The sequence below is a fragment of the Strix aluco genome, chromosome 11, assembly GCF_031877795.1.
Source record: "Strix aluco isolate bStrAlu1 chromosome 11, bStrAlu1.hap1, whole genome shotgun sequence".
NCBI classification, from domain to species: Eukaryota; Metazoa; Chordata; class Aves; order Strigiformes; family Strigidae; genus Strix; species Strix aluco.
This window is the reverse complement of record NC_133941.1, coordinates 852,546-1,104,848: the sequence shown is the minus strand read 5'-3', so window position 1 is coordinate 1,104,848 and position 252,303 is coordinate 852,546. Positions and strand designations below refer to the sequence as shown.

The following is a 252,303-nucleotide window of genomic DNA, read 5'->3' as shown; positions in this document are numbered from 1 at the left end:
GCTATCTTATCTACAGTGATGGTCTCTTTCACAGGCTGCTCTCCTAATGGATTACGTAGCTCTCTGAAAATTTGTTTCATGAATCACAATGCTTTGAATCACCAGGTCAGAATTTCAGTTACTATTTTGCAAATTTCTGTGGCTCTCACTACAGTGTTTCAAGTGGACTCTAGCTTCAGCTTCAAAGAAAAGCTATTTCACCCCCAGTTGTGCTCAGCTGGAGCTGGTATATTTGCAATTTACTATCATTTGACATGTAGAGGTTGAAAGCAAAGGAAATATTGGAAAATGGCTAAAATATACATAGGATCTATGTGGAAGTACACTTTCCTTCTTTTCTTGGCGAATGTCTCCTCTGTGTTTACTGCTCTGCCCTGATGGAATGATTTACTAATAACCTATGATTGCAGCCACAGTGAAGGCCACGCTGGGGCTATGTGTGTGTGCTGCCCAAGCAGTGAGAACCAGCATGGTGCAGAGCTGTGGCTTCTGACGGGCTGGCCTGCCTTGCCATAAGAAATTACCTTCAAACGAAAAGCCATTTAAGTGTTCCAGGATGTATACTCTTATGTGGTTTAGATACATATGTATAACATTATTTTTAGAAGTTCTTTACTGACAGAAATAAGATCCTTTTTTTAACACATACCTGGCAACTCTTGTCTTCTGCATAGCTCATCAAAGTACTTCAAAAAAAGTGCTGGTCTTTAAATATATGAAACTATTCCAGGCTTTGAGTCAAAAGAACCTTAAATTCCTTGCTGAGCTAAGGGAAATCTTTCAGTCCTCACCTATGTCTCCTTCCTTCTCCAATTTTTTGCTGGCTGTAGCGCTTCGCTCAGAAGCTCAGTCTCCTCTTGAAAGCTTTGTGTAAGTCTGTTTCTCTCCCCCTAACCCCATTTCTGCCTCAGCCCATTTGCCTGATGAGCCCTTAAACTCCTTTTCCCCTTCAATTCCCCAGAAGATGGGACCAGCCACTTGGGCTGTTCACCAGGCTCCAGACTTCTCGGAAGCCTATCGCTTCCAGCAACAAATCAGCTTTGAAGGACAGAAGGAAGACCATACCAGCACTCTGGATTTAAGGACACTCATCTTCGAGCAGGTTTTAGCCCCAACCCCAATTCTGTGGTTCAGTCTCATTGCAAATAAAACCTGCCTGCTCTGCAATGTCGCTGGTCCTCTGGCTATGACTGGGGCTGGAAGGCAGATGACCCAGCAGAAGACTAGGGTCTTGCCGCTGTCTCGCTGCGTGATCCGGTAAGTTTGACATTAAATGCCTTGCATACTGTGCGTGCCATAGCTGTAATGATTGCAGGCACAAGACATTATCATTATCTCTGATTCCTGAACGCTGGTTGCTACAAAAACTGTCTGAAGCACAGAGGGAGGCGTCTTCATTATTGCATTACAGCTCACGTCTTAAAGGGAGATATTCTCCTGCAGTTTCTGTCAGGCCAGGTTTCACTAAAGAACCCAGTCTCTAATTTGTCAGGTTTTAGTACTGGTATTTTTTCTCCACTTTGTCCTTTTCTAGTCATTCTTTATAAGAATGCAAGTGACTTCACCAGCTTTGCTATGAAATGCATTATCCAAACTGGCCTCCCGAGGCCGCTGGCTTTTCATTATCAGGTTCGAAGTACAGCCACTAAAGTGCCAGTCAGCTGCATTACTTTATTTTTCTCATTCAGCAACTTCATAGTAGAGGAAATGTATTTCATCCATACATACAGCAATGTGAGAGGAAACCTCTTCCCACATACACAAATTCCTGACTCATTCCTTTCAAACGTGGCTGAAACAACTGCTGAATCCTAACATAAAAAGCTATGATACCCATCCAACGGGCTTTTCCAGGCTTTCCAGTATGAGGAGGAGGATCACAGGGAGATGTCTTGTAACTAGAGCACAGACTGGAAATTTGAACCTCTGGGGTTTGTTTCCAGTTCAATTTACTAGTCTTGGGCATCTGGCCTCTGTGCCTAGGTTCACCCGTGTAAAATAGTGATAATAATGCATCTCTACTCATTTTGTGGATCTGCCTTGCTGTGTTTTTAGAGAGGGTGGCTCACAGATGTCTGTAATGTTATGTTGAGATCCAGATATCAAAAAGGGTTATACAATGATAGAATAATAACATTATTGCACTGCTGTCATCTCCCTGATTTTTGGTAACACGGTTGTCCATAACATTCAAAAAACTGATCCTTCCTGGGAAAGGAGAGACTGGATGTTTGTGGCTAACAAGGGTATTTCATTTACTCCTTCATAGACAAGCAACAAGAGATATCTAATTTTGTAATATGTTAAGTAGAAGAAGAAACGTAAGGCTTATTGCATGTGCCTTCATAGCTAGTCACACTTCCACACAGACAGAACTAATCTCAGTAAATTGAGAGGTCACTAATCGAGGCTAAATTTGAACAGTAGTAATTAGAAGAATGAGTGAACTGTATTTTTCTCAAAGCAGTTTGATTTAATAAATTATGCCGCTTAGATAGCCACAGTTGCTATGAACCAAAAAAGAGAAGGTGCTTTACAGAAGTGTAGTAGATTTACTGCATAACTGAGACCTGAATTTAGATGATCTACCACAGTTCTGAGAGGAATGCTTCAACTCTCCAGGGATTCCCATAACGAATCTGTGGTGCATTTAACTAGCCACTAAAAAGCACTGTTGCATCCAAGGAATCACCTACAGAATATGCATAGGAGGGTTTTAGGATATTGCTAAAATGTAAACAACGTGACATCTACTTGCTGAGTTACTGAATTGATACTAGGGATTGTTGCCTTCCCCACCAAATCTTAGTTGAACTGACAAGTAATTTATAATACTTACTGACAGGTAATTTATAATACATAAGGCCTGAGATTCCAAAAATCTTTTAGGTTAAGAGAAGTTTTGTAGGGTAGAGAACATTTCTTACTGAGCAGATGGTGAGATATACTGGCATATTGCTGCAGTTAAAAGGCCTCAACAAAATAAAAAAACGCAGTTATTTTGCAGGACAGCACTGCTCAGAAAGCTGCATAATTGCTTTGTTTCCTTTTAATATGCTAGACTGGAAGCCTGTATGCAACAGCTAGTTGGCAACCTTTAAAAAAATCAGTTCAGAGAGAGTTACACAATAAAAATAAATAGGACAGATCCTTCTCTCACACACACTAGTGTAAGTCAGGTATAACTATTTTTTAAGTCATTGATGAAACAAAGGTGTGAGAAGATTCTCAGACCTAAGACCTAACTAAAAATCTCTCTCCACTCAGGGGGAGGCTCACAGTGTTAGGATTTCACCCTTCTGGTGAGGATGAAAAGGCAATGAAGTGAAAGATGAGATGTGAGAGACTGGTAATGGAGAGCTAGCCCTTTCTTTCTAGCCATAGGTCAGATATAGTGCAGGTAAAGAGCTGCTGAAAGTTACTCCCTGTAGATAGCTGTCTACTGACCACTGCTAAACTGTTACTATACAGCAATCCCATATCTAGTGGACAGAGAATCAAACTGCTAAACCTGCCCCCGCACCAAACACACAAACAATTAAAAAAAACCTCATTAGCATGGCTGGCCTCCCTGCTGGGACCCTGAATAGCAAGGTCAAGGTCTAAATAACCTGTGATTTTCACCTTCCAGTCCCCAGGTGATTCCTGTTAGCAGCTAAAGATACTAAGCAAAGGAATTTTGCACTAGTTTTGTCTACAGGCATAAGAGGGAGAGATACCACAAAGATTTAAGGGAAGTCAAACTGAGGCAGCAGTGAAGAGAAGGGACAGAACTCCCAAACCAGCCTGGTCTTTAAAACCATTTCAGTTGTGTCTGTGCCATTTATTCTTCATTCTGCCCCTACTCTCAGTTAATTCACTGCAGCAATACCCCATTAAAAACAAAGGGAGCAGTTCTTTATTTAAGGTCAGTTCAAATCCCTCAGGAAGAAAGCCCATATTTAACCTAGGTCCCAAATGTCATATCAGACATTTCAGTGGCTATGATTTGTGCATATTTTTCTACATGCCCCCCAAATGACAGGCTAGATGCTCAGACTGCTATCCCTGTAAGCTCTCTCTGAGATGAAGTGTTTGAATTCTACTCTTGATTGCAATGACAGTCACCCAGAATAGGACAGCATCCATCTAACCATGTTCCCAAAAAAACCAGATATCCTTTGCATTTCCTAGAAGGCAAACCAGTAGAAGGACTAATCCTGCTAAGATCAGAGATGGCTATGACTACTCTAATGCATACAGAAATAAAGACATGTCTAAACCCATAGTCCTCTTCAATAGCCAAGATTAAAACTGCAATGGTGAATATTGTACAACGTGACAGCTGGTGACATGGGCTCTGTCCTCCTTTTTGCCTTTAAGAAGGATTGGAGCAAAGGACTCTACATGGAGTACTACTTGTCCCACATAATTCTACTAAGCTACGTGATATTCATAGGACAGGTCTTCCCAGATTGCAGTGAAGTCTTAAATTCTAGCTTATATTCAGAAGATACAAAGGTTAAAGTGTTCTTAAATGCTTATTTCTTGCAGCATCTTTCAGTAATGATGCCTTTTAAGGTTGAGTTGCCCACTTAGCTACTTAATCTACAACACAAAGTGCCAAGGGAAAGGTAAGAAGATAATAAAGAAGAAAAGTGGCCTTTAAATGTGTCTGATAGATTCCAGCTCCTTTCTTCTGTCAGCTGGAACACACCTGCACTTAGGTGCATGTCAATAGCAAAGCTATAGCCATATTGCAGTTAGGAGATGTGATTTTAAGCTGAACAGATGTACCCAAGCCAGATCTAATGATGAGCAATGAAGACTCAGTAGTCCAGGTGGCCACTGCCCTAGCAATTCAGTGCGATCTCTAGCTGGCTTGGACAGCCCATGCTGAAGCCCAAGCTGTTACGCACTCACTGCTCTCATTAATTATCACTCTCAACTAAAGCCAAGTAAGGTATTCACTCACGTTGCAGTCAGAACTCCTAAACGATTATGAAAAAGACTAAATCTGTAGTTCAGCTGCAGAACTTGAAAAAGTCTTTTGCAGCCAGATCATTTTGTAGTCCACGGTTGCCATGAAGCTACAAAATTGCCTACACTGGCACAGTACAAAGAGAGGCATAGAGACAGGAACAAGTGCCTGCTAATGGGTGTGTGCTATGGCAGCTGCTTGTGCCAGCACTGCCACTTGAAAATTCACTCATCAAACTGTGCCTTAGTGCACCAGCATTCACCTCAGCTCTGAAGCTAAGCCACTGTAAAGCCTGCTCTTTGGAGAGTCAAAGACTGTAAAAAGATTGATAATTGCTGCAAAGCCTTGTCATGACTCATGCATTAATAGCTTACTGCTTGATGGCTTCCCATACTCTTATACAAAGATGCCAAACAGCATATGAACAAAACCATGGGATAGGAAGTTCACCCTCTTTCCAGTATTCATAGCTGACAAAACCTTCCTAAAGGTTTTCGTTAAGTACTTCTGAAAATGGATTAAGAATCCACCCCTGCTCAGCACTGCAGCATGGAGCAGTCATCTGATGTAACAGTTATCTTGCCAGGAAATTTGCTGTACTAATGCTGCCGTCCTAAGCAGCTCAGTCTTTCATCTGATTTTTGTTTCTTATTTCAGGCAAGCTGCTGTAACAGAAATGTTCAGTAAAGACTGCTAAGCCACTTGGCATGTCTATAAAACTCAGGCGTGTTAACTGTTCTCTTGCTCTTTCCAGTTGGCCAAGGTCCTGCTCACTTGCATTTAAGGAGGAATTTAATGTGCTTGTACTACTGTGATATTGCACAGATCAGCTTGTAGTTACTGTTTTATTTTCCTAGCTGAGCTAGTTAAATATTGATAAAGACTTATATGGGTTACTTTTATAAGGAAAGTAAATCTTTATAAGCAAAAATTCAAAGTGAAGCCATGGCTTGCTTTTTTTGGAACCATCTGTGCGCTGTGTATTTAATCGTATTTCTGTTGTTATTGGATTTACTGGATACATTTTATAAAGTGCATTAGGAGATCCGTAGGGATGTGATCCACTCAGAGGATGTGACCCAGCAGGATTTTTGGCCAATGACTCTAATAGGAGCAGGATCAAACCAAGCCTGTCATCCTGTTAGCATTTACAAAAGCCTTCTCTGAGATCAAGAGATAAACAGTAATCAAAAGTCGATTAAAAAGAAGTGATATGTTGTGAGTTATTTATAACTAGTGTAGATTTAAACTACAATTTGTAGAAGGAAAGGAAGTTATCAAGAAAACACTTTGTATGCCCAACCTAAATACAAACCTGAAATTATCCAGCTGCTGGAAGTCACTGTTGTTCCACTGAAAAATATGGGCGGGTCAATTCTAGAGAACGAACCAACTACTGGGCATAACAGTATCGACATCGTAACATAAAACCCACTGTTGAACCATCCACAAGGATCATCTGCTCTATTTAAATTATAGTAGGGTTTTGAGGGGCATTTGTTAAAAAATCTACACCAAATTTGAGACAAAACTGGAGTCAAAGAACAGTGGAAATATAGCTGCCTGGGGACTGCCCACAGTAGACTGCAGAAGTGCTGGTCACTGGGTTAATGACACTGTGAAACCCTTGTGTAGTACGGGAAAAGAAAATCCATTAGAAAAACCTACAGAGACATCTAGCTCTATTACCTAACATCTGCAGTTGTTTGCCATACAGTGGAATATTATGGAGATAAGCAAGCATGATAAAAATGTTATAATAACCTTTAAAAATGGGAGACTGCAGATACAATGCTGTTTTTACTTGCAAAGTGTTTCTCATGCAAGTGTCCCTGGGAGATGTTTTATAATAAAGTTTGAATGAAATACAATAAAAATCAAATCAAAGCTCATTCACTGTATACCAAACAGAACAGCTCAGGTTTCAGTTTTGGTTTTAAAGCGAGGAAGAGAATTTACTTGATGAATTTCTGCTGCTGCTCAGAATTCCAAAAAAAGAAAAAGACAATAGCTCAAAAGGTGATTTACAAACAGTTGGGATTTAAAAGCTGATGTTGTCAAGAGATCAAAAGCGAAAGACTCGAAGAATTATTCAGCAAGCTGCAAATATCCATAAACAAAATTCAGTTCTATTCCAGGATCAAAAGCGTAATTTTACATGTACAGCATTTTCTTTTCAAGTATGCATATGATAATTACTGCATGTAAAAATATTAATGTATTACATGTTTCATTTGCATGAAAAAGTTATGAAATTACAAGCAAAGCTCAGCCCCCACTTTGTGTGTACCACAATAGTACACATTCATGTACAAATGAAGAGTGTAAACTCTATGTCATTTTGTGCATGAGGTTATTCAAATTCCATATCCAAACACTGATTTGAAAAACAACAGCCCATGCAGATGCACAAGTCCAATGTCCATGTTGTTATTTTTTTGACTACTGTCAGAACATTCCAGTTGGACTAAAGGGATCCAGCATCATTTAAGATTTGATGACTTGAAAACCAGACAGCCTCTTCTTATTGCTACTTTTCCATTCCCAAATATAGGTCCAATGTGTTTTTAGCATGAAAGGTATTTTTGTTAATGCCTCATAAAATTCTAGATGAAATTAATGTTCTGTGCCAAGAGCTCTCTCTGCAAAGGTGTAAAGGCTCTCTCAGAAGGTTCATAGTGATGATTTCTAGTCCTGGCCGACTTCCACATGGTGACTGTTACAGTCATGCTCGCAGTAATATTTATATAAATGAGTCCATTATCAGAACGATATGTATCTGGTGACTATAGGGACTTAGGGGAAATTGGCATCAATATTTCCAAGACAAGCACTTTTTTCCTTAATGTTCCAAACACTGTTGTTTGGAGTTTTTTTCTCTAAACAGTGGTTCCAGGTCAATAGTTTGATGATTAAGAACCAGATCATAAAAGTGAAAGCTAGTTCTTAATCCCTAGAAATATGAACGTGTTTGGGTTAGTTCTATTATAATTTTTTTACAGAATCCAGTTAGATAAGCCACAGTAAAACAAGTAGGGCATGAAAAATAACCATTCGGGGGGGGGGGGGGGGCTGTTACATAAAAATATATGTTGGAGACTTCAAAAGCATTAAAAAAGGCAGGAAGAGAAAACGTGGGAAGCATTTAGATGTTAAAAAAAGAGACTTTAACCTTGTCTTAGCTGTGGGCCTTTCATTCTTGCTGAAATAATCACCTGTTGGTTCACCATGAAATGGTATAATTTGTAGGCTGTCAGTTGAGCACCAGCCATTATCAATCTAGTCTGGAGTTCTGTGGCCAGCAATAGCCAACACTGCATCCCTCGGGGAAGGATGTAAAACCTTTTCATTCTTCTTTCCTATGTTTCAACTGCCCATATTGTGTGAACTCACAGTGGCAAGTATCTGCCTGACCTCGTTTGCTGATCTGCATAATTTTACCATAATTTGTCCCCCTCATGGCACCTTTTAGCAAACAGACGGTAGCTTTATTACAGAGCTTTTTCCGAATCAGTAGCACTGCGGTCATTGCAAAACTACCTGTTGCATTTTGTTTCTACTTGAAATATGGAGGTTTCACTTGAAGATACAGGATGAGATGCTGGTCCTATTGAAGTTTTGTTGTTGTTCTTTGACAAGATCAGGGCTTAGCCACTGGCTCTTTGTGTTACACAAGTGCATTATATAGAAGGTCTGTCTTATCAGAGTCAGAAATCAGGATCCTAGTTATTGAGAAAGCACTGCTGTAATGCTGCCAGCTAAGAGCATGGCTGATTAAAGTTACAGTATTATAAAGTATTTTAGATACCTTATTAAGTATTGCCATCAATGCATGGAATAAAGTGATGTTCTAGGAGTGCCTAGGTGAACAAATTGGAGAAATAGGGGTGTGAGTCATAACAGGAGTTCAGGATTCAAAACATTTCATGCAAAGCAGTACAAAGACATTCCGTTAACCTCTCATGTCCTGATAATAATGTTGGAAATTCTTTTGTGCATGGCACTATTGGACTTATGCCTGGTGAGGAAGCTAAGCTTACTTCTTTTAATGTATCTAGGGCAATTCTATTTAATCACTGGTTTGGGTATCTCAATTTAGGTATCTAAATAGGAAATTTTTTGCAAATATCTACAGTTATGAAACACCCTATGATCTTCAGGATAGGATAAAATTTTGCATTTCTTATCCATCTGGACTTAGGAGAGATGAATTTCATGCCTTATAGAAATTGCAGGTTTCATCATTTAGAATGTGTTTCTTCAACTGGAATTCAGCTAGGCTAGAAGGAATTTACATTTTTTAAAGCCCCTTCTATTAAGGAATCAGAGGGTTTGAATGGCTAGAAAAAAAATCACTAATTTCTTTGTTTCAATTAGAAAGACCTTTTCACACGGCATCTCCCATTGCCCTATACCTCTCACTGCCCTGTAATAAAGTTCAAATCTATGTCAGAAAATGTTATTCCATGATTCTTCAACTAGAAATGTGGCTCTCACCATCTCCCCACTATAGAAGATTCCTGTCTGCCTTTTGGCGCGCTGCTTCAGGTTTCTCAGGCAAGCTGGGAGATTATCTCCTGAGTACAGACTGCAAGGGAAACTCTAGCTCTGTTGAAACCAATGGAGCTTGGCTGTTGGCCTTAAAGGAGCTAGCAGTCAAGTCTCTTTGCAGTAAACAATTTGTTTTAGAAATGTTATCTACTCAGGGTTCCCTGAAGGTCATCCTTACATCCATGCTCACCTGCCATTCAGACCATGAGCTTCCACTTGTGACCTGAATTGTTTCATGCACGCTACCGCCTCTAGAGCCCATCTAGCTGGATAGATAAATGGGTAAGGACATCTGACAGGCAACAGTCACACAGCTCGAGAGACAGCATGGGGTGCTAGACAAAGGGGAAGTGACAACGGTTGTCCTTGCCCTGGAACGCTCTGTCAGAGCATTGGAGATGCAGCTGCTACATCTGATCAGGGTTGCATGGAGCTCCCCAAGCGCCAGCCTCTTCGGGGAGCCTCGCTGAAGGGAAGGGTCTCTAACAGTAATAGCTAGGCTCTGCAGAGAGAGATCACAGTGATCTCCTGAAGTATGGCAGACCTGTGCACTGTGCAGGGCACTGGGATCCAGCTGCAGGAATCTCCTTGCAGGACTGCGGACTGTATCTATATTACACTTAGCACAAGGACTTCTGGTCCTGAATGGGACCCTTGGGCATTGATGCACTATAACAATTCAATAATGATAGCAATAAAACTTGCCTGCACAGTTGTGCACATTTCATGCAAGCTGAGATGGCATCGTAAGTAAAGCAGTTCTTCCACCTTGTGGTTAGCCAGCCTACTACTGGCAGAGTTTGTACATCAGAAATCACAGACTGCAGGTGAGTATTGCTGTTAAACAGACCCAGCGCACAAAGGGCTATTGCTGTCACAGGACCCCTCTCGCAGTACAACGCTACAAATAGTCCCTAGCCCTGTTTTGGAAGGCGAACGTTCGTGTGCGTGTGTGTACTTACACACGCGTGTACAAACGAATGGATTTGTAATGCCCTCTAGCGATCTCAGCCCACAGATGCTGGGAGACCCGGTGTAACAACAGCTAGAGTGCCTCCTTTATCCTCCTTGGTGAAAAAAGGCCTTTATTCAATGCAACATGCAAGCTTTGACACACTGATAAAATGTACTGGTGTGGGAACAGAGTGTGAACATGTCACAGACGTGGGAAATGTGATCTCTCCAAATAGAGACTGTAGCCAGTTTCTGCAAGCAATGCCACTAGGACTACAAGGAACCATTTGGAGGCAGTGAAAAATTCATCTGTGCTTCTCTCCCCCTTTCTACTCCCGTCCCCTATTTTCTGCCTTTTCCTTCTGGCTATTGAAGCAATCATATAGTCTTTGTTGTTGGCATCAGGGTACAATTCAGCATGACTGGGTCCAGCGTCTGTAGTCAGTCACCACAGAGTGAAGCCCGATTTCAAAAGCAGTAATTAAATGTCAACTTTGTACTAATGCAACAGAGGTATATTGAGATCTATAATTTTGCAGTAAATGCCAAGGATTTGCACTGTGTGAAACAGTGGAACACACTGGCTAACAAACTTCAGAGCCAGTAAGTGAATATTGATGTTTCTAATGGTCCTAAATTACACTATTTCCGAAGCAGGATTAGCTTGGTTATATAAGAGGGACGGATTTGGTTCAAAGAAGAATAGCAAAACATGAAAAGAACAAGCTGTTTAAAGTCTATGTCTGCTTCTCAGATGTTGCTGTTCTCTAAAGAGCAGTTTATTGATTACATGCTACCTCATCATCACCATCATTCCAGTTGTACCAACTGGCACCGCTCTAAACTGAGTTCTCTGTGGTAGCAGGTGCTTCCCAAACACAGTGTAAAAATCAGCCCTGGTGTATCAAATTTCTTTTTTGTCACTCAGTCTGCAATTGGCTGCCAAAATAGTTCACCAGGATAAACTGTCAAAGTCAGAGAGTCACATGAGGCCAAAATTTGACCCAGTGTCTCACATGGTTTTACTGTAATAATTCCCCAATAACAGCCTCTTCAGTTTCTTTTGCTCTCTTGTTCTGCAGAATGACAGCTGATTATGCAAAGGAGCAGAACTTGGCTTCTCTCTCGCTATTTTTTTTACTTCAGTTGGCAAAACAGGTTCTTTTTTCACTGTAAGTTTCTAAGAAAGCTAGTTTTCATCAACCATTTTTTTTCTACCTAGTACTGAACTTCAGTGGCGAATTTCAGCTGCAGAACTGTACCCTCTTTACCCCAAATGTGAAGTTGTTCAGGCTCAGAATGGACAAAACAGAGTTGTAAGGAAAAACTAATGAGTTTTCAGCTTCCATGTCTAAGTAGGTAATTCTATGTAATTATAAGGTTCATCTTTTTACAGTAGGAAACCAAATTATCTTATTGTCTAAAATAATTAAAAAAAAACCCAAAACAGGAACCCAAGAAGTCTGACACGTGCAAAGAATAAGTCTACTAAATATTTTTACTTATTCTTATGGCACAGATAAAGGCTACTAGCACAAAAAGCATGTGTGACTGTATCCCAAAAGCCAATTTTTAAGGATAGACTTATCATTGTGGAGGGGAAATAGACCAAGACCCTAGAAGATTGACGTTATCTATTTGCCAAAAGAGGAATTACAATAGGAACAGCAGATTGAAAAGATTCCCCTCAGCCTCTTTCAAAAATGCCTGAGCTTGATTCAGAGATAACACCTTTGAGAAGACACCTTTAGTCTTCATGGCTGGAATTCACCTCTTCTAACATCAGATGTCTAAAATACAAGTATCTCATCTGAAGTGGTCACCTTAGTTCCCTCTATAATCAATAGAGATAGATAGCTCTGGAGGATGATTCATCGAATTTGAAAACAGATGTGTAAAATAGGTAGGGTAAGTATTTCTCCAGAGGTGTCCACTTGTATCTCCATTGACCACAAAGTCTAGACAACTACCCAGACACCTGACTTCTAAAGGGCTAAAAGCAGATGAGCCATTTAGATAATGATAAAGCCATGTTACGCTTTCTAACATAGCACTGATCTGGCATAGTGATGTTATCAGCACCTCTCACGATAGTTTGCCTTATTTTAATAAATTCAGCAAATTCTGGCATTTCATTGCATGCTTCTACCATTGATCCCCTGGATCACTGCTGTTGCTTCCTTGCCCAGACTTCCACAAAACCACTGCTAGTTCTCCTTCTTTTCAACCTATTGGCTCCGGTAAACGAGGCACAGTGCCTACATTAGTAAGTCAAGACGATCTTATCAAATCAACTCTGCAAGACAGCATGTCATTTGGAAAGCAGTTGATTTATCTCTAATTAGAAATGGGTGAGTTAAAACCAGTTTTGATAAGCTGGTTGTTTTGAAATAAGCTGCTCTGGACAAGGACTAAAACATGCTCAGATCCATTGGTAGATGTCTTCAGTAACTCCTAGAGGAGATGCACGGTTTCAGAAGCCTGAAGGGCAAGTATACTGCCCACTAGTAAAATTTAAAAATTCAAAAAGAAAAAAAACAGGAAATGGGAATTAGGACTAGTCTTTTAAAGTTAATCTCAGAAAAGTAGGGATCAAATAATCAAACAAAGCATACTTAAGTCCCTAGAGAATAACAGGGAGATTTGTGGAAGCCATTGTGGGTTTCATAGAGCCTAGACACTGGCTCTAATTGCTTTGTATTAACACCTCTATTTGCTTTTCTCTTTCCTTTAACTTCTGCTTACCTTTTGTTTTCAGACTGGCGATAACTCCCTCTGTAAAGGCCTGGAAAGCGCACAGGACATTATGTGACTCTCAGAAAGATACACCTTCAGCAATACATCAATGTGAGCACATTTCACTTGGTGCTCCTGGGCAATCCGGTGACATGTTGATGTACCACGACTTCTTTCACACGCGGCACAATGTTTCACATTTTCACCAATGTTTCGTATTTTATTAGAAGTCCAGCTCGTTCTGGGTGGGTTAAACTGTGTGACACCACCGGCTGCCATTTTGCGTGTGAGGTACGGAGAGTTTCTTACTGCAGAGAAGGGCCTAAAACATTCCACTATAAAAACACAGAGCAGAAAATAAATTTTAAGTGATTTCTTATGTATTGATCTGTCGAAATCTCTTAAACCCACGTTATGATTTCTGATAGCTAAAACATGCGTTCTTCAAAATAACCTACGAACGCAACACCTCACCACGGGTCTCAGGTACCAGTCCCACACCTCGTTAAGATGGCGGCCAGGGCGACCAAGACTACAACTCCCAGCAAGCCGCGCGGCGCCTCGCCATCTGATTGGTTGCCTAGACCGGCGGGGAGCCAATAAGCATCAGAGACCCTCCGCGCCACCTCGGAGGGTGTGGCTCGCACGGTGCATGACGGGAGCTGTAGGCGCTTTGCCGCCGCGGCTGCTGTGGGCCGGCGCGGGAGGCGGCGCCTGCGCAGTGGCGGCGGCGCCCGGCGAGCGCGGCGCGTGGCAGGAAGCGGAAGGGGGCGGCCGGGACCGAGCCCTGACGTGTCTCTCCGAGGCCGCTGCCGCCGCGGCTCGCTCCGTGCTCCCGTCCGGCGGCCGCCATGGGCAGTGAGTACCGGGGCGCCCGGGCCGGGCGGCGGCGGGAGGGGAGGGGAGCGGGGTCACCGCGGCGTGCGTGATGTCCGAGGAGCCGCGGCCCGGCCACCGGCTCCCCTTTCACAGGCACCTCGGGACGGGCCTCGCAGGCGGCGCGGCGGCCCCTTCCCCCCGTTCCCTCCGGTTAGAGGCTCTCTCTGGATTTTTTTTTTTTTTTTTTTTTTCTTAATCTCTGGTGGTGAAAGACCCATTTCCTGGTTCTAGCAGATCTCCCTAGGGAAGGGAACTTGCTCTGTGCTGCCCGGTGGCCGGGCCGCTCCGCCTGGCAGGCTCTGAGGCCCTGCCATCCCAGGCTCGGGTGTGCCTGGTGCGGTACCGAGGCGGGGAGAGACGGGCTGTCAAGTTGGTGATCGGTCGTGACGCTTTCGGTTACACTGTCGGAGTAAACTATAAACGATGATCTGCAGTCTAGAAGTTATCCGAGTGAATGGAAGTCCTCACAGTCTGCTCCCTCGAGGAAGAGCTGCTTGAAAAGCATCTGAGTCAGTTGGTGTATTATTGTAGATGTAGGAGAATCACGATTTGCTTTAAGTTTAAAACCACAATCTAGTGTAACTTTTCAGGCAATTAATCGTTTGACATTAAGTAAATCATTTTTATGGGCTGCTCTTAAAGGGTGACAAAATTGACAGTGAAGTTGCTGCCTTCCACAGAGAAGTGGGAAGCCACCAGTAGTTTCAGTTTTTCTGGATCATCGTATGCTTTTTAGTTCAAATCAGTCCAAAATACATGTGCAGGCTTAGATTTGACTTGAGAAGTTTAGTGTTAACTCTGTTCAAAACCAGATCTCTCTGCTCATTGGAAAACTTGTGACTCTGCAGATACCCTCTTCTTTTCTATGCTTATTCTAAGACTGCAACTTTTCTGATCTAAGGTTATGGCCTTTGCGGGAGATGTCCTCTAAAGCAACTTGAATTGTTGCTTAGGAACAATGTGTAGGAATTCTTAAGCTGTATGGCCCATAAGTAACACCTGATTTAAAGCTATCTTGGGCACTATATTTCTCGGGCTAGGGGAGAAGCTATTTTGAAATAGAAGTTCAAGGGTATCGGTAAACTCGTGCAAAACAATGCCATGTTTGGGTTTTTATTTTTGTACTGTCAACCTACTTGGTAAAATGGGAAAATTCATGACTCTTTTTTTCTTCTGTTCTCAGTCCATACTGTACTTACACCATACTAGCTGAATCTCTGTATGTTTAGAACAGATAAGAATTTAATTTTAAAAAAACCCACCACAACAAATCTTTATCCTTAACTGAGACTTTTAATATATAAAGTATATGACCAAATTCAACTTTACTTGAGCTTTTCTCATGTTCTTTGTATCTGTGTGCTCACTTTGTCTTTTAACTAATTTTCATACAGTAAAATTTCTTGAAGTAATCAAGCCCTTCTGTGTTATCTTGCCTGAAATCCAAAAGCCAGAACGGAAGGTAAGTTATTAAAATTTTCTTGTGTAATATAAAATGTTTACAGCTTAGTTTGCATTTGTGGGATTTGTGTGGTTTTTTTCCTGTTGGGAGAATGGCAGCTTTAGGCACGGTTGTTTTTAGTGGTGTGCTTGTCTAGTACATACGGTTGTACAAGGATGTATTTGCTGGTGAGTGCAGTTGTGCAGATGCAGTTGTGCCATAGCAGTGAGTGGTGAGATGTTGAAAGCAGTACCTATTGGAGTGTACACTGGAGTAGTTTAAAACAGCACCTTGAAAATCTTTGCTTCTTAAGTTCTAATCTAAGATTATTTGCTAAGGTAAGCTTCTCTGTATTATTATTTTTTTCTCACCAGAAGCTCTTTCTTATGAAAATGTAAGACTCATTTCTCTGAAAGTACTAGAATTACCTTCCATCGGCATAAACATCTTTATTTGGATTAAACTTTCAATAAAGCTTTGTAATTTTCCTTGGCCTTATGTAGTATAAAAGGGATGAACAGCAAGTTATTTTCTTTAGGATGTCCTATACTTTGTCCTTTCACAAGAAAATCATGTGTGCTTTAGCTACTATGAAAGTTTGCCTGATTGGCTAGATCTTGTTTCCTTGACAGCTTTATCACCTTTGGTTGTTGGTTTTTGGTTTTGTTTTTTTCCTTTAGATTCAATTTAAAGAAAAGGTACTATGGACAGCTATCACACTCTTCATCTTCTTAGTATGCTGCCAGGTATGTTTCTTTCTCTTGTTTGTAAGGAAGAGCTGAAATGTTTAAAGGATGTTTTGAAGTCTAATTTAATTCTGCTTTCCTCTGTTGGTTGGAAATGCAGATTCCCTTATTTGGTATCATGTCATCAGACTCAGCAGATCCTTTCTACTGGATGAGAGTGATTTTGGCATCAAATAGAGGTATGGTCAGCTTTCAGGAGGGCATTTCTTTAGCTTGAATCGAAATGGTTTTGGACTCGTTCTTACCTTGCACTCTGTTTTAATGCAGATAAAAACTGAATTAGGGAAAAGTCATTTTATATATTATGTAAAATCATAAACCAGTGTGGCATTGGGAAAGGCACAACTTTGTGGACAAAATGAGTTTATGGCTGGCTGTGTGCAATCTATTATGTACAAAACCCAAGGAGCATTTTGGAGAGAAAAGGATTAGGGAAGAGACAGTTCCTAATTACCTGCATCACTGCTGTTGCAATCTTCCGTATATATTTCAAGCTTTTTGATTTGTGTTTCAAACCATATTGTACAAGTGTTGTGGTTTTCTGGGTGACATCTTTAAGTCTGTCTCACAGAAGATTGAAATTCATGATAGTTGTATGAATTTCAGTTTCTAGAGGCTTTCTAATACAGGTATGAATTAAAAATGGTGACAGTTTCCTGAATTCACTTTGTCGTTACGTATCGTTTGGGCTGTCTGTCAGTTTATATCCTGATGAGATGTGCATATATGCATGCATGCAACTTGGTGCACTCCTGAAAAAAGTTTGGGTTTTCCTATTTAAAATTATAAATAATAAAGTGACTGATTATCAAAGGCAGAAGGCAAATTCCTACCTTGTTTTATGCTGAGTAAATCTGTTCCTGACAGCAAAAGTCTCTTCCAGCAAACATAGTTTTTAAAGTACTGAGGAGTACTGCATTCCTTATCAGACTGCTTCTGTTATCATTGAAACCTTTTACATTTATGGAGGCTTGGTGTTTTATATCTTCTCCATCATGATGTAAAGGGTGGAAAAAGCAAATTTTGAACTTCAAAAGTGCCTGGGTATGCTACACCCCATTACTTCCTTTCATTGTTGTGTCTGGCAGGTACGTTGATGGAGCTGGGCATTTCACCTATTGTCACTTCTGGGCTCATCATGCAGCTCTTGGCAGGTGCCAAGATAATTGAAGTTGGTGACACCCCAAAGGACAGAGCTCTTTTCAATGGAGCACAGAAATGTGAGTAACAGCCGGTATTGAAGACTGATGTTTTAAAATATCTAACCCTAATGATAGAAGGTGTAAACTTACCATGTGATGAATGTTGGAATTGGATATACGGGTTTCTCTCATGCTACGTGTTCATGCTGTGCTACAGATTTTTGGGTTTCATCAGTCTCTGAGCGGCTGTTCTCTGACTGGATAGCTGTTAAGCTTCAGGAAGGTTTGAAAAGGAAAAGTGTCTGTCCAGTTGACATTGCTGTTGTAATCTCACTGGATAAACTGGGCAGTACATAGACTGTGGGGACCCAGCCTTTGAATGGTGTTGGTCATTGTTAACCTAAAAAAGTTCATATTGATTCAAATTATTTGTTGTAGTTGTTTTTACTTTGCAGTTTCAAGCATGGTTCTTTCTCAGCAATAAGAGACCTCTGTGCTTAGTTGATAAATGACTTTCAGAAAAATTTGAGTATTCTTTAGCTCTGTGATGCTGTACCACACTACCAATCTGTTTACTGGAAAAAAAAAATCATAAATTGCTAAGGTAATACCTTAGCACCCTCAGAGTTTTCAGTATCTAAAGCAATCTTCAGTAACCAAAGCCACTTGCTTCTAAGTGTATTTGTTTCTGAAGTATCTATGTGTATTTCAGACAAAAAACTTAACTTGCCCTTGAATTTAAATGTCCTGTGACTTATGTATTCCTTCCCAACTTTCTCTGCAAATAAGTGATTTGTATATCTCCAATTGTCACTGACATAAATCTCCAGAACAAATATATACTTTTTTCTTTTTATTCTACAGTGTTTGGAATGATCATTACCATTGGACAGTCCATCGTCTATGTAATGACTGGAATGTATGGCGACCCATCTGAGATGGGTGCTGGTATCTGCTTGCTTATCACAATTCAGGTAATTTCTCGTTCTCTCTACTTACTCTCCCTCTGAAAGGGTCAAAAAATCAGCCTTGTGGACTGCCTGCCCCACATGCAGAGAAAAAAGATCAAAGTGTGCCTGCTTCCTCAGATAGACGTAAATATAGTCTTTCCTTATCTCTTAATGCAAGTGTTATTTTAACAAAAATTAAAAAGGGATGGGGTTAAGGCTGTATTTCTTCTCTTATTCTAGCTCTTTGTTGCTGGATTGATAGTTCTGCTCTTGGATGAGCTCCTACAGAAAGGATATGGTCTCGGTTCTGGCATCTCTCTCTTCATTGCTACCAATATCTGTGAGACTATTGTGTGGAAAGCATTCAGCCCCACCACGGTGAACACAGGACGAGGTAATATGGCTTAGTCCCATTTTCTGTACAAAAATTTTGTACAAAAAGGCAAAATCTTTTTTTGGCAGTATGTTAATTTCAGCGGCCATAGCTGTTACAAGTATCTTGGCTGTGTAGTTGCCACGTACTGAATCTTGCTAATGCAGCAAGTGCTCCTATGCAAGGTGCAAGTACAAAGACATTTCTTTTTAGTTTTGTAGTATCTCAAAAATATTTCCTGAATTTGAATTCCCTACAGTCCGTTAGAACTTGATGGTAGACTGCCATTGTGTTATGGTTGCTGCCCAGTTTACTGACAAATACCATCTGTTTCTTTCTGCTCCTTGTATTTCTAAATCTTTGTCCCAAAGACTTTATTCTCCAAACCTGACAGGAGGTGATCTTGGTTGGTGCTGTATAATAGAAAACGTAAGTCAGGTTATCTCATCTGCTGTCATGCAAACAATAACTAATGTCTCACCATGAATAAAACTAGAAAGGATGCTGCCTCCCTCATTTTTAAATTTTTTTTCAGAAGAGGAAAGGAGGAAAGAACTTGGTGAATGTCAGTGTTTCTAGAGACCATTAAAGTTAGCCCATTTGATTGTTGGGTTATGATTTAGTTTTTGGGCCACTACAGGGGGATTTAAAAAAAATAAAAAATCTTAGCAATAACATAGCTGATATGCAAGATGACAGTAGTAAAAGTCTGAGAGCGTGCTCAAGATGCAGAAGACTTGGAGAAATCCCATTTTGAATCCCGTAGTTCAGAAGTGTGCCTAATGGGACAAAGCACTGAAGTTTGGAGATAATCACAGCACACCTAACTTGGTTTTTCTTTTCCTTTCCCAGGCATGGAATTTGAGGGAGCCATCATTGCGCTGTTCCATCTTCTGGCTACTCGTACAGACAAAGTCAGAGCTCTTCGTGAGGCCTTTTACCGTCAGAATCTCCCCAACCTTATGAATCTGATTGCCACCATCTTTGTCTTTGCTATTGTAATTTATTTCCAGGTCAGTTGGAATACAGAGGATTGTAAAATTGTTTGTATGGAAGTCGATCTGTAATCTGCTTCCTTCTACAGGAAGTTATATTTTCACTTTCTAGTGCCTTCAGAAGATTCGTTTTTGTACATGCACCATCTGGATGTTCATTTAACACTAGCTTTGCTTAATCAGTTTTCACGCTTACTGTAGCTGCCCAAAAGACTTGAGACCTACTCTGGTCTCTGAAAAAAAACCCAGATGAATGTGTACATGTAATACTGCCTAACTCAAATGCTGTTGCTTTTTGCTGGAAGATACTTTGGAGTCTTGAAGCCTGTGTGTCTCTTGCTGTTTGTTGCAGCAAACTGCAGAAGAATATAGAAGGGTTTAATGTTTCTTTCCCTGGATGCTATATTCAGTCTTCTTGAAACTTCCAGTTTCTTCTGAGTCTGTGTCTTTCATGCTTTCTTACATGTGTGTGTTTAGACAGCCCTGCAGGCTTCCAGGCCCTTTGCAGAAGTGTTTGCATGGATAGCCCTCTGGGTAGAGTGTGTGTACTTATACAAAATGACTGCAGGTTTTTTTCTGTTGCTGTCGAGGCCTTGCACTTGCAATTTATGACCTGTGATATGGTTTCATGTCCAGATATAATGGGGGACTTTCTTTTGAAAACTTTTCAGGGCTTCAGAGTGGATCTTCCTATCAAATCTGCTCGCTACCGTGGCCAGTACAACACCTACCCTATCAAGCTGTTCTATACTTCCAACATTCCCATTATTCTTCAGTCTGCCCTGGTGTCAAACTTGTACGTCATCTCCCAGATGCTTTCTGCTCGCTTCAGTGGCAACTTACTGGTTAGCCTGCTGGGCACCTGGTCTGTGAGTATTTCTTCTAATCTTGCATAGAGCTTTATAAGAGCACCATTAAAGTGCATAATTGAAGAGGTGGTCTCTCTGAATATTCATGCACACTGAAACTGCTGAATTAGTAATCTGTTTAAATTAATGGTAAAGCAGGAGACCTGCTGTGATGAGCGTAGATGTTAGGTCTCCATGTACCTTTTATCTTGGGCTGTTCTTTGTCCTAGGTATTTTGATGTTCCTTACTGTATTCCATTTCCACTTTAGAAACTGCTTGTGATAGGAAAGGGGAATCTTTGTGTGCTGCTGTAGTGGTAATGATACAGAGTGACATGAAGGTGATACAAACCCAGGCTTAGCTGAAGGGCTAAGGAATAGTGAGAAAGTTGCTGACTGCTTGCTTCCTCCTTCTAGGACACGTCATCTGGAGGCCCTGCTCGTGCTTATCCTGTTGGTGGACTTTGTTATTATCTGTCACCTCCAGAGTCCTTTTCTTCAGTGTTAGAAGACCCTGTACACGCAGTAGTTTATATTGTATTTATGTTGGGCTCCTGTGCTTTCTTCTCCAAGACATGGATTGAAGTCTCTGGCTCCTCTGCCAAAGATGTAAGTTTAAAATGATAAATCCTGTAAGCTTACGTGATGAAAACAGATGGGTTGTTGTAAGAGTAAGACTGACTTTCTTCTGAAATAGCTGTTACGGTGGTAAACTTGTTGGTTATATTTATCATTTGTGTAAACAGTGACTATGTCTTTTTTGTAAGTGAGGAGGATGAGGGCAGAATGGGGCTAATTTTTTCCCCTGTTTACTGCTTTTTCAGAAACAACAACAAACACAACTCATAGTTGCTTTCATTTGCGTTAGGAAACTTTGAACATTGCTACGTAACATCTGATCAGTGTGAGGGCAGGAAAGGTAGAAACTCTTCCAGTGCCAAATGTCAGATGTACCGTGTGCAAGGTAGTTGCCACTTAAGAACTTACAGATAAAGCTTGAATACCCATGGCTGGCATAGAGAGTTCTTAACTACTTTTTGGGGAAGATTAACTAGAGGTTGTTATTTTTAACTTGAGAGCATGATAACAGAGAATATAGTGCAGTGCATTAATGTAGCTGAGCCTAGCTTCTCAAAATTTGCATTTGCTACAGGATATTTGATATTCGGCAACTGTATCACTCTGAAATTGGAATTGGAAAACAAGATGGAAAATAGTTGTCATCGTGGTGTGTTTGTATTGTGTGGTTTTGGGTAGGAAATAAAGTTTGGCAGCCATATGGAATGGTTTCATCCATTCTTTAACAAATATGTAATAGCTGCACAGTTACTGTAGCAGCGTGAGCACTCTCTTGTTTTGGACTTGCATCTGGCTGGCTGTCGTCAGGCGTGCAGGGAGGCATTCCCAGCCATGTATAGCCAGATTTTTATTTCACTATAAACCAACATACAGCTTTTAATGCTTTAATATCCTTTCCCAATACTGAATAAAGTTCATGTAAACAAGGTCAGAAATAGAAATTGATGTTTGCCCTATAGTGGAAAACTGGTGGCTTAATCATCTGAAAGTGTGTTTTCTTAGTACATTAGATTCAGTGACAAGCACCTTCAGAAGTTCCCCTGCTGGAGTTTCAGTTTGCCTCAGTTGTTAGTAAAATGCTTGCAGGGCTCTATTGTAATCCTGTACAATTGCAGAAATCCAATTTAAGAATAATGTTCCAAGAAGGGATTCTTTCTAAGTCATACAGCTTCTAATCTGGCCCCACAAATAAGTGCTTAGCTCAGCTGAATGTGGGAAACTGAAATGGAGCGGATGGTTCATAGGATGGTTTTGCTAACATCTACTAAATCCTAACCAGGAGAAGGGTAGGTGGCAAAACAGGAATTGAATTACGTGCAGGAGAGCCCACCAACTTCCAGATTTTCCTTTTCACAATAGGACTAGAATTATCCAAAAAGCTTCATGTAATTGACAGTGTGGAAAAGCGCCTGTGACTGCAATCTATTTGAAGTTAAAATACTGGATATTTGAAACTCAGATGAATAATGTGAAAAACAAAACCCCAAAAAACAATACCAAAAAAACCAAACACACCACTATTTGCTGAAATGGCTTCTGTTTTCCCCTAGTACTAAGTTCAGTGGCCTTGACAAATGACCCTAAACTTACTTGCTCCATTCCTTGATTCAATACAGGTTGCCAAACAGTTGAAAGAACAACAAATGGTAATGCGAGGCCACAGAGAAACTTCAATGGTACATGAACTAAACAGGTGAGCTACATGTTTCGCAGGCTATTTATGCAAAGTGTGACGAGGAAACACGTGGTAAATTTTGTTTTGACTTCCATTTTCTAGAACACAGATATTCTTTTGGCTTTAATGTTAAATGCGTGAGACAGATATTGTCTCATTAATGGAAGACTTTTACAGTACAGCATATTCTTGCCTTAAAATTAGAGAGAGTGCCTTAAATTCTGGGGCTTGTGTTTTTCTGTTAGATCTTTCATTTTTATACTTCTTATAGGATAGCTAAAATTTAGTATTTGAGTGTACTTTCTACTTCGAACTGATGCAGAAGTATTTTTTTTTACTGTAATTTTTAATGTGTAATGTCTTGAGTACTGTTTTCATGTAGACCTTCTAAGACAAGTAGTTAGCTAAATCTACTAGGTGCAGAGGTAGGCAGGGCTTGGTCTCTAGGTTTTCTAGTTGCAGGGTAGGACCTGTGCACCCTTCATGTTACAGAAATGTTATAACTTTAGATTTCAGTTATCTCCAAATGACTTGAAGAGCTAGTAACCATAAGCTTAATGTTTGTGCTTAATTGCATGGTAGATTGTAATACTTTCTCTTCTTAGCTTAGCATTTTTTTCACCCTAGTGAGGTTGAGCTTTTTATTTCCTTACCTCGTATTCTGGTACTATTGCATGTTCCTTATCTTGGATTGTAGACCCATGAGAGAAGAGAGTATTCTGCCATTGACTTTTTTCCCATTCATGTAATTTCATTCTTGTTTTTTTGACCACCTAGTTAGATTATCTTGGTAGTGTTCTTTCTATTTTCAGTGGGATTGGTTTTCTAGAAACAAACTCGTCTCTGATTTAGATATTTTGCCATAGATCCCCTATACCACTAACCCCGGTGTATTTGATAATATCCTGAGCAAACTAATGGCACCTTTTCTATGCTCGTTTTGTGTTTTACAGGTACATCCCTACAGCTGCTGCATTTGGTGGTCTCTGTATTGGTGCCCTCTCTGTGTTGGCAGACTTCCTTGGGGCAATTGGGTCTGGAACTGGAATTTTGCTTGCTGTCACTATCATTTATCAGTACTTTGAAATTTTTGTAAAGGAACAGAGTGAAGTTGGCAGTATGGGAGCTCTTCTTTTCTAAACCTAGCTTCTCATGGACCCAGGAAAGAGGGGAGGAACACTCTCAAAATATAGCCAGTCAGGTGAAAAGAAGTAACATAAACTTGATAATGTCATTCTATAGGATCACATATTTTAATAATGTTTCCAAAGCGCATTCCCTTATGTTGAAACTTTTCTAGCATACTGTTTGCATTTTATAAATTGATGAGGAAAAATGTGCAAAAAATTTTTTTTAATAAAATTGTTTTTTAATTACATGTAAGGAGAATCAGCTTTCTGAATTGGATTTAGTTCAATGACTTGAAAATTTTTTAAGCCCCTTTCAAATTTAGTATACCTGAAGCCTTTACAGGTTTTAATAAATGTTCGTTAAATGAGTGTTTGGAAGGGATTTTTTTCCATTTATCTTGTTTTGCAGTTTCTTTGCAGTAGTGGTGAGAAAAGTTTCTCCCTCTAATGCTCAAGTTCCATAATTACGGTTGTAAGCACAAAAAGTGTTTAATACGTTCAGTTTTGTGTTTGTTTTTTTTTTTCAGTGTGGCAGATCTGGAAGGCAGTTGTTTCTTTTTACCATATGATATCTCTAATTCCAAACGTTTTGTCTCGTAATTACTACGCTAGACCTTGTCAGGTGTTGAATATTGGCTTGAGACTGTTGTCGAGTTTCTGTATAAGGAAGGAATGTGTTCTTTCCCACCACCCCTCCTCCATAAGCAGAAAACTCAGGTCAGTCGAGATTCTGCCAGTGTCTGTGCCTAAGAGTTGCAACTTTGAAACTTGGTCATACTGGCAGCTTTATAAATCTTTCTAATTAGTTTTCGTTGCCATTAGTGGTAGTACTTCTAGTTCTGATGCTAGCTGAAAGAAATGGATGTTATAGCTGCTTTGATGCAAATCCGCTTGTGCTCTTTGCTAAAGTTTCTCTCATTGATAATAAATTCTGGTCTCGTAGCAATCAGGATGTTATCTGACTACTCATATCTAGTGAACTTTGAGTCTCATTATCACAAGGGAGTGTGAAAAGAATGTATGTTAATTGTCTGTTTCTATAGATCTAGATACGAGACCCTTGTCAGATAACTCCTGCAAGTTGCTTGTGTAGGAGGCTTTTCAATCCTCTGCTCTCGGTGACTTGAATAGTGCATAGAAAAGTACTTTTTCAGAAGGTATTCGGACTCCTTTTTTTTTTTTTTTTTTGAAGATTACACCTTCAAATGGGAGAAGTTACAGTAAAAGGCTTTAATGGACCAGAATAGTACTTAATTTTCCATCTTAATTTTGATTGTCAGTACTAATCAGATGCCTAGGACCAAATGCAGATATTTGTGTGTGAGTCTTGTCAATACACTTTTCCTCAATCAGTATTGGACGACGTGGAAACCAGAATGAGGAGCTGTCATGTTGGAATGTTTCTCTACACAGCATCAACATGCCTCCTGTGCGTTTTTGCATGTTGGCTGACAGTATATGAATTACTGTTTCTGCTTGGAGTGATGGGACTCTGTTACGTACCCGAGGAGCACAGATAACCCCCAGAAACCCTGGTTAATGCACTGAGCTCAAATACCAAATGCGTGAGAAATCTGCAAATTTGGAATGAGACATACCTCTCAATAAAAGTGAAACTCCTGGGGTGAGGATCACAAGTGTAAAAGGAACAAAAGTGTGAGGATAAAGTGCTCACTGCCAACTATTCACTTACTACTTCACACTATGTTCAGTAATTTTTCTGTCTTTGATAAAGTACTAGTATGCCACAGCACAATTTTGATGTGAAATAAGGGATGGTTAAAAAGTGACTTTAAAAGGAGAGGGAAGGAGCATGGTGTGGTTCTTCTGCTTTGGGGATTTTTTTGTGGTGTTTTTCCAGGAAGCCCAATACGAATTTCGGTTTGAAATAAAAGGACTCCACTTTTGGGCACGCAGCTCTGGCTGGGCTGGAGCTGTACATTATTTTTGGTTATACCTGTTTGAACCGGCTGCAGTTTAGACTGTTAGCTCTCCAGTCTCTAAGCAGCACTTGTTCTATGCATCTGTATTTTTGTTGTCTAGTGGTGAAACCTTTGTCTGTTATCAAGCAGCTATGTCCTCGAAGCAGGACCTGCTGGTCGTACACGGTGGATGTTCACAAAAAGAAATAATGCCTCAACAGTCTGCTTTATAATGAAATAAAGTACATCTTTGGAGCTAGTGCTTGGCTTTCAGTGCTTTGAATACTGTTACAATTCTAACACTTGTAGAATAACGTTACCTGCCTAGGAGACTCTGAAAGTGATCCCTCTCAAAACAGCTGTTTAGGGTGTCAGTGTACAATAAAGACAAGTTGTATTTGCTCCAAGGTCTTCTCTCAACAATAGGTTGCCAAAAGAACAGACCCTTAACCATTCCTCTGGGCTTTCCTGTTCTAGAAGAGTTGCAATTCAAAAGGCGCTGCCCAAGTAAATAGTGGGGGAGTGAGGTAATGGTGCATCAATTCCCCAAAAAGTGTATTTCCATATGAAATACAGTGCCAGTTTTTTGTAGCGTGATAGTAGTCACAGGCTATTAACTGAAACAGCAAAACACAAAGCTGCTGATACTCCCAATACTGTTTTGCCCTATGAGTTTTTAAGCTTCAGTTGGAGTAAGGAAAAATTTTACCTTCTTCCTGAACAGAAATATACTAATAGTTAGAAGCTGGATGCAAGATGTTCAGCCAAGATTTTGGTTGTGTGTGAAGTAGTTTTAAACAACAGCTTGATTTCTCACTTGCTGTTTTATTTTTCCCCAGGAACTTTGCGTTAATAATAACTGTGGTTGCTGGAGGAATATTATGTCATCACACATACAATCACAAAAGTAACTGGAGTCACTGTAGGTGTGAGGAGTTATCCACAAGACAGCAAGGTAGAATACCAGCACCAAAGCAAAGCTTGAGATCCCTTCTGCTGGTGGTGTTTCAAGTGCAAAGTCCTTTGCATAGCCTTTTCTTCTGCACTGTAGGTTGTTTCATGTGAAAACTTGTGCCATAGCACTTAAGCACTGGATGTTTGAATTTTGTCCCTGTCACTGTTACTCAGGAAGCCTTACAAACCATCTAGTTTATTTTAGTTCACTTATTCCTAGAGCATATCTCTGTATAATTTTGAGATGGCAAACAAAGGGACTTTTCTTCCTAATTAGTTGAACATTTTGTTTGTTGTTGAGGTTTTCTTGTTTTAAAAAAAAAAAATCCATTTGTCTGCAACTATAAAGGTTGTTGCTTTAGTCTGTGAAATGTTTCATGGCTGTGCTCCCATGATTACTTCTGGGGATAACCCTGTCCCTGCATTGTAAACAGACTGGGATTTGTGAAATAGATTTCTCAGCCAGCTGTCGGTAAAGGAGGAGGCTGAGGGGCCTGGTACCTGCTTTTCCTAATTGTCCTCGTGCAGCAAGGAAGAATAAGCTTTAGGTGGCCTTCCCTTTTATCCCAGCTTTGGGGAGTTTCACGCAGGTTTTTGCAAGCTGTTGTTTGCCTGCTGCAGTGGTGTGACAGCACTGCCGGGTTCTCAGTCAGGCCCTGCTGCCTGGAGCACGGAAACTGCTTCCTGATGTATCGCTCTGTGCTGAACGGGCGTTCGAGTCTTTCCCCCCGCGAGTGCGTCTTTCCACATACATGATGGCTGCAGGGTGTTATCGCCAGTAACGAAGAGCGCTGCCAGACAGAGCGTGCAGGGAAGGGAGACCAGTGACATTTCTGAAACTCTTTTCCTTGGTACACGGCTTGGGCGGCCTGCCGTCTCCCTTTCTCTTGCTGCTCCCTCTGCCAGCTTTCTGACATGAAACCCCAGCCTTCGCCGGCTTCCTGCCGAAAAAGGTCACGGTTTGAACTGTGGCCAGCGGCGAGCGATGGTGCTGGCACCCTCCCAGCTGTACGGGGAGATGTGCAGGTGTTCAAACAATGCCTGCTTGTGGAGGGGGGTCTGGGCCCCGCCAGCCTCCCCAAACCTCCCCGAAGGCCACATGCTGGCACACCAAAGGGGAGCGTTTGCCCGCCTGGTGGCAATGTTACACTGCGATTCAAGGCAGTTTGGATCAGTGAAATGCGTATTAAATCTGTTCCAAATGCCTGTTCTTTCTTTTCTTTTGCTGCTGCGCTGGTGGGTGTTGTACAACGTAAAAAGTTGGGAACAGAGTTTGCCAATATTTATTTGTACTTCCTAGAATCGGGGCCAGGATTGAGGTTGTTCTAAGCTGGAATGCTGAAAATGGTCATCTTCTGCTTTTAGAGAGCATAGTATTTTCTAATATTTTTCAAGCATGCTAGGTGTCAAGGGGCAGTTGCTGTTGCAGCCACTTAGTCTGCTGAATATTGCTACACAATCTAAGCCTAGACCGAGACAGTCTGTGAGATTGGAAAGAAGACAAAAAAAGAAGCATGTGAAACCAAAATCAATATTCTAAGCTGGGGACCTAATTAGTCAGCTAGACTTTAAGCTGCTGTTTTATAATACGCGACTGGATGGATCTGCTAAAATTGAAACTCTTCTGTGGGCCAGGTTCTAGCAATCCTCTGGCTATTGCTGATGTGACGCTAGCCAAGCTGGCAGCGCTTGGCAGAAAGGAAATACCCTGACAATTGGCACCTCCTTTGGCAGCTGTATCAGAGGGGCTAGAGACTGAATGAGCACAGCCATGATATACTTTGTCATCACCGAATGGGCTGTCAAGGTCAGAGATGGGATGCCTGCTCTGAGATACTTCTTGGGAGAACAAGAAGACTGGGCCAGTCAATTTTCCAGCAATATGAATACCCGAGAGCTTAAAATAGAGAGAACAAATAAAACAGAAGAACAGTTAGGATATAAATTCTTAAAAAGCTCTTTCAGACAATTTTGTATTGCTTTAGAGGAAAGCAGGATACATGGCACATATAAAATCCCAGATTCCCCTTTTTATGTATTGGGGCTGAAGTGGACGGTTCCAAAAATGGTGTGAGCACTGTTGGGGGATATTAGCTATCTGAAATCCGAGATGAGTATTATTCACTTTAATCTTCAGCATGTCTTTAGCCATTTGATGTTCTTACAGCTCTGATGTGTCTCTTCTGTATACCTGTGGGGTGAAGCTTTATGAAAGAAAAAGGCAGCTCCAGACATACGGGAGTGGGAAACAGCGAGGAGAACATTTTGCATGATTAACTTCACTATGTAAGTGTGAATTTTATTTTTGTTTAAATAGCTTTATCTTTTGGCAATGCAAGAACGAGGAATTGCTGCTGCTGCTTGATTCCCAAGGGCTGCAGAACTGTGCCTGATGCATCTAGAGCAAGGGCTCCCCGGGACCACAAATGCAGTCATTTCTGCAATGAGCTGGTATAACCGTACACCAGCGTAACTGGTGGGCCAGTGGTGAGGAGCCACAGCTCCATGGAGGAGTGGTGGGAAGAAATACCGCAGCAGGGAGGGCAGTGAGGAGCTGCATCCTTAGGAAGCCAGGATGTGGTGGTATGACGTGATGTGCTTAAGGCGGGTGCATCTAAGAATGCTCCTGAGCTCCAGGATTTTGATGACTGCTGACCACAAATCGTGAGTACATTGTGCTGATGGGGATAGGGATTAAAATTGCAAAGGGGTAGTTGCCTGCTAGATCTCCCCAGGAAGAGGAAGCCCAGAATACCTGTGTTCTATCGCAATCGATGTTTTGTTTAACCTTGGTATCCCAGCCTGACCTGGTGTTCCCTTTCCACAAAGTTTTCTTCATGTTCTGCAGATGTAGAAACTTGTAGGATAGGGAAGTGTATTTATTAAAAGTGCTTAGAAAAGGAATTAATTTATCTCAGACATTTGAAGATGGAGCTTGAACTGGTGATCTTTAAGTTATAAGAAGAGCGTTTCTTTTAACCTGGCCCTTTTTGCTTTGAGTAACTCTTGAAAGGAGGAGAGATTTATGAGGTGGGGGGGAGAGGTTTAACTTCTTTAGGAAGGTAGGAAAGAGCTGCCTTTTATCTCAGTGCCTCCTATTTCTTACGCAGTACAGGCTAGTGGAAGCAAGCCAACATTTGGGATAAGGCTTATCTAATTTAATGATGGAACACAGTAACACAAGCCAGGGGGTCTAACACAACTTTCTTCAATTGAGGTACATTGCTGTCATTTTTATTTAGCTTTAAACACTTGTATCTGCCTTTTGTAGTGGATAGCTGGAAGCTTGCATGATCCTTCAAATTGGAATGGTGACAGGGGTATCTTGTGTGAAAAGAGAAGAGTCTTAGTTGTAGAGCAAATAAGCTAGAAGGGTTCCCATTTTTATGAAGTGGATTCTCAGCTGTTACTTGTATTGCAGGATTTGCTTGGTTTGTATGAGAGCACCCATTTTGGTGGATACTGGCTGTAATTACAACATGAGAGAAATTTTTGGCTCCAAAGATTGTACAGTCTGACTTTAAAAAAATCCAAAAGAAATGCTGTGGAGAAGGACAGGGCTTGTCCCTGATCATACAGCTGGTCACTGCAAGAGACCTGGCTCAGGTACGGTGTCTGTACCATGCCATCTCTGTACCTACCTCTTCCATTGCTGTTGCCTGTTCTTGAAGCACCAGAAGGAAATGTTAACTCTGTAGAAGTTGAAATGCAGATCCAAATTGCATGTCTATGTGTATAAAGTAGGTGTCTTTGAAACATAACTATGAGAAGCTAATTAATGAAGTAATGCATTTCATTCTGTCCTTAATCCCAAAATCAGTGTGTCAGCAGTGAGCTCGTGCCTGTAGCACAAAGAGGGTCAGAGAATTGAGTGGTCTCTGTGCCAGCGTGGTCATGTTTTTCTTTGTTCTCACAGAATTGCTGAGAGATCACAGCCTTGATGTTAGTTCATCCTTGTAGAATATCTCTACTTCTCCAGAGAGTGTTTTCTTTATGCATAGACTACTAAGTGATGATCAGAGCTTTGAGTACCTGCAATTCATCAAGTTTAACACTTTACGTTTACTAGAAGACAAAACCATTTCTCTATGTTTTTGGTTGTTAAAAGTAATTGCTATAAAATCAACACAAATCTGGATCATCTCCCTAAGCAGAGGTGACAGACTGATGCTGTTGGGGGTTCTAGAAGGTGTTATTGGAGAAATAATGAAATTGCCTCAAGGCTGTTCCATTGCTACAGCCCAGGGAGCTTTGTAGGAGTATACTGAAGTAGAAACACCCTCTGGAGCTCAGGAGAAGGGATCATCATTTAGTGCGGGCTCCAGCCCACAACTTGAAAGACCTGAGTAAAAGCCTGCGCCCTACTTTCATGTGTTCCACAGGTAGGTCTGTGGTGGGAGGTTCTAGCATGAAACAGGTATTGCTCGTGTCAGAGCTTCAGTCCTTCTGCAGAAGCGACCCTTAGACTATCCACACCTCACATTTTCCCCTGATAATGTGCTGCAGCAGCGTTGAAGGCACTCTGTGTCCATGAGGATGGGGCAGTAGGGGAGGAAGGAAGGATTAAATAGGACAGAACTGAATTTGTTCCTGTGGTTGTAGTTTACCAGGACAGCTCTGATGTGAGCTGAGGTGTATCTAGCATCTTCCAGTGTTTAAATGTGAGACAGAGGTGGAGAAGAGGTAGGAAGGGAAGCCCTCTCATCTACATGCAGCCCAACAATGGGTGCATCTCTCAGCTCCTGGAGAGCTCGGCCGTGCTCTGGTTTCTGCTTGGGCGGGGGGAGAGCGGGGCTCTGGGTGACAGGTACTGACGGAATTTCAGTACCTGACTGGAGATCTGTTTGTGCCTTGGCAATTTCCACTTGCGCCCGATGTTCCCTGATAGCTGGAAAAGGAAGATGCTGTTGTGAGGGGATTGGCACAGGACAGTGTGTGCAAGAATGCGCTCTGTCCCTGCCTCGGGGCTGCTGTGTCAGCTTGTGGTTGGCGACTGGTTTATCTCCCTCTGGCTGCCTGTTGGATTTCATCTTTCTCAGATCGGGATTTGTTAAATGCTCTGAAGCGTTTGTATGGGGAAGGACATTCACAGAAGAGCGGTGCAGTCTATAATGAATCATTTCTGTGGATTTTGCTCCTCCTTCTATTGAGTGTTTCTGTTACTAGTAACACTCCTGAAGTTACCTGCTACCTTGAATGGTGGAGAGCATCCTGCTGGCCCTGGGTTTCCTGTGTAATCAGTCTCACAAATGCCTGAGAAGACCCAACCAGATCAAAACTGCCTGTGCTAGGCACAGTCCTGAAGCCTGTACGGGAGGCTAAGCTTAAGCTAGAGCGTGCAGCCTACCACCCTGTTTTCAGAAAGTATGTGGGTATTGTACAGCCTGTAAGTCTGTAAGAGCGGAGCACAAGCATGTTAAAGGTTGAAGACCTCAAAAAGTCATCTCTTCTCCCTGCCCACTGGCATTCACCCACGACACTGGTGCTTTCCTGCACATGCAGTCGTCATTGCCCAGCCTGGTGCCCTCCCAGCGGGTACCTCTGTCATCCGGAAAGACTCTACTTTGTTCCCTTACCCAGCAGAGCTGTTACTGCAGCAATAAAGTGCAGATCTGACAGGGCGGCTTTGCCTTTCTCTTGTAAACCCTCTGGCAGGAGCCTGATGTGATTCTTCTCAAATACCTCTGTAAGTGGTAGGAAGACCCAAGGGCTTCAGGAGCAGGATGAATGCCCAGAGAGGTGGGCAGCGGAGGTCAGAGATGGCCTTTCTTCACTGTGTGTCAGAGCTCTGTGCTCACACAGATGTCTGCTGGAAGGCACAAGAGCCTGATGCCCTTTGCTCCCGAGTCAGATGGGGCACAGGAGCTTTGTGGGCTTGTCCAGTGTTGACCTTTTAAAGGCTGAGATGAGCTTCACACGATATGTTTTCATCTTACCACAACAGCAGGAGCATTTGACTTTATGTAAAACTGATCTGCTTTATTTCTGTCCAAAAGGCTTAGAAATTCCTGGATGTACGTTTTTAATTTCCTCACTTTCTCCTATGGACATGTTCTACAGGCCTTTAATTGCCATTTGACAAGTGCTTACCTCCTGTCCCAGCCTGGGTGGGATGGGGTTACCCTGCTCTGACTCTGGGTGAGGGAGGGTGGCTGGTGTTTCTGAAGACAAGTGATGATATGTGTAGATACTCCTGGCAAGATCCTGCCTTCTGGATTGGACAAAGCAAATTCATCCTCTGAAAAAAATCTATCTGGAAGGACAGGACCCTTTAGGAATATACAGTTATCAGTCTCTCTAATCTGAGGTGCCTATCACCTGTATCCAACTTGTACGATATAGATGTCCAGAGGGGCCGGAGCCATTCAATAAAGTTGCTGCTGTAGTTCTTTACATTAATACTGAGCTTGAGCACATCACTCCTGTGGTCAGTGGTCTGGAAAACTACATGCAGCTCTCAGACCCAGAGAGCGTTTGGGGTAATAAAAGAAGGGACAGGCTGAAACAGGGCTGGGGGTCCTGGCAGTCACCACTTGGGACCCAGAAAAGATGTTTCTCAGGTGTTGGGGGATTGTCTTTGGCCTCTGTGGCAGCAGTTGGCTTGCTAGTTCCCAGTATTTACCTAAATATATTTTAGATTGTTGCAGCTCCTATTGTTTGTGATAAAGGGTTGGACAAAAGGTCCATTGATCAGGCGGTTCTTGCTATCCATCTCTGTCTGCCTCTCGCAGCGAGCTTGCAGTTGTAGTGACACTGCGAAGCCGCTGCGCTGCATCAGGCTGGCACAGCAAGTTGTGCTGGCTGGGAGGAAGAAAGCTACAATAGCAGCAAGTACAGACTTGCAGATCCTTTTTCCTTTCTCACCACATGAATATGCAAGTGTCTGTGTGAATATGGTGCGAGGTGTGATGGACTCGGCCAACTCGCTCTACGCCACGTTCAAAGCCGATGGGGAACTTGCTCCCATGTTCTAGTTTAGCAGGAAACAGTCGACCAGGTTTGAATGCACGTGGCATTTAAGTCCTGCATGGAGATTATTGCAGAGAAAGGTGCTGAATTTTGTAGAAATTAAAAAATGAAGGCAACTAAAGAGTGGAGAGAATCTTGTTTCTGGAAGAAAGCCCCTGAGTTTCTTAGGAAAAGTGAAATAACTCCTGTGGTTGTTGTTTGAGCTAAACTGTCTGCTTTTCTAACGATGAAAAATGGTGTTTGGTACAATTAGATAGCATATGGAAAATAGTAATATTTATTAAAGACTTGTTATTTCTTTTACTGTGTCATATCCAAACTACAGCCCACATTAGAAATGAAATTGCATTGCATGCAAAGATTCTTGTGCTGACAGAGAAATTAAATACTTTTATCCCTAAAATAGGAGGGAAGAAGATATTGGAAATAAAAAGCATCAATATTGCTATTGCATGCTACTGCATACAGAAAAAGAGGTTGTATCTTGTGGCTCTGAAGTAGAACTTAAATCCAGACATAATAATGCAGATACACAAGAAACTCCTGTTTTAAAGAACTAGCTGGGGGGAAAAGGATGCGAGATTTCAATATAGATTCATTATAATGTGGTTAACAGAGTGCAGTATTAAGGACTGACAATAAAATTGGCCAGCAATAAATGGGAATTATAGTTACCTACTGTTTTAACTTAAAATAACTCAAATTGAAATACTTATTCGTTTTATAGAAAGCTTTTTTTCCAAGTAATGGAAAACAGAAGTAACATTAATGTTAAAATTAATGTGTAAAAAGATGCTATCATGTTTCCTTAATTTTATTTTTTTTTTATTGGGCCTTCCCTGTTTCTGGTACCTCCTGTTCCCAATCCTGCTGATGGGGGTGACGAGCATGGGGGTCGTCTGGCCGGGTCCAGGGCCTCAGCCCCGCGCTCAGCAGCAGCTTCTGGATGCTTTGGACACTGGGGTGTGAGTGTCTGAGCTTGGGCAGGCAGGAGTTGCTGGAGCTGGGGGCGATGCCACGGCAGAGCTCCCGACCTGGGCACCGGGAAGAGCTGCTGCCTGGTTCCAGGGAGGGCTGGCGTGGGAACAGGAGATCTCTTGGCTGTGTCTGCTTAAGCTGGCCTGGCCAGCTCGTCCGTTCAGTGTGGAAGTCATTAACTTCACCCAGATGGAAAAATTGTCTTGTGCTCCCGCTCCAAAGGGAGTCTGCGATGGCTTCCTCCGCGTGATGAACGCAGGCGGTGGTGGCCCTACCTGCTGCCGCTCGCCGACCTTCCGGCTCCTTCGTCCTGTCTCCGCTCTGCCCCGCTCTGCCGGTCTCTTCTGTCATCTCTCATTTGCGATCCCTCACATCTGCGCGGCGCGGGCGCGGACCCCGCTGACGGCTCTTGCCGAGGCTCTCTCATCGTTGATCTGCGCGTCGGGAAGATCAAGGAGAGCGCTGACAATGGGGACATTGTACCCGGGTTTGTGCGCCCTGGCTGGGGAGTGCAGCCTGCCCCCCCGTAGCGAGAGCCCCGCACCCCCGCTACCGGGCCGGCCGGATGACGTGGGTCTGATGCTGCAGGCGTGCGGATGAGGTGGTGGAGAGAGGCTTTGGTGGGAGTGAGTTGTGTCGGCTTTTGACTAGTGAGATAATTGAGGGGAACGAAGTTGTTTGAGCAAACTAAAAGGTGGTGCAGGATTTGAGGTCCACTCTGCACGCTGATTTGGAAAGTGTGTGGCCATGGAGGTGTCTCTAATACAAATGGAATACATGATTTAATTCATAACTTGAAGTAAAACCTCTGCCTGGGGTTCTGGTGGATTTGCTTCTAGACTCAACGTTCTTTTTTAATTCCTTCTTTTATTTTACTGGCATCAGCTTCCCGGGAAGACCATTGCTAGGGAGCCTGCTGTGTCTTCTTGGGGGTCCTTTCCTTTCTTTTGCCATCTCCATTTTGCCTCTCCCCTCTTCCTCTGTCTCCTTTCCTCTCTGGTCTCTTGTAACACACAGCCTTCTCTCAAACACCCTGGCTCTCTTCTGTTTCTCTTGCTTTCTCTGGGCTTGCATCCACTGTACTGAGGTTTATTCCTCCTCTCTGGTTGTGCTTTCTCTTGCCTTTTGTTAGCATATTTCCACCTTTCTCTTTTCCTCCCCATTTTCTAGGTTTTTTTTCTTCTTCCTCATGCTTTCTTCTCCTGTTTTGGGGAATTTTCTTTTCCATTCCCTACTTCCTCTTCCCTCGCTGGCTTGCCATCCTCCCTTGCAACATCTGCTCCTTGCTTGTTACCCCCTTCAGTCCCTTCTGCCACCTCCTTATCCCTCCAGTGCTGTACCTCTGAAGTGAGATGGTCCAGCTCAGGGGACACCAAGCTGCGAACAGATTTCCCGTTTTGCTCCATTGTAGACCTCCTCTGCTTGGGCAGCAGTAGAGCACCAGGCTCTCTGCTCGACGGCTCAGCGACCCGCCCGCACCGCAAGGGTGTGATGGTGCCTCCTGGAGTCCTTACCAGAGGCTGGAGAAATTGGGTGTTGATTTCTTTGTGGGGCAAATCTCCCCTCGCACAACTGCTGACAGCTGGTGTTTGGGCATGTGAGATATCCCTCCTTTATTCATTTAAATAGCATCATCCTGCTGCGCTCATCTGGCCGAGGTATAAGATAGGGTTTGGCTGCTGCTATCTCGTGAGATACTGGGTGATTGGATTGCAGGTGTGGATCAAAGGATTCGGATGATGCTCAGACAAGTCCGTGTGGGTGGTCATTCAATAGGCAGCAGAGGTGGACTGAAGCGCCGTGGCTGGGCCAGAGGTGCTGCCCAGCATGATGGGCAAACAGCCTGGTGATGGGCTCAGAGAACTGGGCTGGCAACTTCATGTGCTCCAAATGGCCAAATAGGATGTGTTGGTCTTCACACCATCTCTACAAATGAACAGAGTTACCTGTGTGAGGTCATTGGAAATTGCATCTACCTTGCCAGCTTTCTCTTCACACTGGTAGAGGTAAGATCAGTTTGGAAGAAGCGATGTTGAGCCCTGCCCATGCCAGTGTGGTGAAGGCGGGGACAGGGGTTTATTTTGTTAGGCAGCCTGCACCTCCTCCTGTGCTCCAGTCAGACCTTGTCACCCAGCAAATGGGATTAATCAGCTCGGGTGGGAAACTTGCCACAGAGGCAGAGACGCTGCAGGGAGCGATTTAGCTGCAGGCTGTTCTTGTTGGAAGTGGACAGTGAGGAAACCTCATTCCTGACCGTTCAAGCCCAGTCTCCATGGCTCAGGAATATTCCCTACTTTCTTTTTCGGGCTGTATCTTTTTCCAGACTTTTCCAGAGTGCGCAGTGTTGCTCTGCTTTGTGGGACAGTCGTGTCTCGTCCCAGAGATGGCTGCCTCTTGGTGGCAGATGGAGCGCAGGAGTTGAAGCACTACTAGGCTGGGCCACTGTAAAATATTCTTTATCAAAAATGAGCATTGCAAAGAGTGCTGTAATTCTTTTGACCCCCTCCCCTTCTTTTTTTTTTTTTCCTGCAGGAATATTTCTGCTATTTAATTATTTTTTTTTTTTTAATATCTCTGTTCCCAGACTTTTTATTCCAGCCCCGCTGCCTGCGATCCCTGCGGGGTGAGGGGAGGAGGGCTGAGTGACAGGCTAATAACCTGCTCCGGCTCTCGCTCCAAGCCCAGTGGCAGGTGTCCCAGCGCCCCTATTGAATGCCACCATCCAAAAAAAAAATTTATCAACAATCTTCCTTCAACAATGATTTATTATTGCCATAATTTGCCTTGGTACAATGAGCTGCGGAGCGTATTTCTGCACTCGTCTGACAGGGATTTGATGGCTCCAGGTTCCTATTTTATTTAGTCTTGAGCCTAATATGATTTGGTTACCCTCGCCCCCTCCTTCCCATCCCTCTCCTCCCTCCCCACCCAACCTTTTCTCATTTTGTTTTGTTTTCTATGAGTGTGTGTTTCGCATAACCCTGGGCCGGCTGACAGCGCTTGTAAAAACCAGAAGTCGATCTTGCAGTGGCTTTTCACCATTAATCAAGCTGCCTGGAATTGGAAAGTAACACTGACAGGCTTTTATCTTGGAGAGAAGGAGGATGGCAGATGTATTTTATGGTGGATGAGCCTTCACGGCTTCTATTAGACTGGGACTTCAGTGGTACAAGGTGGTGGTTTGGGGGAGGAGGGGAGCGAGGGGGAGGAGAAGCCGGGGAGCAGCCTATAGATAAATAGATCCGTCAGTCAGGCGCTGTGGAGGTCTCCAGGCGGCCAGCCATTGTAGGTGACAGAAAAGGCAATCAAAGACAAAACAAATCAAAAGGTACATCTTATCAGCAGCAGGCCAGCTGGACTTCCACCGCACTCGGAGGCCCCGCCGAGGGCAGGAGAAATTAATCGTGCTGTCGAGGCCAGAGAAATTGTCGCCGCTGAAGGTCCAAGTTCAGGCGAGCGGAGGTGGCCAACATTAAAGGAGAGGGAGAGCGGGAGGCGGGAGGAGAGGAGCGAGGAAGCGAGTGCCGCCGTCCCGCCACCTCTCTCCCTCCCTCTCTCCCCCGGCCGCCGCGGGCTCCTGACAAGTGCATTCATCGTGCGATGATAGCTCGGCACCTATGATTGGTACCTTTAATAATATAGCCCTCGCTCAGCTGTCACCCTGAAAGAACAATTTTTCCTCCCGCTTTCCTCGATGCAAAGATACATCTGTAATGAGAAGGGTGACAGAAAGTGGGAGCGCGGGGAGCCAGGGAAAGTTTGGAAGAACATTAATCAAAAAGTGAAGCTGGAGGTGATGCCGGCTGCTCGACGTGCCCGTGCCTCCAGCAGGGAGCCAGCGTCGTGTTGGAAGCTCCTGTCATGTTCCCCGGCCCGCAGCGCTTCGGGGTGCCCCCGGCGGGGGGAGAGGGATCCTTTGCCCACCCTCAGAGAGGAGCAACTTGGAGAACCAGCACCCTCCTGCACGGCAGAGCTGGCTGTGGCGGGAGAGAGCGGGGAGTAGCCCCTTGCGTGGGGAGTCCTCGGTGTGAACCAGCACCACTTGCTTGTGTGCAGTGGGTTTATATCGGAGTTGGTGCGAAGGGACAGAGGTCTCTTTCTGCTTCCTCAGCCTGGAGAAAGAAATAATGTGGTTACAAGTCCTGAGAGTTTCCTAGCAGCGGAGAGCTACCTGCATCCCACTCTCTGTAGTCAGGGCTCCATCCTCTCCACCCAGCCAGGCTCAATCCCCGTTCCACTCCGTAGCAGCACTGTGCGGAAACTGCCCTATTTTCCCAAGGAGTTTTGCCTTCCAGGGCCCGAAGTTTGGGGCAGAATATACCACCCTGGGTGTAAAAAAGACACCGGCAGCCCCACACCGGCAGGCTGGGGAGAGCAGTAGGCACGTACATCCACAGGAGGCACGGAGGGGCTCGTGTTTGTTGTATTTAAGAAACACATCTATTTTAATTTAAGGGATAAGCAGCAGTGTCCTCAAATGTGGTTATCTCCTGTGGTTTTTAGCAGCTTTCCAGGCTGCCCGGCTCCGCTCTGCGGTTGTCAGTCCCTCCCTGGGACGAAGCCCTTGGGCTTGAATTCTTTAGCATTAGCATTTGGCAGTCAGTTCTCTCATTCAGCATATTCACTCTCTTGTACCTACAACAGATTTGCTAATCTGCATCTGTTTTTGTTTTTATCCTAATAAAAGTGGGGATTATAAGCAGATCTGGATCAAACAGGTTTGTCTGTAAAAGCTGGGGGTGCCTGTCTCTGCAGCCTGTCATCTCCAATCCCAGAGGATCAGAAGGAAAGCAGGGAGGGTTAGGCAGCATCTCCCACAGAAGTAGTTTGTTCTGCACGGTTTCTAAAAATTGAGTGGTGATTAGTTTCTGCCTTCTCCATGAAAGCAGGTAACTTCTGCAGACAGTAGTTGGTGGGTGTGTGAACCATGTGGCTGGGATAAATGTTGGTAGCAAGCAGTGGTGAAAACATTCCTTGAGGAATGTTTCCCTCATCCATACGGAAATGTTGAACCCAGAATGGATAAGCCCAGCTCAGGCGGGGAAGCAGAGCTCTGGTCTCCATGCAGACCTCCTTAGTAAGAACACACAGAGAAGGAAATGGGTCCTGGGCAGCTGGCTTGGGCAGACCGTCCATACAGGAGCTTCAGAGCCGTGGGCTTAAAGGATGAACCCTTCACGTATCCTTTGCAAAGATGATCCAGGTGCAGTTTGCTGGTGCTAAAATAAGGAAATCATGCTTTTGTCTGGTAACATTTTCTGTAGTCTGTAGGCCAGTGTCTCCATGGCTTGAAGCTGTAAGAAAAGGGACCTCTGTAACTTGAAAAACTGACATATTTTGAAAATTAAACAACCAAAGCCTGAGCTTAACTGGGACTTGGGCTCCTTGTAGACACTGAGGTGCTTTGGGAAAATGTGAACCCAATATCTATGTTCCTGAATTTTCACTAATCTTGTCAACCTCAGCATGAGAGCATCTGTATGTCTGAAGCCTGGGTTTTGCAGAGGTACTGCACATTTTTAATTCTAATGTGCCTATGATCGCTAAGACTTAAGTGCCCAGAGTAAAGGATGCTGAGAAACTGTTGCCTAAGAGAATGACTCGCTGAAGAGTTACATCAGGAATAGAGCTGGGTCTTGAGATATCAGGACGTGACTCCTGAATTCATTTCAGCCATTGCTTCTGCAGTGGAAGGACGTGCTCTAGTGCAACACAGATCTGGCTTCAGGCTTTCAGAGCTTCTCACGAGTACTTGGCTGTATCTCTAGAGTTACTGCACGTACAGGGGCTTGCGTGCGGGGAAATGCGGAGCTGGCAACAAACCTCTGCCAGGTGACTGCATCCAAATCTGCGGGAACCTGGGAAGCCAGTCCTTTTCCAGTGCAAACAGTTACTGTGCTGATGTTACTCTCTAGCCTTGGCCTGAATACCAACCTTTTGGTGCTAAAACCCCAGGTCTGTTAGGGAATCCTGCACCAACCTCCTGCATGCTGCTGGGGAAGCAGTGCCCCATCCCCTTTATGAATGAACCTCAAAACTACAGCCCTAGGCTGTATGATGGTGCTGATGTGTGGCATGCTGCAGCCTGCGTGCTGAGAAGCTGTTATTTCACAGTGTATCACGCTGCTCGGGCAGGTACAGAGTGTGGGAGACAGAGCCAGGCCCAATGACCTCAGCTAAAACCAGACAAAATGACATTACACAAAGTGCATCCTCACCGTTGAGCTCCCCAGCAACCTCCTGGCAATCAGGGCAGGTTTGTAACGACTAAGTGGAGCCAGGGCTCCATTCATAACATAAATTTGGTGAATTATGAAACAAAGCAGCTTTCAAAGTGCTTTCCTGGCATGTGGTTAATCTCTTGCTAACTCTAACTCTGAAGTATTGCACCAAAGAACATTGCACTGCGTGAAGTCTAACCAGAGCGGTTGTCACCTTGGGCAAGATGCATTTAAAGGCGAGATGAGGTCATGTTTGCATCATATTTATGGTTATGGCAGAGCACAGATTTGTTGTGGTATTGTGATTGCTTTTGGAGATGGGATCAAATTGTCCCTTAATCACATTAAAGAAATCAGGTTACGAGCTGGCTGCTGTAGCACCATTCCACTAAGATGATTATGAACAATTTGGTCCTGTCTGCAAACATCTTAATGAAGTGGGGAAAATACTCAACGTAGTTGAATTTGCAGTGTAGAAATGACTGCATCTTTTGTTTTCTGCTCCTACCACTAGACAATACCAATCTTCTGGCTCTTATAACTTCTTAAAGAACTGAAGGGGGAGGACAGCAAGCCCACCTCCCCCCTCCCCATGTGCTGGCTAGTGCTCTTCCTCTGCTCCCCAGCAGCAAGCAGAGCCCTTGAAGCCTTTCACATCTCCTGGGCATTGGTAGGGCTGAGAGACCCCACAGTGATTGTCTCTGCTCCTCTCTGGCTCTTGGTGTAGCCGGAGCTGAACTGTGTGCAGGGTGTTGCTACGACTGCTGTGTTCACCGCTGTGCAAGGGGGTGTTCCTCATCCTGATCCTGCTCTTGCTCCCGCCCTGCTGGAGAGCAGCAGGAATTCCCCATGAGACAATGGGAAATAATTTCACTACGGGTGAATTTTTCCTGGCCCAATCTGAAATACTTCAGCTGGCCAGAGTTCTTGCCTGCTTTCCCTCGCCAGCAAAGGCTGACACAGGCCCTTCCAAGCTTTCGCTGGAATTCTTTCAGCAGCACCTCCCACACCTCCTGGCAGTCTGTGTGGGAGGGCTGGTGGAGGTCAGAACTAGGAGCCTGTTGCAAAAGTCAGCATGACACCAGACCATGGAAACCACAGGGGGTTTTTAACAAGATACTTAAACGTACAAAGTATTTTATTTTTTTTTCTTCTCACAAAGAATGCAATGTATTTTCTAGTTTCAGAAGGTCCTTTTCAGGAGCTGGGATAGCCAGTCCCCAGGAATGTCCCCTGCTACAAGCTGCATTTGACACCAATATACTGCCCATCTTCACTGTAAAGATTGGAAGCTTTGCAGGACAGAAATCATCCCTTGCTGTGTGGGCAACGGAGCCGTGGCCCCAGCTGGGACCTCCAGCCGTAACCAGGAAACAAATCAAGGAAATAGCATGTGCTTGGCAGGTGTCTAGTTCAGGCCAGACGTAAGGTTACTAGACAGTTTTAAAAATCTTTTCTCATATACTTCATCTTTATTGCAATGTGCTGGGGCTCAGTTCTGTTGCCCAAACGTAGGCCTTGAGGTGAGGCACGTGCTGCTGGGCCTCCGCAGCATCTGCAGCTACGCCGCACGGAGCAGCACCGGCAGTGGCACGGTGTGGTTTCACAGGTGGTTGCTGCTGTCCTCGGGCAACGCCTCCACTTTTGCAAGCGAGTCTGAAATGCTTTGGGATCTGGTGACGCTGGTCTCGCTGTCCTTGACCGCAGCAGTGGATTCAGTTGGGCTCCCTGGGAAGTCGCAGATTTCCCGGGAAGTAAAATCCATTTGGTCGTCTGCTCCACTGCCGTGCTCAATACCTGCCAGTTATCACCATTGTTTTTGAGGGGGAATAATAGCCCAGGACAGAAAACAGCAAGCCAGGCATCACGGGGATGAATAATTGACCCAGAACACAACTGTTACAGTCAGGAGCACGTGGAGCACCCCATCAGGCAGAGCTTGTCGTGGCCAGGGGAGTTCAGAGCACCGGGAAGTGACAGTTGCAGGGAGGGAGCTCCAGGTCTAGGGGATCGGGGGGGTGCTGGGAGCGCCGCTTCTGTCCGTGCTGACACTTGCTTGACAAAGGTCCTTAACGGGCAAATGGCCTTTGCTGCAGAGAGCACAGAGCCCCCCTCTTCTCCCTGCTTGCCCAGCAGCAGCCCTAGCCTGTGGCTGGACGAGGGCAGACCTCTGGCCTCGCTCTGCACCCCGTTATCCCACAGCGTAGCACCCCAGAGCCGCCCTCACTGACCAGCTCCAGCGCTGCACGAGCTTGGGCTGGAAGTTGAGGCACTGATGTGTTTGTATCATCGCAGCTGCCTCCAACAGCCCTGGTGGCTTCCACCTGCCCACGGGAGGCGGATCCACACGGGGCTGGGGGATCAGGGCCACGGTGAGTGAGTGGTTAGAGCTCAGGTCGTGCAGTTTCCCCCTTTTCATTGCAGTCTCAGAAATGTGTTTTCTTTCTTCGGGAAAGAAAGAAAAAGTGTCAGCTGCAGCTGTTAATGCAGATGTGAGCATGCTCTTTGCTCCCTTGCCGTCCCTGCACCCCTTCCTATGCCTGATTTCCGATCTGAAACGTGCTCAAGTTTCTCCTTTCTCCTTGTTTGCCTGGTTTTACACCAGAAAAATGTCCCAGGCCCCGCTGGCTGCCGGCAGAGCTGCGGCACTGTCAGCCGGGGGAAAGGAGCAGTGGCAGAGCTGGGGGCTGGCGCCTGGGTTGGAAATCAGGGCTGGGACCCCAGCAGAGCCCTGCAGGCTGCACAGTTACAGGGTCAAGTGAGCAGCATTAGGTCCTCTCCTCTTTGAAACTCTTTGATAGGCACTCTCGAAACAGCCCCAAGTGAAGGTTGTTGCAAATGTTGTAATAAAAATAAATTGGTTCTTAACCCTGTTTAAAGTAAAAAAAGTCTGCTCTTTCCCTGGCCTGCTCATTTTATCAAAATCTTCCCGCTAAATAAATTCTGCTGTTGTAACCTTGCCCACTCCCACAATATCAGTGCTGTCTCTTTGCCATCAGTGCTGTCTCTTTGCCTGGTGTTAATGACTTGCTTGGACGTGCACAATTAAAATATGTACATTGATGCCCAGGCTCCAAAGCTGTTAATCAGCAGAGGAGATACAGGTGATGAACTGAGAGCCCAAAGTGGATTTTTACCCGGCCGGCAGAACTGACACAGAGCTGGGCACTTGCATTTGTTCCTTTTAAAGGTATTTTAGACTGGATATCAGGAAGTATTTCTTTGCAGAAGGGGTTGTTGGGCGTTGGAATGGGCTGCCCAGGGCAGGGGGGGAGTCCCCATCCCTGGAGGGGTTGAAGAGTCGGGTTGACCCAGCGCTGAGGGATCTGGTGGAGTTGGGAACGGTCAGGGTGAGGTTCATGGTTGGACTGGAGGAGCTTCAAGGGCTTTTCCTTGATTTTCCAAGGCAATCACAGCGTTTCTCCACTGAGGGCATCTAGACTGATTTTTGGGATGGAAAGTTTTTAGGATGTGGGTAGTCCCAAGTTTGGTTTCTTGACATCGGCGCTCTCCTCGCTGGGTCAGTTTTCAGAGTATCTCCCATTTTTCTCATAAAGGTTAATTGCATTTGAGATGCTTTTGGCCACATGAAAACTAAAGACGTGGCAGGTTCTGCCCTGGGGATGTATGAAGAGGGGGAATCAACTTTCAGTTGCTGCCACACTGTGGCATCTGCACAGGAGGCACGTCCGCTGGATTTATGTGTGTCCACTGTCTCGGAGCAGGATCCGAGTGCAGCACCGCTCCATGTCAAAAGGAAATCACAGCTTATAATATTCAACTGGTTACTATAACCCCCACCCACCGCAGGTTTAATATTAGAACTATTTTTCACGTTGAAACCGAAATAGTACAAAATATGGGCTTGCTGTAATTGTTGTTAGATTATGTGTCACCCTGATAAGATGTAACAAATATTTTCCTACACAGCAGGGCCCGTTTCCCTGCGAGTAATGGATGGAGAAACTTCTCATAGTGTGCAGGCAATCGGTCGTAAAAACTTCGCTTAGAAGATTAATGCATTAAGCACAACCTTTGTGGAAAATAGAAAGAAAAGAATTAAAATAATAGTTTGTTCTTTCACATTTAATATTAATAACCAAACTTATTGGGTGGGAATGTTCCTTGCTGCATGTGCCTTCCCACTTCAAGGGGCAGCTTCGTGTCAAGTGAGTACTTCTATTTTTTTTTAAAGATCCTTCATCAGTAGCTGTTGTGTATGGTGCAGTGATTCTTTCAACAGAACTATTTTTATCGGTAATATGAAAGACTATTTTCATGGGCAAAGCTTTGACACCAATAAGTCTGCTGGACGTCACTTAATAGGCTAGATAAACATTCTCTCACCATTTAGCGCAGAAGGATTTTCCCTTTAGATCATGGCTTTACGTCTTCCGCGGACACTTAATGGCCGTTAGAGACGGCACCCTCGGAGGCAGGGGCTGGTCTGCTGCTGGAGGAGCGTTGAGGGGCAGCAGGGAGAAGCAAGGCCCTTCTCACTGTGCCCAGTCGAGTCCTGCAGCAGCAGAACGGCGGGTTTAGGAGGAGCGGCATGTCCATGGGTGAGGACGACGCCCCCGAGCACACCCTGCCCCTGAGAAAGGCTCCTGCTCCTCTCCAGGGATTGTTTGGCGCTGCAGAGCAGCAGCTGCAGAACTTGGCCGACATAAGGATGCTCTTACACAATGAAGTAATGATTTTTGGGGCTTGGGTTTTTTTTTTTTAAATGCTCAAGGTTTGGGAAAAATGCCAATTTAGATTGATTGCTGCTGCTTTCCCCCCACGTGTATTGTGAGATCTTGTTTTCTTCCCCAAGTACGCTCCCGTACCTGCAGTCAGTCTCAAGTGACAGGTACCATCAGTCATGAAGTCAGCTACGACACCGGGTCGGCTGGATGTGCTTATTTCGTGTGTCCTCGGCCTTTGCTTGGTGTCTGAGGGCTGGCAGGCTCTCCAGCCTCAGTTTTACAGAGGGGCACTTGTTTTTAGTCCTTGTGAGAACAGATATTTATTTCCAGTTTCACAGAGCTTGAATTTTTATAAAGAACATTTTGTAAGCAAAGAAATAATTGGTTTGCCAAAGGAGAAACAAGAGTTTCTGCCCTCTCCTGCCAGTGGCAGGCAGTGGGCACAGGGGTCTTAAGATGTCGGTATTCTAGGAGGCCCCAGCAGGTCTCTGGCTGCTGTGTGAACAGAGCTGAATTTATCAGTAAAAAGCCAACGCCATCAAACGCTGATTAGGGCTTTAAACAGCTCTGGCATTCAGAATTATTTAGGGCTTATTCAAACTTCTTTCTGAATTGATCAGTTAGGTACTTCAGAAAACTCAAAGAAAGATGGTACTTATATTCTTAAATGACTACATTCATCATTGCCAAGGACTTTCAAACTGCAACAGAAAAAAAAGGTTCCATTTTTACCATGTGGCAGCTTAATTCCCCGGGTCTCCTTCCACTGTGCCCCAGCACTAAACCAGAACACACCACCCTGCCGCAGCAAGAGGAGTGTAGAAGCGCTGGGAAAATTAGTCCGATGGTGTAATTGCAATCTTTAGTCATTTGGAGTCAGTAAGAGAGAGGATTTCAGGGTCTGAAAGCAGTATTGCTCCTTGGCCAAAAATATTCAGAGATAAACCAAAAATCATTCATTAAATATCTCTGTCACTACGGTTTAGTTGCAGATGTAGAGAAAGGAGTAGATAGATTATTTAAAGTAAAAAAGCTAATTAGGGTTGGCTGACAGAGCACTGAATTTCACTTTGAAGAATGGGACAGGTTTTTACATGACTGAGATGGTAGAATGTGATCAAAACATTATTAAATCCAAAGCATCCAGCTTCCTTCCAGCTCCACGTTTGTTTCCCCAGCAGGCTCTGCTGTCCAGGCCACTTTTTTAGAGCTGAAAAATCATCAGCAATTTCCACAAACAGCCCTTCAGCACAAGGCAGAGACAAGCCTCTAGAGCACATGGGGGTGAGGACAGAGATTTTTAGCAGCATTAGTTTTAGAAATCAGAATTCTCCAATTTCACAAGGAAGCTTTGTTACGTAGCAATTAAGGCATGTAAATGTATTTTATATAAATGTGCATGCTATGGCTCTGCGATCGTTCTAGATTCTCTAACTACCAGGACCTCCTAAAAGAAAACATTTTAGGAAAGCAAAATGAGTAACAGAAATGCTTTTTACCCTTTTAAAAAAAAAGGCGATTGCCAGTGTCTGCCTACTGTAACAGTACTGAGACTGTCCCCAGCGTGAGGACCCGATGACTTCAGTGAAGGGTTTGGGGAAGGCTCATGTCCGGCTCTTGTCAGAAAGCTTCTCGTTTAGGAACGTGGATTAAAATTTTTGATTATTAATTGAAAAATGTATCTTCTCCATTTTGCAGCTGATAAAACTAAAAAGGGTATTTAAAATTGGGCTCCTGTGACAAATTACTACTTCTTCCCTTCCCACCCTGCCCTAAGAACTACACTTACTTAAGTAACTGTACATAAAGTGTTTTAAGTCACTAAAGGTTCTAATAAAAAAACGTGAGGTTAGTCACTTTATAAAAGCTTCTACATTTTTTTCCTAGTTCATCCGTTTACATGGTTACATAGATTTGTATTTCAGTGTTACACGGATCTTAATCTTTAAATCATTTATCCTCAGAGTGCTGTGAAGCAATCAAGTACCCAGGCTTTACAAACCAAGGAAGCATCCTTTGTGAACAGGAGACTACGCCTCGGTTCATACAACGTCCATGCAGAGCAGGATTTCAGTTTTAGTTTGCAAATTTTTCCTGATCCCGGGTGATCAAGAAAGTGGGGTAAGAACATAGTGAAAAAATAGCTAACCATGATGGAAAGCAATTTTTATCTCCTTTAAGAAAACCCAAAGAAAGGTTCAGTTACTCTGGAAGAAAGGCTTTAAACAGGGCCAAGATAATTACTATTACATATTTTTGCATGTCTTCAGAAAATAATAATAAGACCTAAAAAAAGTAAACACTTTAAAAAGGTCCCATTACTATTTCTTTCCTTTGCTGTAGATCTGTTTTTGTGTTAGATCCATTTAACTCACATTTGGCTTTGTTAATTCCAACTTATTTTGACTGTTTCCTTAGGCAGGTCAACACCCAGGCAAACATGTGCAGGCTTCCAATATTCTTGAAATATTTTATTATAAAGCACTTCAGACAAACTTTGATTCAAAAAAAAAAAAGTTCTCATCTGTAAAAGGAAACTATTTTAAAACAACATTCATAAAGAAAATAGACTGTTCTTAAGCATCAACTTCAGTTAGAGCTCTTCTGTAATGAAATCTGAAGACAAAACTGATGGGTCAAGAGCTACTCGTTTTATATATACTCATGAAAGGGAGACTAAGATGTTACACAGACATCATGGAGCATCGTATTGTTGATAATGAAATGGGAACACTTGATAGTTAATTCTGGCCTGACAAAGCAGTCCAACATTTAAATATTTTCCAGTCCCAAAAGAGACAAACCATTAACATTTCTCATTCAATCAAGCCAGTCCTGGGTAAGGGTTAAAGCCACTTCAAAGCATCTAACATAAGCTCTTCATTTCATGTACTTCTCCTGTTGGTCAGCCAAGATTTTTGCTGAGGATTTGGCATCATAGAAAAGTTCATTTATTTCTTCAATATGCTCCTTCTCAATGCTGTCTTTCCCATTAATCTTGGCAAGCAGGTTAGCTGGGGTCAGTAACTGCACAGCGTACCTGCGATCAAACAGAGGCAGAGGAGTAATTACAGCTCAGTCCCACGGGACTGCGTGAGTGTAGGGGTGGGAGATCCGTTCGGAACACACAGCTCCACCGGCAGCAGCACAAGTCTGCATTCCTGAAAGGAGGAAAGAGGAGGATTACCACTCCTCTTTAATGTTAGCGCTGTTCTTTATGGCAGAGGGCTGTCTCACTTCCGAGTGAGTTATCCTACAGGGTTTGTAGGAACAGTCACACTTCAGAGAAAAGCCGACTGCGCTCGACTTACCTTAAGGTTGTCTTGGTACCGATTTCCCCTAAATGGTTTAGAGCTTCTTCACTAATATTAATTCCTTCTGTCTGAGCACGAAGTTTTATGATCTGTTGGGATGAATGAGTAAGTGAGGTACCAGCCCAAACAAAATCAGCATGTTAAACTGCTCCATTTAGTATCCGAAAACTGTCAGCTTAGATGAGACATATGAAAAAACAAGATGGCGTGAAGAGTCATCCCAGTGCAACTTACCACTAAACTAGAATTTGTATAATTCTAAGTTATTGAATAGGCAAATATAATGTTCAAAAACCAATTATCACAAAAGGCAGGTGGAGTAACATGTCTGGAGTCCTAACTCTTCATGATAACTCTGCGTGGTTAGCAAAGTGTATCTGCTAACAAGGAGCAGAATATGAGAACTTATACAAGAAAACCGAAGAGGTACGCAGGAAGTACGTGACAGCCGGAGTCCTGCGGACAGCTACGCCAGTTCCACTGCAAAATTTAGTATCGCTGCCGCGCCGAAAAGCCCTACAGAAAGCTGTGCCCTTTCCTTAGCAGCTCACAACACACTTTTTATTCAATTGACAGGAAGATAGTAAAATAAATCAAAAAGTTACTTTCTATGATTCACCTATTCCTGCAAGAAGAAGAAGAAAAAAAAAAAATCACTAAGAAGAATCTAATCTTTCAAGAACAGTCTCAGGCTTGTACCAGTTTGAAGATCTTTACAAAGTTGGAGAGCAAGATATCACCAATAAGCCTGAGCATATAAAGCTGTAACAAAAGTGGCACAAGTCTCTCGATAGTCCGTATTACCAGCTGAGTGATAAGGGGCAGACTGGATAATGATGTTGTGTTGTGGTGCTGAGATAACTCTGGAACTGCAAGCCTCATATAATACAGGTATTTTTCACTTTGGCAGCTTTGTAAACAAGATATCAAGAAGCACTCGTTTAAATTAAAGCCATAAAAATGCGCTAGGGGAGTCAGGGTAGGGAACAGAGGAAAGAGAGGGGCTTGAGACGGCAGGGAGTCGGGCTAAGATATTAATACCATTGGCAATGCTGCTGCAAATTGCAATTTCAAATTCAAGATTTGTTTTCTATCTTTGAGATCACTCCAATATGACTTTCCATCCATTCAAATGCTGCTACTTTGCTCTTCCCCTTCTAGAAACATGGCACGTTGAACGCCACGTCTTTAACAACTTTTAAAAAGAACTTTTTATCTAGTGACTTGGTAGAACCTGACTGAAGGATCGAGGCCCAAGCCATTAACCCAGCAAATAATAGATAAGTAAGTTGCTATGAAACAGGAAAAGAAGTGTTTATCAGGTAAAATACATTAGGAACAAAAAGCCCCAGTTTTCTAACTCTATCTAACAGCAGGCACATATGCAAAGAAGGTTGATTACAACAATACCCGACTAGCACATGCATGAAAGAGAATTTTCTTCCTGTTCTGTTTGCCCTAAGGCACAGGGGGTCTCGCTCTCTGAGCAGAGCTACACAATGGGATTTCTACTTTATCAACACAAAGAGAAATATTTTGAACTGGTTATGAACAAACTTTCAGTAGACAAATGGACAATTCTTGTGCTGATAAACAAATGAACTGTGAAAGGCCAAGGCAGAGTCTCACACAGAAATGTCAACAGTGAAAACTTCTTCCTAGCATGACAGAAAAATGGGAGCAAAAATAGAGAAATAAATTTATGGACATTTTCTTTTTAAACCCTCTCAACTGCACTTAGTTAGAAACCAAAGTTAAGTGTAATAGCTCCTCCTCTTCTCCCAAGAGGAGAGGCCATTCAAAAACCTTAATTTAAGGGAATATGAGATTATCTGACTGTGGGAACATGATTTATGGGACATAACGTCTGGACTCTATTTTTAGCTTTAGGAAACGCTACTGTAAACACTTCCTTTCCCTCACCCCTGGGAGAGTGGAAATCACAGCACTTACCCAGCTCTTCTGAAAAGGAACAGTTCAGAAAGGAGCTCTGTAACAGTGTTTTATCTGCATAGTAACACAGCACATCAGGCAGGTATTATATGCAGCAACTGTAACAAAAAGTAACTACTCCTAATACCCAAACTACACAAAATTCACCTGCGGTACAGGGGAGTCCAGACAACAGTCTTTAACTTCTCCTGACTGAGTAAAAGTCACACTTCAAAGTCTGTTTTGTATACAGACAAAACATAATCATGTTATTAAATCAATGGGCTGCTTCTACTGTAACCTGTACCATAATGCTTTGAAGTGCCCTTTTAGATATGAAAAAATCATCCTGAGAATGGCTCCTAACAGCCGTATGTGAAAAGCTCCTCAAACAGAGTGAAATGAAGCTTTGCCTCAACGTTTATATTCGATAAATGCCTCGGCTTCACCTTGGCACTTCCCCAGCAGCATGAGACTATTATCTTGTGACAACGCTCTCCTCCATTGACACTATCTCTTAAATAATACAAAGAATTGACATGATAAACCGTAATGTCTTCTGCATCGTGTCACTTCGCAGCATTGAGACGCTAATGAGGGGGATCTTTGACACGGTGCATCATAATGGCACCCGAGCGTTATAATCGATACACGATACATTGCGGTGGCCCCACAGGACAAGTTTCAAGCATTCAGAAGCGTATCTCCGCCACACGTACTGTGCTTACGCTTCCAAACCTGACTGGGAGCATGAAAATCCTCCCAGTTTCAGGAGACAGGAGGTTAAAGCTGTAGTACAGGGTGTAAAGGCAGAAGCGTAGTGTGTGAAGTTGCATTCCTCAACCCCTCTCATCTCTTACATGGAGGAACAGCCTGAGGTCTGGGACCAAAGGTCCCAAAATGTGTCATTTCATCTCATACTAACTGAAAAAGCACAGCCTGCTGGAACCTGCAAACTCCACGGAAAGCACATCTGCAAGAGAGGTCAGCGAACACTTCACACAAGTGAGATGTCACTTTTAGCTCTAGATAACACTCACCCGTACAGCTCAGTGGGTGGAAATTGGATGCACAGTTGTAACCAGCTTACTGTAAATGGTTACTAAAGCAGCATGCCTTCAGGAAGTGGTAAACTTCCTAGAACAAACCCTGGTGACCACCACGTGCCTAACAGCTGGACAGTAACAGCATACCCAGACAGAGCAGTCATCCCGAGAGACTAGAGCTCCAGGGACTTTTCAGGATTTCTCTCCAAATGCTGCACATACCTGCTTCATTTCTTGGGGTGTATACAGCATGGTTCGGATAATCATCACTCTGTCCAGCAGGTCCAGCGGTATTCCGTGAGGAGACACGACATCCTCTGTGCCTCTAAAGGGGAAACAGAAAGAGATCAGATACTATTCCGAGTTCAGTACACTGATTTGACTAAAATCAGTTGTGACTACACACCCACTAGTTTACAATTCTTGTGTCTCCCCTCAGAGACACATCCCCCAGATAGAGACAGGAAACATTTGAGTCTGAAGTTCGTACTGGGCAGCCTCAGGGAAATGGATACTATTTCTGGAGCTCTTAAACATGCCACTCAAAAATCGTCAGAGGTGGTGCTTTCCTTCACGCCTCCCTGCATTGTATCTTACAGTACAGTCTTATCTAATGTTCCAAGGTATCTTCCAGGAAGGAACAAATCATTCGAGGTTGTTTAGTAGTATCAGTAGAAATTATATACACTATCATCCCTTTGGAGAACATCCCCTCTTGCTGAGCAAGCCATTACCCTGCTCAATCCTTCCCCCAGTCCCTCCAGTGAGTACTGCAGTGGTTGACATTTCACGCTTGCCACCCAGCAGATTGAGAAGTGGAGGTCTGTAGAGAGCAATATATATCCAGATTTCATGAGATCTACAGAGACTGCAGGTAAAAACAGTGAAGTGCTGGTAGAGAACTCCATTTCTGAGTTCAGTGCTAGTGCTCAGGCACTACAGCTTTGGCCATGGTCCTCCTTGGGAAATGAATCAGAACACCCTGCGATCACCTGCTGCACTCTTGAGTAGATGGTGTCCTCTCCTCTGAAATGATCCCGTCTGGTACAGGGTTACAGAATCAACTATTCTATCTATACAATTCATATTTTCCCCAATCCTTTTAAGAACCATCAGCAGGCAAATCAGAGCATCACTAACTACCTGAGGCAGTGGTATAGAGTTAAGAGCTTGCTTTTAAGTGCTTAATTTAGCAATATTAGATAAAACTATTATATGGAAAACTCTCTTTCTTAAATCACATTTTTTTCAAGATGTCTATTTGCTCTACTTTCACAAGACAGCCTCTTTATGCCCTTGCAAAGAGAGTGCTGCAATGTCCACCTTAAACATTTCTGAAGGGCTTATCACCTTCACTTCTAAGCAATGCAAACAGAGAAAGATTAATACCAGATGAGCCTCTAAGAGGGAAAGGAATAGCTGGTTACACAGCTGAATTAAATCAATTTAAGGAGTAGCAATCATTGCTAATGACAGCTTGTTTAGACATAATTAGACCTAGACCACAAATTAGCAGTAGACCTTACAGAAGTCTGAAAGAGGAGAGCACTTTTACTGAACATGCAAAGAATGTGTTGTGTGGGTGCAAGATACTGAAGTGGAGGCACGAACTGGCCTGGAGATGAAAAACAAGTTAGTTGGCAAGACTGAAGAATCACAGAAAGCCAAACCAGCATAGTAGGAAAGAATGAAGAGCAGGGAGAGGCTGAACTGTGACATGCTTTAGCAGTAAGACCAGGAAGCTGAAGTCTGATGCAGTGAGGATAGCAAACAGCAGAATAATCCAGAAAAAGCAGGAAACTGTGATATCAGAAGTTTGTAGCCCTGGTGCTTCTGATGCCCCTAGTGTGCAAGCGACAGAGGTGTGGAGGTATCCAATGAGAGGGGTGATTGTCACAGGTCATGCAGGAAGCAAGCCAGCTCAGAAGCTGTTAGAGGGATGTGTCAGGGGAAATAAGAGGAGGAATTCCATCCTGCTGTCACTCAGCCAGCCTGGCATTAAATGCTTATCCCATCACAAAGATCCCAAGCAGTTCTTGAGCACTGATGCAGCTTGCAACCCATGCAGGGTGTTATCACAGGTGTCACAGACAAAAGCCTTCAAAGATGGTAACTCTACTGATGCAGCTAATTCCAACGTTTATGGACCAATGCAAACTGGAAAATTCAAGTTCAGACATCGTACCTGATAACACAGTTTCCTCGATTGGAAGCAAAGATGACAATGGGGGAGATGGAAGATTCCAGCGCTCGGTGCAGGTATGTGAAACACTCAATATCCAGCATGTGAACCTCATCTACAAAGAGCACACCTGGGACTAGCTCTGCGATGCCTTGATCGATGTATTTATTTACCACCTTATTTATCTCTCCTCGAAGTTTGTCTGAAAACAAAACGAAACTGTTAGTTGTTCTGCTAGTGAACTACAGGTCTGTACGAAAGCCTTAAAGCAAATAAATTCTCCTTGATTTTTTTTATGGTTTGGTATCTTACTGCCATGAGGAAAATCTCTGTGACACTAAAATTCTGTGGCATTCAGTCCTGTATCGGGGAGACATCTGTGCAAGAAAATATTTCTAAACTGAACTCCTCGCATTTAATTGGGGTAGTCTGTTCCCTCTCATTGCTTGTAAAAAAACTATGATTTTTGTTGGTTTGGGGAGTTTGGCAGGGGGCAAGTCAGTCAAACTTCAGTTTAAAACATGAAATTTAGTTTCCAAGCACGGCTGAAAAGAACATCACTGAAAGAATGAAATATTGCTACTGTATTTCAAAAAAGAAGTTGTGTTTAACAACAACAAAAAAAGATAGGGCTATATAAATTTCTGTGAACATATGGATCTCAAAGCTATGCAAGATGTTACATCAATAAATCTGACATCAGAATAAGCAAAGTGACCTCTGGAACAGACAAAATACTTCAAAAGACCACCATTCCAGTTAGGTACTGAAACAGACCTTGATCTAAATTTAGATAGTCACTTACTGAAACACCGTTTCTTTCAAAGCAAAAAGGAGAACAGATCTTTCTGTAGGTATTTTTTTCTCCAATGATCTGTAGGTAGGAAAAGCAGCAGTGCACTTAGAGCATCAACTCAACAGGCAGCTGCTATAGAGGTGCCTAAACCAAACCAAGGTTAGAGTCTTTAGAAGCCATTTTTCTACTCCACAGAAATTCAGTACGGTGGCTTCACATAAGAATGCATCCTAACATTTTTTTAGATTATTTTTTTTGTTGCTGCTGTTCAGTTTGGCTCTTTGTCGAAAGGGTGAACCTCGCACTCTCTGGCAGGAATGTTTTGAAAAGGGGGATGGCACTGGTGTTCTGACTCCTCCTCCTCAGGAAGAGGGGTGCAGAGTACAGGATGTATTTTATGACCGTATGTGTGAACCAGTAACGTGTTGTATTGTTTTCAGCCATTGCAATTCTAGCAGTTGATCACTGCTTTTGAAAATCTGAATATTTATGAATAAATATTACATCGGTATTCCTTTAGAGATGCTGCATGAGTAACCCTATTTTTAATCCTTTTCTAACTGGCAAACATATAGGTTATGTTGGTCTAAAAATACCAGGATTCATACCAGTGATTTCAGTTTTCTTAGGTTTCATCAATTGTCCCATCATAGAAAGGATGTCTTGCCCACCCTAGGAAAAGAAAGTTACAGATCAGCTATGAGGTCTCGCACTGAACACCTATCTTCAGAATTTTATAAATCAGGAATTGGTTAAAGAAGTTGTTTCTTGCAGTTAACTTGATACTTTGTATCGGCATGATCATCTGTCAAAGGTTAGGTCACTTCAGGGCAGCAGTATCCTAAACTTTATCATTTTGCTACCTCCTCCCCCCTTCTTTAGCCTTGTTCATTCAGAGAACATAGAACAACCAAAATGAGATATCCTCTTCTCAAAAAATTATCTCCGAGAAGCTCATATGGACTGAAATTGTCAGGGAACACAGAGACTAAGATTGCCTGTATGCACGGTAGGTGTTCAACCTGTCAACACAGGAATGATTATTCTGAGTTTTAATACTTCTGAATACGATGATTTTTATCAGATAAATGATTTTGTTGGAAAAAAAAAGAGTGATGTTTATTTTGAAATTGAGTAGGTTAAGAGGTTCCATTATCACACTGTAGGGATGCCAGCCTTTAAACAAAGATACTCTACTGTTAGTGGCTTTTGTTCATGACATAGATGGAATTCCCTCAATACTGGGTGTATGTTAAGATACAGCAAGGAGTAATTCTCCTCTATTCTCACTATTTTTTCTGCAGTATGTTCAGAGCTCTACTGAAAGTCACGAGGAAATTTAACAAGAGGTGATGAAACATTTCTGAGGGAAGCAGGGGCATCAACAGAATCCATAGCACTCAAAAAGTCAGTCACCTTTTATCACAGTGCTTGCAGTTTCCATTTCATGGCCACAAAACCACAAACACAGAACAGAGTATGCTAATCTGCATTCAGAACTTTCAATAAATAAAATGATGCAGATCAGGCTGCTGCTACCTCTCATCTGTATGCAACTCTCCTTTGGAAGAGAAAGTAATAGTCTCCTTCCCTGGTCACGAGGAGCAGCCCACACTGCTCTTTTTCTGCAGGGGCTGGGGCACAGCAGTGGAGGGAAGGAGAGAGCTAGGCCTGGCTTAGGCATTAACTGTGAAGGTAGCAGATCCCATGTGGAAGCTCTGCTAAGGCTAGAAGGCTGTTCTCTGTAGCGTTAGGAAATACACTCTGACAAATATTCCATGAGCAGGTGCACGAATCCTAACCCAGCAACTGCCCCTTTACGGCAGGGGCACTGAGGCAGCCAAGTGCAGCACCACCTCCCTGAGGAGGGGAGAGAGGGACGGGCCTTCAGGGCGTAACACCTACTGCTTCTCCTACAGTGGAATCTTTGAGGGTGGTTTAGGACAGCTCGACTTTCTACATCTCCCCGATTATTCTAGTAAGCATCACATCATATGTCAAATGTTTTTTCTGTAAAGACTCCATCTGTGGAGTCAGATACCTGAGGTCGAGCATTGGCCACATCCAAGTCGTGCAGGGTGACATCTTGAATAATTTCCTTCTTCTTGTGCACATCGCCCTTCGGCAAGGGAACATACTCTTCAGCTTCAAGGTCAAATTCCGTAGCATAGATATCACACCTGCCTTGCCTCTGAGGAAAAGCAAAGAAGAGAAACCCAGGTATAGAATTAGTTTCAGTGCCAAAACCTTGAGTGACATGAACTTGATAAAGATAAAGGGCTTAGTTCACAATTCCAGCCCTGACAAGCTTCAGCTGACAATTCAGACATCCCACTCCCTGCTTAGCAACAGGCATACCCTATCTACTGATCAAAGCTCAAAAACTCTGTTGAAAAACACCTGATATTTCTAGTGGTAAGAATATTCCACTCCTCTCTCCCCTTCTTTTAACCATATGCAATTCTTGCTAAAGGACAAATCCAGCAGATTAACTAGAGATTGGGAGAACTGTTCAAGACTCCTTTGTAGGTGGGTGATTTATTATATGATACAAAATATTATGCTCATCCATTAAACACCAAGTATCGCTGTACGCTACTTTCTAAATCAGATATGAAAAGAATGCTAACTAATGCAGTATTCCCTTCTACATGTATATATCTTGTGGAGAAAATACCAGAGAGATAAAAGAAAGATTAAATACACTGCACATGTCAGCCTGAAAATGACTAAAGTTGCTTGCTTTTTCCCCCTTTGCCTTAAAGATGTCTCACTCTTACAGAAAAGAAAACTCATCCAGACAGCATCAGTGATAGCTTCCTTGCCAGATGACCTTAATTGTGAACCAGATGACCACGTTCTTTCAGTGCAAGAGAGAATTTTCTCTCCAGATAAGGAAAACATTGGCTCTTCTTAAAACTTCCATGTAACCATTTCATGTCAGTTAAGGTTAATAAATCAGAGAGCCTTCTGACAAAGGCAGAGAAAGGTCTGCAAGAATACATACACCTGCATAAAAGTGCAGAACTTTTCTCTTACCTTCACGGCTCCGCTGTTTGCTTCAATATAAATAACGTCACCAGTTTCCACTCGCTCCTTCTGCAAGCTTTCAAATATGCTTGGGTCCAGCTGGAGACAAGCAAACATCACAGGTGGTCAAAGCAGTTCCATATGGTTATGGTAATCAAGGAAAAGAAATTTAGCCTGAAGCCCACTCCCACCAGACAAAATTCAACTGCATCTCCCCTCACAAAACCTCTAGGATTTTATAAAGCTGTAACACTTGGAGTAGTGATAGAGAATAAATCTGAAAGATGATGCACAGAACTTACTTTCTTACCAAAAAAAATCTGCTGTCTGAAGGAAGTGATGGTAAGTGCCAGAAACATGATAGTCACCATCACAAAATATGCCTTTGTGTAATGTGACAGTATGTTTATACCTAGGGATCAGCACTCGTTTGCTTTCTAGCAAAACTTTTATAAAAAAATCTGGCCATAGCATTGAATTAGGTTACTTGATTTCTTGAGCCTTTATCCTCCATGGAGCTGTGTGAAGGAGAGTGGATGCAGAATACATTAGATGCTTTTGTTTCCCTCAGTACATGTTTATTCACTTTGCTCTGTATTTTCTTGTTTTCAGAGTGAACAAATGCAAGATGATACTTAACAACAGAGACAGCTTTCAGTTCTCTTGTACTCTAACTGACAGGGAAATTGGACAACATGGACAGAGACTTGTACAAGAAAACAAAAGGGAAAGTGGGTCTGAGCTGGCAACGTACCAGCTCAATTTCCAGTTCTCTGTCAAATACTCACTAGAGCATTCCTCCCCATGTAGAAAGAAGGGATGTGACAGAAAGGACAATTTATACAGAAGCTGGCAAGATTTCCCAAAACCATCCTCAAAAATTTCGTTGAGACTCAGGAAAACAAAACCAAACAAGACCTTTCTTGCATGTTTGTTATCATGAACATGAATTTATAGCCAGGGTCAGCGTGAGCATATCACAGGCTGAGCTAGATCATAGTTCAGATTCCCAAATCAGCCTCTTTTTCTGTGGTACCAGTAATGCTATAAAACTGCATCAGGATCTGTTCCTGCTTAAACTCGCCTTTAACTCGTTGAAGACATACAAGTGTGTGCTGCCAAACAGGAAAATAAGAGGAGCTGCTCACTGAGCGATGGGATTATCCCCAGTGTCAAGACTAGCAGCTGAATATTCTCCATCAAGCAGATAAACATACATGCTCAGAGGTAGAATAAAGTTGTCAACAAAAGAAAACACCCTTCTGGCATCCTCACTTTACAGAGATGGGGATCAAGAGCTTGAAATGGAAATAAGAGGTGCTAAAAATAGAAGATGTGGACCTGAAATACTTAAGGAAATTTCTGAGACTCCACCATACATACCTTCAACTGTTTGGTTCCCTTGGCAGTTTTGAGTCCTATAATTACGTGGCTGATGGTCTTGCCATACCCTCCCATAGGATTTTCAGTCTCACATGGAGTTAGCTCTGTGACCTCTCCTTCATAAACCTCCTTGGTCTCTTTAATCCTCAGCCCTGCAAGAAATGGTTTAGAAGAGTTTCAGTACACAAATCAGTGGCCGTATACACTCGGGAGTCTGCTGCATTGCTGCCAGCAGAATGTAACTTATTATTAGGCTACATTACATTTAATGGTAATTTTTTACTTTTAAAAGTAGAAAGAAGAATTATTGTTCTTTTCTTCAATATTAAGTGAGAATATTCATCCTGTGTCATCAGAATGAAAGTTCAGCCCAAGTTCTGACCTGCAAAGCAGTTTATTAAAGTCTAAGAATTTCTTCTGTTTGTTGTTATTAGTTCTTGAAGCAAATGTCAGTATCCTCTCTCTTTTCCCTCCCCCAAAGAGGGGATTTGCTTGATTTGTTCCCCTACACTGAAGTCAGAGAAACAGATCATATTCTGAAATTAGTGACACTAATATGACTGCAAGTTTTACACAATTTTTGGGCCATTAGAAGAGCCGTGCAAAGTAAAGAAAGACATGAGAAAAATGTAGCCCCATAAAAAACTTTACATTTTAGCAACCGAGTTAAAAATAACATAAATTAACAGGTATAGTGTTAGAACCTCATAAAATTAAGAAAAGGTTAATGAACCATTTAAAATGTTTTTCAACTTAATAGCAGAAGATGAGCTAGATAAAATTTAGCAGAAACTGCTATAATGTACATTTGAAATTTGTATTTCAAAATAGCTGACAATGACATCCTTACTTCGTTGCTTTTCAGACAGCTGAGCAATCATCATAGTATCTGAGTATCTTCTGTTCTAGTCACAACTATTGTCATTAACTAAGTTATTTTAAGTTGACGAGTAATACAGAGCCGAAGAGTTTTATGGTTAGACTGTTCCAAAGAAAAACCACTATCACCACCACCACTACAATTATGCATACATTCTAACTACATAAAAGTTCAAAGAACCCACATCTGAAGAGACTCTATAAAGTATTTTATGAGACACACATGCCATACCAAAAATAATGAATGGGCTGTAACAAGATATAAGGAAGTCATCCTGCCCAGTCTGAGGCTATTAGGACTTTATAAAACTTTCCTTGTTCCATAACTTTTCATTTTGCTTTGAAATAGATCAGACACTTCACCAGTAATCTTGAGTTGCTGATAGGGGAATATAAAGAACTGACAAGTACAGGTCTGTCTCCCTCTACTGGGCCCAAATTAAGGCCAGGATTTGAAATGTGACAAATAGGTTAATTGTGGTTAACATGATCATTTCTTGGTAAGAACTACTAGCACTACATTAAAAGTTCGATATAAAGTTAATTTCAGTAATTTAAAAAGAATATTTTTCAGGTATGCCAAAAGATCAGACAAAAAATTCATGAACCTTTCAGTTATAAAACTGACCTAGACAAGGCTACATCATACAGGCTACCTATGCAAGGAATGTGGAGCAATGTGGGAATCTGTGCTGTAGAACTGCTGGTGTCAAGAACAGGATGTTAACGAGTTTGCTTTTCCTTTTTGTTTTGTTCTGAAACCTTCACCACAAGCTCTATGCTGCTCTGAAAAACTGGAAGGCCATTTGTGTTTGGGGTATATTTTGTATGCTGCTAAAGCACATCTTCCAGTCTCATTTCATCTGAAAAGAATCCAATTCACATGCTCAGAGTTTGTTCCACAACACAAAGGACAACCTCGAGATCTGCTTCAAAAGCCTCCAACCAAAATGATGTGCTCATACAGACGCATCCACAGAAAACATCGAGATGAACATGATCTGAACAAAGGTAATTGATGCTTTGAACTTGCTGCTGATTATCCTGTTTTCCAATGAATCTGCACGTATCAACTATGAACTTCATTCTCAAGAGTTCTTAAACAGAGACATTACTTACAAATCAGACCCAGGAGTCTAAGCTGGTAATTGTGGGCTACTTCCCATTTTGGTTCAATAGCACTGCATGGAGTTAAATAGTGCCTGTTAGATATACTGGCAGTTACAATTTGGAGACAGAGGGAACAGATACGCTATTTAAGTGGCTATTCCAGCAGTCATTTTTTACTGCAACTGAGCTCTAACATTAGCTACTGTCATCATCCTTGCCAGCTGCTAATAAGCTCTATACAGGATTAATCGCTCTCAGCTGAAGTTTTTTTAACCTGTACAACCATTCCATCTTCTCATTTCCTACATATTATAAACTCTCTACTATACCCCAAATAGTACGTGGCCAGGAGACGGCATCGAGTCTGTTATTAAAAGACTCTCAACAATAAAAATTCTGTAAACTCACTCTCGTTTTCTTATATGGTGATGGGTCCAAACCAGTCAGAATCTGTTGTTTCCAAGAAAAAAAAAAATTCAGTAGAAAATGGATGTTAAGATCTCTGATCATTTTTATAAATGGAGGTGGCTAAACCCCCTCAAAGTAAAATGTATAATATACAGAACCTGCTAACAAGAAATCACACAAAAAACCTAAATGAATACTTCAGGTGCTGGTTGACATGTGAGCTGAAGCTTCTCTTGCACCCAGTCACAGCTGACACTGCACTGTGCACACAGAATCCTTTTTTTAAAAACGCACCCTTGTACATTATTTATTTGCCAAGCAGGGAAGCTAAAACATACCCGAGATTTAAAGGTGGTTACTAGTCCTTTAAAATATTTCAGATTTTTTCTTTTTTTACACTGATAACAATATTCAATAAAGGTTGTGTTATGAAAATGTGACATGGAATTCAACAGAAAGGAATAAAAGAAATTCCATCTTTCATTAACACTAATATTTGTTTAGAAGTGTCTCTCTGCTGACATCCAGGGAATGCAGGGAACTAACAATGTAGCTGGCTGTTAAACCTCCGAGAGTTAAAATACTGCTATCTCTGGAAATGACAACATGGATGGCGTGAGTTTCACCTCTTGGTTCAGGTTTCCAAATCTCTGACAGGGAACTTCATCACATCAAGGAAATTTTGCAGACTAGTCAGTCTCTGGCTTCCCTCCCCCAGGCCCTGCCAGATCCATGGTAACTAGAAGAGCAGAGACTACTGAGAGCTGCTTTCTTATAAAAGTCAATGGAATACTTTTGTTTCATTGCAGAACTGAGAGACTTCTTCACCTTACTGCCACCGAATACTGCGATGAAGTCCAAGGGGAAACGTGGTACAGAAACCAGGAAAATTAACTGTTAATACGTTCAGTACTGAAATCGGTTAGGCTATCTTTAGCCAATCCTCATACAAACACGGGCCACTTCTAACTGCATTTATCAGCTGTCAGCAGCAATCACATAAGAGATTTTAGATACTCACTGAGGCTGTGTTGCAAATTTAACCAATTTACATCAAGCTTGTAAAAGCACTCGAGAACTGAGGAAGACATTAAGTTATTTATTTTGTTGGCATGGAACTTCCTTTGTGCTTGCTGGAATACTAAGTCAGCCTAACACTACTATTTGGGAGTCCTTGATTAAGACTGTTTGCTTAGTAGGGGAAAATCACTGAAATAAAAAAGGTGAGCCCATTTCTCTGTCTACAAGTATTTCTGCTAATGTAAGAAACTAAAAATAATTTTTTTATTTCAGCTTTATTCAGAGTCCCAGGCAAAACCAGGAGAAGAACCTGGAGGATGAGAGGAGAATCTGGAGAAGTAGAATAAACCATAATATAAACCATATTTAATTATTGTAAACCGAAAACCTGACTCCACTAAGTATGGAAGAGATTCACTAAGTTAAGATCAGCACTGAACAAAAGAACATACAATATTCTGAAAACCACCATGATCACTGAAAAGTTTTTCCTTTTCAGATGACTGTGATCACTGAAAAGTTTTTCCTTTTCAGATGACTGGGAAAAAGCAGAGTAAGTATCATGCAAATACTTAATCCTTCCATTTTTCTGAAACTTACCAATTGCACGTCGGAAGTTTTCCATCAGAACTTCTGTTTTCTTGATCTCAGTGGAATAGACCTCACTTCCAACCATAGGACAAAAGGGAACTTTACTTCCCAGTTCCTGAGCAATAGCTAAAGCCAAAGCAGTCTTAAAAAAACAAAATCCACACATTAATTTTTATGAGAATTAATAAAGGATTCTTTCTGCACAAAGTTAACTTTCCTCATCATATTACCTTCCATATATCAACCATCAATTTAATATTAAGACTATTCTGTTTGACATATATTTCTCCCATATAACAACCCTCCTCTCCCCAAAACAAGGTAGACATATATAAATCATATATCAAAGACTTATAAAACACCTTAAAGAAACAATACTGGGCATTTGAATTTGACATCTGATACAAATACAAAAAGCCTTAAATATCATGGGAAAAAAAGTAAACAAAGCAAAAACTATTAGGCTTTAAAGAAAACAAAAACTATTTAGGCTTTTAATATAAAATTAACTTCTAAGACTCTTCTTCAGAGACCATGTTACCTATGTGTTCTGTAAGCTACCAGAGGTGGTTCCATGCTAACGATGCCTGAACACACCACTGGATACTGCCAACGTTGATGACATGGCAAAATCAAAATATAAAGCAGGAAACCATGTCAATGCATTGATGAAAAAAGTTCCAGTAGATGACAACATTATGTAACCACTACCCTAAAATGGTTTTGACAACAAATTAAAATAAAATAGATTTGGAATTACTTTATTTCATATCAAAGAGAAAAATACCTTGCCAGTGCCAGGAGGTCCTGCCAACAGCACAGCTCTGCCAGCCATTTTCTTGCTTTTGATTAGTTCCACTATAACCCCACAAGCCTGTAAGTTAAATCAGTATTTACACTCTTAACACAAGTATTGCTGTAATATGTTTTGTTCCCATATCACTAATAGTGTTTAGGAATATTAGGTTTTGTGAGCCCGCTAAAAATAAAGAGGATTTTAATTTCATGCACACAAAAAGGGAGGCAAAATCAGAAAAACTTACTTCCTACAATCATTTTACCTGACAGACACTAAAAAAAGATAAAAATCACAGACGACAAAGCTCAGCGTAAGACTACAGACTACCTTCCCCCTCCTGGAGTTGCATGCATATATAAACGCTTAAAAATAAAGCAGAAAATTAATCTTTGACTTTCCGAACGACAGATCAGCTAAAGCACCAGCCCAGGGCCAGCCACCGGACGGAAACAGGAGCTCCAATCCCCACTTACGCCAAATCTCTGGACTTTTGGTAGGTTTCGTTGCCTTCAATACCCCAATTTCTACGCCTAAAATCCCCGAGGCAGTCACCTGCCCTTTACGCTCTCTAGTGCGAAGAAGTAGCGGGGCAAGGAACAGCCGTGACTATTGCCACGGCTTCTCACAGCAGCGGAACACGCGGAGGAGCTCAGGTAAAGACTTTCACTCACTAACGGGACTTGTAGGAGCCCCCAGCACAGACTGGACCGGGCCCCCGAGGCTTCCACCTCAACGGGCCAGAGGCTGCAGAGCCCCGGGGGAGCCCCGGCCGGGCCCCGCCGCCCTCCCCCACTCACCTCCCGCGCATTCTCCTGCCCCACGAGCCCGGCCCCCGCCGGCTTGGCGGTGCCGCTCTCGTCCAGCCCCAGCCCCTTGACATGGCTGTGGGCGGCGATGCGCTGCGTCTTCGAGGTGCTCTTCACCTCCTCGATCTTCATGGCGGGGCAGAACCGGCCCCAACCGCCCGCGCTCGCCACACGCGGCCCGCGCGTTACCAAGGCTCCCAGCCCGCGGCCGCCTCCGCCCGCCCCGCCGCGCCATTGGCCCCTGTGGCGGCGCTCTCGATCGTTATTGGGCGCGGCGCATGCCTGTCACTGGCCGGGGTCCATCTTTTTAGGGTCCGGCCACCCGCTTCCGTGTGCGGCGCCCCGAAGGGTCCGGCTGGGCGCGGGCGCTGCGGAGTACAGGGCCCGGCGAGCACAGGGGTCTGTTGAGGGAAAAGGCGCCTTGTTCTTGCTCGGCAGGTCTCTTGGCGCCACATCTACGTGAACACCTTCTGCCTTGGTGGAACCTGCTGTGGGGCTGGAGCCGGTGTTGCTCCCCGCTGCCAGCGTGGAGGGAGCCCCAGGTGTGTCCTGGCCGGGTGTGGTGCTGGGGGCCCCTCTCCCTGTCCTGGGCACCCCGGCTGCCCGCGGCCGGCTGGCTGTGGGCCAGGAACCGTCAGCAACGCTTTGTGAAAGCCTCTGCTGGGTCTAGCCTACAGAAGTAAGTTGAGGCTTTCCAAGGGTGTCTTCTAAATCTTTGTCAAAGAAAGATGGGTGATCTCTTACCTGCTCGGCATCGCTCGCTAACTTCTAGCTTTCAGTGTAACTGCAAAATAATTATATTCCATGTGCCCAAAGCTTTTATGTAAGCATCTGAGGCTTTGACATAAGCTGTACTTAGAGCATATGTTTCTCCTGAGCTTTGACCTACTGAAATGAGGAAAAACACTCCCCCTGCTCAACAGGTAGTTTCATGGCCTTGCAGGCCTCACCCTTGTTTCCTCAGGCCTGTGACACTAAAGCTTTTAGGCTGTTCTAGCCCCTAACTGTGGTAGCTTCATTCTGCTGCACCGTTTTACGTCATGGTTAAGTGTTTGAGATGGAGGTCACTTACGGCGACATTTTAGGGATTTGGGAATGAGCAGTTCCAGTGACTTCTTATTTGTAGATACTGAGATCTCTCCCCAAAAAAGAAGAGACTCTCTTCCCATGGATATATCGTGTTTTCTGTATTTGATTATAAAACTATGGCTGTCTTCAACATTCAAGGCCAATGGATTAACATGGTATGATGCAGGATTGCAAAGGAATGGTGCCACCTGGGCCTTCCCATGCGCTGCCAGGGAGAACTGCAAAGGCAGTCCTGTGATGGTCCAAGCTAGGAGAGGGGCTTTTAGGAAGGATGGGAGTTATGGTTCAGTTTGCAGAAGCCCGGTGAACAATATATATGCTATTCATTCCCTTTTTATCTAAGAGCTTCCATTAGTTTTGTTACAAATGTCATTCAGCAACAACTTTGCTATTTGTTGCTTTCTTTTTCTGTTAATTTTTCTGTCAGTTTATATTTACATAATCTAGTTTAAAATTGCAATTACGGTATAATTGCACACATATGTAGTTCGACACCTTTGTAAGGGTATCCTATTATACAACTGTTTAGCTAAGAATTTTTGAATCTAACAAATAGGAGCTATCCTTTAAATAATTAAAAAAGCATGTATACTATTGGACTCTATTCATCCTCTCAGGGTCGTATTAGTCACAGAACGCAAATGCCTAATACATACTGAACTGCAGACTTTTTTTCTTTGTAAAAGAGCAAATATACAACTTTGATTTCTCTAGTGCATTAAACTGCCGCAAGTGTTGTGGGTAAGTCTGGTCAGGGTTCAAGTTTCTGCCAGTTCTGGAAGAATAATTAGCAAGTCTCTTAAGAGCTCTGAAAGCACTGATACTGTTAACAAGAGGTCCAGGCTAGGTACGGCCCTCCTTTAAGAAGGGCTAGCGATGGGTGAATAAATAGTAATTTGTTAACTTAGACTGAAATTTGTGCATATGTTCCATGTTATCTTGTTTGATGCTGCAGCTAGGCCTATTTTTGAGATTATGGTATTTCAAAGACTAATAATATTTGCTTATTTCTTTTTGGTGAAATTCAATATATAGGAATGTAGATAGCAGGAATAGAGAATTGCAGTTCGTCATAATTTAGAGGATGGATAAAAATATTCCATTTAGGTAAAAATCAGATATGCTACATAAAGTTCTTTAACTTTAGAAATGCTAACTCAATCAGAGATTTTTTTCCTGATAAAAGTGGGTAACAAACAGAAGTGTTAATTGCTTGTCTACACCAATATGATGTCTCAAAAGTAGAATTGGAGTGGAGCCTAAAACTTCAGTCTGCTAGTGATCTTTGCTGTGCAGTAAATAAAATCTACTGCCACGATGAAGGTACACTTTCAGTATGGACCTGCAGAAAATGTTATGAAAATGGTTTGGGTTTGTATTTGCAGTAGGATATTTCAATAGAAAAAAGAATCAGTAAACACTTATTTGCTTGATAGATGTGAGGCTGGCTTCTCCCTCTTATTTGCTCAAGTTGGTATTACTTAACAGGGTTTATAATCATCCATAAGCTATGCATGGTTTGGCATAGCTCATTGTATTGATTGTTTTACTCATTCCATATGTTGTTTGAGCATCGCACTGAAATTGCAGCTAAAGAGGGAGTGAAGAGTCCATTTGGGTGAGGGAAAATAAACAATAATCCTTTAGACCACACAGGATTAATTGCTTATTCCCCAGAAAGAGCAGGCTACAACTGGAACTACTGGAAAGTTTAGAACTGAACTTAAATAGCTTAAATGATCTTTTATAATTGATGTCTGATGTGTTATGATGCATCAGTATGAGGAACCTCAACCTTAACATGATTTTTGTGACTTTTGAATAGTTAACACATTCGAGGGGGAGGGTAAAATGATTTTGTTGCAAAGCATGAGTCATCTTTCTCCTTTGTCCATGCCACCAGATGGAACATAAGTTGTTTGACCATTCTGCCCATCTCATGTTATAGATGCTTCGAGTATAATTTAATATTTCACTAGCCAGTTAACCAGAAAAAACAATACCTGTGACTAACAGTCTGAACTGTTATTCCCCAGGTTTAATCAACTCATTTTACCAACGTTTCTTTTGCCCCCCTGTTTGAGGTCTCGTATTTGGCACAGACGTCATGCGATACCCGAGGTGGGAGCTGGAGACTTGAGAGCTGTTTTCCTAGACTAAATGTTTGAGGTTACAGGACGTGGCCTAGTTTCACATAAGCTTTCAAATTTCAGTGGGACATGCTGAATCCTGAAACTGTCAAATAGTGTATTATTTTTGGAGAGAGAGAGAGTACGTGTGCGTGAGTGTGTGAATGACCTTTACATTTTTACCCTATCCCAAAAGTCTGACTTCCTGCCCTTTCTCCCATGAGTCCATAAACTTTAGTAATTAAAGTGAACACTTTTTAAGGAAGAAACTCAGTATAGGAGAGAAAACTGGGAAGGGGAATGGTCTGTTAATGGGGAAACAATGAGAACAGCTAGATGTTATAAACTGATTGCTTCATGAGGGCTATAGAAAAATCTGGAGAAGTTGTGATTCTTTCATTGTGCCATGTTCCCCTCTCCATCCTAGTAATATCAAGAGCGGGGCTGAGGGGGGGGTGGGGGTGGTGGTGGTGTGTGTGTTCTGTTTTGTTTCCTGCAAAAGAAACTGATTTTTCCTACTCATCATCAAAGCAATAGGAGTGATGAATCTTAATGAATGGCATCTCTTAATTTCCAAATTTGTCATTAATTTTAAAGCTTTGTAAGCTAACAGAATGGACCTCTCTAAACATTGAATAAAAGTGATTATATCTGTATTTATCAAATTTCTCTTCCTTCATATTGGTGATGTAAGTGTATTCATTTCACAGGTACCTTGTGCACCCTGATCTTAAAAAGAGCTGTGCCTTAAAGTGCTGTGTTCCAAAACCAGATCCACAGACTCCAGAATCCTGGAGACAGAGGTATGTTCTCAGTGATAACAACAAAACTGTAGGCATTGTAGCGAATTTATGTGTGGATTTTTTTTTTCTTTCCACTACACAAGGACAACTGCCTTTCCTACCTAGAGAGTTGCAAGTCTTTGCTGTGTCTAAAGGAAGAAAATTAAGAACAAACCCATATTTCTACCTGATACCTGTCCTTCTTGTAGGCCATTTATGAGTATAGGGTTATAAAAGAAATGTCACCATTTTTATGTGAGCAGTGGAATTAAATCCATTTTCCTATAGTTTTTTATTTTCCTTATATCTCCTTATAAAAAAAAATCTTTTTTTTTTGTCCCATAAGTTCTATCCAGTATCCCTCTAGTTATTGTCTGAGCAAAATGCAGTTCTTTGTTTTGTTGGTAAATTGGCAGTCCAAGCAAAACGAGTCACACCTGAGCTCCTGCTGCAGCTCTTGCACTGTGTGGGCCATTGCAATGGGCATCTCCTTTACTTCGTTGTTGGTTTTCACAAGAGAGAAGCTTTTAGACCTCTATACTTTGACAAATCTTGTTGAAAATGGCAGGTATTTTAGATGTTTTGGGAGGACTGCTGGATAATGCAATTCTGGATTCAGAATGCAGATCTGGAATCCAACCTTTTTCTTCTGAACTCATCTAATAATTAATGCTAAAAAATTAAATGGTAGGTAACACAATACAGTGATATCTGTGTGGATTATAATTGTGTAGGGCCTTTTCTTATGGGAATAGATGTATACTTTCCCTTCCCTTTGCAAGTATGTATTGATATAACAGATTGAGACGTTTGGGGCAATGAAGTGTACATGAGCCTTATGATTTAACAGGAAACTATTCAAAGCCTGGGAACTTGGTCTGAAAAGTGACGTTATGCTTAATTTGGCTCCCGTGACAGAGCTCCCATCAAACAGAACTATTCTGCTTAAGCAGCTGATTAACTCGTTAGCTGATTAACATGGGCAGTATTCCTTGTGAGTTCATTTCTTCCCTTTAGGGAGGTAGGTGTCTCTTAAATAGCACCGAGTGCTAGGAATATCTGCTATTTTTTCTTCCCTTGTCACCGAGTCATTCATTCTGTCATCTTGACTTCTGGGTGTTTGGAAGGAGGGGTAACTGGTACCTAGCTTTAAAGCTCTGCAAACTCATATAGAAACCATTGTTATATGAAGCAACTTTATTTGTAAGAGAAAGCCTGAAGCTTGGAGTTAAAGCCTAAATCCATGATGCTGAGAACCTTAGGCGAGTCATCTTCCACTTCTGGCTCATTCATTAGTTATTAAGATATGAATACTAAGTACTATTAGCAATATATATTACTGTATAGGGAGAGCAAAAAAGCAACAGCACTGTTCTAAAAGAAAAAAATCTGTAGGATATAGTGCAAGTCTAGTCTAGTTGGACACCTATGGGAGGTCCATAACACAGTATCGCTTTCTTGGCTTGTAAACAGCTGTTGTAATTGAAATGGTACTTAGGGCTGCTTAGCAGTCACTATTGAAAATGCAGAGTGTGTGTGTTAAGCTTCACTGTGTAACGTGTTCGGCCCTGTGTGCTCCTGGGTTATCAGTAAAGCCAAGTGACTTAAACTGGTGAAGTGTGCTCCTGCCTTTAGCATCTCAGATGCTCTCAGGCCTCTCCAGTGCTCATCTACCTGTTGTTTTTGGTGGGTTGTTGGGGGTTTTTTGCTGGTTGTCAGGAGAGCTGTTAATACTCAAAATATTCTTAATTCTTTAAAGGTAAGATTTTTAGGAAGGATCCTACAAAGCATAAATATACTTTTACAGGAAGATGAATTATGCAAACCTAAAATTAGTGATTAAGCAGAAGAGCAGATGATCCAAATCTTGACCTGCTTTTTCAGGTGAATTTGCAGTGTCCTTGTGACTTTGAAATCAAATCAGCCCCATGCTTCCAGCCGCAGCAGGGCGGGGGTGCCCCAGCTGCAGAGTGGCGGTGTGCTGTGAGGGGCAGGGTGAGGGCCAAGTGCCGGCGCCCCGGGGCAGTTACAATAACCGATAACCCCTGCGCTAGGGGGCTCTCCGCAGCCTCCTGCAGTTAGAGCTGATGAGCCCCAGGCCCACACCTGGGCAGGGGCACCCGCTGTCAGGTGTGTGGCATCAACCTGCTCTAAATTGCCTCTCCTAAAACTGCTTTAATTGCCTCTCCTAGACGAGGCAGCCTTGGGGAGGAGGCCGGGCTGGTTGGCGGGGTTTTCATTCCCGCGGGCGCGGCTGCCGGCTCCGGGGATAGCGATGAGTTTGCCCAATCTCTTGCCTTTCTGGGTCACCCTTTAGCGCGCCCTCACGCCCTGGCCCCGCGCTGCCACCCGGCCCGGGGAGGGGGGACGGGCCGGGCTTTCCCGCCGCCCGGGGCTGAGGCGGCGGCGGAACGGTGGCGGCGGGGCCCGCGCTGCCGCCGGGGCGCTGTTGGGACGGACCGGTCGGGGGCAGCGCCGTGATGGCCGCCGGGCCCGCCGCGCCCCGCGCCCTCAACGTGAACGTCGGCGTCCTGGGCCACATCGACAGCGGGAAGACGGCGCTGGCGCGGGCGCTGAGCACCACCGGCTCCACCGCCGCCTTCGACCGGGCGCCGCAGAGCCGGGCGCGGGGCATCACGCTGGACCTGGGCTTCTCCTGCCTGCGCACCGCGCTGCCGCCGCGGCTGGGCCCGGGGCCCGGCGAGCTGCAGTTCACGCTGGTCGACTGCCCGGGGCACGCCTCCCTCATCCGCACCATCATCGGCGGTAAGGGCGGGGGGGGGGGCGCCGGGGGGGCCGCCCCTGCCCGCCCCGGTGGCGGAGAAACCCCCCGGGGCGGGGCCGTCCCGGTGCCTCGCAGAGCCCCGGCCCCCGGGGAGGGCCCGGCTGTTCCTGCCCGCCGGGGCCTCTCCGGGCGGGGAGCACGCAGGTCCCTCAGGGGCGCGGGCTGAGTGGCCGCCGGGCCGGGCCTGGGGAGGGGGAGGCCTGTGTGGGGTGTCCCAGCTTTTCACGGGCCTGGTGACGGCGTTACGCTTCTTCGTCATGGCCCCGCAAAATAAAATACCCCGTAGAAGAGCTGCGTGTGAACGGGAGCTCTTTGGGTGCTCTCTGGACAGACAGGCCTGCTCAGCTTTCTTACACTTACCTGGAAAAAAGGTTTTCTTCATTGTGTACAGAGACCTTGTTTGTGGTATTTCAGGGCAGTATTAACATCTATTCTCTTGCTCGTTAAAGCTGTCAGTTTGATACTCCCTGTGCTTGAGAGCCGTGGTGGACTTGCTGGGCACGCTTGTGCTGCTGGACTTTTGTCTTGGAGAGACTGGGGAGTTCTGACATGATAATCTTATGTTTAGAAATAGTTTTGTGGGTTTTAGTAACTCTGCATTTTAGTCTTGGCAGATGATATCTGAAGGTTGATCTGGTTTGTGTTAGAGCTTGTTTTAATTAGTTCACCTTGTTCTATGAGAAATAGCACAACCCCCTTCCATGTCTTGTAAACAGAGTTAAGAGGTGGTTGGTGCTTGACTAAGGATATTGCGGAGCCACAGCTGCAGGTGGTTAAAGCAGTCACAGACTGATTAAACTGCAACTACAGGGACCTGGGAAAGTTCAGTTCCTATACATTTCCTCTGCTACTTTCATGTCAACTAGGTGGTAGTTTTGTAATGCAGTAGGTTTCTTCTCAGCTAGACTGAGGTTCAGACCAAGTTACTTTTGATGATGTATGATTAACCCCGTTTTGAGCAGATGTAGTATTTGTACATGGTGTTAGCAGTAGCTGCATTGTATTGTTTGTATTTCTTTTGGATAGGATAATAAACACTTATTTCTCGATTTCACCAGCAGTAAAGTGCTCTGTACCATTAATGTGTGCTCCACAGCTGCAAGGGAGGAGCGGCTGTGTGCTCAATTCCAGAAACCTGTGGTCTTTTAGTCCTCTTTTGTACTTTACAATCAAGCTGTCATTCTTAAGTAATCGTAAGCACCTGATTATCTTCTAAAGAACAAAGTTTACTTTGGCAAATGGTAACTTTTCTTGGATGTACTGAAGAGTGACCTGTAATTAGACATTTCTTTCTGCCAGAAACAACTAATCTGAGTGAGGTAAACTTTCTCATGAAGGGGACATGGGAAAACTTGGCAAAAACATATTTTTTGATCACTTCAACACTTCTCTGCGGCGATTAATACATAGACTTCTTGTTGCTTCCTATCATCATTAGGAAGAACTTTAAAGCATTTGGTCACAGCTATCCACATTGGCTGGGTAAGTTACTCAGGTTTCCTTATTGATAGGCCACGCTGGGAGGAGAAAGATGGGGACGGTGGACTAGACAGCATGATAGAGTTTTCTTTCCAACAGAAATTATTCTTTACAAGTAGTGATTCGGACACAGAAGCATGTCAGACTCACTTCTACCAGGTTATGTATCTTAGTGAAAACATTTGATTAGCATAACTTACTGCAATACTGTGTATTAAGAAAGAGTTGTAGACAAAATGCAGTATTGTGTTAATACTTAGAATTTTCAGTTTTCTGCTTGATGGCATAGATGTATCTTGATAGTGGATGCTTTTTTTTTTTTTACTACCAAGTTTAAAAGGTGAAACCTTGATGATAAAACCTGATCTGTGCCTGTGGGACTACTTAAGTGCTTACAGTTTTGGTATGGTTTGGTGAAACTCAAACTGCAGTATAGTGTATCTTGTGTAACAGGATACATCCTTCAGTGTTTAGGTGTCAATATTTCAATATTGCCAGCTCTTCAGAAATGGGTAGCCAGGCCTCTCAGATAATGATATTTAGATTGTTTTCATCTGCTTCCTAATCTTGAGTGTTGAGGGCTGCTCACCATTCCAAGCACTTTCTTTGCAACCAAGAATGCTACTTCTTTTTTCTTTTTGATGGAATCTGATTTCTCTGTTACGACAGATTTTCTATATATAAGGTTTTTAAATAAAATGTAAGTGCAAAGGACTTTATTTTCCTGTATCTATTCTGCATCTCAGATTTCTCACACCTCTTTAAAATACTGCTCTTCTGAAGTTAAGTTCTATGATAGCTGTAGATGTGAGGTAATCTACAGAAAAAGTAGAGGCAGGAGGGGTTTGGGAAAAGGAGCTGAATGTGAGGAATTGAAGGGTGGAATGACAATAGAGGGCTCCAAAGCAGCCTTCTCATGTACATTAGTCGTGTATGCAGCTTTTGCAGTAGAAGCTACAGGTGTGAAAATGTCATTGTATGCTCTTACTATTTGAAGCTCTCTCTTCTTTTTGTTGATGATGGTGTAAACTGGTGGGCTCCCCCCTGAGTCACCCCATCTTAGGGGAACACGTCTGCTGTGGCTGGGTAGCACCAGCATTATTCAGTCAGGTCTCCCATGAGGCGATTAGCTCCAGGAGTTCCTTCTGAGGAGCTACTTAGTGGCTTCACAAGGGAAGTCAGTATTTTTTTCAATCATCTCAGCTCTTCCAGGGTGCCATTTTCATCAGTGGTGTCCAGGCTATCTTCTAATGCAATTCCATCCTCTCTCTGTCATCTTTTCTGTGCTCCTAGAGTGCTCTAAGGGTTAATTCCGTTGCTGTACAAAGCTGATAAATCTACTTACATATTAAATGATACCATTCTTTACTGTTCTTTACCATATTTCTGTATCTGGCTAATTCCTGAAGTGGAGTTTTTCATGGCTGAATTTAGTATTGTGTTTTTGTCATGCTATGCCAGGTAGTGCTTGACCTTGCAAATACTTCTCACTCACAAGATACTTGCTTAGAGACAATACCATAAGATTAAATGAATGCAGAATATTTGAGCAGGAACCAAATGGAATGGAAAATGGAAGTCGTATTTCATTCTGTGTGGCTACATTTTTCTTGCAAAGCTTGTCCTTGAAAACAGAACATATCAAATGTTAAATCAAAAGATTTTTTTTTTTTACCTACATGCTGGGAATTGGAAATGTTGCAGACAGTTCCACCCAAGATGCTTTCTTAAAGTTTGAGCTGGAAGGTGATAGTCAAGGTTGGAATGGAATAAATGATAGGCACTTGGCTTACTAGATCATGGCTTTCATTTGTATTTAAACTGTACTGGTTTATCCTTCAGTGGTGGACTCTTGTGTGTCTGATGTAGCAGGAAGGTATTACGTTGTTGTGGATGGCTGTATGGCTTGGACTGTGTCCTTTATTTCTTTTTGACTTACTCTTTTGAACAGCAAGAACAGAGCTCATTTTATTTTACAATAATTTCAAGACTTCTGTGCTCTAGCAGGATCTTGTCTAACTATCATGTATCAAGCAGCAGAACAAATACTCTATTTGTAATTGTTCGTAGTTGACTTGCTAAACAGAGAAAACAAACCTGAATAACTGAATTTTAAGGGTCAGTTCTTCAGCTTGTCACAAGCAGTAAGAAGCGCTCACATCAGCCTTACACTTGCTTTCTGCACTGAAGGAATGACTGCAAAATGCAATACTGCTATTTTATCGTTACTGCTTTCTTCTACTGCTGTGGAGATTTAAAGTGGTGTCTTGTTAAAATTTCACACTGAGCTGGGCAGTTTCTGTCACAGTCCTATGGGGGTCGTCTTAAGCTTCCGTTCTCCTGTTAAATTTCAGCGCTCTGTTCTTCCACAAAACTGATGTTAACGTCATCCAAATAAAATAAGAGTTGCTTTTACATGAGTGCCGCAGACCTGTGCATCCAGTAGGGTCTGGAATGGTTTCTCAAACAAGTTCAGCAGTAAGGGATGCCTGCTGAGAGGTTATAAGAGTTAATCTGCCAGAAGAAATTCAATCCCCATATTTCATTTTAAGACCACTTTGCGTAGCAAAGTAGTTTAACCAGTAGCAGATTTTTTTACTTGCTGATGGTTAATTTCATGCCCTACAAAGGGTCAGCACACTAATACAGGAGAACATGATTACCTCATCCTCGCTCCCCCCCACACGAAGGCACTGAAGGGATACTGCAGGGTTTGGTTTAGGTGAGCTGTTGTCAGATGCCCTTTATCTGTTTGATTTTTGAGATGGGTCCTCAAAAGAACTTCTGAAAAAGAAAGTTGTCTTTTTTTTTTTTTTCCCCCCCCCTACGAAGTTCAAAGGACAGAGTAGCCTTATAGGGTTTTAATTGGAAAGCTACTGCTTGACCCTGGTTGTCTAAACCTGGGGGGGGGGGGGGGGGGGGGCAAATTCTGACAAACTTGTAGTTTTGTAATCCTTATGCCTGTCTGAACCTTTGACCTCTTTACTTTATAACTAGAGCTTCATTGTCACCATTTGTCCCTGCAGTTCCTTTCAAAGAAAACTGCCTTGCAAGTGTCTGTTTCCACTTTGCTGCTGTGTTCTGTTAAGGAAGGGTATTAATTCATACCTGATACATTGGAGGGGCCAAGACTTTTGAACTTACACAAGATCTTGGGGAGGGGGAAATGAGCATAGCAAAAGCATGTCTTGCTGATGCAAATGAGTACAATGAAAACAGTCTTGGGAGATCAAGGGAAATGTCTTGCTACCAGCATTCAAATTCAGTCAGATGCAGATTTGTAAGATTAACATAGCACAAAAAGAAAAGTATTTTTATCACAGACTAGTTGTTTTGCTGAGTTTGTTGTAAGCTTTTAAGAGGATTTGTAAACTCAGGGTTACCTTTGCATTACTGTCATGAAAATATGCTTCCGTCAGTGTCAACTTCTGCTTGTTGACACCTTTGTGAAGATATGACAGTTCTTATTTTTTCCATTCCTGGCAAGTGAACAAGTAGAGTTTTATAGCTGTAGAGTGTATATAGAGATGACTTAAATTTTTATGTGGAGGTCTCTTGCTGTTGAGTACGCATGTTGAAGGGAACCATGTTCTTCTCTGGAGGTAAGAGTGCCTTGTGTCGCTGGGCAGATGCCATTCTGGTCAGAGAGAAGTCACGGGCGAGTCTTGAGGACTTTGGCTGCCACCTTGAAGTGGGATTATTAATGAACCTTGCTCTGGTGAAAAAAATGTTAAAAATACAGCTTATATAATGTAATTCATATTCACAAGCCTTTATGTAGTGGTTGATGTTATGGAAGTACTCCTGGGCCAGGAGGGTTCAACTAGCACTAATGTGAATGTTTGCTAAACCCTATTAAACTTGTTGGGTTCATCGTACTTGTAAATTGCTGGTGGTGTTTTGTATTGAAAATGCAAACAAATAAACTTTATTTCTGTACATGAAAACAGTTTTCTTTTGAAATTGTAACAGTGTCTTTTTAAATTCACCGTAAGTAATTTGGCTGCTGCCTGATACCTGCCTGACAACTGAAAAGAGTATTTTATTGACTTTTTAAAATGAAAGCCCCTTTTTAAATTAAGGAACTATGCATAAAGGAAAGGCGGCTGGTATAAAAATATTGCTGCTTTAAAATCCCCCCGAAGCCCCGAAGTGCAGGTTTTTCTGCCGATGTTGCAGTGCACAAGAGGGCAGTGTTTGATTACAGTGGGGGATTGTGGTGGTTAGTACTGGGGTAACAGGTCAGCCTGGATGGAGGGACCGGACACTGAATCCAAACAGTGGAGATTTGCAACACAACTGTGGCTTGCTCTTCCCACCCCTAAAGAAAATATCCTCTGTGTTTTAAGGAAGGTTAGTCTTATTTGAGCTACAGTTTGGATAGTGCTTTTTATACCTTAAACAGTAAAAACGTATGGGGTGTTATCTTACAGGAGATGCGAATGAGAGACAAAACAACTGGGTTTCACTGAAGTTGCGTGTGAGTGGTGTGACTCTGTCCTCGTAGAAAGCACTGGTTTTTGATTTTACACATATGGAAAGTTTATCTAGTTTAACCTCTAAAGCAATTGGTGATGTGGGTACCATGGAATTTAGTGCACACAATTGTTATTTCTTTCCCCATTTCCCAATGTCATTAATAACTGAGCAAAAGCAAGGAAGGGTTTGTTGTGTGAGATTGAGTAGAATGAAATTTATTTTTGTGTGTTTACCAGGGCACTTTAAAATAGTGCTCTTCATGTGGAATTTTTATCTATCGGTATCATAGCTTTAATGGTTCCAACTTTCCATTTATTATTTATTTTCTGTGCATATTAATGTGTTTTGAGTGATATGACAGTGAGATTAGTCTACTTGGCTGCTACAATTTCTCTTCTATGCCTGCTTCTGCTTTTTTCACTTGAAGCTGATTTCCCTATGGAAGTGACACAGGTTCAACAAGCTCCTAAACTATACAACAACTCTTAAGTAATGTTAGAGAGCAAAGCAGGAAGAATCTTCCTTTCCTTTTATGGACTGAAAAGTTTAAAAGGAGCAGGAGACTCATTGTTTTCTGATCTCAGAAGTTATAGTGAATAATCACATTCTCTACTTGTTAGAATCCTGTCAGAAATGTACTGTTTCCTGTGTTCAGTTAAAAAAACCTAATTGTGCATATCTTGTTCTGAAGATGTGATTTATAATTGAATTTTCAATCTTAAATGTAGACTGTAAACAGGAGTGGCTTTATTGAACCTTGTTTGAATGTTAAATTGTCTCTTGCTAATATAGGATGATTTTTCTACAAAGTTTTTGAGTGTTTGTGTGCATACTTGCTTGTATACAACAAAATCGTGCTAATTCACACTTCATTATTTGACACAAAAACTTGACAGCTTCTCAGGAAAACATAACCAAGGGCTGTAATTGTGCTGACTAAGTCTGTTTGATCGTTCTTCCTATCGATTTAAAAACAGAATTTCTTTGTTCCATCATACTGTGTGCAAGCATTCATCAAATAACCACGTGCCCTTTCATTTCACTTTTACTTCATGTTTCTCCTTGCTTGGAATTATTTTGTAGGCTGTTTGAGAGAGTGGTCAAGCTTTATTAATCCATTTTTAGATGTTTTTAAATATCAGCTAATGTAGTGAAGTCTTACAAGTACCTGCATAAAATCTAGAACAACTTACTGTAAAATATGAAGCATGTTTACAGTTAAAATCAGCCTTGTCAAAATAAATTTAAAGCACATTTTTTTGAAGTAGTATCTTTTTACTGATGGTGGATATGTTTGCTTGCTAAATATTCCAATTTAGCAATTCAGTGGTCTACTGATGAACAAACTGGCTTAATAAGGTTCCTCTGTATTTGTTCTACAGTTTGATTTAGAAGTTGTCTTCAATTAGTAGATGCTAGATATGAACTGAATGATATGTTTCTTATGTATGGGACCTACTTTTAATAGCTAGTTCAGCTTGCTGGAGCCATGAACTTGGTTCCCTTAATGCTTCTCTGTTTGTTTGTTCGTACTAGAAGTAATAAAGTATGTTCTGTTATAAAGTACTGTTTATCCAAACCCCTAGAAAAAGAAAATGCAGATGGAAAAATCTAGGTTATAATAATTGTAAAGCAGACACACAACAGATCTTCTAGCTAAGCGAGCAAACCAAACCCCTACGTTGTCATTGTTAAAGTCCATTAAGTGGAATAAAAAGTTATTTCTCTGTGTAGCAGCTAGTTGTTTTCTCTCTGAGAACCCTAAGGTTGGCCTGGCAAGCTGAAGAGCAAGGTCAGATGTTCTGCGGTGGTAATTTCCAGCTGGATTCTTGAATGCATTGTGTTCTGTGGGTCACAGCTCATAACAGAGCAAAATTGAGTGAGAGCTCCAGCAAAGAAAGACTTGAACAGCTCGTACGATAGCTATGATTGCAAAGATACCATGCATTCTGTGAGAAAATATTCTCTGTGCTATCTGTAAAATTCAGATTAAATAGCCATTCTGAAGTGCTTCCTTTAAACTGTTTGCTTCCAAAAAGCATTGCAGGCCAAGTAAATACCAATAATTCTTATTTCCCATCTCCTTATCAGTTATTCTACCAAAATGTTCTTGCACAGCCTATCTAATCTCTGCAAGTGAGCATGAAATGGTTAGTGTTGGCTTCTAATTTGAATTATGATCTCTGTTTCAAACTTAAGCTGATTAATTCTACATTAGACTGTAATTATCAGCATTACCAGCACTAGGGCTTGTTGTGACGAGACAAATATTCTGCTGTTATATTCAACATTATATATATATATATATGAGTTGGTGAATAGTGGAAGAAAAGGAAATGGAATAGAGAGGATAGCTTAGACAAAACCGGATAAATTGTGTTCAGGAGCATCTTGGGGGTAAAGAATGATAAGGGGGAGTAAAAATCAAAGTTTGAATTTCGACATTTAGAGGAGAAGTTGAACTGGGTAAGAATGCAGGCTCCTCGCCCCAGGTTCCAGAGAAGAGACTATTCATTTGGGCTTATGGTTTTATTTAAAAACTACTTTTTTTTCCTTCATGCTGTAGAAGGATCATGAAGGTTGTTCTGTCCACTGCAGATCTGCTTTTTCTGCAGTGCTAGAAAAGTGAATTTATCCCAATCCCCTCTAGCACTTTCTTGCCTTCTGTGCCAAAGTTTTCCTTTTGTGTATTATTTGGGATGCAACATATGGTTGTCCTATGAGAGTAGCTGGTACTCTCAGATCTCTGGTGCTTTTTTTAATTGTGGAACTTCGCCTAGATTTGTTTGGCGAAATTTTACCTGTCTTAATTCCTTTCAATGTATTGTAGAGCAGGTAAGCATATTTTAGAGATGACTCCTGTGTATGTAAGAATTGAAATGGTATTTGAGAACCTGTTGGGTAAGGAAAAGCAATAAAAGTGTTGTAGAATTGTTGATAGAACTATCCAGTTATGTTAACCAGGATAGGTAAGGGGAAATGTCTTTTGTCACAGATGTTTATTCATGCTTAAATCTACTTTTCTTATATTAAAGGCTTCCCTTCCAGCAGTAGTGCTTTGGAGAAGAAAGTTTCCAAAGCACGCAAAAACTGCATTTCAGAAAAAGAAACAAAATTATTGTAGTCGTCTTTTTTACGATAAGAAGAGGGGGAGGGAAAATGGTTTCCTTGTATTTGACTGTGCTGTTGGATGGAAGACAAAGCTCAGTCTCTCTTGCTGACTAATGTCATCATCGAGGCATTTTTTTTCTCCCACAGAGCAATTTTGTCTCCATTGAGACCCCCACAGCCATTGGCAAGACCATGGCCTGAGATTAAATCTCATGCTTGGGTGAAATTCTAATGACTGTAATTGTTTCCTCTTTTAAAGTCTGTGGTCCCTTCATCAAAGAGTGGTGCGGAAATCATGCATTTATGTTGTAAAAAGGGAGGTCATGATTACCTGAACCTGTGGTTGACTTCGGGGGATTCTGTGTTGTGTTCTGGCAGTGGTTATCCACGCTGACATTCTAGTATGTGAAATGATTTAAAGTGTGGCTTAGAGTATATACGTAAAGCACTAGTGGCGTGCCTCCGTCCTCTCTGGGGTTTGTGCTGCTCTCGTTTGGCTGTCACCCGCTGTCGGATGACTGCTATCACTCAATCAGGGGAGTGTTCCCAGCTCTTGTGCTCTGGTCATCTGTTGAAATAGGAGAGAAGGAAAAGTAGTACATGTGGCTCGCAGTAGGTTTCTGTGTGATCCGTTTCACCGGTAAGCTCCTCACCTAGTGCAGCAGTGAAATAGTGCAGGACTTGCTTCCCCCAAATCACAGGGGGCTGAGGGTCTATCAGCCAGTGTTACTGTTAACCCCCACACTTCAGTGGTTATTGAAGGTGTTCAGAATCTTGAAAGATTGCACCAGTATGGTAGTGCTGGCTGTGGAGGAACTGAACGTAAGTGTGTCTGAATCTAGATATGAAAAAAAAATTACACACAATTTTATGGAGGCAGCTTACCCAGTGCTGCAAAACTGGAATATATGTGTGCATCAGTGTTGCTGTGTGGTGGAAAAACTCAGATAAGTATTTTGTGTTATTTGACTTTATTATGCAGTTCTATATGTATGCACCTTTGGAGCCCTACTCTCCCTTAACTTCTTTGAAGATTTATGAAAAAGTCATGTATTGTGCTTTTAAGTCCAAGATTTTTGGAGTTTGTGCTCTAATGTATGAAGTATCCTTTAAAGACATCAGAACTGACCAAGAGGCATTTCATCAGAGAATGAGGAAAATGGTTCAAATGGTACTTAATTTTTAAGTGTCTAGGCTGCATTTAGAGACTAACAAAACCCCAAACCATTGTCATTCATGGAAGCAGCCATCAGAATCCACTCTTGATCTCGGCGGGACAATGAGTATTCTGTTTAGAGCATTGAGAAGTACAATAACAAAAAAAATTCCAAGTGTCCACAGTGCTGTTCACCTGAGGGACCAGCTTTGGTGTTTAACACTGAAACTTTGGCTGCGGTCTGGCAATATTATAACTTCAAATAATTTGATAATATGCCTCATTTTAAAAATTCCTTGAAGCCTGAAAAGCCAAGTTTTTACACCAAAATTATATGCATGTGTTTATATACATAGAAATAAAATCCGTAATAAAACCCCTTGAAATAATTGTTGATAATATTTATCCTTGTGTATGGCATAATAATTGTATTGCTGAACATTCAAAAGCCACAAGTCGGGCATCCTTAAGGAAGTTAGGGAAATATTCCCTTTTCTTTCAGTTTGCTTGCTGTGTGATAGGTTTTCACCCTGTGGTAGGGACCAGCATGTGTATTGCTTCCCCTGAGTTAGACTTTTCACCTGACTAACAGCTGAGATCCTCCCATTATTTCCAGTGCTGTGATACAGTTGTGGTGGCTGGGGATGTTTACCCATGTGTTTGTAATTGAGCTCTCCTCTTACTGTCTCTGGTGTGGATTACGATACCCAGTAGTGCTAGTTTTTTCTGTCCAAAGTTGCTATTTAACTGGAATCTCTTGTGGGAAGAGATGTGCTTGTCTGTGGTGCTGTATAGTGCATCTAGGGGCAATATAAAAAAAGGACAATATAAAAAAAGAAATATAGAATTGTTAAATTGAACTGTGCTGCACTTTGCATGGAGGAAATACTCTTTTGGTTAAGGGAAGGAGTTTTGAACTGAAGCTAAATTCTGTGGAAAAAAACCCCCAAAAAACAGTGGCTGAAAATCCAGTCTTTACAGAAAGTTCATCTCCAGATGTGTTTTCATCACTGAACTCTGTTCACTAACAAATTCTGTGTGGGTGCATGTTTGGGTGTTTTTTCATTATGTGTCCCTAAATGTGTTTTGTTTTGAAGCTTTATTTACTGTATGAAATAGTTCATTATTCTGGTAATAGCCTGCACTGCTTTTGTGGGGTTTAATGTTTTCATTGTTGTGATTTAAAACCAAAGAAATCAAATGTGAAGATAAATTTAACTTTTTTGAAATGGAAGCCCTGCTGTCCATTTCTTTACCCACCCTGCACCAAGAAACCAGCAAGTCCTTAACTTATTTTAAAAGAACACTGGTTTGGCTTTTTTTGAAATGTAGTCAAATTGAGGCAGTGGTTGAAAGTTATTTTAGTTACTGTACTTGTTTCTTCTCACTTTTAATTTTAAAAATCTTTATTTTTGTCCCATTAAGAAAATGGTAGACTGTAGCTAGGAAAACTGTAGGCCACATGTAAAAGGATGTCAGGTTTATGGATTTTTTTTTTTGTGTGTGTTCCTGCCTATAATTGGGTCAATTCTAGGTGAAACCAGAATTGACTAATGTGAAACTTAAATCAGTTGATGGTATCCTTTCAAAGCTTATGCATACTGTTTTAAACTTTTTTTGCAGTAACTAATGGGCTCATACAAGAACAGCTGGGACAAAATAGTTACAAGAATGTTTGAGGTTAAGCTGTCTCATTTATTTTAGCAGCATTTCCACTTTGTATTGGAGAGCTAACAGCTTCGTAGCATCTCAAATGCCACCTGTATTTACTATTTTTATTGGATGCTGAAAACTTTCAGGACACCAGGATGAAATCCTCAAAATGCACACATTTGGGGGATGTTGTTGTTCTTTTTGGAAGCTGTTATGCTTTCTGTGCAAGACTTGTACTTTTGTCTCAGTCTGTGTAAGTTCCCATTTATGCACTGTTTGACCAGAAGTGGAAGTGCGGTCCGATGTTCCCTAAAAAAATTAAATATTCATTTAGGGGTCAGAAGCATGGTACAGTATAGATGCAATAAAAGCAGCCAAGATCAGCTCAGCTGAAACAGTACATTTATGAGAACTTGTAAGCAGCAGAGAGCTGTGAGGCTAACGGTTGTGATTGAAATACAGGATGCTCAGGCACTAGCTTATAGGTGGCAAACATGACTTTGTCATAGGTCAGCAAAATAGCCCATCAAGCTAGTTTTCCAAAATTAAATATATTCTGGAAAATATGGTTTGTTGCTAAGTGATAATGATCACTGCAAAATATTTTAAATGCCTGAGTTGTAATCTCTACTTCTCTTAGCTCTGAGCAACCAAAAAAATGGAGCTTTAATCACCAAGGCTGTATTCTTTCTTAGTGATTACGGCACTTCATTAAGCAGTGATTAGTACTCTTTAATTATGCATTCGTTTATCTTAGTGATGCATTTACAGTTGGAGATAGTGTTGGTTTATTGAATTTGGCTGATGCCTAGAAATTTCAGCAGATTTTTTTTCTTTCTTGCTCTGTAAGAACATGCAAGAAAGCAGTAGAGAGGGGTTTATAGACTTGGCATTTTTTTAATGATAATCTTACCTTTTTTTTTGGCAAAAAAGTGGAAAATATGAGGGTGTTTGTATCCCCCCCGAACTTTTAGAATTTCTGTTCTGAAGTCCACCTCCAGGGTTTGCCTCTGCCATCAGTGGTTGGTGGTGTGCCTCTCTGAGGTGCAGGGGAGTGAGCAGTGTAGCAGGCTGACCTTGAAGCTTGTAGTTGGATGGATTTTTCTCCATGTTCATAAACTGTTAGTTCCACAAGTGAATGAAAAGATCTTTTTGCCTTAAGGGGGGGTGGGGGGAGAAGGAAAAGAGCAGGGATGGTGCAGTGGGAAATGGGGTAGAAGCGCAGTTTCTTGATACCTATATGTTGCCCTTTCCTGTATGAGTAAGAGGGAGAGGAAAAGAAGAGGATCTCAATACTGTTAAAAGCTGCCCTTGTTTGTTTTCTGTCGTAACTGGATAAGGATTAAATTTAGGTGGGCACTGGTGGACTGTGAGGTAGAATGGTTTGTGGCAGGGGGAGTAAGGTTGCTGATAACTCAGCTTTGCTTTGCTCCTATTTGTTTCATGGTTTTTGTTTGCATTTTTAAAAATTATGTATTTAGTTTGCTTCCAGATTCAACAGTATGCAAGCTTGAGGTCCAGTTTATTAAAAGAACTGAAATGAAATGGGCTTCTTTGCCTGCCCAGTGCTGCTGCAGAGGGAATAGATTGTTGCAGCTATCTCTTGATACTGAAAACTTCAAAGCTTTCATTTTGCTGGTAAAGCCCTTCCTAAAACTTGTATACTCTTGAGATGTTATGATTTAATTTTCTTTGGACCAACAGAATCTAGCTGTTCGAGAGAGGCAAATCTTCTCATTGTACACAGAATTTATTTTTGAGTGACAGAGAACATTATGTGTGTTTAAAATGTGGTGACTACAAATGAGCACGTTTATTAAAAAAAAAAAAATTTTTCCACTTGTGGTCTCTCGGGTCTCCCTCCCCCACCCCCAATGTGTACCTTGCTTAACAGGACACTCTAGAGGTAAAATTCATGTGAATGGATACTAGTATTACTTTATTAAGGGAGGAAGAAAATTAAATAACGATTTATGTGATTTTTATCTATTTTTACCTCCATGTAGACCAGTGATTAAAGAGTATTTAATTTTCAGGATCTACATTACTTACCTTTTTTCCTCTTCATACACTTTATTTCAAGGTTATATTTTTACAAAATGGCAAGATAATTTTTTTCTCAAAAGAAGATTAACTGTGACATTTTAAATATAATTAATAAAAAATAATTTATTGGAAGTGCTTTAAGGGAACTCTTCTAATGATTTAATCTAAGTGTATATAGTAAATTGTCTGTAAGGATATACTTAATAAAGTTCCTTTGTATTTCTCTTCCGTTACTATTATATGGTTGTTCAATAGCAGTTGTCTGCATCGTTTGATGTGAAGACTGAAGTGGCTAGATAACAAATGAAGCATATTTACTTAAGTTCATTTGAAATTAAATTCTTATTCTGAATTTTTCCATCCCTTGTTCTGTAATTCTAGTTCTCACTGTCAGAAGGTTTAATTTAGAATCTATTGTTCTCTCTGAGTCTAGAAGATGTGAATGGGAAACAATACCTAACAAAATGTAAAAAGTAATAGTTAAGGACATAAAAGAAATCTCGTACAAGGCAAAAGCATTTAAGAATGGTTTTCTGTGAAGAGGGGGGTGTGTAATCTTTAGATATTCTTGGTGTACTTTTGATACTGTTTTGTATTCTTGCTTAGGAATTTCTTCTCTTAGTCACCTGAGAAATTGTATCATGGAGGTCACATTAGCAAGTGCAGATGATTTTGCTGGACTTCTGGGCACTTAATTTCTGGAATCCCCTCCAAGCTAGGTAGGGATGGCTCAGTGTCTGTAGTTGCTGCTCTTTGAATTTTTGCTGTGATTACTGGTCTCTTGAAATGGCTGGTTGCATTGTTCCACTTTTAAACAGTGAAATGCAAATTTACAGGTACAGCATACTTTGCAGTAGGAGCATTACTGCTTTGCTCTCCTTGTTATTTTGTTGTTTATCTAGGATTTTTAGTCTGTTTGTGTATTTCTATTGAAGAACTTGAGCAATGCCAGCATTCCTGAGAGCTGGTCACATGAGCTTGGCAAAGCAGTGTCTATTCTGAGCAGACTTTGTTTTTTGTAGGCTTTCTTCCCACTTCCCTGGGGATGTTGTCAGCCTCTGCTTTAGCCTGAAAATTTAGGTTTAGATTTGGGAGGGAAGTGGTTCTTAATTAGCAAATGAAACAAAGGATGGTGAGTGTGGGGGTTGCAGAGCTGGGAGACCTGTTGTACTTTTGCTTCTGATGACCCTTCTTGGTCACAGAACCAGAGCTCTGGTCTTGATGAGGGTTTGGATCTTGAGTAATGTTTTATGTAACTAACAGATGTTGCTGCTCTCAAACTTAGTTTACAGAAACTGTCACTACTACTTGTAAAATGCCTGTACCTTTGAGTCAACACTTGTATTTTATTCAATTGTTTATTCATCCTAGAGAAAATGCTGGAGGACTTGCTCCGAATTATTCAGAAATATCTGATAATCTAAGCTTGGTCTGGTTTATATAGTATTTGAGCTGTACTGTGAAAGTACTGTGCAGGGTTGTGTTGAGCAACTTCACCTTTTGAGATTCTTCAAAATATCTAATAGAAAACTTTTTTCTTTTAATTATGAGGATTTTTAGAGATAAAAGGAGTGATATTGTATGTTGATGGCTTCTGTATGTTCACCTCACAAGATCTGTGCTTTTCTAAGTATAAAACTTGAAGTAATAAAAGAACCTGGCTGTGTCCAAGATTAAAATGTTTTCATTATTGTAGGGAGCAACTGGTCTAAATTTAGCCTGTGAGCTTTCTAAAGCTGGAACCTTGTTCTGAGTTTATCTGTGAAGTGCCATTCATGCTTGCAGCTTTTTAGAAGTAGCAATTTAGAGCCCTGTTGGGCGGCGATCTGCATCCCTGCAGCCTTGTAGGAGTGAACTCTGTAAGGGAGCTTGCAGGATTAAGGTCCAAACCAGTACAAACTCAAACCAGCTCTGTATCTTGCTCCTTAGTTGGCTGCAAAACTTCATTCACACAACTATCTCTTTTTGAACAATTAAGTAAATAATTCAAAGCATTTTAAGTATTTTTTTTAAACTAATACTCTACCAGTGAAATTTTGAATCTTTTTATGGCACTCACTCTGCTGTCAAATTTTTTAAAAAGTCACCTGTTTAAATTGTGATGCCTTAGCTTTTTCACGTTCCCTCCTATTAGTACTGGTGAAAACATTTACTCAAGCATTGCTACTGTCTCTTATCTCTGTGTGGTTATAGATCATTAAATTCCAGCCCCTCTTAATACAGTATAAATTCTGATCTTGGCAAGTGTTGTGTCTAGTTTTATTTAGTAATTAAACTCTGCACTGCCTTCCTCCTTTACAGTGCGCATCACCTTTTATGTTACAGTGGACTTTAATACACTCTCCATATAATTAATAAATGTGAAACAAATCCCATACAACCTGCAATATCTGTGTGCTTTGTAACATTGGCAATTTAGATAGCGAATCCAGTGTGATATAGTTCGTTTTGTCCTGAAGTACTGGGATGTGAGATTTACATGACTGTTGACCCCTTGGGACTGCTCTGAAATGAGGTGTGTATCTTGTGCAATCCTAGTCAGCAAAAATTTAAATAAAAATAAATACACTGTCAAAAGCCCTTCTGTTGGCCTGGCAGGAAGTATGAAATAGTACCATATGCTCGATAACGGCTTCCTCGGAGAAGATTCTCTGGCACAATGTGATGTGACTTAGTGGAACGACAGGCTATGCAGAATGCTTGTTATTGTCATGATTTGATACTGAATTGTTAGGCAGGGCCTGATGTCTGCCATGGACTGAAGGCCAGAGAACTGAGTACAAAATAAATCTCTTTTTCAGAATTTGAGTGGTGAGTCAAATTTATCTTTTGTAACAAACAGAAGTTACAGCCTTTGAATGCTGAAAACTCTATTAAAATGAGAATAAACTAATAGATCACCGCTTTGAGTTTGGCTTCAAGTGATAAGTTTGCGGTGGTTTTACATATAAAAACTTTCCTTGGTAGTGCAAAAAAAAAACCCCAACTCTTAAAACTTTAGCAAGAACAATTTAATGGCAACATTAACTCTTCAACTACTCATCTCTTCAACTGAAATTTGTAAGTTAACAAAGCACCTAATATTCAGCATTGCAGCAAGGCAGGTTAACTGACTGCTGCCTAGACTGTGTCCAGAAGAATTTGTCTTCCAAAATATTTCTGTTTGCTTTGGCTCTGATTATCTGTGCACAGTGCAGAGAATGAAAGTATCCTATTTCCCAGAGCTGGCATCCTTAATTTAATTGTTTGGGACTGATCTGTTTTAGAGATTTCTTTCTTTCCATGTGCTGTACTGCTATAGCTGTGTAGTAATGCAGGTGCTTGAAATAAAACTTGGCATAAAAACTGAGATCGTTTGTTTGCAGAGTGTCTTTCTCGAGGACAGCCTTACTTTTTTTTATATGGATGCATTTTTCATCCTCAGTCCAACACTGCTGTTCTTGTCAGGATTATAATTCTTATTGGCTTTTGGAGGTGGTAAAGGTTTGGAAGTTGAAGTGTTAGTGTTAGAAGTCTCGTAGAATTGTGTATTGTGAAGTCTAATGGATTTCCCGGTTTCAAGCTGGATGGAGTTGTATGTTGAAGTACATGACACAAGGAGCAATATGATTGTTCTATCTTTATTTTTCTGCTTGGTTACATGGTGCAGCAGGAATACCAGCACAACAGTTTTCTGCATTACTGTCACAGAAATCAAGAAGCTTGCATCAAAATCGGGGTACACCGTGCTCCAAAGTACAGAAGACTCTGAAGGCTGAATATAATATAGTCCTAGTAACTTGTGGTAGTCTTCTTTCTTTTCTAACTTCTCACTGGATATTGGTAGCTCTTTCAGTCATTCTAGATTGAACGGCTTGACAGAGAAGCAAAGCTCTAGTTGGATATATGAGAGATGTGTAGGCGGTTTACACCGAAATAGGCATGTTTATTACTGTTAGTTGTAGTGGGTCTCTTTGTTCCTTGTTTCCCCCCTCCATTTGATTCTTAATCATAGTGAGATCTGCCCTTCCTTGATTGACATGATTTTCACACTCTGTCCGTAGCATTCTGTCAGTGCGGGTGATGACCAAGCTCTACAGCCTTGATGTCACTCTGCAGCTGGGCACCGCATTCATCTTTTGGGCAAGCTGTCATGTCTCCCGGTTAAAGCTGGGGTTCCCTTCGAGAAGAACTTCTTGACCCTTTGTACTTTGTACAGCATCCGCCGCGCAGGCGGACTCTGGAGCCATTGTCTGGAATGCGTGTCTAATGCGTTCCACTCGGACCCTCAGTTCCATGCCATAATGTTAGCTTTAATTGGCTGTTTTTAAACTTTCATGTACAATTTAGTTGTACACGGTAAATTACCACCCTCTTCGCCTTTTCCTAAGAGCAAGAAACTAGAATCCAGTCTGTGCTTTCCATTGCTGCCTTTTACTAATGCCCTTGAGCTCTTTTAGAGACAGCACTGGTGGGTAGTGTTTCTGTCAGAGGACAGAGTTTTTTTTTTTTTACTAGTGTTTTTTTCTCTAATCTCCCAAAGACTACTACTTAAACATTGTGTTGTATTTTTGGACTGACTTCTACATTTGAAAGTTTAAAAAGAATTAATCCTTCTTGTCTAAAGAAGTATCTCCAATTTAATAACTGTTGCCTTACTCTTCGTGTGGCTAGATATCCAGTGTGTGTCCTCCAAGTGATCTTTTTTTCCAAAACAATTCATATATTTTAACTTACTTGTTTGTGCATGTGGGAACTTCAGGCCAGAATCAGCCATATAACCAAGGTTTGCCTGTGCTTCTGAAGTGTCAGAATTTATAGCATGGGCAGAATGACAGTCTCTGCTATTGTACAGATTTCATCTAGGCTTAAATACTTGATTGGAGTATCAGCAAGCTGTTTTTGAGAAAGAGGGGTAGTTAAGTGAAGAAAAAAAAGTTGGCAGTACTGCATACAAAACAAATTTTGCAGTTCAGGCTCAAAACAGTGATGAGCCTCTTGTTCGTACTTGGTACGAATAAAGTAAAACAAAGCCTGCCTTTATCCTCCATAACAGGCTTATGAGCTCATGTTTCGGCTTTTCCTTTCCCCTCCCTTTCTGACATGGACTCTGTCCTCTTTTTCTTTGCTAAACAGACAGTAACTCTCCACAGTATTTTTAATCTCAACAAGACGTCCAGTGGCTGATGATGCAAAAGTGTTGCATCAACAAAGAGGGGATGATAGTTGGAGCATTCCAGGTCTGACATTTTTGGCCAAGGAGCAGTGTATTGTGGCCACTGATTCCTCCCTGCACAGCATGCTTGCTTCAGGCAGGAGGCTATATTTCATTGACTCCTGTTGTGTGCCTCCCTGCTCCTTATTCTAGGCTTCTCCAAGAAGTTATGACAGGGAGTCTCATGGTTTTAGATGAAAGAGCCTGTTGTCTTGTTGAATTATCTCCTTTCTGTCTATATTTAAAGCAAAGTTGGCAGGTAAAAAAAAAAAAAAGATACAGTAAAACAAAAGCTCTGTTATACTAAGGTCTTAGGTTAGATTAGAATAAAACTGAAAGAATGATCTAATTTTTTTTTTGGTTTTATGTGTTTGTTTAGACCTGTAGTCCATTGGCACCTGGCAATGGAACAGGACTCATTGCATTCAACTTTAGATGGGTTCCTGGGCACTGGTGGGATCTAACCCACAATAAATCATGATAAATATTTCCCCTTTTAAATTAAAAATTGTCCTCCTCAAATTGTGTATTTTGGAACTTTAAAATAATACACGTGTAATAATGGATAGTGAATAGCCATAAGTACCTTGTACTCTTAAATTTGAGAGAAAAGTTGTTTTTAAAATTAACCCAAACACTTTCAATTTTTAATACTTTAGTGCAGTATTTTAAGCCAATGACTTTTTATAGTGACTGAAATGAATGCAATTCGTGAACCTCCTCATTTACTAAAACTACAGAAGATACTTTTTTTAAAAATGGATTTCAGAACTTCCTCATGACAGCTGAACTTCTCAAATCCATATAAGAATTGCTTAGATCACATAACTTAGCCTTGCAGCACTGGTTTTATTGTGCAAATAAACGATCAGAAATTGATTTCTAAGCTGGTTGTTACATAGATGTGCCTGTCTTATGTAGGACTGTTGCAGTCTGTATTCCTTCACGGTGTAAAGCCTTCAGACATCTCTTCAGTTGTGTCTGTCAGGCTGTTATAACCAGGTACTTCTAGACATGAATTTTTCCCCAATTTATTAAAGACAAGGTGGGATAATTTTTTGCTTTCTACCTGAATGCATCATTAACCTTTACAAGAGGGGAAATTAGGGCATGGGTTTAGTGTCTTTTTTTTTTCCCTTTCCTTTTTTGTAAATCTTATTTTTGATGCAAAGGCAGTTCTGTCGCCAGCCAGTCCAGTATGTGTAGACTCTCCCCCCCACCATAAAACAATGAGCACATTCAGGCACAACTCGTGTTTTCAGTTATTAAAAAACGGAGCCGTCTGTCTCTGCCTGTGACTTTAATCTTTAAGCCTTTATTCCCTGTACCCCACCCCCTCTTTCTTTCCCCAACCTTTTGTTTGTGAAGTGCAGAGCTACAGGATATGTGGGCCTGGAGTTTCTGAATGTATTGTACATTCCCCTGGCAATTACAGATGTTTATAACCTTGACTGATGTTATTTCAGTATTGTGGAGGGTGAAGAGAAAATTAAACAACACTTTTTTCTTTGCCCCAACAGTCTTTTCTTTTTTCTTTTCCCTCCACCCCTCAAAAAAAATATTAAAAAGTAAATTCTTAATTTATTTTCTTTAGAAAAAAAATTTTGTTCAGCATCCTCAGATGGAAGATACCTGAGAGCTGTGCATGAATCTTCCCATAGCTTATCATAACTCTTCTGTTGGGCCAGTGTGTTGTGTGCAGTGTTGAAAAAAGCGTAACAGTACTGGATTTTAGTACAAACCAAGCTCCTTGTTGTGGGGTCCATGACCTTTGGTTACTTTATTTCAAAGATGGAGACAAGGTAGCTTAGGACTTGAAATGCTTTAAGAGTAGTATCTCATTAATTTATTTCCAGCTTTACATGGAAACTGGGTTTTCATTTTGTAGACATTCCTGAAGCTGGCAGTAGTCAGTCTGTCTGGTGTGAACTGGGTCAGTTGTTAGAGATGGAGCAGAAGACTCCAGATGTGTGGAAGTCTTGCAGAGCTGGGAATGGGCTCATGTCCTCATTCATGCAGGTTCAGTGCCTTCATAATTCTTCTGGATGCTTGATGCCTGTACACTGTTTAGCCACTATTTTCTCTTTCTGGTCTTGGAGATAGCTTCAAAGACTATGACTGACTGTACTCTTTGAGAGATAGAGTGGGCAGAATGGTCATACCTTGTAGTCATATTTTTTGCAACATATTTAGCATTATCATATGCAAATATATTTACTTCTTTTTCTTTGAAACTTGGTGGGAGATCTTGTAGAGAGCAAATGTAAAGCTGATACCATTCAAGACTATAAAAAGGGTATTTTCTATTTTTATTTTTTTTTTATATCTTGTTTCCTCTAGCTGGTTTGCTTTTCAGTGTTTACAGCGTTCACTGTAAAGACTTTATGGACCTTCAGGGACCATTTATGGTCACTATGTAAGGCCCAAGTGTAACATTACATTATGTTTAGTTCTTCAGAGCAGTGCAAAAATGCATGTGACCTTGATACCAAAGCAAAATACCTCTGAATAAGAAGTCTAAAACTTGAACTAATCACTCATCAGCCCTTAGGAAAGCTTACTAGGATCTTGAGAGCACAGTGTGGTCTGAGGAGGTCAAAGTGGAGTTCTACAAGTACCCATTTTTTTACCTTGCACCTTTATTTTCCTGAAGAATGAACATATAGTGTTGATTTACTGTGCAATTTATTGCCACGTTATTCCAGAAACCTTGTTTTATGAACTCAGCAACTCTAGGCAGAAGGAACAGGGCTCTTCACTGCGAAACTCTTTGAGTCTGATACGAATCAATGGAATTATAGGTGCCATTTTTGTGTGTCATCGGGGAACCCAGAAGTTTGATGTGACTTTTTTCTTGTTGAGGTTTTATAGTCTGGATGCCAGATTATGGAACTGAAGCTTTTTGTGCTAGGTATAACACAGGCATGTAGCACAAAAAAAAGAGGTTACAGCCCAAATGGTAACAACCCAGTTGTTTTCTTCCATGTTTTGTTTTGCTTTGAAGTGTATGAAATAACTATTTTTCTTACTATATGTCATGGATTGTACTCCAAGAATGATGAGCTGTATAATGATGTTCAGTCTAAAACGTTAGGTAACTTTTACTCTAGTTTTATGCAGTATCCTAAACGTTTTACTTTCTAGCTTTACTGATATCTGTATTTGCATATACATATATATGAATGACACTTTAAAAAGTTAATGTTTGCTAACTAATTCACGATTTATGCACTTTCAGATTCAAGCCAAGAAAGAAATTAATGCAGCTGAAATACCATGGTGTTGTGTAATTCAGCAAATGCTAACTTTTTTTGTAGCAGTCATCTGTGTCTACTCAGAATGATTGTTGTTTTTTCAAGATACATGGGCTTTTTAAAAACCTACCACAGTTAGTATTTTCAGCCTTAAAATAAGGAGAGGTCTCTTTTGGACTCTGTCCACTTTGTGCCTTGTCAATATAGAAATTCAGATTTAGTAATAGGCAAGGGGCTTTGCTTCTTTTGTAAGAAGGATGTCGTCTTCTCTCATATGGTGCTTTACCTCCATTTTTACACATGCTATGTATTACATGGCATTTCTTGTTACAAGGCAAGGGTTGTTTACTTTCCTATAGACAATGAGGGGAGAGCGTTCTTATTTGTGGGGATTTTCTGGTTTTCTTCAGAAATATTTTGAAGAACAGGAATTGAAATGCCAGACCCTAGATCTAATTTGCTACATTTTCTTTGGAAACAGTGAAAGTGAATGTTTCAGAGGGTCAAAGCAAGAAGTCAGTGATGGAATGAAGTGTCCCTTGCTTAAAGTTTCATCCTGATGTATCTTACACAGGATAAAAACATAAATGTTTTGTAAACAATGAAACTTCTTCCAGCTTGGATGTAACTTTGAAAATATTAGTTGTGTAAATATCAAATCTGTATTTTCACTTGTCTGAAGTCAGATGTATCTAGCAGTACTGATTTGGGGACTCTTGTGTGATTTACTATTATATAATTGATTGTGCTCTTTTAGAGGTGTTTTGTTTCCCTTCTCTTGCTCAGCTTCATGTGCTTTGTCATTGCATGCTGTTAACATGGATTTTTCTTTGTAAATGAAGTTGTATGTGAAGAACTTAACTGCATTTGTCTCGTTTTCTTTTTTTGAAGTCACTTTATCTTTCAGGTTCCTTTTTCAGAAAGTGATTAGATCTAAATGCAGTTATTTTATTTCAATATTACATTGCATATGCAGTCTAATACTTTACCTTTTTTGACTCCTTCTAAACATAAAACAATTTTGCATAGAACAGCATATAATGACTGTCTCTTTCGTAGTTTTATAAAGTAATAGCACTAGTTTTGTGTAAATACATGTGTACTTAGTAAGTTTCTTCCAACACTTCCTGACAATACATTGACCACTTACTCAGCTTTAAGTTTCTCTGAACTTCATCAGGCTGGTGTTTCATGTACATCTTGGCCCGCAGCAGCGTCCTGTCCCTCGAAGGCAGAAGTTTGCTTTGCTCTTTCCTTTTCTTCCCTTGGCAGCTCCTGGCTGTTTGGTCCAGCTGCCTCCCTTGGGCCGACTCTGGCTCTCCCTGGAGCCCTGTGCTGGCCAGGTACCTCGCTAATCCAGAGGAGAGCTGCCTGGTGCTGCTGAGTTGAACTGACTGGGCTGAGCTTCAGCTTTGCCCTTCATCGGACCCTCTGTGAGCTGTGGGGGACCTGAATAAGCATGGTGCAGGGGAAGCATGGCTGGGAGCAGAACTTCCAGCTCCCAGAGCTGCAGCCTCCATCGCCAGGGTGTGCAGAGTGAACGCCTCCACTCCGCTGGTGACTGCTTCTAGGTAGCTGACTATATACAAATAGCTGTGTAGATTAATGCAGTAACAAAGTGAAGTGTGTGACTGCCCTGGCTTCAAACTACATGGGTAGAAATGCCATTTTGATTTGCATGTTTTATCTTTACAATGGAAGTGAAGTAAAAAAATCTACTCTTGTGCTTCTAAAAGTATGTTTAAAGTGCAGTTGAGCCTTGCCTTGTCTGTAGAAGCAGTATCGTTAGCTGTGGCTCTTACTTGTGCTGCTCTTGCCTACATGCAGGCTGAGAGAAGGTTAGGTGTGCTTCACTTCTGTTTGTGTTGGGGAGAGGGGAGGAAAAGAGTAGGAAACTATTCTGTTACCTAAATTAAAAAGATTCATAGCAATCTCTTTTTGGTAGTGATTTCTGCTTGGGAGACACTTTGGAGGAAGGATTTTGTTTATTGTGTGTATTTTTTACAAAACTACATGTAACTTTAATGTGTTTTATCAGTGAATTTAGTCAGATTGTAATGAGGGCTTCCTGTTCTTGCCTTGTTTTGGAATGGTCCCTCCTTCTGCAGTGCTGGAAACTCTAGAGGTGTTCAGACATTTCTCAGCCAAAGAAGAGTAAAGACCTCAGAAGACATCTTCTCTGTAACCACTGCTGCTGACTGAGCAGTGCAAGCCCTTACTGTTCTTCAAAACAGTAAATCGGGGAGTCATTGGAAAATAATAACTTGAGAGATGTCAAGTCAACAGCTCAGTGCTAAATTTGTCTGTGTCGCAAGGTCAAGCATATCCTTTTTTCTCTCGTTTTCAGAGTACCCCACCTCAACTCCCAGGCTTCCTGTGCTTGCCTGTTGTGGGCTGGAATGCCCCGCTGCTCCCCTTGCACTGAAGCTCCTGACTCAGAAATCTGTCGGAGTTCACACATTTCAGAGACTGTAACTGAAATAATGCAGTGAGAAAACCTATTCAAAGTATTATATACTTTGTAGTAAGAATAAAACACTTGGAAAGGGGGGGAAAAATAGACTTTAAAATAATCGGTCTACGTGCATAGTTGTTCTGCCTGAAGCTTACCTTCCCATAATAAATTACTTAGGCCAGGGATCTCCAGGTGTCCCTAGAAGATGCATATGGGCAAGTCTCATTCTACATTCTTACATTTTTTTTTTAAAGTGTTTTCCCTCTTACAGCCTTGTCTCCTCATGAAATAGTTCAGGTTGGAAGCAGCCTCTGGAAGTCATCTGGTTTTACCCCTTAAAGGTGGGCCAGCCATCTCTAAATGGGCCACCTTTTAAGCTAGATCAAGTTTCCCAAGATCATTTAGGGCTTCATGGATGGCCCAGTATATAACACTCCTCTGAAGAGGATAAAGGCAACACAGGACTCCTTACATTCTGTAAAGTCTTGCAAAAGGTCTCTTGATGACCAACCTTCCTGTGTTACAACGCTTTTTTTGAGAGAGTTTTCACTTTAAGGTTGGTTTGGGTTTTTTTCTCAGTAAGTCATCAGTTTAAGCTTATTCCCATGTGCAATATTGTAGTGGCCAGATCAACATATAATAATAAATTATTGGAAGATATGCCTCAGTCTTTCTTAGCATGACCTTCATGGAGGCCTTATCGGTCTTGTTTGTGCTGCCTCAGCATGGCCAATCAAGCTTATTGACATACTTGTAATCATTATAGGCATTTCCTCCCTTTGAAGAACACAGACTTATTTCTGACACGTGGATGGAACATAATCAAACAAGATCCTTGGATGATTTGCCAAAGGAGAAGGTAGAGGCCTTCACTGCCTTTATCCTCTTCAGGCCAATATTGCACACTGTTTCATCTGGAAGATGAAGTATAAAGTATATTCCAAGTGGATTGTTTGAGGTCTTCTGCAAAAGAACTTTTTTATTCCTTATTAGCAATTATCTCTTTCCATCACCCCCTATTTTAGTTAGAGTTGCACTCAGGGGTACAAATAAATAACTATAAAAGGTTATTTGATATATAAAAAATGGACTTCTTCGAAGTCTGCCCTTATGGTCATCCTGCTTTCTCTTTGTAACTCTTGGTTTAGGAAAGACCTTAGAGGCTGGTTTTCATTTAAAGGGAATTTGTGCAACGAGTGGTTTCTTTATTGTTCAGAAATCAAATATAATGTGTATAATTCTAAGCTTTACTGTGCATCCAGAAAGAAGTCTTGTGGGTTGTCTGTCTGACCCTCGCTATCGGACATATTCCAAGCTATCCAGAGTTTGAATCTGCACAGCTCCCTGTTTGTGCTTACAGCTGCTTGAAATCTTTAGGAATGGCATGCCTGGGAAACAGTGGTGGCATGCTTGAACTCCACGAGTTCCTGTTCTCTTCAAAGTGTTTCCTAACGAAAGTTGTGGTATCAGTTTTGATCCATGATTTGCATTGCTTTACAGAGGGTTTCTTCATGTGTAATTCATGCGCTCCAGTTGTGTCCACGTCTCTCTTCCCCCCTCGTACCTCCTATTTCTGTTTAAATTTTGGGAGATTTCTTATCATGTAAAACATCTTCCTTATTCATCACAACGCCTCCCCTATGGTAGCTAGCAAAATCCTCTGGGACTTGTAGCATCTCCCAAGGTGTTACTGTATATGAAAGCAGAGAATAATTCAGTTGTTCCCGAATAAAGATTCTTAACAAAAAAAAAGGGGGGGGCTGGGAAGGGGGAAGTTTCATACTCACTGCATGATATAGACAATATTTCCTGAGACAGGAGATACTAACCTCAAAGAATTTAAAATAAAACATTGATTTTATTATTTTTTTGAAAGGGGAATAGGGGAGGCAAAAATGGTAGAATAGTTGGTCTTTTTATCCGATGTGCAGATGAAATTGATTAAACCTTAAAAACTCGCCTCAGTCCACCCGGTTTATTAATTGAAGAATTTCCTCTTCCCCAGAATGGGAAGTGCACATTAAAACAGAGCTTTGCCCCTGAGTAGCAATGATACTTGAGAACGGTACATTTTCTACAATCCTATTTTCTCTTCTGCACTAGAGGAAATCCTAACATGGTAAAAAGCATATTTAGAAAAAAAAAAGTATGTTTAAGGAAGTCTTCTTTCATTTCCTTGTAAAGCATGAAATCAAATTATAGCCCATGGCCCATAATTATTTTATTTCTACATTTCAGATTCCACTTTCTGCTTCCTTTTGGTGCCTGTGAGCAGGAGTGGTGCTGTTTGTGCAAAGTCAGCTAAAAAGATTACCACAAACAGGACAGGACATGGTAGCTTAAAGAAGCCACAAGTGAGAATCTGCACCAATGTTGTGTGCTCGCGTGGCATGCAAAACCTCCTCGTTCACACAGGGGCTTGACCCCCTCTTCTTCTTCCCTCCACTAGCCCAGGTTTTACTGTTTGGAGCCAAGTGAGCTTTATTTTGATGTATTATGGGGGGATCTAATGCGATACTAAACTTACGCTTGCCAAAGTAGTACTACTTGTAAATGCTCTGTATTCTTGGTCTACATCTGTTGAAGAGAAAACAATTAAGATTCTGCCTGTTCATTGGAAACACCTTTTCATTCTCTTTTTCAGTAAGGATGAAATTGCTAGCTAGTCTAGTGCTTGGAGCGTAAAACTGAATGGTTCTGAAAGTGGCCACAAAACAGTAATAGGCTTTTGGCACTGATAAAGTAATATGAGAGGCTGAAATGTTTTGGGGTTTTTTCCCCTAGACCTAATAATGCCCTCTAACTTTAAATGCTGCGCTTTGCGCTCTGGCTCCATCTACACCCAGCTCAGTCGGGGAGTTTGGGTTTATAATTTACAAGCATGTGACAGGCTGCACAAACAGAAGGTGTTTTGCATTCATGTACATGCAGAACTGCAACAGCTTCTGTGATCCAGGCTGAAGGAGATTTGTCATTTAACACATAATGCTCTGTTCCAAAATAAACACGGCAATTATAGCACTTTACAGTTTTTAAAAATGCAGCCTGTAGGTTGGTACCCACATGGTGTTTCCCTGCGAATGCCAGTATAACAGATCTGGGTTTGCTAATTGTATGCTTTTGCGTAAGGATGTGAGACAGCAGTGTGTAAACATGGCAGAGTTTGTCTGCTTTAGCTTCAGTGAGCAGAATCAAGTGTGCTTTACGGTTCAAATCAAAGGTAGGTGTGATGTTAAAGAAACTGATGAGAAATGCATCTAATGCAGGGGACGAAGATCTGAGCCTTGTGGCTTAGGTCTCTGGGTTGGCCTTTCTTCCCATTTCAGTAAAGGTTTGAATATGCAATATACTAAATAACATAAATGCAGAGAATGCAGTGAATTTTCTCCTAAAGATTAAAAGTTCATCAATACATACCCTTTTTAATGCATACTATTCTTCTGGGTCATTTGCCTTTTTCAGTGTAGTCAGCAGCTGGCAAGTTCTTTCAGGATCGGCAGTGAGAGCCAGCTATGAGTGATGTCATGCCAGTGGTAGCATTTTGCTCTTCCCTTAAAGAAACTGAGCCGATGGCCAGTTCAGGGAAACAGAGTTGCTGCCTTCTGCACTTCTGAAACTTGCCATAATCAATGACATCTCTGATTTAATTAGTCCCATGAGTAAAGAGTAATAAATTACTTCCCTGATGACTGTTCATAATCAGATACTCCCCAAAATTCAGAAGCAAGAGTGGGTTGGATGTGATTGTTCAAAGCAGGGGCTAGACTTTTTCTTTCTTTGTGAAGTTATTTTTCATAATATCTAAGAATTCTGTGTTCCCTGTCGCTTTTGTGTACAAATGAGTGCTGCTGCCTCCAGGTTTAGCTGGTGTTCCTTGCAGTCTTTTCTCTGTGATGCTGGCCTTGTTGCGTTTTTCCTGTATCTGGCTGTCATCCAGATTCTCTCTGTTCACGTGTTATCTTTCTTGTTTGTTTTTCTTCACTCAGACTATCTACTTTACTTTGTGTTTTTGCTGTGGTTTAGCTGCTTATCTTGCAATATAATTCCCATCTTTCCCCACCCCCTTGTGTTTTCTGATGACAACTGGTTTGTTTCATTTGCTTTTTACAGGGCTACATCTGAGCTGTATGTCATCACATGAAGGATACTCTGATAGCTGATCTTTCATTTTCAAGCTAAGTGAGAAATCACATGTCAGGAGGACTCTTTATCTTTCTGAATGTTCTTGAACACCTCTTTCCTAGATGAGACAGCAAATAAAAGGTTACACCCCTGTGTTTTCTGTAGAGGAAATCGTTTGAATACCTTAGTTTAACTTTATCATTGATTCTATATGACCTGCTTCAATACAGATAAAATATTCTTATTGACTGCTGTGTTTCCCTATATGCAGACCCGTCCTTTGCATGTGTCTCTGCCTTGTGCAGAGTAATTTGAAGCCACTTGCCTGCTTTGAGGGCTTGAGGAACACTTATTTCTTCCATATCACTCTTCTTAACTGTGTGGGACCATATCCTGTCTCCTTTTTTAAGCTAAAGCAAAGTGTTTTAGTTCTTTTTTTGTGCTATTTCACACAAGAGCCCATGGCAGTCATTCTGTGGTCAGATAGTGCAGGTTTGTTGAGTGATATTGCCGCTTTGTTTTGTTCTTGTTGTTTTTGGAGTTTGTTTGGTATGGCCGTAATATTTTTATGCCTCAATTAAAAGGTGTTTCCAAGTCAGATGATATACATGAGAATACTCTTACAATCCATCCTCACTTCAGCTTTCCTAGTTAAATCTTGCTCTACTGTAGAAAATTTTTCAGGAATGTTGTTCCTTTTGTTGACTGAGATCCAACATGGTAGCGAGTTGATCGATTACTAGTGTGATAAAGATTATTTAAATAGTGAATATGAAGTTAAACATATTGTAAGTCTGCTATTTCTATTTACATGCTACGAGACAAAAGTGTACTGAATGAGACATTCCATATTCAGTAGTGGGAGGGGAGTATAGTTTTGTCACCTTGTTACAAGTGACCTGCCAGCTTTCCTGATTAGAGATGTTACATTTGTGAATCCCTGTGCACTTCGTTTTGACTTCTCTAGATTATCTCATTTTAGTATTTGATGAACTATTATGCATGTATGAAGGGCAACTAAGGCAATGGATTCTAGAATAATCAACATGTAAAACTGTCTAGGAGAAGATTTGAGGGGTTGGGAAGAAGGTGAGTTGTCAGAAATGGTTTATTAAACAGCTCAAAGAGGAAAGTTGAACTAAATCTCAGCCTTATTTTTTTGCCTTGTTACCCAAGGGTCCTGTAAACTTGAGCATTCGTGTCTTGATATGCATGAGTAGACATGTACAAAGCATCTTCATGCCTCGGGAAAAATGCAGTTAAAGTATTTCTGTCAGTGCTGTCCTGATCTTTCCCTTGGTTCCATGACTCTGAAGGGCAGCAGCTTCCCACCCTGCTTGGGTGCCAGCTCTCCCCCTGCCAGGCTTTCTGTTCCATCTTGCAACATCACTCACCAACTGTGGCCAGTTAGCATGTTAAGGCTTTGGAGGAGGCACAATAGTTGTACTGAGGCGCATATTTGCAGACTTGAGTACGCTGCTGTTTCCTTGACTTGTAATGTACTTTTGTCTGGAGCGTTGTGATATAGTTTCTGGTGCTACTGGAGTTTTTCCGTGGACTGTAGAGTTGTTTTTCCTTTGTTCATCTTCTCTTTGCCATGAAATGCCCTGAGGTAGACATTCTTGACCTTCTAGCAACTGGGCTGATGATTTTTATGGCTCTTTTAGAGTGTTGCTAATAAATTCATAAATACAGCAATTACAAGTATTTGCTTTATAACAAATGTATTCAAAGCAGTTGATTTAGTGTTTCAAGATAAAGTGGCTCTTGTACTGAAACTGCATATAACAGTTTCAGTGCAGATTTTGTCTCCTCTTGGAGGAAAGAGATACTACACCATATATAATGCATCTTATCAGCCCGCCTTTTCAAGGCCTGATTTGGATTTGGTTACTTTGGCTTAATTCTGGAGCATAAGGATTGCCGTGCTCTAGTAGTCATAACAGCGTTAGCTAAACCTTAAGCTGCAGCATTGTTATTTTACTAGATGCACTTTTTATAGTATTAATAAAGAATTTGGCTTGGTGGGTTGTTTTTAATTATTAATGCCCATTCATTTTAAGGATGTCACCTGTGTAGTAAGAATTACCGTGCAGTATAGTTTAATATAAAATATGGGTATTGTATTAAGTTTAAACCCCCCCCCGCTCTCTACTCACAAGAGTGCATGCATTCTGATTGATAGGTGTTTTGTCCCACTTAAACTATTTCCATGCTGTTCAGTCCCCTTGCTTCTCGTCCTTCAGATCTGCTCTTCTTTATGCTCTTCTGAGCCTTTTGTACAGCCTTGGTGATGCTTGTGTTATGATTCAAGCAAGTTCTAAATGAATACAATTCTCAAAACAATAAAAATTAAAAATACTTCTGAAGGTATAAATTCTGTCCTCAACTTGTCAAGGAGAGATATTTGAAAGGATTGGTGAAAATTCTGCAGGAGCTTTGGAAATGTCATAATTATCCAACTAGTGCTCTGAAGGGTTTAGCATTCATTATTACAAGATGAAAGCTTTGGTAGGTTGAAAATAGTCATTTGTAACCATTTTTTTTTCCTTGTTGTAGCTCCCACCCACTCATTCACCCATGCACTTCAACCTCAGAATGATTTCCTTAGCCTGAGTTCATGGGAATTATGAACAAGGCTAGCTGTTGTCATTGCCATTGTAAAAGCTTAAAAAACCCCAAAAAAGTGGGGAGGGGAATGCTGGGGAAGGCGAAGGAACAAGGAACAGTTGTATTGATTTCTTGTTCTTCTGATCAAAAGCTTAAGGCAAATATTAAAAGTGCTTAAATTCAGAATGCTGCAATTTTGCATGACTTCTAGCTTTTATCTTCTTTCAAAATGTGTTTTTTGACATATCATTTCCTGGTAGTTCAGCTTTAGATTTTTGTTCTAGTTTTTTATGTGTAAATTTTCTCAACATTAAAGTCTGCACTTCACTTTTTTGGTATTCAGAGTATTTCAGTTACCTGGAATGAGACAGGAAAATTCTGAATGTAATTAGTGGAAGGCCCAACATTCATCAAAAGCTTCCTTGAAAATTTAAATCCATGGAATTCATGTTGCTTCAATCAAAGGCTTTAAGGGTTCATGCCAACAATACTTTGAAAAATAAAATAAAAATAATCCAGCAGCATGATGGGTAACTTCAGCCTAAAATTTAGGAACGTTTTCTTGAAGAGATCTAAGAATTGGATCTGTTTGTGGCTGTGTACGAAGTGCATGTTCAAGTTCTGTAGATCTGAATTGAGAGTGAATGACAATATATTGCAGGGTTTAAATCATCTCTTCCTCCCATTTGAGGGATTGTAGGAATTGATTTATACTTGGGGTAAACCTGCTTCTGGTGGTCACTTTGTTTTCACTTTTACCAAATTTTGGACTCTGACAGAAATGGTGGGAAGCAGGTAGGGACTGAGGATTGCAAACATAGTTATGGGGCACATAGTTGACTCTTAATGGGGCTCCTCTGAGTGTACAACTGTCTGCAATGTTGTTGTGTTTCTTTGGCTGTATCATATTCTTGCTTAGCTTCTTAGATTATCTCTTTTAATTGAGGCAAATGTCATACTTGTGTTGCTGCAAGGGTAATTCTCTTTTTTTTTTTAAATACAGTGGTAACATCCTTAAACTTGAACTGTTAATATGGAGGAATATGTAAACTGTCACATGCTTCCATATTTTTTATGATCCAATGGTAGCACGAAATATCTTAAGCTCCTGGGGTCTTATTTTCAAACACAGCTATGCATTCAATGCTTTTGTACATATATTTGTACAGTTTTTATGGAAACTATTTGAGAAAATGATCCTTAATCTTTTCATGATGCTGCAATACTGACTCTGAATTCTCCTCCAGGTGCCCAGATTATTGATCTGATGATGCTTGTAATAGATGTGACAAAAGGGATGCAGACGCAGTCAGCAGAGTGCTTGGTAATTGGGCAAATTGCCTGCCAGAAGATGGTGGTAGTTCTGAACAAAATAGATCTCCTTCCAGAAGGGAAGAGACAAAGTGCCATTGAGAAGATGACTAAGAAAATGCAGAAGACTTTGGAAAATACTAAGTAAGTTAACAGTAATATTAACAGCTAACTAGTAACAAAAGGTTTAACAAAAATACTTCACCTACATTTCCCTTCCAACATGCTTCTGAACATGCTGATATATCTAGCAAAGATGATGAGAGTGGAAAGATAACCAGAAACTCAAGTGCAGTCCTGAATTTGCATCTGCAAGTGTCATGTGTACAGAAATATTTTCCTATAATGAAGCTTTTCAGTTTAAAGGGCTGTGTGGAGGTCAGATTGGATTAAAAAAAGCCAGAATATCCAGGTGAAGAACTGTTGGATATCTGTTTGTTTCATGTTTTGGGTGTTTGGTTTTTTTCAGCTTATGGGCTTGCAACTTTTGTTGTGATCTGCAGGTCTTTTTTACTCCAAAGAAAAGAAAATGTTAGTGCTTTTGCTTAACTGAGGATGAAAAATGTGATTGCCCCAACTAGGGAGAACAGAATGATGGAAGCTTATACAACGTAATGTGGCTCTGGCTGGGGTGACGTTTGTCAGTCCTGTTTAGGTAAATTAATTGAGGTACAGAATGAGTGCAGTGAGATTCATGAGTGGGAAAATAACAATACAGGCACAATATTTATGTAGTGGTTACCCAAACTGAAGCACAGCTTGCTTTGCCCAGGGTTGTAAGGGGACATTGACTCCACGTTTATAGCTGTTAGGTCACATTTTGGTTTGAAGAACCAAAGAAACATGTTTCAGCGTACAGAGGAGTGAACTTCACCAGGATGAAAAAAGCACAGCTTGGTTGGATATGGCTGCTCCTGTTCAGTGTGTTTGTGATGGCAGGGCAGCGTCCCTTTTCAACTATGCAACTGTCACAATAGTGACTGTGAAGATCTTGGTGCCTTTCCAGCTCCTGTGGTGTTCTTGGGTCCGTTCATTGTGCTGGGAACGGTACGGAGGTCACCAAGAAAGTCATATTCTCTCTCGTGAACTTAGAATCCTACAACTTTCAATTCTCTCTGGTAGCAGAGTGGGTTGGCTTTCTCTGTAGGTTGCTGCCTCTTATTTTAGGGGGAGGTAGAGAAAGGAGACACCTGCAATATATCAAAGCATTTGGGATCAACAGTTTTTTATAGCTGTGAGTTTGTTGATCGGATTCTCAGGTAATCCCAGTGGGGAGAGCATTGAGATAATAAAGTTAGGAGAACTTTAGAGATTATTATCTAATGACTTAAGATTTTATTTGGTGGTTTGAAAGATTGATATATAAGAATGTGAATTAAGCAGTATTATGATTAATAGTTATTTTTTTATCTGTTTCCCGTCTATGCGAAGAAGTTTAATGATTTTTTTAAGAGAGTTTATCCTACTATACTGCTCAGTTCTGTTTTGTCCTTCTTTTAAAATTTGTTTATTCTTCTTGAATGGCAGTAATTGCTGCTGCAGGTGGTACTTCATTCTTGGTTTAGTTCAAGATCATATTGCAAGTGATTGGAAAAAAAGACCTTTCTAGTCACATTCATAAAAGGAAGACAATTCTTTGTAAGGAAACTGGTGTTCAGAAACACTTATGTACATTGTTTGAATTAAATCTTCTCTTTATATCCTGGAGTACAGATGGGCCTTTACAGCATGTCTTGAAAATTAGCAGACTGTCAAACTTGAAGGGGGAAGTGAGTTTATGAAACAGTTGACATGCTAGCTGTGAGGTCCTTACCTCTGGTGCCCTTTTAATACAAGGATGTGTATCAGCTGATCACAACAGCTGTGATTCCACCTGGAGAGAAATGATCCCATCATAATGTTTTAATTACTCATTGGAACTCTGGATCCTAGAAATGCTGTTTTATTGGATGTGTCTGTGTATTGTTCTCATAACAAAAATTCATTTTTGCATGTGCAGTCTGTGCTTTACGGTGCTTTGAAAGCACTGCTGACCTGGGCTTGATTGTAAAGTGCTTGTCCTGTTGTATCTCAGGCATGTGGTGTTTCTCAATAGCCTCTTTCCCACTTTGAATTTCCAAATGCATGGCTTTTAACTAATTTTGTACTTCTGAACTACTCTTATTAGCAGGACATAGGCTGAGACCATTTGACAGTTGCCTCTGACCCCAAACCCTTGGCAATGATTGTTTTTCTAGGAATGGTTTACTCATTGATTATTATTGTTCTACACACAGAGGCATGCACACACAATTCCATAGCAGTAATCAAATGTGAAGTCTGTTGCAGCTGTAGAGTAGGTGTTGCCCTTGATGCTGGGGAAGTTACTCTGGTGTTGTCAGGAGATTCCGTGAGAGGTAAAAAAAAGCGGGCGGAGGAAAGTAACTTGTACATTTGAATAGTTTGACACTTGTAAAACTTAACCTAACCAAAACTTGCTTGTTCCATGGAGTGATACCAGAAGTAAAAGCAAACTGTCCCCATGAATGGAATTTCTATTTTGTCATAGTTTTTGGCACATGCCAGGTTTATCTTTGTCCAGCAGGGTCTAAACTCTGCTGTCAATAGATCAGTGTGATGGAGTAAGAGTTTTAGTAGGGTTGAATCATTTTTGGAAGTACTTCCAAAGGCAGTATATAATTACTCCAGTTTGTTCTGATATGCAGGAAAAGGAGTAAAGCACCTCATTCAGCATAAATTTCTATTTATTGCAATACAATGCCCTTGTATTTGTAGGAAGATAAACTTCAAAAATTTATCACAGGAATTTTCAGTGCGCATTTTTATTACCCTTTGTCCTTACATGCCTCAGATTTATGGCATATAAACAAAGAAAATACCTTCTATGCTTGATTACAGTTTGGTCACTAAATGCGCTCCCTCTGTAGAGCTTAACATTTTTTTCTTTATCAAGGCACTGTCTTTTTCCTCCAGTTCACTCCCTTTTTGAGATAAAATCTATGGGGAGTGGGTGCCAAAAGGATGACCATAACAATTGCTTTTGGTCTGAATCTGTTGCATAAGAATCAAGTATTTATGAGAACCAATCATTTTTTGTATTATTGCTGATTATTATTCCATTGCTTTAATATATATTTTTTATATGGTTAATCCTGACTTTTGAAAAATACAGTAATAATTTGACTTACAGTCTAACTTCACTTTCCAAAATGTAGGTAAAGCAAGCTATCAGATGATTCAAACACCAAGTTGTGTTTTAGGGAGCAGAAGTTAAGTCTGCTGACTGAATTTGTAAAAAAAAGCTGCTGATTATTAAGGATTTGAAGAGTAAAATTCATTGTAAGAGAAAAGCTAAAATGAGGTCAACTGTGGAAGTGGTGCTTTTCTCTGAGCCTTTGCGTGTTTGAGATTTGTGAGTTTCATGAACTTTGATTTCAACAAATTTAGATCTTTCTGTTGTTGGCAGATCCTGCAGTCTGCCTACAGACTCGGGGTTAGACATCATGTGCCATCTTGTATTTGGCTCCTGTTTTGAAGGTTATGATTCTGCAGCAAGGGTTGTAATTGTTTTAATGAAAACAGTGCTAGTCTCCAGGTAAAGAGCTTGAATGAAAAGCCACTGCAGTAAGACCGGGTAACAGACCTCTGCTTCTGAAATAAACTGAAGTTTTGCTTTTGACCGCTGCAGAGCTGAATCAGTAGATCAATGCTAATGGGACTGAGGATTTCATAGTGAAGTCTAGTAGCACAGGTGCTAGTAATTCAGGGAAAACTTGTCAGTTATTCACTAATAAAGATATTAGCAGATAAATCGGAATTTGAGGAAGTTTCTTTGCCTTCATTGTCAGCTGAGCCTGCAACTACTTTACACTGACACGTGTAGGAGATCTGTGGTCTAATGGTGGGAGTCTTTCTCTCTTTCAGGTTCTGTGGGTGCCCTATTGTTGCTGTTGCAGCAAAGCCTGGTGGACCGGAAGCCCCAGAGTCTGAGAACCCGATAGGTGTTTCTGAATTAATTGAGGTACCTGCTGAAGAACGTAATAATAACATAAAATATGCTCAAACTTTTCTTTAAGTCTTTTGGAGTACGCTGTATTAGTATTTAGAGCTGAGGAACTCCTGCACTAATGTCAGTTTTAAGGAACCTGATTCTTTAGGGATTCCTTCCAGTGAACAGAGAAGTTGAGGTTGCATGCCCCAAAAGTGAATCTCCTTTTTCAACTACTAGGCTTCAATGCCTTTGAATAGCTGTGCCTTAAGAAATAGCTATCATACGTGTGGTGAAATTGGTTTTAAAGTTGTAAAGAGTTATGTTATGAGATGTAATGAATAAAAAGTTTTAAAATTCTGCTAAATCCTTGGTAGGTGTTGTTTTATAATTGTATCACAGTTAAGAAAATAGTAAAGTGAAGTCAGGCACTCAAAAGTGACATGTTGGGACTTGCCTCCTTCCTTAGTGTGTGTATTATGATCCAGTGTTTAAGTGCATGATTCTTTATTTTAAACAACCCTTACCTCATTCCTTGCACAGGATAGGCAGTGCTTAACTGGTGAGCAGGTAGTCCGTATTTTGTTTTAATTCTCATTATTCTCTGTGTGGCCTCATGACTCCATTCAAATACTGCTCTTTATTCAGAATGATTAATTTCCTCCTGGACTTTTCTTTGGCACACATGACTGTGGTTTGAGCACTTGGCAAACATTTACTTCCAAAAAACCTATAGGAAGTGTAGAGGTGACTTTAATCCATATTTAGATTGGGAAGCTGAGGCACAAAGGAGTTAAGTCCATTGAGTTTACTAATTTTGGTTGCCAAATTGAAGGAAACTAGGAACTCTTTTGGGACATGCTTGTGTTCTGATCATAGTACCTGCGAATTTTGATTGCAATTGTGAGTGCTTAGCACTTCTGTTAGGCTTTGGGGTTTCTGTTTGGACAGTCTGAGGTGTATAGTCAGTGATTACCTGCGGAAAGTTTCATTTTTAAGAGAATGGGAATACGTGGGAGTTCTGGCATAAGCAAGTATAGGATCTATTCTCTAGAGGAGCAGCACCTGCCTTCATGATGAAACCATCTTTCTCTGTGATACTATGCCTTGCTTACTGCATGCCTTATGCATCTGCAAAAGAAAAGCATGGCCTGGATTTACCCTGTGCCCTGAATGAGGTAGGACCTTGAAAAAACTATATGATTGTATAACTAACATTGTCAGACACATATGAACAAGAGAAGACCTTAAGCAAACTGATGCTTCACAGGTATCCTTAGTCCCAGCAATGTGGGTTGTGTTCATTGCTGTTGGTTTGTTTTGGGTTCTTTTGGTTTGGTGGTTTGGTTTTTTTTTGGGGGGGGGGGGGGGGGGGGAGAGAGAGAGAGAAAAAATTCTCAGGTTTTCAAGAAACTATGTTATATGATAAGTTATATGGCATGAAGCTTATACTGTGAAGGGCAGGATACTTAAAATAGCTGTTTGAAAGCAGTTTGTAGCTTGTAGTAGACTTGTCACCTGTTCTGTGAATAAACTTTAGGGAAAAGTAGCACCTTTGCTCTGGAGGGGTGCCACTGTTACTTGCAGACGGCAGAAAGTAGTCCTAAAATAAAGGCAGCACTCCTTGTAGACTTGTCAAGGTCTGATTTGGATGCTTTGGATGCCGCCAGGTTTAAAATACTTGTAAATTGCTGAAGTTAGGGTGCAGCACCAGTCATCAAAAATCTAGGGGTGTCTGGCCCGTACAAAGGCAGGATGTTCAAGGTAGCTGCTGAGCACTGAGTGTCCTACCACCTCCCCGGGCATGTGTGGCCTCAGAAGAGACTTGACAAGAACCAGGATGCCCACTGCAGTGTCTAGAGAGGTGGAGATAGGCAAGTCCTTAGCTCTGCCTTCATCTGGTTCTGGGCAGATTTACTGGGATGTTCCACAGGGTTAAAAACTTTGAAGGAAATACCCATGTTGCAGCTGTTTCTGTCAACTCTGAGACTGAAGATTAGAAGAGCTGGCACGTGCTGTGTGAGCCCTGCACTGAGCTTCAAGGGTTTATCCTTTCTGTCCTTGATAAGAGACCCTCTCCATTGTTCTGCCATTACAACTGCAGGCTTAACCTGCTGTTTCTGACCTTAAAAGCAGACATTAGAGGCAGTGCCAAGTTTATATGCTGATGTTCTAACAGAGGCAGAGATCAAAAGTGATTTGAAACAGGAGTGAACCAGTTCCTCTGAAGCACTGTTGGGTCCATGGCTGCGTTTCTATAATTAAGGTCTTCTGTACACAGTGATACATTTTAAGAAACAGAGTATTTGTCAGCAAGACAGAAATCCTGAACTTGGAGAATTTCTCTAGAAAATGGTACTTAGGTAGCTATTTTTCTTAGTGGTTTGATCCTCCAAGAAGTGTTAACAGATATCTGAAGGGGAAGTTGTCTTTGAAAACTTAACCCAGTATAATAGTTTTCCTGGGAGGGAGGCAGGGATGGGCTTTGTGGAGCACTAATATCTGTATATAAGTTCATTTTCACAAAATCCAAAAAAGCTGAAGTAGCAAAACGCACTGTAAAATTGTACTTTTGAGAGAGGGAAAAAAAGGGGGTGGGGGAACACGTACAGGTTTTTTTCTCTTTGCTTTGCTGCAGTGTTTATATTGAGTTTGGCAGCAACTTTATCGCCGGTGCAGTTTTGCTAACCAAGCTAAATGTGCAGCACCAAATCTTTCTAAGGCAGAAAATCGAACTGTTCCTGCTGTTAAGTGTGTGTCTCCTCTATGGCCCACACAGTTAATTTGACATTGGTGCATTCTAAGCTCATTGGGAGATGCCTGAAATCAGTAAAACTGCAAGCTTGTTCAATCAATCATCCGCTTGCCTTCCTTTTGCTGTATGGCTGTCATGACTTTTCACCCAGGCATGGTGCTGCTTTTATCTTTCTTTTTATTTTTTTCCAGGTCCTCAAGTCTCAGGTTTACCTGCCATCAAGAGACCCCTCAGGACACTTCCTTATGGCAGTCGACCACTGTTTCTCTATCAAGGGTCAAGGCACGGTGATGACAGGCACTATTCTTTCTGGTTCTGTTAGCCTTGGTGACAATGTGGAGATTCCTGCCCTGAAGGTGAGTCTCTCATTTTCACTCCCCCCACTTTTCCTGATAGAAGGAGACACTCAACAAAGAAGAGAGTGTTCTCTTCCAATCTGAAATTATTCAATTATTTTCAATGTCTTTTTTTTGGTACACTACCATAAGCCAGTTTATAATAGGAAGAGATGTAGAGATTTTTAAATAAGCCAGTAAAGTTACCTGATGAATTTCAGCTGAATAAAGAGGAGAGAAGACTGACCTAGATTAGTATGTTAGACTTTCAAATTCAGAAAAGCAAGGTGGGCATGTTTCCAAGATAGGATGTGCACAAGGACTGAACAAGGCTTGAGTGAGGTTACTTTCATTTGAGACGTGCTGCAATGAGAAGGCTTGCAAAAGAATCTGAGCAGGTAGGCTTCTGAAGTGTCTGGAAGTGAAGGAAATGACAAGAAGAGGGCATTGAAATGCTTGATGCACGTTGTCTTTGTTGGGGCTTTAACTGATGTCAGCATGTTCTGGGAGCACCCACAGCTGGCATGCAGAGGTGGCTTGCTGCTCTTGGGCATCTGAGCCTGTAGAAAGTCAAGAGGTCTTTCAGTGGCCTTTGAACTGCTTAACTGTTGTTACTATTTAATTTCCTTAAAATATATTTTTATATTATTATATAATAAAAATATATTTTTATATTATCCTTTAAAAGAAAACAAGGTGACTTTACACTTGGAACAGGTGAAGCCTATTTCACAGACACCGATTTGGACTGCTCTGGCTTTCCTTTTTTATTAATTGCCCAAAATGAGTCAAGGTTGTGGAGCATTTTGCAGCTGCCACTTAAAGTGGACCCAGCTGGCTACATTCTGAGAGTAGGCAGCTTTTGGCTGAACAAGCCTGGATAGGACCCTTTTGGTGCTCTATTATCCTCAAGTTTTATTGCTATAAGGACCTTACTCTTTCATGGAGTTGAACATTCTGCATTCTTATCTTTGCCAGTACTTTGTGGGCAAGTGAAGGACTAAGTGAGGCATTCTGATTTCACCTGAAATATTTTGCTGATAGCTGACAACTAATTTTTGTTCAGTGTCTTCTGTGATGCCTGTGGCCATCTAGCTTATATCATATTGTCCTTTGCATAAAAGTGATTTGCATATGTACCCAATCATGTCTGTTTTCCCAGTGGAGTTACATATTCTTGTTTGCGGCATGCAGCCCATTCTGGGAGCCATGCTTGTAATTCCTGCAGGGAATATGCTTTGCTGGGGTTGTAGCTCTGGTTTCAGCCTCTCCTGCTTTCCCCTGCCAGTGTTCCTTCCCTTTTCTCTTGTGTCTGGCTCGCTGTCCTGGGCCTGCCTGCAGAAGGGCTCCAAGGAAAGACAAGTAGTTGGGAGTCCGAGGCTGCCGAGCGATGGCTCCTGCACAGCAGAGGCCTGGCACAGCTTGTTAGCTACTTTTCTTTTGGCACAGCACTGGCAGAACTTCCTGTTGCTTTGTGCTCTGGGAGATGGGGTTGAGATGGAGCAGAGTAATTATTTCTTGCAAAGAAAGAATGCATAACTAGATTATATCTGGAAATGACCGTTTAGCTCTTCATGTATAGTCGAAGAATGTTTTGGAGAAGGATGTTTAGGAGTTAGTCTGTTCTTTGAGAATCCTTATGAAGAGAAAAATGGCAAAAATACAGCGAATAACTTGCCTGTTGCAAATGGGTTTTTAAAAGGTTCAATAGGAAGGGCTTTAAGTGGGACTTTAAAAGATAATTCCTTCCCAAGTGACAGGGGGAGCAGTGAAGTGAAAGGCAGGTTAACAGACAAACAGGTCATTGACAAAGAGAAGCCAGATCACTTGGCTTTTATGGCATTAACATCTTTCCTCTAGGTTTTAGTTATTTTCAGTTGCTGTTAATGAATTAATCCTTCCACTGCCTTATGTGAAATAGAAGGTGTGTCCTTACCTCTGAGCGGTAGTAGTGGTGGGCAGATGTGTTTTGTGTTTTGTTTTTTGCCGCTAGCAGCTTATGCGTATTCATGTTTGTATTGTCCAGGTATGGAAACCAAGGCACAGTAAAAGGAAGCAACTTTTGTACGTTTGAGTTGTGTGTTGTACTTACCCCTGCTAGCATCGTGCAGAGTCGGGTTAGGATACCTATAAAAGGTCAAACCTTTCTCAGGCCTACAAGGTAATGGAGGAAGCACATTTCACAACACATTGCGGTTTATGACACTCTCTGACCTTTTTTTGCCCTGACCCTATGGTAACTGAGATTGACAGCTGGTGCCCACTGGGCATTTAGGGACATTACAAACCAGCTGCTTTTTGGATTTGAAGAACCCTCTCACCAAAAGAAGTGGCATCACCTTCCAGTTCTACTAATGGACTTCGACATCTTTGACCGCTTGAACCTGCTCAAAGGAGGGACACAGCAATTAAAAATAAACAGTGACATTCTCAAACGCCTGTGCTTGCTCTGATTGAGGCTGAGAGCACCAGCAGTGCATGGATTCCTTTATGCTGTTGCCTATGTAAATTGCCATCTGGGGTTGATTATCCATATAGCGAAAAGAAAAATTATATGTGTTTGGCAAAAAGCTTTGACGCAGCAAACAGTTCACCATCCAATTGAGTTAGTACTGTTTGCTCACTAGCACTTGAAATCCACCTTGAAGAGCATGAACCTAGGATTTCTGCAGCAAAAATGTAGTGTTGGCAGAATTCTGAATGTCCTTTAAGATTATTTCAGTGGTCTTTCAATCTCTATAGTCTTCCAGTTTATAAATTGTAACAACTTGTGACATTTTTATTTCTGCTTTATAAAAGTTCTTGGAGTTTGAATAGTAAGGAGTTTTTCAGTATAGATTCATTTTATTTTACTGATAGGTTTGGCTATAATAACTTCAAAATATTTATCTAAGTGTATTTTGTTTAGTGAATTTAGTTTAAGTGAGCATGAATGTCAAATTCTAGTGCTGCTGTGTCTTTTTATAGCATGCTTTCACTGAGAAAGTGTTTTTTTTAATGGGGAGAAGTATCTTTGCTTTCCTTATCCAGGTGAAAAAAAAATCATAGTAGCTTAAAAACAGCAGCTACTTAGAAGACAGAAAACCAGGCATGAACCAGGACTTTTGTTCTTATCATTGTCTCAAAACAAAAACCATAATCCTTGTGTGAAAAGTAATGCAAAATATATAGTGTGTGGTCTTCCTTCTGGCCAGTGTTAGTGATTCTAGTTTTGGATTGCACAGCTGTAAGCACATTAGAAATACTGGAAGATTGGTTAAAACAGATGATAATACGTTAATATTCCTTTAAAGATGTTTTAGGATACAGCGGATGTTCCAGGTTGATTAATAAAAATCACTTTCTCTGTCTGAACAGTTGTGAAAGATCATAGAAGAGGTCAAATCTGAATTGAGTGAGGAGGCAGAAATAGATGTACACAGTTAATGGGTATAAATCTGCTCATCCTGAAAGTGTTGACTCAGCACTGACTCACCTGTGACCCAGTGCCACAGGTATATAGCAGCCCCAAAGCATGTACGTGGCAGCCAAGTACGAAGACCACTACTGTTTTTTTCAGGACTTGTAAGAAGTAGAAACTTTTCTTCCTGCTTCCTATTCGAGTTCCGATCTGTTCTGTTTAATGTAATTACTGACAAATGTTAGAGCAAGTTGACTCAAGCTGAACGGCTGGTGGAGGTTAACAGCCTCATTGAGCCTAGGCAAAAGTGCAGTACGCTGCCATTTTGTATGGCATTTTGTCAGAAGTTCAGGAGGACCTTGAAGGCTGAGTAGCTGTTACTGGTAAATGGTTATGCTGATGTTTTTTGGTAGGGGATCATGTGGGGATTTTTGTGTCCTGAAGCTGAATAATGTATCTGGTGTAATACAGTGTGAAGTTATTTCTTATGTAATAAATCACGTGGACACCCAATCATTGGACTGACCTTGGGAGGTGCCTCCTTTGATATTGTCAGATTTTTGATCTGCTAGGTGTGGTTGAGCTGTTAACATTAAAGGAGAAGATGATGATGAATATTCATATCGGGTCCAGCCTTCACGATCCCTGAGGTTTGCAGTAGACAATTACTGTTATCAATGTTGAGCATTTCAATCTCAAAAGTTACAAGCGTGTTTATGAAATGCTTCTCTTGTAGTTGGAGAGTAGTCATCCAGGTGTTTCAGTACTCTGATATATTTTCAAGAGGTCACCTGGGACATCAAATATGAAAAATGTGAGAAACTTGCTTCTGTTATCTAGTCAAGTCTTCTAGTAAATGAGTGTCAATTTAAATCAGTAGTGGATTCTGCCTTGGCAAGGGACTATTTGCTGTCAAATTATATTGACTTTATGAACTTTTAAGAAACATCATTTTGTAAGTGTGATACTGAGAAGCTTCATGTACTTCCAGCATATGAAAAGATTATTTTTTTTTTTTAAACCTTTGTTGGCTAGATAACCTTGGTCTGTTTTTTGGCAAACATTCTGTAGTTTTTATGCCTCATCCAACAAAAAAATTCTCCAGTGTCTGATACAATAACCCAAATAGCATTTGCGAGACTATTTCCTTCAAACCGCTGTAGCTGTTGAAATCCTAACAGATATATCTGCTTTTGCCCACATGAGGACTTCAGTGTATCTGATGTCCCAAGAGCTCTGACTAGTGAGCTTTTGTATATAAATGTAGTAAGAACTGATTTCAGTGTATTTAGGGACTTTTTGCACGATCAGAGTTGCACAGCTAAGTCTTGTCAGAGACTATTTAAATCTCAGAAAATGAAGTTGCATGAAATCCCACTGAATAGGATCACGAAGACACTTGTATGTGGACTTCCGTGGTGAAATCTTAAATAAGTTTTTACCACTACCATTTCAAGTCCTTTGGACCTCATAATATATCCTTTCCAAATTTCAAGGTATCTTGACTGTTTTTTGAACTGTAAATAGATAGAACCCTTGCTAAATTTTCTAAGAGTACATCTGAATGCTCTTTCTACATCTGTTTTTTCCAGTGCTTCTTGGATTTTTCTTGTCCAGTGCTGATACAAACAGCCTTTAAAATGCTACGGTTCATCTGCTGGGGAAGAAGTCCAGCTCACCTTGAACACTTTCTTACCATTGAAATGCTGTGAAGGGCAGTTCAGAAAATTGGGTTGGAGGGACAATCAAGTGAATGTGACTGATAAAATTGTGAAAAAGCAGTTCATAGTACATATTAAAATATGTGGATGATAAAATACAAGAATCTTAAATCCTAAATCAATAAATTAAACATATACACAATAATGTTATACATGCGGTTTAGTTCAGTACAAGTATTAAACTGTTTCTTTAATTGTCTGCCACTTCTAAAGCATGGGTTGTGTTTTTTGGAGATTTTCTCCTTTCCTAGAAAACATCAGTGTGAATCCTACTGGTTTTGCATCTGCTGTGGCATTTACTTAAAAGCAAAACATGCAGGATTTGGCTTATACTGGAAAGTGCTCTGCTTTCAACATTTAGGATGTTATCAGTTGTTTTGGAAGAATTAAACTCCTCAGCACAGTTCTTTGTGGTTAAGTAAAGGATTAAAGACTTGATCCAGTGCCTGTGGAATGAAATTTAGATCTGGCAATAAAAACTTCTCAAATCTTTTTGGCTTGATCTCTTGAGAGAATAAAAGTAGCAGATGCTGAACTCTTTAGAAAGATCCGTTCCCTCATTTTCAATGTATGGTTTTGTAACTCTTTACTGTGTGTGGTTTTTTGGTTTTGTTTTTTCTGTTTTAGTTCACACTTTAAAAAAACAAACCAACACCAAGCCTTCAAACCTGCCCCCCACCTCCAAACAAACCCAAACCTCAAGACCCCAAAGAACAGAATCTGCTTTAATTTTGTATTTAAAAAAAAAAAAAATCTAGTTAACTTTAGACTTTAAAAAGGCTCAGGAATAAAAGTGAGATTTGTATGTTGCTATTCTTTCACTACCTGTTACTGAAGCACAGTGGCTTAGTTAATATTGCTTGCAATTTATTAAGTATCATGCAGGGATAGTAAAAAGAGGGAGCAAGATCAAGGACTTTGTGTTAAGGTTTGTTTTATTCAGGACCAGGGATAAGACATAGTAGAAAGGGAGCTGGATATATATCGTGGGTTTTTTAATTTTTTTTTTTTTCTACTTGGTCAGAGCAGAAGGGAAGAAAGCCAGGGGAGAGCAGCCAGCCTGAGCAGTGCTAATCCAAACCATACACTGTTTTTTTGGAGCTTGTGTGTCTAATGTGATCTCTGTAGGCAGAAAAGTGGCCTAGTCAGTGCTGGCCAATTAACTCTTCAAATACTAAAATTCATCTGCAGCTTTTCTTGGAGGTCTAGATGTACCCTGTGCTCCCTGCCAGCTAGAGACAGTTGGATACAGATTACCTTCTAATGGATTAGAAACATTACCAAAGTAATTACCTACAGTGGATCTGAAAAGGAAGAGATTTGTGTGTCATTCCTGCATTGCTTCTATCCACTTAAACCACCTTTAAATGGCTGTTTGGGATCCAGGCTCCACGTGGAAGTGCAGCATTGCTGGGACCAGTACTGTTCTCCAAGGTAGACTTTAACTTCTGCAGTATTTCTGTGATACTGATTGCTTGTTCAGAGTTACCTGCAGTGCTGGCTGGTGGTGGTTAATGCATGAGATAATTTAAAGTGTGTATTTTGTGCCATTGCCATGCAGATAATTTTGCCTTGATAGTTAGGAAGTGCAGCGTTATTATTGCCTAAGAATTGGTACGCTGTTTAATGGGGTTCAAAATGAAAAAGAAATATAGGATCATCTCAACTCTGAGCAGGTGAAAATACTGAGGTGAACATCATATTTTTGATACAATGACTGATTTTCTTAGATAAATCAAATTACATTTTTTCTGTCCAGACTTCAGTAAATCATTTGTCTCATGAGAACTGTTAGAAAAACTGAAGAAAGTTGTTACAGAAATACAAAGTGGGAAAGAAACTGAGCTGAAGAAGAGAGAACCAGTGGACTAACAAGAAAATTATACAGGTAGAGTCATTCTGAGGTTGATCTTGGCCCTGAAATGTAATGGTTTCTCTAGACACTTTGTGCACCCTCTCAGGTACATGGGTGTTCTCCCCGCTAGTGTGCCACCTTCGTGTGCTCTCCTGACTAATGTAGACTGCTGGCAGATGTAACTTCCATGCATAGTCTATGATGCTCGGTATTCTGTGGCTCTTTGGGACTTACCAGTGTACTGGGTTGCTGGATCTGATGGACGAGCTCAGTCCCCCAGTACAAAAGAGTGCCACAGTTGGAGAAACGGAGTATATTCTTGTATGTTATGTTAGTGAGTAATTTGGCTTCAGTGTGGCAACATATTTAAGGATAAACAAACATGTAGTTTTGCAACAAAATGAAGTTGAAAACCAGACATCTAATAAAGCTATTAAGATGACAGCTGACATTTAGATGTATTTCTCCTTGCTTTAACTTCCCTTATCTGCTTGTTCTACTTTTTCTCCTGCCTATTTCCATATTTCTCCATCTCTAGCTTCTTTTCCACTCTCAAAGTTTGCTCTTCAAAGTGACTGAGGTTTTCCAGTCACACCATGGATTGAAGAAACTTTTTGCTCCCTCCTTTTTCTCAGCTGCTGTTGCAATCTTGAGTCACAAGGCAGTTGTGGATACTTCTTTTGTCCTGGTTTAGCCAGGATAGGGTTAAGTTTCCCCAGCAGTGGGGGGGTGCTCTAGCCGGGTTATTCAGATACCATGCAGACGTCACATCTGGGCTCTTTAGCGCGGGAAGAATCGGTGAGCGCGTGGGGTTTGTGCAACCGCTCCTCTCACTGCTGTATCAGTATATATTATGCTCTGTTCATTGTTATTACTGTTATTGTTGCTGTTTGTTGTGTTGCTGTTGCACTGCTGTATTAAACCTGTCCTTATCTCAGCCTGGGGCTTTGTATTTCACTCCCTTTGTGGGGGAGGGGCAGCGGCCACGTGGTCTCAGACCCTGGCAGGGACTAAGCCACCCCAGTCAGCTTCTGAAGATGAGTAAGCAGGTTCCGATACCTCCTCTACAGGATTTGCCAGCTATTGTTTTCCTAGGGCTAAATTTCTCGCATCTATAGTTTGAAAATGAGTCCTGAAGCCATCTAGAGTGGGTACTCTAAGCAATGGTCCTGTAAGCTGTATACAGGAGGAGAAAGATTTTGAGATGACTTGAGCCAAGACTGGGATGCAACTGAACAAAACCGCGCATGTTATCCTGGGACTTAGCAGGTAACTGTCCTGTTGAACAGTTACTGCTTCAGTGATCGAGTGTTGTGGTTTGGGGTTTGTGTACCCTGGGGTTCAAGATTAGTTTGCAACTTAAGTTAATGGGCATTGCTATAGTAATCACAAAATTTCATCCAAATGCCTTTTTGTTTAAGCTTTATGGTAACTTTTTAAAGCAAAGGATGGCTGGTTTGTGTTTGCATAACTTGTTTGCTTAAGCATTGCTGCTGCCAGGTCATTAACTTTATTTTTATTTCTTTTAATTTATCAGGTAGAATTGTTCTCAAATCAATTGAAAACAGACCCACATGCACGTACACATACCGTTTGAGCAGGAATCTTAGTGGAACGCTTGAATGGTAATTGGAAAGGTAGCCTCCTCCATGGTAAACAGAGCTTTCACATTGCATTCCTGCTGTGAATGTAACTTTAGTATGAGTAGGCTTAGTTAGAGCAGTGAGTGACTATCATGTTTTAAATATTTAAGTTCAAGTGCTAGAGGCTTTGGCAAAATTTCAGTAACCAGAATGAAGGAAGGGAATGTCACTTTTTGTTCTTCCTTGGTCATCCATATACAGCACAATTCCTCATTTGATCAGGCTTTTAAGAGCACAGAACAAGTCAGCAAGCACTGCATTAACGAAGCCATGGTCTGTATATTATAAAGCTCTGCTCAGATCTGGGCATTGGCAAAAAAGGATCTGAATATTGAAAATGTTATTTAACCAGGACTGTTCAAGATACACTTCTAAATTTGAACGAAAGTCAGAAGAAAATAGAGTAGTGCATAAATGCCTAGGAATCTATGATTAATCTGTTAGCAGAGTATTTTCTTGAAGTATTACTGTAACACTATAGAAAGTTGTCTGAATTTCATGCCTTGTACTGTCTGTTCCTGAGGTGACACCACTTATAAAACTCTCAATTTTATTCTTTGTTGCTACTATGAAAATTACAGAAGAATTGACTTTTCTCTTTAAATGTTTGTTCAGCTCATCACCTGAATCTGTTGTCATATGCCTGTGGTGGTAACATGTATTGTTGAAACTAAATGTAAGAGACATCTCTTCATGAGAGTATTCCTACAACTTTATATAGCTGTTGCAGTTTGAAATGAAAGAAAAAGTAATACTAAGGAAAACCAATATTTACAGTATCAGCTGGAATAATAAAATTATGTAAGCTGCCCAGATAGTACTGTGATGAACATGATATGAATGCCTGGACACAGATTTTCATTTGCAACTCTCTGAAATGAAAGCTACAAACTCCCTAGCTCTTCACAGCTGTAAAGATTAGCTTGAAAGAATATGCCATAAAATGCAGTTGGCTTCTCTTTCTTTCTCCTCTAATGAATAAATAATCAAGAATAACTTTAGAAATAAAAAGGAAAGGTCAAATAGCCTTTTTAAAGAGTCACTGTAGCTAATACATGCTTAAATTGTAGACTTAAAAACTATTGGACCTTTGTGAAAGCTTTAGTAGTTGACCTGTCTTCTGTCTAGGCAATCTGTTCATAAGATACATACTATGTAGGGTGTGTAATAGAGTCTGCAAAGAACGGCAGAGATGGCCTTACTACCTCTTCAGTTTAGGTGGCAGAAATCAGCCGTGAGAACAGAATAACTAATTGGAAGCAATGACCCTGTTTATATATACAGATACAATTCTTTTTCTTCAACAGAAAAGAGATGGAGGTACTGAAAATGATTCAGAAGTTTGTCACTTAAGTTTTGTGTGAGGTTTCAGAACCTCTTGAAGTTTTTCTGCCCTCTCAGTGTTCATCTAACCATTTTGGTTTTATTTTCATTTTGGTTACTGTGTTGTTGCTTTTACTTAATACTCATAATGAATTTCAATAGACTTCTAGGCTAACCATCCCTAGAAGAGGCTTTTGTCTGATGTGCAACACCTAGTACGTAGGACTGCAACAAGTTAAGTGGTGGCTTAGGAAAAAAAAGTGCTATTATAATACTGAAATACGGGTATTATTCATGTGGTATTTTCTTTGCCTGGTTGAAGACATTGATCCTGCTTGTGGAGATTAGTTGACAATAATTTGAAGTCTTCGGGGAGTGAGGAATATGCAGGTATACCACAAACACTCAAAACCACAGAAGAGGGGATTATAAGGGGAAACTTGAAAATACGATTTTTAGTAAAGGACTGAAGTAAATGCCCAGTAAGACTAAAATACGTGCCCAGTTTGGCCTGGAGTCAACACAAAGCAACACCAGTTAGTTTAGTCTAAATGCAAAGAAGTGTACAAATTTTTATAAATATAAAATAAAAAGCAAAATCCCCTCCTGGACTATTTTGCATCAAGTTTTAGGAGAGAATTGGAGTCAGGTGATCATTGAATAAAAATAAAGTTTTGTATGAGAAGTGTTTCTATTTCAGATGTTTCTTTTCTGTTGTTGACATGATGCTTTTGTTTGGGGAGAAACAGTTATTGTACAAAATGTATTAAGGTGGCAAGTGCACTCAAATTAATGTTTCGTTCTAGTCGTGTCAAAGGCTACTTGACTGCTTGGGCTTTAGAGGAGGTTATTAAGTATGTTTGCCCCAGGGTAGGACTTTAATCTTTTATGGGTGGAGGAAGTTCTCCAGATCGGTGATACAGGGTGGGGTCCTAACTTGCTCTGAGCCCTCCCGTGAGCCTGAGATGCTACATAAGGTTGAAGTTCAACATAATTTATGCTGATGTGTTAGTATTTCTCAGGCATGCAGTTCCCAAAATAGCGTGAAAATGGTGGAAATCTCCAAGTTGGTACAAATCGTGATGTGTCTGCTTTTCCTTCTTGCAGCAAATGCGAACAGATTAGTCAAAAGTTTTAAGATACATTCATAGTCAAACAGTTTTTGTAGTAGAAAAAGTTCAACATTTTTTCAAGTACTTCCTTGTGTCCTTTTTCATCTTCACTTTTACCGCCCACCCATCGTATCTGTGCACGTTGTTGAACTCCCGTTTTTAGATCCGCTTTCCAGATGTGTCATGCAGACAGCACATAAATGGTCTCTGAGATCACAGGCTCTATCCCCGCTTTTAGAGAGCCACTTAAAGATTTTAAAATCTATGGGGGGAAAAAAATTCTTTGTAAATTTCAGGTGTTAGGAATAGAGATAATAGAGGTAATAAGAGTAACAAGAACATGTTTAGGGAAGGTAATTGTGGCTTTAGTAGCCTCTGTCTCTTTAAGACATGTATATGCTGAACTGATTTGGTGGATTACCAGGAATATTGTGGATGTTTTCTTTCTTTTCTTTTTAAAGGGATGTTTTTGGCAGGAAGCTAAGCAGTATTTCTTTAAAATGACACTAATTTTCTAGTAAAAACACACAAATGAGAATGCGAAGGTAAGGGTTCTATTCACTTTTTTAAAAAGTTTGGGGGCTTTTTTGGTCTCTGTTTTTTTTTACACAAGCTTTCTGTTTCAATTTTGGTTAGAAGCAAAAGCATGATAAACTTATGTTTGTGGGTTGTTTTTTGTTTGGGGTCTTTTTTTTTTTTAATAAGGGTGATTCTAATTCTTGTCTGAGGGTAGCATGAAGTTAATATTGGCAAGCTGTTTTGAAGGTTCATGTGTATGGGAAGGGAGATGGGCAAAGAAATCCTTACGTCAGACTTGAGTGGGGGAGAAAGAAAAGTTAACATTTAGGCATAGTTTTGTGGTTATGGTGTGACTCACAAGAAAGACTTAGGCCATCTGACATGTACATTACAAACAGTTGTAAAAACATACCATTAGATACCCACAATGTGTAGTGGGCTGAGTTAATGTTATTTTGAATCCATAATGCTAAAGTTTTCTGGCACAGTGAGTGTAACTCCACAAATCAAACGCTGTATTTATTGCTTTTTGCTTTATGTTACATTACTGTCCCTGATGGACAAGGTTCCTTCTGATCAGCTCAGAAGTGAAGTTTTAATCCTGCCTTTCGTTTGTTCAGTGTCATCTAGCTGCATTGACACCAACCCGGGCTTTTATTTGAGTCAGGATTTAGATAGACTTTGACAGAGAGAATATGTTGCTGTGATTAACATGTTTATAATTATGCACAGTGCTTTACAATATGCATGCTTGTTTTCTTGCTGTTTTCCTGTATATGGAAAATCAAATTTTCAGATTTATGTTTAAATGTTGTTATATTTTTAAGTTTTCCTCAATATGTCTCTAAATCTCAAATTGTGTGCAGATAATCTTCCCAGATGTGAACTCTTGCATAAGTATAGTTTTGAACCTACTGGACCTATACCTATATCTGAGCGTGACCATGTAGAAATGAGTCTTGCATCTTCTTCATATACTATTAAAATTTCTTGGAAATCTGTTCAGAATTTGACGCGTTTTGTTTTCAGTTTTTGAAAGTAATGGATTCCTTAGCTTCAGTCTCACTTCTGAAAGAGACATTAGAAACATTTAATAGCTTTAAAAGAAGCTTTTTGGAAAGTACAGTGTCTGTGGTGTGTGCTGGATGTAAGAGGGTTTCTTATATTTTCATTTCAGAAAAGATTTTTTTTCCCTCTAAAGCTATGAAGATGAGCTTTTTTACATCCTTGTGATAGAGTGATCTTTAGGATCTGGTTCAGCTTTTGTTTAATCTTAGCTTTAACACAGTTGAGACATTCTGTGTTTAAATCCCCTCGCAAAAATAATTGATTCCATCTATTGTTGTTTTTACCTGTGTTTTAAGTCAAACATTAAGACTTGGTAGGTTGATAGAGAAGCTATGAATGGCATGTTAAAACAAATCCTCCCCATACATAGCAACTGTAAAAAGTGGGACTGGGTTTGCGAGGCTGACCACGTCTCCTACACTGATCATAAGAGAAAAGTACTTTTTTGGGGGGCATGGAGATGGCACAAAGACGTTTGAAAGCTGAGTGTGTTGGGTTTTTTGTCTGTGCGTGGTTTTGTTAGTTTTTTCTAATACAGTACTGAAAATTAGAGTTATAAAGGAAAACAGATTGTCAGATGCTGATTATCCCAGTTACCACTCAGATAATTTGCAGCAATGAGAGCTCAGTGTTCCAGGTAAATCAGGCTGCTTTTATTTAATGATGGATTTCATTGTTAACTGTAAAAAATGGTCAATGAAGTACTGTAACTGTTTTTTATTTTTGGGTCTGAGACTTTCACTTGCTATATTTAAAGATCGTATTAGATGCGTTTCTCATATGCAATATTTTTGTGTGGAAATTCTATCTAGTTTGAGATTATAGCACTGATGATGATCAGAATTCTGCAGTAATGAAAAACAAATCAGAGCTGGAACAGGCAAATATTGGGGCTTTTGAGCCTTCAGAGTCATTTTTTTATCACGTTTTTGTTCATAAATGCAACAAGCTTTAGTTTCTGTGAAGCAGACATCTCGGTGAATGTGGGAGAAGCTGAAACCAGTACAGGCAGGTGTTGAGCAAATGTCTCCAATGAGCTCTCACAAGGGGTGTGTTATAGATTTTCAATTCTTTTTATTAGTCTGGTCAGAATCTCACTTCTCAGATTTGAACTTAATTGCTGGGTGATTCTGTGATATAAACATCCAGATGTATACCTGTTGCTTAAATTTGATTCCAGCCAGTCTTCCAAGTAAGATTTGTTTACCCCTGGCACATCCCAGGCTCACTCAGGTACTTTCTCCTCAGAGGTGATATATTGTTGCTTTGAGATAATTTTAACTGACAAAATTACTAGACCACACACCTGGGGTATTTAGTTATATCTTTTGAACCACACTTACAAAAATGTAGAAGACTTAAGTGTTCCAAAAGCATGAACGTTTTCAGCCTCATCAATTATTTTTAATATTAAAAGTCAGCAGATGGAGCCAAAGGCTTGTAGAAAAATTACTTGTGCTGAATGTATATTAAACCACAAAGCCCACTAAGTTTAACTAGTGGTGTTTCTACTGAAATTTATAACAGCAAAGCTATTTATTTGCTGCTAAACCTCATACATCCCTTTTCATTCCCTTGTCTCTGTGCAGAGTGAGAGCTCACCCCTTCATATACTGGGGAGTGTAACAAGGCTAAAAAGAGTGAAGTTTGAGTGGAAATTTGATTTTCTTTGTAGATTTACATCTGTGGATGGTTTTTTGCAGCATTGTTCACCACTTTCTCAGAAAAAATGGTGTTATATTTTGTCAATATTTTTACTTCTCCTATGAGCACAGTAATTGGAATCCACTATTGAGGGTTAGATTGGAATTCATTACAACCTCATTTTCATTATTGCACAGTTGGTAAGGTAGTGGGGTTTCATGTTTTTCTTCTGAAGCAACTGAAATAAGCCTTTGCCTTAAATAACATGTCAGACTTGGTATTCTAATAGGCTAACCCTGTGCTTTTGTTAAATATTAACATCCTTTTGGGATTTTAAATAATATCTTTAGGAAAATAAGGGGGTAGAATGTTTTCCAAACTGTGCAATTTATCCCATTTTAATAAAATAAAAAAGGCAATAAGTGGTACCTACCTTTTGCAGGAAGAGGGAGAAAAAACTGTCACAGTTATAAAATGTATAAAAGGGGATGCAAGAAATGATGCTGACAGAACAGAGAATATTCTAGTAGTACAGTATTGTTTTGCCTTTTAGTAAAGACAGACAAATGAAAATGTTGAGTGACTAACAGCAGCCGTTTTGTCTGACTATTAAAATTCATTTTTAAAATTCTTTCTCCCCTAAATCTAATCTTCTGAAGGATTATGAAATGTACATATGCTACACATAGAATATAGAGTAAGTGGTATATAAATGTATGAGGAAGTATTGCATGTATTTTTTTTTTCTCATTTTATTGAATCTTGAAGCTAGGTCTCTTCAGTTTGAAGCAAGCATCTACTTAGAGTGACTCTGGAAACTTGTCTTACTGGCCAAGTTAAAAGCTTTTCTTGTTTTTCTGTTTATCTTTGGCCTCATCTGTGTTTAAATTATTTTTCCCCCACTCCTTCTGTTGAAAGACAGTGATAAAACTTCAACCAGTTGTACCAGCTTGCTAACTTAATTTCCTCTAATTGACACTGGCTGTAGTAGCAAGAGTTTCTAACATTGACATTTTTCTTTCGAACGATATGATCAGTTCTTGGTTTCAGCTTCACTCCTGACTTACTGTAGGCTTTTCTAGTTAGATATTTTTCTTCCTAAATAAAGGTACCCAGTCTCTTCGAATAAAATCATATTTCCTTTGCAAGCCATTTGAATTGTGCCACAAAACTCATAAAATACAGAACTGGAGGGTGCATCCTGAATTCTATCTGAGTCCACTCTCCTAAAATTGCAAGTAACCAAATCTTGCAGTCTCACTGTGATGAGTATCTTCTCTATTTATATTTACTGTAGAAGAATATTAATGCCTCTTTTAGAATAAAGAGAATATAAGCTTGTAACATAGGAAGACGCAGTGCTTATTGCTACATTTAAGAGGCTTCTGGATATACAGTCCAAGTTCAGCATCAGTGTGCATTGAGGTAAATGCTGATAGCCTCTGTGTAACGTTGCTCTTAAAGATGAGGAAAAAATGCTGGTTTGGGTTTTGAGATAAGAACGTTTTGGCTAATGAAGAACAGTCAGTAGATGTGGTGACCGGTGCGGTGGGGTCTCCTTAGCAGAGACACTGCACAAAAAGCAGTGGTAACTTCCTGGTATCACAGTTTTCAATTACAAGTTTTGTTGTCTTTGTCTCCCTTTAAAATGCTCTTCTGATACTTGGTACCTCTCCGAGATTTTAGTAATGAGCAAACCTAACTGGGTGGTTCTTAATTTTGTGTGGTTTTTTTCCAGAGATGTTTACCTTCTGTAGTGTGTGTGGGTTGTCCTTGGGCATTTCTTAATCTTAAATCAAGAAGGTGCATACAATTACAACATGTATAGTTTATCAAGAGAAAAAGTCATGATGCAGTTTCGTGCTATTGAGGAAGTGTATAATCTCCCAATATTTTGGGGGGAAGGGAGCTGTGAGAGCTAGTGACTACCGTGAAAAATCTGCAGATGAGGAAACATGGTCATGAAGTACTTCTGCAAAATCTGATGGGACTTTTAAAACTACACTGGCAAAAAAAAAATCCTAAATAATATAATGAATAAGAGAAAATTTTGCATTGGTGGATAGGCTAGATAAGCTTCCTTTGGACTGGATCCAGTCATCTCAGAATTTCTTGTAGCCTGCGCACTTCGGATTACAAGTAATTTTAACTTTAATTTAAAAAGAAAAGGTTCTAGCTTTCAAGACTGAAGGAGTGACAGTTGCAGTTTTCCTGTCCTGACTGCAGACAGAGCACAGACACGTGAAATCTTCTTCCAGCCTTGGAATGTTAATTTTGAAGTCTAATTGTGGTACTTCAAAATGTCATTGGCCATTTCAGTGAAGGTTGTGACAGCAGGTGTGACTGGGCATGCAACAGCCGTGAGGCTCAAAGGATGGGAAGGGGAAGATACTGCGAGGAAAGAAATCTAGCAGAAGAGATATACATAGATAGAAAGAAAGCAAAATGAAAGGCAAGAAAAGCTGGTTTTGGTGTGCTGCAAGACTGTATAAAGTATTCAAAGATTATTTTTTGCTATATGAAATACCCTTACGTGCCAGCATTAACAGTCCACTCTTTCCTAGGCTTCAGGTTGCCTCTCCTTACTTTTACCAAGCTTCCATTGCTGGTGATCTGCTGTTGGGTTGTTTGTGTGATGGCTCTAGTGCCGTCGTGTCTGTTACCCGTGTGCGTTGCAACCCCAGTGAGCCTATTTCTAAGGTTCCTTCATGGGCCACATTTAGCTTCCTCTTAAAAGATCCATATTGGATTAAAAGTGATTTATAAATTGACAGCTGTTTTCCATCTCTTTCTCCTGACTGATGACCACTTCCTTATCGCTGATACATAAACTCCCAGAGCAGATCATCCTCAACTTGTTTTGAAAATATTCTGACAGAGTAAATCCTAAAAAAAAAAAAAAATCAATAAATAAAAGCACCAATGAAAACAAAATTGTATTTTGTTCACAGTTTACCTCAAATATTCTGGTAAACATCAGATTAGCCAAGAGAATGCTGTGGAGCATTCACTGTGCCTCAGTGGCACTTGGACATCTCTGTGTGATGAGCTTGTTCCCTTCCCTGGGTTGTTGTAGGTTTCCCACATTTCTGTTACAGGTGTCTGTGAGAGTTGATATTGGAAAATGAGGTGACTTGTTTTAAATAAGAAATGAATCTGCACAGGTACTCAGAAATACTGAAATATGTTGGTGAGAGTTGTAATGTCTTTGGATCTTGATGAAGGTTTTAAAAAATCACGTCAGTAGGACTGCCTCTAAAAAGGGTGTGTGTAAAAATGTAGAAATATTTATTCACCTGATGATAGCTGAGAGGTTTAAGCAAATAGAAAGTGTCTCTAGAAGATAATAGTTTCGAGTTCTATCATTTGAATACAGCTCCTGGCTGTCATTGTCAGAATATACTAGGTATGCTTGCAGCATGTATCGGGAATTATTTCTTTTATAATCAAACCTAGGGTTTTTTCAAATTGGACAGCTCTTCCACAGCAAGTTAACAAATCCTTGAGAGGCAAAGAAGTCACAACTCTATGCCTATTGTAAATGCTTGTTGTATCAGAGGTGAGGGACCCTTTTCATGAGTTAATCAAAAAGACCTATGCAAACAAGCAAGAGGATTTTTTTTCCTCAGTCACTACAGTTACAGAGCCTGACATTGTTAGGTGAACCTTTGTGATCTCATAGGCTACTGCATACTCCAGCGCGCCAGACCCCTCTTAATAAAAATCTGGGGCACTGAATACACAAATTCGTAGCAGCTGTCACAGCTGGGCTGTGGTGAAGTTTGGTCAAGACCCTTTGAACTTTTTATTTCACACTAATCCCATTTAGTGTGATCAATATATGGACCTCCAGCTCCTAGGTCTGTTAATTAGGTGTCAAGTGTTGCGATGGCCGGTGTCAGGCTGTAAAATACAAACACAGAAGAGACTATCAGTAGGGAAGTGAAGTGTTTATTGTCTGAATGTATAAGAGCTGTTGGTTCTGAAAAGTTGCCTTCCTCCTCTGAGATCCTTAGGGATCTCAAGAGTCTTTTGTTTCTCTCCTTAAGGTAAATGTATAGTTAAATAAGCTTTTTAGCCACAATATTGGTGGGGTTGGAGGCTGCAGAATAATGTAAAAGCTCCAATTCTGCTAGTAATGTGATGTTGGAATAGCTCTTCTGCCTACCTTCCCCCCCTGCCCCGCATGTTCTGGTAACTATTTGCAGTGGGTTAAGATGGAGTCCTTGTTTGGTGTATGTACATCTAAAATGAAGCTTCTCCTAAGACTTTACCAATATGTTTTTTAATTTGTGCTTTGTAGCATTCAGGGAATAGACAGGATAACTTAGATCTTCATTTCCCCATCTCAAAGTGTCTCGGGAGTTTTTTGAACTCCCCCATCTTTAGTTCTCTATCATTCAGGGAAGGGTAAATATGTAGAATGATATTTCAGCTTTCATACATTTTTGGGTTCCTTTATTTCAGTCTTCGAGTGACAGAAAGGACTGGGGAGTTCTGAGCAGTTTGTTTCATCTCCTTTGAAGAAAACCTTAAATTTATAATCCTGGATCAGACCTTTCCTATAACTCACGCAACTCATCCTGTTAACTGTTTTAATATATGGCACCGCTATTTCATTAAACAACATCCAGGAATAATTAGTTCAGCAACGATGCCTCGGAACAAAAGCCCTTGATTTCGTTTAACTTTATAAGTTGGTCTCTTTTGATCTGCAAGAACACATCTGGGGCCTTTAAGAAAGCAGAAAGAAAAATATTAAATGGTTAGTAAGGCCGTTGGTGAAGGTTTCAAAGCACAGTAACCCTTTGGTACCAGGATGTAGCTCAGAGCAAAAAAGTGTGAATTTCTTATTTCATAGGATATCACATGGTACCTCTATATGGTAAATGCTGGTTTTGCTAGCTGATGACCACTACATTTTGGCTTTATTTCCAGTTACATAGGATGCAGTCTCTTCGTTCTTTCCCCAATTTTTCTCCTCTGCTTTTCTGCCCTTCCACCCCCTTTTTTCCCCCAGCTGCATGTGAATGGATTAATCAGAATACTGTAAACCTGGAACTTTTTTTACCATGTATCCATGCATTAGAATTTGCTTTTGCTGTATCAAACTTTGCACCATACTGCTTTGTTCCTTTAATGGCTTAGTATGATGTGCCAAGGTGGTAAGGATAAATCCAGTTGTTCTTTACCCTAGACTTAACTGCTTAGATTTTGAAAATATCATACAATGCAGAGGATGTAAATTAACTCATCTAATCTTAATCACTGTTACTGACTTGTATTGGAAATTGTTTACCAGTTGAATTCTTTAAAATATGCCACTAAAAAAATCCTACCTCAAGGAAAAGCTATAAAGATTTTGTTTACCAGTTGTTTATTTCATAAACTAAATAGTATTGCAAAAAATACTTGTCTGATAGCAATTAATTCCTTTTTTCTTCTCCTCTCATAGCAGAGGTAGCCTTTGTTTTGATTGTAATTAGTACAAGGAATTCACTAGGAGTGGTACCGTATCATCTGATTTGTACCGATGTGCATACTTGTGTTTGCTTGCTTGCTGCATTGCACTAGTGCTGTTGTGTTTATATTCCAAGTATTTCCTAGAAAATGTACAAATCATCACGATTAATGTTAACGTTTGCCACAGCTAATGAAGCCTACCAGATCTCTCTGTAATTATTCATCACCTTTGTTTCATTTTGTATAAATCATGGCTTCTGTTAACGAGCTTATTTTAGAGAAGGAACAGGAGAATTTTGTTCATGAGAAAGAAATGAGCAAAAGAACTTTGTTCTTATTTTTCCCCTTAACCTGTCAAAATAGAAGTGAAAAGAGCCAAAAATATTATTTTTCATTACAGGTTTTATTTTTAAATGCAGTTCTATGTTCACTCTGTGTTTTGTTTTCCTTAGTGAGCCTTTAACTCCAAGGTTGTGACCCAATAATGACCTCCTCTTTCCACTCTCAATTGCTTTTGACCTACTCCATTAAGTAAAAAGAAATAACCTAACAGAAGGGTAGCCAGATCACTGCTACCACACCAAGGAAACAGGCAGGCTTTGGGATGCTCTTCTTTAATCTCTCTATCCACAGAGCCTTCATTTTAATTTGCAAAATTGAACCCAGATCGAGAGCAGTAAAGCCTGAATACGGTAAATATTCATGCCTCAGTGATCTAGAGTGGCTCCATTACATTTCAGAGATTGGGAGAATTACCTTTTGGATTATGTATATTCATGGGCTGATTTTTATTTGAGATATAATATTACTCACATTGGGCTACATGTCGCACATTCTACCAAAACCAGCCTTCTCACAAAGCTCCAAATGTTCCTTACACGTAAAAGTTTTACTTCTTTACCCTATAGCTTCCTCCCTTTTATGCTTTTCAAAGACTGGTAGTAAACAAATTTCTTTTAAAGAAGAAGAAAAAAATCCCAGTAGAAGTTCTTCTATAAAACCTTCAACCCTGTGTTTACTGTGATATATTCTTTTGCATGTGACTTTGAAGTCTTCAGATAAAAGTATTATTATTGTTCTAAACCTAAATCTGTTTGGAAAAAAGAATTCAGTTCATTCTGTTGGAAGAAGAAAGTTCCAGAGAGCCTTTCTTTAACCTATCACTTTTACATTGGTTTTGACTTTTTTGGATTTTTTTCTTTGAAAAATGTTTTATAGAAATATTTTTTGATAAGTTACAGAAATTTTAATTGGTATGTAAATGTTAAGCTTATTCTGTGTCATAGTTTTACTATGGGTCTGATATTCTCTGTCCAGATACTTGCTGGCTAAGCTCATTGGCATTATATTATGCTTTTAAAATGCATTTTTACCATCTGTAGTGATAGATGGCACAAGCAGTACTGCTTAATAAGGATACTCGCCATCTTAGGATTCCTTTTTTGATTACAAAAAAAGATGAGAGATTTCAGTCATTTGGAGGCGAAAGGATATATAGTAGGTGTCTGGCTTCTGCTTCTTCCACACATCCTCCGAGTGTGGGGATCTCTTCCCTACCCGCAGCCCCAGGTGTTCCACGTGTATGGCTGTCAGGTGCTTTTGGACTAAAACAGGATGTGGTCCTCCCCTATGTGAATAGATTCACCCAAATCTAGAAGAGGAAATGCAGAGAGAAAATAAAGGTGTGGTGGGGCTTCTTGGTGTTCCCCTTGGGTAACATCTCTCACAGCATTCTTATGTGGAAGTTGGATTTTGGGGTTTCAGTGTGAGTTGAAAATTGGTTGAAGTGGTTGAGGCTGCTGGAAGCTTTGCTGTGAAGTGATAAATATTCTGAAAAATCAGCCTTTTGCTTTGAAAAACTGGATATTGGGTTTTTCTTAAGAATTTGGATTGTGACAAATTATGCAGTTGAGTTTCCTATCTGCAGTGAGGTGTAATGCCATGTTATATTATAAGGGTGAAAAGATTACTCAAGTTGACCAAATAAATACTCTAGTAAGATAGCATACATGCAATACAGTGTGAATTTGATAGTTTACAGTAAATAATGAGTTCAGGGCAGTTCAGTCACAAGAAGAAAATAAACAGAGGATAGTTTTCCTATTCAGTGAGCTTGGTCCAGCCTGTGCATGGGATGGATTAGTTTCTGTTGAAAAAATTTGAGATTACGTACTTAAAGACTAAAGGAAAATGCATGGGCATAGGAGGTCACTTAACTTTATGTGCAAAATCTTAATACTTGCTAATTTTTGATTTGTGATTTTGTGCATGAGTATAGCATATGTGTAATTAAAATGACTGTATTAAAGCAGAGCAGCATGAGAATAAGGTCGTTGACCTGCTGCTTTATTTACTGGGTGCATAGCCATATTTTAGATGCTGTGAAAGGAAATAAGCTAAAGGGATTTTAGTATTCCCTTTTATATTGCTTTATTCCAGAGTTGCAGTGCAGGCTCTTCAGGCTATGGTGTTATTTTATCAGGGGGAGGCATATATTAAATAAAATCCAATAGCATGTGTGTGGCATTACATAAGCACCACAGTGGTCATATGGTGAAAGCCCTTATAAACTTCACTTTAAAAAATTAAGTTAAAAGAATCAGTCTATGTGAAATAGTTTTTCGTCCAGATGCTATATGCCTTTCCCATCTGGAGGCACAGCGAGGCCATGGATGAATAATGGGTTCTACAAATATTCAAGATCTTTCAGAAAATTGTTACTACACATCACATCATCTTGGTGGCATCTGCAAACTTTGAATTATTTCTGACTTCTTGAGGTTTCTACTCTCTGTAGTTGGTCCTAGCTGCTGTTATGTTGACTCAGAAGAGATGGCTTTCCACAGCCTGAGCAGTGGGCAAAGTTGACACTGTGTGATTGCTGTTCAACAATGTACTCGTAACAGCTCCTGTTTTATCTCCCTTTTATGCTGTTCTGAAATCTTGGTTGAAGATTTGGAACTAATGTTTCTCAGAGTTCCTTGAGATGTGACATGAATGGCAAAGGCATCTCGGAATTAAGAAAATATTCTATATCTTAATTTTTAAAATTTTTTTTTGTTTATTTGAGCGGAGGATGTGGATGGAGTAAGGCAGAGGCCTTGACTCATGATTTCTGAATGCTCGTTGCTGTCTCGTGCTTTCATAGCCTGAGTGTCCTTTTGACGCTTTCAAGCAGGAGTGGTTTGCTGCATTAGCTAAACGTGGTGTTGTGTATAGGACTTGGCTTTGCTTGTGAATGGTCATCCCTCATAAAGCAAAGAATTCAGCATTCTTCATGTTTAGAAGAGAATTTATGAAAATATCTGCTTACATGTAAGAACAGTCTTATGTCTGAATTAGAGCTTTGCTTAGTTTCAGTATATCTGCTTAGATAAGGGTTGACTGAAAACTAAAAATTGTGATAGCCTTTCAGACAAGTGGCTGCATTTTTTTGATAGTGTAGCTTGATACCCTCTGACCACCAAGAGATGATACTGGAAGCAGGAAGATGAGATGCCTTTTTATTTGGATTTGGTGTAGAGCAATAGGGAAGAAGGCAGACCTTGCCTTCAAAAGCAGCAGATACGAGATGCATTTTGGTTGTGCAGTTGGGCCTTAGTTTGCTGCTTTTCAGCTGTAAGGAGACACTTCTACTGGATGATGTTAAGGTGTTTTGTGCTGTATTTGGCACTTTGTTGCAATCCATGGTCACTTTATGCTTCTCAAGGGTTGTTTTTCTTGTTTGGGTGCTGATGCAGGCAGGCTTGCTCTTGGTGTGTTTCTAAACCTCAGGGCTGAAATGGTGCTTTCTTCATTGATCAGTTCCTCTTCCTTTTTGGATGTAAGTTTAAAGGTGCAGATCTTAGCAGTTGGGCTCCGAGATGTGATCTTTATTTTAAACTAGTTGGAGTCCTCTGCATTTGAAGTGAGGTCTCTCTTTGTAATACATATGTAATACTCTTTTTATAAATATTGCATTTATAATCAGTATTTTCTCCAATAGATTATTGAGACTAATTATTTTAACTCTGCAGTTTCTCATCAGTATTACATAGCAGAAAGTTGCACTCAGCATTGGGAGGCAGCAGGATGGCTAGGTTCTTATCTAAAGAAGCTATGAGCAATGGCATATGGTTGATAACTTAATGGAAGTTGGATAAATAAAGGAAAAGAAGTTCTGACATATCGGGGGGAAAGTCATTAGTGGACTTTTTCTGTATCCTGTTTTCTATTAGTCTGTTCTAAACTGCTTTGAAAATCTTAGTGGGCTTTTCCTTTGGTCTTCAAATAACGGGTTCTCTTATATTAAATACATTTGTTTATCTCAAGGGCTGAACTGTTTGGATGCTTTTGATTTCTGTTTTGCATTTTTTTAATCTGCATTTGAATGCACAAACTTCTTCTTTCTCACCCTTTTTATAGACCTTCACATAATGCTTTAGCAACATTAATGTAATTACACAAATAAAATTTAAAAAGTGAAGCAAATCCCTTTGCAAATGATATAAGATTTCAACGCGTGGCTCTTGATTTATATGATGAGATGTAATCAATTCCCTTGTACCATTATTAGAAAGCAAAACGTGGGTGAATTTCTTAGGAAAGTTTGTAGAAGGTTTTATAACAATATCCAAGTTTTTCATGTTTACCTACGTTGTTTGCGTGCAACACAGTCTGTCTCTTTAAAAATGCACTCAATGTCATTCACTTTCTGTGTCTAAATGTCTAATTCCCCAACAGAAGAGTAAAATACGTCTCTGAGGATTGCTAAAATGGGCCTTGTGCTATTTTCATGGGCACGATGAGACAGATTGTTTTACAGGCAGCATTTTGAGGACAAAAATTGGGTGCTTGAAATAAATGCAAAGAAATGCCAAAGATACTGGTCACAGCTGCTCTCAGTTATGAATTCCTGTTGCTCAGGACAGAACGCTCTGAAGTGTTTAATGTCATTCTCTTGGTAGATGGGTGGACTGAGTGATCCAGCCCCAAATCCCTACTTGAAATTTCTATTGCTGGAAAGCTAAAGAAAATAAGTGAAAGTTTAAAACTCTGCTATAACTTGTGGGGATCCCTTACATAGGGAAACTAGATATGCATAAGAGAAACAAATTAATACTGAGGGCCAGTTGCATCCTTTTCAGTGCTTCCAGGTTTGTATTTTAAAGGCCAGACAAAACTAAGATGAATTTTAGTTATGTACTTCAGTCTCTTGAAGGAAAACCCTACATTTGGAGTATTTTAAACCACGGACTAATGTCTCTGTCAGTTGGGGTCAGAGCGAAATGGAATGAAATACTGTACTGATGTTCATGGTCTGCTCAGAAAACAGGAAGTTGGTGATTTAAAGCTGCTCTGGCTCTTGTTATTTGATCCAGTGGGTGCAGATCAACTCGCTGATTCACTTCTCTGCTGGTCCCACGTCTGACCTTTTGAAGGAGATGCAATTCCAACTCAGTTCTTGTGTGATCTAATCCACCCGCTGCCCTGATCACCTAAGTGCGCTGCAGCGTTGTTCTGGTCAGATTCCAATTCCCACGTACGTTATGCTCTTGGAACAGAGTTTATGGTCAGTTAGGATACTGTGCTGTGTAATTCTTTGACAGTTGATTCTGGTACTGGGAATGTGTAGGGAAAAAAAGGAATTGGCTTGAATGTGATCTTCTTATTTACTTCTGTCCTCTGATATGTCTGGGAACTTCAGATACAAGAATAGATACCATGAATATAAGTGGAAAAATTGTTTACATTTAGAACAAATATAGGTGGGCTGTGATTAAATCATCTTCAAGGTACTAGGCCAGCATGAAGTGCGGATTTTCAGTGGGTTGAGTAATGCAGTATCTTTCCCTCACGTGTCTGAGGACAGGCAGACCTCCCTGAAAGCCAGACCCAGCTACAAAGAAATCAGGTGACTCTTAAAGCTCTGGGTGAGCACAGCCAGGATGCGGGGGGACTTGCCTCCTGTGAGAGAGCTGGGGGCAGCGTAGATAATATGCTTTGCTTGGGGGAAAAGACTTTACACGATTGTGCAAATGATCCTGATTAAAAAACCACTGAAACCGTTTTCAGAAAGAGCAGCCTGAAAGAGAATTAGTCGGGATCCAGAATTTTTCTTGAACTTGGGTTGGAGACTGTGAGGACCATCGGCAAATATATTAACAGGAGCCATCCTGTTAAAGCCTCACGCAACACTGGACGTACTCATCTATCAGTACCACACTGCAAATTTCTCGTACACGTAGGAATTACAGCAAGCTTTTTGTTATGGAAAGTAACACTTCATAATTGTTTACTCTTTTTAATATAGTTTGATACTGAGAAATGTGGAAGAACACGGCTAGTATTCTGATACAAATCAGTCCCATATGCCATGTTTGAGAACTGCAAATCTCTCTGAAAAACTTTAATCATGTGAAGTGAATATTTTAAAAGTACTTGTTAATTCTCCTGATTGTCGCTTATGGGCTGTATGTCAGATGCATCAAGCCTATTCATTTGAGTAAATTTAAGGGGAGAGAGTACACATAATGCTTTTGAGGAATGTTCCATGGATGCCTAATTAAATGCTAAGATGTATTCTGAGTATATGCACACAAGAATAAGTATTTTTAAACACAATTTTTAGTCTTTAATGTTATCTGACTTCTGTGAAAGACATTTGGAATTAATAGATGTAGACTATTTTAGAGACAAGTATTTTCTGTAATAGTTTCACTCAATTGTTTAGGTGGGTAGTTTCTAAAAAGTAGTGTTATAAACTAGAATATTAATAATAAAATGAAGAAAATCAGTATTGTGGCTCTGTTTAGGATGGAAAACTGCATAGATCTCCTGTGCATCTTCCTGTTCCAGTTCTGTGCTGAGGCATGACAGTGCTGGAAGATCCCTTAGTTCTTGTGAGTTTATTCACCTTGTCTATGGTTGTAGAAGATGAAGGATTTACAGCCAGTATGGTCACATATGAAATCACAGAAGTCTTCTAAATAGCTTGGGCTGGTACTTTTCATATGGCAATTTCAATCTTGGAGTGCTTGTTTATTTCTTTGAAACATATGTTTAGAAAACCTTCTATAGTATTTTTTTAAGTCCTTAAACATTGCTCGTATCACCAGTGTTGCAACTGTCACAATGACTGAAACTGGGGAGAGAGGGGTATGTTATAGTGAATGAAAGAGGGAAGGGTTTGGTTCAAGCCCCTGTGCTTCTAGTTTTCAAAAGTACAATCTTGGAAGTAAATAGAGGGGTGGAGGTAAATGCTAAGTTGTTTCTCTCCAATTCATCTAGGAGGTTTGGCTAACGGGATAATAAATATATATTGGAGCACAAAAATTCTTGAAACTGAAATCCTACTGAGTATTTAGAATGGCCTTTACAGTCTGTTCTGACATTAGTTAAGATCATACCAAACTATTTTGGTCCAGACTTTTTACTTCAGGGGTTTTTCTCTTACATGAACATACCTCTTGATCTCCTTTCCCACAATATTCTGTGGATTCTCCAAGAATCCACAGGCGTTGATGTGGCATTTGATTTGAAAAATGTTGCAATAATAACATTATAATCTGTAAAAGGGCGTTTCTTTTGGTTTTGGTTAGAAGCCAGAGATACGGGGAACCCAAACAATATTTGTGGTGGTGAAGCTCATGGCCATTGTTACTTGTGTAATTACGATTTCAAGAACGAATACAGGATTTTTGTGTTTTCCAGAAGCCATGTAGCTGCTAGATTTTTTTTTCCTCTTTTTATATCATCTTTCTGTACATTGCCTGTGACCATTTTTTGATGATTTATTTGGAGAGCTCTTTATATTCCAGTTACTGAAGGTTTTAGTTCAGCCAAGAGACTTTTCATTTACTCCTCTATTTTGATCTAAGTTTCTGCAATTTGTTCCCCTGAGTGTTTCTTCCTTTTTTTTTTTTTTCCCCCCCCCCCTACAGTCTTCTTGTAGTATTGCTTAGTTTGACGTTGGGAATAGGCAAAGCTTCATCTGAAGCCAAGTACTATGTCCTTCATATAGGGCGGCAGCAGGCTTTGTGGAAAAGGTGAAACACATTAGTTTTCTTTCCACTTATGCATTGCATCCAAGATGCAGAAGAAAAAGCTGGTATCTTCAGTATTATCTTATGAGTAAACAATTCTGTGATTAAAATTAATAAGGTTAACTTCTCTAGACTGTTCTGAGCTGTCTAACCTAAATGATGTTCTCTAAGCTGTGTGACATGCTGAGGATGCAGCCCAGATCTGCTGAGTCCAGCCCTTTGGTTTGGGATTCACCTCATCGGTGTTTGCGTATTTTGGTTTCTTACTTTCAGGAGCTGAAGATAAATGGGGTGGGCCAGGATCAGAAGATGGGCTACTGACGGACATGCAGTGGTTGGAGATTGGTTTGGGAACAGTTCCGGCTGAATAAGAGAGATCTAGTGGCTTAAATGCTGAGAATTGCACAGTAGCATTTGACATGAACCTTTTTGATAGCTGTAGAATTGGTACTAAGAAAAGGGAGAGAGGAGAAGAAATTATACTGAGAATTGAGATCTATTCTAGCAGTGTTGTTCTGTACACATTCACAGGATAATCTATTGTCTATTGATAAAGACATACTAAAGAAATGATCTCTGGTATGGAGCATTCCCATGGAGAGTTCCGTTCTTGGGTCTGAATTTTGAGGTTTCAGCCCTTCAGAAGTATGTTGTTTATAACTTTTCTGTGCTAAGGACACTTGTTCAAGTATTTAATATTTATTTAGGAGATTTTTTTAATTGCCAAAAGTATAATTTCAGTATTAGAAGCTATCTAATATGGGGACTTCAAGCAAAGTGGTGACCTATCGAAGCATCCAGCATTAGTGTGAATGCAACAGGCGGCAACATAAACGTATCAGAAAAAACATTTGGTTACATGCAAACTGGGGAGGGGGGAATCTTATTGAAGGATGGTTTGCAGAACTAAAAGAAAAGCCAAAATCAAGCCTTGTTAAACTAAACTGTTTTAGTCTGATCAAGCTGAGCCTAGACTGATTTTTAAAAGCTTATTTCATTCTTCTCCTTGAGAACTCCTTGAAATAAGTAATACAATAGCGAGCTCATTAAGGTTAAACTTTTATAGCATCTCGGAAGAGCTAAATAAATTCTAAGTGGTGTCCAGTGCTGCACTTTTCCCGTGATAATCCTAACAGGTGGAACCCCACATCTTAGTGACAGTGATGCCAGCCATATATTTATGAACATTCAAATCTTTGCAACAAAGCTTTAAGGACCTTTTTTTTAATATATGGAATGTCATAGACTAGGAGATGGTAGATTTTTGTATTAATTACTTTGCAGTGATGGTTTACAAGATTCATTGCACTTGGTGTTGTACAAATACATTATAAGGAAAGGTTTTATGTTCTGAACATTTTACAATTGAATTCAAGTCAAAGAAGGGTGGGAGAACAGTCACACAAGTGCATGAATGAGTCTGCAGTGCTGTGCATTTGATGCTGCAGGTCTTTAGGGGGGAGTACATTAAGCTGTTCCATGGTGTGGGTTTATCTGTTGATTTGCAGATAGTATGTAGCTGTTGCAGCACAGATGATGCAAATATCAACATAATTGTGGCCATGATACTCTTACAGGCTCATGAGCAGAGGTAGAATAAGCTAAGAGGTTCAAACCTGTGGTAATTTGAAATGATGGGGTATGTTCTCAGTCTGTTCCCTTGCTACTTTTGAAATGTGGAATCTTCAGGTCATTTTACAAGAGAGTGGGATATGATATGTGGCTTTGTTCTTGTGATGCACCCATGTGCAATTAATTGCTTGATTTTTTTTTCTTGCTTTTCCATCAACAGGTGATAAAGAAAGTCAAGTCCATGCAGATGTTCCATACTCCTGTCACTTACGCTATGCAGGGTGACAGAGTAGGTATCTGTGTAACCCAGTTTGATCCCAAACTGCTGGAACGAGGGCTAATTTGCACCCCAGAATCACTTCACACCATCCATGCTGCAATAATTTCCCTGAAGAAAATCCAGTATTTTCGAGGACCTCTTCAGACCAAGGCCAAGTTCCATATCACAGTTGGTCATGAAACAGTTATGGGAAGAGTGATGTTTTTCAGTCCAGCTCCTGCTGACTTCACTGAAGAAATTGAAGAAAATGTTTTTGATTTTGAAAAAGATTATCTTTATCAAGAGGAATATTTGTCCAAGGACTCAAATTCTTCAGAGGAGAACAAAGAAAATGACCAGGCAGAAGTCCAGCTCCCAAGACAACAGTGGGCTTTGCTAGAATTTGAAAAACCAGTCACTTGTCCTAAACTGTGCCTTGTGATTGGCTCCAAGCTGGATACAGATATTCATGCAAATACCTGCAGGTTGGCGTTCCATGGGGTGCTGCTCCAAGGCATGGAAGACAAGAACTACATGGAGACTTTCCTTCCAAAGCTGAAAGTGTACAAACTGAAGCACAAAGAAGGACAAGTGGAAAGGGTGAGCTGTCTCTTTAAAGCCATACATGGGAAGGGGAAATATTTGTTCTGTGTAAGTACAGATATTGGTGGGCTACAGAATTTTTCACTGTTGTGTTCCAGAGTCTTTATACACATTTTGCTTATGTTTGTATGCCTAGTGTATTACATCTTGGCTGCTTGCAAACAGACAGAAACCGCTGCTTAAAAGTGCCTAGTTTATTCAGTTCAATGCAGTGTTGAGTAATTTGATGCTGGTTTTTCACTGATCCTTTTGATGTCTAGCCCCTCTGTTGTTACTGCAAACCTGCTTTGTTTGTGTACCTTCTTAAGTGGCTCATCTGGTCTCTTCCAAGTTGACAAAACTTCCAGCTTTCCATTGACATATTTTACACAGTTATTCTGCAGTACATTGAAAATGTAAAGACAGTGTAAAAGAAATAGAAAGTAGCGTTATATTAACACAAAGAACACCACTAATTTTTAGATGCATTTTCACGTTTTATTAAATAAGAACCTCAATTATTAACATTTATTTCAGTAGGCAAAAAATCTCCCACAAGATGCCTTACAGAGCTATAGCATGCTGAAGTTGGGATCAAGCTTGTGACATGGAGAACTTGGAGCCTTGATTAATGCACGTTGTTTCCGTGTTGCACAGCGTGAATCTGCTACAGCATATATACCTGACCCCTCCTCACTGTGGCAGAAAATAGAGGTGCTTTCTGGAGGAGTCGGCATCTACAGTAAAAATTAGTTGGGATTTTTTTACTGTCCCTTCAGTATGGATAGATGCACTGTCTGTGGCGGTTGGTGTTCCTACGTTGCTGTCATAAGTTTGATCTTCGTGGTGGTTACCTTTCAGTCATCAGGGGAGAACCATTTGTTTATACATCCCATAGTGGAATGTTTCATGATGAATAGTTTAGGTGGAGACGTGCAATATATAAATAATTTAATTGCTTACCCCTAAACGAGCAGAACTGATGTAAACTTCAGCAAATACTTGCTTGATGTATTAGTGTGGTAAGTATTTTATTAACTTTTGGGTAAAGAACTGTTAATTTTTATTTTCCTAATGCCAAACCTGTTTGCTTGACAAAACATCTAGAGTCCTTATTTCTTTTCAGAATTCCATAAAGCTGTGTCGAGTACTGCACAGTGTCTCCTCTAAAGTTTTACTATCGGAGACTAAACGCTTAGCATACCTTACCATGGCTACAACAATGCAGACTTCTTGAATACTTTTTTGTTTGTTTGCTTAGTAAAGCAAAATAATAGTAAAAAATAAGCCACGATCTCTGTCAGGGCATGATTTTGAGTTAGTGATGTTCTTTTCTAAACACCTCACTACAGGAGTTGATCAAACAGGCAATTTGTGTTTCCCCCTTTTCTCTGAGGTTTCTGTGTTGCTGGTTTAGCTTTTAAAAAAAAGAAAAAGAAACTTGCCTTTGAATTTCCATTACTGATTTTGGAGGCCATTCTTTTCAAAGGAACTACAGACCTGTAGTGTGGTGTTGGTTTTTTGGATGATGATTTTGTCACTAGGAAGGAGGGTAGTTAGGAGGAGAGGATATCTGTAGTTCTCTGAAAATTTTGTCTCTCTCAATATGGGTTATATGGGACACTCCAAATCAGCAGTCGTTCTGCAAAATTTTGGTAGCAGGTGTATTGTTTCCTTTTTCTGAAATGGCTGGCTACCTTCCTCTTTGGCTGATGGTGATGTTGAACTAGAACAACGGGTCCAAAGTATTCTGTCCCCTAAGTGCAGAGGAGATCTAGGCCGGATGTGTCTGTCTGGATACCGTTCCTTCTGATGCTCTAGAGCTGTCTGAACTCCTGAAACATTTTCCTTTATCTCTGCTAAAAATTCACTCACTTGTGCGTGTCCCATGCTGCTCATATCCAGCGAGACCTGGCTTAACCAGCTCCTTTTGTTTCTCTGTGGCTGTAGGAATATGAATGAGAACAGAAGTTTGTGTGACCCATGGAGACCCATGCTGCTTGCATTTTGTTTAACTGAAATGAACTGGTCTCAGATTCTTCATTTTTGCTCCCAATGCATGGCACTAGTCCATGGGAGTTGAAAACTTGCAGAGTAGCAACTGTGTGGGTTGTCTGACTGGGTTAATGGAGTTTGCTTGTAGCCTTGCTCATGCATTTTTAATTGTTTAGTGTTGTTTTCAAATCATTTGCCAGTTTATGTATTCTGCTGTTGCTTTTACAGTGTAAATAATGGAATAACATTAATCAAATTATGCATATTTTATTTTCTGGTCCAGAAAATAACTAGTGAATGTGGATTATTTAATATTTGACCAACAACATAATTTATTAGGCTGATATATTAGTGAACTGTTTTGATATCCTCCTGTGCCTTTGAAAATATAGAGCTGGGGTTTTTATTATTTTATCCTGTCTTCATCTGTCACACACTGTGCCCTATATATGGGCCTTGATCACTGTCTGTATGAATACTAATTAGCCCTATAAATGAAGAGTTGCCATCGAATAGTCTGTCTGCAGGTTAGGTTTGTTCTTGGATTCTGCGTGCTGTGGTACTGTAGGTACTCAGAGTTGGCATTTTTCCCTGATGCTTGCCAAAAGGATAGTGGAGCAAATGTGATAAACACTCATGGTACAAAGTCACGGGGGCACGCAGGGACTTGGGAGAGTTGGTGGGAAGAGGGTTGTGCCAGTTACAAAGAGCCTGCTGGGGAAGTACTCAGAGCTGTAGTTGGGGTAGCTACTATTAAGTCTGTGCTTTGCAGAACGGAGAGCAGCAGGAACAATTGGGTGGTACAGTGACTTATTTTAGTACACAAAGTCACTAGCTAATAGAAAATCTGAATCAGCTGGTCCCACCCTGCTGCTGATGGATGGCTGGAGATTAGGATCGCTGAATTTAGGGTGTCTATTCTTGGCGCTGATACAGGAAAATTTCTTTCTCTGAGCAAGGAAGCTCCCCCCTATTCACCTTCCCTGGGGAGGCATAAAAAATAATAATAATTAAAAAATACATGTTACCTTCACGAGAAGTGAACTTTTCCTCCAGAGTATACTACTGGGGAAAATTAGTTTCATAGCTTCCTGAAAGGCTGGGAGAGAGGGAGGCAGGGGCATGTGATGGCCACCTTCCTGGGTTCAGCATGGGGTGGAGGCAGCTCCCACAAGTGGGTTGTGGTGCAGTTCTGTAGTGCCCATTTGTAAAACGTTGCTGTTAATCTGATGTGGGCTCTCCCAAGCTCTCCCTCCTGGCTTTTGTTGCTAGAATTAAAATAAATTCCCTGCAGTTTAACTACCAGTTTACCCAGGAGAAATCAGGCATTTATAGTTTGGCTTTTTGTTCTTATTCTGATTAATTTCAGAGCACTGATGGAATAGTAAGAATTGTAAATTCATTAAGTTTCAGTATCACAGTACTTTTGTGCCCCTTGTGCATGGCACCCTCCTGGATTTTAAGTTGTTTTTAATAAAAGAACAACATTTATTCTCAACGATATTTTTTTTGTCTCTCTAAGAGCAAGTGGGACACTTCTGCTGTTTCACACAGAAATCAGATCCATGAACTGGGTAAACACTATATTTTTAAAAAGTAAAAAAATCATACCTAAACTAGCAAATGGTCTTGAATTAGTGCATTTTAGTGAAAATTTGTGCCTAAGCTTCCTGGTTTTTCTCATCTGCTTAAGTGGTAGTAAATGTTCTACAAAAATTCGAGTACCCTTGCACTTTTCTTTGTACTGCTCCCTGTTTCCTTTTGGTATTTTGCCTCTTTAATGCTAAGACTGAATGGAGCACTGGCAGAGAAAGAATCAAAGCCTGACTGCTGCTCTTCGCCGGGATCTTTGAATTTACCTGTCTGCAGCGTATCCTTGAGTCTCTTTTTTTTTGTACATCCTTGCTTATTTATCTGTTAATTTACTTAAATTTTTTTAGGTATGTATGTATTACTGTGGCATCTGAGGAAATTTGGCTGCAAAACATTTATCATCTGCCTTTTTGGTTAAGTTAGTGTTGTCTGAGATGCAGGATAGTGCAGGAAATTTGCTTCTAACCATTTTGGGATTGCATCCTGGTCGTGAAAAAGTTGCATGCTTCAAACTGCCGTTATGATTTATATCTGATGGTTTTGAACTGTTGTAGAAGTGTGTGAATGCTCCTGTTTTGCTTTAGACCAGATTTGTTTTGGGTTTACAGTAAGTCTTTAGGAGTTAGCTTTAAGGAAAATCAAAACCTGCCATTCCCTCAGACCTAAGAGGGCACTGGCAAAGGTTTGTGTTTGCTTATCTTGATGACTTTACCATGATGCGAATACTAGTCCAACTTTCTCTTGCAAAGAGGACTTGAGAGAGGGGAGAAGTTCAGTGGAAGGAAGTTTCTGTCAAGAGCATCTTTCTGGTGTGGTTATGTGGAGGCAGAAACTGTCACCCTCTGGACACTTTATTTTTGCAAAACCTTGGCTGCCTGACAAATGTACTTTTCATAGAAAAAAGAGCTAGGCTGGCCACAAGTGGCTTGTACTGATAAAAAAGTAAAAGCAAGGCTGAGAGTGCTATTGTGAACACCAGTGTTGCTTTAAGGAGAGTGACGTGGGAATCTTGGTGAAAAAAGGGCAAATGAGATGCTGTGGAGAAAGTTCTTTCCTCTGAATTTGCATAGGTGGTGGCTGTGAATGTGGGCTTGCTAAACCATAGCAGGTCAGCAGCCCCTGGAATTGGAGACAAGCAAATGATGAAGATAAACAGCAACTGTTGTCCTTGGTCTTGTACTTCTGGAGACAGGCTGCTTACCAGTCAGCTCCTCGCAGTTCTCTGGGCTCTGAGAATTGCATTAATCCTAATGCCATCTCTGAAATATCTTCCTCTATGAATTTTACCTCTGTGCAGCACTGCAGATTAATTCCAGTCTGACTCATGAAGTAGTTACTCAGTTCCTGGGATAAATCCTTTATATTTGTCACATTATTTGCTCTTTGGCTTCCATGGTCGCACAGGTTGAGTGCAGAGAGTTTCAGCTGGAAGGTGAACTGTAGCGGTGTATCATGCTTTCCTGCATGACTCAGATATTCTCCCTGTTTTGAAAGTGTTTGCACAAGCAGGATTTATCTTAGGATGGGTGCCACAGGGTCCTGTTGTCGAGGATGCTCGTAAATCAGTAGCTCTGTGGCAGAAACAAAAGAAGGAAAAGTCTCTGCCTTGTATAGCACAAGCTGCACCTTCTGCACTTTCAAGCTTGTGTAGTGCAAAATATATGCCTGTCTCTGCTGCGATTGTTTCCCATTTTAAGCATAGCAGAATGTTCTCCTATGAGAATGGGCCTGTCCTTCCTACAGATGCTTTCTCTGTGTTCCTCTGACATTAAAAAGAGTTAATTCTCTGTGTATTTCAAAGTCTTTTAATGTATTTTTCTCATTACTTGCCTTGCTCTTAGGCTTTACTTATTTGATGGCAATCATGTTGCACCTCTTCTTTCCTTTCATGTGTCACAGCTACGGGATGTTCCAGTATCCGTAGTCACTCTGCTCCCAAGTTTTGTGGGTTGCTGGATATTGAGTTTTCTTATTGAACTCGTTGTCATAGGGACCGAGGCCATCGTGTAGCTAGCATGCTTAGATTCTGGTGCCTGGAAGAATAATTTACTGCTTAATAACAACATGATACTAATTGTTTGAATATTGGTGTGATCTAAGTGTCCCCAAGGAGAAAAGTATTGCTGCAGGAGCAAGATGTGAAAGCAAGGTAAGCTATCAAGATTTTTATCAGAGCATCTCTTTTGAAGCCTGAATGGAAGAGGAAAAAGCTTAGCTTTCAGCATCTTTTAAGTGTTGGGTTTTCTGTCGTCTTAGGGTATGGTAGCAAGAGCTGTGTCAGAGCAAGTGCGCTGGCTGAGTAGTCAAATGGAAGGTCTTTGTCACCATTCCTTAGCAGATCTTTCTGGCCCTTCAGAAGAAGGATGAGATATTGTGGAGATGAGTAGTAGTAAGCAACTGCAGGAAGTTTGAGAAAATAGTAGTGAAATTTGTTGATGACCAGCAATGACCCAGACTACCCTTTAAGGAGCTAGATGTTTTGAAAAGCAGTGGCTGTGAAAATGGTGTGTTTTAACAGTTATCAGCCATATTTTGTCTTCTAATTCCTTATGTCTTTTTATGGGTGAAAACAGCATTTAGTTTACAGAGTTTATGTCAAGTTTATAGTACCTCAGTCATACACTTAACCAAACTGCTGAAGGAGGAGAAATTAACTCACCTACCAGTGAATGGGAATATTTGGTGTGGTTCACTTAGGGGGTGAGACCAGCCTTCTGGGAGGTTGGCTTTGACTGGGGAGGCAGTGAGTTAATATGGGAGTGCCAGAGTATTCCTGTCTGGAAAGATTCCTGAGTAGTGGGGAAGAGTACCATGTGTGAGTAACACTGGTACTTTTTTCACTGAATCCTTTCCAGATATCAGTAATACCAGAATTTTTCAGAGTTGTGCCTGTGTGCTGTACTTAAAATATTTGTCACAGAAATACTGTTCCTTGAATTTTCTGTTGCATGGTTGCAGTGCCGCTAGGAATGAAGAGAAGTAGATTTTACCTGCTCAGTGAGATTCTTCCATCTAACTTACTTCTAAAGGATGTTTCACTGGCTTACTAGGGCTAATGTTTCATCTGCTATTTTCTTACAGTGGCACTGTAGTTCCAGCAGGATAGCAAGAAAAACACTGCATCAGCCAGGCAATGACACTTTCGGGGTGACTGATACGGTGTGCAGACTAATACGGGCACAAAGTGACTAACAAGGCCAAACTGTACAGTAAAAACTGATTGAGGGCTGCCTACGGGCACAGGCAGTGACCTGGGCTGCCTGCAGAACCTTCTGTGGCTCTGGCTGGAGAAGTGGTGGATGTCACTCCATCTACTGTAAACATGCAGACGCCACAATTAATATTTTTCCTGCTTTGAAGTCTGAACAGGAGTTTGTTTGGTTCTGCTTGGCTGCTGATGGTATGCTAAATACAGTAATAATACAGAGATGAAGGCAATCAGGTGAATAAAAGTGCACAGCACATTCACTAGTTAAAATGCACTGTAAAATAGGAATATAAAAGATGCATTTATTTACTGGCTTTTGTTTAGTTTTTGAGTAAAAGGGTTTGAGAAGCTTAGTGGGGGAAGGGGAAGGGAGGGCTGTATGCTCATTAAACAGAAATACCATTTCTCTTAAACAGTACTGAGAAAAGAATGGTGATGTTTACTGACTGACATAATATATGGATTAACACAGTAGAATAAATTTGTCATGAAAGTGCCAGTGAAGTCACAGAATCTGCTTGCTTACTCATATGAAAATATTGGTATTTTGTTCACTCACCAACAAAAGAATGGCTTGCTCCACATGACTGGGTAGTAGAATTTTGCAAGGTCTGAGTAACACCTATGGTTATTATTTATATTATTAAATTGAAAATGCAGACATGCTTTTGGGTCTTACAAGTGTATGGACAGCTGGTCTTGATTTTTCTGAGGTTGTGCAAGAGTCACCTGTGGGGGAATCGGTTTGTCAGCAAGGCAACCAATACAGCATTTTATTTATTGGATACAAAAATAAATTAAGAATGTTACTTAGGTTGCAAAATCAAGTACTTGAAAGTTAGGAAATACCAGATTTACAGTTGCCTATGCAACATTAATTCTGTTCCCCTGTGCCTCTACCCTATGCACTTAATAAGGCAGGGTTCCTGAGAAATATTTTTGGATGTGGTCATGTAAAGACTGTATCATGGGGCATATCAAAGAGGGACAGGAATAAGGTTGTATGGACATCTGGCATTTCTTAAGTGCCCAATTCTGCAACTTAAATAAGTTTTATATAAATGTAATTTCCTAGGCATTTTTAAAGTAAAAAGGTAAAGTAAAACTAAACCTGTGTATTATTGAACTGTAAGCATCCCTCTACTGTACACCTTCACTAGGGGTTGAGTTACTGTACACCTGGACTGTGCACTAGGATTTGAGTTTACTCAGCAGTGTAGTATAGAGCTGTATTGCTTGATACCACGGACGCTGTTAACCAAAGGGCAGAAGGAAACTCTTACCCAAGAGAGTTGGTGGAGAGATGGCTTTGGGCAGAGGATCCACGCGCTGGAGTTTGAGATCGTTAGGGAAGGGGACAGACCTGGGATGGCTGTATGGCCACGTGGTGCCTTCAGAAGGGGCTGCAGGTCTGTGCAAGAGCCAGCTCTCTCCTCTCCCTCAGCATCAGTTGCTTCAGGCAGCTCTTTGCAGGCCTGTCCTCATTGCCTGCTTAATTTCCAGTGAGGATTTTATAAGCATCTGTTCTTCATTCCTCTCTGTGACCATGACATCTTCCCAAGCTATTTGTGGGTAGTTTCCTTTTAGACACAAACTAACTTACTGACACTATACCTGACCTACTGCTATGTGCCAGATCTGTGTGCTGTTCCAAATGAAACTTGCCAGGTCTCACTGATGTTTTCTTTCAGATGTTTAAGATCTCAGAACCTGAGATTGCCACAGTTAAAACACTTTTTAAAAGTGCCTGAGTGTTCTTAAGTCACGGAGATACCACCAGAGTGCTGCTGGCTGCTCAGAACCACAGCCTGGGAGGAGCTGTCTTGAGCTTGGCAATCCTCTGTGCATCCTTCTTGCAAGGCCAGGTCAGGACTCTGCATCTACAGATCTACTTTACAGAACAGCCTCTTTCTTGATTTGTGCTTGGATAGTAAGCAGTACAGGGTTTTTAATCTTTCTAGCATTTCAAGCCAGGACTGACAGGTCTGGAGATGGAGGTCCTGAGCAGTAGAGTATGTAGGAACAGTCTGTAGCTGCCTCTTTTCCCTCTCTGATGTTGTTTTTCTTACAGAAAGGGAACATGGCATAGTTTGGTGTAAAGATTAATAAAAACATGACATCAAACAGTTTCTTCTCACTTGGTAAAATAAATGTGTTCTTAACTAGGCTGTGTCAGGAATTCAGTGCCTGTGGTTTTTTGGGATTTGGCCCGTCTAAACTTTAAATAGAGGTGAAGGAAACTTGCAGTATAAAGGTGCATAATGAAGTTAGTGCCCTGTGTGTGCCTGGAGAATGCCAGCTGATATCTGTAGAACTTTTAAAATCGAAACTACTCTGGTTATGCAGTTCTTAGTCGCTGTTCTGACTCAATACTCAAGATCTCTTTTCTACTACGCTACTGGTTTTAACTAGGCTATAGTGATGGCAAAATGCTCAACAAAGAGAAAGATGTTCTCAAATGCAATTGTCCCTGTATTGAGAAGGGCAGAGAAAGGAAGATGTTTCTTGGATACGAGAAATGTAGGCAGGGAAGAGATGGGACAAACATCCGAAAACCAATGTTAGTGGATATGCAGAAATGTCTGTGATGGCTTCTTGCTCTATTATGACAGCAGTAATGAGACATGAAGTACTGAAGAAGATGAACTGTTCATGTGTTCCTTTCTCTGGGATAGGTGTTCAAAGGCAGATGTTTAGTTTGTTTGCTTGGAGGATGGTGAGAAAGGTCTTCAGAGCCCAGCGCACAACCAAAAGCTTCTAGTGCTGGAGGGAACTGCAGAACAAAAGCCTTTTATACTTTTATGCTGATACAAGTTCTTGAGGAAACAGTGTGGCTGACCAAGTTGTTCTTTCTTTGTACCAAGTCATTCTAGTTCTCAGTAACAAACTATAAGCTGGAACAATCTTTGGAGAATCAGAAAAGCTGCAAACCCAATCGTCAGTGGAATCCTTTCGGTTCTGTTCTCCACCCTTTTTGCGGCCTCATGTACCGTCATTTTCTCAGTGCATGAAGCCATGTTTTAAAAAAGAACAGGAATTTGCAGCCTCCAAATTATTCCCATTTCTGATACAGAAATGGGAAGTGCTCGCAACTGTTTTGTAGAAATGAGCTGTCACTGATGGTGATGAAGGTGTCTCAAGTGTACTTTTTCTAAAGTACAAAAATGTAATAAAAATACTTTGTATTTTCGGTGTTAGTCATGGGTTCTTTTTGTTCTTTTTTCTCCCCTTGCTGTTTTCTGTTTTGGTTTCAATGGGCCATTTATCAGTTTGCTGAGAATAATCCTCAGAGCTGTTTTTATCCTTTTTAAAAAAATTGTTTTACTTCTGTTTAAAACCATATAATTTTAGATTAAATCAGAAAATGTTATTCTTTCTGTGTCTCTAGTATTTAATATTCAGTGCTTTTACTTTCTGTATCAAACCTTTTCTTATTTCCCATCTCATTCTGGCACTGCTTTGTTTCCTTCTGTGTGTTTCTGTTCTGATCCCCTTATTTTTTTTCTGCAGATATGTTAAGACACTGAGTTATTTGCTCTCAAAATGTGTGTGATGGATTGTTTGAGAGGGTTTTCAGATGACAGTAATTTCTGTTACCTTAAAAATGAGGGTGGTTTAACCGGCTGGACAGTATAGCTTGCTATCCCTGCTCAAAGGGAAACTGCAGAGTTGTTTCTCCTTGGAGTTACACTGTGGTTTGCACTGAATGCCAACACATGCAACATTAACTGTGATTTTGCAAACAATACACGGTAGCACAAGTACTGCTTAGATGGGGAGTGTGAGGTGGTTCATTTTATCTGTGAACTTCTTGGTATTAGCAAAAGCGTTATGCGCCAGAGATGCACATACTTCACCTATGGCTATGAAGTGCTGTTTAATTTTTTCCTGCAAGCACAAAAGCCAATTGGGAAGGGATATTTCATAAACTCAGTGCTATTGTGTCCTCTGGTCTAAGCCATAAAACAAGAGTAACAGAGACGTTCCCTTTGAACTTGAAATCCCTTTCTAAGCTGCTGATCTAACCTAAGTGAGAGGGGGAGACTATTCCAGCCAGAAAATTTTTCTCTTCTGGCTATTTCTCCCCCTTGCCCCCCCCCCCCTTCTTTTTTTAAAGTCCTTAAGTGAGTTTGATGCTGCACCTCTGCCCATAAATTTAAAAAAATATTATCGTAATGTAGGTCAGTGAACTGAAACGCCACTGTACACCATGGGGGATTAAAGTCAGAGAGGCAGCCCTCTCCCACTCCTACTAGGTCATATGACAATATAAACAAGAAATGCAAGGAGCCTTCAGCTTTTTCTTACCCTAATCCTTTGTTTATGCAGCACTTAAACTGACTTTTGGGGTCGTCTCTGTCTGGCATTAAAGCCCTAAAGCTTTTTGAAGTTTCCCTGAAGTTAATAAAATTAGTCTGCCCTCATTGCTAGGCCCCTTGCTGCTGCTTCAGAGCAGGCTGCGTATCCCTTACTGTCTTTGTGGCATTTGGCTTTTTAAGTTAATAATATTTTATAACCAAAAAAAAAGAGTGTTTGAGAGAAAATCAGAAAGATCTCCCAAAAGGCTGTTCAGCTAATAGGCAAAGTGATTGCCATTGTAGATGTTCTGAGAACTCAAAGGGGATTAACTTAAAATCCAGCGATTGGAGGTAAATTGCTGGTAAAGTAATTGGAAGTGTTGAGTTTCAGTTGGAGAGAACAACATGCATTTCTGTGCCTTTTCACAAAGCAAGACTAAAACAAAAAATTAATTTTTCTAACATGGTTTTAAAGTTGAGAAAATGAGGTTTCCTTTGTAGCAATTATCACCCATTTGTTTTACTGCAAGGACTGATCAGTTATTTTAGTTCTTGTTATGTCAGGCATTCTCTTATTATTTAGTCTTCTTCAGGGATAAATTGGTGATAGGCTAGGGGGAACAGGCAACGCAGGTTGGGATGTATAGTATTTCATGCATGAGACTTCGACACTGGGTCATAAGGGTTTTATTCCAAACAGCCACTCGGGTAAGTCACCTATCGCTTATTATCTCAGCACTGCTAAAGCAGTTGTTTTTCTAATGGCCTGTGGAGATGCCCAAGGAATAATGGTGATGTGGACAGAACATATCCATCAGCTAAAGGAGGGATTTCTTTTAACAAGCTGACCACTGGAATGAAAGGAACAGTGTGGCTGGAGCCCTCAGTTACTTTCCTAAACCGTGTGTACAAGAGCAAGATCCTAAAAAGCACATTTACTGATAAAAGATGAGGGGTTTTAAAATCAAAAGGTACTATGTGAGTATGGCATACCTGAAATGGTGATAGGTTTTATTGCTTTATAATCATCAGTTGTAGATTATCATTACCACTTTACTCAGGTACATGATAGCTGTAACACTTGTTCACAGCAATTATTCTGAGTTTTTTCTGACAGCCTTGCCAGGGAGGCTCTGAACTGAACCGTGCTGGCCTACTGTGATTGCTTATCCTCTAATTCCATTTTTAATTAAGTTAAAGATAACTTTGAAGTGCTCTTGGGAAAATAAAAGATGTTTACATTGTCTTTAAAGTTGTCTTCCTGTGCTGTTTTGGGGGAATAACTACAAAAATAATAGCTATATGGAAGATCCTCACTGGAGTGTAAGAGACTGTATTTCAAACACAGGGGAAGAAGCACGTAGCCAGTGGTGGAGGAGAGGGATGTTCCGTTTTGAAATTCTTGTTTTAGAAATAAAAGACTTATAGGAAGAAGTAATATTTTTATTGCACCAGCTAACGCAACTGGAAAAATGAAGAAGGTTTTGAGAATGTATGAGCTTCTTCAGGTTGGAATTAACAGCTTCTTTTTCTGCTAGTCTTCTATTTCAGACCTGAAGAAAAGCAAGTGTGCCTGAAAGCTTATCTTCCCCCTCTACCACCACCTGTTATCAGTGGCTCTAGAAAAGACATTATTCAGTTTTAAATTTAAGCCAAAGGTTGCCAAGCAGTGATACTACCATTAATGGTTCACAAGCTGTTTTGAAGCGGTGCTTGTTGAGGGGAGGGAATGAGAGAGGACAGACACACCAAAAAAACCCCAGAAACATGACCTTTTGGGAAATGGTGAGGGGTGGATGTTCAGGCAGCAAATGTTGAGACATCCGAATGCTTCTGCCTACAGCCTTGACTCTGCACCCAGCTGGGAGCGGAGCTGCCTGTGCCGTTGTCATCTGCACGGGAAAGAGGGGAGAAGAGCTGTAGACATTTGTCATCCTGCCAGTGCTCTGGGACAGGGTGAGGTCCTGCCAGTGCTCTAATATTGCACAGCCTTTTCGAGGCTGTTTATAGCTGAGCAAGTAAACCCCATTTAAAATAAAACAAAAATGAAATTTCTGATGTTAGATTTACTGCCATACTGAGATTGATATCAAAATAGTATATATATGTAATAAATAATAACAGTGCTAGGGATTTGAGTCGGTATATGCACTACTGTTTATGGAGGAGGCTTCAGTTAAGGAGAATGGCTTAATAAACCAGCAATACTTTGAGTTAGCATTTAAAATGAATAAAGGGGAATGTTCAAAATCGATTATAAATCTTTACTGTTCTAAGTCACTTTGGTCTTTGAAATCCTTAGGTTTATCTAAAAATTGCTCCTAAGATATGAAGAAGAGCTGCAACTTTTGCCACAAAAAGAAATAGATCTTGGAAAGATTTAAGTAATATCCCCTTATTTCTTCTGATAAGTAAATAAATGTTCTTTTCACGGCTACGAGGTAGAGTAACTCCAGGCATTAGGTGTACAAGGATATTCACACCTACAGGATTAGGCTCACTTGACTGCACCTTATACTTCGTAATGCCTAAGGGAGGGTTGTTTATCTCACCGTACCCACCAACCTTGCTGCCTCTTGTTCCTGATAGCTTAATTAAGAATTCAACTTGGAATGGTTCTTCCCACTGGGTTACAAACCTTGAAATTAAAATTGGATACAATAGTCATAAGGCTTTTAGTTTAACAAATCAATGTCTATGTAAAGTTGAATATTTAAATGGCTCTATTTAGAAACTCTGAGTCATTCTGTCATTTCTTTGGAAGTGTAGCTGCTGGAGTGCAGGTCTGGAGCAAAGAGACAGAGGATATTTATGTAGGTGATAATGTACTTAGCTGTAGGATAAGTAAAAACTTTTTGTGAGTATAGGTACTTAAGTGACTTGCATGGAAAGGTTTCAAAGCAGAAGGGAGATTTTAATTAACTGATCTTTACAGCATGTTCTGATGCAGGTTTTGTTCTTTCTCTATTGTAAGAAAAGACATGAAGGCAGAAATATATTCGTTCACAAAGTCTTCTAAGGTTTTAGACACAAATTGCCTTAAACTCAGCACTTTGGATGACTCATAGAGTTTTGTTCATTTGGGGGTAAGTAGTCTTCCCAGGGCAGGGTGATAGAAGTCACTGTACTTAGTGTGTATCATAGATATAATTTTTCTTGTCACTTTAGGTTGTGAACTCATGAAGCCCTATTTCTTTTGCAGGTGATGGATGATTACAGCGTGATTGGTCGTTCGTTGTTTAAAAAGGAAACAAACATCCAGATCTTCGTGGGTCTAAAAGTCAAACTATCTACGGGAGAAGATGGGGTAATAGATGGAGGTTTTGGACAAAGTGGCAAATTTAAAATCCGAATTCCAGGTAGGTGCTTTTCAGCTAACAAATACTAATCTATGTCAAACGTAGAGGATCCTTCCACACTGCAAGTCTGAACGTTACCAGTAGTCTCCTGAAGTTCTGAAATCAGCTCATACCCAGTTGGACTGCTGACCGTGTGGTGGGTTGTAATTAAATGATGGTGACTGACATACGTTGTAAGACTGAATGGCCTGAAGCCACCTCTCCTGTGTCAACAGACTCAGGTCTCCAAATGACTTCTTGTTAAGTGTCAGTAATGCAGGAATCATGCTCTGCGCAGAAAGGTTTGGAAATCTCTCCTCTGTTAATACACATGACTTGCGCCAGAGCCCTTCTGCACAAATAAAGGAAAGCAAACCTGCAATCATTTTTACCTAGCTACTTATTAAATATAGTATAGTGGATGCAAATTCCTTAAATTGGCTCTATTCTGCATGTTATTACCTGACTTGCCTTCAAGCAAAAACTGCTTGATAAATGAGTTTTTGGAGATCTTGAGAGTGTTTTTTATTGCTTGTGTCTCCTGGTTTTATGATATTATATATTACCACTGTATTTTTCATCCTTGGTGAATTACAGCAAGGATTTATGCCTCCTTAGGTTAGAGCACGGGGAATGATAGGTGCTAGAGTTTATAAGTGTCATTACTAGGGTTTTTTTCCTCCTTCTTTTAAGGTAGGAAAGTTGTTCTGAGCCTTTTGAAGAGGCAATAATAGGTGCTGCATTTAACTCAGATTGTGGGATAAGATTTTAACAATACCGGAGTACTTTTGTATTTCTGTAGTGTCTTCAGCCCATTTGTCACTAGGTAATCCTCTGCCCTCTTTAGGGAGATGAGCGAGATTATTTCTGTTGTACAAGGGGCGAAAAGAAATTCTGTGACAGCAAACAATCACGTAGCAATTGATCTACAGAGAACACTGAAGTTTCCTGATTTCTTGCTGAAGATGGACTGCTTTCCACTTAATTTAAGGCTTGATGCAACTGCGCTAATTTTGACCCTCAGCAAATTTTCTTTTTTCTTCTTCCTATCACAAGATAGGAATTTAGGACTAGACAAAAAACCTCCCATATTCTATTCTAGCTGTGATTCCAGTGTTGTCACCAAATGCTAGACTTTGCAAATAGGTCTGAAAGCCTAATTAGCAAGCACAGTGGGTATTTAAAGAAAGAAGTTGCACAAGATATATGAATGCTTTGCATTTGCTAGTATAGAAAAGCTTTTAAGCGTTCACTGAGATAGCTACCTTTCTGTAGGTGGTGAAATGATGTGTAAATGACCTTAATGATGAAAAGGGTTCAGACTGAAAATCAAGATAATATCTTGCTTAAAAATGTAGTGGTTTTAGTAGCTTCTGTCTCCTGGAGGCAAAAATATGATGGAGACCAACAACAGGAGGATGACATTCATGTTGCCATTTCCATATTTTGGATGGAGGAAAGGGTTCTTCATGGGGTGGGGAGAAGCCTGGTAAAGAGTCTTCGTCACCGTTGTGGATGTAAGCAGGAACTATAGTTGTGAACCAGCAGTCACATTAAGAAAATCGTACACAGATTTAGAAAATTGCTTTTTGCTCTGTATATTGAGTTAGTGGGAAGAAACAATATATTTCACCAAGGTGTTCATTATCTAATCTTGGTTATACTCTTATGATATTTAACATCAGTCCATGAAACAGAGGACCCTTTATAGTTTGTTCTTTCAATGAGAAGAATATGTAGCAGAATACTAAAATTTAATATCTATCTAAGGTAGGCAGAGTAATACAACTCGGTTTGCTTTGCTTTAGCCTGAGTCAAACCTTGGGTATTCTTGTTGTCTGGAAAGAGGCGGCAATAAGCTAAATTAGCTCAAGCTAAGAGTATCAAATGTGTGGCTAGCAGGGGAAAGAACCACAGAGTTTTTAGAAGGGCCTAAAAATCTGTGTCTTTAAGAGTTGCAGAGATTTGTGTGTAGGGGGAGGGCTATTGCTGTGATGCTGTTTAAGTCAACTGCAGTTCACATTCCTTTGTTAGGTCAGTGTTGCTTTTTTAATGTGTCTGCATCCTGTTTGTGGGGTTTTTTTATTAAATTTAACTGATCAGACTCTTCCCCCACCCCCCATTCTTCAGCCTTGCCTCCCCTCATATAGCCTGTCTTACAGTTTTCTTTTGTGAAGAGCTCTTTTTAATTTTTCTAAAGTTATTTCACAGTGATTCCATCACAAAAGTTTCAGGGAGTGGGAGGGAACGGAAGGAAACATGCAAATTGAAAATGGCCTTGGACTGCCTCAGCCTGGCAGTCAGTCCTCTCATATTTAAAAACAGTTTTTACGTCTGGAATTGAATATCTTGTTCAGGTAGTTAACCTGATGATAGCTGGGGACAGGTTTTAGAAACAAACCTCTCTATAGCAATAAAAATCGGGTAGATGGATCAGAGACTTGTGCCCTGAGTAGTGAAGGTAATAGCAGACCACGGCCTGTTGTAGGGTGGTTATTGGCCCCACTGGTGCCAACGGCCTCCAGCACCACGGCCACTCCTGTGGGCAAGTCTTGGGTTTCCCAAGAGTGGTTCTGTAGTCACTTGGAAATGGCTTGTGTTTGCCTACAGATCACAGCCTGGGAACGTTGTCTTACGTCGTCTGTGGGCTGAAACTTGGCAGACCTCAGGGCTGGGAATGGCAGAACACAGATCTGTTTCTTATTCTGGCGCTGCTTGTGTGCAGCAATAAGTCAGATACTTCTCTCTGCAGTTCTGCTCTGTGAAATGGGGATAATTACTATCCATTCTGGAAAGGGGAAATAAAAAAATCATCTCTGATTTAGATTTATTCCAGGCTTGGAGCATTAATATTTCTTGAAAAGGCTTAATTATCTTTCTTTAGAGTACAAAAAACACATCTAGAGTACAGCATGGAATTGGAAGTTCCTCAGTCGCTGAAAGATGTCAGCAGTTTGGAAGAAATTCAGGGAAGAGCAGCAAGAATGCTGGAGAGGCTGAAGGGATTGATTTATGAGGGAAAGAAGATGAAAAGAAATGCATGAAAGTTGGCTAAATGATGTCTAAGTGGGAGATATGATTATCTGCAAGTATTTGAAGAACATAATGGAGAAGAATCCCTCAGGGTGGTCCAAGGAGGTAGAAGCAAAGCTAATAACATGAAATAAAGTGAAGTGTAACTTGACTATTGAGAGATGTTATTTAGCAGAGATTTCTTGCACTGCCAGATCATCTTTGCAGAGGAAGAAGATGTAGTTCCATTTTGAGAATACTTGTGTAGTTTGTCTGGATGATGGCTAGTGCCAGTGTCAGGGTAAAATGGACAACAGGGCGGTGGGAAGTAGGCGGCCAATGTATTTTTCATCGCATTTCTGTTTCTGTGTTCAGGCATGCTTTCATTGCTTGAATGATAAGGTATAACCTACTTTCTAGACTGTTTGCAGCAGCATCTAGTTTAAAAAAAAATTTAAAAGTACTTGCTGTCAGATCTGCTGTTCTGTAGGGCTGGGTTGTGGAGCTGTTTCTGTTTGAACTGAGGAAAAAGTTTCAAGGCATGTTAACTGACAGGATGACGCTTACTTTCCAGACTGGTTATATGATCAAGTACATAAAAAGGGGGACATAATCTCTAAACTCACAGGAGAGTTTTGCTTAGTTTAACAAGCTGCTTAAAAAACAAACAGGATTTGAAAGGCAATTTAAACTACAGTGCTTTGTAAGCTGCGCGCGTGTGTGTGTGTGTGTATGAGGGAGCGAGCTACTGATGAAGTGCTTCTTGCTGAGGTGGGTGATATGTGGCAGCTGTTTCAGTTGGAAATGGGAACACTGCTTTATGTAGTCAAGGTAAATGAGTGAAAAGTATTGTTCGCCTTTGAAATCAAGAACAAGTTTGGGGAGGCAGCAACTGTATATTTAAGTGTCTCATTCTAAAGAAGACAAAAGCTAACAACAACTGTCTTTGGAAAATGCTTATTTCAACATATGTTGCACCTAGGAATGTCATGCCAGTTGATAAGAAATTCAGAGGAAAGTTCAGTGAATCGTTTGAATAACTTAGTGCTAATTGTGGATTTTGTTTAACTGTCTCTCACCCAAGAATTGACCCTGTAAAACTCTGCTTGGTTTGCAAAATCATGATCTGTTGATGTGTCTCATGACATCTTTTAAAAGATTGCCTTTAGATATGCCTATTTCATAGGTTTTGGCATGTTGCATTTGTCTTGTGCTTAATTACTGTAAAATGTAGTAACTTATTAAATCTAATTGGAGCATATGTGATATCTCAGGCACAGTTCACTTTCCTTTCTGTCTGTCTTTGCTGTCTAGTTGCTAGTAAAGTGTTGGTCCTTTCTGAGGCACTGCTGTGTGTTTGACTGCAATTCTGTTCTTTTTGACTTGATACAGTAAAAATCACTGTATGTGAGATGAGTTAAAAGCTACCTTATTTCTTAATGCAAAAGCAGTGCATATCTAACCCTCATAACAGCTGAACACATTTCTGAATTGGGTAAATTTAATAAAAAGCACTCTTTTCATAAGAAGAGATACAAATGAGAATATTAGAATACAAGCTTTTTTACTTTGCTGTTCTTTTTACCTATACAGGACAACAGTAGTTTTAAGTTTCTTACAACAGGTGAAGACAAACCTGTTTGTGACCTTGTCTTTTGTTATCAGTAACTTTTTGCCTTGCATTTGTGTTTCTTGCATATGAGAGAGCAAGTCTGTTCTCACTGTTTCCACTGCTTGTCATAGTGGAGGGGTTGAATGCACCATAAAAGTCTGTTCTAAAGTAATAGCAGGGATGTGTTCCCTAGTTCAGGGGACACAGTGCCTCTGGGATCCTGCAGTGTTGGTGTAAGATGACACAAAGTGGTAAGAATTAACAAATGTGCCTTATTTTTGAGAATCCCCTGTATTCTTAGGTGTGGAATTAAGGGTAGAAATGCTGAATATGTGTTCCCACCTTAGTGTATCGTGGAGATGGTGTGTCTTTGGTGTTTTCATATTTTGACACGTAATTTTTTCATTGGATGGGGTCCCACACTGGCTTGGGGAGTGGTTAATGACATAGTGGGAAAACTTTGGTATAAGAAGCTGTAGGTTTACTCTGCGTAATTTTAATTCCAGTTAAAAATTTTGGGTTTAAAAGTGGGATTCAAATCAGTTATTTTTTAGCACTCTGCTTAAGCAAGGAAGTCAAATAGAGGTTAAGTTGTATGAGTGAAATTAGTTATGCAAAGATGGAAAAATGCAACAGTAAAATAGTTTGTGTCTCTCATTATTTTCTAGAAATTCCCCCTTCAGTAATAACTTGAATAATTTAAAGAAATATTTTAAAAAGAACACAAGGAGTGTCTCACTTTCTTCAGGTAGTTCTCAGCACGCCAACGTAGCTGGCATTTGTGGAATAATAGTTACAGGGGTTTTTTAAACAACTGTAGAGACAAGCTTTAAATAGTTGACTGTAGATAAATGTGACATTCCCAATTCTGTAATTTGGAGGGCATTCCTTCCTGACATCAGCAGGAATGGGGCAGTCTAAACCTTTTCGTAGCACTGAGAATAATTAAACATCCTGTCACTAAGCAGCATACTTTTTTCGCGGGAGATCTTGACACTTGGAATTCTTTGCTTGTGTTGCATTAAAATAGGATAATCTTCTCTTAGGCCAAATGAAATTTAGGCACATTTAATGTCCATGTTTGCCCAGCCTGGCTTCTCTTTTAATAAAAGAAAATAAAAAATGGTTGGCTGCAAGGGTCTGGTGGGTTGCCATCCCTGTCGGTATCAGGTGAGGCTGAGCAGGATTTCAGTCAAGAGGAAAAACAAAAGCCCAAGGGCAAAGAAATCTGTGTAGCTGCGTTTTATTTAAAAGCTGGAGATTAGCTCTGCTTGTTCTTTCACAGTCTCTCTTCCCCTACCCTCTAAAACAAACAAAACCTAAAATCCTTAAGGGGTACTTCAAGCATAAATCTCCTTCTCTCCTTTTTGTGCAAGTTGGCTAGTGCAGCATGGACAGAGGCTGGGAGAGGATTGTTGCCAGAGAAGCATTGCTTCCCTGGATGATCCCCTCTTGAGCGGATTAAGCTGAAGCGATGTGCAAGTCCTAGTGACCACATAGGAACTAGGAGTTTGTACTGCATTTATACCACAAGGTTGGCCTGAAGGAATCAAGCCTACCTTTTAAGTGGTGACATCCTGTAAGCCTATATTGACCTTTGGAGCTGAATATCCAGATTTATTGACCTTAGTGTGGTTTTTTTGAGGAAGCAAAGTTAAGATTTGTGCGTGTGCCTTCTGAATGAAAACAGAAGTCAAGGAAGGGTTAACTTATTAAGTGGCTGGCGGTCTTGTTCATGTTAGTATGAGTAGAATCTGGTCTTGCCTGTAATGACAGAATTGCAGGACTAAGTCTCTAAGCTTAAAGCTTTGAAGGGTGATGTGTTGATGGTAAGATTGGTTTCAGAGACAGCTGGTCATTGCACACTAGAGTAGATGCTGTGCCCAAGAGGAGGTTAAGACACTTCTTTGGATTTCAAGTTGTTGTTGGAGTGTCTGTTCAGGAGGTTGCTCTTCTGGGCTCAAGCAGAGATGGATTATAGAATTACCAGGTGATGTTAGCAGTGTTTGAGTGCTGCTGTGGAAGAAAAAGGTCCAGCTCCTGTGTAAGCCCTTGTGTTGGGTGCAGTATAGGCTACACAGTGGTCTTCTGGGTAGTTGAAAAGAATGAGATGGAGCCTTTTTTTGTCTCCCACCCACACACCCTTTTTATTTCTGTGCAAGAGGGGAGATGCAGGAAAGTGTCATTAACACAGTGGAAGGATCATTTTTTCCTTTTACAATGTATGGTGTAATCTCAGTGTTTCTTCCCTGCTCATCACAAACACCAATGACTGTTGCACTCCCCTTGCAGCTAGGGCTATGGGTGGTCTTCAGGGAAAAGCCGTTCCTGTCGCTCTCTGAACAATCGCTCAGTGGTGGTAAAGAGCAAAGTGTACTGAACCCTTTTCCCTTCCCTGAATGGCAAAGCATCTTATGCTTGCACTGGTGTGAGCTTAGCCTCAGAACAAACCCAGCTTTAACTCCAGGCTTTGCTGGCTTTTGTGTTCATGCTTAGGTTTTTATTTCTATTACTACTCTGCAGGACATGTTTTTGTTTGTATTTTGAAAGCAGTAAAGATGTGGATGGTACCTCAGTGTAAAGAAAATTACTTTTAAAAGACAGGAGTATTAAGGTGGTGAAGTTAAGAATGTAAAACTTCAGAATGCTTAAAAAAAAAAAAGTATCTTAATTAGCTCTCCAGTGTGAGATGCGTTCTGATACCAGGTCCAGTGAGGTGGTTGCACTCCCCACGCTGACACACACAGGAGAACATTGCTGGTTTGGGGTGATGCTTTGTAATTGAGCTATTGTCCTGTACTGTTTTTTTTCTCCTCAGTGAGTAATCAACTCCTTTATTTTTTTACACTTCACTGGAGTCCCGCTGTAAATATGAAATTAATTATTTGTGCAATTTAAGGAAAAAAAATCCTATTAAGAAAAGAAAAATAATTGCAACAGATGGGATTTGTTTGACCATAGCATTGGGTATCTTTACTTTTACAGAACCTCTACCACTTGGGAAAGGAAAAAAAACAATGAAACCCCACAACCAAAAAAAAATCCCCACCTGACAATCACATTTTCTTTTAATAGTAGCTTCCAATTTTCCCCCTTCACTTTGACTAGCTTTTGCTAATGCTCTTATCTCTCTCCCATTTGCTTCTGTTCCTTATTCCAGTCTGCTGCTGTCCCCCTTGCCCATCATTCTTGGTCTCTGAAGTCTTACGCTAGTAACAGTTTATTTTGCCCTCAAATATTTCTGCCAGCAGTTTCAGGCTGCTGTAGGGGTGTGCAGGGTAGAGGGGATTTGTTTCTGACTTGTGGATGCTCTGGTGGTGTTATATTGTGAGCTCTTGAAGGGAAGAGCTGAAGGGTAAGTCCAGTGTAGCTCTGTGCTCAAGATTGCCCTCTGTAGATGGAGGCTGTTGAGAATTTAGCTGCCAAAATAGTCTTTTCCAAGTGCACTCTAAGTTTTCCTTTTTGCCTCCAAGAACAGCAATTGCTCTACTAGTATCTTAAAGTTAAGTTTCAAATCCCTCTTGCAAAATAGAAACATGCTGTAGTTAGAATTTGTTTATCTTGATTTGAGAGTAAAATGTGGATCTGATAGTGTGGGGAGAGCTTGGGAGACAACCGTAGGTTTTCACAAGTATTTCAGTTGGCAGTGATGTTGGTAGTCAGCTGTCCAAAGTACGCACAATGGTAAGTCCCAAAGAATGGTTTTTCTTCTACTTAAAAAAAAAAAAAAATCTGTAAAGATTGTTTCTTTTCTTAAATAAATTCAGGTCATATATGTAAGATTCTCTCCTAAGCCACAAGAGCTAGATATGTGAATTAAAAAACTGAGATTTGCACTTAGTTGTATGTTTTTAGAATCTGGGATTTCAAAAGAATTGCACTTATCTTGAGATTTGTGGTAAAACTGAGAGCTGGTCGTGCTGCTGTGTATTACAGCCATACTTCTGTGCAGGCTCATTTGTGGTCGTAAGTCTTTCCAGTTAATCCAGGCTTTGTTATTTTGGGGGAATGTAGTTATTGTGGAAAGTTGCATTCCCTGGGAGAAAAGAAGTATCTTTCATAGTTGGGGCTGCTACTTTGCAGAATTTTGAGTAATTAGCACAGCAACTGTAAGCTACTTGACCCTTTGCATGGTCGGGATCACCAGCAGGACAGGTCTATAACTGATGCAGCTGAGCAGGCGGCTGTGTTCTGAGCTCATATTTACCATCACGTCCCCACTAACTTACCTAGTGACTTTTTCCAACTTATCAGATACCTTTTGACTTTGTACTGCTGTTGTGTAAACTGGCCTTCATGAGCCTGGCCTAATGCGCTTAGGAAATCCTGTGCTAAATGGGGTTCTTTTACTGAAGGTTACCTCTTTAAAGGAAAAAGGAGGGGGAAAAAGAACCATGTTGATGGGGGCAAAATTAAATATTCAAAATGAGGAAATGAACAAGCTTATTTCCCCAACAAAAGTAATCTCACCCTGTTTCGCATATGTGATAGTTACAAAGTTCTGTAAAGATGCAACTGCAGAACAGAACTATATTCAAGCTTTATAATTCTTGCTGCATTGTCATTTTGAATATTTTTCGCTTTAAGTGGAGATGCCTTGCTATAGTCACTACAGACCAAATATCCTGTTTCTTACAGACCAAATTCTGCATTTAATTTTGACTTCATTGGGTTTATGCTGCTGAAATTGCAAACAATTTGGATTAGAACATGGCACGGAACAGCATGATCACTCTTACTTTCATGAAATACTACAGAATTTAGTGTACTACACATCCTGCACACAAGAGCAGTATGCATGTGCTACCTTCTGTTTGATTTTGTTGTTGTTGTTGTTGTCCTTTTTAGGTGTTTCATTTTGCAAATTCAATACCCTCTTGCTGTAATTCCAAGTGTGAAAACATTTTTTTCTTGAGAAAGAATATAGCTAACTTTTTTATTATGTGTCTATACCGTTTGGCTGAGCAGCCTTAGAGCACCAAAAAAAAAATAATCCTGTAATACCTTATATCTCTTAGAGCAAATGGGAATATCCATTTTTTTAATTTAATTCTCATCTAGTTCAACATAAGAATCCTTACACTTTCCTCTACAGGTTTGGGATGCTTCAGAGCGTGCTGTGAAAAAATACTGAAGGGACAAAGTACAGTTGTTCTTTTTTTTTTTTTTTTTGAAGAGTAACAAAATACATATGTCTGACAAAAATTTGCATCAGTTCACTGCTGCTCAGTTGAGTGTTGTGCTGCTTGGAGGGAAAGGCCCTTTTTCTTGCTAAGGACTTAGTTGATGTCAGTACAGCTAAGTGTGAGGGATTCGGAGGATCCCTGTGGATTCAGTTATGGGACTGCACTGCCAAAAAATGGTACTTTTTTAAAGAGATGATGAAATGCTCCAAAAAAATGTGCTGAGGACTTGCTTGTTTTATAATTGACTCTTTAGATGTTCGAGGTGGAATTTTATTTTGAAGCATTACTTGTTTCAGTGAGAGATGCCTGACGGCATCCTTGCAGAGGTGGAGCGTGGCCTTTCAGGTGAGCGGTTCACGAGGAGCTCGCTCTGTCCTTCTAGTGGGCAGCTTCTCCAAGAGCCCTCTTGTTTATGTAGAACAAGGAGGTGGAAGCCATGAGCTCTAGATTGTGTTCTCGGGTCTGCAGTTTATACAAGACCAGAGAAGGAATTATTTCCTTCATCTTTATTTCTTCTTGTGCACAAAATGGGGTCCTACTGTCTTTGGATGTTAGAGTCCTCGCTCATGGCTTTGCAATATTTGGGTGGAAAATACTTATGTTCCAAGCCTTCTTTTATCTTTGATCTTACTAAATGTCTCCACAAGCATTCAGATTGCCCTCTTGCAATGAAATTTCTCTCCTTTCTGTAAACTGTGCTTATTTACTTGATTTTGATCGTCCATCCCTTGGGCCTTTCACCTTCCCTTTCCACCAGTGTTTGTTCTGATATCTTTTTGAAGTCTGAGTAAAAACATACACTATGGGGGCTTCCTGGAGGCATAGAGCTTTGTGGTTTGCAAATTGTAGGCTATTTGAAGTATTGACTCGCAACAGTGGCCAGTGCTTAGGGGATGAGAACTGTCGTGTGACGAGGACGTTAACCTTGAGAGGCTGATCCATGTTTTGAGTCTGGGGACAAAAAAATAGTCGTTCTTAATAGTGTGCATTGATTTCAAGGAAGTCTGTGTAAAGCAGTCTTTGGTTTGTGTTTTCACAAAGGGATTTCAGTGTTTAATAAAGAATAGGAAATAACTGGAGCTTCAATAGACCTGTTTTGATAGAGGGAGCCTGCTGTAACATGATTTTGTACAATATTACACATAAGCAACAAAAGCATTTCCTGCCTGTAACTACAGTATTATTGCATTTTTTTAAAAAAAGCTGCAGAATATACTTTAGAAGTGCTTAATACCTGGAATAAAAGTTATAGGTAAAGTACAGAAAACCATCATCCTGCATAGAGAAGTCTTTCGTCTTATGTTTGAGGTTGTAACTTCAATCACAAAAATTCCATATTGTGTGCTTTTTATGCTGTGGGTTTTATCATGAAACTTTTTTAAACCTCTGAGCCCTCAATTGCCCCCAGCCCTTTCCCCCTCATACCACCCCCTCCAGCTGTTCCAGATTAGGAAATCAAGACAATTTGGTAATTAGGAGAACCTGTTCTACCCTGTTACAACTGATGAGCTACCCAGTTTCATTTCTCTAATGTCTTACCCCAGCCTCTCTCTACTCTTATCTCCCCACTCATTTCCCTTTCTTTTTGGCCATTTACTGTTTCTTACTCCTACAACTCCTTCCTCTGCCAACCATCCTTGCCCATGCAACCCTGAGCAGCCTCAGCTGCTTTTTTTTTTTTATAAAGTAAATATATTGACAACTGCAGAACCCTGAACCAAGAAAATGGACCTGTGCCATCCCTTCAATTACTTTGTTGTTCATCCTAAAGTGTCTCTTTGTATCTAAATGAAGAACATCGTTTGTATGGTACAGCCTTTTGCTGTGCACCTGAGGATTTCTAATTCAGTACATGGTTTTGCTGCCAGGTACGTATTTACTTCTGAATGCATTTGTTTACCTTCTCAGTTTTCCATCTGTGAAAGAAATTCCCTCTTTCTAATTTGACCAGTTAACGTGTGGATGTGTTAGGCAAGGGACTGTTTGCCTGCATGTTACCTAAAGTATCAGCTTATCAGAACTGGTATTATAATATGAATACAACATGAAGAATATGCGTTTGTTTTCTTTATGATTGCAATGAATTATCTTTTCAAGCTAGCACAATGGTAACATGGGCTGTGCCAAGCAGCATGTGCCAGGTAACACTACAGGCACGAGCGAAAAAAGATGTTTTCAAGGACTGAAAATGTGCTAAAGAATGCAAGTTCCTGCTGACAGGAGCAGGCTGTATATCATGAACTGAGGATTTTCTTTTCATGGCTCATTACAGTCGACTGTTCTCACAAGTACCTCCTCAGAAGATGTACGAAGATTATAGTCCCCCTGGAGTTCATGTGGAAACTGATGCCCAATTCCCCAATCCCTGACTTTTTTTCCCCTGTTTTTTCTTCATATTTTCCTTGTTGTATTGACTAAGCCATATGAAGGCCAAATAGAAAATGAAAACTTTTGGAGAAAATCCTAAAATATGTATATCTTATTATTTGCCAATTTATTCCTATGGAAAATCAAATTAATTTCTTACACCTGTGAAAATAGAGTAACTTGACTATTTCTGTCCAGTTGATTATCGTGCATTTCACTAGTGTTTTCTCTTAAATATATGATTAGGTTTCAGAGTAAATGTGTGTTGGAGCAAAAGTATGAGTGATTCTCATTTAGAACTTGTTTCTTATAAACACACCAAAAAAAATTATTTGGCATTTGGGAAAAATTATAGGTAGATTAACAACAGATTTTAAATGTCTTTACTAAAGCTCAAAATCTTACAGAAAAAATACTGATACTTGTAAGGAGACTGCTGTAGACTTTTGTATATAAGTGTGGTTGAATAACCTTACTTTTGCTAATTTTCATAAAGAAACGATGGATTTGTAACATATGCAAATGGTTGCTTTTAGGATGGTTAAGGAGAGAGAGAAATCCTGTAAACTTGGGGGAAGGATCTTTTTTATTTTTATTCGAAGCTTATATTTATTTATATATTTATTTTTATCAGAAGTTTGCAGGTTTTGCTTGCTGGTGGTTGGGAATCTCGTCTTAAAGACCTGTTGATTCTCTCTGTACTTAAAGCTTTTACTCTTATTAGATGTGTTTTGATTTCAGACACACATACACATGGATTATGCATATAATAGGAGGAAGCATGTTATGGATTCCCTGCTACTTTCATTGAACCAGGTAGTTAGAATTGGTTTGGGATTGAAAAGGAGGAAAAGACCAGCTGTAAGCAAATTGATGGAGGGTATTTCAGTCCACCCCTGCTGATTATTTCTAATTGAAGCTGTCTGAGCCAGTCTTAATACAATTTAGTTATCGCCAGCCAGAAGGATTTTATTTATGGAATGGGGCCTGTTAGAACTTCCTCCGACCCCGGAGAAGCTGTGAACAGGAGAGAGCTGATCAAGCAGGCATGCCTGGCTAGCGTATGCGTTTCTTTAATAAGGCAGGGATTGATGTCTTGTGCAGTTCAGGGGTTAGGTAAACAGCAGTCCCTCGGTTCAAGGCTCTCCATGTTCGGTTGTTTGTTTATACGGATCTCAGAAGGTTAGGTTAGCCTTCTTGACATCCCAGGGGAGCTTTCCTGACCATGGTATAACCTCATCTGCTCCAAAGTTGCTCAGGAGGTGTCGCATCCCTTTTTAGGAGAGGTACTGGCCAAGTGGGGTGTCTGCAGCTCGTACCTGGTCTCTAGGAAAGGTGGATGTAATCAGAGTGGTTGGAGCACTGAGTCTGTCTTCAGTAACTCATAAATAATTTGCACGTGTAGTGTATGTGACTACTGTGCTTCCATTCTCAGATTTGATATTTGCACACAAAGATAACTAGAACATATAACTTAGGCTCTTACTGAATTGCAGTTTTGAAAAATCAGTGACATACATGACTAATTTCACCAGAACTTTGAGGTTAAGTCTTACTAATTTGTGCTTCTATTGACTTGCCAGGGGTAGTCCATTAAATTGAATAGGATAAACCCTGAATAAATAAGTAGCCATATTAATAACTTTTAAATAAAAAGTTAGTGATGATTACGTGTTGAACAATAGGGTGAGTTAAAGCGTGTGTCTCCTGAGGTTCGTTTCCATGGCTGTCATATCGCAGCCTTCCTCCTCCACAGAGGCTGGTGATGGTTGCATGAGAAGTGAGAAAGGAATGGTGCAAACTCATCTGGGTCTTGTTGCAATACAGCTCCAATGAGTGGAGTTGTTCTGGAATTTGAGGACGATTTTGCTCAGGGTTAAAAGTGTGCTTTATCACGCATATGACTGGCTGCTTTTAAAATGTGACATGTTATGAAGTTGGCTTAAATCCCAGAATTTGTTGAATTAGTTTTTGCTGATTTGATGTCTGGTGATTCATACTTCATTTTTCTGCAGCACCTCCAGTCTGTAGCCATGCAGACCCAAACAGACGTTAATAAGCTAGCTGCACACCTACAGTCACAGCTTGTGAAATGTCCTTGCATACAGACGGGGGAAACTGAGGCACAAATGTGGGTTGTGAATTGCCACTGGACACTTCTGAGAGCTGAAATCTGTACTGACCCTTCCGGTTTTGTAACCCCCAGCACCATGCTCCTTGACCTGCAGTGTCATTGTTTCCTTGAGATAGGTTTGTACCAGTCCTGGAGCTTTTCAGGAAACCTGAACTTTGTCCGGCGGTCTCAGATAGGATGGTGCTGTTAAAGAATCCTGTCCTTGTAAAAATCCATATGGGTGGCATCCCAGCTGAAAGGTGAGGTGTTCAGAATGGGAGGGGGAGGCCACTTCCATGCTGGCTGGGGTTTCAGAGTGCCAAAATATGAACATCTTGTCGCTTTTAAATAATGTGGGGGGTCTGACTTAAATGTTGGGTTTCGTATTTAATCAGTATGAATATGATAACAGGAACGTGATAACTGAAGCGAACACAAAGAGATTATCTCCTTAGCCAAATGCATCCATTAGCTGGGAAATATAGGTTTCTATTAAATGAAGCAGACAGATGGGCCATTGGAGGTGACTGAGAACAGGAGGGGGAGGGGACTATGAGGTGAAAGTTGAGGTTTAGAAAATCTCTATAAAAATAAAAACAAACCATCCATCTTGATGGCTGGCGTTTTACCCTCCCGTTGCACTTTAGGGATGGTGCTCCGATTCCTATCGAGAACATTATGCTGAAACTTAATCTAACAGAGCACTTACTCCTGCCAAACTCTGGCTCAGCAACTGCTCTGCTCCCCCAGAGGTGTCCAACGAGGCTTCAAATACAGGACAGTGTTGTGCCATCTTCAGGAAGACTGCTGCTTTGAGATCCCAGGGGAAGGCAGATTGGATCTTGTTGCTCTAGTCTTCTTTTTCCTTTTTGGTAGAGAAGTGTGGGGAAACAAAATCGTGTTACAGCATTTCAGAGCAGTTGTAAAGTAAATTATTAATCTCTGTGTGTGTGTGTATGTACGAATGCCTATCTAATAACTGTTGCAACAATGTTTATAGGCCATGTTTGAAACCAAGGTTATAATAGTATAAATAATTTTTAGATAATGCAGATAACAAGAAGAAAATAACACAATTAAAAGACTTTTACAAGATGGACAATTCACAAAGATAGATGGAGTAACACAATACATTTAAAAAAAAAAAAAAAAAATCTGTGACAGCGCAAACATGATGCTGGTGACAGGAAACATCTGCCTGGCCCACGGTCCCTGGACGGGCCGCAGGCTCCCCTCTCCACCACCCGCCTGGGCAGTCACGCGGCCTCCCCTGCCCACGGCAGTGTGCGTGGCTCTGTTCTGCCAAGAGGCTGGGGGGTGTTGTGTTGCTTTTAAGTCTATATACATTTTACTTGGAAAAGAAATTAAAGAAGCCATGGAGGATGGCGCTGCCTAGGAAGAGTGGAATGACTCTGAACAAACTGAAGTTTGTTTTTCTGAAAGTTGATCTTAATAATTGGACCTGATTACGGTGGAGACAATTCAGCATGTGAGCTGTGAGAGCCTGGTTGCCTGCAAACAGTTTTTTGTTGGTCAGTGACTCTTACCTTCCATCCCATTTTGATTTTTCTGCCTGCAATTATCTCCCCCCCCACCCCCCCTTTGAACCTTCGATGTTGAGAAAGGTGCCAAGCTTCCTTTGGCTGCGCTTTGGGTGGAGTTTTAGATTTGGTGATGGTGGGGAGATCGGAAAGGAAAAGCTGTGTGGCAGAAGGGAAAAGCAGCATCCCTCTTCTGTCTGGCGTTTCCAGGCTTCGCACAGTTTCATAAAGGAATTTTTATTCTTTTACTTAAATTCACTGTCTTTGCTTTGCTTCAGCTTGGTTTTCCTCTTAAGTGTTAACAAAAATGGGACGCCTGGAAGTCCAACGTGGACTTTACTTGTCCCCTTGCACTCGGCCTGCTGTCCTTCTCTGTAAGCCACTGCCAAATAAGCAGCGACTGGCTCATTTGAGGAGCATGAACCATACGTTCTTACAGCCTCTGCATCAGAGAAGCTTTTAGAAATAACTTTAAAACCAGCTTGGTTTTGTATTTCCTCATGGTATCCCTTATTTGTATATACTGTTTGTTTGGCTTTTTTTTTCCCTTCCCTAACAGGTGATAGATGACAGGGAGGAGAAAAAGATCTTGTAGAAAACAGAGGCAGGTGATGGCTTAGAAATGCCTGACTCCTGCAGTAGCAGAGGGAAGGCTGCGACAGGGCCCCGTTCCCCGGCAGCAGCAGGAGAGCTGGGGAGGGCTGTGTGCTCTGCTGGCTTCGTGGGGGGGTGCGGGAGCCACGGAGCCATTTTTCAGGCTGCTCTGTCATTCCTGCTTGGGAACCTGACACATGGGCCCGCTTTCTTGCATGTGTTGTTCTTTAGGAGGGAGGGAGGTGACTGAGCGGCTAGCCCCTTGACAGGGCAGTTTTAAAACATTCATAAAACTTTTATTGGGCTGCCACCCTTCCAGATAAATATTTTCTGAGTTTATGGGCTTATTTTAAGGATTGAAGCTTAATAGGAGCTTTGTAGCCCTATCCGTCCCCAAAATAGCTTTTTGGCAAGCCCCATCTCTGGAGGCTGCCATGCTTTTCTAGGTCTTTGGAGTTTCTTCATTGCTAAATTATTACCCTTTTGCCTCCTTCCAGCTTTGTATGACTAAATGGGACCAACTGTTAAACGAGTCTTTCCCCTTCCCCCAGCCTTGCTGAGAGCTGAAAGCTGATCCAGTGTACCGTATTTGGTCATCATGAAAGGAGAAAGATTGCAGTAGTTATAAATTTATTTTCTTTATTAAATTGGGTTTCTTAGACCTGTTTTATTTGTGTGTTAATTGTCGATCTCTCTCTTAATGCTGCATGTGATTTTAAGATGGTACAGGCTGGTGGCATTTCAGACGCGTACTGGCACTTTTCAGGCACTTTCTCAATGTGCGTCCACAAATATAAAAGCTTTACAGTGCATCACAGCGTTCCGTGGTAAAACCAGTGGGCTTGCAGCCAAGGCTGTACAAAGGAATGCTGTATGTAGCGCTTGGAGGGAGATGGAGCTGCAGTCTGAACATCCGTGCCTTTCGATCTCACTGTGTGCTGTCCAAAGAGGTTTCATGAATTTCAGCGTGGGCTTTTGCTCAGCACTGACCCAAGACAACGTGTGTGTTTTGGCTGCCCTGGGGTGTGCTGTGCATGACCCCTGCCTGGTCCAGCTCCTGAAAAGTGAATGTTTCTCACACCTGGAACACTACACCGTGTTACTGGCTCTTTGTACCCCAGTGCAGTTGCTGATCTCCCCTCTTTTCTCATCAGACACAGTTGTTAATAGCTAGAAGGAAAGTGCACTATTTCTTTTTTTTTTCCATGTGCTCAGCTGTATATTATGACCCTACTTTCAATCACTGATTTCCTGAAGAGCCAACTTCTGACCTGTGGGACTGTATATGGCATCCTTTGTCTCATCCCAAGTGTTTCAGGGGCGGTGAGGCTTTTTCTGCGCAGTGCAGGAACCCCTTTTCCAGTATGTGTTGAGTGCTGGTCCCTCAGACATACTCAGGAAAGAGCGTGGGGTAGGAAACGACTTAAAGGTTGGATGCAGTGGTTCTTGTGAAAGTCTAGACTGTAGAAGTGACTAAGATAAAATAGGAGCTTCAGGACAACAGAAGAGACTAGAATAAACTCTAATTCCCTTAACAGGGTCACCTGCTCTGAACAGATCTTGAAAACAACCAACCCTACTTGCTTTATTTTGGGTGAGGCTGACAAATCTTACAGAGTCAGGGAACTCCCTTTTCCAGACCAGTGACAGTTCAGCAATACATTTGCTGGTTTGTTTGTCTTTTCCTAAAAATAGAACTATCTATTTTGGTACAAAACAATGCTCTGAGACTTTTGTTTCGCTATTTCCATGACTTCTGTTTTTTATGTCAGCACATCTTGGGACTCCTAAAAATGGAGCTGATGCAACAGTCATGGCTTTCTGGACATCTAGATCCTCACTCCTCATAACTGTCTGATTTGTTGCTTAGATGAGGAGACTCTGTGCTTTTGTAGGACTGTTTTTCTGCAAATGTTACACTGATAATTAAAGAAAAAAAATACAGAGTGACAAAAGTAATATATTCAATGTAAGAATGAATTCAAACAGCTTAGATGCTCAAATAACTGCCCGCAATCTGCCTCGCTCAGTACAAGGCACAGAGGTTAAGGCCTGGGGTTTGCAGAACACTGTTGAGCTCTGGCAAGGTACACATTACAGGCAGAGTTCTTGTCTGGCATGATTCTGGGCAAAGTTGGACAGCTTGAATTGTTGTACATTCATACGTGAATTTTATTGCTGTATTTATGATGTAAATACGGGTGTAATGGATGGCAACTGTTTCAAGTCCTTTTCCCTGACACTTTCTAGGGGTAGTCCTCCTGCTTCACAGGCAGATGGAGTTCATCTTTTTCTACCCCAGTGAAGGAGGGTATCACCTGTTCCAAAGACATGCAGCAGAGATCTAGAAAGATTAAATAAATTGCCACCATGTTTATGGCAGTGCAGTGAAGAGGACTGTAGTGGTTTTGTTTACCACTGGAATAAGACCATCTCCTGGAGCTTTTGCAGTGTGGTTGGTTTGGGGTTAGTTACCCTGTCAGCCAGTAGCCTGTTGTTATTGACTGTTGATGATTTTTTTTTTTTAATTGCTGCTCATCATGGTGTGTTTTGGTCCATTGCATTCATTCTCGAATGGGGATTAATCTTCAGAAGAAAGGTGGTGGTTACCTAATTTCTAAGACTTCTAACACAGTTTGGAAAGGTAACTGAAAATATACTTTCATGAAATATCTTGGATTGAGATGTTCCCTGGATGATCAAATAATTCTTAATTTCTAGCATCTTATAGTTGTAAGGACAGAAAAAGATTGAGTCTTTAGCAAATACATCTTTTCTTTTTTCTCTCCTTTTGGTACCTTCTGAACATCACGTTGTGACAAGACTTTCCCCATTTCAAGGCACTTGATACACATCAGTGTTCCTGCCACAGTGAGATAATGTAACTGGCAAAGCTCCACAAGCTGTTCTCCACTGGCCTTAGTGACAGTTGATGTGTGGCTGTGTAAGGTGAAGGTACCTTACAGAACTGTACAAGGGAAGATACTCTGTAGAGGATGTCTTGTCTTTATAACTTTTAACGCAATGGCAGTAGTAGCTGTTGGCTCATGTCACGTGCCATTTTATATTAATCCTTTTTTTCAGTTAAAGTTGAAAGGAAGAAGAAAAGCTAGTGGCAAGATTTTATTCTCCTCGTGAACAATTTTAGAGAAAATATCGAATAGTGAATATACATATTCCAGAGATTCTTATGGACTCTTTCCCAAAATAACAGACAAAGGCTAGAAAATTTTACTCTCAATCTACATTATAGAAGAAATGGGTACAGATAGCTATTAATTACTTCCTCAGTATACTGTGGGCCAATAAATAGCTGTAGTGAGGGTGCAGGTACAGAAATTGGTAGTAGACATTGTTCTTAATTTTCTAGAAAGCACAAAGAATTTAGAGAGCTTTTTTCTTTTACTAGCAGCCTTGGAAGACCCACAGCCTAGGCAAGCTGAGAGATACTTCTCATTCTTATTTGACTTCTGAACTCTGTATCTCTGTCTTTTGTGTGGTTTGAATTTCACATCAATCAAAAGTTAATGCTGCTTAAGGATGTAATTTACCTTCAACATGATTGTTCTTGCTGGTGTATGGATGGATCAAGCACTGTGGTTCTGCTGGGAAAATATGAACTGCAGACATGAAATCATGCTCTGAAAGCAGAACTAGTGAAACAATGAACAAATATAGCTTTAGGGGAAAAAATACACTTCTCAAGTTTTGTTGTAAAATAATTAGCCTCTGTGGTAGGCACGGAGACCATAGAAAAAGGACAGGAACTGCTTAGTTGCCTGTGATTTGACTTAAAGTTTATGACCATGAGTAATGTGCCTGCTCAACTGCACTTAACAAAAGCATATTTGATGAAATGTTAAACTCATGAATTGCATCTCCACGAAAAGTCTTTTTTAAAATTTGTAAAATCAGAAATAAATCAAGATCTTCAAACCTCAGTGGAGTTGTTTAAACATGAAATTTAAAGGAACAGGCTGTTTCATCAATGACGACGCTTTGTAAACTTAATGTGTAGCTTTTCTTCAGATTAAAAAAGGGCTGTGTATTTCAAGGTATTGTATAAAGAATTGTAGCATTATTAACCCTGTTTTTTAAGTGATGACAGAGATGAAATAATACTGTGAACTGACAGAAGCCAAACAAGCAAAGCTGCCTAGGGCTGGATTTCTTAACTTCCAAAGCAATGTCTATCCATTAGAGCTGTAATAACTTGAAAACAAGTTGTATTAGAGTTCTGGGCTTCTGTGAGGCAGTACTTACTCCTCTGTTTTCCTTGGTATGAGCCACAGTTATTGTTTCAATTGTATTCTCATTTCAACCATTGAATGTCTAGAGTTATTCCCAATTTATACTTACAAAACAGGTAGAATCCAGTTTTCTTATGAGAGAATAAAAGTGTTGGCCCTGCTACACGCAGCAGCCAGCGCTGGTATCCCTGTCAGCCTGGGGGTTTGCATGGCATCGGAGAGCCTATTCTTCTGCCTTTTATTGCTCAGTGAGTTTTGTATTATTTGTCTGCTTTAGTAATACATTGTAGTTATTTATTATTTTGTTGTGGTTTTTTTAAGTAGCTGGGTCCTAATGTGCTGAAACAAAAATAGGAAGCGTTTGCTTTGACTGTTGCACTAGATGTCATGATTACTGTATAACAATGGAATTACAATTTTTGTTTTCTTGGAGGGTTTTCACCCTTATTTTTCACCTTTTAGGGGATCCAATTTGATGCTAAAGCAATGTATAAAACATTTTCATTGAAAACTGGAAATTTCCCTGGAAAGCTGGATAGGTTTTTAGGTCACAAGAAAGTTTGAAATGCACAATGGCTCTGAACATTAACTTTTCATTTTATGTCCCTGGAACTTTTGAAGAGAGACTTGCATTTCTTGGCATTGGTCAAGTAGTCTGGTCTTCATAGACTTGCTGTCTGTAGTGTCTTTGTGCTAAGTGTTCCCCCTGGGGCACCATCTTATGTTTTAATTCGCAGTTTCAGTTGCTGATGTATGGGCTCTTCTGTTAAATAACTTCTATTTTCTATGCCATTATGCCTACATACTTTACTTGATTTGTGTTGCATACAAAGTGTTTTCCCCCTGTTGTGTTTGGAACTGGTTTGTAATAGAGTTACTGTTGTATAATTCTGACTGAAAGCTACAACTTTATCAACAAACACAAAGTGCTTGTTCCATTTGAAAATTGGTGTTTTCCACTCATCATGAACTATTTATCCATTGTGTGCTGGGTTTTATCGTTCAAATAAAACAAACCTCTATTTCATACATGCTGCACATTAGGAATTATTAAAGATTTGCTGGTATGTAGAGCACTTACTGCTGTGAACACAAGTGAAGAGCTTCTGTAAACAATTGATTCAAGATTTCAAAATAACACAAGTGCTGAGAAAACTATTGCACTCAACTATACTGTCACATTTCTGTGGATTAATGAGTTGCTGTTTGTTATCTCGGTGATAGTGACTGTCTGAATGCTCAAATCCCATCACAAATGTGCTATAAATTCATAACCTTAGATCTCTCTTTAAATCCCAGTGAAGATGTTCTGTCATGCATATGATGTGCTGAGGAGCATATTTGCAGTTACCGAAGCTCAGCTGATAGGCACTAACTTGCTTCTGTGTCTGAGCTGTAAAATGACAAATGGTTGAAAAATATATCCTTTGTGCCAATATTGGGGATTTCTGCCTGCAATTGTAGAGTGCTTTAGAGCAATTCAAGAAAATATTCAGATTTTGGCTGGAGAATACATTAGTTCTTCTGAGCTGTGACTATTCCACCAGACTGTGACTATACTTTTGTCGCTGATACTCATAAACTTACTGTGCTCAGAGGTTCCCAGCCTCCTCGTGCTTTCTAGTCTTCCTGCCTCTCTTACTTAACCCCTGCTTCAGTTACATTTTTAGCTCGCTGCGTCTCTCATGAAAAACACTATAAACGTGAAGATAATTCTCTGGCTGTTGAATCCGTTACTTAGGTGTACCTGTGGTAGGCATGTTAGAGACGTTAATCTGGCTGAGCTTGCAGATTGGGCGGTTGTACTTTCTATGAAGCATGTTGAATCTATCTAAATAGGTAGTATTGCAATTAAGAAATTACTTCGTTAATCTGTCCTTTTTGAAATTATGCCCCAAAATTGCAGAAGCTTACTGAATTTTGAAATGCTGACTGACCATGTTTGGCTTGGGAAGGCTGAACACGCACGCAGTGCAAGTCACTCCAGTGTATACTGGAGAAGATTCTGGTATTTAAAAATATGCAGTGTGTTCTGCATGCAGAACCGTACACGTAAACACTCAGTGTCTATTGTGGCTGCACATCTTCAGCTTGTGTGGTACGATGTACACACTCATGTGCACGCCCACACATTAAACCTTTGCAGGTCAAAAAGTGAGGATAAACTTTTGAACCCAGCTGCTTCCAAATTAAGTACATGTGCAGGGACCACCAAAGCTGGGGTTACCGTATTCCAGAAGAGTGCCGGACACTGACACCCACATATTGTACTGCAGGAGACTTCTTGTTCTTCCCTTGGAGCCTGAAGGATGATGCCTTGAAAACACGCTGTCCTCTTTGCCCTTTCCTTGTCACCAGAAAGGACAGGCAGCAGTTTGGTGACTTCTCCCTTCGTTATGGAAATGGGACTGATACAGTAATCAGGATGCTACATATGGAGCTTTTTAAATTACTGCTCTTCAGTCTTTTGTTAGCCTTCATTATTCCTGAAGATTTTTTTCAAGTCATAAAAATGACATTTTTAATATGCAGAATTAAAAAAAGGCAATATGAAGCATACGTTTTTGTCAATAAGCTTCTACCTTTTAAACCAGTTATCTTCGTTTCTGCTCTAGGTATTTTAATTGAAGATTAACTACTGCTAAAGAGTATACAAATTTAGGTAGTACATATTTGGGAGTAGTAAAATAGAACTGAATAAAAGGTGGGAATAGAGTGGCCTGTCCATTATAATTTTAGATTGCAGAGCACAAACTAACCTTCGTTAGAAGTCAGCATAACCGACTGAGAGGTTCTTCTAATGTTGAGACTTTTGGGGTGATTTTTTTGTTGTAGGTTTTTTTATTATTGTTGTTCAATGAAATTCACTAAAAGTATACTTTAGAGTTGCAAGTTGAGCAGGTGGCATCTGAGTGTTTTATTTCTGCTTCTTCTTTTACTAAAAAGTTGTTAGGTCAAAGTTGATGCATGTAAACATGAAACAAAACCCAAATTGCTACATACCTCTCAGTTCTGACCTGCTGCAGAAATTATCTTGGTGAACTCCTTGCTCAGTATCTCTTTGGCTAATACAGGAAATAAGACTGGGTCATTCCTGTCTGTGAACTGATGATTTTTTTCTTGCACCTGGGGCAGAACTCAGGTACCACACAGGTTGTCTTAAGTATGTGCATTTAAGACATGGAGGCTGATCTGGTTTGAGAGGAAGAGTGTTGGAAGATGCTGCTTTGTTCTAACCACCTGCATGGGCTCTTGTGCAAGCTACCTGCTTTCCTTCCAAAAAGTTAGGTTGTTATCTCCCCCACAGTATCCCGTATTTCTTCCAAAAGATAAAAGGATAGCTGTCCTGAGGAAAATCTTGTTAGGATTTATTGTTGAAACCTATTTGGAAGGACGTGCACCTGGTATATTTTGTAAAGACTCAAATATTTCTTTCTCCTCAGAGCTTTTACTAGAACTTGAATTTTAGCAGTGTAAGTATTAATGCAAACTTAACTGTAGATGCAGAGTCTGGATGAACTGCCTGTGAAACAAGCACCTTTATGAGTCCCCTCATCAGCATGCAGGGTGAGGGAATGCTGCTGCTTCCGTTTTGATCCGTGAAGGCTGAAGTAGCTTAGTGAAGCGGAGGGGTGGGTTTGGCATGTTCACCTGTGCTGAGGTGGGCTTCCTCGGCACTGCTTCCTCCTGCGGTACCCGAGAGAGCTCTGCCTCGTGCTGCTGGCTGCAGGCACGTGTCTCTTTAAAAGGACAATGTGTAATGTTGTGGTGTGCTGCAGACTTCCTCCGGTGTCTGCTGGTGAGGAAAGAACCTGCTAAGGTAGGACCTCACGGTTGACTTAACCATTTTGCCTGTGCAAGGGCAGCAGTGTAGAGACTGTTACACCACGTTATCAGCTGGGGCTGTGCCTTTATCCATGACACTTTCCCAGTCCTTCCCTTTTCTTGGGTTGTTTTTGATTGTTCTTGTTTTCCCCTTCCTTGTAAGGAGGGAGGGTTTGAACTGCAGATTTGCCATGATTCTGCTGCAAAATCAGCAACAGCTGTTGGAATTGTAAATGGCTTCTTGGTTGCCGTCACAGAACCTGCAGTTGATCAGCTCTGCCCTGAGCAGTAAGTGGAGACATCAGGACCACTGATGCTAACTAGAGAGTAAGGGTGGAGGGAATGAAAACCCTGAGGCAGGGCTCTAAATAGGGAACACAGGCACAGATAGGTATTAGAAGGGACACTCTCTTTCCTTTTATTGGATGTCTTTTTAGATGCTGTGAAGTGCAGAGTTGACTGGAGCAGTGTCATAATGGGAGCTAGGAGGAAGATGTAGAAGAGGTTTCAGAGAAAATTTAATTTGACTGTGAATTTGTCTTATCTTTTCTTTCCTCATCCCCCAAAATCCAGTATTCTAGCAAAACTCAGTGGGCAGAAGATACTCTGGGCTTTGGTAGGGTCACTCACAAGTCATTTATGTTGGTAGGCTAAACTATGTTCCTGTGTTGTCTTTGAGTAAGTTAGGGTATAAACCTTGAGATGTTAGTACAAGGCAAATGTTTAACAATTATTTGTCAAGAAAAATAAATCTTGAGATGTGAGAACTCCTGCTCCTGAAATGGACTGTACTAGAACCCAAGCTTAATGAAATCAACAGTCATCACACAAGATGCTGCTTTTGTGGTTTTGGTAATGGGGCTAATTTATTTTTAACTTGTTTGTGTGTTTTGGCTGGTCATATTACATCTTCTGTAATCTAATTTTCCTCTCCTTCAATGCTGCCTTTTACTGCGCTCCCTAGAAACACCGAATTTGTTTGTGGGGGTTGGATTTTTTGCAGTGCAAGGCAGAGTGAGTTGGTGTGTTGGAAATGTGCAGTGACTCTTCAATGCAGGTCATCAGTCCACAGAGTTTGGCTGCCTGTTGTAACACCCTGAAACACAAGCTGTGAACCTTTTCCCTCGCACTGCTGGGTTTGGACCCAGACACTCAAACAGATTGGCAGGGGTAGTGGGAATCTTGTAAATTAGGTTGCTGGAATTCGTTCACTTCCAGCCAGCCACCTGGCATCGGGACACTTGTTACTGATTTCTGCATCTGAGCCTTGTGAATTGCCTACATCTCCTTTCTAAACAGTATCAGCACCTGGAAGTTTCAGAAAGATGGGGTTTTTGGGGGATGGCTCAGGAAAGCTAATCTCCCTCAGCCTGAAATACGATCTGCTTCGCATGGACCGGACAGAGGCTGTTCCTGTATTTTCCAATATTTTACTTGACGAGGTTTTAGAACAGTCTGTGCCCCAGGAATAGTGTAGTGAGGAAGGAAACCCAGCCCTTGGGTGCTTGCCTAGAAAAATGGAAGTACTGCTGTGGCATGGATAGAGGTATTAAGTTATTAATATGTGCTAGGTCTGTGCTGCTGTATCTCTGCAACTCATGCTATCTCATTTAAAGTCTGACCTAGTGTGCCAGCCCCTTTGTAAACATATCACTGTTTGACTGTGTTTGACTTTGTCAGTGTTGCTGTTTATTTGGAGCCCAAGTGCTGTAAAGTAATTATTAGAAAACATTAACTTTGGACTCAAAGGTTTATTTCTGGTCTTTGTGGTTACTGAGAAAAACCGTGAGAAGATTGAAGTGAAAGTCTTGGTATTCAGAAGTGGAATATAATTTATGCCTTTAAAAATAATGGTTATATTTGTTTTTATTTGGAGGGTGGGCTGATGACTTTGCATTTTTGAAATTAATGATATTGAAGCAGCTTAGAGGAAGAGTCCCATTCTGCAAATCTTTGCTCCCTTTCCCAGTTTCCAAAATCACTGGCTAATTTATTTCTATAAGAACATTTTAAAATAGTAGTTAGTTAAATAATACAAAGAGAATCAGTTAAGGCTCAGCAGTGCTCAACCAGCATGTGCTGAATGGGGAAAAGCATAGTGTCTTAATTAAAAGAAATGCAGGAAACTTAGTTATTGCAAAGTATTTTTTCACTACTAGAGGATTTGTGGGTGACTAAGAAATGTATAGACTTGAGGTTTTTATTTTTTTAATAAAAAACAGATACATGTCTTCATACTTTGCTGGCTTGTTGACTCAATTTACTTGGATGGAATTTTTCAACATTTAAAACAAATTAAAATTCTTGAATCATTTCTGCTTAAAGGCACAAGCTTTCGTAGATACAACAGTTAAGACTTCTAAGTGGTTACATACATAAATACTGTTCTGGATATGTAAATTTTGTACATGCTCCCTTAAAATGCAGATGAAAGTTTTAATAGGTGGGATACAGTAGGCATTACCTGTTATAATTATGATGCTTTTGAATAACTGTCCCTTTTAGCATTGCTCTGTCTCTCTGCACTCTCTCTAGCAAAAGCAGTGATGAGTTTGTAGGACAGATGTGAGGAAAAGATGATGATAACGTGGCAGAAGGCGACAACATGGTTTGTAAAACTGTTTTGTGCTGCCTTTGACCACAGTCTGCAATTTCTTGGTGCTTGAGAGATTTTTTTTTTTCCAGTTTTCCTGTAGTGATCCATACACGCTGTTAAACTCTTCAGCTTTTGATGGTTCTGTGTTTGTATGGTGTGACCCTGGTCAGGAGGGGGAGGTGTCACTTCACCCAGGCTGCATGCGTATTAGATTAAGATCAGCATTGTTTTACTCTATGGTAAATGCAGCATGTGAATTTTTTTAATTGTTTTAATTATTGTGGCCAGTTGATTGCTGGTACAGCTAAGCGAGCTTTTTTCACAAGCATTTTGTAAATGTGGCAGGCTTTATCATGATGTTTTAATCTGAGCTTTCCTGCAATTTTCTTGAAGATGTGACTCGGGAAGGTAGGTAAGCAGTCAGTGGGTGTCAACAAGAAATAACAGTCACTCCAGATGAAAATGTACATTCTTCTTCAAATGCATTATTTCAAGGATATTTCAAACGATTTGATGTAGTGGAGGATTCGTTTAGGAAGCTCATTTCTCCACCGCACCCGGGCGCTGCAGCACAGCTCTGGGCACTGTGTCGGGGTTCAGGGCAGCTGTGCCAGCCGTGGCTGCTTGTATCTTCTCTGGAGTTGCTTTGCAGGGGCAGAGGCAGCTCAAGGTGATGTGTTTGTAGCTATACACATACACATGTTGCAAGAAGTTGCATTGAAATGTAAAATTACTAAGTTTAAAAAAAAAAAAGTAAAATAGCAGACAAATTGGGAAGCAAAGCAAGAATATGCTCTTTTGGATGTTCCTTGCTAAGGCTGAATTGTACCTTAATTGGACTTTCACTGAAAGCTGTGTTGGTTTTTTGCAGAGGGGATTTTTAAGAACACTGCAATAGTTGAGAGTGCATTTTGTCATGTGGGCCAGATAATTAGTGTTTGAAGCTCAACCAGACTGAGCATCCTGTAACTATAACTGGAAAACATGCAGTGCCTGCAAAAACAAACCCATCCAGTCTTGTCCCTTGGGTGGCCTCTTCTGTACTTTTCATGACATGACCCTTGCCTGCCTCCCGTTTGACTGCGATCCTCCGCTGAGCGGGGTTTCGATCGGGGAGCCTCGCCCAGGAACACGTGCCCACCGAGCTGCTGCGTCGGGGAGGGGGGGTGCTCCCTTACGGTCTTCACCGATTTCAGCCTGTGCTGTTGGTCGTAGCAGACTGAGAGATGTTGGGAGGGCAATACACTGAGGAACCCGACGAACCTGAAGACCCATTTTAGGAAAGAAGGACATGAATAATAAAGGAGGAAGAACTGAAAACATTTGAATTTGTCTTGGTAAACAAAGTTATACAAATTTCCAGCATCCTTTTTTGTAGAAAGCCATATAGAAGGAATTTAAAGGTTATGAAAAGACTGAAAACTTCATAGTAGCCCAATTCTCATACTGTTTATTCTCCTCTTCCTCCAACAACATTTTATTTCCCTTATAATAATTAGTTTGAACTTTCATCTATTTCTGTGGATCAAGTAATTTTCATACAACTTCAGGATTTTTTTATATGCTTTAAATCTTTCTTCTAAATAATTTTTTTCATAACAAAGCGCAATGAATACATTATAATTTCAATTTTCATGGTGTGTGAAAGATTTCTGCAGTAGGTCTTTATTGTTTTTGAAGAATTCATCACCCTAGTTAAGAAGCTTAATATAAATTAAAGAAGGTATTAAGGAACATTAAGACATCAAAATGTGGAGCGTTCCTTTCCTTTCGATTGCTCCAAATGCAAACAAGTTGAATAAAATGCAATCAAAGGGCCTGTTTGGAGAACATTGAGTGGCTTTACAGCTGTGCTGTAGAGAACCTCTGGTAAGAGCATAATTCAAATAAAAAGGCCTTTCTTTCCTCCTCCTAATTCTCTTTGTTGTGGTGACAACAGAGTACAAGCCCGATAAAAATTTAATCACCTTATCTTTTTAAAGCAAATTGCATATTTGTTTACACACAATATACATAACATAAAAAAGAAAAAGCTGCTATCCAATCCCCCTCCCCTTCTAATCGCATTAAAGGCCCTTGCCTAGAAGTTTAAAAAAAATTTAAATGTTTTATTCTTTATTCTGAAGTCCCATTGTTCAGGATTGCTTTATAAAGGCAGCCCAGGGGAAGATGAATATCGCCAAACTTAAACTCTGGACCAGCGCTGAGCAGCAGATGCCTGGGACACGTCAGCGGAGTTGGTCCAGCTTAACTGGCTTCTGTGGTGTCTACTGCACATCAAGAGTTGCAGGCAAGATGGGAGGATTACAGACAGGCCTGCGGATCTAGCACTTTGATTTGAAGCTGCTTTGTAATGAATTGCCTTTGATTCTCTGTCAGATCTGCTAACCTGAACTTTTTCCGCACTGTATGTGTTTCTGAAGGGCTGCTGTGGGAGAGGTGGTGTACTGGTACTGGTTTTGTGGTTGCTGCCTTTTCACTAGGCTGGTGAAATTTTAGTCCCTTGTGTTGAATTCAGAACATTTTCAGTTGTTTCTGCTCACCTCAGGGCACAGAGCGTGAGCATTGTTGGTGTTTTGTTTATTTACTATTTTACAGGTACTAGGGTGCTGACAAAAACGCAATCAAATATCTTCTGTCCCACTGCGGAGTGGCTCTGGGCAGAGAACTCCCTCACTGGCTATTCATTTAGTCCCAATGAGATACTCTATGGGTTTTAAAATTATGAAAGCTCCTACGGTTAATGGTTCCTTGATGTATTTTTACATACCTAACTGTACTCTTTGGGACGTTCTTGTGCTGTTGTACCTCTTGATTTGAGGATTTAATCAGCAAGGACCACCTCAACAATAAAACCTGTGAAAATCTGTCCTGTACAACAGTTGTCACAGACTCTCCCAAATTTTACTCATCATGTTGATGTCTGCATGTTTCTTTCCTTCTCTCCCTTCCTGGGAGAGTACTACTGAGAGGTCCAGTGACAATAAGTGTGATTTTAAGACACTGTTCTGTCTTTGTTCTGAATGGTCTTGGATATTTCATGCTGACCTGCCTGTAACTCTTCTATTGTTGAATTGTAACAAGAGCCTGTCTACATTTCCAGGCTTCCAACTACACTGCATATATTTGTATTAATAATTTGATGTCCTTATTCATTCCATTATTTTTTCACAGTTGCTCCTGTTGTGCACTGGACATTTTCCATGCACTGTTTTTGCTTCAGGGAACTTGAAGAACATGCAGACTAAAAGCACAGTGTCAGTATGAGAGTTGCCTTTCCCTGTAGGTGTGCTGGGAGAATGGGTAAAAACATCATCTCAGGGACTGCATGGACCTCGAGTGGCCATCAACTGCAAACAGAGTTTACAAATAATTGCTGGTATGATACCAGCTGGCATAACTGCAACCTTGTTAATGTACTGAAAGCTCGTATATAGCCCGTGCAGAAATTAATTTGAAAATCCTTTATTTTAGGCTAGTGGGACACTGTTGGATTCGAGGCCAAAAAGATTACCGCAGCGGTTGTGTTGTAGCTCTGCAAATCCATCCGTTGTATCGTGTGTACACTTAATTTGTGTAGCCTAGACCTAGTAATCATGGTGCACTGGAGTCTCCCGTGTAACTTGTATTAAAGCTGGTCTTTGGCATGCAGGAACAAGAAATTGTGTAGAGCATGCAAATCACAGTTAGGTTTCAGGAGTGCAAAGTATAAAATCATCTTCTCTTTAGGAGAATTGGCCAACAAATGGTTGTGTCATGCAACATAATGGCAGCTGAAATATGTGTTGGCGTATAAGACGAGGTCAGGCTTGGTACTCCCAACCTATCCATGCTGGAGTGTGGCCAACTAGCCAAGGAATGACGATCTCAAGTAGGTCATTTCACAGCTGTTATTTGGTGCTGAAAGGTGTGTTGGGTTAGGGGGTGTTTTGGAATGAGATATGTCCATTTGTATCTGGTCACTGATTATTACACTTTATTTTTGCCAGAAAAAACCCCCAAAATGTTAAAATGTGGTTATGGTAATTTGAGAAATAGGGTAATACATCCTGATCACCTTGCTGGAAATTGAGAAGTATAAAACCATGAATGAAAAAAACCTCTTGATGCATTGTGGTATGCTGGGTGTCCTCAGTGTAGATGACAAGTCTAGGACCAAGAGAGGAGAGGGGAGGGGCAGGCAATGTGTAGGGAAGTATGGCATCAACAACCGTTCAGCAGCTGATAGATATGGTGTGGTACTGGAGTCTGTGCTCCATTTAGCAATATGAAAAATATCAGGCTGAAAATCAAGACGCTGACTTCATGCAGAGGGTATGGTAGACTAATTAAAGAAAAAAAATGTGTACCAATTGAGCCTATAAAACTCTTCCTGACCTTGAGAAAACTCCCAGAGAGCTGTGGGAAACTCCAGTCTGTCCCCTCTGAACTTTTTTGTGTTGTTGTTTAAATATAGTAACTGCTTTTTTAATTAAAAAGAAAAATTAGATGGCATTTCAAATTGTGTCCATGGTGCCTTGGGGACCTATTACAGTACAAATTACCCTATACTATTTAGTGAGGTCTTGTTTACTATTGTGTGAAGTGAGGGTTACCAGCGTAAGGATGTAGGACAAGAAGGGCCCTTCTTTGAAAGTCTGGCTCTGCACATGAAAGTGACGCCAGCAATTGGAAGCAATTTGTGGAATTGTTTGATTATATTAATTATGGCACCAGCAAACAGTGCTTGGGAAACAGTTTTGTTTTCTTGCATTCTTTCTTGATTGCTTGCAGCAAAAGCCAAGATACAAAATGTGCCTTTAAGGACTGCCGGAGAGTGCAGTTCAAGCCATTGTGTAGAATTGGCACTGGGCTTGAAAGGATTGTGTCCAGCCTGATGTGAGAGTGTTCCAAATACAGCTTCGGCCTGAACTTCACCTAGGTCAGCCCTTGAATTAAAACAGCTTCTGTCTTCCTCATCAAGGAACATTAGCTCTTTCCCTGCTATGTAGGAGCCCATAATGAAATCCATGTTATTTCCAGTAGTACCACCTTTTATAATAATGTCCTTCAGCCCAAAAGCCTGTATAAACTTAAATTGATACACAAGACTCAATTCAGTTCACCACTGAACAGCAGACTTCTCTGATGTGGTACAGGGCAGCTGTTCCCAAATTTATGGGAAAATGTTTTAGTAGTTAAGGATTTCCAAACAGTCTACCAAGCTGAGACTGTGGGAATAGCTCTGCTGATGCAGGCTGGCTGTCACAACAGTGTTTGGTCAGGACATGGGGCAGTCTACTTCTGCTCAAAGTTGGCTGTAAGAGGTTTTTTTTTTTTCTTGTCTCTGTCATCAAACAATGAATTATGGATATTCTGCACAGATCCTGAGTACCACCCTGAGGCATTAGGGTAATTCCCGTTTGGAAGGAAGGAGTCTACCTTCTGGTCTCCTTGGAGGTTGATTGCTCTCCCTGGCCACCTTCACCCTGTAGCCCTATTAATAGTCACAAACTAGGCCAGGTGATAATAGCAGATCTTGTACCAGCCAGAAGAGAAAACTGAATCTACTCTGGAGTTTGAAACTCTAGCAGAATATTTGAGAGAACTGACAAGAGATGTGGGAAACGGTGGTGTGAATTCAAAATAGAATTACTGGAGAATTGTCAAGGGATTTACATAAGTAAAATTCATTGCCTGATCTGTGAAAGTAATTGAAGCTCAAATCCTGAGCTCCTGAGGGTAGCAAGGAAAGGAGTATCCCTTGTTTCTTGAGTGAGTCTCTGGTCAACTATTACATTGAAATTGCCTGGGTAATCATATTATGCTTGTTATCGTGGTGCTGAACATGTTGGAGCAGAGTAGACTGGCTCCTGTAGGAGCACTGTACTTAAATCTTTTGGCTAGAAGGGTTCGTAGGTGTCGACATACTGACCCTGATGTCAGGTAGAAAATTCCTGCCTGATCCCGGGCTCTGGTTAGCTCAGGACACAGTTTCCATCCCTGCCCTCTCTGAAGCACCATGTATTAATGACAGGCAGATGCGATGCCAAGTTAGATAGAACCTGCAGGATGTGTTGTGGTGTATCTGATGTTCCTCTTACAGTGTTTAGGGACAGAGTACCGTAGCACTTTTGTTCTTGGAAGGCTTACAAAGATGTCTTTTTTTTCTTGATCAGTTCAGGGGTTTTTTTGCTGGGATATTGAAGGAGAAAAATTGCCACCTTAGCTTGAATAAAATCAAAAGGCAGGATTTTGGGTATCTTTAGCAGAGGAGATGAGAAGCAGAGTTGCTATCTAATAGCTTAATGTAAAGAGTTCAAGCAACAGGGTGCTGCATTTTCTGTTGTTCTTGTCCTTTCTGTCTGACTGTAGAGATGACTGTAACACGAGGCGTTGGGCAAATTCACCTGATTTTGGGATGCTTCTGGTTTTTGTTTGAATCAAAACTTTAGGGATAATTGCATGAGCTTTTCATGTTTTTCAGACAGAAATTAATGATAACTTTTTCATAGAATGGCTGACATGTTTTGGGACTAGGTGGAGAACAAGTGTGTGCTGGCTAGTGTATTGTGGGACTCTGAGAGCCAACACTTGTACCACTGGTATTTCTCTTAATTTTGCTGGAAACCAGCAATAGATTTATACTACTTGTTCTAAAGTTGATCAGAATCTGAAACAGATAAGAGTGCTGTATTTGAACCTTGTGCCCCTTTTTGAACATAGGTAAACACAGTTTTTAAGTCTTGGATGAATATACACAGTTGTTGCAAGAGGGAAAAAAAACCCCAACAAATTAATTTATAATTGTGTTGTGCTGAATTACTGGATTCTCGAGTCCCACAGTACTGGCAAAGAAGTTTCTATTTCCTTTCAATGGTCTGTCACTGCAGTAAGCAGGGGGAGAGACCAGTCTTCATGCACCCTCAGGTGCGGCCCCTCTGCATCAGACTGTGGCATGGATGTCTCCATCCAGGGCTCTTAATTATTTCTGATTTTCAGGTCAACGGGCTTTTGTACTGTTAGCAGGAGAGTTGATGTAGGCACAACACTCCTTAACTGTGTAATTAGGGTTCAGGCTCTGAGGGTTCAATTTAAGGAAATCCTGAAATTGTGAAAACCAGCTGTTACGAATAATCCATTGTGAGTGAGGATTATCCCCAACCCTTTGCCTCTCTCAAGTTTTGCTCTTTTTTTTCCTTCCCTCAGGAAGAAAGAAAAATGTCTGCCTGTCATTAAAAGGTTATGTTTGCCTCCACTAAAAACTGTTTCTGACACCAAACGTGCTATGTTAACTTGTTCTCTGATGTTCAGTCAATTTTTAACATTTGAAGGTTGACAGGAAACAAGAAATTGCATGTGGTTGAGTCTTCTACCTGCAGTGTTCAAAGGAAGTGAATAGGGTATTTTGTGTACAGAATGCAAAAACTAAGTTCAGTTTCCCGCTGAAACTCTGCTCACAAATTCCTGAATGGAATAGGAGGTTTGGAGATAATATCAGCAGGTCAAGAATAGTCTAGGATTTTCTAAATATTGAGAACAAAAAGGAATATTTTCTATTCCTGTGGTAGCTACCAGGGTAGCCTCAATGTGCTTTTTCTTAATGCAGTGGTAAGAATCCTGAGTCAGCACTTTCCCAGCAAACTGTGGCAAGTACCATTGCAGGTAGCTGGTGTAATGTTTGCTGATTTTTCAGTTGGTAGAATGAACTTGCAATTTTGACCTGAAAGCCAAGTTCTGATGAATGAGGAGACTTGAAATCTTTTAATACAATTTTTCTTTTTTCCCGATACGATTTTCAGTGTCATAAGAAAACCGTGTAATCATCCATGCTAATACCTTCACGTTCATCAGTGCTGGTGAGGATAACTAGCAGTAGGCTTTTTTTACAAGTGTGCATATGAGAAAGGAATTGTAGTTCAGCAAAATAAATTACTCTCGGCTGTGCACCTGTATTATTACACCTGTTTTCAATGATGTGTTTTATCAGTTGCTTAAAAATTACTCCTGTCTCTGGCTGGGCTACAAGGAGATACCGTATTATCTTGCTTCTCATCTACAATGTGTCTAGCATTCAGTCTTTAAAATCTTCCATTCAAACACAGTGTTTCATTAGCTTTGAAGAAGGCAGGTCTGTTCCTAAGTATTGAAGAGATTTGTGGAAATAAGAAATAGAAATGTAGAGATGGGAAATCTGAAAAATAAAGTTGGAAAAGGAAACAGAGATAAAACTCCCAAAGGGCAGAATAGTGAGTAGAACTGGGAGTCAAGGAAGAAGGAACTGGACTTTAGGAGGGAGAGCAGAGACCATCTTTGGGGACCTTTTCAAGGAGCAGAAGACTAATAAGAAAAAAAAAAAGACAACAAAGATGACAGAGGATGGTGATAAGGAACGACAGTATTAAGGGAAGGAGGATGTGAAGTGGGGAGGTTATGTAAGAGGTAAAGTAGGATCCAAGCTTACAGGTAACAGCTGAAATAAAAACATGTATGGGGGAAAAGCCTAGCAGTGCTCCCTCACCCTGCCGCGGGATTACCAAGAGGAATTAGCAGAGGAGATACTCTATCAGCTTTCGTCCTCCTTCCAGCTGAAGAAGTAGTAGTGAAAGCAAAGCAAAAGTAAACCCTGCTGGTGTGGACATCGCTGTGCTGTACGTGGCCGTTGGGGTTTGGGCAGTGGCCGCGCTCCCCCGCAGCCTGGCGTGGGGCCTGTCCCTGGGGCTGGCTGTGGGGTTTGGCCCTGCTGCGGGCAGCCTCCGTCACACCGAGTGCTGGAGACACCCTACAACTCCTGTGGAGACGTATCTTTGCGAGGGGGGAGCAAGATCTATTCCCTATATTTATACACAAGAAGGGGTTCAGAATTCTGTAGTGTGAAATTTCCATATGAAGTTATTAAAATCGGTGTGTTTCTATGCAAATTTCTTGCATGGGTAATTGTAAAACTCGAGGCTGCAATGCATGTAACTATGTAAGATACTGCAAATCACTAAGACACTAGTTTTTATTCGTGAAAACTGTGTAAAATATTACATTTATCCATTATTTCGTGCATGTGAAAATGCTCTTAGACTTGAAAATACATTTCCCAGTGAGGTCCCTTTTCATTTGAATTTGAAAATTCACTGTTATTTTTTTGCATTTATAAATGACTCAGTTTGGACTAAATCCTTGAGGCCATGCTGAGACAAAGGATGTTCTATTCAGAGTCTGTATTCTTATTTGTTGATTATTAACAGTAGTTGAAACTAAAAGAATGGATTAGACTGTTTTACAAGTAGATTTTTATATCTAACCTGGGTTAGTTGATGCTACAAGTACATTTTACATAAGACCTGTCTGGGCACTTGTTACAGACGTGGTTATGATGGGTGGGAATGAATTTGCTAAGCTTTCAGATATCTTATGTGCCTCTGAGGACTGCCCATTAATAATATTAATATATAGGTATTTTCCACTGTTGTATGCAAGCCATTTCTTAGAACTTTGAAGCTAAAGTCTTTTTTTAACACACGGACCTTTTCAATTTAATCCATTAGCAACTTGGCAAAATAAAGTAATTGTCCAACAGAGGAAGAAAAAAAAAAATCTATTAACATTTGCTACAAATCCGAGTAGTACAGGCAGCACTTAATTAATGGAACAGATTTCTCACTATGTATTCAAGCTAACATAGCTATTGTTCAGGAGAGATTAGACCCTTAATGTAAGTAAGTTAAACTAGACCTCCATCTAAAAATATCCGTCATTTCAGCTATTAAAGGTCTGATGTCTTCTTCGGTGACAGATATATTTCCCTTCATTTCCTTGGTTTTGTAAAATGTAAAGTATGCATTGTGTGTAACGCGAGAAATCCGTGGAGGTAGATGAAACCCCGATTGTGCCTCCCCGCCTGTCTCTCCCTGCCTGCTCCTTTGTGCTGCTCCCTATCACAGAGCCTCTTCAGCCCTTAGACCTCCTGGCACCAGAGCAGAAAAACAGAAAATGCCATTTGTTAGGGTACGATGCCAGCCACCTAATCTGTTTGCAGAATGAGGGCCATGGGATCCGATTAGGTAATTTAGATACCTTGTGAATTTAATAATACCTGAGCTGCCTTTGGCTGTCAGCCCGTCACTTCACTGGTAAGAACTACCACGTTCTTCCATTTCTTCTGTAAACTTCTTACCTGTAATAGCTTATTTGAGTCCAAATAGGTGTTAAGGGCTGCAGGTGAGGTATATCTTTACTCCTCCATACAGGGAAGTGAGCGATAGGGTGGAGGAGGTGACACTGCTCAGTTTTAAATACATTTTCTCCAGTACAGTCCCACATACAACGTAGCCTTTTTTCTTGAAATTTTTCAAACATGACATTCTTTGTTTGAACACCTGAACTGCTGTGCCAGGTTTCAGATGTGTTGGGCGCTCGCTGATGTCACTGGCAGTGTCTGAAGCTCGGTTTATCCAAGGCGGTTGTTTCGCCCTCGTGCCTGGGAGTTCCCCCGCTTGCGGCTGGGGCTGCGCGTTGCTGCGGGGCGGGGGGCTGACCTGCCCGGGGGGCATCGGGAGCAGCCCCGGTGCCTTGCTTCTCATATGAGGGGAAATCCTGGCTGCAGTTTTAATTCCACATCTCCTCCCTTACTCTCTCCTTTCCGCCAATTAGCATTTTTTGGAAATTAGAGTCTCGCGAAGCCTGCTAACATAAATAGAAGTGTTTTAGGATTTGTTTGCTTTAATTAATTTAAAGTGTGTCTTTCTGAAGGGATTTAGTTAAACATCTTTCTTAAACAGTAATGTGCCAGTAACAGCAACATTAGTAATAGTGATAAGACCCAGAAAGGGAAACCAGCTAGAAAGCAAAACGAAATGTTTCTTTGTCCAAAAAATAAATGGTCTTCCCAGAAAAGCGTAGGAAACCCTGTTCAGGGACACTTACAATTAGGTTGGTCAAAACAGTAGAAAACATACAATGTAAAATAAATCCTGCAAAGGTAGAGAGTGGGACTGCATGAGATCACTCTTTTTGCTGGTTTTATTTTGTTTTCCTCTTTTTTGATTGTTGGCTATTTTTTTTTTTTCTAGCAACACCCAAGATGCTCTCAGAGCTTTCCAAGTAGGAAATAAGTTGCTTTTCATGTAATGATAAATTATTTTTTGTAGTGAAGATGGAGTGATTGTAAGGCTAATGATATTAATGGGATTTATATGAAAGCATCCAATTAAATTGAAACAGCTGCATCGAACATGACTATACAATGTAATAAAACCATGTAATAAATATGTGGTCAGGCCACACCATAGTATGTAGTTTGATTAATTGAACCTTATACATGTGAAGATAGTCATTATCAGACTTCTCACCCGTCAAGGAAAAACACTCTCAATTATTTTCACAATGAAATAATCGTGACTTTGTTTTTGTATTCTGCCATCTGAAAAGAGAAAATGGCTGCAGCCTCAGCTGAGAAATACAAGATCTTGCAGAACTATGCAAAGTTGATCCTGCTTGATGCTGGACTTCTGCAGCCTCAGTGTAATTTGTAGGTTCTGCAGTTATAAACATAATGTGTTGTTTTTCTCTTTTTCTTGTGCTCTTGCATTTTTTTAAAAAAGCAAGACCCCTCTGTCTCATGGCTGGGCTGTGGGGCGTTAGGGCCAGTTTACAACCTCTTGTATGAAATGGCAAATGGGCAGTTTCCTGGTCTTGCTTCAGCACTTCCTCGTTTCCTCCCTGCCCTTTGCGGAGCCCTTCACTACCTGCCCCAGCGAGATGGGGAGGCGGCTCCAGTGCGGTGGCCGTGTCCCCGCAATCAGCTGTGAGTGCCTCTCGGTGTGTCTGTGCCGGAGCAGATCACCTGTGCCTGTAGACCTCCTGTCTCCAGGAAATCATAAGCATCTCAATCTTTTTGTCAGGCTGTGATATGAGAATCCACATCTGAATTTCAATATGAGTGGAGAGAAGCTGATTAAGTGTTTGAGATAAGGTTATGTGACACCACAGGTTAAAAATACCTGAACTGAATTTGGCCACGTGCCCAAGAACCACATTGCAGTGTATTCAGGTGGTGCAGAATAAGCTTCTAAGGATTTTGCTGTCTTCTGCTTTAAGAAAGCAATTCTTCAGGAGTGGTCTCTTAGGAGCCGCATCTCTCTTGTTTTACAGCGTTTCTCTGGACTTTGCTATCTTGCATTTCTTATCTACAATGTCACCAATGTGTCAAGTTAAAAGAAAAAATAAAAGTGTAATAAACCCTAGCCATTTAGGAAGAACAGGACAAATATTTTTGTTGGGCACAAATGTCTGGAGAAAGACTTAAGTTAGATCCCCAGAATCCTATACAGGTTAATTCTAGTTCCCCTAAAAAGTGACAGTGGAAACCCTTAACAAATACTGTGTTTTAGCCAAAAAAAACCCCAAACACACAGAGAGCTGTATAATTTGTTAAAACCTAAGCAGTGTGCTTCTGTCAGGTCTGGGAAATAGACTAAAGATGTTCAAGAATCTTCTGCCCTTAGGACTCTATAATTTTACTATTTTACCAGTTGTTGTTTTTGATTCATGACTTATATGTTAATAAATAGTCCTAATGATGAAAAAAAAAAAAAAACTTTGGGAGATGTGTGTAAATAATAGGTCTGCTGAGCTAAAAGGCTTAGACCTAGCAAGTTGATCTGACTTGTTTAGATTTTTGCCTGTATCTAATACCGTAAAAGCTGTAGAAGGATACAGCCAGGATACTGCACTGGATTTGGGGTATCACTTTTGTGAACTGTGTTTGAAGGCTTCTCTTATTTTTTCAGGTGAGTTGCCATATTCCAGAAGTGTGATGCAGAAATGTGACTTTCCTAATTCATCTGAGTTACTTTCTTATTTTCTTTGGTTGTTTTCAGAAGTAAACTTGCCTGTTTGTTTTTTCCTGTTACGCTGAAATGTGATGTTGAGGGTGTTTGTCACACATGTTCTTGTTTTTTACAGATGGGCTGAAGCCAGATACCAAGATGCTGCTTAATGTTGCCTCCAAGAAGAAATCTAAGGCAGGGAAGGGGGATACAGCCAAAGAGGACGAAAGCAGCAAGAATGATTCAGCCCAACCTGTTACCATCTCTCTTCTCTTTAAAAGATATGTCTTTGACATGCAGAAGAAAATGATTCAATCCTGAGAAAGCAAGAGAAGGCCTCTGATCTCACCTGAAAACCAGACTCTGAAATGAATTCGAGTGGAATGTGTTTCTTGTCTGAACACATTAGACCTGTTCCTTCCTCACAAACAAAGCCTGGAAGCTCCTGCTGACTCTGTGCCCCCTTCCAAAAATCTCTGCAATCTGGTTTCGTTCTGTTAGAATCTGCTTATTTTGTCATCTTTGTAGTGTGAATCATTACAGCCTCTCAGAGAGCGTCACCTGCCAGATGAGCACATTCGGGTGTGCATTCTAATAGCAGTGTTTTTCTGAAGAATTGTTTTGAAGTTTCTCTTGATTTAGAAGTTTGCCACCAATATTAATCTAAATCTAGTCAAGATGTGAATTTCATGTGACCCACAAAGTGAAGCTGATTAGTCTAGGTTTACCTCCCCGAGCAAAGCGGGGGACAGAAAGCACAGCATATAATAGGTGAAACCTAAAATGGATGTTTCACATTCCTTCAGCTGCAACCATGTAAGATGCTATCTGAGAGATGGTATGGATCTTTTTTATAAATAGGATTTATATCTAGAAATGTTTTTCATATTAAACATAATGATGCGTGTAACTGAGAGTCTTAATTGTTCTGTTTGCTGTTCCAAAGGTTCAGAACCTATTGTCAGTGACATTTTATATAGCTTTTCTGAATTTCCTGCCTCTTGTGGTGAATCCTACTGCAGAATTATTTTCTTTTTTGGTAACCAAAATGTCTTTGTGAAAGAAAAAGTTGCCTCTGGAAATAGTCAAGGGCTTTATTTCATTAAAATAATGATAGAAGATTGCAGCATAAGCCTTGTAAAATGAATATCTCCAAGATGCTTTAGAAAGCATTAGTTGTTTAATAGGGATTTCATGGCTGCTTTAGTTCTTCCTCTGTTTCATGTCCTAGGTTCATAAAAAGGAAAGCCCTGGTAATATCCTTTCTTTGTTATTTACAAAGCATAGGACACCTTAGCATGAAAACTAACAATAATTCTACAGGTACGAAAGCTGCAGTCCGGAACAGAAATTGAACTCAGGCTTGGCAGGATGGAAAGTGTTAGTTGCTGCCTTTTGAACAAAAAGAGTACTTCTGCTTGTTGATGTTAAATAGCAGCCAACGATGTGTTTGCAGAAGCCAGCCATAGAAGATGGCCACATGTAAGTGCATTAGTTGCACGTGAAAGCAAATAACTGTAATAGATTGCTACACTCATTCTTATTAATCATAATTATATTATTAATAACACTCAGTGTTACTAATCAAATACGCATTGATGGGCTTGAGTCCATCATGCTAACATGATCCTGGCTTTTTCAGTCTTTCTTTTCCTCTTAATTTCCAGGTAACCAAAGTGGATACAGATGGCAAAAATACCAGCTACTGAGAGGTTATTTACAGCTGGACAGTTGTGAGACAGGCCAAGTCTGGTGTTTAAACCAGGTTGATGGTGCCCCTTTAAATCAGAACAGAATTAGTGCTTTGTGGAATAATCCCAAACAGTTTCTGCTGAGTGAGTCCCAGCAAAGCTTTAGCACATCCCTTAAGATTATGGGGTATGCTTTCAGTGTGATCCCAGAGGAATTAGGCAGGCAACTTCAGCTGTGGCTTAATGTGACTTGTGCTGCCAGCCTTGCTGGAAATTGTATCCTTCTATAATGAAAAAAAATGCATTTCACACCCCTGTCACCTCTCCTTCCCCATTTCTTTCCTCTTCCCAGACACCCCCAAAGGCAGTCTTTGCAAGGAATATTTATGATGTTATCTTTCTTTTAAGCCTTTATCAAATCCTGTTTTGTACCCTTCACTGTTACCTCTGCTTAAGATACTGCTGCGATGGAAACTAGAGAAACAGATGACATAGAAGGCATGCTGTTATTACCATCCCAGGTTAGTCTAACAATTATTGGTATTAAAAAAAAAAAAAACAAAAAAAAACAAAAAAACCCACACAAAAAACCAGAAGTGAATTATTAAGGAACTTACATTTTTCTTTGTATAGTTCTAATGTCTTTGCCAGATTTTAAATGGGTGACTAAATTCTGCTGACTGTGCTTGGAGTTTTGGAAAGAAGAGGGTGATCATCAGGAGAGATGTCCTGCTGCAGGATGTTGTTGGCTCTTCCAGAGTTGTCAGCCTTGCACTTAGAGGTTTTTGTCTTTCTCATTTCTAAGGCATTTTTGAATAGCTCTGGAGAGGAGGCTGTCAGTGTAAATGGTGGTATGTATTTTTACAAAGCACTATGATTAATGTTTTCCTCTCTACCCTATGGATTGCCCATAGCAGGATCAGCGAGTCAGTTGTTATGGGACTGGACTCGATCCATTTGAAGTCATTAGTCCGGAATACTTAGTTGTGCAGCCCTCTGCTTGGCTGAAAGGTCTTCTAGTGCTGAGGGTCCCACAGTTTATTTGCTTGGGGTGTACTCCAAGGGAGGGAGCAGCAACAGCTTCCAGAGTTGGACCCCCATCTCTTTCTCATCCAGTTTCCTGTAATACACTTCTTAAAATCTTTCCCACCCATCTTCTGTCTCATTTCCAGACTAACATACTAACTCAGCACCTTTCTTCCACCCTCTCAGTCCCAAAACCTACCCTCCTCAGTGCTCCTGTTTCCCATCTTTGCTCATTGTTTCTCCTTCTGACTCTGCTCTTGCCTCTCGAGGAGGAGATGTAAATGTGGGTGCTGGCCAGGTGTGGGGAGCCCAGCGTGGTGGGGAGGGCTCTTGTCCTGCAGCTTACACCAGCTCCTGTGTGTGGGGAGGAACTGCCTGCCTTCAGGCACTGAGGCTCTGACTTGGGCAGAGTCTCTGGACAGCTACTCCTGGGCCCGGAGGAGCAGGCTGTGCGGAGGTATGTGTGCTGTGCTCCGGGCAAGTCCCTTCACCTGCCACTGTACCCTGTCCTCGTCCTTTGTAATCGTCTGTGGAAAGCCCCTGTCGCAGAGCCTCATCCTTGCATTTTGCTCCCCTAGCAGAGGTTTGTGTAGGACAGGCAGCTGGAGAGGTATCTGCTGAAGACTGGGGTTTGGTTTTTTGTTTTTCCCCATTTTTAATTCCAAAAGGAGAACTGAAGTGTGCCCAAGAACTTTGATTATAATGTGCTATTACCGCAGATCTCTGGCTGCTGTCCTGAGGCTGTTGGATACACATTTGAAAAAGGGTGAAATGGTGGAACAAAATGATTATGGGAAAATCAAAGCTTTTAAAGACATTTGTAGGATGAACAGATGTTCAAACATTCTTTTATTTGGTTTCCAGACAGACGTAGAGACTTTCCTTTCATCCTCGTAATCAGTGCATTATGCTGTAATTTGTAAAAATGGCATTAAAAAAATATTAACAGGGTCATATTGTGATCTACTGACTCCGTGTCATTAAGCCGTGAAGTTAAGAATGGCAACTGGGAACAGGGGTTAAATGTTGCAGAATGTACTGTACTAGCATATATTGTCAGGCTGTATTATAATGAATCCAAAGTGGAATAAAGATGTAAGGAGATTCTTTTAATACTTCTAAGGTTGTCAGTGTTGCAAAACTAGAAATTACTATGGCTGTGCAGATGTTCAGTGAGTAATACATCTTTGGGTTGTGGGGAGAGTAGCAGTGAGAAAAGCTTTGTTTTTACAAGCCTGTTTTCTGCTTTTCCTTGGAACTTATTTTGGGACTCCAGCCTGGCTTGTGACCCTGCCAGAGGTCGTGAGCTGTGGGGGTCAGAGCATGCAGTCATGGTAGCAGGGATTCAGTAGGTGGCAACCTTTGCTTGGAATCAGAACTAAATCTCCCCACCTAAAAATGGGGTGTGCTCTCGCATTGGTCATGAAGATTTTGAATCAGGCTTGTGACCCATCTCCTAAAGAATAGTCTCTGTTAAAAGCTGCAGTGCATTTCATGACTGGGGCAGAACTGCTAACTCCGATCTCTTGACCAAACCCTGAAGTACCAGTGTCCTTTCTGGGTGGGTTTCTGGCTCAGTTGAAAATAGCTCTTTTCCTCAAATCCTACCAATTGTGTTAATTGGTTGCAAGTACCTGACTGTGGGAAAATGAGCCATCCTCCCTGGCGGGGTTCTTGGCATGTACAAGACGTCTCTTTCTGGGCAGTAGGCACTTCACTGGCATGTTGGAGCTCTGCAGGTGAACAGCCACAGGGTGGCAGAGCAAAAGTGAGAGCCCAGTGTGCTGAGGAGTTGGAAAGATGCAGTCATGGCCTAGAGCAGCCATGTTCCACTCAGGACTGTCTGTGTCACGCTGCTGGCAGAGCAGCTCTGTAGTTACATGTGTAAAGTGCTCTGGGATCTTGGGAAATGAAGGATGAAAGACAGCAGAGGAATGCTACTTTATTAGCAGTTTCAAAAACTCTTTGTGTTTTCCTTTTAGTTTAATATCTGCAGTGAGCTGGAAAGCTCTTTATTTACAAACACATGAACCTACGGATGATATAAATAGAATAATTCTAAGATAGAGCCTAGCAAAGGGACCTAACCTGCCAAGCCTGGGAGAAGGGAGAGAACTGTATGACTTCAGTCTGTGGTGAGGCCAGTCTTGCCGGATGATGGGCATCCAGAAGGAATTCAAGGGCTAGGGGAGGTTGTGTTTAAGCAAGATATTGGAGAAAGGGGAGTAGTCTTCTGGGATTCCCCACAAATTCTGTGCAAAAATAGGTTAAAAATATCATTCGATACAGTTGGAGCTCCACTGCAGACAATATGTAAGAGGAGAAAGTACAGTGGAGTCTGATTATTTCCCATTGTCAATGCTTGAATATAGAGTCTTTCCCACATCTGTTGCTGTGCGTGCAGCACTCTCTTTAGGTCCAGTTGTTAGTGGACTTAAGAGTTTAGGATAGAATAGGTTTTCCATTCCTCAGTAAGTATTACAGTTCTTTATTTCTATTTGTGTCTGATATGCATGCTTTTCCTAGATGGTACAATCAGTCTGCAAGACTCATATCTTCTTTTCCCCCCCTTCAAGGTGACTGTTGTTTGTCAGAGGTGAATGCTCTGAGGCACCTCTTTGTCTCAGAGCCACACGGTTCTGATACGCATTTGCATGCTTTTCCTAATAAATGACAGGAGAGGGAATCCTGTCTAATTATTTTCTTTTTAGAGCTCATGCACAAGATCGGCTGTGAAAGGAACTCATCGAACAGAAACACCCTGCAAGATCTTTGGTAAATCTCAGGCCTACCCTCCCCTACAATACTCATTCCTAACACCTGATGTCTCTGACTGTTGAGTCCTTGCCACTCCTGCCTGGTCGAGTTCACGTTTCTTAACCGAAAGGTAATCTGAGGCCTGGATTAAGAGCTGCTAAACTGACAACCCTGGTAGTGACTGAGGTGCCTGCTAGCACCACTCTGTTGGCATTTTGGCTAAACTGATCTGGTTACTTATGATCCTGTAAGAAATCTAGGCTGTTCATTAGCTCTAGAAGGTTCTGTTTAGATCAGTTTCTTCTCCTTTGATTGGAAGTCATGCAGTCTTTTTGTGTTTTGGTTGATCATGCGCTTAGATTTCTCAAGGGCCTCATTCATGTCAATCAGAGAGACTCCATCCTTCTTGGACCGCAAAATTACTTTTATTAGGCTGTATATGGCCCCTATTCAGACGTGTAGGAACCAGTTCTTTTATACTATTTTCTGTGAAAACTGATATTTTAGTGCCTATAACTTCAGTCTGACAGTTAGGAGTAATCCATGCCCTCATGGTGAATTCATTCCCCAAACAGCATTCCATAAGGACAAGCTGAAACTTAGACCTCACACAGTGGTTTTGCCCAAATTTCTTCGGTTTTGCTAAAGTAAGCAATCCATCGTCTAGTTTTCTTAAGCTTCACTTCAACCAAAGCTGTGTTGAACTCTGCACCCTCTGTGAGAATACTGTTTTATTACCTGGAAAGATAAAGGTCTTTCAGAAGCTCTTCTGGACACTGTCAAGTTACTGAAATATCTACATTGGTGCCTGCCTGCATTAATGTGTATGTGATTCTTTTCTGCAGAATGTGGGTTATACTGTCTGTGAGGACATTAGAGATGGAAACAGGGCATCTAGAGATAATAGGTGAAAGAAAGAAAAGTTGCTTACTGTGCAGGAATCGGAAATAACCAAAATTACTCCCTCAAAAAAATTAGGCATCCAAGATGTTTTTGTTGCCTGCATGTATTCCGTAATTTCCCATCCTTTCTTATTGCTGCAGAACATATGAAATATCCATTTTTATATTGTAGCATAGGGATGATTTCTGTCTTGCCAACAATGTCCTTTCTGGTGATTGACTTCTTTGTTGTCGCCACATGCTGAGCCAATAATCATAGAGAATCGAGTGATTACTCCAGAATCTCTTTCCTGAGTTGTAACTGCCAATTCTAAGCTTAGCGTTGTGTAATTTTTGACGACATGCACTAATTTGTATTTATTTTGAAGCTTGTTTGGCTCTGTTACCCACTGACTTGGTTTTGTCTGGTCCTTCTGGAATTCCCTGCCATGTAGAGTGACTTGTGTGTTCTTTGTAGTGTAAGAAGCTGAGGGTTGGTCCTGTCTGTGCGTTTAAACCCTTGGGCTGAGGTATTGGGCAAGGAGGGAGAGGGTGCTCGAGTGTCCTGTAGTGTACGCATGGCTTAGGGGGAGACTTACCTTCAGAAGTGGTTTTTGCACAGGGAGTGCACGTGCACCGAAAGCAGCATGCAGCTCATGCAGGAGGGTAAGCAAGCATGATTCTGTTTTCTTCAACTGATTTTCTTCATACCTTGGGATCTGGAGAGAGCATCGATGTTCTGTGTAGGACATCGTTTTAAGAGTGAGATCGTAATTGAGTTCCATTGAGTGTTGCTCAGTGTATCAAAACCTGTGTTAAGTCTCCTCCTCAGGTGCTTCTTGGCAAAGATTATTGTAGAGTATCATACCTATGGAAAAGATTTGCAATGTTGGCCTAATCGGGAGGTCTCACTGGGAAGCTTTTTTCTTTATTTTGCGTCTTAAGATACAAGAAGGGTGAGAGGTGTCAGGCTGTTGGCTGATTTCCTTGCCGAATGTACCCTGTTGGAGCTGAAGGGAAAGGTGGGATGGCATAAACGGGGCGTTTTGGCATGAGGGCAGAAAGTCGCGTAGCTCGAGTGTGAGAGTGCATGAGATGTGTTTTGGTTTTTATATGCACTAAGGTAGGTTTCAATTGTTAATGTAGAAGGGAAAAGGAAGGAATGATGTTATGTCATCTTACCTTCTTAAAACCATAGTTGGGGAGCTCTTGGAAGAGAAGCATTTTGTTTGGAGAGAAATTCAAATCCCTTTATACCCCAGCGTGGGGTGTTCTGTTTTGTTTTTAACTCCAAAGACTGATCTGTGCTTACAACCCCACTAAGCGGACAATTTTGTCTCCATCTATTCTGAGTTGTAGATCTTGTTTGCCATCTGGCAAAGCATGACATGGCTGGGCAGTTTCAGGGGGTCATCTGGGTTTAGAACAGTGGAAAAGTGAAGATGTTTGCCAGTTTGGAATGAAAATAGAGCTGTCGGGAAAATGCAACTGGACAAGAGGCGTGGGTTTAGGCTGAGATGTATTTGTAGAGGCCTAGAACTGCTGTAATAACAGTATCTGAGTGCACGTTTATTTAGTAATTTAATTCTGTTGGAACAGGTGTATAAAGGTTTAAGCATCACAGTTTTTTAACATAACTTCTTTTAAAGTTGAAGTTGTTGTAAGATCAGTGTTGAGGAAAGCTCTCTGCAAAGCACCGTGATTTATTGGTTCAAAGCGCTGACAGTATTTGACAATTCTTGCCCTCAGTGTATGATGTATTTCAAAAGCATTATGTACAATTCACTCTCACTGATGTGTTTGTTGCAGTAAATCCATGCCTGGTTGATGGGTACAGAATTGGAAGGATGTTTGAGTTGTCCACTGTCACGTGTGGAGTGTTGCAGGGGTGGAGCTGAATCTTCAGACTGTAGCTCCTGCTGCTTGGCTTCCCACATTTCACTCGCCTGCCCTGTGAAGGCCACTGCTGAGGCTGCTGGTACTAGCCTTGAGGGTAGGTAGTCCAGACTCCTCAGAACACTTCCTTTCTTTCCTGGGACAAAAGTAAGAGAAAGTCCGAGAGAACTTTACCTTTCACTGAGGCAATGCAGACAGAATTTGTCTATTTGTTCCTTGAACGGTTTTGATTTGTTCTGTCTTCCAAAGGTAGATGAGAAGATGGATTGTCTGTTGTGTGCCATGCAGCTTAACAAAGGAGGCTTGTCTGGGAAATGTTATTTGTCTCCCACTACTCAAATGAGCACGCGTGAACTCATGGTAACTTTGTCCAGAATTATTTGCTTAAATACTAACATTAATGTGATTTATGGAAGAGCAACAAAGACCACCTTCAATTTGTACATAAGGCTTGCTAATTTGCAACATTAGTTTTGCTGGTTAGTGGTTTTTTCCCCCCTTAATTAGAAATTTTAATTAGAGCATGCTGTGTATTAAGATGTTAAAGCTTTGACTGGCAGTTTGGAATTGCAGAAGGATCAGCTGTCTCTGTAGGGCTGTAGCCAGGGATTAGCTCGCACCCTTCTGCCTGCAGGTGTATTTTGCTTCTTGAGTTGGATCATCAGAAAATGTTCTTCAAGGTAGCATTCGCCTTCCTGATCAGAGCTTGTCTGTTCGAGGGACCTGAGTTTAGGGGAGATCGACAGATTAACTGGTCATAATCATGTGAAGAGACAAAGTCTCAAACCTGCATAACAAACAGGTGAATTGTTGGACTATTTCACCACGGCGTTGGATCAGCCTTGCCCCTTTGTCTGCTTGCTCCCGTTGTGATGCTGCCAGTGCAGGGAGGATTCCCTGTCCCTATCTTTGGAGATCAGTTACTGTTGGCACTTCTGCAGCTCCAATTTTCAGTCCTGCCTAGTAATGTAGAAGAGAGCTGCCTGAAGAGTTTCCACCATCTTTGATCTGCTGATGTCAGCTGTCTGTAACACACCATGTTGCTGGGTGTGAGGGAGCCTTGCGGGCTGATGTATTTTTGGTTGCTCAAGCTCCTTACCTCATTTTTCTTCTCTCCTGCTTTAAAGCAGATCCGTGGGAAGATAGGGCTAGATTCTAAAACATTAACATTTAGTGTTTCCAGCATCACACTCTTGGAAAGTACAAAAACTTCTGCCATGGATAATTATGGAATAACCTACTTGTAGAGGAGCTGTTTCCCCAGACTCCTCACACTTGGTGGGTATCTTGTGTCCTTTGAGCCTGAAGATTCGTATTTTTGTTCTGTCTAGTGTAAGTGTGGGTTTTTCTGTTCTCCAGACAAATACCCAATCATTTAAAAATCGCTGAAACGCATTTTCCAAGATATCTTGTGGCACTCTAACCCACAAGCTAATTATGAGACTGCAGTTTTAATTTGCTGTTCTCAGTTGATTTCGTGTTCTGTTGGAACAGAAGTCATGATTCCCCTTCACTCTTGCTGTTAGTTTACCTTTATCAGATGTCATCTGTCTTTGGAAGTGCAAATCTTTGCAACCTCTGCTGGTGTAGAAAACTATCCATGCTTCTAATGGTTTTATTAAATCAATATGGTCTTCAAAATGAAGATTGATCAGTGGCATTTTAATAATTTCGGTAATCTGTCCCTTTCTTAAGCATCTATCCCCCAGAGCCCTGCTGTGCAGGGTCCGTGTTCTATTGAGCTGTTCACAGTGATGCCCAAATCTTTTTATCTTGGAGGCTTCTGTTAATGTATCGGTGTAGTTCAATTTATACATTCTTTGTGGTTGCCTTTCACTTGTCAATACTCAATTTCAGCCTAGCTTTGGTGGTACTTAAGTTCCTCCTCCTCTTCCTGCCAGCTAAATTAACTTTGGACTGTTTGCAAATCTCACCCAGTTACAGTTCTTCCCTTTCTGGAAGGTCATTAAAGTTAAGCAACACTGACGTTAGTATGGAGTTTTTTAGCGCTCTTAATCTTTCATTCAGTTAAAGCCAGACTCTTACTTTACTTCTGTCCTTTTCTTTCTTTGCTTTTTTTCCAGAAGGTCTTTGGTAAGCAAATGGTTTATGAATGTGTGTGGATAATTCCAGTATAGTGGAGATGTCCAATTTTCCTTTGCTTTTTTGGTGCTTAATAAATCACATTTATCAGGATGATGAGGCAGCCTGGTGTTGATGGTTGCCTTGTGGTTTTACCTGGCATTGAAGTACATTTCACACTGGTCTGTAATTCCCAGGAGAATTTTTAACTTCTGTTTTAAAGAAAGTGTTAACATTGGCAATTAACTGCAGTTAGGATGTGTATTTCTGTTAGTGTGTGAATAACGATGTCAGTAGTGCAGCAAAGTGTTTTAACGGTGATTTTCTGCTGATTGTTCACTTACTTGGTAGACTTGGCAGTTTTTATGCCAATCAATAGAAATGAGTAAGGGTACCCTGGCTACTTTAAAAAAAAAAAAAAGCTAAATAAGAAAGAGTCTTAATGTACTTAATGTAGTTCAGAAGCACTTTCCTGGTTTGTTTGGGGTTTTTTTGCCATACAGTAGTAGAATAACCTGAATCAACAGTTGATAATTACTGAATGCTATCGAGCTGCTCCTCTTTTTGCTGAGCAGTTCTAGTTCAAAGTTGGTCACAAAATTGGCTTGGGCATCAACACAAGTTCTTGTGTTCTTTACCTGATTGTGAAAGCAGCTTCTGTTTTAAATTAGTAAAACTGAAGTTTTCATTATTCATCTGAACTTTAAGCCAGCACTGTCAGAAAGCGCTGTGGAATGAGTGTTTGCTGGAAGGACTTTTGCAGGTATGGTGTGTCCTGACCCAGGCAGCCCTCGTGGAGTGGCTGAGCAAAGCCAGCATTACCATTCTGCACTTGGCTGCTCCTGGCTTCTGCCCGTTGCAGTAACAGCCAAGTCTGGCATTTCATTGCCTTAAAAAAGGAACATCAGGAGAGGCTTTGCAACAAGTCAGAAATGAGCAGTGATGTAGAAAATATGCCATGATTGAAAAAAAGGCTGATTTAATTAAATGTTTATGGCTGGGATGTTCTGGTGTAAACAGCCTGTGGCTCCTGGCTTGCAAATTACATGTCTTTCTCTGTGGCTAATCTAGCTGTTTGTGCCTGCAGTACCAGAGCTTCTGTCACTCTGAGCTCAAAATATTGAATCCAGGTAGGTGACTGTGCACTGTATGAGGCAGGAGGACCTCACTTAACCTTTCTTGGAGGGGTGGTCAGCAGCAGCACAAGTTAGAGTGCAGCAGTGCCGTGTTCCAGGTTCTGGTGTTTGTGTGTTAAGAGAAGGAGCTCTGTTACGTGCATGATGGGGTAGTGTCTCACTCTAAGATTGCACCAGCTCAGATGGAAAGTAGTGTTTATTGAGCTTCCAGTCTGTTCCTGACATCTCTTTTCTCATTGGAACCCTCTGGCTTGCTTTGTCACATGAATTTAGCAGCCGTGTTCAGAAGAGAAGCGCTTGTTGTTTTCGAACTTCTCAGTCTTGGAGCAACCGTGTCCAGTTTAGGATCAATATAAAGATACTAAGAAAGCAAACCCTCTTTTGTCCTATCCGTTAGCAAGTTCTCTTCTGAATCTGTCACTGATAAGCATCTCTGTGCCTTTTCAGTAAGGAGTTGTCATCTGTTAGATGTATATAGAATGACAGGGGCTATTGCTTCTCGAAGGGAATCCTAAGGTCATCTTGTCCCTCTCCCTACCCAAAGGAAGGATCAGCTGTGTGTATATTGTTTTCAGGTGTCCAGCTGACTTGTTTTTAGAGATTTTTGTCACTAGCTGTCACAGGACTTCACTATCACTATCATTAGGGTTGTTTGGGAGAGAGAGGGAACAGGTTCTTTCTTCCCAGTTTCTTATTGGAATCTTTTGTGTTACAGTGTAAGCCTTTTTTTTTTTTTTTTAATCCACTGTGGTGCAGAGAACAAGACTATTCCTTTTCTCCTTGCAGTGCTCTTTTATGTGCTTGAAGAATGATCACATCCATGCTCAGTCTTCTTTCCTGTGGACTAAATGTTCTTAGTTTGTACAGTCTCTCGCCCTTGGGGGCTGTTTCCTAAATCTGGAGTTGTTTCTGTCTTCCTGAGTTTCTCCAAACGGTCAGTGTCTTTCCTTAAGTGCATTTGTCTCCAGTAGGCAGTTCTCTAAGGCCTCACGAGTACTGACTGAATAAAGCAGGATTTTAACTTTGTGTGTGTCTCAGGCTGCCTATCTTCCTAATTTTATGCTTCCCCGTCTGCGTGCTTTGTGGAATCAGGAGTTTATTGCCTTAAGTTTAATGTTGGAGCTGAGTATCACAATGCCACTTATAGGTCTGTTATATGGGCTTTCATTTTCCATTCTGTACCTACACAGAAAACTGTCTAAAGTTTTTTCTAAATCAAGCTATGTACACCTCTGTTCTAGGTAACTTTTTTTTGACTTTTTCACTCTGCTTTCATTTGGCTTCAGCTGCAAAACTGGACCCGTGTGGAGCCTGCTGTCCACAAGGCAGGTGTTTATTTTTGGTTTTTACTAGGATTCATTTTTCTGAGCAAAGTCAGATTTCTTTAATGTGCGAGAGGAAGCTCAGGAACATGGACTACTTTGTAAAATATGCTGTACGCAGGTGAATGCAAGTTTTCCTGGTTCTGTAGGTGCATTTTAATCTTGACCTGCAAGACTCTGTCTTCACAGCCTTGGCTTTCTTGTCAAAGTATGCTGTAGTCACAGCCCTGAGTACGAGCTGTCATCAAACGCTCAGGTGCCACGCATCCAAACCCTGACTGAATCCTGTTTCAGCACTGCAGCATTTCTCTCCTGTGGCTCGTGTCTAAATCCCAGCATGTATGTCTTTCGGGGCTAAGAAGCAGCAAATTTTGCAGCTAAACAGTTTCTTGACAAGGGTGAATCCTAGAAAGGTTCTGAGGAGACATGCAGGCTCGTTTTCATGTGTGAAATAAGTGGAGATTTGAATTGCAGGTGAGTATTGCAGGTCCATTTCAGTAACACAATGCTTTCAGGTGTGATTAAAATGCCTTTGTTAATATTTAAAAATCAAATAAGACATTTGCTGATAATTCCTTCTCCTTTCTTGGCCTTGTAAGAAGCATATAATAAATTCAACAGCTGATGTTGTGAGGAGCTGTTGGATTTAAGCCCATCTGAACATGTAGATATTAGGACGCCTCCTGCACCTTTGTGTGTAACGAAAGGGTCTTAGTTATTATAAAGTGCTGCACAACTTCACCTCTGTTCAGGGTGTTAGGCAAACAATCCCCAGCAGAAAACGTTTGCTATTGCCTAAGCCATGGGAAATGCTCTCTTACTCCACGAGCCTTGCTGCACTTGCTCGTTTTTCTCCCCTGCTAACTCAAAAGAGGAGGGGAACGTATCTTTGCAACCACGCAAGCAGGAATTAGCCCAACTGTATTTTACAGGTAAACTAACAAATAAGAGGAGAATCTGAGCAGCCCCCGGGGACCTGAATTTGTTTGCCACTGGGCCGTTCTATCTGCAGCTGGCATCGGTGGAAACCTGAGTGCTCCATTAAAAGTCGACAACCTCTGTTCGCTGGGGCACGGGGCAAACAGAGCCAGCCTGTTCTGCAGACAGACTGACGGCTTTATCTCCCCCCACCCAGCTCGTGATGGGAAATGATGAGACTCAAACAAAAAGCTTGAAACTAGGACTCGCTACTCCTGCCCTGCAGCTGTTGTACCAAGGAGTAGCAGCACAAGGTTGCCTTTCAGGGCCATGTGGGAAACACACTGAGTGCAACACATTAAGTGAGGATTGGGGCTCATCTGGGGGTGCTGGTAGGAATGGGGAATAATCCATGGTGCTGGTGTGGGCCCCAGAGACTGACCAGGGGTGTGCACATCTGAAAAATCTTCATTCTAAAACCTCAGGGACTGCCTGGGTAAATTACCACTCACAAAGACAATGGGGACAATAATCTGTTATAGTGTCCACTCTTTCGGCTATTCCCATGGATTAATGCTTTAAGCAACAGTTAACCACCCTCTCACCCCCACCCCAAGGAAGCTCAAACCTATGCTGTCCTACAGCTTTATTGTGCAGAAAACGTGACTGCTCAGTTGATGCCTTGATGCTCTGGCTGCTCACAAAGTAGGGGTGTGTGTGCCTGTGTCCCCATGGTGCAACAGTATTACATTGCACCTCAAACACATGGGGTTAGGGATGATTCACATGAAAATACGTAAATTGCATGGTTTTGTCTTTTTAAAAGACAACACTTCAGCCAAGGGACAGTGTGCCACACAGGAAGCACACTGGGCTTTGATGGTATCGTGGCCTCAAGGGAAATGCATGATAGTGCTCCGAATGCACGGAAGGGGCCTTTCCACTCTGAGTCTGCAGATACTTGAATGGTAAATTTATCAGCTGTCCTCTGCAGAGGACTGTACCTTTACCCCATCCTTGCTGCTTCTCTCTCCCTTTGTTCCACTTACTGTTTTCATTAACAGAGCTCTTTGGTACAGCCAGCGAGTTGCTGTTTCTCATAGGCTTAAAGGCCATGTTTTGTTACTAAATGCTGTTGTTTTGTCACTTGCCACTTTCTTTTGGAGTTTGGGTATGTGAGCTATTTGGTAGTAACACTGGAGTTTTGGGGTTGTTGGGGTTTTGTGCATAATCCTGCTGTCCTTTTAATAGTTATTTCAATCAGACAGTGTAACAGTGTGTAAAGGGAGAGTTCCCCTAACCAGCTGCCTTTTGTTCATCTTAATCTCTAGTTGGTGTGAGTGACCTTTCGATAAAAATCCAGATAGTAGTTTGTGCTCTAAAAGCTTGAACATAGAAATGAACACTGCAAATACCCTTTTGCTCTTAGTTTTCCACTCTGTGCTGGGTACGTAGGTTGAACCATTATTCTAAGTACTTTTGGAAGGGAAAGATGGTATCGCATGAATGACGTTGTCAGAAGCAGTAGCCCTAAACCTACTCTTCTAACAGCCCGTGGCTAACTTCAGTGGGATGGGTGTGCCCACAGACTGCAGCGGAGGGCCCAGAGCAAACCGCTACACGGTACAGCTGCACCAGTGACCTTGGTGATCTCTAGCAGAATTAGGGCATTTTTTTCCCCAAATTACAGGGATTTAACTTCTTATTTGTAGGACATACTCTAACGCCTGTATGATAGTCTCTAAACCTCTCCTCACATCACAGTAAACTCTGGGATCCCTGCAGAGAAGGAAAAAGAAGGGAAGACATCTGGGGGAGGTGACACACGAGCACAGACCACTGAATGCTTTTGGATATTGTCTTTTAGTTATAACTGCATGAAAGGATAACCCACTGCAAAAACAGGGTAAGGATGGCTCCACAAAAAAATACTTCTGGCTTAGAGGTCGTGCCCATGTTTTCTGTCAATTTGACCATGGTGTACTGTATCAAGGAATAATCCGAAGCAGTTGCGTGTTGAATGAAGCAGTACAGGATCTTGCTGGAAGGGATTTGTGGATCTGCTTTAATGATATGTATCACTTAACACAGAAGTCTTGAAGATTTCAGAGTCTTTCCTGGGCGTTCCAGCTAGCCTGAGATAGCAGTGGCTGCTTAAGGTCTTTTCGTAGGTGTTTCTCAAATTGGTGTGAAGGTTTGTGGTGAAGAGGGTGGTAGGAATGGGGGGCAGCAAAACTATACAGGCACTTCTGGTTGATAGCTTTGATTAGCTTTTAAGCCCCTCTTCCTACACTGTGTGTAGGTCCAAACCTACTGCTTGGCTTCATGTCTTCTGAGACTTTGGAGCTGTTGGAGCATGAAAGAAGCCAAATAACCTGAATGTCAGCAAGGATCTGGCAGTCCCGCAGCCCCCCAGCAAGTCTCTGGCAAACATGTTGACTATGGCCTGCTAGGGAAGCGGAGCATGTCTTTTTGTCTTGGTTTCAGCTGCTTCATGTCTGTCATCTTCAGAAAAATTGCCCTGGGTGTCTCATGGTCTCAAGAATGCCCATCTCTAAGCATTTTGGTAGATGCCTTTGGTTGCACTGTTCTCTGCCTCCTGGTTTGTGACCAATTCTTTTTCTCCCTTCCCTGTTTTTTCTGACATTCTTCTGGTCAAGAGGTTTCGTTTCTTACAGCACCAAGAGCAGAGTCAGAGGCGGAAGCAATGCAAAACTCTGATATGTCTCCATCTCTCTTCGATCTGTTTATCTTTCACAGAGGCCTGATAGTGAATGACATTCATATAAACAGTGGGTAAAAGACCTGATGTGCAGAGTTCAAACATCCTGTCACGATCTGGGCACGTGTACTTGATGAAAAATAAACACCTAACATGCATAAACATCTGATGTGTTTTTCTGGTTAAAATTTTGTGTCTCTGTGCTGTACTTTTTTGAGACCTACAGTTTATTCTTCCATTTTCCCACCATCCTTAAGTTGTAACCTGGTTTTAATTCTGCTTTGAGCTGCTGGCTGTGACTTGACTTCTGATGTAGACAAGTTTACCTGAATGCAAGTTTATGTGATATAACAAACAGTACTTCAGGGAAATATTTGAATGCTTTTCTCTTTCTTGCAGTGACCTGTTAAACCATTTGACACAATTTAACCTTGTCTCGCCCCCTCAATACATGTGAGGTAAAAGACAGTGTTTCAGTCTAGAAAGCCACGTAGGTAGGACTAGGCTATCACTTCAAATTTGAGATTCTCTATTCTTGCAAGTTTTCCAGGACCCAACTGGATAAAGCCCTGAGCAACTCAGTCTGAACTAACGTTGCTTTCAGCAGAGGTTGGTGCTAGGTGGTCTCTCAATCTCTTTTCCAATCTCAGTGGTTCCATGAATCTGTGTTAGATTATGTGCAGGCACAGCTCAGATCAGGTGTGTTCATGCTGAAATTCCTGTAACCTAAAACAAAAGTGGCAGCAGCTGCCAGTTTGTCCCCTGGGAGCTCTTCAGTTTTGCAGTTGGTCTCTTATTCTGCCAAAGAACAGCTGAAGTGTGATGACCTTCCCAACACATCACACCTCTTGTTAGGGGTGTTTGGAAGCTGATTCCCTGTGATGGGGATCCAACTGTGCAACTCTCAGGCTCTGGAAAAGAACAAATGTGAAGTCCTTGGGGAAAAAGATTATATGGGCATAAATAATAGGTGTGTGCACTGCACTAATGTGGAAGGCCAAAAGTGTGATCTAGCACCGTCCTTTTCATTGCCAGCTTCTCTGGGGTAGGCTCCTGCAGTAAGATTTTTGACCTGAAGACCAGATGTTTTCAGGAACTGAGGGAAGACTAACAGATAAATTGTTGGAAAACACATATCTGAAAGGTGCAGTGGAACTCTTCTAGAGGTGTCACTTGGAGTATCTGTGGTCTGGTTCCGCAGCTTCCACGGCTGGAAGTTCCTGACCATACGTGGTGGTTTTGCTGCGCTTGTCCAATCTTGGTGGAGGGGTGTGACAGAGCATCCCAGAGTCGTGTTTCCAGAGGAGCACTCTCTTTCACGACAAAAGGGTACGTGCTTTCCCATATTACTCAAGGGACAGACGTTATTGCAAAGACCTTCAAAGTTTGTGCTTTCTCTTACGTCTTGGAAAATACATGGCAAGCCCAGTTCAGGGGCTGCTGATGTTAGAGGGTGTCAGGCTTTGAGCCTGAAGGTCCTTGGTGACAACCATTTTAACATGTAGAAAGGCTTGGTAAAATCTCTGGTAGAGACTTACATGTGCAGTTGACAGTTTTGTCTGTGAGAAGACGTTTGTTTTTACTACAAGCCACATTGTGCGTGCTGTTCATCCCTAGCTGTCTCTTTGCCCTCCTGCTATCCTCAGCTCTTTTCAGAAACCTTAGATTTATCACTCTTGGATCGTCTGTCTTGTTCTGGCTTTTAAAAATAAAAGCTTTTCAAAGAGCCTTTGGAACAGGCTGTGTTATTTTTGGCTTGGGCTTTTAGTGACACTCATTGCAGGATTAAAACTTCTAATTAGAAAGCAAAAAAAAAAAACATGCAAGAGAAGGAAAACACATTGCTGCAAAATTAAGGTGGATATTTTAATTGCCTCAGAAGCGTGGAGTTCAGGTCCATTGCGGAGTCTGCTCTGCCCCTGAAGATCACTGCTGAAAATGAACACTGCTTTCCATAAGTAACCTAGAACCTTTTCATTCTAAAACCTCAAAGAAGCATCTCTGCCAGGATACTTGGATGTTGCCTCAGTTGATGCAAATGTGCTAATAAGAATCATTTAAAATTTACACACATGATGTGGGGAGGCCGAGATACCAGGAGAAAGTAGTAGTTAAGGATGGCAAGGGAAAGCTTGTAATAAAAAATAGACGCAATGGAAATAGAAATGCAGATGACCTCTATGACTCTGGGTTTTTCAAGTGGTTTGTTTCCCCTGTGCAAACTTCTCGAAAATTGCTTTGAGATCTTCTGCTGGCGGGCTCTGCGCTGTAGGGGAGAAGGTAGATATTTGTAGAAATTCATACAGGCTCCTTCCTGGTTCGAGTGGGTGCTGCTTGATGCTGCTCTTTTTCCTTTTCTGTGGGTGCGTGCTTGGCCCTGGCCAAACCTCAGATCTTTCCATGGTACTTCTCACCGGGGTTGGGGGGACGTTTTTGTGCTTGTTGGTGTTTGTGCACGTTTGTGTCCGCGAGGGGCCCTGCGAGGTCCCAGTCGTGCTCTCTGCAAAGCTGTTTTGAGAAGAGGGGAAAAAGAAACAGAGAAAAGGAGATGATTGACAGTAGCCCTTTAGATTTCTGTTGTTAATGCACTGGTAATAAGATAAGGCTTATCTTTAAATGTTCGTGGAATCGAGACTTTGATGGAAACAGGCTTTTGGGTTAATATATTTTTGATAGATAAAGCAGAATGAAATGGAAAGACTAGGGGAACGTACAGTATATGGAGAAAGACATATTTTTCTTTTAAATCTCCTCGCATGCTATCTGTGTGTGAGTGCTTGACATGCATATATAAATGTTGTGTTTGTAAACACACACTCAGTGCATGTGTTTTGGGGGGGACGTGGGGGCCTACAAGGAGTGTTACTTGTGTAAGAGGCAGCTGAGTGAGATGAAATCTGCTGCTGCCTGCCAGTTGAGATGAAAAATCTCACCCTCTCTCCCTCCGCTTCCGTTCAAGTCCAGCTATTGTCAGGTGGGTAAATGTGAGCAGATAAGAGGTTGCAGTGTAGCATAGATTTTGCCTCCCCCTCCTCTGTCATGGAAAAGGAGTTGCGTGCTGGCCCTTTGGAGGAGTTTGGGCAGCAAAGTTCTGTTGGTTGAGCTGCACAGGGGGAGTTTGGAATGTCGTAGTCATTAATGCATTTCAGCTCAAGCCCATTGTATGGTCTGTTTTGCATATTTGTACATTTGGATGGAATTATCTCGCAACCGTGCGTAGTACAGTGTCTGGGAAGGCCATGCCAAAGGGATGCAGCCTCCTTGCAGTGAAGAGCTGCAGCATCTGTGGCTTGGATCACGGACCATTTGGTTGCTGTGTTTCAGTTGTGTATGTAAATCACAGTTGTTGAATTTTATCTACCCAGCCTTCTCCCTCTCTTTTATACCTCTTCAGTGAGGAGTCATCTTTCTTTTCTCTCCCTGCCTATGAACTCCTATGCTGCAGCCCCAGCCATCTGAGCTATGCCAGCAGAAAGGATAGGGAGATGAAGGAAGGAAGATGAAGCCTCATCATGCTGCAATGCTAATCTAGGGAAAAAAGCAGAGGGGGGACCTGTAATACTGCAGGACAACTCTGTGGTGACGTGCAAAGTTCACCTGAGCTTCCAGGCAGGGAGGCAAGTTTGCCATTGAGCTTTAGGGCAAGGCATAAGAGAAAGCCTGGTGGATTTAGTAGTGATGTGTAGAGTGGGGTGAGAGGTGAGGGAGGAGGTGCGGCTCTAGAAAGGCAAAGAACGTTCAGCTGTGGGTGGGTATGCATGCATACACATCCACCCTGGTGAACATAGTACAGGGAACTGCACGAAGGGCTGGGCTATGGTGTCAGAGGCAATATCTGCTGTTCCCATCACCCAAACAATGACCTAAGAGGCTGCAATCAGTAATTTCCATCATAGAGAAAGAAAAGCCAGTGGAAAGCTAGTCATTAATTAGGCCCAAATCCATATAGTCTGGAAGACTGATGGGACCTGGTCCTGTACTTATAGAATTGCAACCTCTGCAAGTGTCCAAGCTGTTTGTTTTGTCTGTAACCCGCCTGGACTCAAAATGATCTCTTCCTCTCAGGATGCACTGGCGTCCCCCCAGCATCTTACCAGATCTTACAAAACATTACTGTAAATTGCTGCTAGAGCATCGTGTTTAAGTGCTGGTAAATGTTGCTTGGCAAGTGAGTGGCACAGCTGGGAGGGGAAGGTTCCAGGAGCTTTGGAGACAGACAAAAGGATTAGTGGGCCTAAAAAAAACCATAATTCAGATCGACCTGGGAGAGGAAGAGACACAAATTTTCATTTGATTTCACCAAATCTTTAGTGTGGCTATACCAAATTAGGGCTTGGATTTCTCTTACTGTAATAAGATCTCTTCAGCTTGGTTTGTGGTTTCGCTTGTTTTTTAAGAGGTTATAAGTCAGCTCTGAAAATGAGCCTCATGGAGCAAAAGCGTTGGTTCTTTTCAAAACTGGTGGCAGAAGTCTGACTTAACGCCATTAGGACTGGCGTCAAAGCCAGACAAATAATTTTTCAAGGAGTAATTTTTCATGGAACAGACTACAAATGTAGCAGAGTACAAACTCCTCCCGTAGTCACCATTTAAGTTTATTTCAACTTTTCGCTGAGTGTCGGGCTCTTCGCTCCGACTTCCTGAGCTTGCCCATCCCTGGTTGCGGTCACACTGGTGGTGTTTCTGCTCTTAGCTGGCTGTGAGTGTATCGGTGCTTGTGAGCACCTGTCACGGGTGCCAGTATTTGCACCACCCTGAAATTAGTTTCCCTTGAACAGTTTTCCCTGGTATGCCATTAGGAACCAAATGCCTTTTAGAAACCTGCGTGTACGTTGGTTAGAATGTATTTGTGTAACTCATGGACCTCTATGTTTAATTAAGGTAAAACAACTGTCTTGAATTTAAGAAGCTATCTAGTTGCAATTAGTTCTTGTTTGCTAATTAATTACCAATGGATGATTAAAGACTTGTTTACTGAGGTTTAGCAGCTATCAAGACACACATCTAGTACTCAGGGGATTACTATGCAGTAACTGGATTGTTGAATTAAATTCTTATTGGAGACCTTTAAACTGTGACCAAAGAAAGCTGCTCTGCAGCTGGAGTTTCCTCTAACAGCTTGCCTGTGTCCTCCTGGATCTGCTGCCGGGGTAGTGTTGTTCCTGAGGCAGAGGAGGATACGTGGATCCTCCTGGTTCACGGGGATGAGTGACTGGTTTCCTGCTGCAACTTCAAGGTAAGGAAAACCAGGATCTGGGGTCTTGGCTGTGTTGGTGGAGCACCTCTGCTCACATAATCTCCCAAATACTGTCTGGTGTGGCAGTCAGGTTTCATCTTTGCTTGCTGATGCTCATCACATGTCTTACTCCAGTGGAGCCTTTTTCTGTTGAAATTTGTTTGCAAACTGGCTTTTGCTTCTGCGTGTAGGTTTTTGGTTTTGCTTTTTTTGACGATTTGCTGGGTGGTTTTGTTGAATTGTTTTGAATCTGTGGGTTTGTTTGCAGATTTAGTCCCTGTGTTTATGGTCTCTTTGGTCACCAAAACCCAAGTTTCTGCTCACCACTTGATGAATGAGAACAAGATTTATGGTGGTAATTAGTGGCTTTTTTGGGTAACCAGCTTGAAGAGGCTTGAGAAAGTGATGTATTCGCTGCCTTCTCAAAGCCAAGCTCTTGAGGTGTTGGAGATGGGCAACCAACATTGCTGGCTGCTTTTGATGGTCCTGCCCTGCACACTGTGAATAAAACAACAGACAGGAAAGTTAAACGCTGGTATTCACACACAGGAGCTCTTGGTTTACCAGCAGAGAGTGGTTTCCCATAGACTGGCATGAACAAAAGCCATTCAGGCAAGTGTTGGTGAATAATAAGGGACAGAAACGTGGTTTGTGAGAGCAGCAGTTCCAAGTTTGAAGGGATGGTTTTGAAAGCTGTCTTGCAGGATATTTCAGCCTCTCTGTCAAGGGCTGCTCTTCATTTTGTTTTTTAGCCTGTAGGTCATGAAGGGGAGGTGGGACACCAGCAAGGGTGCTGGGAGTTTGTACACGGAGAGAAGCCTGCTAGGATTTCATGGAATGATTTCATCCTTTCTTTCATTTTTCTCTTGTGCTTTCCTTATTTGTAAGCCTGAGGTTTGGATTGCTTTTCTACCAGCCTCTCTCACTAAGCAGAGCTGGCAGGGAAAAAAAAAAAAAAAAAAAAATGAGCAACTGCGGCAGAAAAGTGATTAAAAAGAATAATTAGCATTTGCCCCCGATAAATGAGCAAAGCCATTAATTAGACTGATTTACTCCTGGCTTTTTTTTTCCCTTCTCCCTTTCCCCTCTCTCTTTTATTTTTTTTTTTTCTCTTTATCGAATGGCAGCGCCGTGACTGCCCCTTTGGTACGTTTTCATCAGCTTTTCACCAGTTGTCAGAGCTAACACCCTCCTTTCCTGGAGCCCAAGCAGCCTCTTGTAGCTAATGGATATGGACTGCAGCCAGAGCTGATAGCTGCTAGATCTCCACTGGCTTACAGGTGTTTCCATCATTACTGGCGTATTATCTGCCACTGGGTCTCCTTCTTCCTCCTCCTCCTCTTCTCTTTTCTCTCTGTTTTCACCCTTCTTTGCACTGTTCTAGAAGTAATTACAGTTTAAAAAAAAATGTTGGCAGATTTTTAAGAATTTTATTTAATGCAACACGATGTCCCGGTGATCAAATCAATTTCTTTTTTTGGCACAGTGACAAGCAGCGATGCTGCTGCTGTCGCCTGTTTGAATGTAATTACCAGGATGAAAGGGAGAATTTTAATTAAGACAATTTCCCCCCCACACCTTTTTCCCTCCCCCTTATTCAAATAATGAGCTGGGGGCTGTGGGTTTTTTTAGCGTTTTTTATATATGTTTTTTTATTAAGAAATATTAGTAATCATCAGGCTGTTGCATATTATATCATGAGTATGTCCTCCCCCCTGCTCCCCCCCTGCTGAGAGCTGGCTGAAGGCGTGGGTCTGTGCAGAATGGGAAAACGATATGTGCGTGGTCTCACATGGGGGCTTGGCACTTTACAAGAAAATACAAGCATAAAAGTCCTTGTTTCAAATCTAAATGGTGCAAATGTGATCACTGGCATATATATAGTGCTTGGAGCCTTTTGTGATTAATTATTATATGCATTCCTGTAATGCCCAGAGGCCGAATTCTTCATGCAATTTAGGGCATTGGAAGCAGAGACAGGCCCAAATGACTGCCAAAGAGCCAAACACCACAGAAACGTTGCAAAATCTGGATTTAACCTTCTTTATTCAGACCCACCTCTCATTTAAGGAAGCATTAGAGGTGTGTGATGGGAAATGGGTAAGAGAAGGTGCTTCTGAGGTAGGAGGAGGAAGAAAGTTGCTGGCAAAGGGGAAACGTGAAGTGGGAGAAGAACATGCTGGGGTTTGTTGGAAGGAGCTGGTAGGAAGCTGAAGAGAGAAGTAAATGGCAGCTACTGACATGGAGCTTGGAAAACAGGGGAATGAGGCGTTATCTGGAATGAGCTTTACTTTTAAAGTTCAGGCAAATACAAATGGATATTTCTTATGAACCTCGGTAATGGGAGGTGCACTGGCAATGGGTGTTGAAAGTGAAGACGGTGAATTAGAGTTAGGACTTTGTGGATAGGGTATGAGGGGCTGAGCTAAAGATTTTGGGGGGTAGTTAACCAAATTCTCTAGTCATCTGGTCCAGGTGAGTCTCTTGATTTTTATCTTAGGGTGGGGTGTGTGTTGCGTGCTGGGGATTATTTTGGCTGGCTGTTGTCTTGGAGGGAGATATTACCCTGCAGTTCTGCCATCTCTCTGCTTCTGACTCCCACCACCATTTGCAACAGTCATACAGAGGTCAAGTTCTCTGGGGCTGTACCACAGCGCAAAGGCAGCAGTCGGGGAAGGAGCACAGGGAGGATTTTTTCTCATCCTTTGTATGGAGGACAGGGGACACCTTCCCTGTCCTGCTGAGATTTGCCCTTACCTGGTTTCACCCCGTACCTTGCATCACAAAGCCCCTGTGCTCCCAGGTGTGGGCAGGTCATCCTCTGCAGGTCTGTTAACAATCCAGAGGGGCTGCTGCAGGGTCATTCAAACTGCCTCTTCCCCCCGCCCCCCGCCGGGGCAGGCGACCCACTGCCTCCAAAATGTGCTTTTTAACCTGCAGTCTTGAGACCAGGGCAGAGCCATTACTTGGGAATGAAATTAGGTCTTCAAAGGGTTGGTGTTGGAGGGGGCTATAGAAGAGGAAATTCATTTCCCAGCTGTGTTTTTGAAGCATGTCTCGTGTCAGCAGAAGGTAATTTAGGCCAATCTGGGTGCAGGATTTCCCAGAACAACTGCAAGTTTATGTGCATGTTACCTTAGCTGTGCAGTCTGGGGCAGGTTTCCTGAGCAGGACTGGTCCCCCCGCTCCCCATGTGTCACCCTGCCTTCCTGGGGGTCGCTTCAGGCACGAATTGAAGATTGTGGGACAAATGGGAAAACCTGCAAAGCAAGGTAGGTGCCTGCCAAAAAAATTAAGGAAGCAAGCTCCATTTGAGCTTCTTGGTGATATTCAGAGGGGTTACACCTCTGCCTCCCACCCGGCCTGTCACAGCAGCTGCCACGGAGCAGCGGAGCTCCGGCATTTGGGCAGAGCTGGTTGAAACAGCCGAAATGGGGGAACTGGTGGAACCTGAACCTTGGCCGAATGGCTGCCCTCATCCTCCACAAAGAAACCATTCCTGCTGGTCAAATCCTTGTGCTTCCACCTGTGCTGTCAAGCCCAAAGTGGAAAATTTCCTCCTCTAGTCATTCCCGAGTGAGTCAAGGGGAAAAGTGAGCTGTGACGGAGTGTGAGTACCAGGGTCACTGGAAAGAGGAGGTCAGAGGGGTCTAGGTGAAGAGCAAAACCAAAGGCAAGATGCTCGGACAGAGAGGAAGGGATTTATCGTTGTGCTTTCAAAGGCCTTGGGCTCTGCTGGATCTGTCCTAAGCCTGACAGAGCCATCCATGGGCTGGCATTGACTGCCACAAGGGCCAGTTGTGTTGGAAGAGCTGGTTTCTTTTGGATGCCAGCCCTCGAGGGTTTGGCAGAGCTTGGATGCGCTGAGTTAAGGAGCAGGGATTGGTATGTGTGCCCCAACCACACACAAACAGATGCAGTAATCTGAATTATTCGTGTGCAACCCAGGTCCCTGGCTTGCTCAATCCCAGAGTGGAAATTGCGCCTGAGGTTAATGCACTGCAAAGAATGTACGGGAAATGTTTCGCATTTTAAACAAATAAAAATCAGTGCGTATTTTTTTAATGCTTGCTGACCAGCTCTTCACATCCTGTTAAGCTAAATATTTGCACGGTAGTAGTGCAAAGGGGGCTGAGCAAGGAACCCCCGTGTTTCGTTTGGGTGGCTGTATATTGCGATCAGCTGCTCTTTCCTCTTGTGTCTGTTTTTCTTAGCAGGGTCAGGACGAGTTTCACAGTCCGAATGGTTCACTGCAATTCTCTACAGGATATCCTCATTTTACTTTAATGGGGAGGAAATTAATGAAACATACAGGCCCTGGGGCTTCAAATACTATACATTAATATTATCCCAACGTATTGTGGTATGTGTGCGCTCTCAGACTAAACTTTACACTGGACAGAGGAAGTTGTGATCAGATTCAGGTGCCTGTGAAATTTAAGTGGTAGGGGGGGAGAGGGGAAAAAAAATAAAGGAAAAGAGAAGCTTGAAGCAGTTTCCTTCCGTTTCAGCCCCTGATCAGTGTGAGAACAAGGATGTTCAAATGGGATCAGGTCAATACAAACCAAACAAACTATCCTAGCTCTTAGGACAGGACTATTTAGCTGTATTTGTGTCTCTGGGAGGTTCATTGTTTTGATTTGTTGGTTACCTCCTTTGGCGAGTGAATTCTTTCCATCTGTGAGTAGATCAATAGTGATCCTAAGACCATGGGGGTCTTTGCAAAGATGGGCTGCGAAAGGATTGCAGATCTTCCCACCTCCCTTTCCTTCAAATGAAAAACACCACGAGTGCTTTCCAATGCCTGCAAGCAGGCAGACAATAAAATGGGGGAATATCAAAGCAGTAAAAGAAAATTAAGTTCAGCTTCAGTTTTCTTTGGTGGTAGCAGGAAACAATGAGAGGACAGGCCTGAGCATGCAGCCATTACCCCTTGGGCAAACCACCTTACAAAGCAACAGTTTTCATGCAGCAATGCATGGTGGCTTCAACACAACCCAGGGCCTGGGAGCTGGAGGTGCCTTGCCCTGGCAGCAGACCTGTAGACTATGAAGCCTCTCAAGAGGACTAGAAAACTTCAGCCATGTATTGAAAACAGCTTAGATCCAGGGCCCTCAGCTGCCATCCCAGCGTTGCTCTTAGCCCCTCTCGTGGTAGCTGCTCCTGTGGTTGGAAGGGGGTCATTACCATCGGGCTGTGTCAGGCCCACTACTCGGAAAGCTGCTGACAGTGAATTCTGTCTTTCCTTCTGGGATTTTTGTTTTGTTTTCTTTCCCCTTGCGGTGCAATTTCCTCATATTACAGCAACTGGCACTGTCTTTGCATCAAAAGGAACAGAGTCCTTCACAATTTTGGTGGAAGAATGTGGAGGAGGGGACCTTGTTTGGAGAAATTGGCTGCATCAAGGAAAAATAAAGGTCATCACCGTTTTGGTCTCTTGCGGGGTAACAAGGCATTTTTTCTTTTTCTTAGAAATGCTTTAAAATACCGGAAATTTTCTATGGGCTGAAGAAGGAAGCGACCCCCTCTACTCCCAAACTCCCCATCCCCAACTCTGTCCATTTGATTTTAAATGTTGCTGAACTGCTTGCCTGGTGGAGAAAACCACAACTTGAATATTACCACATTTTGCAAACTGAAGGCTCTGCCTTGGGATACGGGGACAATTTATTAGTGGAAATATCTTTAATTAATTTGTGCACAAGTTCGTGTTTTTCTTTAATTCTTCTCCCCAGGCACTTGACCCATAGTAATGAAATCCGAGAGCCCTTTTCAGAAAATGACTTTCTCAGCATTTTTGTCCCTTTTAAAGTTAAGTGTATCGCATAATGACCATGAAATGTTATCCTTTATTAGGAACACACTTTTCACTGAGAGTCTTCAAATAGACTTTATTACCAGGAACTCTGTGGTAAGCTGCCATCCGATGCCTTGCAGTCAGACAGGCCTGGCTTTGAACTCCGCATGCGAGTATCTTCGAGGACAAGTGCTCTGCTCTGGCAGCTCGGGTGGGACTGGCTGGCGCTGGAAGGAGGTGGGTCCTTGGTTTGGTTCCAGCCTCAAAGGCCAGGCTCAGGAGAAAACAGAGCTTTGACCGTGAGTGGCCAAAAGCCAGCTGATGGGCACCTGCAGCCCAGCTGCACGTGACTTCAGGAGGGACGTCGTGAACCGAGCTGGTGTTTGGGAGCCTCGTGCGTGACCTGGTCCCAAGGCAGGTCTAGGTGTCTCCAGATGTTACAGTGGGAAACACAGACCTTTTTGCTAAGTCTGAGTGGGGACCACGGCCAGGATGGCTCTTGCTGGCCCAGTCCTATTGGGGCTGAAATGTCTCAAAGGTTTCTTCTTCACCAGGCTGCCCATAGGGAAAGTTTCCAAGTTCAGAAAATCAGGACGTGCCTCTAGAGTTGCTTTGGTGTCTTAGATACACTTTGCCTCTTGCTGCAAACAGTCCTGAAGGATGGAAGGATTTCCTTTACACAAAGATGGATCAACAGTCCCTTGTGGTTTGGAATGTGGGAACGTTGGTACTGACACAGCAGACACAGTGGTGACTGAGGGGTTGTTTGGAGGTAATGCTGCCAAAGCAGAATGGGATTTTTCAGGGGGTTTTGCAACGGAGAAAGATGGGAGCGGGGTGCTTAACAACAGGCGATGAACAGTTCTGATTTACTACCCCTCTGAAATGTGTTATCTTCCCACCCCACCTCCTGCCCCTCAACTGCCACTCTTAAAGCCTGGAACCTTCTGGCACAGCATTTAGCGTCCTGGTTCAGAATGGTCGCTGCAGACTAGCTCAGCCTGGTGTTTCTTAGAAACATCTCATTTCTTAGAAAATCTCATTCAAGTACTAACTGGGCTTTTACCCCCACCCTGAATGTATGCCAGGGTATTCACCATGCTGTAACATTGCCATGTTGTCCTGGAACAGGCAGCCTTGCTAGAGCTACAGAGTCCCCCGCATGCCTCCAACTCCAGGTCTGAATCTTTTTTTTGGGGCAGTAACAGAGGGCACTCGCTGCTCCTTTCTGTTTCTGATGCTCAGTCCAAGTAGATTCAAACCCCAGGGGTCGGGGTCGGCTCCCTGGAACCAATTTACATCATGCCTAAGTGATTCATCTTATCGCAAAGATATTATTAGTGTTTAGAAACCCCCCACCAGCAGCAGAAAAGGCTGTTTCACAAAGGGCCTGTCCCTATTGTTTTGAGGTCATCCATCTCCCTGTCCTGGTCCTGTTTTCACTCTAATTTGTTTAGACCGCAGAATGGGCGCGTGAACAACTTGTTTTGTTTTTGTTTTTGACGGGCAACCACAAGAACATTGGTTGCATGTGCTTTTCGTTTGGTTGCAGTTTAACAGCTGTTCCCTTTGAAATAACCCTGCTTCTGCTGACTTTATTTCTTAGTTGCTCTTACCCAACTTTTCGGACCAGTAAGGCTTCTCCCTCCTCCCCACCCACCTGGCCCTGTTCCCTGCCCTCCCCACCACTACCCTAGGAACCCTTTTGGTTATTTCAACCTCCGTGATTAAACTGGCCCCCAATTGTTATCAAGAAGATTCAGGAAGGAGGATGAAAAAAGGAAACATAATCTTATCTGAGAATAGAAAATATGATAAGGGCCCCCTATCTGGAGGCTGCAGTGTCCCTCGTGGTGGGGCTGCAGCAGTTCCTTTGAAAATAATCACCGACACCATCTCTGCTAAATCACCTTTCACACAGCTCAGGCCTTTGATACAAAGGCCCCTGGCAAAATTAGAGCAGGATTGTGTAGACCCCAGAGCAAAAGCATTAAATGCTCAAGAGATCAGAATTAGGGGGCACCCAGCTATAATTGCATAGGAGGAACGTGGTGGGGGCGATGGTGTGCCTCTGTGTGTGCACGTTTGTGCCTCTGGTTGCTACCAGATGATGACTACGAGTTACAATGCGTGACTTGAGGTGCTAATTAAATGGCCTTTGTACCTTTTAATCATCTGCATAGGAGAGGAATTAATGCTGGACCAAATGCAATATATAATGATCCTGAGTGCTCAACTCTTTCAGAAAGTCTTGGATAAAGCGTGAACAGAGCAGTCCTGTGCTGGTTATATGTAAACAGCAAGACCAAGCAAGTATTTTTTGCTTTTAGTTTTGTGTTGGTTCCACCACCCCCCCCCCCCCCCCCCCCCCCGCCTGTTTTACTGTCAGAAGCCTCAGGGTTAAACTTTTCTTGTTCCATTTCAGCTGAAGTGAATTTCATAGTCTTGTGTGCTAATAGACCCTATTGGGCACGTTGTGAAAACTCCTCAGCATGGTGCTCCCAAGAACTTGGCAGACTTTTGTATGAATATACCTGACCTGACACAGGGCTGGTGCAGTGAGATGGGGCTGGGAAAGTGAAATATCCCGCAGGAACAGGATCAAGGTACATTGAGTGTGTAGAATCATAGGAAATACAAAAATACATGGGCCATAGCAGTACTATTTAAAGAGGAAAACAAACTCTCCCCTGTAATTGCTTTGGGGTTCTAAGCAACTCTGAGGGATTTTGGATACTCCGTCTCCCGGTCCTCGGCATGGGGTGCCTTTCAGAGGGTGGTATAAAATAGACCTTTCTAAGCTGCTGAGGTTATTTTAAAGTGTTTGAAGTTAGTAACCTAAAAATGGAGGTTCCCCAAATCCCAGCTCACTTCTGAAAACTGTCCCTTGCTAATTGGCTCCATACATTTGTGATGACCATGGCTTATATCTTTTAGGAACTGATTCAGATTGAACTGGAAAAATCTCAGAACCACCACCCCATCTCGCAGGGGTTAGCCATCAGCCAGGTTACCCATTTCAAAGGTACTTCAAGGCAAAACTTAAAAATATGCTTAAAAAAAAGCAAACCCCAAAACCTACTAAAACCTCCAACAGCCAAGCAATCTCCACCCTTTCGTGAATATCAGGTTAGGAAGTTTTGCTCGGGGCATAGGAAGTGCTGAAATTGTCACGTCTTGAGAAACAGTTTAACTAAAGAATTCAAGCTGAATTTGGCAAAGCTCAAACTGTAACGTAGTTCCTTTGCAACATAATTATCTGGAGTTAAATCCCTTTTTCTCACAGAGGAAAAACTGCTTTTTTTCTGTCGTCTTTGTGGTGGGATACTGCAACACAGGTGAAGGGCATTATGGTGTTGCCACCTGGTATTTCAAGGCAAGGTGCCGACTCCAGCGCTGCGTCGCTATTCTAAGGTTAGAAGTTTGTAAAGTAACAAAGTGCTGGCCTGGAAGCAAATTACAGTGGTGGGAAATTGGCACAAGAAGTGATAGATAAGCTCAGGAATCCTTGTCTTTCTGCTGATCTAGCTTTCAGGGACTGGCATTTGTGAATGCAGCCCATTGAATATGAGTGCTGTAGCGTGTTGGTCTGTAACGGAGACGTGGTCCGTGTGGGATAAGGTTGTGGATGACTGGCAGAACCTTCTGTCCATTTTTTTCCAGATACACAAAATATGCCCTTTCGGTCTTTTCCTCCTATTCTTCCCTCTTGATGGCAAGAATTATGGATGGAGGTGCCAGCCTCAACTTTAAATTTCCTGTTGCATGTTGATTTGTGGGATATTCGTGCAAGTGAAAAACACGTTGATTTGTGGAGCATTCACAGAGGGCTGAACAGTGAATGGAACGTAAATTCATTTTACCTTTCATAGATGGGTGGAATACTTTCAGTCACTCCTGTCGCTGGCTATGAAATGCATCTAAACCAAATCCTCAAATTTCCTTGATCCCTGTGGGAAGCTTATATCTGAGATGTCCCACAAGGGGCTAAAGTAAAAACTTAAGTTCATCAAAATGGCTGTGTTTTATAAGCTCTTTATGATTTGACGTAATTACTGACCCAAAGACATTACACTGCAGTTCACTTGCAGAAGAACGAAGCGAGGCATGAGCCAGCCAGGGCACGTTGTGCTTTCATCTGCAAAACTGCTCCTTGGCATCACGGCCTGGAGACGTTCCCACCCCGCAGCAGCCATCCCCGCACTGCTGACCAGGCAGCGTTGTGAGATTGTGCAGTGAAACATTGCAGGGAACTGATCCAGCTGCAGAAGGAAAGGAAAAATCCTGGGTTTGTCCCCCGTATTTCTTGTCAGAGCGGATCGGTTCCCCGGTCAGGCTGATGTCACGCACCGCCGCAGCAGCACGCGGAGGGGATGGCACACTGCAGGGCAGAGGGAATCCCCGAAGCTGGTATTGCTGCCGAATTTGTAATGTGAAACCCTAACCCCAGCAAAGGAGGAGAGAACACGTGTGAGAACGAGCAGCTTAAAGAAAAAAAGGGAGAAAAACTAACAGGGAAAGCTGCTTTGATGGAGAGAGTACTTCAAAAAATAAAACAAAAACCCCCAAACGAAGTCCTCTTTCACAAAAACCAGCTCAGGAGCGGTGTTCCTGTGCCTGACCGCACAATGGAGAGAGGGACTGTTTCAGGAGGCTTGCAAAGCAGAAGGGGAAGAAAGGGGAGAAAACAAGCAGCATCAAGTGCACAGTCAGTGATGTTTAAAAATCCTCCCTCCTCGGGGTTTTAGCAGCAGCAGGGATGTCAGTGACCACCAGGAGCTTTCCCGTAGTGTCCGACCCGGCATCCTCTGCCGTGCCGCTAGAGGGGCTGCGTGCAGGACTGTCCTGCTCCTGCCACAGGCCCTTTTTACGGTTGCACCTTTTAAAGAGGGGTTCCCAGGCATTGCTCAATCTGTAACCTTCGTGCACTTCCTGCGGAGCGCGCTCTTAAATTATTTTTTATCAAAATGGCCCAGAAATTTGATAGGGGAGATGAGAAGATGGGCACGATCAGGGAGGATAATAAAGAACTGTCACTTCCCTGGCTGTAGCTTTGTTGGCCCTCCTGCTTTCTGAGATAAAGACACAGCGGCTGGTCTGGGTTCTATATCAAAAGGCCGTTTTGGCTGCTTGATTATATATGAAATATAGATTTAAAGCTTAACTTATGTTCCCAAAAGTGAATCAATCACAGGGTAAAGCCTGACACATTTGTTATGATCACTAAAGAGCTTTGCTGGGCTTGTTGATGCTCATAGTGGCTGGAGGGGCTTTAAAAAGCTGTTTGGATCCAGTTTACTGAAATCTGACCTGTTCAGAATACATTATTTATTAATAACAGCTCAGGGTGGGAATATTTTTTCTCTCTACTGTCTTTCTACCCCTGAGTTTCAGGAACCCCCGCCAAAGGAGGAGTTAAACCTCCTTTGACTAGGCAGAAAGTGAAAGAGAAGCAGAAAAACTCCCAGAGCCGTTGTCCAGAAAGGCTGCGATCTAGCTGGGTGTTTGAGCTCTGAAGATGACCTCACTCAACTCCTCGGTTAAATGCTTTGCTGGATCTGCTGCTTTAGGATTTGCTGCTGGAAAGCAGGTCTATTAGACCTAAAGAAAAGCTGACCTAACATGGCTAGATGGTTTCTGGTACCCATGCAAGCTCTCATAGAACAACCCAGGGCATCTCTGTGGGTACTGGAGGAAGAAAACACCTTTCAGGGGCTGCGGATTTTTGCCATATTCGCCCCCCTCGCAGCACTGAGAAGTGCACAGCCAGAAGGTCAGTGCAACAGTGTGAGTTTGCCAGGAAGCAGTGGTTCGAGCCATCCTGCCTTGGCTGACAGGCCTCTGGGGCTTGTCTTTTCACAAATGACACACACATGCACGCACAAATAAAACCCTGGCAATCTCTTTCTGCAAGAGCCTCACTGCTTCCAGGGGGAAGGAGTGCAAAGTAATTTGATGCCTTCATTATCTTCATAACATGAACCAATTTGTCAGCAAACTACTGTGCGGCCTGATTCCTGATTGCAGAGAAAACCAGGCTGGGAGAGAGGACTATTATTTGCAACTAGTTTAAGCATTGTTCTTTTTCAGAGGAATATAAATACACTGTGTAGAGCTGGCTCATTAGACACTTATCCGTTTGTATTTATGGTTTAATTAAATAACTGCATGGGAAGACTCTGGTTTCTAATCACAATAACAATACTGGTTTTGCCCTCCTTATGGCAGTTTCTTTTTGAGGAAGGCTTTGTAGGCACGAGTGCGTTTAATCTGTCAGTTCCCATCCCTTGATGGAAAGAAGAAAGTAAAATCTTTTCACTCCCGTTGTACAGATGGGGGGACTGACAGGTAAAGAGTTTCAGTGACCAGCCCAGGTTACTCTGGTTACTGATTTCATATGAGAACACTTAGTTTTCTGCCTGATAAAGCAGGGCTAGGAAGTTAGGGTGAGTTGCTGATTGATTTTTCCTTCTAAAGAGATAGTCCCCCACAGAGCCTCGTAAGAACCACTTTCACCTCCCTTCTTGTTTTGTTACAAATTCTAGGCTTAGTCCGGCTTTCCAGTCACCCTGAATCTGGTAGTTTGTTTTGGTTGGTTTTGTTGGGGTTTTTTTTCAGATATAGGAGAGATATTCTTGCTGTGGCTCTGATTTTAACCTGGAGTGGGAAGGATGCAATGTCCTGGGTATGATTCCTCTGAATGAGCCCCGGCGCAGTGTCCTGCATCCCAGGAGCTAACCCCTAAAGGCTGGGTTCCAGCTCAGACCACTCAGGATGGGGCAGGAGCTACCTGCTGGGTTGGGTGTAATGCAGCTGTGAGGTGGGTAACAACCCCCAGGAAAGCTGCAGCCAAGTTAGGTAACCCTCTGCCTATCCCTGAAAATGGCCCCTAGTCTGGTATTACTTTCTGTTCTAGTGTTGTCTTCAGATGTACCAAACCCTGTGGGTTTCTTGCCACCCCGTATTTCCCATAAAAACAATTCCACAGAAGATTTACTTCTGAGTTTTTGATGGGGGAGACTCTGTGTGGTGGCTCTGGAGTGGAGGCCAGGTGAAGGTAAAGCTACCTTTAGGTAACCGTAGGCTGTCTGTGTCTGCCTACCCCTTCGCTTCTTGCATTAGCTCACCCCTGTGATCTCAAGCTGGGACAGAAGGGTTATGAGATCTTCTGATCAGGCATACATCTTCTGGCAGTGCTTTGATTTTAAGGCTGAATTTTCCCTCTGAAAAGTCAGAGGAAATCTAAAGGAGCTGCCTGTGGCTTAGAGAATAGAGAGGAAGAGCACTTTGACATTACATTTTGTTATCCCTAATCCTTCTGGTAGCTGATGTTTTTATTTATTTTTGTACTCTCTTCCATGTTTAATGTGGTCTCTTAAATTGCTTAACCTTCTTTTTCTTCTCTTTAACTCAGTTAAATCAGATTCCCCCGTACCCTGAAATATAAAATACATGGAGGTTTTCTCTAAAGCATAGTTTATGCAAATAATTCCCTCTCTGCATTCCTGTGCTAGAGTCAAGCACTGCATATCTGATTGGGCTCTTAATGACTTTTGGGAATCATTTAAATATCTAGCTGACTAGCCCAGTTAATAATCAAAGCTGCAGCTCCTTGAAGCAGGAGTGACTCATGGAAGAACAAGAAAGCTTCTGGTGATTTCTAAGCCTTGCTCCTGCCCCATCACTGCCGTGCAGACTCTGAAGGGCACGGCATTATCAGATGTTCCCAGGCAATGTGCATCCTTTCTGTCTTGCTCCCAGTCACACGTTCAGGTGGTGCAAACTGCCAGCTTGGTTTCTGAACATCTGCTGCCTGTGCATCCCGTCGCAGGGAGATCGCTGGAGCTTGCAGATTAAGCAGTTCAGGGGCAAATTTAATGTTTGAATTGCAGATTTTTCTGGGGGGGAAAACCCTTAGATGTTGCAGTGGGGATAGTGCTTGAGAGACAGCTGTCTGTGCTGCTGTGTGCTTAGGTGTGCCCTGGTGCTCTCTGTGAATGAATCCGTGAACACTGGGATTGGCCTTTGGGATTGATAATCTAATTCAGGGCGTCCTCTCCCAAATGAGTGCTACTCTGTTCTGACGTTTGTCCCAATTTTTAAGGTATTTTCAGACCATCTCACCTAATGTCTACTGAATTTTCATTTAATGTCTAGAATGAGCTTCTCTCTTAAAATTTTCTGTTCTAGAGTGTCATGGATTATTGTCACATGATGCTAGTGCTGGCTGTACTGCCACCAGACAAAACTCTGCTTTGGGAATGGAAAAATAATCATCACTGTATGTTTCTCCTTCTCTTGCACCCCAGGATTACTCTCCTGGGCACTAACATGATGTCAGGACTACCTTTGGCATCTCTGTATTCTCTTTTGTGTCCTAAATGGCTGTATTCACTGAGACGTGCTGCTTCCCTGATTTATGAATCGAGATATATTCCACCAGAGAGAATGAGTGCCCGGGGGAGGAGAGCAGGGCTTTGATCTCACTGTGCTTTTGAAATATGACTGTAAAATCAGAATTAGATTGTAATCTCTGTGGGGCAGGGACATCTTTGTTTGCCCTGTACAGTGCTTAGCATGCTTTGGGTGCCATGTTATCAACAACAGAGGTTGAGTAACGAGCGGTGCTCACAAACTGCGTCTATTGACCGTGAAGAGTTGAGGGACTGTTCTCTCCTCATCCTATAATTAATATTTCTTCCCCCTGCTCCTCATCTCCATAGTAACTGGGCTTTGCTGGACTCTCTGATCGTAGGGGTGGTGGGATGGATCTGCTGTTGCCCGGGGCTCTGTGCTGTGGACATTGCTCAGGCCCTGCCCCTCCGCTCTGCCCAGCCTTGGGTCCTGCCACAGGAGCAGCCTCAGCTGCTGTGGCTCATCTGTGGTACTCGCTATCCCTGCTTGGCCTTGGGCACCCTCTGTGGCCTCGGGAAGCCTTAAAACGGCAACGATATCAAGCAGAAGCATGAGGAGTGTTTGCATCTGAGAGGAGGCCAGCAGACTGCTGGCCTGGCCTTTCGGTTCCTCGCAGGCTGTCCTCAGCACAAGCTCAGTCCCTGGGCACGCTGGTGCTTCTGGTTTGCTGTAAAGGAACATTATTGCAGAAAGGGACCTGAATGTCTGTGGGTTTAGGTGTTTTCTTATAAAGAGGGAAAATTCTCACAAGCTCCTGAGAGCCCTTTTGTTGCTCTTTGCAACAAAGCCTCTGTTTTTCAGTAACTTTGCTTGGCAGATACCTGAGCAATTTAGAATGGAAGTGTCCGTGTTCCCCTCTGGAAAGCCAGTCCTGACGGGAATCCCAAGCAGAGCCCTGCAGGGGTGGCCACACACAGGGAGGTGCTGGGACCAGCCACAGATTCATTAGCAGAGACGGAAATTTCTGCCAGGAAGAAAAAGGCAAAGGACTGGTGAAAGGGCGGTGGGGGGGAGAGAGCTCAAAGGAGACTTTGCTGGCAAATGACTAGGGTGGATCTTACAGCCCCATTTAGCACATCTGTCTCACCAGAGTAGCTGATGGCATATGCGAAATGCAGCAAGTCCTCAGGCTATTGTGTAATTTGGGGGATGCCTACAGCCGCTGTTCATAATTAATCATTTAAGCAACAGTAAAATCAAGTGACTTTACTGACAGTATCCAAACTGCTGACCTCAATGCATTTTAAAAGTTCGCTTGATACTGAACCTCGAATGACCCATGAATGGATCTGGAATAATAATTTTCATAATCCTCAAGTCATTATCTTAAGAGGGAACGTATTGTTCTCCTAATTAAGTCCATCCACACGCTGTGCGTCTTCCCATGCAAATGCACTGTGCATAAACTAATTAAAAGAAATATACAGCCACAAGGACTTAAACTGTCTTTTATGCAATCTCTTTAAATTATAAGGAGTCTCCCTCCTCCCCCCTCACACACACACTCTAACAAGGGATTCGGCACCATATTCAGCAAGGAAAACCACTGAGCAATTTTGGATCAGAATCTGGAATTCCCCAGAATTTATTAGAAAGCCTTTGGTTTATGACATTTTTGTGAGGGTCCTGGATGGGTAGAAGACCCTAATTAAGTGAGAGTTATGATTGTTTAATATGAGACAGTCCCTGCCCTGAAGAGCTTACAGTCCTAACAGACAAGACAGCCAAAAGCTGGAAGAGCCTTGTTTTGCAGTTAAACAGCTCAGCCAGTGAAGAGTTGAATGACTTTTTCAAGGTCATACAGACAGAGCTGGAAATTGGAGGCGGATCTCCAGCACTACAAGTACCTGAGTCTTCCACCTTTAGCAGCAGGCCTGGAAGACATAACGTGGAAATGTATTTGATGTAACAGCACCAAGGGGCAATTTCACAGTGGAACTCGCTGGTGTTTGGTTAGCTGGGAAAGGGCTGAGACTGGCTGTTTTCAGTAGCTGTTTCATGTTCTCAGGTGTGGTGGAGGCTGTGCCCCTGGAAAGCAATGTGCTGGAGGCATGTGGCCGTCTTAAACCATTTCCTGCCACGTCTCCCCACTTAAGCCTCAGCAAGTGCCGTGCAGGTAGAGCAGAAGCCTCCTGTGCCAGCAGGGTGGGTGTGTTCGTGCTGTCTGCCTGCCTCGGGGTGGATCGTGATTTTGATGAACCTGGACTGGCCTCCATTTGTGTTTGGCTGTGGCAAGAACATGAAAGAAGCAGGTTGAAGGACATCGTCAGGCTCAGCCTTTTTGCTGTGATTCTCCTTGGGACTGCTGCTGTTATTGCCTTTGGCTTCTACTTCTCAGAAGAGGAGTGGAGGCTGTGGATGTGTCCTGCTTGCTGTTTTCACTCCTCTTGTAGGATGTGTCTGCACGTCTGCCAGAGCGCTGTGGTGTTACTGCTTGCTCTTCTGTAAGAAATCAAAAGCAACTTAAGTATTTTGTCTAATATATCATCATAGTCCCTGTGGGTACAGGAAGAGGTGTCTGTACATACTAACATACTAGACTGGGAGGTAGCTTACACTGGTGGGTATGCCAGCAAGATAACTTGGATTTTTGTCTTGCTCAGGCTTTCTCCCACAAACATCTTTGTTGGCTGCTGGCGTTATTAGATACTCTGGATTAATCTGGGCTGTCTGAGTTGGAGCAACAATTTTGTGAACTGAATCTGAGAATAATGATGGAGATCTGTGTTTTTCCTGGTCAAAATGGTCTTCAGTGGGTTTGGTGTCAGAGAGATTGGCATTTGCAAACCTCACATGCGTGATTGTGGACCTGCTGTGCACAAAGACTGCGAGTAACAGGTCACAGCAAACAGGACAGGCAGCAAAATAACGGTTTGTTAGAAGTCTGACCCAAGCAAAGTACCCTGACAAAGGAGTTGGTCTTTGCACTGAGGTGAACTGGGACAAGGCAGCTGTGCCCACCCATGAGAGGACACGGAAGCAATCGCTGTGCAACTCAGCTGCTCTGAACCAGGCGGAATGATATCAGCTGCTGGATGAAGGTGGGCTGTGTAGCTCACAGCCCTGCAGAAGCCTGTCTGAATTCTGCCAAACAGACGTTAGTTGGTGTCTGCAGCTTCTGAACAAGTGATATCTGCAGCTGTTGAGGCAACGGAGGTGGCGATTTCAGAAACAGACCATCGGTGTGTGTGAATGCCATCACAGTGGCACTAGTTCAGGGGGAAATGGCAACCAAGCCCTCAACAGCCCAGGCGCGGTTGGATAGGAATTTGCATGTAAATTTTGAGAAAGCACAGGGATTTCCTTGCTCTCTTTTGCAGCGGGTGTTTATAAGTGCAAAGTGGAAGATGAAATTTCTCTAGACTGGTCTTGATTACTGTCTCGTTCCTTGCACGTGGTGGGTTTCCTGACAGCATCCCTACCAACGCAGCAGTTGTTGGAAAAGGCAGCTGGAGAAGGAGAGCGAACAAGAGCCGGGCTCTGCGACTGGGAGGCCCCTGCAGCGCAGGATCAGGACCGGAGCAAACAGGCACTTCTCCTCTTATCTGATGTAGCCTGGAGAGCAGACAGATAGGACTGCAGCAGTCAGTATGATGGGAATGTGGTGGGTGGACTCTACCAAGAGAAAGGAAACCCTCCCCTCTATGGATGAACCTTCATCTCTGTTTCCCCCCTCTCCAGTCCTCATTCCGGCAAGAGGGAGGATCTTTTCCCCATCCAGCGATGAGATGAAAGAGTGCCCCCCATTTGACACTTCATGAGTTGGCTGAACCCTACAAAATGATCTTCATAAAATCCTGATTCCAAAGCATCAAAGCTTTTTCCTGACTGGTAAAAACCCTAAAAATTCCTGGAAGAACTGCCAAAGGGCAACGGGGCTGATTCTGTCAACTGCCTTTGGTTAGAGCTGGGTTTGGTTATTTATGGGGGCCGGGGGAGGCAAGAACTTTCCAGATGGGCGGCTGAACCAAATATAACAATGATAAAAATCAATGCAGTTATGTGAAGGGAAAAGAATGCCTGTGCTGAAGGGCTGTGCGAGGCGCACACTTCTCTGTGCTGAAACGTCCCTCAGCACGGTGCTGCTCGTGGCATCCCACCCCGCCTTGCTTCATCCCCGTGCACTGCACAGAAACCTGCTCCATGTCTGCCGAATTGTGCCCTTCGCTGTAGGGGTCCTGGCTGGATTTAATGGTACCTACCTAATAAGACTCCGCACTGACTACGGAGTAAGTGAGGAGTTAAATACCTTATCCTACTAAAAACCTGGACAGGAGAGTCATTACCCAAATGCACTGAGATGTCATTCGGCTCTAGGGAGATTCTGGCAGGGCTGGTCTCTCAGCCCGTGCAAGAAGCCAACAACTGCTCAGCAGTACAACTTTTGTCTCCCCAGAAAGGCTGCAGTGTTCTGATGTCCAGGTCATGCTGGGACTCCAAAGAAGCAGATGTGTCTTGTCAACTTGTGGCTCAGACTGAATTGGTGTGAGGGACCAAGGTTGGGACACAGGGTATCAAACGGGTTGCATGGAAGCCCTTGGATGAAAAGCAAGGTGTAGAGAAGAACATTTCCTGTCTGAAAAGACTGAAGAAATTTGCTGTTGCAGTGTGATGGTGCAAACGAACTGAGTGAGCAGGGGGACAGCTTCAAAAGCATCTGAGTTCTTAAGTCATCCTGAAGTATTAATTCTGATCACTTAGAGCCCTGTTGATGTGCATGGCACTGCACAGCTATGAGTTAGAGCAAGAAACTCTGTCCCTTCTCCAAAGGCAGTGCAGTCTAGGTGGAAAAGGGAAGAGAAAGCATAAGAAAGGCAGAACATATGGGATTGGGATGATCTTTGTATGCATCCAAGAATAGAGGAGAAGGATTCAGTAGTTCCTTCAAGAAGGAAGCTTGCTTGCCATGTACTTTGCGAGGAAGCACACGGAGTATCTGGTGCAAGTGGGAAGGTGGCGAGGAGTCAGGACTGAGTGGAAAATGAAGTATCTGGGGAGAAGGGAAATCTGCTGGAGTGTTGGAGTTGGTGACTGCAAACTGCCTGTGGCTGAGGGCACCCTTGGGTTCCCTCTGTTAGTGAAGTTTCAGATGCCTGCATGGCTTGTTAGTAGCCATACAATTAGCCAGTCCAATATCGTCATCTTCCCTGTGCTGATCTTTATTTTTGGAGGTATCCTTTGGTAGAAAACCTACAGTACTGTCACGGAAAGGATATGCAAAACATTATCCCTTGGGCAATTCCTTTTTTGCACTGAGTCCTGTCCTTCTTTCAGTCTGGTATTCACACTCCTTGGCCTCACCTGTTGACCAATACTTGTTGACGCTGTTGAAAAGGTGGTGAGGCTCAGCCTTCTGAGGTTGCTGTTCATCACTGTGCGGTGAATTCCATCTCTCTAGGTAAGCCTCATGAAATTGGGGGAACTAGTCTGTCTTATCCAACAGACAGAGCCTTATTCAGCTGGGTTTCTTTGTTTAGGTCAGGTTCTGCATCTGTCTGTGTGGTCCCACCACTGGGTTGCCTTTCGCAGCCTGTTGTCTTACAGGAGCCCAGCCCTGGCCACAGCTGTCAGTCAGCTGAGGTGCTCTCTCCTCTCTGCTCCTCACCCAGGGGTGGATCCTGCTTGCAGCGCTTCAGCAGGAGAAAGCCAGGATGAGGTGAGTGATTTGTTTGCTAGTGAGATGGCAGGACCCTTGTTTCTTGTTACAGGTACATGAGATAAGAGATGCCATTGATGTTTCAAGGTGTTCTTATCGTAGGCCTTAGCCTGAAATGACACTGTTCATCCACACTTTCTCTCCAGCTTATTGATGAAATCGGAGAATTTTCTTCTGCTGTCTCCAGTCTCTGGAAAGCCCCTAGACAAAAGAATTTTTCAGACACATCATTTCCTTTTGTGAATCAAACTCTAACCCCTTAATGTTCAGCAAATAATTTGTTCCAAAGGGACTGTGTTGTATGTGATCGTAATTACATTTGGTTTTTAATAATCATAAACACTCCTGTCTTCTAAGAACCAGCAAAACTGATTTCCAAATCATTTAGTTTGAATGGCATGTTTTGTGTTTGTGTAGCATCTTCTCCCCCATTCACACTTCTAAAGAAAAACAAACAATGTATTTTAAAAAAAAAAAGCAAATGTGGGGGGGGAAAAACCTTGGAGAACTTTAAAAGACTCTAAACCTGAAAAGGGAGGGTGGGATCAGCTAATTTGTCCCTCTTTTGTATGGTTTATTAAGCCTTTTGTTCTGGAACGCATGGGTTCAGTGGGAAAGCGGTTTTTGATATATAATGTATTTACTTTTGCTAATTAATTAAAGCAGTATTCATATGAAAATGCCGACTGATAATGGCTTTCACAGCAACAACTGTGTTTTTTAAAGTAGCAACTTTTAATTACAAATTGACTGGCAGAAATATATAAACCCAAATATTGTTCCACTGATTTCCTTTTAACTGTGTTACTCTTGCTTGATTTATCGGATTAGGGCTTTTCACACATAGTGCGTACAAGATATTGTTTTTAATGAGAAATTAAAAGATTACCAACAATACCCATAAACCATTAAAAACACAAACTCTAGATGAATGGTAATTAGACAGAATGATTTGAGGCTGATAAATTGAAAGCAATTAATGTATTTGTTTGGGATTCTGAAGATAGCTCTGGGTGTTCCAGAAGGCACTGAAGGGTTCAGATTTGGTGCCGAATTTCGCGTGGAGATACCTGCAGCGCTCCAAGTGTCCGGGGTACCAGTGCAGCACCAGTGGGGACGCTGCTGACAGGGCTCCACAGGGCTTTGGGAAGGGGGAGAGGTGCGAGGAATTACACAAAGGGGTTTTGTGGGGAGGGCTAAAGGGATATCTCAGAGCAGGGCTTCCTTGCATCAAACCTTTTCTGTGCTTCACTGTTATCTGTGACATGAAGTAAGGGAAAGTTTGAGGAGGTAAGAGGTGGGGGAAGTGCTGGGGAGAAGTTTCTCATCTGTGCTGTGGTTTGTCAGGGTTGCATCTTCTGCTCAACTCAGTCCGCAGTCAATAAGCCGGCGTGAGATGCTCTCTTTTGGGAGATGAGGAGGTTGCATTTGTTAATGGTGGTTTGTAACCCCAGCAAGAGCATCCTGTTTCTATTCTTTCTCTTATTCTTGGCAAAGCAAATGTTTTGGGATTCTATTTCAGCAAAAGGAAATAGTCTCGGGTGGTGATGCCTTTTGATATTGTTCCTTGTACTTGGGTCTAGAACAGAGCTCACCATGATTTCCCATCTCAGGAGAATTTCTTAGGACAAGAAAAATAGCTAAAATCAAGTAATCTCCTAAATCAGGATAGTGATGTCTCCTCTTAAAAATCTTAAAACAGAATAGCCCTCCCCACCCCAAAACCAACCAAAACCCCAGGCGACATATGATCTGACCAATTGAAACACCTCTTCTCAATTTTCACTATTTTTATTTTCAAGTCTTGTCTAAGTGTAAATTAAACAGAACGTTGAAGTGAACGGTCATGGCAAACAAAAAACTGAAGCCTTTTCCCCATTTTCCCCCAAGTCAGGAATATCTGTCAGAATCAGCCCTTTCTTACACAGAACGTTTTCCTTGTGGTGATTGGCACTGCTGATGGGGGGTGGGATATTTTTCATGAAAAAATATCTTGACTTGGAATTCTGTGAGTGGAACTCCCTTCTTCACCATCAGCCAAGGAGGCTTTTTGGTGCTTATGCACTATAGGAAAAACATGCATTATTTAACAAGGCAGGAGCAAGAGAACAGTGTGTGCCCCCACGTTTAACCATCAGCTGGTGGTATCTTGTTTGGGGAACCCAGTTTTCAAAGGAGCTCAAGTTCTTGAAAGCCCTTAGTAGAGTGGATGCTGGTGGGTGCTCAGTTGTTTTGAAAACCTGGTCGTCACATTCCTAGTGGAAACTGTTGGACTGAACCAGATTTTTTTGAGGCTTTGCCCTGAAAAAATGATGTTTCCTATGGAAACTCTGGCTTGTCATATTCAGGGCCTAATTCTTTCACTTGTTGACTGTCTTCCAGGCACACTTAAGTCTTGCAGGTGCTCTGAAGTTTATATTTGCAGGAGCAGGAGCCTTGTCTTCTGTCCCTGTGGCTCCATCCCTGCGCAGCACGCTGGCTCTCGGGTGATTTGTAATGGTTTTCCTCCATCCTACTGGAGTCGTGGTTGGCTGCAGAGAAGAGTAGGTGTGTTAACAAAGAGTATCTTGCTTCCAGGGATGAACTGGGGGAGGTACCGCTTCACCCAGCGGGTTTACTCTGGGGAACATTTGCTGGGTTGTTGCCGCTGCTGTGAAGTAGTGTCTTGGGCATTTCATCAAGTATTTTGCATTCCTCATACACCAATTCAGCCATCAAATTAACAAATCGGGTTCTTGGAGGAGCCACCTGGGACCTATTGCAAAAGCTCGACTCCAGTAAAATCCAGTTGCATGTAGCAAAAGGGAAAAGACCAATAAGGAAACAATAACAGAAAAGCTCTATTAAAGAGGCATATGGATACAATGTTGCTGGCCCAGTTAATGAACCTGTTCTATTCAGTAGTGCAATAAAACCCAAAGTAATTGCAAATGAAACTTAATGCCTTGTAAAAGAGTTCGGCTCCTCTCTTCCATAGCTGCAGCTTTTTGAAATAAAGGCCGGATCCAGCAGGAGGTGTATGTGTGCTGCACAGCTTAAAGAGCCTTTTAGGAAACATCTGATTAGCCTTGGACAGCGATACGGTTTTCTGAAATGTTCTGGCTTTTTTGGCCAGCCCAGCCTTCTGCAGGAGGATTGGAACAGGGCAGCACATGGAGAATCTGACCTCGGCCCTGTGCGCGTGGGATCCTGCGTATTCTCATCTTCCCTGCAGGCGCAGGAATCGCTTCAGACTAGTCCAACCAGGAAACTGCTGAGGTGATGGTTACTTTTTTCCTCCATTCTCAAACCCCTGTGTTTTGCCAACATTCTGACTGGAGTGGTAGGCTCAAAAGCACAGCAGAGGGGTCCTCCTAACCTTGCCTATGTGCGTATTCCTTCTGGACTTTGGTCCAGACTTTATCGTGATTTTTCTTTTACAGCCTGTGATTCCTGTCTGCTTCGAGCAAACCCTGTTTATTTGGGAAAAACAGATTCATGATTTTGCTCTCTATAATAGATTTTGGATAGTAACAGTTTTTGTAAGTTGTAGGGCTAAATCCTGATTGTCTTTACTCAGCTCTCAAGTCAAACTTCCTTTATGTGAATAAGATATGTAGGAGGAGGGGATTTGCAGCACCAGCGTTTCCTGGTGAGGACAGTGATATTTTTTGGTTGTTTAGTACCCGGTCTTTGGGAATTAAATAACTGCTTGAGAATTTCAGCCTCATTTCAAAGGCATGTTTCTAGTCCTTATGTTTGTATGAATTCCACCCCCCCATGTAATTTGAAAGTGTGACTTGGTTATGCCTGAAAGACTTAGGATCCAGAAGGCAGAGAAAAATAATCCAAAGCTGATTGTTATTAAAAACAAACACTGCCACCTCCTCCCCAAACTGATGGTATTTGAATTCCTGGGCTCGCATTGCTGATTTAGGGCCAAGGGAACTGAAGGCAGGTAGAAGCCTGACTTGCATTAGATCAGAAGCAGGAACCTGGCAGTTTGCTTGAGAACGGCCTGAGCCTGTTAGGCCTGGTGGGCGAGCGGCTGCGAAACGAGGTGAGCAAGGACAGAGAGTGCCACGGAGGGAAACACCAGCCTGTAGAGAAAATCCTTCTGCTTCCACCCATAAAGACTCATTTTTCAGGAGAGAAGTATCAGTCCTGCAAAGGGTGATATCCCCTCCTCCTCCTTCACTGCTCGGCTTCTCATTTAATTTGCAGTGCTTGGTTTCTCCACATGAATTGACTGTAGTTGGTAGGTAGAGCTGTGAATGGCCCTTTTAAGTTCAAACGATGGGTCTCGCTGCACATTCCTGTTAAAAATGTGCAGTGTCCTTCTTTCCTGGCATGTGCTAGCAGAAGTCATGGGGTGTGCTCTGAGAAAGAGCCCCTGCTTTCTTTATTGTTGTTCTTTCCTTCCTCTGATGGTGTGAGTCAGGGGTGCTTCAGTCTCTGAAGCGACAGTGTCTCCATTTCGGCGGTTAGTCTGCCCATTTCATTGTCTGACTGAGCTGTGGCATGCTATAAGGTTTATCTTGATTCTGTGTAGTTGACAACAAAGGGGCAAATTTCTGAAATTCTAGTGGGATTTCTAGAGAAACTTCCTTCCCCCTTTTCCCCCTCAAAAGGAAGCAACCTCCTGCAAACTCACCAGCCTGCTTCTTTCTTACAGGGTTAGAGCTGGCGTCCTTTATTAGCTTCCTGCGTAACCGTGGGTTTGACTTGGCTTCTCTCAAGGTTCTTGCTGAAATTGGTCCAACGCTTTATCCTTGCGTCCACCCCCACACATGAATTCCTCAGTGTCATAAGCTGGTTAAGATTCACATAAGTCATGGCATCTCTCCCTCTTTGCCCCTTCACCTACCCCTCTGAAAAATGTATGGTGTTGTAAACGGAGGCAAATGCAAATATATACAGGGTGGGGAGCCCTGGCAATACGTAACAAAGAGATGAGGGCAGCAAAGACATAGTCTGGAAGCGTGTGAAGGCTTTTCAATAGTGAAATGCAAGACTGTCCCTCAAAGCTGGATGTGGAGTCTGCTAAAGTCAGTGGAGAGATTTGTCCTGATTTCAGTGAACTCTGGGTCAGTCCCTTCAAAAGCAGCAAGCAGTATGGTCCTGATCAGATGATACAGTTGTGGCTAATTACTCATTTACTGGCAGCTGGATACTATGGGGCTAAAAACTGGGCTTAGCATCTATGCAGGACCCTAAATAAGACTCCAGGTATTTCAGAAGTGCTCATTAGGAAAGGGGCAGACTCTATACTCCGGGGGTGTTACAACAGAGGCCAGAGGATGTTGTGTGCTTTGGAAACTCGGCTCCTTTGTTTGGTTAAATGAGAACACCATGTATTTTCAAATCTGTTTCCAGTTGTAGGTGTTGAATGCTTGAAAGTCTATTTCTGAACAAACTTTAAAGACTGCTTCCCCTTCCATTTCAAAACTGAAGTTTGCAAGGTGTTACGTTCCTTCAGCTTTGAGGGCTGCACATACTCGGTCAAGGACTTTAGGAGGATTACTCTGGGGAACTTAAAAAAAAAAACTAAAAATTGGATATTTAGATCAAGGGTATGAACATTTGAGATCACTTTAGAAATGGCAGGCCAGCCAGCAATTTCACAACTAGATCTTGATTTGAACTCTGAAACCCCAGCAAAGTTGGGGTATATGATCCCAAGACTGGGGTTGTCTAAACATGAAAATCACTCAGAACTCAAGTCAGCAAAAATGTATGTACAGGCACTGAATAAATGCAGCAGTCGTGGGTAGCTGGTCTTCCCACCCAGGAGCTCTGGTATTCTCAGTACGCAACCATTATCATCTAAAATACTACCTGTCCCATTGCAGCCTGGATTTGGTCTCCTTGCCTGTGGATTAGACATAAGGAATATAAAACAAAATACATGCACAAAACCCTTGTGTTTCCTTTGCAAAATCAGGCTGTGCACATAGCTAATTCTTTTCATGTTAATCTACACTTACAACCCGATAACAAGCTAGAGCTTTCTTCTAACTAGGCTTGATTAAATTTGGAAGATTTCTTCCCAACAGGAGAACCCTTTCTGCTTTCATGCAGTAAACATGATTTTGTGCTTTCTGTATTTCCCTTTTTTATTTTTATTTCAGGAATTCTTTTTCTTTCTTATTATTATTATTATGAATAAGCTAGTTTTAAATCAATTTCAACAGCTGGAATTAATTTTCCTGTTACTGACTCTTCACTTGGGCCTGTCACAGAGCGGGAGGCTTTCTATTAGCATAAACATAACTGAAAGCTCTGGAATTTGCATTAATGTACTTTTAACAAGTTGACAGTCTTTTGGCACACACTCCTGAGATCTGAGAAGCAAGGGGAAAAAAAAGACTGTATTATACCTTACACTGGCCGGATTGTAAGAAGCTGTCAGGTAAAACCTCAGGTTTCTTTTCCTACTACAAAAATATGGGACAAAATATTCACTCATAAGCAGGTGCATACATCTGACAATTTTGCAAAGTCCTTGCTGCTTGCCTTCTAGTCTCTGAAAAAGCACGCTCACAACTCGGGAGCAAGCTGGTTTATTGTTATTTAATGGATGTGGAACTCGCACAAGGGCTGGAGGTGCTGAGGTGCAAAATATTTTACAAAGTTTTTAAACAGTCTCAGGAAATGTATATTTTAGTGACAGGGCTATGGGCCCTTTGAAAAGTGATCCAATCTCTGCTAAACAAGTCGGAAGGTGTGTCAAATAAAGAGCTAGTCCTGCAAGCTCCTTGTTACCACAAGGTAGGAATTCAGGAGGGCTCAGCGTGGCAGTTTTGCTGGCAGATGACAAAATCATAAGTGGAGACCCAAAGACTGAGATGATGGTTTTATGCATCTCTGTTTAAATCAAATAAAGTGAGGCTCTTTCCATTTGTTTCCAGCTCCTAAGTGGCAAGTGAATTGTGGTTCAACCTGGCTTTCATTAGCCACAGGACCAGAACCCAATTTGTGGATAAACAGAAGCTGATGTTTCCACCAAATGACACGGCTGTAGCAGCAAGGCCTTAAAAGAGGGTGGTTATTGGGAAAGCTGGTGTCAGGGACATTTGGCTGAACTCTGCTGACTTTGCAGTCGGTGTGTGGAAGTAGCTGGGCTACTGCTGGGTCAGTGTGGGCAACCAGCAGGCTGATCTGTGCAGGGATGTCTGCGTGAACGGGCTGTGCCACGGCTGGAAGCGAAGAGTTAACTGAGTCCCTGCCCTGCAGGCACTGGCTCTGGGGAGCAAACCTGGGGTGGCTCTGGATCCCTCAGCTGTGGAGATGTTCTGCCTGCATATCAGTGGGGTTGATGTGTGTGTTTAAAGAATGCAGTGTGTTTTCACCAATTACTTAGGATAGAGGCATTACAGTATTTGCAAAAAATGTCCAGGCCAACAGCAAATTTGAATGTATTTTTTTATATGTATATGTTTCCAGTTACACTAGAAAAGTAGGCAGGAGAAAATACTTGGGCTGCAGATTAGAGTCATATCAGTTGCCATGGGAATAAAAGGAATACTGAGAATTGAGGGAATCCTTTAAACTACAGGATTTTTTAAATTGAGTTCTTATTTGACTGTTTATTTAGGCCCTACATTAAGACAAAAATGTGTGTTTAGCCAGCTCCTCCTGCTGGATCCAGAGCAACTATTAAAGCTTATTTCCATAGAGATATTGCTGATCCTGGCCCCAGAACAGAGAAGAAAGAGGCCTGGGAGAGCTGCTGTGCTCAGTGGCGCTCGCCTGGCTCTGCGGCCGGGGGCTCGCGCGGCCCCCTCGCAGCTTGGCACAGAGAGCCTGGCTTTATGCTTACATGGTAAAGCTGCTGCCAGTGGTTTGGCAAGGCTGCAGTAGTCATCCGCTCCAGGCTTTGTTACTGGGTTTGCCTCTTGAGCTTGGAGAGACCAAAATGGTACCCCTTTGGTCTGGAAACTATGACTCGATCTGGCCAGCACGGGAGTGATATGACGCTGCTTACAGTCAGTCGTATGGGAACAGTCTCACTGCTGGGAAGAGTCACTGAAAGGTCTGCTAGTTAATTAGCAGGGGGATTGTAAATAGCTAAAACCTGACTGAATTCCTCTGTCAACTCAGGACAGGATCCTCCTGCCACTCCTCTTCCTGCCTCTTCACTCTTTGACCACAATCAGTTATTCTGGAGATAATTTTTCCTCGTGGCTGCTGTTCCAGTTGCTACTGTGGCTGTTGCTCCTTTTTCTGTAGGCAATGAATAACTCAGTGCTGTGGAAGAGCTGTATCCCCTCGGTCCCCTTCACATCCTTTGTGTAGTTTTTCCTTTTCCAAGGGAAAGGCCCCAGGGACGCTGGCTTTGAGAGCAGAGGCATCCCATCCAGGCTGCTTGGCTAGGATGCTGCTGTCCTCTCTGGCTGCGACTGATGGAAGGCACCTGAGGTACCTCTGCCTAGCTGTGCCTAGACCATGTCATTTTTCCTGAGGCAATCTGCGTGCTTCTGGCTGCACGGAGCTCGCTGCAGGTTCCTTGTCCAACCAGCAACTGTGTGTTTGTCCCCAGCCCGTGCTAGATGGGATGGTGTAGAGGTACCTTGGTGAACTCTTGAGCTGCAGTCACTGACCGGCGCGCAGGGCCAGATCAGTGCAGTGGGAATGGGACACTTCACTCAAGCCTGCAGACCCTGTGATCATGAAGCCAAGAAGCCTTCTAGAAGGTATATTTCCTCCTCCTTAAGGCACTTCAAAGGGCCCCTGGAAGAAACCAGTTGTGTTGGTATAGTCAGTGCATCAGGGCTGCAAATGCATGAGAGTGTCACCCATCTGACAACTGTGTGTCCTCCTTTGATAAAAAGGAGACATTTCTCCTCTTTCACAAAAAAATTATTTTTTTTCCCTTACCTGCCAACCTAGTCCCTTTCAATTGCATGAGCCCAGAAATTGTCCCAAATGCAGGAGTGGTGAAAGGATAACAGTAACGTTGGAAGCAGGGCTCAGAAACTGTGCTTGTGGTGAGGGAAGCTGTCCAAAGCTGAGGGCCTTGTGCCTACACCAGCGCTGACTTCACCAGCATCAACGGAGGGTGTTGCGTGAGCCAACAGCGGCAGCATCAGGCCTCTGGTCAGGGTTCGTGTGCGCGAGCGGTGGGCAGAGGAGCTGTGGGCTGGGAGAGCTTTGCAATGATGGGAAGAAGAGTGTGGGAGGGGAAAAGGGAAGAGTTCTTTGGTTTAGAGATAGTGTCCGCAGCGCTGATTCACTGGGCTAATCGGATCTTGGTGGCGTTTTTCCTCTGGTATCTGCTCTGGGCGTCTGTTGCTGTTTTTGAGAATTTATCTTTCTCATCAGAACTTGGGTTTTTTGTTGTCTCTTTTTCCTCTCTTCATTCAATGCCTGTAAGAGGAAAATATTTGAAAACAAAATGTCCTTTTTTTTAAGAGCTCTGTTGAGTAGGCCTGAGCTGCAATGAAGTTTCTTCTCGTGTCGACTGCCAAGGAACATGGGTGCCCCATGGGCAGTGCCCGGCCAGGACTACCTACAGGCTCTGCTGAACCCTTCCTTTTTTGGTAGGAGTTCTCAGTTACCCCCAGTCACAAAACAGTACTTCAGGGCCATGCAGCAGAGGCTGCTCTATAGTCTGGTTTTGTTGAAGCGTGCCCTGTGGCACAGATCCTTGGGGTGAGGGAGAAATGGCAGACTGTGATTTAAACTGGCAGTCCTAACAGGCAGCAATGGCGAGGAGCACCGCCTCACCTAGTGTCCATGTCCTCCCACAGAAAAAGCCTAATGAAAATAGTTGAGAAGCTTTTTATTATAGCTCAGGCTCTGGTGCTGTTTCCAGAGGGATTTGAACAACTGTTGTGGAGCTCCGCTCTGTCCCATGCCTGCACAACTGAGGTGAACCCCTGAGCTAAGTGGAGCTCGTGGTGACCAGCGTGCCAGACCTCCAAACTCTGCGGCATGGGAAAGGGTTTCAAGTATTTGAGCAGCTGAAACCTCCCCTCCAACCCCTGTTGTACCTGTTAAGCGGAGCACAGCGCGAGAGGGGGCTGTTTGGGGAATGTCTGATAAAAGAACTTCAGCTGTGCAAAGCTCCATGGGTGAGACTTCTCTGTAAACATCATCTGTTGTTAATTCAGCCTTGCATGCTTACAGACAGACATTTGTGGTGATTACGTGTGTTTTCTGGAGGAGGGATTTTTAAATATGGAAATGGAGATATTTGCACAACCGGTTAGCATCCATTTCATATTATTATTGAATATACGTATTATGGCAGTGCCTAGAGACCTTAGATTATAGTAGGGCTTCACTGAGCAGAGTTCAGAATATGCCATGGGGAGATAGGCCTTGCTACAAATAACCTGAGACAGTCCTAGGCAGGACAGGCAGTTGGGCAGAGGGAGAGCAAGCCCAAGGGGTGAGGCGACCTGCCCAGGGCTGTGCGCAGGAAGGCAGGAGCAAAGCTGGACTTATGTGGGCAGATGACAAAGAAGAGTAGCTGCGTAAGCAAACAGTGATATTGCTATAACTCCCTCTGTGGTGTTTTTACTGTCCTTCTCGTGATATGTCTGGCCCTAAGGCCTGAGCTTCTGAGGGGAGAGGTGCTGGTTTTCTCGAGAATAAAGCATGATGGTAATTTTACACTTTTTCTGCATTTGAAGTGCCAGAGACAATAAGGAAAAAGTTCTTGTTGTTTAAGTAATATCAACATTCAAAGAGTGGTCTCAGAAACGTGTATATTAGTTTATATGTCTGCATAAATCAATATATTTGCTTCTCTGCATTAGAAATCTTGGGATGAGGCAACGAAAGGAGATCAAATACAATTGTAAGTGGAGACACAAGGTGTTCTGACCTGTTTTAGGATACTTTGGTTGAGGATTTGGGTGTGAGTGAGAATCAGAATCCTCCTTCACTGGAGCTGATGTTTTGTGCATTTGAATTTCTACCATCTTGAACATGGGAAACTTCAGGAGATCAGCTGAAGGATATAGCCATCATAACTGCATCCCAGATGGGGCTGCTGTGGGACCAACCCCAACCTGTTTCTTGCAGACAGGTTCTGATCTAGAGAGCGAAGCCAATATTTCCAGACACCAAAAATGTAGAAATGCCAATTGACAGGTGTGTCCCACTGTCATGGAGTGACGCTTGTGATGCTTCTGTTCTTGGTGAGTAACACTATAACCCAAAAGGTTCACACTAGTTTCCAGAGGCTATTCTTGGAGTAAAGTGTGATTTGCTTTGCGTGCCTTGTCCTGCCTAAGCTATTGCTGTCATCCTTCTTACTCACTGGTGCCTCTGGCCTGATCTCTTATGTCCCAGAATCAAGTATCTCTGTGTTTGTTCTTTTTGTCCTTTAGTGAAGGATTTCCAATAGCATTCAGGATTGGCCAAATTCTGCTCTTACTGAAACTAAAAGGTGGTTTTCCACAGACTTCACTGGGAGCTGTTAGAGCAGGGCTTGGTGCTGTTGGGAATCCCATGCCAGCTGACTGAGCAGGTGGGGAAGGGACTCGAAGGACCTGGCACGTTTCATGGCAGAAGCAGTATTTTGGAGGCCTATGGAGAAAACTGTCACAAAAGGCAATTTTTCTGTAATGTGGTGGGTTACCTTGCTTAGGAGCGTTGTGGCAGGTGTAGGGGCGACGCAGCCCATCGCGACTGGGAGAGGTGGAGGAGTCAGTGGGGATATATGGGAGCATTTGTTCCTGAAAGGAGCTGATGTGTTTCCTTCTGCCTGGTCTATAATATTCCCCTGACTGACTCCTTTTTAACCCTTCAGAATACATTGATTCTTCTCTTAACACTGCAACATCCCTTTCACTGAGTACTCATTCCTACAAGTCTTAAAGCTGCACCAGCCCTACAGGAACTGGAACAATCATGGCAATGCACAGGACATGTGCCAGGTCTGTGTTTTCTGGAACTGGCAGAAGGCCACAACCAAGAGCCCTCTCCCGTCTTGGGGTGAGTACTTCTCACTGACACAGCAGGACCCCAAACTGAGCTTTGAGTGCGTGGGAAGGCTACACAGAGGGACCCCGTGGCTTCAGGGAAACCTGTCCTCAGCCTCAGTTTCATTGTTGTCACCCAAAACTTCAGAACCTTCCTGTGATACCGGGATGGCCATTTGTTATGGTTATCACAATGATAAAAACATCCCATTGTCCAGAAATATAAGACAATAGTGTAGGCAAAGAGGGCCCATCCTCCACACCCCCCTTCCCCTCGCAACTCCTCCACACTCAGGAAGTGGCAAGGCTGTACTGTGTGGCCAAAAACAAGGCAGAAAAACTCTAGTGAAAAGGGGAGTTAGAGCTGATCGGTAAGCCAGGCATGGGCGCTGAACATCTCTCAAGAGATAAGTCTCTGACGCTTGATTCTTTTCAGTCCTTTTGGAGACTGTGATAAGGAGGCGGCAGTTGCTTTGTCAGGGTTGCTCACGCTCTTTTGTGCAGCATGTTCAGTCACTGAACTTGTTCAGATAAGACAAACATCTAAACTCCATTTCCGGAGACACATACCAGTCTTTGCACTCAGGCAATGGTTATACCAGGGGTGGGCTACTAGAGCCAGGACTGATGTTGAATGCCTGTGAGAAGGATGCTCCACTGTAGCTGGTGGCTCCATGTCTCCATTGCTTCCCCGGAGCTCCAAAACCAGAGTCCAGACTTTCCAAGTGGTCCAAGGATCTGGGGTATTTGGCAGAGGTGGCCACAAGCATCCCAGCAGTAGAGGGGGAAGTACTTCTGGAAAACTCGCCAAAATTCTGCGTGCTTTGGGCTGAACAAAGCTGGGCCCAACCAAACTCCGGTTGCATCCAGAGCAATGTGTATCCCCTTCGCAGGATTTGCAAGTCCTCAGCCATCAGTAGAAAACCTGTAGTTAGCAGGTGCTTCAGTCACTGCTGAAAGGCAGCCACAAGGGAATAGAAACGTGATTGATTAATGCGAACAATGTCTGGACACAATTGTTTAGGACAGACAGTGCAGGAAAATAACGTAGGCAACTGGAAATCTGCAGAGAATTTTGTAAGGTGTCAGGACGTGATAAATGCCTGAGGTAGAAATCAGTGTTATTTAGCACCCCTGCTGCAAGAAGTGTGGGGGCAGATCTTGTAACAGCGGTTGGCTGGAGTTTGTTTCTAAAATCTTATGCAAAGTGAGAGATTTGCTTTGGGGACCAGTCCTGGCTAGAAGGAAGAAGCACTGCCTGTTCAGTTGCCCTCATTTTTTCAGCTTCTATGCTTTCTGTAGGGGGCTCCCAAATAACTCCTCTGCTTGCTTGTACCCGTGAGCTCTGAGAAGTCTTTGCCAGAGTTGCCATGGGCAGATGCACATCAGATGGTTACAGCCGTCCCTGCTTCAGCAAGAGACGCAGACTCGGAGCGGTCCTGCTGTCTGGGCAGCGTGGGTTATGGGAAGCTGTGTCTGGGGCTCTTATCTTTTCTGTTTTCAGCTGAGATAGCGTTTGTGTAGAGACCTGCGGCTTTCAGAGGCATTGCAATACATCTGAATACATTTTGCTTGTATGATTTCTGGCATCTCCCAGTCTGGCAAGAAACAATCAATCTTTTGCCTTCTCCTGGCCAGCAAGGGAAGTAAATACATCTAACAAACCTTCACACCCCAGAAAAGACTCAATTCCTCGGCAAGGGGATGATTCTCAGGTTGAACAGTGGCAATCTGAAAAATGCTTGTCTTGTTCTCCTGGCCTGGGATGAAGCATATCCTCACTGGGTGCTACCCACCGTGAGTGACCTTCTGTGGTCCCTTATCCCCATAGAAGCTCCATTTTATAACTCATGGTATTAGTCTGCATCTCTGTGCTCAGCCTAATGGGAGGCTGATCCAGTTAACCTTGGAGGAGATGAGAAAATATGTCAATATTGGAAGGGAGGAACTGTAGGGAGAAAGTGGCATCATTTGACTTTTGTGGGAGGGACTTCTTGATGGTTTTGTTTTTCAGAATGACAATAGTATGGTCTCACACAGGGTCAGTTCATACACCAGGTTAACAGTAGCAGACTGGTGTTGGCTTGTCCTAAACAGGGTGCCTAATTTTGCTGTCGTTCTACACTGATAACGGATGTACTTTAGATGCCTCTTAGGAGTCCTGGAGGGAGAGGGACTGCTGAAACATTGAGAACTGGCTTCATTGTTTGGTCTGAACCTCCTGAGATCCCTGTGTGAAGGGATTTAACAGAAAAACCTTCTTTCCCCTCCTCAAACAGATTTCAACTAAACGCTGCCAAGAGGGCTGGGGCTCTTCAGCACTCAGAGGATTTGGTCCCCATTGAAAGTGCTGTCACCACTGTGTCCCTGGGGGATGTTCCTCCTTGTGACCCTGCACAGGGCTCAGCTTAACCCTGATGTCAGCAGCAGTTGCATCACTTAGGCATCTAATCCCATTTATAACCCAAGATACCAGTTATAAGATGCCAATAAATTTTAAAGACCCTACAGTGGAAAAGCTTATTATTAGGCCATCTAGGATGTAGGTCTGTCAGCACAGCGTTATTCAATTAACTGGGATCCACGTCATTAGTATGGCAGGGGTTTTTTTTTTTGTTAA

General features: G+C 41.7%; 3 protein-coding genes across 5 annotated transcripts; 2 read left to right on the top strand and 1 right to left on the bottom strand.

The window, feature by feature from the left end:
* The first annotated feature begins 13,944 nt into the window (after window positions 1-13,944).
* SEC61A1 (SEC61 translocon subunit alpha 1) lies at window positions 13,945-26,140 on the top strand. Its single transcript, XM_074835859.1, has 12 exons — window positions 13,945-14,059; window positions 15,475-15,542; window positions 16,202-16,267; window positions 16,368-16,446; window positions 17,356-17,487; window positions 18,274-18,383; window positions 18,600-18,753; window positions 19,585-19,745; window positions 20,399-20,596; window positions 20,993-21,184; window positions 22,771-22,847; window positions 23,783-26,140. The coding sequence occupies exons 1-12, from the start codon at window positions 14,053-14,055 to the stop codon at window positions 23,967-23,969; spliced, it is 1,431 nt and encodes a 476-aa protein (XP_074691960.1). The 5' UTR covers window positions 13,945-14,052; the 3' UTR covers window positions 23,970-26,140.
* Window positions 26,141-48,147: 22,007 nt separating this feature from the next.
* On the bottom strand, window positions 48,148-65,190 carry RUVBL1 (RuvB like AAA ATPase 1). The gene is made up of 11 exons (XM_074836785.1): window positions 64,979-65,190; window positions 64,170-64,256; window positions 63,392-63,524; window positions 59,375-59,526; window positions 58,001-58,090; window positions 57,003-57,152; window positions 55,570-55,633; window positions 54,169-54,367; window positions 52,206-52,308; window positions 49,003-49,094; window positions 48,148-48,731 (listed from the first exon to the last, which is right to left on the bottom strand). Exons 1-11 carry the CDS (start codon window positions 65,117-65,119, stop codon window positions 48,572-48,574), a joined length of 1,371 nt encoding a protein of 456 aa, XP_074692886.1. The 5' UTR covers window positions 65,120-65,190; the 3' UTR covers window positions 48,148-48,571.
* A 387-nt stretch (window positions 65,191-65,577) lies between these two features.
* EEFSEC (eukaryotic elongation factor, selenocysteine-tRNA specific) lies at window positions 65,578-197,143 on the top strand. Of its 3 annotated transcripts, XM_074836784.1 has the most exons (8): window positions 65,578-65,666; window positions 68,916-69,008; window positions 104,579-104,786; window positions 108,567-108,663; window positions 111,577-111,741; window positions 141,285-141,974; window positions 156,202-156,358; window positions 196,370-197,143. In XM_074836784.1, the coding sequence occupies exons 3-8, from the start codon at window positions 104,599-104,601 to the stop codon at window positions 196,552-196,554; spliced, it is 1,482 nt and encodes a 493-aa protein (XP_074692885.1). In that variant the 5' UTR covers window positions 65,578-65,666; window positions 68,916-69,008; window positions 104,579-104,598; the 3' UTR covers window positions 196,555-197,143. The 3 variants fall into 3 exon arrangements, with proteins under 3 accessions (XP_074692885.1, XP_074692884.1, XP_074692883.1); XM_074836783.1 differs by lacking the exons at window positions 65,578-65,666; window positions 68,916-69,008 and adding an exon at window positions 71,449-71,753 and having other exon boundaries at window positions 141,285-141,923; XM_074836782.1 differs by lacking the exons at window positions 65,578-65,666; window positions 68,916-69,008 and adding an exon at window positions 71,449-71,753.
* The last annotated feature ends 55,160 nt before the right edge of the window (window positions 197,144-252,303 follow it).

Coding starts and splice junctions, on each gene's coding strand:
- SEC61A1 (XM_074835859.1), top strand. Junction 15,543..16,201: donor TCCAAAAGCCAGAACGGAAG/GTAAGTTATTAA, acceptor TTTTTCCTTTAG/ATTCAATTTAAAGAAAAGGT. Junction 16,447..17,355: donor GATTTTGGCATCAAATAGAG/GTATGGTCAGCT, acceptor TGTGTCTGGCAG/GTACGTTGATGGAGCTGGGC.
- RUVBL1 (XM_074836785.1), bottom strand. CDS start 65,119: ATGAAGATCGAGGAGGTGAAGAGCACCTCGAAGACGCAGCGCATCGCC. Junction 63,525..64,169: donor GACCTCCTGGCACTGGCAAG/GTATTTTTCTCT, acceptor TGTTTTTTTAAG/ACTGCTTTGGCTTTAGCTAT. Junction 54,368..55,569: donor TAAGAAAACTGAAATCACTG/GTATGAATCCTG, acceptor TTTTGTTTTCAG/ACAAACTTCGAGGAGAGATA.
- EEFSEC (XM_074836782.1), top strand. CDS start 71,468: ATGGCCGCCGGGCCCGCCGCGCCCCGCGCCCTCAACGTGAACGTCGGC. Junction 108,664..111,576: donor GTGTTTCTGAATTAATTGAG/GTACCTGCTGAA, acceptor ATTTTTTTCCAG/GTCCTCAAGTCTCAGGTTTA. Junction 141,975..156,201: donor AGGGGAAATATTTGTTCTGT/GTAAGTACAGAT, acceptor TTTCTTTTGCAG/GTGATGGATGATTACAGCGT.